The sequence below is a fragment of the Melanerpes formicivorus genome, unplaced genomic scaffold (assembly GCF_026170545.1).
Source record: "Melanerpes formicivorus ecotype bairdi unplaced genomic scaffold, bMelFor1.0.p_v2 SCAF_98, whole genome shotgun sequence".
Taxonomy (NCBI): Eukaryota; Metazoa; Chordata; class Aves; order Piciformes; family Picidae; genus Melanerpes; species Melanerpes formicivorus.
The window spans coordinates 1,403,717-1,692,074 of record NW_027142450.1 but is presented as its reverse complement, the minus strand read 5'-3'; the positions used below and the strand labels follow the sequence as shown (position 1 = coordinate 1,692,074).

The 288,358-nt window shown below is 41.3% G+C and overlaps 11 protein-coding genes across 17 annotated transcripts in view; 4 read left to right on the top strand and 7 right to left on the bottom strand.

Annotated features, from left to right (window-relative positions):
- Window positions 1-939, bottom strand: part of ZFAND4 (zinc finger AN1-type containing 4) — an 18,389-nt gene extending 17,450 nt beyond the window's left edge. For 2 of the 3 annotated variants that reach the window (XM_068166142.1, XM_068166144.1), the window contains exon 1: window positions 602-774. The gene's annotated coding sequence lies outside the window, so the exon portion shown is untranslated. The other variant, XM_068166143.1, reaches the window with a different exon arrangement.
- A 2,358-nt stretch (window positions 940-3,297) lies between these two features.
- On the bottom strand, window positions 3,298-36,406 carry LOC137455386 (WASH complex subunit 2-like). 5 transcript variants are annotated; one of them, XM_068166136.1, is made up of 31 exons: window positions 36,351-36,406; window positions 36,169-36,282; window positions 35,523-35,687; window positions 33,656-33,721; window positions 32,823-32,996; window positions 32,077-32,170; window positions 31,615-31,673; window positions 30,836-30,883; window positions 29,462-29,566; window positions 27,678-27,765; window positions 26,382-26,450; window positions 25,907-26,019; window positions 25,011-25,080; window positions 24,146-24,202; window positions 22,000-22,167; window positions 21,306-21,439; window positions 20,276-20,371; window positions 19,679-19,783; window positions 18,248-18,364; window positions 16,668-16,831; window positions 16,153-16,264; window positions 15,157-15,342; window positions 14,174-14,356; window positions 12,899-13,027; window positions 12,613-12,708; window positions 11,496-11,612; window positions 9,908-9,985; window positions 9,058-9,270; window positions 7,671-8,279; window positions 6,938-7,112; window positions 3,298-3,780 (listed from the first exon to the last, which is right to left on the bottom strand). In XM_068166136.1, exons 1-31 carry the CDS (start codon window positions 36,393-36,395, stop codon window positions 3,635-3,637), a joined length of 4,095 nt encoding a protein of 1,364 aa, XP_068022237.1. In that variant the 5' UTR covers window positions 36,396-36,406; the 3' UTR covers window positions 3,298-3,634. The 5 variants fall into 5 exon arrangements, with proteins under 5 accessions (XP_068022237.1, XP_068022238.1, XP_068022240.1 ...); XM_068166137.1 differs by having other exon boundaries at window positions 9,908-9,970; XM_068166139.1 differs by lacking the exon at window positions 9,908-9,985.
- A 12,228-nt stretch (window positions 36,407-48,634) lies between these two features.
- On the top strand, window positions 48,635-50,643 carry LOC137455427 (beta-microseminoprotein-like). Its single transcript, XM_068166212.1, has 3 exons — window positions 48,635-48,773; window positions 49,269-49,371; window positions 50,037-50,643. Exons 1-3 carry the CDS (start codon window positions 48,650-48,652, stop codon window positions 50,164-50,166), a joined length of 357 nt encoding a protein of 118 aa, XP_068022313.1. The 5' UTR covers window positions 48,635-48,649; the 3' UTR covers window positions 50,167-50,643.
- A 95-nt stretch (window positions 50,644-50,738) lies between these two features.
- LOC137455428 (beta-microseminoprotein J1-like) lies at window positions 50,739-61,503 on the top strand. Its single transcript, XM_068166213.1, has 7 exons — window positions 50,739-51,209; window positions 51,924-53,078; window positions 53,682-53,785; window positions 57,047-57,663; window positions 58,982-59,078; window positions 60,204-60,309; window positions 61,024-61,503. The coding sequence occupies exons 4-7, from the start codon at window positions 57,661-57,663 to the stop codon at window positions 61,151-61,153; spliced, it is 336 nt and encodes a 111-aa protein (XP_068022314.1). The 5' UTR covers window positions 50,739-51,209; window positions 51,924-53,078; window positions 53,682-53,785; window positions 57,047-57,660; the 3' UTR covers window positions 61,154-61,503.
- A 16,023-nt stretch (window positions 61,504-77,526) lies between these two features.
- LOC137455399 (neuropeptide Y receptor type 4-2-like) lies at window positions 77,527-89,481 on the top strand. The gene is made up of 2 exons (XM_068166161.1): window positions 77,527-77,650; window positions 84,772-89,481. Exon 2 carries the CDS (start codon window positions 84,893-84,895, stop codon window positions 86,024-86,026), a length of 1,134 nt encoding a protein of 377 aa, XP_068022262.1. The 5' UTR covers window positions 77,527-77,650; window positions 84,772-84,892; the 3' UTR covers window positions 86,027-89,481.
- Window positions 89,482-109,142: 19,661 nt separating this feature from the next.
- On the bottom strand, window positions 109,143-123,774 carry ANXA8L1 (annexin A8 like 1). Its single transcript, XM_068166147.1, has 13 exons — window positions 123,678-123,774; window positions 123,523-123,570; window positions 119,208-119,298; window positions 118,261-118,355; window positions 116,886-116,999; window positions 115,939-116,029; window positions 115,221-115,300; window positions 114,638-114,697; window positions 114,000-114,093; window positions 112,129-112,224; window positions 111,784-111,842; window positions 110,805-110,927; window positions 109,143-109,500 (listed from the first exon to the last, which is right to left on the bottom strand). The coding sequence occupies exons 2-13, from the start codon at window positions 123,541-123,543 to the stop codon at window positions 109,444-109,446; spliced, it is 981 nt and encodes a 326-aa protein (XP_068022248.1). The 5' UTR covers window positions 123,544-123,570; window positions 123,678-123,774; the 3' UTR covers window positions 109,143-109,443.
- Window positions 123,775-134,606: 10,832 nt separating this feature from the next.
- On the bottom strand, window positions 134,607-193,372 carry ANTXRL (ANTXR like). The gene is made up of 18 exons (XM_068166175.1): window positions 192,846-193,372; window positions 181,365-181,436; window positions 181,166-181,237; window positions 178,970-179,051; window positions 178,833-178,866; window positions 176,778-176,857; window positions 176,593-176,661; window positions 176,318-176,398; window positions 176,155-176,215; window positions 170,207-170,305; window positions 167,922-167,991; window positions 166,742-166,820; window positions 163,037-163,132; window positions 162,308-162,346; window positions 159,772-159,870; window positions 158,552-158,719; window positions 157,317-157,397; window positions 134,607-139,726 (listed from the first exon to the last, which is right to left on the bottom strand). The coding sequence occupies exons 1-18, from the start codon at window positions 193,004-193,006 to the stop codon at window positions 139,496-139,498; spliced, it is 1,674 nt and encodes a 557-aa protein (XP_068022276.1). The 5' UTR covers window positions 193,007-193,372; the 3' UTR covers window positions 134,607-139,495.
- Window positions 193,373-197,717: 4,345 nt separating this feature from the next.
- On the top strand, window positions 197,718-223,463 carry ZNF488 (zinc finger protein 488). The gene is made up of 4 exons (XM_068166211.1): window positions 197,718-198,026; window positions 209,934-210,156; window positions 214,428-214,656; window positions 216,591-223,463. Exons 2-4 carry the CDS (start codon window positions 209,938-209,940, stop codon window positions 217,751-217,753), a joined length of 1,611 nt encoding a protein of 536 aa, XP_068022312.1. The 5' UTR covers window positions 197,718-198,026; window positions 209,934-209,937; the 3' UTR covers window positions 217,754-223,463.
- A 24-nt stretch (window positions 223,464-223,487) lies between these two features.
- Window positions 223,488-240,756, bottom strand: RBP3 (retinol binding protein 3). Its single transcript, XM_068166210.1, has 4 exons — window positions 237,608-240,756; window positions 230,294-230,484; window positions 227,046-227,188; window positions 223,488-225,207 (listed from the first exon to the last, which is right to left on the bottom strand). Exons 1-4 carry the CDS (start codon window positions 240,653-240,655, stop codon window positions 224,879-224,881), a joined length of 3,711 nt encoding a protein of 1,236 aa, XP_068022311.1. The 5' UTR covers window positions 240,656-240,756; the 3' UTR covers window positions 223,488-224,878.
- Window positions 240,757-249,748: 8,992 nt separating this feature from the next.
- On the bottom strand, window positions 249,749-253,195 carry GDF2 (growth differentiation factor 2). Its single transcript, XM_068166152.1, has 2 exons — window positions 252,723-253,195; window positions 249,749-251,018 (listed from the first exon to the last, which is right to left on the bottom strand). The coding sequence occupies exons 1-2, from the start codon at window positions 253,066-253,068 to the stop codon at window positions 250,078-250,080; spliced, it is 1,287 nt and encodes a 428-aa protein (XP_068022253.1). The 5' UTR covers window positions 253,069-253,195; the 3' UTR covers window positions 249,749-250,077.
- Window positions 253,196-257,617: 4,422 nt separating this feature from the next.
- GDF10 (growth differentiation factor 10) lies at window positions 257,618-269,119 on the bottom strand. The gene is made up of 3 exons (XM_068166154.1): window positions 268,738-269,119; window positions 262,401-263,308; window positions 257,618-258,990 (listed from the first exon to the last, which is right to left on the bottom strand). The coding sequence occupies exons 1-3, from the start codon at window positions 269,033-269,035 to the stop codon at window positions 258,799-258,801; spliced, it is 1,398 nt and encodes a 465-aa protein (XP_068022255.1). The 5' UTR covers window positions 269,036-269,119; the 3' UTR covers window positions 257,618-258,798.
- Window positions 269,120-288,358: the final 19,239 nt, after the last annotated feature.

Sequence of the window (288,358 nt, the reverse complement as noted above, 5' to 3'; positions counted from 1 at the left end):
AGCAAGGCCAAACGACAGGTAATCACATTAGCAGCATCACAGTTTTCGGAGTGTGGTTTCAATCAGCACCCCAGGTCCTACCTAATACCTTTGTTTTTATTTTCACGAACAACACGACAATCCGACCTCCGATATTAACGCCCAAAGATTCCTGACAAGGGCTTGCCCTCATCAGGGTCAGGGATAAACACGAGAAAGACATGAAAACAGAGACTCGTCGGGGAAGGCGGTGGAGATGACGGCAGCTTTAGTCCCTCGGCAGCGTCGTGCTCCCGCCAGCCCGGTCCAGCCCCTGCACTGGGGCGGCAGGCCGGACCCAGGCCAGCAGAGTAGAGCGCCCGCAAACAAAGGAGTGAGAGCAGCTGCCCACCATCCCCAGCGCGCCTCGGGGCGGCCTCACAGCCCGGGTAGGATGCGGGGCTCTACCGGTCGTGCCAGCCGTCCTCCTAGACCACCCCCGGGGACGGGCCACCCTTCCCTCCAGGGGCGCACTTCACGCCAACAGAATCGGGGCAGCAAAGGGCTTCTGAAGGTGCAGCACTCCTAAGGGCCCGAAGATCGCGGAGCCGATCCGCGACAGGAGGGTGGGGCCTCATCTCACCTGTCCGCCGGGCCCGCTCGGGGGGGAGACACAGCTCCAATCCCCCCGTGCAGCCCCGCCCGCTGCGCCTCACAGGAGCTCGGCAGCCTTGGCGGGCCTCATGCAGCGAGAGAGGGGTAAGGACGCGCTGGCCACCCGCACCGGCACCAACACCACTCCTCCCCGGCAGCCTCCGCGCCTACCTAGCCTTTATGACATCCCCGCCAGGGGTTCTCCTACGGGCCAATGTGACGCCCGTTCTCACGCAGCTCGCCCAATCAGCTCCCTCGGGGGGCGGTGCTCCTGGCGCCGTCAGGGGCCGGTGTCCGCCGGGCCGCCGCGCTCTGCTCGCGCTTGTTATGGTCGTTAAGACGCGAGACGCCGCGCGTGCGCGGAGGAGGACCCGGATGCAACGGCCCCGCCGCGGTCCGCCGGCACGTGAGTCTTCCGCAGGCCACGGCGCTCCTGGGATGCGTAGTCCAATGGGGGCGAAACCGAGAGGGCGGCGGCAGCGGCTCCAGCGGCTCGGTACTGCTGGCCTTTACGTACGGTAAACGTGCAAAACCAGGATTTGTACCCGAAACTTAACGCGCCACCCTAGCCTGTGCACGCCTCTCCCCCTCCATCTTCAGTCATGACACAGGCCTAGGTCCCAGCTGCTTTCATATTCAAGGGCAGCTGTTGACTGTTCCTGCTTCAGTACTGTCTCCCGTCTACTAGGGAAAACGATCTTAACTATTAGGAGGTGCTAACTGCATTACCCACTTTACTTTCTATTTAGATTTTAAATTATGCAAGTCATATCCCTGACTCTTAGGTTTCAGACCTAGTTTAAACCCTCAGAAAACAACTGGGGTGTTTTTTCATGTGCATATAGCAACCATGGCAGCCCTCTGACAAAGAGCACAGAGCAAGTTCCAGGCACTGTAACACAGGGCCTCCATCTCTGACTTTCCCAGAGAAAGCAGCTGAGGTTTATTGAATTTGCAAGACAACATACCAAGCCAAAACTCAAGTTAAACGCCACCACCCAAACCAAGCCTTCCCAAGAGCAAAGTGCAAGTTGAGGATTTACACTCTATTAGATGGAGCTACTTGAGGATCATGCATTTTAATATAGGACTAAGAGACTCTTCCTGTGCTAATTTAGAAAGACTAGGCAGGAAGGAAAGGTTTTCATCCTTAGTTACGGTACAAGTTATTACCAAGAGCTTTTCTCTACTGAGCTTCCACATTAACATTTAAGGAACACTAAGGCAGGAGCTTTTCTTCCTCTTATTTCTTTACCCCGCCCCCAAACAGCTTTTGGGCCCCAGGATTCTTGGGTCATGAACACACATTGCATGCTAGAAGAAGTTAATAATGTGAAGGGGCAAGAAGAAAGGAGGATGCAAAAGAAACAGGAGAAACAACAATATTCACCCTCTCTTTCCTCAGTATGTTTTTGGACCCCTTCTAAGCACAGAAGAAAGGAGTAAAGAAGCAGTCCACATCACGTATGAGGCAATATACAGCAGATGTAATGCCTATAAATAAAGTGCAAGTGCTCTCACTGTAGACACCCATTTGTAAATAGCTCCCACATACTTTTCCAAGCCACTACTCCCAACTTACCCCTCCACTTATCATTGCGAGACTCACCTATAGTGCAAATCAATACACTTCTCCTCTACCCTCATTACTGCTAGATGCCTTGGCTCTGGTATTTGCTGTGTCTGATAAAGCAAATCCAACTTCAGAAACAAGAGACTGAAGCAGATGTCTTAGAACAAGAGCTTCGGTGAAGGTGGGAATTGCTCTCTAAGAAGTCCCCTGAGTGCATGCTTTAAATTCACAGAGAGCAAAACAATTTAAGAGTTGAAGTAGTACTTTACTGCCATAGAAGAAGGCATCTGGTTTTAAAGTCAGAATTGCAGGCAGTCACTAGTAAAATAAAGAGAAACATTTGATCCTTCTATGTTTATGAATTTGCTCTGCTTGTATGCATGCAAGAGCAAGTTTCTACCACTGGGCATCACATATGATTAATGACATCAGTTCTAGAACCTTGAAATCTTGAAAAATCTTGGGCAGTCTTAAAAATATAGGAAGCAAGAAGGTTAAGCCAAATCTATCAAACAGTTAAATATATTCCACAAAACAGCGACCTCCTATAACCAGCCTACAGTGTGTTATGGATGAGACAGGAAAGCAGTCAGCAAACCTTTGGGCACAAGCTTGTCGCTGCACTAAGTATATATGCTTTCTAATCTGGAAATGGCCAAACAAGGTAAGTACAGACTTCTTGGAAAGTGTTACTGTCAAACTTTGTCAAATTCAGGCAGGTGAGAAATCTCATTTAGGAGCTTACAACTTGAAGAGAAGACAATGTTAGATTTCTGTTATTTTCAGGGAGCGCTAGGTGCTCAGTGGTAGCGTACCCTTTCTGGCAAAGAAGTTTTAAGCAGTTTTATTTTTACAGACCTCAGCAGCAGCAGCAAGTTTGAAATACCTTATTTCTGATGTCACATCCTGCACTAAGATTTGTTTACTGTTTGATTATAAAAGAGAAGCTGTACCTGGTAACAGGTACCATTAGCTCAGTAGATTGGCAGCTGAACCAGACAAAGCATGGCAGTTGTTTCCAAGTCATGATGCTGATGTCCTTAGCAGGTGGTGTCATGATGCTGACATCCTTAGCAAGTGGTAAAGAGGAAAGTAAGACATACAGACAGATCTGGTTTAACAGACTCCATTTACTATTTATCAATTATTATCTTTGTAGATCTGTTCAATAAAACTATATTTTGTATAATAGATTATGTCATTGCAAGTATTGCACAGGCTATATTCATCTGGACGAACAAGATAGAGGAAGGTTACTGTCATTTTTAAAAAATATATCATTTAGCACAATTAGACCCAGCACAAGAGAATACTAACTATTTTAAATGGGTAATCTCATTTAAATATGCACAGCCATCCCATTTCAGCTCTACTGGATTAGAGAATCCAGAGCATTAGAACTGGACAGGGCACAAAAGAGGCCTCCTCTCTGCAACACACTCTCCTTGGCTACTGGCTTCCAAAGGCATTCAGTGGGTCATCAAATGTGCTTAGTGTCTTGCTTTCCTTGCTTTCCAGTTTTGCTTCTGAAGCTGCTTGGGAAGATTGGCTTTTGGGAGTGGGTATCTTGACTTTGCTGCTAGAGAAGATATCATCTAAAAGAGAAAAAAAAATAAAAAAAGATTTTAATGTGAAGCAACTGCCAAACAGAAGTAACATTGCACATACATCTCCAGCACACAGCAGTGACTGCCAAGGACATTCTGTGATAAATAAATGCTTTCCTGCTGCTTATGATTCTAGATACATTTGTAATGACATATGTGAGAGCTGTTAGCTGTAAAACAAATTAGGAGTATTTTTTCTTCTCAGTAGAGCAGCATAACACTTGCATTTTATAACATGTTCAAGATCTCACAAGCATTTGAGAAGTACTAATTTAAACCTCTACAATAAATTCCATTGTTCAAGTGCCAGATAACATCCCTTTTATCTAGAGCATTAGTTTCTGAGGAACCTGAGAGATCCAAGAGCTGTGAGGTTGTTGCCAAACAAAATAAGAAGAGAAAGAGATGGTACTTGCTAGCAACTACTGTTGCAACGTCCACTAATCATAGGAGTCTTTAATCTACAGCACAATAACACAGCATAAGTCACTTGAGAACACAACACAGCTCAGATGCAAGGAGGCAGGCAGCTACAACTGCCATCCTGCTGGATGTTCGAAAAGTCTGTCTACAGTTCAGATTTCCCATTGCCTTCCTTGACACAAGCATTTAAGTTATAACTAGGACTACAAAGTGGAAAAATATATAGTTGCTATAAAGACAGAGTTCTCTTCTGAAAGATACAACAGGTAGAAATTAAACCCTCCAACCCAGACACCCTCTGCCAGCAGCAGAGCTTGCTGTGGCTAGTGCTGCTTGTCTACAGTTGTACTCCTGCAAAGAGATGGAGCTGCTACCATATGCATGCTGAAGTATTGCCCTGAAGTTTCCTGGGCACACTCAACAGCCTATCTATTTTTATACACAAAGGTTTTAATTTAAGATACTCAGATCATGCAGTTTGATTAGGAGGGGATATTAAAAAAAATTTACAAGACTGAGATATGTGAACCAATAGTGATTCACAAGGCCAGTGTAAGTAGCACATAACTGATCTTGAGTTCCTATTAAGAAAATGCAGGTCTTATACAGAAGCTGATATAATTTACTAGTCCAGAGTATGAAAATTAGTATTTCAGCCTTCAGCATGCATCCCAACCTTAAGCAGAGGTCAAGCACAAAGTGGCATATCACAGTGTGCTTGCCTTTCTCTTCTCGCTATTTCTTCCACTCCAGCACGTGTTTGCAACTGTGATGATCACAGGGATTACACAGGAATAATCCAGGACAGCATTTCAGCATAAGAGCAGTTTAGAAAGGCAGTAAAACAGAGTAATCCTCTACTGGCATAACTCCAAAACAAGAAGCTATCACATGGATTAACTTTACTGCAGAGGGGAGGTACAGTGGGTGCTATAAGTAGCAGAGGTATCGCTCCCATTTTATAACAAGGCTTAAGGAAAAGGAAAGTTTTGGCCATGGAAAACTGTATTTGTCAATGCACAAGAAAGTTCTGTCACCATTTTGCAGGCTGGCAGAGATGACCTCAAGATGCTTGTGTCATCGGCTATAGTATCACTGAGGAGGTTAGGAGGCTAAAGACCAGCAAAAAAGAGTTTTTCTAATACTGCCACCACAAGCCTAACATAAATGTGGCAAATAGTGGTAAAAGCTGTGGTAGGATAAAGGAAAGCAGCCTGCAGCCTCCACTTCCCAACCCCTACCCTTCAAGCTGCACCCACTTAATGTTTTATTTGCAGCAGAAAGGATCTCCCAAGACAACAATGTACAGCCCCGATAAAGGGCTACTATGACAACTGAAGCCAATGCATAGGCAAGTATCAGTTGTACTACTCTACTGGCAGCAGGGAATCCTCACCATCAAGCACCTTCTCTGTGCTCCTGCTGGGTGTTCTGGGTTCTAGCTTTGGGCACTAAGAAGCCACATACCTATGACTGCACCACAGAACAGTCATCACTCTAGAGGAAGATGAAGTACAGTCTATCAGATACAGGGTACTGTGGATGCCATAGGGATCAAGATCAGATGTAACATCAAACAACAATCTGTACTGCCAAAGTAGATGTCAAACACAGAAAGGCGAACAACAGGTACAGTTGTGGCAAATTTTCCAAGATACTTTCAAGAGGCACTCTACAACTTTCCCCCCCCCAAACAGGTCTGGGGTTTTGTGCTGAAATATTTGGAAGGGGTAGCTATTTGCAAAATACTTTCATTTCCTATAGGCTACATGAAAACACATCAATTATTAAAATAAGATATTCTGAGTATCCAAAATATATTTCAACTATCTTGCCTGCAAAAGTTTAAGTCTTATTTTTTATATCAACTGAGACAGTTTTGGAAATCCCAAGATATTAATTCTTTGGTAACTTTTCTAACAAATTTACAATTTTCTACCAGGTTATTTGATCAGGCTGGAATGCCAGTGATGAATCAGGATTCAATTTGAATAGATTAGAAAGAAGGAAGATTGACAAAAATCAAAGCTAGAGAAGGCTTTTTTTTTTTGTCTTAGAGGAAAAGAAATACTTGCAATCCCAAAGAAAAGCTGTAAAGATGAAGAACTTGAAAACAGACACAACAGCTGATCAAATGACATTTGGTATCTCCACAGGTGAACAAGAAAGTATGTTTTGCATCATTTCACATCACTATATGTGATCAAATTATTTGAACAAATTACATGGGGTAAACTTTTGCTCTCAGGTGTAGTATTTGTAAATTTTTCTGAGTATACACAGATATAAACAAACTCTTAAGGGCTCCAAAGCAGTCAACACAACAGTGAAGGTGGTGTAGGAAGATAAGCTAATTTCTTCACATCAGTAATTCAGTTGAAAAAATTGAAGTGCAAATCAAAATGGATAGTGTATCTCAAAGATGTAACAACTAGTCTCTTACTCCTAACAAGAGTTTTCTAATTCCCACAGCTGAGGAAATCCCCACAGAAATGAAACTATTCCTTCTCCCAGAAGAATTATATATGCCCTCCTAAACCACTTAAATGGCATGCTAGCTCTCAACATTTGAAAAGTTCTCACCCAAAGTTAAAATCCAACAATTACCAGAGATTTCAGAGCAGTTGAAAACCTGAAAGCAAGCAAAGGATTCTAGAACATTTCCAATGAATACAACTCAGGAAAACATTATGGGATTAGCAGTAAAACATTAAGCACCTACCCATATCATCATCAAATATGGATTTTTGTTCCACCTTTTTCTTGGTTTTCTTTTCTTTTGGTTTTACAGTGAGATCAGCAAAAATATCAATGTTATCATCAAACAAATTAGTCTCTGGCGTTCTCTCTTTTGCTTTGTTCACTGGTTTAATTGCCTCGGTAGCAAATATATCATCCTTGGAGCAAAACACAGAGATCATTAACACACAACACACTGAAAGGAATAGTTAAATTATCTGTACACAGCATCTGAGATGTTTAGATGACTGACAGACTTGGGCATCTGAAAACTACGTCCTTTGTCCTCCCAGAGGACCTGGTAGAAGTGCACTGGCACAGGATTGTGTGCAGATCAAATACAGCACACAGAGGCTTTTATCAGCTTCTCAGTCTTGTTTGAACTGCTATGCCTTGAACAGGCATCTGACAGTTAAGAGTCAAATACTTCACTACTCTGAAAAGAGTAGTAATCATAGCTATGTTGTCACAGCACATTTAGTGACATACCTGCTTTGCGTTAAGGCTGCAACTTTTAATACACTATTGCTAATCAGGAGGCGAACAAACAAAGGGTTTCTATCGCCTGGTAGCGGAGAGTGATTGACAATTTACTTCACTATCTATCCTGCATGCTCCATCCTATTGAGCAGCCTCCATTAAGCCTGTGTGTAAGCAGAGGGGTCTGCACAAGGCCCTGGACATCAAAAGGCCAAGGTGGCAGGCTTAGCTATTACCTCAAAGATATCTTGGGCAGTAGGGTCGACAGCTTGCCGGACAGCAGATTTCAACTCCTTTTTTCCAGTTTTCTGATAGGTGAAGAGAGAGTCTTCCTCTTCCTCCAAAAAAGGTATAGGGCTGCTTTTTGTTGAAGATTTTTGCTGTACAGGCTGGAAGAGATCATTATTGTCCTGATCACCTAGAACAGACAAATCAGGCTTTTTCTCCCTGCTCTTGATGGGTTTGTTAGCCACACTGTCTGCCATTCCATCCTTTAATTTTGATTGTGCAGCTGATCTGAATGCTGAGCTGCTTGCAAAAAGGTCTTCTGATTCAAACAGATCATCCCCTTGGTCTGTGAATTCTGGAGGAAGAAGTTTGTTTGTCTCAGCAGACACAACACTGTCATGAGCTGGTAGTGACAAGCCAGAGAGGAAGTTTTCTTTGGACTCTGTTTCAGTAGCTAGAGGCTCCTTTAAGTTTACTGCTGCTGACATCTGTTTTGGTAGAGAGAAATGCAATTCCTTAGCACTGTCCACTTCCTTGCTCTCTTCAGACTCTTGGGCAGCTAGACGACGGGCTGTTCTGCTTGGAGGTCTTCGTTTTCCTGTAACTTTGATCCTGGTCTGCAAGAAAAAAACAGAGCAGGGTCATACAGAAAGAAAAAATCACACACACTTCACAGAAGACAGGTTAGGATTCTTGCAATATTTCTTTGTAACAGTTCCTCCATCACAACACTCAATTAACATGCATAACCTATTTCTTACTATCACACTGAAACTGAATTAACTATCAGTTCTGCTGACAGCTCTGGTTAAGTTACAGCCCTGTGACTTAAACAGCTACATGTACATTAAACAAATGCTCAGTTGTGAATCTTGAGCAAGGAATGCTGAACAGTCATTGATTTAGGGTATAGGGTGAAGTACCAGGAACCATCCACCATCAGCTCAGTATTCTCCCCATTTTCCAGAATGTGCAAGTGGGACATTTGAGCTTGGGGCAGTTTGCAGTAAAGTTCAAAAAGTAACCCATGATTTTTGATTTGCTGCCCTATAGTCATTTCACAGCAGCTGGAATTGGGGTGAAAAAGCAACAGCACTTACAAGATAAGATGTTATGCTAAAATATCTTAATCTGTAGGAAAAAAACACTGTATTTGGGGAATATACACACATATCTTTAAAAGGCACAGAATTAGGCATATGCATAGAGCTAAGAATGTAGTAGGCTTAATTTTCTCTTCAGTGGTCCACAGAAGTGAGATAGGATTAGATTTTTACACCTCCATTCAGATAGACCACACTGTTTGCAGGATTTACACACAGAAGCACAGATTCCTACACGAGGACAGGCTGTGTTTTTAATGACCCTTTCCATCATCCTAAATACTGAGGTTACCTTATTGGCACTGTGCAAGGTATCCGCTTGCATAGGCTGATCAAAGCTTACACCTTGCTCTTCATTGTTTCCTGCAGCAGAGAAGGCTTCATTGTTCTGTACATCCTTGGGCTCATGCAATGGAGTGTCCAGAACTGGTAAAGGAGACTTTACATTGGAGACTTTAGGCATTGCACCAGGTAGTAAGGCTGCAGGGTTAATAGCTAAGTTAGCCTACGAAACAGAGAAAACAAAAACATAGAAACAAAAGGAGATTACATTAATATCGCTCAAGAGCAAGCATGGCTCCAGAGAAACAGCAAGAACTACCATATGTAGACATTTAATTTCTACTGCTACATTTGCCTGGCCTTTCTCACACCTACACACTTATTTTGTCTATGAGCTTCAGGAACAGCATGGCCACGTTATATCAGACCAAACACCTATGCAGCTCAGTACCCTGTTTAAGGACAATGGTGGTTCTGACATTAAGAGCGATACTGGGATATAGACAGTAATTAGTCATTTCATGTCAAAAGGGGACATAACCAGAACCCCAAAGCCCTAAGAGTCTCTAGAAGTACTTAAAATAGAGCTGAGAAGTATAAAGGTCAAAGAGGAACCCTCCCTCTCCCCCCTATATAGAGTAAAAGTGCTGTGCAGAATAAGATCTGAAACAGGAGGGGGAAATAATATTAAACATGCAATGCAGAAAAAATAACAGAAAATACACCATCTGAAAAAAAATAAAGAAAATATTGCAAGAGTAAAGTAAGAAAGTAAAAAGATTCTGTTTCAGGCAGAGCCATCAGTAAGGCAAGGAAGATTTTTCTTTTTTGACAGTTGAAATGCCAATAAAGTTAATTACTTGTAGCTTTCCAATCCGAGACGAGGGCTCTTTGGTTTTAATGGAAACAGGACCTGGAGGTTTCTGCACAAAATTACACTGGATTAAACAAGTGGACAAGTTGTTATCAACCAGACCATAGTCTGCATTTTAATACATCTATAGAAAGCAGCTCACTGCTTACCAATTTCTTCCAAAGATATATTGTTATCACCACAGTCTACTGACAGAGCTATGGTCACTCAATTTTCAGCTTCAGTTCCTCATAGGCTATAGACCCATCTTCATTACCACACTCATTCCAGCCTCCTTCTACCCAATATGATATTTTCCCATAGTAACTCAACTTCCATCTTCTCCAGGTCACACACACCTGTGAAATCAAACTGTCAGCTACCCTCCCTCCTTGCTTATTATCTTCCATAAGATCATCTGAAGTCACATTGACAGATCATGATATAACTAATTTTTCTCTTGCTGACTGGCCACAGACTTCAGTGAAGACCACGAGGAAGCCAAAAAGGCTGAAAAATATAAATTGTACAACTCAGCCTCCAAAGAGAACAGCCTCAGAGAAGTGAGTGCTCCTCTACAGAAAGCAGGCCAACAATGCCAGAAATAAGTCACGACTGAAAGAGGAAGAGTATCTGTTTGATCTGAAGACTTTGGTCAATTCCAGGACTTGGGGATGAGCCAAATCAGCTAAAGTGCTCTTCCCAGGGCTTTGTGAGCTAGGCTGTACATTGTTGTTTCCATGACTGGGCAGTTGGAGCTCCTTCAGCCATGTTTAAGTAACTGGGGATTTGCAAGGGTTATGACACTGATTTGGGGGTCATGATAGCATGACAGAGGAATTCTAGTGTCTGAGGGGATTGTTCTCCACTTAAACACCTGTGCTGTTCAGCTGAAACTCAGACAGGCTGAGAAGGCAAGTGTGACGTGCGGTTCAACACTTCAAGGAATACTTCACCATAAGGGAAGACAAGCTAATTAACTAGCCTTACAGACATGCTCTGTGTTCCTCAGCCCAGGGAAGAAAAAAAACAACACCCACTTCTCACAATGAAAAGATGATCTTCTACAGATGGAAATTCAACACACAGCTCTGGTAAAGCACAAGCCAGAATTAAGATCCAGACTGCCTCTCCCAGAGACTACTGGCTCTGCAGGATTAAGGACAAGAGTAGGAGTCTTGTTGGCTCACAAGGATAACATTCTTAATAGGCACAGATTTGTGCTGCATGCCTGATGTCCTGAGAAAGCCTACCTATATTTTAAAGATCACACTCACTTCAACAGACACTCACACTCAAGAGACAAATGAACAACCCATTTTCAATTCAACTGGACCTGGGGTAAAATTCACTGTCTTGAACTTTGCCCTTACAAGTGTGTGGGCAAAGAATAAAACACTCTATCAATACATTTAAACTCCTGGCTAGTTACTGCACCTGCTGATAAGCAAAGACAAGTTTGGGCACGCATTATTGCTTCGCAGGCAGTGAATCCAGGCATTAGTTTTGATCTTTTTGAGAGACTTAGTGAAAACATAACATTACATCTCCTTTTTCTTTGCTTGCTGTTCAAGGCACAATATTTGAGTACTTGCCTCTGTAGTTACTGCTTTCAGAACTTCATTTTGTTTGGCACTTAAAGCATCTTCTACGTTACTGCTCTCCAAAGGTGGACTTGTACTGGCCTTAGATGTTTTCTTCTCAGCTATTTTCTGAAAGCATTAAGAGCACAAGTCAACATGAACTGGATAAAAAGCATGGTCTGCAGATTAAAAAACTAAACAAGCAAAGCTTTTTAAAATCTCTCTTCCCCCTGAAGCTAGGCCTATCTTTCAACTCTGCACTGCATAGCAGGCATTACTTTTATATCTGCAATGACAAGGGCCTTTTGCTCCTCCACTTCTCATGCACAGGACAGCAGGGAACATAAAAGCACAAAGCTAGCTAAGGAACACTGCTATTTTTATGTTTTCAAGCAAACAAGTTCCATATATAGCTGCCAAGCACTAATTACTTAAGACCACAGTTCTTTGAGAACTGTTTCCAGAAACTGTTGCCAGTTTTCTATCCTAACTTCCAGCTATAGACATGAAAATAGAAAAAAGTAAAGTTGGCTTCTGTTTAATTAAGCTAAATACATTTAGAGTAGTAGTTTAGCATGCATGTTTGACTTTGACCCCAGGCCACCTATAATACCATGTAGTTCATTACTGCAGCTGCTCACCCTCTAGAAACAATCTAGTGATCATAAGGATTTTAATACTGCATTCATTATCTTAAATCAAACCAATGTGCAGAAACTTTAATTACCTAAGTCACAGGGCAAGAGTCATCATGAACTACAGGGAAGTAATATTAGCAAGCTAAGCAATAAAATCATGTAACAATGCAAACTCTACTACTCTGATTTCTGCTCAGGTGTGTTCTCTTACATCTAAGCCAGTTCCAGGGCTGGAAGAAAAAAATAAATTAAAACCAAACAAATAAAAATATTTAAAAATAATAATAAATCAATCCTCTCATCCTAGCTTTGGTAGGTCTATTGCATCTGTTTGTTCCCTATGTCTTCAAGATCACAATAGCCACTTCTATTCTCTCAGACAGATATAAGAAGTCACTTCATTTCTTGTGGGAACCCATATGGAAAAAAACCCTTCCATGCATTTATTTCCAATGTTTTATAAAAGCCATTTATGCTAGAGGAACAGATACCGGAAGGTTTGGTTTTGAGGTACTGAAGAGATCATCCTCATCATCATCCCCAAAAAGCCCTCCTCCAGATGATGGCTTCAGGATACAGTTTGCAGACTATAGAGACAAAGGATAAAGGAAAGATGTGTCACAGACCAAAAGCACAACTCCTTCAGCCCATGATACCTGAAGTGATAATAGCACTTGGCCCTCCCTGGAATTTAGTGACTTCTAAGATGTGTTCAAACAAGGAAACCCGATAGGCTGCACGCCTATCAGCAGATTCAGAGGAGAACTTTGAACTCACCATTGATTTCTTAGGACTGGCAAAAAGGTCAACATCTGGATCATTGTCCTTCTGAAGTTTGTGACTGAAGAGGAGCTCTTCATCTTGAAAGACTCCAGTGCTTTTGGGCCAAGTATTTTTCTCAGAAGCCTGCAAGGAGAGGTAAAAAGTCCATATGGTGAGAAACTTCCTCTTGAAGAAGGTTATTTGCTTAGTGATAGAGCATGTTACAATTCACCTAAGGCTACACTTATGACCCTGGTAACAAAAAAACCCAACTTCCACTGCCACTTTGACCAAATTTGCAAAACTTAAACTGTAAATATTTGTATTCACAGTTCAATTTGATGAGAAGACATTAACCCAAATATATCTGTTGACCTGAGATCCAGCTGCTACTATTTACCTGTAAAGTTTTCTTAGAAGGAAGAGGGGTAAAAAAAGAGAAGGGAAAAAACCAAAGGCTTTCAGTATGTTACCATGGGTATACAGTAAGGTTTATATTTCACCACGATTTTTATGCCTTGAGTTTTTCAGCTGAGGGTGTAGGACAATGAAATGAGAGGAAGAGAACCTGGTTAATTATCTTCTGAAGCTAACTTTTTAAAGAATAAAATAAGATCAATTTAAGGAAAAAAAAAAAGAAGTTGAAGGTCTGCAAAGCTATTACTGTTGCTAGATTTCCTATTCTCCTCCTGTTAAAGCAAGCACATCCCTCCATGATGAACAAAACATACTGTCAGCCTTTGGCAAGAACTTCTGGTGGGGGGCAGAGTTGACAGTCAAACCTATCACATTATCAGTTCTCTGCTATCTGGTAAACCCATACCAGCTGCTTGAACATGAAAAGTTATGTCTTTCTATGTCACTGTATGCACCCATGTCTGACTTTCAAAAGGCAATGGACCCACTGAATGTTCAAGTAAAGGCCAGTATTAGTGTTTCACTACCCAGCTGTCTCCTCAGGACCTATGCAAAGGAGAGATCATCTCTTAAGAGCATGACTGAATGTCCAGCAGCATAACATCAGACTCAAAATCCAAGCAGCAGCAGGAGTTATACAAGATTTCTTTTCCTACTAGCACATAGCAAAAAGCCTTCAATTTAGTGCAATGAGAAAACGTACAATGGAATTCATGACCATGGGGAAAAGCAGGAATAATTTCTTGCCCAAGAATCTGAAAGTTTAGAAATAGAGAAAGATTAGCCTCTATGACATAAAGAAGAAAAATTTTGCCTAGAATAGTAAAGGTGTAAATAGTATTTTCTAGTGTTTAAGAACTTCCCTAGACTCACCACACCAATTTCTTTCTGTGCATTTTTAATGCCATCATCATTTTCCAGTATCTCCTCTTCCTCTTCCTCAAACAAGCTTAACACTTTCTTAGGCTGGGTCTTGACATCTTTCTCCAGAGCTGGTGGTGATGTTGCAAACAGATCTGAACCACTGGCTGGCTCAGAGGATGTTGCTGCAGAAGGCTGCAAATCAACAAATTAAAACACTAACACATAAACCTGTTGTTCAGTTCCTTTGCCCAAAACCCCACTAGCCTTTCATGGTTAAATGCCAGCAGTGGTCAGTTCTGCAATCCATTACCAAGACGACAACTACATTAAACTCATTTTTCCTTTGTAGCCAGAATGGCAACATGCAGACTAGCAAGAAACAGTCAGAGAATACACTTTATGGCTCTGAAGGAAACACAAGTTTCCTCCTGTACCCTACACTGTAGTGCTGTTGATAAGCAGCTTCCCGCATAAGGTTTCCTCTTCATCCATGTATCAGGATGCACACGCACCATGAGGCTGCACTGAGCAGCTTTACCATTATCTCAAAGGTATGAAGCTTGTGCAGCTTGGGTTTCTTCTCTGGAGCAGGCAGCACTATCAGAACTTTGAATGTGCTCAGGAAAGTGCAAAGCATAACTACTCTGGAAATTCATCATCTTGTAATTCCCCAATCACTCAGTAAGACCATGCCCAAGATTAAGCTCTGCTGAAGCACAGGGTTATCTTATAAAGGAAAGCTCTTGTTCATGTGAATAAAGATTACCCAAACTACTCTGGAGGAAAAACAAAACAGACTTTGCCCCCACCCCAAACCAATTCTCTTGGACAAGCAATTTTGCTATATGGAGCCAGAGTTAGTCTCTCCTTGGCAGTAGACTAGGCAATCCAGAAAACAAAATCTGCCCCAGAGCAACACTGTTAGATTTTTAATTTTTTTTTTGAAGCTGAAGCTCAAGTAAACTGCAGATTAACATAAGAAAATCCCTCACTTTTTCCTCTGTTTCCTCCTCTGCAACATCTGTTCCTCTAGGCACAGGAACTGCTCCAGGCTCTTCTGGACACCACAATGTATCTTCTACCTGGTTAGACTTTGCTGCTTTATCTGTCAGATCATCCTTTTCCTCCTTTTCTTCTTCATTAAATAAAGGTGGTGCTTGTGGTGGCTTTACTTCCTCCTGTAAAATTATGAGAATGTTGGTGACACAAAATTGGTGAGAAGCATATACTGCTGTGGGATAGCAGAGCCTATTTGCTTTCTGCAGGGGTCCAGGACATTTGCAACATGCTTGACTTCTACTTTCCTTCCACATAACATTCCAGTTTGTGACTTTTGATTTCTAGTTCTGTGCTCTTAAGTGTGGCAGTTACAAGCCTATAGTGGACACCCTGGGAACGCTGTCTATTACTTCTATGACTACCTCTATGGGTCACAACAACTGTTTTCCTGGTACACAGAAAGGCACAGGGGAGAGGGGGACAGCACACACACATATACAGAATTTGCATCACTGATACACTTGCATTAAGCTTTTGCAACTCCTACTCTCGATTCCCAAGCACACAGACAATTCCTTCACTCTAGCAGAGTAAGATAGAACATAAGCACCCTCAGAAGGTCTGTAAGAAGCCTATAGACACAACTGAATCAGCTTGGGTCAAGGTGACATAAAGGCCCAACTTCACCGTCAGCAGTAAGCTATTTGTTCTTTTTTAACGGTATTTTATGGTTGAGAGCTCTCAAAACATCCCCAGGAAGGGGTTTTGTATCAACCAAACAAATTTAGCAACTAGTCAAGAAAAAAACTGAAATCTCTGTTTGGCTGATGCTATTAAGAAGCTTCATATGTAAGGGTCCAGTCTGTTCTGTTTCCATTCCTAATTTGCTAGAACTACCACTAGCTAAACCAATTTAGATTTACATTTAGTACCTATCAAGGAAAATGGTCTAGAAAAGTTTTAAAAGTTTTAAAAGAAAGGGGAGGTACCACTGCAGTCTTAGCAGCTGGAGGAAGTAGTGTTGATTGGGAGCTGAAAAGCAATTCTTCATTAATAGCATCATCTTCAAATAACAGTGACATCTTCTGTGGCTTTCTTTGGCTGCAACAAGAGTAAGGAGAAAGGGGAAGATTCAGTACAAAAGTTTCAGAGGCCACCCACTATATCTGCTTAAAAGCATCACTTAGGACAATAATTTGCAGCACATAGTCCCAGATACAGGACTCTGCTTCCTCACAACAGTTCTACCACCCTCCCTTCCCATCTGCACAGCATTCTGGAAATGGATAGCCCAGTTCTGTGGTGGCAAGGACAACGATCCAGCACAGATGCAAAAGAGATAAAAGAACCCTGCCCTGCCCATTACTGCTCACACACCTCTACTTCTCAGCAGCAGTAGCAAGAAACAACACTTTCAATATGCCTGTGTCTGTCCAGTTTTGAGGGCACTGCCAGACTGTCTGAAAAAATGACCCCCCTTTCTCTCCCCTCCCAGGACTGTCACCTCTCTTTAGTGATTGCAAACAAATCCTCCTCATCCTCTTCCTCAAAGAGGCTCGTTTTCTTCATGGCTTTAGCCTGACTGACACTGCTAGGAGGTTTTGTGGGGCCCTCTTTTCGGTCATCTTCAGAAGGAAGTTTAGCTGGCTTGGAGACATTCCAGTGTTCCTTAAAAATAAAGAACCCTTAAGGTTTTTATGTTGGTCAAAGCCACTTTCCCATCTTCTCTGCAAGAAGAAACACTTTACCATCTTGGCAGTCGTATCTCTCCACTAGTTTATATTCCTGCCTTTCTGTTAGCTCCTGCAATCTGACATTGCTCAGGCTCTGCAGAGGACCTGGCCGCCTTTTAGTGTTTACCCAGTAAAACAGGGTACACAAACCTTACTGTTGCTACTGACAACTAAAGACAGTGTCAATTTGCTGTCTCAGGAGTAAGGTCACCTAGTAGAACATGATTTGAACCACAGAATTGGCAAGTTTGATGTATGGGGTATAACACCAACCAACCAAACCAAGCACTGACCAAACAAAAAAACAAGCAAAAAAAAACCCCCCCCAAAAAAAAACCACCACCAACATAAAATAGCCCAAACCCAAACAAAACAAGGAAAACCATAACACCCATGTTCAAGACACTTCATTATTAGAGTGCATGATGCTGCACTTCCCACACTCCACCCCCAAGATCTAGCACTTTATCAAGTCTATGCACTGAGTAAGTTGAAAATCTACATTGAACTGAAACATTTCTGGGGTTAGGAGAGTTTTGTGGCTTGGTTTTTTTTTTATTCCCATAACTTCAAATGGTTTGCCCCATTCTTCACCTCTGTTCATCCCCTTTCTGAAAGGGACTACAGGCAGGTTAAAAGTTTGAACTTGGTTTATTCTACATTAAGACAAAAATACATCTAGCAATATTACTGATAAGCAACAAGCAATGACAGGGCAGGATGGGGGATGAGAAGGATAGGACCTATTCATGCGAGTTGATTCAGAGACTATTCAGACAAGTTTAATTTATTTAGTGTCTCTGGCTTTCCTTTAAGATGCAGGACAACAGCTAACCCATCCCCAGAAAAGGGCTGCTCTCTGGGAACCTTAGTTAATTGTTTCATTTTCCCCATCCCCAGATTAAAAAGAACAACAAAGCACACAAACACAATACCCCAAAAAAATCCAAACACAAAACCCCATCCAAAAATCCAAACCAAAACGCACCCCACACTTATCTAGAACTTCTAAAGCTTCCCTATATAAACTGAAGAAGAGTAATCTTATTTTTCCCTCTCAGTATTTTCAAGTCAGACATTTTGGCAGCAGCCTGTATCTGCTATTAATCTTTCTAAAAGATACATTGAAAATACAGATTTTTCTCTTCCATATGACTTCTGTTACCTAGATCCTGAAAAATTTCACACCAAGTATCAGCCAGCTCCCTCAGCTGCAAACAAGTTACAGGGTAGCACTGAGCACGGCATGTGGACACTGCAGAGACTGACTGTGGTTCTCATGTCAAGAGTTTTATGCTTTGCTCAGTATAAAGCCAGTAATCCCTTTCAACCATATCTTACTCCTCAGTACCTCCTCATCACTGCTGAACAATAAGCTGGAGGCTTTCTTGAGCGGCTTTGACTGTTTTGCTTTCTCTTCTGGGGTTTTTTCCTGTTGCTTATTGGCAGGTACCACACCAAAGATATCCTTAAAATAATAATAATAAAAAAATTATTTTCAAATAAAAAACCAAAGTCATAAGAAGCAGCTTGCTAACAAGTATCAGCATGCCAGACACTGCCCACTCACTTCCCAGATAATTAGGTAAAAGAAAGTGTTTTGTGAAGCCTTTTTGAACACAATTTCAAGTGTGATACAGTATTCTGGTACAGGAAATTCACAGCATTTGATAGATCAGGAATTTGTAAGCACACAGCCTGGTTTTGGCCTACAAATTCTCCACCATAAGCTTGATTAGCAACCAAAAAACACCAACCAGCAATTTTGTTCCACAGCTGTTGACACAATGGGGCACTGTTTCTACATTCACATAATGAAATAGCAAACAAACCCTCTTCTGACAGGATAGGCAACAGGCAAATGGAACCACTATCAATGGCAAAGAACCAGGAATTCTCACCTGAAAACACTTATGCAGATTATTATATAGGCTTCAGAATATGCAAAAGTATATGTTCACTTCATCACCTAACACTTATGTTCTTCTCCACTCAGTTTAAACTTCAGTTCAATAGCACAACTTTCTCTATCCTGAAAGCCATTTCTGAACAGCCCTTATTCAGAATGGTGAGCTGGAAGCAGCTCTGTCTTGACCAAGAAACCTTTATCTTGAGTTTCCAGGAGTTCTCTATCTTATGAGTCTGAGCAGACCTCCTATCTGCCTCAGGTTAAGACCATAGGATAAGTTAACTCACCATACAGGTTGCAGGACCAGAGTTTAAAGTTCTTTGGAAGGTGTGTGGGAAGGAGAAAAGGGTAAAATAGCTAAGAAAAGAACATGCTAATTCAATTCTGTTAATTTTTCTTGCACAAACTGTACTCCAATCTCAGTTTCTACACTAGCAGCCACAATTCTTACACACTGAAAAGCAAGAAAAAAAGGAATTTACCAGCCATGACACAAGACAAGTGAAGTCATCCATGTGGCTAGGTATCACAAGCCAGAATAAAACAGCTTCCTGGAGCTCTTACCCATTCTATTGCTTAGTGTTTTCTAGTCCTATCAACAAAGGATAACATCCTTCATATTTAAGTCCAGAGATGATACGGACTGACTGCAAAATACTAAAAAAAGACACCAAGAACTCACAGGAGTCCCTGCTATGGCTCTCCTCCACAAACCTGTCCACATACTCAGAACGCAAGGTTGATTTAGTGCCCTAATACAGTGCTCCATTTACAAGCTTGGTGTTGTAAACTTCCAAGTATTTCCTGCTGCATTTGCAATAGGCTGTGCAGAAGCATTCCCATACACAGGCAGTATCAGGAAGTGGTACTTACCTCTCCATCATCATCAAACAAGGAGAGTGGAGCTTTTGTCGTGGACTTGCTAGTGAGGAGAGATGTAGCTTTGGACTTCATAGTTTTACTTGATGAAAACAAGTCCTATGCAAACCAAAGAAATGTCACTTTGCAAAGCAATGCTATACATTTAAGAACTTTTAGAAGGAAAAACACAACTGTCCCACTTAAAGAAGTGTGTCTATGAAGTATGGAAAGACTGCCTTTTCCAGATGTGCCAGTCATCTGCAACTCTACAGGGATTTCCCTCAGCTTTGCAGATTTAATTGCTAGCTGGGAGTTGAGGATGCAAGATTAAATATATGCACTCTTTTCTGATGCTTTATTCGCTGCTCTTTTCCTTCTTCAGGCCTTCAGTTTATGCCTGTAACCACACAAGTTTAACTTTCTGAAGATAGGGAAAACATTGCCAGAGATTCCACTCTTGGAGAAGGAACTTTCACAATGGCTGGAAGTAGATTCACGGATGTCAGATTTCCCTGTCCTACAGGTAAATAATGAGTTCCCAGATATAAGTGGACTGAAGTCAGGGGGACTCATGAGATTTCTGTAGGGAATTATTGAAGAGATACTCACTTCAGAATCCTCCTCATCAGAGAAGAGGCCCCTCTGTGTGCTTGGAGGTGTTACAGAAAAAGACTTGAAGTCCTCACTTCCAGATGCGTGTTGACTCTTTAGGACAAATAAAGACACTACATCAGCATCCATGGGCAGGCACATCATATGACCCTCTCTAGGAGGCATGCTGTTGGCAGTGCCCCAGCAGTTGAAGGCACAGAACACAATCCATGGGCTGAAGTCCAAAACCCGGGTGCTGTGTAAGTGCCTCACACATAGCTATAGCTACTCAAGTGACTTGCAGGTCTTACCATAGACCTCCCCTCCTACCACCATCCTTCTCTGCAGGAAACCATGTTTGGCAGCTCATGTCAGGCCCCCTTGTGAGTTAAATGAAAATGTTTAACAAGTGCTCTTCAATCCAGAGAGAAGAGTCACTGTAGCTCATTATGTTCAAATGCTCCTTGGACAGCAAATATGCATAAAATGAATATACATCATGTCTGCAATGGAGTTAAAAGCAGCAGTACTACATTCCTCAAGACACTTCTCTGAAAATGAAAGTGGAGTGGGCATGAGGAGGCTCTCATCTTTGTAAATGTGTTCTCAGAACAGCATTTAGAGCTTTCTACAATTTCAGGGTTTTTTGCTGAAAAACAGCTTTTTAAGCACACCAAGTATTGTGCATGCTTAGGTAGAACTATGACATCCACCAAAGGTTGTCAGGCTCATTTAATTTCAGCCCATAAACTTCATAAACATTTTCTAACATCAGAGGCTTCTTATTTTGCTCTCATTTCAATCCTACCTTAATAAGATTCTTCCAAATACCACCTGCACAAGAAAAGCCTCCAATAAATCAGAAGTTTAAGAGGCAAAAGACATTTAAAGACCCCTGAAGTACTTGAGTCATGGAAGACCCTGTGTACCTAGTTCTGTTTCACAAATATGGCACTTCCATAGTGTTGTACATGTAAAGATGACTTCAGCTGCAATAGCAATTGTTTTCCTAAAGCCTTAGCCAAACAATCTACTTACATGCCATTACCTTTTTTTCCATGATTGTTTCTTTGTGGCTTTCTGTTTCTTTAGTTGTGCCAGCAACCACGTGAGGAATGGCAGGTTTTTCCTTAAATAGGTCACCTCCTTCATCATCATCAAAAAGGTCAGTTGTGGGCTTGACTGCATTAGGAGGACAAACAAACAAGGAATTACAAAACCAGAGCAGCCACTACTGAACAAGAGAAGATACTAGAGTTTCAAAAGATAATATGTTTCCTTTTTGAAGATGACCAAAATTAGGAGTCTTTAAGAGAAATAGCTAGACAAGCTCCCAAAATGAAACACACCTACCTGAGAGCACTGCTGACAGTCAACAAGCATTGGGGTAAAGCCAGGGGGTTTTATTGGCTTGGCACCTCTAAAAAACTAGAGTCTGGCAATAGGGTGTGCTGGGCATGGGCCTCAAGGTTGTATGAATAAATTCTGTATCATTTCCTGACGATTCTAGCAACAGAAGGAACATCCTAGCAATAGGAGCATACTAAGAGAGGAAAGCTGGTTGAGAGCATGCTGCTTTGAGGAACAGAAATGCCAACAACAAAAAAAAGCTCAAACAAAATCAAAAAGGCCAAGAAGTAGTAGTGCTGTAGATTTGAGTTTTGTAGCTCATTGGTTTCTATCAATTTGAATTTTGATGACCTTTAACATTTAATCTTCCACTGCACATGTAATAGATGTACCTGAATCTGGAGGCTTTTTAATTGCTCCCACAAAGAAGTCATCATCATCATCATCGTCATCAAACAGAACAATTTTTCCAGGCTGTTTAGAAGTTTTCTTTGTGCTCTGTCCTGCAGATTTCTTGTCTTTTTCCACAGTTATGGTGGAACTAAACACATCACTTCCTCCTGCAGGTCAGGTGGGGGGAAAAAAAAACAAAACAAACAACCAAAAATGAACCACACAGAGAACATTGCCAGATTTCCAAAAAATCTGAACTCATACCATACTAAATGGAACCAGGCAGGCTTGTCATCACAACTTTTAATGTGCTCCCGCAAGAGTGCTGCATTAAAACCATTAACTAGAAACTCCCCGATAAAGCCAAGTCACAGACAGATGGCCCCCTCACTCTCACTGCAATCACTTATTCCTCCAGCCTGGTCATGTTCCCTAGGAACAGCAGCCAGATTCCATATTAAAGCTAGAAGACCCAGGTGTTCCACAGTGTTGCCCCTATGGATTTTCCAAGCCAGCATGCTACTTTAGCAAGCCACATCACTGTGGACAAATCAAAGTGTTAAGATGCTTGAGGAGAGCGAAGTATTGGAGATCAAGGTCTTCTGAGGAACTCCACTTTCATGCAAGACCACTGGCATTACTGCAGGATGAGGCTGAGTTTCCTCCCTAGATCGCTGTGCACTTCAGATACGACAGTGATCAACTAGAGTACGCTAGTAACAACTGTTTCCTCTACAATTGGTGTAGAAATGTTCAGCTTCAGTGACATATGCATGCCAATAGACTGCAGTGTTTTTGGTCAAAACTAGCAGCCTGATTATTTTGGCTTATTACATATAAATGCTTGGAAACTAGGGCAGGGGGGTTGGTGCAGGGAGAAAGGTATTTTAAATTTAAAGATTGGCAGAAAGTAGAACAACTGCTATTTGGTTAAAAGTTAGTAGACCACACAAATTTTGACCAGCACAGCAGCAGTTTTTTATTTAAAAAAGGGTATCCTCCAATTAGGAACTGCCAGAGGACTCACAGGAATACAGTCACAAAGTTCAATTAATTAAACATTCTCAAGTTCCTAAACAAACTGTTGACTGGGAATGCGTTCATCAAGTGATTTCAAATAGCAAAGGAGCCTCAATCTTGTTTTTTTCTCTGGCGACTTTATCCTGTCTACATGGAGGGAGCAACTGAATACTTTGTGTAAATGCTACGTAACTTAATTCCTGATGAACTAGAACAGGACACTTGTAGAATGATGGGAAATTCACTGCTTATGCAACAGTATCTCCAAAAGAGAGCAAAGAATGAAGAAAACCTCCATCTGCTACCAAGTCTTACCATTATGTAGAATGGCCATTGTTGATGTATATCTTTGATCCTGAGTAAGAAGTCTGTACTTGCATACAGCCTACTTTAAAAACATGCTGATTGAGGGCTCAGTTAACTGAAGCCAGTGTTAAAATAGGCCTGTCTTAATAAAGGGAAAAATTTAAAATTATGGTAACTCAGTCAGGTGAAGACCCTACACAAAGACAGGAAAATCAGTTGATTCAGAGAGACTGGCAACGTGTTTCTTTCCAATGATCAGCTTGAAGCCTGATATGGAACAGGGATCTTAGCACAATTCTTTTGTTTAGCTCTAAGTTATAGATGTGGTCCTGCCCCATGTATACAGATCCTCCTAATCAAACCCACAGAAATATGATTGGTCTTTACTACCTGTGCCACATAAGTATAGAAACTTGATGTTTAAACTGTTCTTTTGCTAGACCAAAGGAATATGATCAAATCTGAAAGACCAAAACTAACTTCTTCCTCAGTGTAGAAGGTGTGTCTGCATTCACTGCTGCATAATAGCAGAGTAATACACATCCTTAGAAGTTCACAGCACAGAACTGGAAGCTGACAGCTACTAGTAACTGCCATCAATGACACTGACCTTCAGAGCTCCTACAGAATCTTGATTACCCATAAAGCATGCTGCAGTTTAGGCAAACACAGGTAGAAGCACACGTATTTGTCCCTAAGCATAAATTAAGCAATGCAGTGCTGCTGCATTTGGATAGTTTTCTTCTTTAAAACCTCCCCAGCTGGTTTTAAAGAAAAGCATTTTGTGCATCAAGCGGTTTGCTATTGAATGAATCATACCTGGGAACAGAGATACTGCACCTGCAGGAACTTTCTTTAAGGACTTTGCAGAGGATGCTGAAATCACAGGAAGTACAATACAAATGGATGCATTTGTTTCATCTGTCAAGCTTTCAGAACTCTACCATAGAAATAGGAATCTAAGAAGTCTTTCGAGCTACTTCAGGGTTTGGTTTTTAACCCCCCCCCAACAACTGAGAACTCTTTAGACATTCTCCTGGGAGTTCTGGGGTGTGTATGTATGTATGTATATATATATATATATATATATATATATAAAACAGTCCAGCTATTTTTCCTCTATTAAAACTTCACAAAACAACTTTACTAAACTGAAGATTATACACATGATACACATTTACGTGTAGCATTATTTACAAGAGTTCAGATTCACACATTCAAAACCACTTCAATGCAATACACCCGAAAGTGTTTAGTCTCCCAACACAGATCAAAAAATTCATCAAAGTAAAAGCTTCTGCAGTACAGAATGTATGCTCAGACTCTTAGAGGGTCTAGATATGCAGCTAATGGGAAACAGAAGTGCATTAATATGCAAGAAGGAATCTTTACTCCACTGAAACCCACAACTGGATCCTGCAAAGCACTCTTCAGCAGCAGGAACCCAGTGCATGCAGAGAACTCTGCCAACATCAGTAAGAGCACTCTTTCAGCTCCAGGAGAGTAGGTGTAAGAGATCATAGTGAATAAACACATCTAAAATTCAAGGAAAACACAGCTGTTCTCCATTAAGACTGAGGAGAAGAGACTTGCCAACAATTGCTACTCCAGACTTTGTAGTTTGGAAACAAAACAGTGATAAATCACAGCACAGACAGGACTACAGGATACAACTGGTTCTTACCTTCACTTACTGGGACTTGCTCCTCTCTCTCTTTGGATTCTTCTTTTGGTGCTTCAGCAAAAAGATCACTCTGTAGAAGAAAATGAAAAGAGGAGGAAGTGGTGAATTTGTTGTTGGTGTTTTTTTCAGGAAAAGACAGCTGCTGATTTTTCCGCACAGGATATCCACTTCTAATCCAAGATAGAGGAGGTAAGCACCACTCCCTTCTCAAAGAGGCATCTGCACATACAGACTTAAACCTAGGTGCTCAAGTGTTAACTTGAGTGCATACAATGAGAGGAGGAGCTTTCTATCTATCTTACATTGTCAGTTTGTTTACTGCTGTTTACTCACCTTGACTGTTACAAACATCAACTGCATGATAAAATGAGAGGCAATCACTTGTTTTACACTATCAGAGTATTCCTGACATGGGGGTTCTATCCCCTTTCACATGCACAGACTATGCTAAAATAAGGCCAGAAACCAGACAGCATCATTGTCCAGATGCAGTATGGGAAACTTTTCTGACACTCAGGGAGAAAGAGTGAATGACAAAATTTATTACAATGCCTGCGAGAATACCGAGTTGTTTTCAACTAAAGAAACTGTATGGCATTTGATTTACCTCTACAGACAATTCTACAGTAAACTCTACTGGACTTAGAACCACACTTGCATTTTTCATCAGCACCACTGCAGAAGAGAGGGCTTTGTGCCAAGGGCAACAAGTACTTCACTTGTGTAGTCCGGTTTCCCCACTGGAAAGCTACACTGTTCCACTACACTTAAATATTACCGTGCAACAAAATGCTGTTTGCCCTCCCTTTCTTTCAGAGGTGGGAATTTGTGGGGATCTTATCTTTTGTTTTTTAAAAGAAGACGTGCACAACTTCTATCCTTTCCAGCATTCTCACCTCTTCATCATCAAAGAGGCCTGTTCCACCACTGAAGAGGCCACCCCTAGAACCAAACGGTGTGAAGTCTTCATCAGTCAGCTTAGGAGGCTTGAAGATATCATCACCTTCATCTGGAAAGCACAAGAGCCACGAGCTGTGGTGAGACTGACCAAGTTTCAGGAAAGGGAACTGAAGAGATAATCAAAATAAAAACCAGTTTGATTCTATCCCCTCTCTGGTTTATAAACACGACACACAGAGAACCTCCAGTAAACAGACTGGGATACATGTGGTTGCTCCACCACATCACATTTAAGGAGGAACTCTAACTAAGCCTGTTTCTAACCTTGTTTCACATACACTTCACAACCTAGATTTGTTTACATGCTCACCAATATCTCACTCAGTTTCTAGAGTACATGCCACAATTTCCTACACAGTGTCTTACAATCCAGCCCACAATTAAAAAATAAAAAGGAGAAGGATGTCCTACCATCTGATGGAACTCTAACTTCCTTCTTCTCTTTCAGGGTTTTCCTTGGTTTGGTCTCTGATGACAAGGCTTTAAGAAGAAAATTTCAAAGCAAAAATAAAATGGTCCACCTTTACTTGTAGCCTGTGATCAGTCTATGGTAAAACAAACCTAAAAAATAAATCTAACCAAGCTGACCTACATTATTTTATACAAATCAGCCCACTGAAGCAATTATACAAAGTGCAGGTTCTAAAACCAGCACTTACAATTTTAATAGCATTATTCTGTCAGGGACTGTGGGTTTAACACAGTTGCCCACACACAGACTAGTGTCACCTGAGATAAGAGAGCCATGCAGCATTCCATTCTGTGTGGTACAGATCCCACACAGAGCATGCAGAACTTTTGAGCACCTCCAATAGCCCCAGACATATTCCACCTTGATTCAGCTACCAAAACCAAAGTCAGAGTATTATTTCCCCTGGCCCTACCAACACAAGATTACGTCAATGAACGGGAGATTTCCCTGTAACTGAACAAAGGAAGCTGGTAGGTTTTATATTCTGATATTCACAGACCTAGCCTGATTGCTTGAACCATTAAAGAACAAAAAGACACACTGAAGAAGTCTGTTCATGCTCACAGAATTACAGGTCAAAAGCAGCTTCACGTGCACTTGCCAACTTCATTTCAGTCAGCTATTTTCAACTGCTGCTTTGCTGCAAGGATAACCATTTGAGAAAGGTCTCTCCCTTTGAAAGTGACACAAAAAAAATGTACTATTTGGTTTAAAATATCACAGAAAACAGTATCAAGGACAAACTCCTCAAAGCTTAGTATATTTGTGCCACAGAACAACCCATACCACATGAAATCAAAAACCTACTGCTTGGAGTGTTTTCCAATGTACTGCTCACAGAACTAAAATAACCGACCAGTGGCTTCTGCATACTTGTAACAGAGGGAAGTACACGTGGTCAAACACGCACAGTTTTACAAGCAAAGGGAGAATTAGATTGGAGAGGAAAACCTTTCCAATAATACATATTTTTGGGCAGTGACCTGTTTCACTTGAAAGCCATGTGTTTTCCACTATAACACTTAGTGAACTCAAACTCAGTCCTAGAGGCTATGTCCAAAAAGATTCCCAGAACACAAAATAAGTGTCTTTAATTACTCTTGTTGGGCTTTCACATAGTACATATTAAAATAACAGACCTGTGTAACTGACCTATTACACAAAATCTTCTGCCCAGCTCTCTCTCAGGTTCCCCACTATCTCATAAGCACTTATCAAAACTAGAGTTAACTTACACGAACGCTCTTCATCCAGTTTGACAGGCACTTCTCCTTTGATTCGAGCTGCCAGCTCATCTGCAAATGATGTTGGCCTCTTGTTTTTCTGAGAAGTAGGGATAAATAACAGCATATTCTTTACATGCAATCCAGTTACCAACCTGATGCAATTGCAGCTATATTCGGTATTCTACAGCCTCACTTGTACAATATCCTATCCAGTCTTTGACTGAAGCCCTTGGAAGAGGCAATACAGCTTTCTATGAAAAGATTATGAGCTTGTCAAGGTTAAAAAAAAAAAGGTCCTCACGATCACATAATTTTTAATTCACGTCATTCATAGATTTATAGAATGGTTTAGGTTGGAAGGGAGCTTGAATATCATCTAGTTTCATGGGCAGGGACACCTTCCTCTAGACCAGGTTGCTCAAGGCCTCATCCAGCCCATTCTCGAACTCCTCCAGAGAGAGGGCCATCCATGATTTGTCCTTGGTGAAGCCATGTTGATTAACACCAATCACCTCTTTTTCCATTTTCTGTATGCCTTAACAAGGAGGATCTGCTCCATGACCTTGCCATACTCTGAGGTGAGACTGACTGGCCTATAGTTTCCAGAGCATTCCTTTTTTTTTAATGTTTTTTGAAGATGGGGGTTATATTTTCCCTTTTCCAGTCAGCAGGGATTTCACCAGATTGCCGTGATGTTTTGAATATGATGGACAGTGGTTTGGCAACTTCATCTGCCAGTTCCCTCAGGACCCCTGGGTAGATCTTGTCAGACCCCATGGACCTGTGCACTTTCAGGCTCTTTAGTTTCAAAACTATTATTTGCTTACAGTGGGCAGATCTTCCTTTTCCCACTTCCCACCAGTGTTTTCTGGAGTTTGGGTGGTAAAACTAGAGCCTTTGCTGGTGAACACTGAGGCAAAATAGTCATTGATTGTTTCAGCCTTCTCTGTATCCATCATGACCAGGTCTCCATTCTCCATTTGGAGAGGCCTCACCTTTTCCTTTGCCACCTTTCTGTCCCCAGTGTACCTTAAGAAGTTCTTCTTCCCGTTTTATGTCCCCAGCCAAGTTTAATTCTATTTGTACTTTTGTTTTTCTAACCCGATCCCTGGCTGCTTGGACAACTTCTTTGTGGTCCCCCCACATGGCCCATTCTGGCTTCCATTGCTTATAGACTCTCCTTTTTTGCTCAGCTAAGTTCAGAAGCACCTTTTTCATCCATACCAGACTCCTGACATTCTCGCTTGCCTCCTTTCTTCTTGGAATGCACTGCTCCTGGGCCTGGAGATGATCCTTGAATACTGACCAGCTTTTTTGGGCCCCTCTTCCCTCCAAGGCTTTGTCTCATGACACTCTGCCAAGCAGATGCCTGAAGAGGATGAAGGCTGCTCTCCTGAAATCCACAGTAAGCTTGCCTCATGCTCTCTTTGACAACTTGAGGAAACTCTATCATTTCATGGTCACTAAAGCCAAGGCTGCCCTTAAGTTCAACATCACTCATCAGCCCCTCATTGTTAGGGCAAGACAGACAAGAAGCATTTACTGCACACAAAGTCAACAAGTAATTTCTTAACGATCTTTAAAGACAGCTTTGACACGAGCTTAGGGTGCAAGAGTCCCCTAGTTTAAAAGGGTAAAGCCTGAACAGCCACATTGAAAAGAGCATTCAGGTTTTTTACAGGCTTTCTCTACAGGAACCCATTCCAGGTAACTGAGAGCTACACTTCTAATCCTCCTAAGGACAGATTTCTCATGAACTAAGTCAAATGTATAGGGAGGCAACAAATACTTACAGGCTTTGTGCTTTCATCTAAATCTCTATCCTCATCTTCCTCTTTTTCAGAGTCAAAGAGATCACAGCCATCATAATCATCTTCGTCACTCATCTGTATTGTCCTCTGAAAAAACACAGTTATAACCTGGTAAGTTCTCTGAAGTTGGCATACAAAACAAGCAGGAAACATTCATCTGCTTAGATAAAATATTCAAAGCAAACTTTTGGAAAGGAGGAAAACATTTGGTAGTCCATCTGAGGGGCTTTCCTGCTTCTGAGAGGTAAGGAAGGAGTATTTCTAGCTCCAAGCAAGTCACTGCACGCTCTAGTACACCCTTGTGCTGTGCCACCAAACATTTCCAAACCAGAGATATGAGTATCCTAAGGACCTCCTCACAAGAAGACACAAGCCTGAACTGTTTTGGCTGGACTGTTTCCCTTAGTTTACAAACTCCTCTCCACTGATGACCTAGCATTTTGCCTTAACTCAGGAACACTGTGCTCAGCTAGCAAAACACCCAAACCATATTTCTTAAAGTGGATAGCAGAATGGCAGGCAACACATGCCCATAACTTGGCTTAAGTCATGTTAATAAGATTATGAAAAAGATGAAGTGCATTATGAGCAGCTGGGGGCTGTCATGGACAAGAGCCCAGAAGTGAACTAAATTATCAACAGCCCAAAGATACTTGTTTGTTTCAAAATACATCAGGAGTACAAAGTTACCTTATGACGGCCAATACAGCTTAAAGCAGCATCTGAGTAATTTTGTAACATTGTTTTATTAATGCACAGATTATTAAAGGGTAGCTTTTTGAAACACTGTTTAAGACTGAGGATTCCCACATAAAAGTCTCTTTTGCAGTGGCATATCTAAACATGGGTAAGATTTTTTTCTACTACCAATAATTCAAGACAGGCTTGAATTTTTCAAACACGTCTTTTCCCTTCTCATTTCTTATCCAAACAGACTTTTCAAACGTTTAATACTGTTCCTGTCTTTTGATTTCATGTCACACCAACACTGCAGTGTTCCTGCATAACAAGTTAAAAAAAATTAATTTAATTCTAGAGAGACCAATCCCACAGGAATCTAGTTCTCCTGGGATGGATTCTTTGAACTCTCATGACTGTAAAGCACATCAGACAATGCCATCCCACATCACCTGACATCTAATGATGGCTTAAAAGCATGTGTTTAAGTTCAACCCAAGTTCAATTTCACAACAGTGCTATATAGCCAGGACAACTTTCCCATGCAAAGGCTTTAACTGAAGTTTTTAGTAACTAATGGTGTTGAGCTCTTATCTTTTTTTTTTTTTTTTTTTTTGCATCCTCACTGTCTTACAAGTGGAAAAACTTTCAGGTATGCACCAGAGTGTATAAACATACCATTTTTTGGTCATCTTCACTAGGGTTTCCAAATTCATCATCTGATTCCTGGAACAAAAGTGACCCAAATTCAAGTTACAGTTACATGTTACTTCATCCAATAGTTACAGCAGAGGGCTCAGAAACTCTGGACTTGCTTCAGTTTGGACATTCAGATCTCACAGTGACTTGACCAAGGAGATGTTTCCTCATTGCTGACCATCATTATGAATGGAGGTCACCAGAAAGTCATTAATTCAGCAAAGACAACAAGCTCCATCTGACAGTGCATTTGAGTAACTTGAAAGGGATTTAACTTTAATTGAGCAATGATACCAAAAGCAAGCTCCTCGGCAGAAAAGGAATGCTTCTGTAGCAGTTATAAAGCAGAGACATTTCAGTCAAGGCAGACAAAGCCTACTACAAATTGACAGTTCAATGCAACAGATTTATGAGGCAAAGCCCTGAAGATGCATTACTGACACCTACTTAACCTTTTAAACTTGCTCTTGTTCATCTCCGTCCCTTTTGTTGTAACTGTAATTTATAACAGATTTGTTCTCCACAAATGCAATTTTTTTAAAGAATGTGATTTGCCTGCACAAAGTGAAATTAAATCTTGAGATCTCACATGAATAAAAAACAGGTAGCTAACCTACTTCATCTAGGTGAGCCTCCTTTTAGCAGGAGGGTTTAACCAGATGATCTCCAAAGGTCCCTTCCAACCCCTACCATTGCCAAACACACAACAAGGAACTCATGAATGCTTGGGCAAAGTAGCTTGTTACCCTGTCACTTACCTCTTCATCCTTCTCTTCACTGTCAATCACACTTCCACGATCGCTATCTACTGATCCTTCTATTAGGAATGAAAACAGAAAAGTTAAAGATCAGACCTAATATCTCTATGCAGAGCAATGCAGTCACCAGACATGCCAACACCAACTTTAAAGACTTTGTGAAGAGAACTAAAAATACAGTGGAAAACAAAGTGGTGTGGAAGGCTGCTGAAATTTTAGCACTTCACATTTCCAATACACAGAGCACAAGTAATCAAGAAGTTACTGCTTTGCATGCTGGAAAAGTGTTTTTTTTTTTTACAGCACGAAGCGCATTGTTTTCCCCCGCAGCTAACTACAATGCATTTCTAAATGTCCAAGAACACTAAGCAGTATAAACCAGGCAGTGAATTAAAACAGACCAAAGTCTCAGATTATAAACTAATTCTTTGCCTTCAAATAAAAGGTCATGCCAGCACATACCTTCACTAGAGAGATCTCCAAGGCCAACATCATCTTGTTCCATAAATTGCAGAGAGCCAATCAAGTATGGCAAAGGCCTGTCAATATAGAGATCCTGAAAAGAGACAACATTGGGTCTTTCTGACATCTACAAACAGCTCTACATTGTTGACAACAGCAGAAGTCTTACACACTTTTTTCTGAACTCATAGAAGACGGAAGCAAGTTTAGAGTCCCACCAGAGACATGCTTGATGTAAGAATTCAACTGGGTGGGCCACTTGAGGTTTAGTCCTTTTTAACAGTGTCAGAGAAGGGGGCTACTTCTATTTGTGCTGTCTCAACTTGTTTTCTAGGTGTTACCTAACACAAGAATATCTTTCCAAAGACAAGCAAGTCTTAGTCTTATCTCAAATTCTACTCCTAGGATTCTTAATTACCGGGAGAGTGAAAACCACCTAAGATACAGTTTGTACCTAAAAAACATATTTAAAAGTCTCTGGCCAAAACTGAAGTTTTCCTTTCCAAATTAATTGCCATTAAAACAACTCCCTTTGGGTATCATACCTTAACAATAACCCAACTTCTAGACAAGCAGGATACACAAGGAGGAGTTAATTTCTCCTTCAGGTATAGTCATCAAATTCTCTTTTTAGATAACAAGTATGAATCCTATTCCAACACAGTGATACTGCTGACAGAAGGAAAGACCAAGTTCAAAAAAGCTAAACACAAATGCATACTCCCAGCAAGAACTAATCCCTGTACCTTTGGCTCAAGAATCAGTTCCACCCTCTCATTACTTTCCTCCTCTTCGGAGTCAGAGTTGCCTGCTTTGATGTCCAGCTGTTCAAATGCACTGTCCAGAACTTGTAATCCATAATTCACTGCTTCTTGTATTTTGGGAATCAGGTCAGCTTCTTTCTGTTCCCTTGTCTTTTCCTGTATTAACAGGAACAACACACTCTCATTGCATTTTACTCAAGACTCAATCTCATTGCAACACACATGCAAATTTTAAAAATTGGAACAATGAAAGCTTTTTCACTATGTGTAAGAGAAAGACCTTCAGAACCTTTTTTAGCTTGACTGAACTAATCTTTATTACTCCTAGAAACAGAGATGTTCTAAACATCCACACCAGCACAGTACTATCTTTTTGTGCTCACAGCTCATCAAGGGAACATTTATGGTATAATACACATGGAACGTAAGATACATAAAAAGCTCTTTGAGTCTTTATCCCTAGGAATTGCAGTCAGATTCTGCTTCCCCAGTTCACTCCCTCTATGTCCTACTGAGGTACAAGGCCTCTCTCGTGCTGAAAAACACGCACAGCCATTTGAAAATCAACACATAAGTCTTGTCTACTGGACACAGCATTGAGCTTGGGGAGGCCCTAAAAGATTATCTTACACTGTAGTAGATTCCAATGCTACTGTCAACTTTGTATTTAAACAACACACACAGAGTGACTGCAAGAAGAAAGGAATCAGTTTTGTTTGTAAGCTGTAAACATCTGCAAAGTAAGTTTGAAAATGAGAAGATAGACAACATCTGCAAACCTTTCACCAGTGTTGAACACAGATTAAGTTAACTACCTGCTCTGTTTTGTCTCCAGTGTCAGCTTTGCGAATAGGCTCTTCCACTTCTTCATCATAGACTCTCTAAAAAGTCAAGTAAAGTGAATACAAGTAAGAACAACATACTGCTGCAGATGGTAAACCACAAGCACCATCAACAAAACAAACCAGAATGTTAATGAGTAATTAATTACACATTATTTCTTAAGAAAGAAGCCATAGATGATGGCAAGCACCTTCAGGCACTGAGGTCATCATCCTTTACCATTGGGCAGCCTCTCAAACAAAGGCAATTCAAGACTGCAAATGTCACTGCAGTAGCAGAAGAGAAGTTGACCATTTAACCTTGTTCACAGATTGACCTGAACTGCTTTAATGTCCTAACAAAGTTATCCCAGCAGTTTTAAAAGTCAAACATAAGTTTATTTATGGGCTATTTTTGTTTCTGTCATTTGATAGTTTTCCTTCCTTAGGTTTTACCCTTCTCCTCTTCTTATAGAGAAAGTTCACATCCTCCCTTAGCCCTTATTTTGATCTGATGATCTCCCCTACCCAGTTCTTCTAGCACTCTTTTGTAAAATTAGTTCCAAGGAGACACAGGTGAACAAAGTCCCCCTTGAACCAGCAAACCTGAAACCAAATTTCTCAAACACAGCTTCAGTTAGCCCCTGGGAAAAGAGATCTCTCACATTAACTATATTGAGATCCAGAAATTAGAACCTATTTCTGTGCACTTATATTTGGGAACAAACAGCTTAGAGCACCCAAGACTTAATGACATTTGGGACAAACTGTTCTCAGCAGAATCGTTACACTTAAATGCAACAGAAGGCCAGAAAAGATACTGCAGCTCTGAAAAAAAGCCTCCACCAAAAACCAACCAACAACAACAACAAAAAACCAACCACAAAACACACAACAGAAATGCAGATTTCCTTCATCCTGTCTTCTGCAAGCATCTTTCCAATAATAGCATCACTGCTTCAGATGAGATACACATGGCCTGAGAACAGTGCTGATGAAAACAAAAGACCTGATAAAACTCACAGTGCTAAAAGTCCCTCCATAACTCTGAAAGAATACTAAAGCTCTACATAGTATCATAGTATAGTATCAGTATCAGTCAGGGTTGGAAGGGACCACAAGGATCTAGTTCCAAGCCCCCTGCCATGGGCAGGGACACCCCACACTAGATCAGGCTGGCCAGAGCCTTGTCCAGCCTGGTCTTAAACACCTCCAGGGACGGGGCCTCAACCACCTCCCTGGACAACCCATTCCAGTGCTTCACCACTCTCATGGTGAAGAACTTCCTTCTCAATCATGCACATGCTTCTAGTAACACAGTGTTGTAACAGGCTTTCAGGTCCAACTTTTCCCTTTCTAAAACAGCAATATTGATAGGAACATGAATCAAAAAATATGGGCATTGTGACCCAAATAACAGACAACTCCTTGCAATCTAACATCTTTAAGACTATGTGCTTTTGGCATAAAATGACACCACTGGGCAAATTTACAGCATCATGTAACATTTGTCATCTTCTGACAGACACATGCATTCAAATGCTACATTCACACTACCTGTGAAGATATATCAAGACATGCCAGAGACCCCAACTCAATCATTGTCCTTAAAACAAAACTCAGATCACATATAAATAAAGGAAGGAAGGTAACTCAGAAAAGGCAAAAGGGAATCTGCCAAGACTGAATAGTGTATCACTCACAAAGGAATTACAACATCCTTTAACAGAAAGCAATTAAAAGCCACTTCATCTCTAAATTATCAATGGATATGCCAAAATGTCAAAACATTTCACATCAAGGTAAGGGGAAACACCAATGTCTGAAGTACAAGCGTGATGCTGTGTAAGAACATACTCACATTCTCTATGAACTGCGTATTGGACAACATCAGAAAGTCATTGAAGACATTATGAAGGCGACAGTCCGTGGCTTTTGTTTCGCTAATCAATCCATCTACTTGCTTTTTGATTTCGTGAGTCCTGGAAATGGTTTGCTGTGAGAATTCTTGTAGAAAACGCAGCAGCTGTTTACAACAGAGGAAACCCATAGTCAGCATCCAACTTTTTTTCCTAGGGTACTGTTTATGACCTTGGCAGAGTGGATCACACATTTCAAAGGAGCATCAAAATAAACACAGTTTATACTAAAGGTGCCCCATGTACACCCGGGATTAAATCCCCATTTCCACTCCGTTCTGCATTGCCTCATTTTAGGGCCAAATCCTCACTTGAGTTTTCTCGCGTAGTTAAAGCAATAGGAGAGTCTGAAGAGTGCCGAGCCCTGACGGCGCTGCTCGTTCCGCGCGGCGGAGCCCCGGGTGCTGCCTTTCCCCGGGCAGTAGCGCTAACCCCAGGCCGCTGCTCCTGCCAGCGGGTGGCAGCAGCCCCTCGCACACGGCCCCCGCACAACACACAAGCCCCGGGATGAGGCCACGGCCAGGGTAACCGCTGCTCGCGCACCCCTCTGGCCCCAGGCTCGGTCCCAGTCCTGCTCGCAGCGCTTACCCCGGCGTCCGAGGCCAAGGACCAGCTCTGGCTGCCCTTACGGATCTCCTCCAGCGACCAGGGCCGCTCCCACACCGGCGCCGACTCCGCTGCGTCCTGCGGGGCCCCATTCATCTGCACGAGAAGGATAATAAGCCGCAAAGTCGGTACCGCAGCCGCGCAAGTGCCGCTCCAGCACTCACCGTGACCACAGGCCGCGGCGCTCCCCCCTCACCCGCCGGCGCCATCCGCCGCCCGCCCGTCCGTCAGCTGAGTGCCACCACGTGATCCCACCCGACCCGCCCAGCGCGGCATGTGCGCCGGCCGGCCGCCTGGGGGTGCAGTAGCGCTGCTCGGGGAGGCCGCGCTGGTCTGCGCCGCGGCCGAGCCACAGAGCAGCCGTTGCACCTGTCCGTGCTCCTACCCTTTCCCCTTCCCCTGCCCGTTCCCAGGAGAGCGGGTGGTGGCACACAGCCGTCGTCCTCTCCGGCCCCGGCCGGGAACAGCCCTTCGCGGCAGCACAGGAATAGCAGAGGGGTTTACCGAGGCAGCCACTGGGTCCTAAATCAGCCACCAGAGCATGAGGCCCCGGGAGAATGGATGAGCTGAGCTGGCTGCGCCTCCTTCCAGCTGGGAAAGGGGCGCTCGAACCCTCTCTTGCTGCAGGTTGTGAGAACCACATCACCTACGGTAGAGGAGCGACAACCAGATGGGAGGATGCCTTCGACCACTGTAGCTGCTTCCAAGGTCTGCCCTCTTGACTGAGAGACTGCTTGTTACTTGCACGCGTGCACAGCGGCCCTACTCTAACACCAGGAGTAAGGTCAAGCGTGGCAGGTGCAGCAGGTTATGGAAACACCTCTGCAGCATTCCCCACTAGAGCACTGCGGTGGGGTGTGCCAGTGCCCAGTCTTACAAGTATAGTGATACTTTCCTCCTAGTTTCCATAGAGAAGTAAGTGCAAGACTTACCTTACAATTTTGGTAAAATCCCCTTTGGTTTAAACTGGATTGGTCTTAATAAACCCACCCCCGAATTCCAGGATTTGCTAAAAGAAAATGCTGTGTACACTTGTATAAATTAATGTATTGTGCAAATTGCCAAAGTGGGGTTTGAAGCCAGTTACCCTTTAGCCTTTACAGGTCAAACACCCACTCCAACGTTCCTGCTTTCGCACTAAGTAATTTTTATCCCAATGGGTTAAAAAGCCTTGTCATACCACTGTATTTCATATATTCTTTATTGCAAGTGAATTAATCAGAAATGAAATTACATCTTCTGTATGGTAACTAAATAACAAATGAGAAATGGTGAATTTAAACCAGCTCTTGATTGCATGTGGAGTTTGTTTATTGCATTTGACTACACCGATGCCACAAAACACTTAAGAACCAAAAAACTGGATGATATACTTCTTACCTGGCATTTTAATTTAAATAAGAAAAAATGCCCCAAGTTCTTCAAGTCCTCATAAACTGACTTTAATGGCTACATCCAGACACTTAAAGGATATTGCTAGATTAGGGACATAGGAGCTTCTCAAAGGAAAGTAGCATCATATCTCTTTTGATTCTACTTTTTCGATGCCTCTATAACAAAGTACCTTTACTGAACTAGTTCAGATCTTCAACTGTAGTAGAGCTTAAAGAATACACTGATTATAAACCAGAAATCAATAATGTATGAGTAGAAAAATGTTAGACTTGGGCTAGTTTCACAACAATGTGTTGAGCAAGATTGTTAAAAAACACACAGATGGAATTAATCTACAGTTATTCTCAAAGGTTTTTAGTGTTTTCCACAGTTCTTTCCTCCTCAAAATTCCCCAAACCAGAAAAAATGTGCCTTTCATTACTTTCTGTATTCACCAAAATGTGGCATAAAATCCAACAAGTCCTTTGTTAGTAATGCAAAGTCTTGCTGGCACTTTGTACATTACAAAACATGGGGTCTATACACTCTTAAGTGTACTGATGCTGAAAAATGTAGGATCTTGCCATCAGGCAGCATCAGGTCTGGGGGTCTTGCAGATAAGTTTCCATTAACAAAAAACTGAACTAAACCAAAACAACAAGAAAATCAACCAACCACCCCCCACGCCCCCCACCCCAAAAACCAACCAACCTAACAAAACTCCAACCAAAAAACAACACACAAAAGAACCCCAACATGAACCAAAAAACCAAACCACAACAAAACCCAAAACAACAAAAATTAACCAAACCACCAAAATCAACCAACCACAAAAAACCAAACCCAAAAAAACACCCAACCAACCAAAAAACCGCTGAACAAACAACAAAAACAAACCTGAAAGTTCCCTTAGGAGAAATTGTTTCTTTCAGATTTTTCTCTTTTACTTCGTTTATTTAAACTGTTTTTGTGAAGTGGCTAATAAATTCACATTAGCTTTTGGTGAAGAAATTACTGCTTAAAGTGGACAAAGACTGAGAGTCTTGAGGTGGCATTTAATATAAATTCAAACATAATTCTCTCTTCTTGATAATCTGGGGTAATGATATACCTATACATGGTTACCTTGCATTCCTGTGGGTATAGACTTTGGCAGAAGTTTTCTGTTGCTTTACACTGGAAATGATAACAGAAGCTTAAACAGACCACTTGGTTAAACTCACAAATATTTACAAAGTGAAAAATGAAAGAGAATACCACGGCTGCCAGGTTTCTCAATAGCTATCAGAAAGTAAATATATTTTTATACCTTTAGAACAGGATGCAAACAAAAGAAAAAAATGAAGTATCACACAGGAAAGGGCACTAACACAGTTTCTGCATTATTTGTTGTTTTCCCTGCCACTCCTCATTCTCATGCACAGGTTGCATTGTATGACTTGGTACACATATGGACTGATGTGTTTGTTCAAGCGCTGCAATTACCAGAAATCCCTAGTCCCAGCACCTGCATTATCTGCAGGTTGCACAAAGACTAGTGAAGTTAGGGCTTGAAAATGCATTTGTCTCTGGTGCACAGTGTCTGTAGCTAGAAATAAGTATATGTGGTGTCACTGGGCCAGCGCAGGAGCCTGAAGCTGGCAGAGGTACTACTTCTCCTGCTGGGGATTTGTTGCTGGTTTGTGCAGTGACAGAACATAACACTTGCCTGCCAGTGTATTTATTTGTTTCAGGGAATTCAAAATCAGCTTTCCTTTAAAGTCACCAGTTATAATCTATGTGTCAGAGACAAGCAGACTATGATTACCCACACCACCTAAAAGACTTTCCTGCCAGGTGCTCACTGCAATAAACTGATATGCAAGTGGGAAACAAATAACCAGACTGATGAACTCAGTTCAGGTAAATAGAAATCCTAAAAGGAGGGGAAAAAATCCAGAGCAAAACTGCTAATCCCCTAAAGGAATGTGTATTTGGACACAGGTGACTTTGTTAGCTTATGATTTCCCCCACATGAATTTGATCCTTCTTTGGTCCCAAAAAGTTCATGGTAAAATCATGGTCTTGGAGAATGGCCATTACCCTGGAGTTCCTTAGTGCTGGGTAGGAATGCCTATTGTGTGAGGAACAGGGAAGGTTGGGTTTTGGGTTCTGTTTCTGCTGTCTGCAAATCTTTACAGTCAGGTAATAAGCTCTAAAACTTGAAATTTCTGACACACTTAAGGAGGCCACCCGAAATAATGCATCAAGTCAGTGCCAGAATGAAAAAATGAAAGAAGCCCCAGAGTCAGTGTCCCATGGTTTTCTACTTCAGTCTTTATCAAAACTTTGAAATGTGAAACTCACAGAACTAGTGAAACAATACTACCTGCCCACTTCTGGAAAGAGGTCAAGAAATTAAACTTTTCATATCAATTGATATATCATAGTTGATAAACCAGCATGGAGCCAAGATGACTGTGAATTTATGTTCCTGGTTAGATCCAGCAGAGCTTTTCACCGAGCATGTGCTTGACAATAAGGAGTGGTTTGACTGGAGACAATGGAATTAGTCACACGGCTAAAGCTGGAAATATAATTAAGTGCTTTGCCTGATCCATGCCCTAAGTTCTAGTCTTGAAGGGTGCAGAGGTTAATGGGAGTTTTCCAAATGTCTTCATTAGGCTTCCAACTTATTTACTCTAAAAACAATATTTACATCTTATATGAGCTTTGGTTATCTGTGTGACTTGTATGCCATTATTCATCTACAGAATGTAAGCCTATTCCATGGAATCAGCAGTGAACTTTACAAAGTACTTTTCTGTCAAAGAGTATTCATCCACCAGGGCATCTGCCCTCTTGGTGTGCACAATCTGAAAGGGAAACCTTTTTTGATGGAATGCAAGAACATAGAATCATTCACAGCTTGCATCAGATTGGAAGGGACTCTCAAAAGGTCATCTTGTCCAACCTGTCTGCAATAAGCAGGGACACCTCCAACTAGATCAGACTGCCCAGGCCCCCATCAAGTCTGACATGGAATGTCTCCAAGGATGGGGCTTCAACCAGGGCAACCCATTCCAATACTTTACCACTCTAATTGTAAAGAATTTCCTCCTAAATCTGCCCTGCCTGACCTAACCTAAATCTACCCTGCTCCAGTTTCAAACCATTGCCCCTCGTCCTATCTGAAATCCTTCTAAACAGTCTTTCTCTGGCCTTCCTGTAGGTCCCCGTCAGATATTGAAATACAGTTATAAGATCTCCCCAGTCTTCTCCTTTCCAGGCTGAACAACCCCAGTTCTTTCAGCCTATCTTAATAGGAGATGTTCTCCAGCCCACTGATCATCTTTGTGGCCCTTCTCTGGACCTGCTTTTCAACAGGTCCATGTCTCACTTATATTTGGGCCCCCAAAGCTGGAAACAGTGGAATAGTCTGAGTTGGAAGGGACTTTAAAGATCATCTAGTTCCAATTCCCCTGCCATGGGCAGGAACACCTTTCATTAAGTTAGTGCTCAAAGCCCCATCCAACCTGGTCTTCAACACTTTCAGGGCATCTCCAAATTCTTTGTCTAACCTGGTCCAGTGTCTTGCCACCCTCAGTAAAGAGTTTCTTCCTTATGTCTAACCTAAATCTACCTTCAGTTTAAAAATTCCTCATCCTGTCACTACACTCCAGTTTAAAAATTCCTCATCCTGTCACTACACTCCCTAATAATGTGTCCCTCCCCACCTTTCCTGTAGGCTCCCTTTAAGCACTGGAAGGCTGCTATAAAGTCTCCACAGAACTTTCCCCTTTGTAGGCTAAACAGCCCCAAGTCTCTGAGCCTGTCCTCATAAGGAAGGTCTTCCAACTCTGCTTATCTTTCTGTCCCTTTTCTGAAGCCACTCAGGCAGGTTCATGTCTTTCCTATGCTGTGAGGCAGTCAGACATGTTTAGCAACATTCAGCTAGGAAATTAATAAAGATCTAGGTGTGAAATCCTTAGCAGCATTCCTACCAATAAAACCTTCAAAATGTTTCATGCTTTCTAGAAGTCCTGAGTTCAGAAAACACAGACCTTCAATACTGTTGCACTTTCACAGCCCAGCTATAAACTTCATAGGAATAATGAAAATGATCAAAAATGAGCTGGTCACAAGGAAGACACTTTTCACAGGGAGAATTGTCAGGCAATTTTGTCTCTCCCCATGATGTATGACAGCTGGTGAAAGCAAATCTAGTGCAGTACTATGGAAATACCCAATTTTGAAAAAAAAACCAAAAAAGTTTGTTAAAAAGGCAACTCACTGCAACTGTAGCCAGATCCAAGTTTAGGAAGAGGCTAAGTTTTCAAGTCTGCATATCCTGTAGCAGGATATTCAAAGGCACTTAAAAGACTGTCAGCCTACTACCAGACAAACAGCAGCACAAATATCAGGGCTCCATCATCTTTATCAAGACTCATTGGCAGCAGAGTAAGGTGTTTCAGCTATCAAATGCTTTGAAAGCATAAACAGTCTTTCTTTGAGCTTTCTATCAAAACCCACAAAAGGACTGGCATAAAATTTCCTGTCAAGCCAAGGGTGACCTGGGGATAGCAAAGCCTGTGGACCCAGTAGATTAAGAGAATCGCATTCTGTAAAACTGGGCCAACCCATAGGTTGCTGCACACCATCTGTAGTTCCTCTACACTTGTATGAAATCCCTGTATCAAGTAATCTGTCAGAAAATATAAAATCATTGCTGGTAGAGTTTGCAAATAATGCTTAATATGACAAATAATGACTAAGTCTGGTGGCCATGATGATGAAATAAAATGTGCTAACTTAATAGTTTTGAGAGTTTTTGATTTTGTGGGAACGGAAATACTTTTAAACTCTGTAAAACATAAAATTTATATGAATAATAGCACCCCTGAGAAAAATTTAGGGATGGAAAGGGAATGCTTTGTGTCTAGAACAATATGGTGCTTAAAACAGCAGATGTGGTTTCTGAATGTATATACAGTGTGCTGGTTTGGCTGGCATAGAGTTAATTATCTTCACAGTTGCTGGTATGGGGCTATGTATTGGGTTTGTGCTGAAAATAGTGTTGATAATACAGGTATTTATTACAGAGCAGCGCTTACACACAGCCAAGGCCTTTTCTTCTTCTCACCTCACTCTGCCAGCAATTAGGCTCAGGGTGCACAAAAAGTTGGAGAGGTCAACAGCAGTCCCCAGCTGACCAAAGAGAGAATTCAAATCATATAACATCATATTCAGCACATATAGCTGGGGGAAGAAGGAGTTGGGGAGACATCTCCTTTCCTGGAGATGGCTGGACACTTGCCTGCTGATGGGAAGTAGTGAATGAATTCCTTGTTTTGATTTGTTTGCATGTGCAGCTTTTGCTTTACCTCTTAAGCTGTCTTTATCTCAGTCCAAGGGTTTTCTCACTTTTATCCTTCCTATTCCCTCCCTCAATGAACCAGAGAGGAAGGAGCAAGCATTTGTGACATGCTTGGTTGTTTGCCATGGTTAAACCATGACAACAGGAAAGGCATTATGTATCTGGCACTGTCACAACACTTACAAGCTTTCATACCCTACTCTGTACTCAGATTTGAAATGAGATACTGCCAGCTTGGAGAATGCTCAGAAATGTGTTACAAGAATGAAAGGAAATCTGTGCTACAATACTGAAGACCAAAATCACTGAGAGAAGTTAACTTATAACTTAGTGCTCTGTAAGCACAGATGAGAGGAAAATTTTGATGACAAAGTACTATTATCTACTATGCTGGAAGCAAAGGATGAGAAGGAAATGTATAGGATTTTCTCAATGACATAAACATGATTTTCATGAAATGAAGATTTTAAAACATGTAGTGATTGTGTCAGAACAATAAAAAACTCAGATGCATGATCTGTAAAACTGAATGCATAGTAACTTTTCAGGAATTATGTTTTTGTTACTAAAGGATCATCAAACTTATACAGACTTCAACTTAAGCATTTCTTCTAAGGAGGTAGTTTTTTTTTCCCTCCTGCTGAATTATTTGGATATATTCAAAACCTGAACTGACTATTGGTAATAATCAGAAATGCATAGTGCATAGAAGGAAATTAATTACTTTTCTTTCATTCTACCATCCCAAACTATTTACAAGTCTGTATTTAATTTACTCTTAAAAAAAACAACCCAAAACTAACAAACAAAGCAAAAAGCCAAAATTATTTAGCTTGCATTACAGCCAACTTTTGTTGGCTTTAATTGGCCAAAGTTTCTAAATGCAATATTGGAGTCAGATGGTAAATCTCCCACAGGAACAAATTTCAAGTTGCTCACCAGAATCTGTACAAAGTATTACTTTTTAAAGCATAGATAGGGCTACAGTTTGTTATTTCACTCTAAAAAGAGGCTGCAGGAGCAAGAGTGTTTGATTAGCACTCTGAAATTTATTACTGCTAGCAAAAGTATTTTGCATATGTAAAAGTGATCATGCACTCTGAAGCCATAGCAGGCTTTGATTTGAGAGGAAATCCTTATTTCAGTTGTGGAGAAAAATAAATGTTGTCATGTGTAATGGGTTGGGGCAGACCCCCTCCCCACCACACACAGAAATATCGACTCAAACAAACAGATTGCAAAAGTGCTGGAAAGTTTAAATAGAGAACAGTGAGTGCGTGCAGAAGGCTAGAAACACAGTGACAAGAGACCCCAAAACAGTCCCAGAAAGATCCTATCCCCACCTGAGGGTGCACCCAAAACCCCCAGGGTTCCTCCTTCCCCCCCCACTGCTAGGCTAGTCTCAGCTGGCCAGATCTGAGACTGCCTGTCCCCCCGTGGCCTTGGGCCTAACCAGGCCCATGGCCGGGAGATCTCTCCTCCAGTTACCGGGTGTCGGAGAGGAAAGGAAAGAGGAAGTACCAGACCCCACTGTAAAATTTATAGTGGTGCAAGGGATTATGGTGGAAATACATAATTTCCCGTGTCCACCCACTGGGCTGGACTTCTGGGCGCCAATTAAAAAATGTAGTGGGTTGAGAGAGAAGGCATAGCTTTCTCTGCCCCACAAAGAGGAAAAAAAATCACAGCTAACTCAGCCGGAGAAGCGGAAGGAATGCTACATTTTACAAGCAATGTGGAAGGGCAGGTTAGATATACAATATATACAGTATTTACAATGTATCTACAGAAATATACAGCAAGGAAAAAAAAGAATACAGGAACGAAATTCCCTCCTCTGGACAGAGGAGGGTTCCCTCCCTGCACCCCACTCTCTCCCCCTACCTCCCTTTTTCCCAAAAAGGGTTAGAAAGAGAGAAAGAGGCAGCTATTAAGGAAGTTAGTAGGCCTCATGCAGGATTAGTGCTTATCTTTATCCAAGGTCAGAACTCCGGCTGCTCAGAAGCAGACAGGCTGGAAAAGCAGGACAGAGAGAAACTGAGAAAAATTCCAACTGAACTCAAAACTTAAAGTTGCATTCTACCAATCTACCAATGAAATTCGTTTAGAATATCTGATTGTTTTTGTTATTATTCCAGAACATTCAGCCAGAGTGTCCCAGCACTGTCCCTTTCTTAAAGGCACAGCCTCAAACAGTCACATCATATCATCCAACTTTGACTAAGATCTGAATGTTAAGAGGCTTTAATACTGGTAATGGTCAAGTATACAGTGTATGCCACAGCATTAAACATCAGTACACAAAATCTGGCAAAGGCTTCCCAAGATATTAATACCTAGTTCCCTACTATAAGCATATTCTAGCTCACTGATAGCAGAAATGGAGAAATCACTTAATGGTACAATTATCGTATTTAAATCAGAAAGGCATTTCTTCTAATCACACAAAGTTGACTTCAACATTTACCCAGGTCAGTGCTTTACAGAACCAAACATTCACTCACTGCCACCTGGCAAAATGTCAGTGATTTCTTTGGAAATTTCAACATCATTGCATTTGACTTTAGTAAGCAGTTTCCCCACCTTCCCCGACTTGAATTGCTCAATGTAAGACCACTATAAAACATCTGCTCCCAGATTCCATGTAAAGCACTTGCAGAGTTCTTCTGGAAATCACTGAAAGCCGAGCATTCTACAATGGTAAGTCAAAGGTTTAGATTTTTTTTTTTTAAATGAGGATACAAATAGATACTTGCTTTAAAGCTGCAGAAGGATATTTAAGAGAATCCCTTAGTTACACATTTTTAAATGTGGATATCACAGAATCATAGACTCAACAAGGTTGGAAAAGACCTCAAAGATCATCAAGTCCAACCTGAAACCCAAGACCTCATAACTACTAAACCAAGGCACCAAGTGCCACGTCCAATCTCCTTTTGAACACCTCCAGGGATGGTGATTCCACTATCTCCCTGGGCAGCACATTTCAATGGTGAACAACTCATCAGTGAAGAACTTTCTCCTCACCTCAAGCCTAAATTTCCCCTGGTGCAGCTTGAGACTGTGTCCTCTTGTTCTGGTGCTGGTTGCTTGAGAGAAGAGACCAACTCCCTCCTGGCTACAACCACCCTTCAGGTAGTTGTAGACAGCAATAAGGTCTCCCCTGAGCCTCCTTTTCTCCAGGCTAAACAATCCCAGCTCCCTCAGCCTCTCCTCATAGGGCTTGTACTCAAGGCCTCTCACCAGCCTTGTTGCCCTTCTCTGGACACATTCAAGTGTCTCGATGTCCTTCCTAAACTGAGGGTCCCAGAACTGGGCACAGTAGTCAAAGCGTGGCCTAACCAAAGCAGAGTACAGGGGCACAATGACTTCCCTGCTCCTGCTGGCCACACTATTCTTGATGCAAGACTATAGATATATTCTAGTAAACAACTGTAAGATGCAATGAAAGTAGGATATCTTTGTCAAAGTTACTGTCAGTTTTGTTCTTTGTTTTGTAATCCTTTGTATGAAAACTGTTCACATACATCTCTCAATCTTTCACTTGCACTATCCGTTTTCCAGAAACGTCTGTTAACATATCCAGAATTTTGTAAACATTTAGGACCATATTTTAGAACCTATAAATGTGAAATACAGTTTAAAAACATAGTCACTTTACAATGGAAAAATAATACACATTGCAATTTTTTTCTGCATTTCTCTTCTGATCTGTTGAGTTGTGTCCTGTTTCATCTCTTCAAGCCTACAAATGTGTTTGCAGAATTTGAATCAACAGTTAGGTAATGTTAAATAGATAAAGACCTAGGGGCCTAGTTCTCTGATTTTTGCTCACGTAAGCCCTGAGGGTACAGACATCATCAATTACTGCCTTTCCTGGGAATCTCAGGACTGGTGTGAGTTTTACAAAAGAGGCAGTAGTTTATACCTACACTCAGACAAATCTTAGTTTAATTATCTGGTATCTTGTTCCACATTAATTCCCTTAATTTCAAAAGCCATGAAATCCAGTTTGGAATATTCTGTTCTACAAGATGACTGGTGACATCCCTCTTTTTCTAAAGAGGGGGGCACAAAAAGTGCCTTGCTCACAGGCTGCCCAGAACAACAGAATTCTGAATGTTTAACTAAGAGCCCTTGGCATCAGTGTAAGGGTAATCATCTTGGCCATTTCTGAGAAAGGATGCTGCTTCTAACAGTGCTTCCTTACCTGCTCGATACCCTCTGTGCTCAGCCTGCTTATATGTAGGCTCTTTAATGATAACTATCTATTGCTTAGGTGGCATAAGCCTTTATTTGTTTCAGCATAAAGGCAGTTCAGGCAGGAGTTAACCAGCACAGACCTCCCATTCTGTTTAGATTCAGTGGAAGGTCCAGAACTTTGATCTTTGGAGAGAGCGGCATGCCCAAGTTCATCCAAGTGACATTTCTAGGAATAGCAAGATAAGGACACACGTTGGAGCAAACAAAGGATAAAACATTCTGAGAAGACAGTCCAGCACAGGAAAAGAAGCATTTTAGACTTTTCTGTGAAAATATGGTTGACAGTAAGTAAGGCCTCTGATAGAACTGGCCTGTGCTCTTGCAAACACCTGAACCAGTTTGGGGGAAACCCATGACCAAACTCAAGCAAGCAGTATCCCAAGCATGTTGAGATCCTCTGTGGAAAGCCCTGAGCTCGCAAAGCCCACAAGATGCACAGCACAGACAGCCCCACAAATCTCTGTCAAATGCATGTGGAACCCCAGCAGAGGTGAGCTACAATGTTACGTCCTACAACTTCAGGGAACAAGAATTGCTTAGAAAAATTTTCTTTGGCCACGCACCACAGAACAGTTCAAGGGTTTCAGTCTTTTTAACTTTCATTCTGGTATAGTACTCAGCCAACTGGCTCTGTTCTAACCCAAAGCCTCAGGAACTCCAAATCACAGAACCACAATGGCAATCAAGCATTATATTCTTCTCGGACCACTCCATAGACTCTCCTCCACCTTTTCACTACACCACCATAAATATCCCTCAGCCCTGTAAGAAAGCAGTACATAGAGGATTAAAATTGCAATTTTTTTTTTCTACAGCAGACAGAGGAGATTCCCCTCAGCTCACCATCAGGACCTTTCAGCATCTTTTGGCATTCATGTTTCAAATAAACCAAAGTGGACAGCAAGACTGTCTAAAAACATCCTCTCGCTATTTTAAACCCCAGTTTCAAGTAGGAACAGCTTAATTCAGAATACTAGCCTAGAAAGGCCTACTTATTTTGCAATCCTTTCATGTTAATTTGTATTGCTCTTCTCTACCCAGCCATCTATCTTAAAAAAGATTACTGAAATGTGATTAGATCTGAGATCTCCACACTGCTGCCAAATTTGGAGAAGTTGCTGTACCCAAAAGTGAAGCAATAGGATGCTATAGAGACAATGATTGGCTGGAGAACTAGTTAAATATAACTCCAAAGGCAAAAAAACCAAAACACTGATAAGAGTCCGACAGGGGTTTCATGTGTATAATACTATTGAAGCTTTCTGTGATTTCTAGGGAATAATGCTGCTGACACATTTATGCCAAATAATTTTGTCTTTTTCCACCCAAAGGAAAAAAAAATCATCAATGCAGTGAAATATTTGGAGTGTTCTTTCCCAACATTTTCATGTACAGATAAGGTTATTTTTCTAATTTTTGCTTCAGGTTCAGTGAATTAGCTTCTGAAAACAATGGGATTATATTAATTCAATGGGCTGTGTGTCTCTTTCACAGAAGGGTTTTCTGGCTTTTCTTGTTGTAATGGGCATTGTGGTGAAGCTGGGTGATGCATACTGCTTTTCCCGACTCTACAAGCCAGGACAGGCCACCAACGGTAAGGCAGGAAATGTCTTTTCACTTGTTTGTTCTATGGTAGCTTGGCTCTATGTGGACCTGCCAGGAAGGGATCAAAATAGAAGGGAGGGAGGTGATGTCAGAATAGCAAAAATAGAAGATTCCAGCATCAAGTTGCCGAAAATAGGGAGAAACAAAGTCTTCCACTGAACTGGTTATGGTTGGAACAGTATTATTGCTGTTGCTGGTTGTTGAGAACATTTCTGAGAAGAGTCTGGTGCCAGGCAGAGGACCTTGCTGTTTGGTTGCTCTCTTTCATCCCAGGTCTGTCACACTGAAACTGTCTCTAACAAGTGAAGAAGAAGAGACTAGTTCAAACTCTCAAAATACTCTGGGTAATAACCTGATGAAGAAAATTACATCTACTTTCCTACATCCAAGAAAAGCATTTTTGGAAAGTTTGAAATAACTTAAAATTTTCAGCCTTTAGGTGAAGGTTTAAAGAACATGTTTCGTTTTGTGCTATCTTATGCAGGCTGTTTGCTGGGTGGAAAACTATACCCTTTTGGACGGATTGAGAGGACAGAAGATTGCTTCAGTTGCAGCTGCAACCAAAATGGAGCAGATTGCTGCTCACTGTGAGTTTGAACTTCTTGGTAACATCACTGCCCATAGGAAGACCCCAGCTTTCCATTTGCTGGGGATAAATGAGTTCCTAAAGGCACAAGATAACCATTCCTCATCCATGTCACAGAGCTAGGGCAAGCCACATACAGCTTATGATCATTTGGCTCCTTGGCTGCTTTTGCCCTAGCTCACTTTCTGCTCATTGGGACAGACTGGACACAGGCCCTTCCAGACACATACAGTCGGTGCTTGCCTTTAATTCTGCTATGTACCCCTCTTATGATGCAGTTAAGTCTTAGCAGGGAAAGTGGGGGTAGGTAGGAAGGACTTCCTTCTACAAGGAACTTAAGTGAACCTCCCCTAAAGGGCTTATGATGCGATGTGAGTGCCTTTCTGGAGGTGTTTTTTCCAGTGAATATGCTGATACAAGAGCAATAGGGCTCTTAAGTACCTATCTCAAACATCCTTCTTTCCTCTTATCCTACCTTCTCAAAGGCATCATTTGTGGCTCTGGAAGCTGTACCTGTGTGGCACTCAAGCTAGCAAGGCTGGTCTTAGCCACAGTTTCAGAGGTATCTTACTCACAGGTAGTTCAAGCTGTTATGACTGAACCACTGAAGTATTGAATCTTTTATTGCTTCCAATCTAACATTTTCTTTCTCATTGTCAATGACAGCTTTCATACTCCTGTTGGTTACGACAAAGAGAACTGTAAAGTTGTTTTCAACAAGAAAACTTGTAACTATGACGTGGTGCAGAAGAGTGACCCCTCGAAAGAGTGTTTTGTCTATTCTCGTGTGGGCTAACTATTTACCGGCTCCATATTTCACAGTATCACCTCACCAAGGTTAGAAGAGACCTCAAAGATCATTGAGTCCAACCTGTCACCACCGACCTCATGACTAGACCATGGCACCAAGTGCCACGTCCAATCCCCTCTTGAACACCTCCAGGGATGGTGACTCCACCACCTCCCTGGGCAGCACATTCCAATGGCTAACAACTCTCTCTGTGAAGAACTTTCTCCTCACCTCAAGCCTAAAGTTTCCCTGGCGCATAATTTCTCTGCATTATGAATTTCCCTTCCTACACATACTTTGCTATCATAAAGAAGCTGGGAGATCTTTTAAAAGACATCACTTCAGCAGCTTACTTCTAGTCTCCTAATTGTTCTAATTCAGTCTGCAAGATGCATAATCATGTATGCCTCATTTCTCTCATTACTTGCATTGGTATCGCTGAGCTTTTTTGAATACAATAAATCCAGATGAAACATCCAGAAATGCCTCAGAATGATGGATCTGATAGTGCTGTAACACAGGAATACATTCACCTCACTGCTCCAACATGCCATGCACAAGTACCCTAGCACAAACTGCTCTTGCATTTCACAGATTCTTTTTCTAACCAGGGGTTAGAGCAGACATTTCAGCTCACCACATGTCAAAATCCAGTATAATTTGGAAGGGATGCACTGTTTGGGACATGCTGTGCAATGGTTTCTACTGTGAACACAGAGGACACACTTGAATTGACAGTTTGGCAAGATCTGTGCTGCTAATACCTATGACTTCTGATAAAACAGTGAGGATGGAAGATCATTATCTTTTGTTGTGGTGGTGGTGGGTTTTTCAGTGGATTTTTTTGTTCTTCTTTTCAGCAGTGCCATCACTCCATAGCGGTTACTGTTCCTCTCCATTGCCCTCTCTGATCTGCTGCCAGATGTGCTCCTCCAAGTCCCACTCCAGAAAGTCTATGCACATTGTGCTACCTTAGTGGTTCTTGCCCAGGCTGAAAAGATCTAGATCAGCTCCTGGAGACATGCTTCTTCGTGGCAGCAGACCTAGAGGTATCTTCTCTCTTTTCAATATAAAAATTCCTCACATTCCTTAGGGAGAGAACTCCAGCCAGTGAGAGCCTTCAAAGCAAATCTCTCAGCTGGAAACTATCCTAAATCTAGCCACTTACAGGAGACCAGGCAGCCATACCCTATAAATTGCTGCTTCTGTGTGGCCTCTTTGCTGCTGAATTGAGGATTAAAAAAAAACCAACCATAAACCTGTAGTTAACTGTTATATGGATTGGAAAGAAACACCTTCGAGGACAAATGGATTGTTTAACAATGCTCCACAATCATGACAAGTCTCACTTGCAGCATTCTCAGGACAGGAATCCTCACTTAGCCCCAAATAAATTTTCAGCCTATATTTATTTATTCAGCATGGGCAGTTGCTTCTCAAGATGAACCCTCTCAAACTCTGAAAGCCAACAGGGAAATCAGTAGGGTTTAATGTGGTATGTTTTACCTGGCTTTGGTTTTGGTATTTTGGCTATGAATGTTGTTTTAAACTTTCTTATGGTTTTACTTAGGATACCTCCTTTTGGGAAAAAAAAAATCCAAGCATATTGCAAGCACTGGTATTACATACCTTACCTTTTAAAGTTCTCTGCACTGTAGCCTAGGTATTAGTCAAAAATTCTGTTTCTGCACAGTTGGTTCCTGAAAAGATGGAAAAAAAGAAGTGTGAGGGGCCAGAATTAGAATTAATTCTGTTTTTTCCAGGATAAACATCTGCACATGCCTTTAAAAAAATACGACTTCCATTCATTGGTTTAATCATGTCATTCCTCTAAGCAGCATCTGGAAATGAATGCTCTCATGCTGCTTAAGGCCCCAAGGTAAGTTTTCTCCAGAGTTTTTGTATTCTGAAGGAGAGGAACAGTTCTGAAACTTGTCCTGAACAGCTTTCCTCTTTAATGCCAGCTCATGTCACAGTTACACAGAACACAGCCTCAACTGGTACCTGAAGGGCTGTTCCCACTTACAGAGCAAAGAGCTTCTTAAGGGAAATAATATTTTAAGCATGGAGATCCAAAGTCTTCATAACTAAAAAGCTTGCAGAACTGTTTCTTGAGAAACATTGGAGTTTATATCTCTTTTAAATCCTAGCTTTAAAAAGAAATACTTTCATGGATCATGAAATAGACTTGGAGGTTCCTCATGGATTATTTTTTGTCCAAGCCACTGAGAAGTACACACATCAAGCTTAGCATTTCTCTTGCTATAAACTGAAACACCTGTCTATTGAGAGGGAAAATTAACAGCATTGCCACAGGTAATTCTTTGGGGATTTTTAATTTTGCATCCATGAGATCATCCAGCTCCAGAAAAGTAGGAATGTATATCACACATCCTCAATTTGGAATCCTTCTTGTTATTTGTGCAACCCCAAAGATGAGGGAAATGCATAGAGCAGAAACAAAGGTACCAGTTCAGTTTTTCATCCTTCACAGCTAGTGGATTACTAGCGGAACTTCAGTAACTTTCTCAGAAATATCAACCTCCAAACTTGAAATATGTTTGTGTTTGATTTGCTTGGTAAGCTATTGAATATTAACTTACATTCACCTATGCAGGAAACACCAGACAGGCCAGAGAAGGGCTCCTTAGAAACAACACAAATTTCAGATTCTTAACATTTCATAACACTTGGAGTCAATCAGTTGACATGTATGTGATCAGAGAAACATGGCAATACCACATGTGCATTTGAACTGCAATCTCTGTAACATTTGAAGGAATAAAAATATATAATGGTAGCTGTCGTTTTGTGGGAGGAAAAAAAAAAAACAAACGAGGGTGTTAAATGTTCTGTGCTTTCAGGTGCTGTGATTCCTGTTTGCTTTCACAAGGGAGAAAGTAATTCTCCTAGCACAGGTATGCTCTCAGTAACTACCACAATACTTTCAAGAAGTAGTCAGGATATCATGGGGTTTTCACAGCAGTTTCTTAGGCTTCCTTCTTGACACCACTATGCAATGCATGCTGTTGTTATGAACTAAACAGCACAGGTGCAATTCTGATCAAACCGGCCAGAGATTAGAGCCACAAGAGCTGTCTTGGTGTTTGTTCTAGCTGCTGCCCATCAGGAGCAGGCAGGAAGCATGCAGGACAAGAAATGTGAGGAAGGGGGATTTTATACAATATAGTCAAAAGCAGCAGAGAAGAAGAAGAGAGAAAAGATCCCAAGAGCCAACAGTGGGTTTATTTGAAACATTCCGTGGCTGCCCTCTCCACCACAGTCTGTTCCGACTCTATGCAGCACTAATATCCATTTTATCGTCATGGAATCAATGGCTAACAAGTTTAGAATATGTAAACAATGCTTGTGCTTGTTTAATAGAGCTGAAATACAATGAAGGTGGGACACACAGAGAATTAACTGAGCTTTCCCCCCCAAAATAGCCCAGAGAATGCTGAACTAAGTAACTGACAATATAGTACTGAAGTTAAGCCCCCTTTTGTTGTGTGCATATGCAGGTCATGTAAAAGATGGAAAACTGCATAAATTTGGCATGATCTGGAGGACAAAAGGTGTGCTTCCAAAGCCAGTGTGAAAACAGTGGAATCCACTATTGCACCACGTAAGTTCCACAAATCCATAGGTACCAGCAATACTCCTACCAGCCACCCTTCCCATAGCTAAATCCTTAACTCACACCTTTAACAAAAAGTCTTTAGTTTTCCGTAGAATGGCAATCTTCATTTGCTTAATCAGCAGCAGTGTCAGGATAACAAGTTATGTTTGAAATCTCTGTGCTTTGTTCATTCCTGGAATAAACCTTCCTGTCATCTTCTCATTCGTTGAAGAGTTCTAAAATCTTTGTGGTACCATGTGGCTGTCTTAGTTTTAGAGAGTGGGCAGAAGCTCTTTTATCCATCCCCAAAGGAAAATGCTCTGCACAGAATTGGAAAGAATTGAAAATTTAGATGCAAGTACTGTTCACAACTATATACAACAGTACAAAACCATCCAAAGTACACAAAATACACTTGGACCAGTTATCCATCCTGGGCTTGCCAAAACCTCACTATCATAGTATCAGCCAGGTTGGAAGAGACCTCCAAGATCGTCAAACCCAACCAATCACCCAACCCTATCTGATCAACTAGCCCACGGCACCAAGTGCCTCGTCCAGTCTTGTCTTAAACGCCTCCAGGGACGTTGACCCCACCACCTCCCTGGGCAGCCCATTCCAGTGGCAAAATCACTCTTTCTGTGAAGAACTTTCTAAGACCAAGCCTAAACTTTCCCCTATGCAGCTTGAGACTGTGTCTTCTTGTTCTGTCACGGGTTGCCTGGGAGAGGCCAACATCTTCTAAGACCTCCCTCCCCATGCAGGCCAAAACCCCAGGTGTCTAATGCCGTGCCCGCACACCAACCAGGCCCAAAATGGTGTAGCTAAAAATTAGCCTCACCAAGGCCACAGAAGGCTGCAAACCTCACCCTGCATTGCAAGAGAGAAGCACCTTGGCACACTGAGAGGGAGAAGAGAGAGGAAAGGGACACAACAGCCTGTGATGTCCAGTTATAAGGGGGTTGCAGGCTTATGGAATAAAATAACAAAAGATTATGTTTTCCAGTGTCCATCTCCCTGCACCTCACTAGGACTTGGAGAACTTTCAACTCCGTGGTTAAGACATCCCAATTCTTAAACCCATAACAGTGGCCTAAATTGAAAGAAGTGCAGGAAATATTGCATTTCCCTCAAACTGGAGATCTCTTTTTTTGCTAGCTCTGTCATTCTTTATCTATTTTGTTTTTCCAGCTCTGGACTTCTGTCCTTGCTGCTGTAGTATCTGTGCACCATCTTCCTCAGTACTACTAAAGCTACAGAGGTGGAGGCTTTGAGGTTTGTGAGCATATCAACCTCAGAGTTAATAAAAATGTTCCAACCCAGATAAAACTTCCTTCTACCACATCTTCAACGTTTTTGTGTCAATAGTGCATCATGTGTTTTAGTGCTGTTTGATTGTTCTTTCTCACATGCAAAGGTGGTAGGCTATGTTTAACAGTTGTAAAACAAGCATACATTATACATAACATTGTTGGTTTAAGGTCAAGACAAATTTCTTTGTAAAACTGTGCTTACATATGATCTATGAGCTCATATGCCTCAGGCTTATTCTTGCTTCCCTCTCTCAATAGCAGTGGTAGTCAACCTACTGATTTTAATGACTGGACATGTGAGCTTATCTTCTACAAGGACTCCTGCACTTTTTCTTGTAGAAAACTGACCCCTGTCAAGAATGTGAGAATAGTACTGAAATGCTGGGCTAAGAAAAATGTTTCCTGGACTGCTTTCATTCTAATGAATTTCTTCCAGATTTAATTTGCTGATAGAATAATAGATAGATACTACATAGTTTACTTTTGTTTGGTTTGTTTTTTAATAACATTACTGCTCTGAAATCAATCTGGTTTTCTCTCTCTTGATTGTCTAACACCAAAAGGATACAGAAAAACCAAGGCTGATAATCTTACATTACTCTCAGTATCCCTGCAGTCAATGGTGAGATGTGACCAGAAATTCCTCCTGAAGAATAAATAAAATAGCGAAGTAAATCTTCATGAGAGTCTTCAAGTTTTCTCCCCACCTTAGTAATAAACAGGGTAGTCTGTTCGTCAGCATAAAGTGAAAGAAGGCACTAAATTGCACAGAACATTGATACACTTAGAAAGTGTTTACTAAGAAATAAATCAGTTGGAAAGACAACATGAGATTTCAACGGAGTGCTGTCTGTTGAAGAAACTGTTTCCCACACAAGCAAGGCACCTATCAGCCCTGTATAGGAACAACCTGAAGAAGAAACTCAACATACAATGGACCAGAAATTTCCTATAATAATCAATATGGAATGGACTACCTACATAGAATTTGCTGCTCTGGGTAGTTTCATCATCATGGTGTGTTGTTAGGGTATCCTGAGTTCACAGATCACACAAAGAGCTTCTTCACCATCCCTAGACACTATCCAGGCTTAGACACATTGCTCACTGCTGCATTGCAAAGACAGCTACTTGCAAGAACTTCTCTCCACATGGCACAGATTGCACCTAGAAAGCAGGGAGAAATCTGCAATGGGAACAGCTGGGTGGTCACTGCTTGTCTGAAAGATTGAGAGAAAAAAACACACATTGCTTGGATGTTTTTGATTGTGTTTTGTTGTTGTCGTTTTGTTTGGTTTGGTTTTGTGGGTTTATTTTTCTTTTTCTGGAGCTGAGTAACAAATACATTCTCTGTCATTCAGAACCAAACCAGCAAGTTGGCTGGGTTTTGGCTGTAATGAATTCCATGAATTTCACTCCAGTATATCAGCATCACAAATTGCTATGTGTCTGTGACTTCTGTTCACACACAAGAACTGCAGCAGAGTGCCTGTCAAGAAAAATACAGTGTCCTAGAAGCAAAAGAGAAAGCTCGATAGCTCAGTAATGTTAACAGTATTAAGACAATGCAATTTGATGGTCCTTTTCTTCCAAACTATCATGGTTTGCTCCAGATTACCTTTGGGGACTTCCTGCAGTATTGTCAGCTGAGGTGAAATAGGTACTTCTCAGCACACAGAGGTTACAAAGAGAAGCCATGGGCCCATCTTTAACCATCTGACAGAAGCAAATCAATTAGGCCAGAAGCATAAGATAGGGGCATCAGAAAGGAGAATGTGAACTCTCCCCTTCTTCACTGCAACCAAGAGAAAAGGCAGCTTTGGCCAAGCATCAGAGTGTATCACTTTGTTATTCTACTGTGGCTTTTTTTCTCTCTTTAATAGAAAAGTTCCAGGTTCATTGTAAAAAAAAATAAATTATAGGTATTGTATATTTTCTTCCTTAATGATCATAGGCATGGAGAAATGGTCCCTTTCCTGCAGAGTCTGCGCATGTCAGGACGACAAACCTGAGACTATGGTTCTTCTACGTGATGGAAAACAGATCAGGGAAGAAAATGTTTATCTTGGACTCTTTTCTGAGGGCCTAGAGATGCCAGCTACTCTCCACGGCTTCCAAACACCATTCCTACACAAGAGCCTTCTTTCATCAGTTAATGGACAAGAATGCCAAATGTCTGTTTACTACCTGGATAATTCCAACAAAGTGTGCAAATTTTGTTGCAAGAATCACAAACCCTTAAATATATTTCTCAGGATGAGTGCTAAATATTCCTTTCAGGCTTGAAATTCCGTTCAGAGTACCTCCCATAACTGCCTTCCAAATCCAGTATTACACAAAAGCCACACCTATTTCTTCAGTGTTCTTTAGAACCAAACCTTTGTATAACTAGCCTACTTTAATGATATCCACCCCATGAGATCATTTTGCACAAACCTCATTGGACTTATTCATGCATGTTAAGTTTGCTCAAGGACTGATATCATAAATTCCCTCTCTTTATAAGTGGTCCAAGAAGATGAATTTCCTACAGGCTGTCTCTTTACTGGAAGCCTCAATTCTGTAAAAATGGTGAGTTTTTGCATCCTGTACTTTACAAGATGTGCCATGGTATGTTGCTATACTTTTTAAACAATGTTTTGTTGGATTTATCTCAGTACTTAGAGATCTAAACAACTTGGAGAAAGTATAAATTCTGTGCTTTAAGAACAAAAGTCAGTCAGGTAGACACAGGCAGCTAGAAACTTTGGGTAAAATAAATCAGTGTGCATATGGCAGGAGACATCTAATAGGACTCCAGCTAAGGCTGTGCTTTATAACCTGTTTTGACTTACATGTAATGTTTGGAAATAATCTCTTTCCTGGCGGAAAAAAACCATCTCTGTTTTGTCTCAACCTAGAACTGGTCTTCATTTTTGTGGAAAGTCTGAATAATACCTGAACATTTAATTAAACTAAAAGAAAAAAGTTATCTTGAGTTTTACTTGCAGCTCTGTGACAGTTCCATGGGGTTTAATCTCTCTTCTGCAAAATAATTTTCCTCTTCTCAGTTGTGACTTCATTTTATAAGTCACCTGTTCTACTCTGTCCAAAACAAACACATATATACCAACATGACTGTCTGTATACATCTCATTGGTTATGCCTGGTCTACCTTTCCTCTCTTACCAAGATATTAAATTCACTACAGCTAATTCCATCCTAGGGTTTTAGCACTTACTTCCTTCATATCCCCAATGAAAGTCCTTCAAACATTTCAAACTAATATCAAAGGATAAGATACTGAGTAATTTAAGCTGATCTTTCAGAAAAAAACTGCTGACAAAGGTTGTAGGATATAGGATTATCTAGGTTGGAACAGACATCTGCAAGTCATTTGTTCAACCTCCTCCTCAAATTTTGAATGTTCAACTTCAACTTAATTCTTCAGCTTGTTCCAAATCCTGCATTATTAGGATGAAATGTGCAGCGTGTGCTTCAGATTCCAGTGAAGAAGTTTTTACAACTACATTGAGGTTAGTTGCAGAGACAGTCAGTGACCAACTCTTTAGAGAAATAAGGACAAGAAAAATGAACAAGGAAGGGAAATAAGTAGGACACACCCCTTTCACAGTGTCTGTGTCTACCAGTCCTGGACCAGACAATGCCTGATTTTAACAACTTGGAAACATGGATTCCCTCTCCCCCCACTTCCATATGATACTCTGCTTCTGCTTCATCTAAATTGTTCAGTATTCCTGATTCTGTGTTCAAGTGCCTAAACTGCAAAAGACAACTAGATTTTGATTTGAAACCACAATGTACTTTCCTGTTTATTATAGTAGCATTTACTATCAAGACATCTTAATGGTTAGTTAAGGATTCATATGAACTCTGTTTTTTTGTTCAGAAAACCATCTTGGCCTGTCTTCTTGTCCTTGCTGTTAGCTTGCCAGTGTCCAATGCTTCTTGCTTCATCCAACCAATGAAGCCAGGGACATCTGATGGTGAGAAACCATTAAGAAACTGGGGAGGGAGGGGAAGGAGGGGTGTGTGTATGTGGTGTGGGAATGGGATATAGAGAGCAGGGAATTTGTAAAAAAGAAGAGTTTATATGACAAGCATCACACAGGCCAAATGACAAATTAATGTTGCTCAGGGAAGTAGCATAGGCTTACTACTACATGAAGTAATAATTCATGTTTTCACTGTGGCAGCTTATTTATAAGTACAGAGAGGGGAGGAGAATGGCCTTTCTGTATGTGTATACTTAGTATAAAGCAGGAAACAGATTTGTAAGTGTTCAGCACACTGATCCACTTACTCATTAATTGCTTCCCTATCCCAAGGCAAGTTCTTAAGAACAGAATGGCTGTTCCCTTTGAGTTTGAGACTGGTCTTCTAGAACACAGGTGGTCTATCAGTCTAGAGATGAATGGAGCTGCAGGGAAATAAATCCTCAAAACAGAGACATGCAATTATCTGGACACAAGAAGAGCTGATGTGTGCCAGTATGCAAAAAAAAAGAATGTCCTGAAACAGAGCTTTTTCTAGGAAAGGCAGTGCTACTACTAGAAAAATAAAATGGCATTGCCAAAGAAACAGAAAATATTTATAGGCACACAACCTAGAACCCCAAAATCCTCTGCTTTGTCTTGTCCAGTCCTCATAATCCTGCTTTCCAGACAACTTATTTAGGAAGTCTATTCATTGACTTGTTGGACAGGAACTTTTTGTCCAGCACATGCTTTCTTCCTGCAGCTATGGATTGGGAAAGTTTCCTGTGCAGATTTAGTCTTGCTCTAAATGAGGAGTCAACACAAGTTGGTGTTCATGAAGGGGGAAGTCAAATCCTTTTCTTAATTCTAATGGTGTCTGTGTCTAGTTTTCTCTTTGGAGGATGCTTCTACTCCTGTGGTTAAGGATGAGCTACTCTAGGAAACCCAATGCTGATGTGAACCACAGTAAAGAGAGTGATCCAGGGTGCCTTTCTCCATGCAATAGAATAGTAGCAGGTGTGCTCTAGTGGGGAACCTCCATGCCAACATAGATTTCACCCATTTTGTATATGCAGTAGCATTGTTGGAGTAATAGGTCTGACACTGAAGGTTGCTAGCACATTACGTTTTTAGGCTGCCTTGACTCAAAAGGAAACCTGCATCAATTTGAATCCAAATGGAGGACAGATGACTGCATGGATTGCTACTGTTCCAGGGATGCAATTCAGTGCTGCACTAGGTGAGTTCTGTGCAGCAGCAGCAGGGTATTTGCTCCACTGCTATGACACAGTGCAAACCACTTCCCTTCACACAGAGTTTCCCAATAAACAACTGACCCTTCTTCTCACTTGCTTTGTATCACAAAGTTATGGCCAACCCAACACCACCACCTCTGACAAATATATCTCATGTTTGACAAATTATTTTTAATTTTGAAAAAAAAAATTAATTCTTCTTGGGGGTAAAATTTCAGTAAAGATACCAATTCAAGACAGAACATGTAGTTAAATTTCTAGTGATTCTACTTCAGATCTCCCCAAAGGCACTAGTAGCCTCCCTTTTCTCTGAGGGGCACCTCAAGATACATTGGCTGGGGCAGCTCAAGATACATTGGCCTGCCTGCAATTTTTCTTGTAATGACACCCAACCAGTCATGCAATTCCTGTTCCACAGTGTGGTTGAAGAGAAAGGGCAATGATGTAAGAGTAGCAAATAAACACAACAGACGTTCATTTGGTGTAAGACAGATCAGTAAACTACAAGTCTCCTCTCATCCTGCTTAAGAAGCAGGCTAAGTAACATTTGAGCTGGGAGCTTTGTGTGCGCTCTCTTTTCTGCTCCTGAGTACCTTCTTGGTATAGCCCTTTCATATTGAATGTGTAGATAACATCTGAAATGGAAGCTGTGTACTTCTTGGTCTGATCCCCTTGTGTCTGTTTTTTCCCAATGATAGCTATGCAACACCAGTTGGCTATGATGAAGAGAAGTGTGTAAGAATTTTCGATGAAGTGACCTGCACGTATAAAGTACTGGAGAAAAATGATCACTCAAAAGAGTGCCCAGTCTATGAGTGGGTGGGCTAACGTAGAAGGCCTCTGAATTTGGAGGAGATTTCATTTTTTGTTGTTGCTTGTTCTTGTTTTAAGGGTTCACAAACTCAAAATCACTGAAAAACAGAGCTGTTGAGTGAAGCTCACTCATAAAATCTAATACACAATATCTACTCACAAAAGACTTCCTTGGTTTCTTTGCCTTCTGCTTCCCCAGGAAGAAAGAACAGACTTATGCTTGCCCTGAGATAAGAAATTAAAGCTGACATTTTCAAGCATCCTCAGTAGCTCTAATTTTAATTATTCTCTAGTCACATTTCACTGAACAGAATGTTACCTGTGTACAGCTGTATCTTAAAATAAAATCAGATGAAGCATCAGAAGTTCATTTGGTGTTTTTCTTTAAGAATGGAAACCTACAGAGCTGACATTAAAAAAACAAACAAAGAAACAAAAAAAAACATACACACAAAAAAAAAACCCCAAACAACTCCAAAACACAACAAACAACACCAAACACAAAACCCAAAACCACTAACAAAAAAATCCCAAATAACCAAACAGGAGAAAGAAGTTATCTTATTTTCTTATTTAGTGCCACAGGATCACAGGATTTTAGAGGGTAGAAGGGACCTCTGGATATCATCAAGTCCAACCCCTCTGCCAGAGCACGACCATAGAATCTAGCACAGGTCACACAGGAACACATCCAAACAGGCCTTGAAAGTCTCCAGAGATGGAGACACCACAACCTTTCTGGGGAGCCTATTCCAATGCTCCATGACCCTTACAGTAAAAAAGTTCTTCCTCATATTGAGGTGGAGCTTCCTGTACTGTAGTTTACATCCATTGTAACCTATCACAGGGGACAAGTGTCCTTTCCTTCTTGACACCCAGGCCTTATGTATTTATAAACATTTATTAAATTCTCTCAGTCTTTTCTCAGACTAAAAGTCCCCAGGTTAGAATAGAATAGAATAGAATAGAATAGAATAGAATAGAATAGACCAGACCAGACCAGACCAGACCAGGTTGGAAGAGACCTTCAAGATCATCGTGTCCAACCCATCATCCAACACCACCTAATCAACTAAACCATGCAACCAAGGACCCTATCAAGTCTCCTTCTAGAACACCTCCAACCTAAATATATTTCTGAACACTCTTTCTAGAATAGTGTGTTACATGATGATATTTTCTCCTGTATGCTTTTCTGGAGCCTGTCCAACCTGCAATTTGCAAAAGCCACCCAGTCTAACCCAGCACTGTACTTCTGTTGCACCAAAAGCACAGCAGATGCAGTCGTCAATCTGGGGTAGAAGAAAAGATCCTTTATAAGATTAACTCTTAAGAAATTCAAGTTATGCAATTGTCCAATGGGCAGTATTGTGGATAGATGGAAAGACTGATCTGGGCTGGCCTTGATTTGATTTGTGTTGAATTAACAAGGTGGGAATTACAAAAATATAGTTATCTTTAATTTTCCAGAAAACCCCACCCCAGAATTAAGTATAAAACTTATTAGATTATTTACGGAGGCTGAAGGAGCTGGCATTGTTTAGCCTGGAGAATAGGAGGTTCAGGGGAGACCTTATTGCTGTTTACAACTACCTGAAGGGTGGTTGTAACCAGGAGCGGGTTGGTCTCTTCTCCCAGGCAACCAGCACCAGAACAAGAGGACACAGTCTCAAGCTGCAGCAGGGGAAGTTTAGGCTCGAGGTGAGGAGAAAACTCTTCACAGAGAGTTATTAGCCATTGGAATGGGCTGCCCAGGGAGGTGGGTAGAGTCACCATCCCTGGAGATGTTCAAGAGGGGACTGGACATGGCACTTGGTGACATGGTTTAGTAGTCATGAGGTCTGTGGTGACAGGTTGGACTTGATGAACTTTGAGGTCTTTTCCAACCTTGTTGATTCTATGATTCTATGATTCTATTCAGCCCTGAATTGTGCCAGAATGCTTAAGGGCAACTTTAGTACAATTTAGAGAATTCAGAAAATGGAAAAGGCTAATCCATAAAATAGCTTCATCCCACTTATAAAATCACAGGCAAGCCAGGACTTTGGGAAAGCTGATGAGAACACCAGGCTGTACTCAGGTGGACAGAGCAGGAATTTGGCGACGGTCCCTAGGTCTCTCTTCAGTGACAGGCTCCAGTACTGCAGCTTTCTCCATCTGCCAAGTTGTTATTATGTGTGAATCTTCTCTGTCTGCTATGCAGAAGTAGGTAAGATTAATTTAATGTCTAATCCAAAAAGCCTTCAGGGAACAGTCTGCTCATTTTGCCTGCTCCAAGTTTCAACATGGAAACAGGTGATGTTACCTACTGCACTGAGTTTTGGAACACCAGAAGCTCAGCAGAGAGTTGGCTCACTTCTGTAGCAAGAAGTCTAGCTGTGGGCGGATAACAAAATCCTCAAAATTAAGAGAGCAGAGACAGAGCACACAGAGATCTGCTTTGGTCATGCCACTTTTTCTAAGTGATGTTTTGCCTTGTATTTCACTCCTTCAACACACACGATTCCAGCTCTGTAGAATGAATACATCCCTCCACCCTCAAAGCTTTAGATAGTAACACCACTAGCTCCACGTAGTGGAATCAAACAAGAGTTTCCTCAATTATCCCAACACAGTAAAACCTCAAGAGACTGCAGAACCTTGGGAGACAACACAGCCCAAACAAAGCAGAAGCAGTTGTGTTCTTTCTTCTCCACTAGATTCCCTCTGTCCATCTGGTCTCACACAGGTCTCCTTCTGGAAAGGGGAGCAGTTTCAGATACCCAGCCCTCTTTTCAAGGCAAGTCTTTTGAGTACTGGAACTATGTTCTTACCATAAAACCAAAATCTAGAGCTTGGCTTACTAAAAAACTACGAAGTCTTTTCAAACCAAAGATCAGAACACATGAAAATTTGATGGAAGTTTTCCTATTAAACAGCGGTTATCACTTAAAACTTTTCCAACAGAAATGATTCTATACTTCTTTGAAATTCATTCAAACCATAGGCCATTATACTCTAATGTTAATATCAAATTGTACAAACAGGATAGATAAGAGATCAAATCTGTAACTTTATTGTGAATCCTGGCAGGGGCATTTGCAAGCATAACACCCAAAAGATCAGCATTTGGTTTGGCTACATGACTGGACTCAAGACTGTATCTTTAGGATACAATTACTTTTGGGGATCCAATATTCCTCATTAACATCTTATTTCACTTACTTCCAAGTATCTCCTTTAGAGAGGGGAAGTCTTTGATCTCTCTTCAGTAAGACAAGGTCTAAAAGTTAGAATGACCAAAATTGTATTGGAAATGTAGAGTGACATGTAGTATTCCATGCATGGTGCACACTACCAGCCAAGAATTTTAGGAAACAAACCTAAGGTTTTCAGACAGCCTAGTGGGAAGTATCAGAAGTCTGATTGAGCAGATTGATGTAACTATATCCCAGCTACATCAGTATAACCTTTTCATGAACAGATATGACAGCTCCTGAACTTTCTGTTGCTGAGGTTTTTTATTTGGTTTGCTCTTTCCCCCCCCCCCCCCCCTATAAATTCTCTCGTCACTAGATGGCATCCTAGTTCTGTTACAGCGCTCCTGTGAGGGAAGGTGCGGATGGGCAAGCCAGAGCTACACGGAACGCAAAACCCCAGATCCTGCTTGAGATGAGACTTGAGCTTAATGTCTGTTGGCTCTTGTGAAGTTTAAGAACGTGACACTTTAGAAATGTCTATATGTTTAGTCCATATCCACGGACATATCATGGATGGGACTGAGTAGTTTAAAAGTTGGGGTTTGCACTTGGACACAGACTGGATTGCCAGAATTACCTGAGATCCCAGGAGGAGTCAGGCATGTAGCTCTGGCTGCCCTCAGGACAGGAGACTGAAGCACACAAAATAGTTGCTCTTTGTTGATTTCTAGTCAAGCAAAAGCCAAGAGCTTCAATGGATCCTTCACATGTTTAGAAAAGACAGGGAAGTTGATAAATGCAGAAGTGTTGAGAATTGTCAAACTAATGCACAGTATTAAGACATTTCAGCCTTCTACTACATTTACAGAAAGTTGTCAAATAGCTCATTGCTTAATGCCAGTGCTGATAGTAGAGACTCATGGTAGGAGTAAACATTCACCTTCAGACTTTAGCTAGAATGGAAGCGACTCACACAGAAACAGAGTAGGATGGCAAACTAGGACTGGTAGCATTAGCTTAAAAGGGGAGGTCTTCAAAGCCCAGTCATTTAAAGAGTATTTTATGGTAGTATCTGTGTAGTCACTTGTCACATATGGAGCAATTTACATCCAATAGGCTAAAGGCTTTGAAACGCTCAAGGTATGCTTGGTGAAGAGTATCTTCCCAGAGCTGCCAGTACCACAGACATTCACAGATGTTCAGGGCCAGCATGAGGCTGGCTCCATCTGTATCCACAGACACCAAACTCTTCTCCCAGCCCCCTAGAACATTGGCAGTTTGGGATGGGCCTTTTGGGGAGGATGAGACCTGTCCAGAGGTTCATAAACAGTTATTGCTCCCCCTGCATCCTAATTTGAACCCTCTCAGAAGTGGAGCAAGCGGAGCAAGACATTCCTCTGGACTAAGGCAAACACTGCTAGTGGTCTGTTACCTACAAGCCTGCCCTACCAAAATAAGGCAGAACTCTTGCTCACCATGTCAAAGAGACTGGGAGGAAAAAAAAATAGAGAGTGTTTAACCTTGGTATTCTGTGTTGTCTGCACTTTGATATCGCTGGCACGTGAAAGCTTTCTAGGACAAACCTAGGCTACAGTTAATCCCTTCTATGGCCATTCAAGTTACATTACACTAAAGATAGTAACAGATGTAATAACTCTGTTCTTCCATTATGTTTTTTTTTTTCCTAACAGGAAGACAGACACTGCTATTCCAGCCTGGCATAGCCCATTTTGTCCAGCTCTGAGAAGTGACACAGGGTCACTGTCATCTAAGTATGGCCATTAACTGTTCTCTTCACATCATGCCAGCTCAGACATGCACATATAGCTTGTTCCAGCTGAGGTTCCCTGTGCTTTGCATATTGTTCTCCAGGGAGAGAGAATAAAGGAGAAGAGATATATCAAGAGTGCAGCACAGACAGCAAAACAAGAGGGCACAGTTCTGGAGTCAGACTCAGGTTTAATGCAAGGGCTAATTCCTGCTGAAGGCGAGTGGGACCTTGAGATCTGAATAGGTTTATGGAGTGAGACCAAAACCACCCCCTTGGTAATCCTAGTACTGAAAGAATGCTGTTTTCTTCCTTTCAAGGTAGTGGAGGTGTTACACTGCCTTTGTGTTTATGTCATTTTGAAGTTTAAAGAAAACAAACAAACAAGTCAGGCTTTCTGCATGAGCAGCAATTAGAGAATTCAATTTTTGCTTCATAGGGAGAGTGTTCAGAGACACAGCCAGGCTGGAGGAAGGGCAGCAGGCTAAACAACTTGAAATAGTTCAAGTTTAACATAAACAAAACTCCTCTACATAAAAAAGATTCCTCTGCCATCTGCCCCAGGCTAGTACAGGCGTGAACTGAGCAGGAAAGAAAGGGAGAATAAGTAGAGAAATGCCTTTTAAAAACTTCTATTAGGGAGAAGACTTAGGCAGGGTACCTTTACATAACCTGAAAGTATCAGAAAGTCAATCTTGAATCCTTCCTGCAGAGGGAAGGCAGTACCATCTACCCAAGTGGTAGCCACACTGGCACTACCCCACTTCAGATAAGTAACAAACTATATTCTTGTTGGCAAAGGCCAGGTCATACAGGTGGTGTTTTGGGGGGAAATATCAATTTTCATGAAGTCCATTTGATTTCTTACCTAATGGGTCAGTCCCATGAGTTAGCTAAAAAATGTAGGCAATCAATTGTCAGAGCCAGAAGGAGCATAGGTTTCCCTTCTTTAAAACAGATTGTTATGATCCTTTTAGAAGTCAAGTCAGGGTTATTCACGTTCTTTACTAAAAATTTGAAGCCTACCACAGGGTTTAGTAGTTAAACAGTACATTACTGTAGTCTTGAATCGGGAAACACAAGGCAAAACAATAGACTTACAACAGATCATGTCTAAAGCCAGTAAAGGCTGCTGAAGAAGTGTCTCAGCATAAGTAAGTTTTAATCAAATTATGAAATTTATGTCCTAGCCATAGCCTTGGTCATCACAGCCCAGACCCTTCAACCCCAGGCTTCTCCTCCTCTTGACACAAGATTTGTGTCAAGTTACATCATGGACAGTGTAGATGTGGGTCCAATTCCTAGTTACACTAGACCTTAATCAAATGGTTTAAACAATGATGAAACAAAGTTCACATATTTAAAGGCTTAGTAGTGGAAGAGCAGTAGTGTGTTTTCTTCTTGTTTCCTGTAATTGCTAACAAATTAATTTTGAGCAACTCATTCCCTTCAAATAGGAATTCATCCATCTAAGAATTAGCAGAGGAGGACATTTTTCTCAAGGCACTTCATTAGGTATTTCAACTGTTTTCTACAGCAGAATCATACACAGAGAGCATAATCTACCAAAATCATAAGGTTAACACCAAAGTGGACAGCAGAATCTCTAAAGCCTCTTGATGAGCACAACAAATAAACAAAACTTACATAAATAATATCTTTCACTGCAAAAAGACCACACCAAACAAACAAAAAAACCCCAAACCCAAACAGCGATGACAAAAGACAGCAGCAGAAAACCAACAGCCACCTTCTCCACAACCTCCCCATCACTCCAGATCTCTCAAGAGACCACACTCATTCCCCTACTGCCCCTTTTAATCTCCAAAATTCTTACAGTGCAGTTTTGTTTCATCTGGCTATTTGTCAATCAGTGGAAGCTAATGAACTCAGCCACACTAATCAAGGTGTCTAATGAAACCCAGGTGTGCTCAGAGAGCTAAGCTAATGGAATGAATGGACCACATTGTACTGAAAATCCTCTGGTAACTTGTAAAACTTGTAAAGTCTATCCTCCAAGTCAGTCAACCATTGAATCCCTGCAGCCCCTCATGCATCCACAGGAATCCACACTAAATTTCCTGGCAGGTTGTGAGATGCTGCCTCACATACTTTGTGTTGCAACAGTCTAACGGCCCAGTGACCTGGACACCTATGGCAAGAGGTGTATTCAAAGAAATATCCTCATTTTAGTGTTGCAGAAACAACACTGATTCCACCTGTGTTAGAGGCAGCTGAAAGGGTTTATGAGGCATTGGAACAACAGTCTAGGGCAGCGGTGGAGTCCCATCATTGATAGTGCTTAGGGATATGGTTTAATCAAGAACTTGTCAGCACTAGGATAATGATCTTAAAGGTCTTTCCCAATCTAGGCAATTATCTGAGAATCGGAACTTTTTGTCTCTTTGCCTCCCTTTGTTTCTATCAGGAAGAGGGCCACAAGTGACAATTATCCTTAGTGTTAACTTCATTTCTGGACTGAGACAATACACGGCTCATCTCACTTTTGCTGCCAGAAGGTGCTATTGGGTTGTGGATATCAACTTTATTCCCCAGGCCTGGCTTTGCTTCAGCAATCAAGACACAGAAAACTACAGCTAGTCCCTGCAGGTTGCTGAATATGGACAAAATAATGTGTCATATAAAATAATTGAAAATATAATAAATCAGTTTGAGAACAGTGGACTCTCCACACCACTGCACTGTATGAATGGCCTGTTCTATACCTGGGGGCAATATCCTAGTAGCAGGTCAAGCCAAACAATAGTGCCCTTCAACCTTGCGTAGCATGTGCCCTTTCCCTGCTGTTTCTTGATGGCCTGCCAGTTCTGGAGGCACAGCTTTCTGGGGGTCAGGCTCTTCCACCAACACCAATGCTGCTGTGGAGCAACTAGTCTGTCTGCTGGAGTTTCTTCAGATTTACACCAGGACAATGGAAATCAAGATGCCAAGGTATGCCAGTGCACAAAACAAGGCTTTGCAAAAATGCGGAGGTGCCACCTTCTGATCAATGATTGGAACAGGTTAGAATGTCCATTGGCACCCTGGGTGCTCACATTTCTATCACCTCCCTTTGCAGTAACCATTGTTTCCTCACCATATATAAATACATAGTACTCCAATTATGAAATTTAAGCAGCTCAGGCAAAAATGGTAAGTTAGCAGATTATGGAGGGGGGTGTGGTTATATACACTGGAAGTGTTTTTAAATCTCAGTTTATTTGGAACAGTAGAACTCATCCTTAATTATGTGCAAGTTATTTTTCTAGACCTTTGGAAAAAAAAAAACAAAACACACTCTTAAAGAAAAGGTCTTGTTTCTTTTCTAGAAATGTTTGCTGTTCTTTTGCTTGATACTTCTCCTTTCAAGGTCTTTGTGTGATGCTCGCTGTTATTTCCGACCAGCCACCAAATATGGTAAGAATGGCAAATATACTAGACATTAATTCAGAGATATAAAGCCTTTTTTTACCCTTAGAAATATTGAAATAATGTAATATGTTCTTTGCTGAGGAATGATCCAAACAGCTGCATACTCAGAAATCAGCTGGAGGCTTTTCTGGACATACAGAGAAACTCTATCCTGTTCAATTGTTACCCTCTAGGCTGATGTATAATTGAAGTCCTTGCCCATGCACAAAAAAAATCCCAAATTAAATACTTTAAGCAGCATTGACTAACGTGAGGGGGCTACCTGGTACTAAAATCAAAACAAAGACAACACAGTTTGTATTTAAATTCAATCTAGCAGCACAAGTGGAAGTCTAACAAGAATTGGGGAGAAGGAAGAAATTAAAGTCTGTACCTGTATGTTGCATATGAGAAAGGGCAGAACAATTCTCCCGTCACCATAAGACAAGGTATTTCTCAGATCCCTTGCAATAGCAGCATAGTATTTCTCTGGTATGTGATTGTTAACACTGTATCATGCCATGTCATACATCCATACACACCTCAGGAGTAAAGACACAGTATCTTTTCTGCTGAGCACTGGGTTAGATTCTTATTTGGCGTGACTCAGTGGAAATCAGTCCTTTGATTACTAGTCCACAAATGCAAGACAATGGTCTGTGTCTAAAGACACATGTTCATGCTGGTCTGCTGACTGTTCTTTTCTGGTGTGTTCATAACACAGGTTGCAATTCAGACAGAAACCTCTATGTTTTTGGTGCAGTGTGGAAAACTGAAGATTGTTACCAATGCAAGTGTAAGACGAATGCAATGATTTGCTGCAGCTTGTAAGTTTGCTCAAATTATTTCTGCTTATTCAGGAACTGCTTGGAATGCTCAGACTTCAAAAACTGTGCACTGGAATTTCACACTCAAATGTGCAAAATTCCTCTTCCTGTTTCCTGATTAGCTGTAACTGTGACCATGCAAGATACTCTAGCAATCACATAGACTTCTTTAGGAAGAAACAAAATGAAACATAGTTGGGATATTTCCAGCACACAGCTCTCACTCGTCACCTAATCCTTCTCATTCTGACACTAACTGGGTGTATGCCTCCTTTGATTCTCTGCTTTCATCCTTCTATTCAATATCTTCTCTCCAGATACATAAACATCCCGTGCCATGAATACTTTTGCAGTTCTGTACCAGACCAGTGTCCTGTCTGCAAGCATCTAATCATGCCAGAGCTGCTCCTCATCCTTCCTATGCTGCCAAGATCCTACTCTTCCTGCTTATCAAAACATGACACAAAGCCCTGCTCTGTTAATTTGCTTTCTAAATATTATGTGTTTCTGCCTCATTGGATGGCAGATGACACAACAAGGAGAGCTGTGTCTTTCTGAATATAGTGGTGTCAACTAATTATCTCCCTAGAAAGCTGGAAAATTCTTCTTGAGATTGGGGACAAAGCAGCATAAAGGGGATCTAAGGAAGGATACAATCCAATGAACCCTTGGTGGGAAATATTCCCGGCTATCCTCAGCCATAGGAGGGAGGGAGTGAGTCTGCCTGTTAAGTGAAAAGGCTTCAGTTGGGAGATAGTCATGATGGGGTGATTTAGGAACTTCAAGTAGTTTGTTACTACCAAGCAAGTTTGAATTGGTAAGACAGAATTCATCCCTATTTTGTCTCTGTATGGAAATTATCACAGAATTGTCTGAGGTGGAAGGGAGCTCCAAAAGTCATCTAGTCCAACCTCCTCTGCAGTAAGCAGGGGCATCCTCAATTAGACCAGGCTGCCCAGAGTCCTGTCAAGCCTTACCTTGAATATCTCCAGGGATGGGACCCCAACCACCTCCCCGGTCAACCTGTTCCAGTGTCCCAATCTCTAACAGAATGACTAGTGAGAACTGCATTTAAATCTGAAAAAATATTGGGAAATTACTTCTGTTAACAGCCACTATGAGAGCTCTGTATTCTTCCTATGATAATTCATAGGACTTGTACTGATGGGATCCATGAACCAAATTGATTGATGATGTAGCTTACTGCAGGACGGCTGAGGCTTAGTAGGTATTCTTTTCAGTCTCATCTTGGCTTCTGATTTTCTCTTTTCCTTTCTCAATGACAGGGTTCCAATCCCCAAGAACTATGACAAGGTAAACTGTGTTGGTCTATTTCACAAGAAAAGCTGTTCCATTCGAGTAGTGAAGAAGACTAATCCTGACATAAGCTGCAAAATCTACAATGGAGTTGGTTAGGTGCATTTCCCCTCTTCTGCACCTACCCCAGAGGTTGAAGATGCTTTGGATCTCTCCTTTAGAGGAAATCAACAAAGCCACATGGTTTCAGAAGGAATGGGTTTGCCTCATGCCTATTATAGCTCTACTTGTGACACGTGTATCTAAGTTCTGATACCTAGTGGTTTGCCTTGTCACATACATATTTGTAAACAAGCTTTACCAGACAACTGTGTGACTTTTTTTTTCCCCCTGTGGGACTCTAGAGTTAAATATATTTTCACATACATCACATCACTGCTTTTCCTTCTAAGTAGTCACTGATTGGTCTTATGGAGAACAGAAGAATTCTTGGTGTCAGTAAATGTTTATAAATGTAATTATTGATTTAGAAGTAATTTAGCTTTTAGAGTACCAGGTATTATATAAATTGTTGCCAGACAAACAGATTTATTATGCTTAAACACTCACTGGCATTCCTCCAAGGACATGTATGCCAGAAGAAACGGGATGAAACAAAGCAGAAAACAGCCCTTCAGAAACCTCCACCTACCTTGGTGCCTTGTGCAGGTCAATCCATTAGTGTAGATACACAAGGGAAAGTATTCTCCAGGAGATGACTGGTATATTACAAAAACGTCAAGCACATGTCTGAGAGTCCAACCTACTGCAAAGAAATGCCATATAAATAGCTCTGTAGCCTTGCATGCTGGGGTAGAATTTCCTGCAATAACCTTGTTTGGATCAAAGTCTGCTGAAAAACAACTCCATGAAAGCTGTTTGTACAGAAAATCTAGACTATAAAATATATTTAGCTACCAGACTTCAGGCACTACGCTGTTCCTGGTACAAAGTCTGCCAGAGTCCTTTGTATGAGACATACCCTATAAAACATATTTAGACAATATTAAGAACAATTATGACAAGAACACTGTGCAGCTTAAAAGGCACAAATAAATCATTAGAGTGTGTTCATTTCACTCAACACTGACATCATAAGTGTTTATTTCACCTGCCTTTCCTCTACATTACAATGAAATATATATAGTGATGGAAACAACAACTTCTTTTTAATATCTGTTATGGAAAACCTCAATCACATAGTCTATTTTCAAGTGTGGTGCTGAGAGTATATAAAGAGAAAACCTGCACATACTAAAGAAAACAGCTTAAAGGTTAGAACAAAACCCTTCCATGGCTCCAGGTACTACCAGAATATCATTGAGGTAATTCCAGGAAGCAGGTAGAACAAGAAATACAATTGTATCTCCTTAAATCTTTGGCCCTCAAGATTACTTAGAACTGGCTAGTAGCAGCTCCTTTTGACAAATATCATCCTGTGCTTTCTTGGTAGTATTGGAGTGAACAGCACTGGAGCCGGCTGTGTCCCTTCCAACTTGTGAGTTGGAGACACTTTTCTACTTGCTGCAGGTAGATCAGAGGATGTCACTCAGCTATATACATAGGGAAATAGATATAAGGGATGATGCTGTCAGCTTCCTGAATACTACATGCTTTTATAAAGGCCTTCCTAGGGAGTCTCTGAGTAACAGCACTACTTTTCTGAATGCTTGAACATCAATTAAGGGCTTCAGAAAAATCCCTTGGAAGATATATCAGTTTCATAGCTCCCCACACAGAAGGAGGATTATGAACAAATTAGAGAAGGCTAAAAATTATTAAAATAACAATTCTACTTGAGAGGGAGGTAGAGATTCTGACAAAATAAGGCCAAATTCAGCTTGTGCAAAATGCCTGTAAGGATGCCACATAGAGCTGCTAAGCTTAGCATACGCATGGACTTTGTACAGTTCTATGGCATATTTTCTCCATGAGCTTTTGTCATTGAGTACTTAGCACTATTCTTTGTGGACACTGTTGGCTCACTGTTTAACAGTGCCAGCTAAAGCAGGACTCCAGATGCTGGGTTGCAATTAGATTTGCTAAACATACTGTAGGAGAAGTGGCCTCTGTCATTCCATGCTCAGAGGAAAGAAAAAGACAGAGCATCAGGGCTCAGTCACTGAAGGCTGATGTGACTGAAGATCTGACATGAGAGCACTGGAAGACACGCTCAAAGCATTCAGAAGACAACTATAACCCCTCTGCTGTGACAATTCTGTTACTTCCAGGCCTTGCTCTCACCATAACCACTTGCAAAAAGGAGTTATTTGGTGGGAGCAGACGACTATTTCCCAGTGCACATGTACACCCTTAAAATACATTGTCTCCATGGAGTCCAGTTGTCTTACTGCACTAGCTTGAGTTAGAACAGAACAAGTTCTGTTCGGTGATTTTACTTTTCAGCTCAGTCTCTTCTACCTAACTGCACTTTCTGAAATTAGTGACATGTTTCTCAGACAGTGTCTGTGCCTAGTAGTGATAATGCTCTATGTTTCTAGTTAAGACCAAGGACTGCTATGCAGGCCAAGGCCACTGCTAAAACTTGTGTACTGCATTGGGGTGCAGAGCAGAAGGTTGCACTTGCAGGTGGAGTGGAATGTTGAGATGACCAATGAGGTATTCCATTCCATATATGTCATAGCCAGTAGAAAGCTGAGGAAAAAGAAGGTCAGGTTCTTCTCTCTTTCAATGGCTGGCATCTGAGGAGAACTCTGTTCTGCCTTCAATTCTGATTCATGAGTTCCTCAATTCCAGAATGCATCTCCTGAATCTAGTTCGTGTCTGCTGCTGAGTCTAATCTGGGATTTCTGCCACAGGTCAGTGTGGACAGTGACTAATTGCCATTGGGCAATTGGGTTTGATATTGGTTTTGTATACATTTGCATATATTTAATCTAATTATTATTTCCATTACATTTTAATTTTCTTTTCCAATTCATAAGACTCTCACCCTTATTGCCTTTCTTTTCCCTTTGGGAAGGGAGAGAGGATAATAGAAAGCCTGTGTCACTTGTCTAGTGGCCAGCCTAGTCCTAATGCTTGCAGTGAGAACAGGACTGTTCCCCCATGCCTTCCAATAACAGGAGCATATGCTGTGGGCAGAAAACGGGAACAAGCCTTCTTATCACTCTTTGCGTAGTAGCATAGCCTCCTGTCATGCCAACTAGAGTTTCTTAACTCCATTCCCTATCAAAAGCAAACATGAGCTAGTCTGTTGGTTGCTAGAATCAATGCAAATCTACTGATATGGAGAGAAACAGCCAGTCTGACCGGCACATGATCTGCAATAGCTGGGACTACAGTAGTTCCATGTTACTTGAATATGGCCACATTTAATTTCACTATACAGTGGTGACTACTGAACCAGCCAGCTTGGGTACCAGCATCCCTTTCAGCAAGGTGCTGAAGCAAGCCTGCAAGACCCACCTGGATGAGGAAACATCAATGAACATATTTCTTTGTTGTGCTGCTGCTATTCTCACACCAGTTCTCCGGTATTGCCCCTTCTATGCCGTAGTCCAAACGGCTACCGCATAGCAGCTTTGACCCCACCATATCTCGGCTTACACTCAGTGCCTGTAGTGTGCATGGAAGTGCCACCCATGCAAGTTAATCCAGGGTTGGAATGGCCCAAATGCTGCTCCTACATTACCTTGCTAATGGTGAGCATTTTCATCCTGCACTTTGTACACAATGTAGGAAGAATATGTGTATTAATAGGACTCTATTGTAGCCCTTTTCACCTTATAAAGTTTCCAGAATCTTACTATAGCAGTTCATCTTTAAAATAATGTCAAAATGAAAGTCCCAGATGCCACAGTAAAATATTGGTGGTTAGGTCATTTCCTGATCCCTGGGCAGCAGAGCCCCAAGCAGTCTTACAGGAACAGTACTGCAGCTGTTCTCTATTGACTTTTAAGAAGTGAGCAGATGCTAATTTGCTAGTTTGCAGGCTCTGCCCAAATGCTTGAATTGAGAGAATAAAAACAGATACAGCCTATCTTTAAATGTTTGAAAGGTGTGGAGATAAGGCTGCTTCAGGTATGCTGGAAGCCAAGATGAATGAGAATAGTTCCTCAGTAAAAAGTCTGTTTACTAGTGGTTTTCATCTCCTTTCTTTAATGCTATAAACAGCAGAACAAATAAGTATGATAAATAAAGAAAGAAAAAGAAATGGAAGCGATCAGGACGGCTAGATAAAACATGTCAGCTTTTCTGGCTCCAGTAAGATAGGAAGCTTCTAATTCCTAGGGAGCTGGAAAGAGGCTCAAAATCTGCAGGCTGATGCCTTCTCAGCTGGAGCACAGATTTCATGTCCTCTTCCCTAACCAGATCAGAAAGGTCATCTCCTTCTGAGTTGCCTGGTTAAAATGGAAATGCTGAGGTATGGGGTGCTGGTTCAAATTAGATGGCAAATAAAGTTCTCAAAAAGGAGGCTGGGGAAAAGAAGAAAAATAATTCAAAACAAGGAGCAGCTCAAGCATGTCCTGGGAAAAAAAATAAAAATCTGTTCCTAAGGACAAGTCTTCAGCTTACACCATTCATTATATAGGTCCCAGTTTGATGCTTCTCATCATCGTAAGACAGGAGAAATGTCACAATATCCTAGAAAGATCTTAAATATTCTGCTTTTCCTTTAATTATTTCTCTAATAACAGAAAAAGTCAGTTAAGCTTTTGCAGCAGATGACTACATCTGTAAAATCTGATAGCAGAAAAAAACACCAAGAATACATTACAGGGCTGGAAGGGACCTCAAAAGATCATCCAGTCCAACTCCCCTGCCAGAGCAGGATCACCTACACCAGATCACCCAGGAATGCATCCAGGTGGGTCTTTAATATCTCCAGAGAAGAAGACTCCACAACCCTGCTGGGCAGCCTGTTCCACTGCTCCATCATCCTCACAGTGAAAAATATTCTTCTCATGTTTACATGGAACTTCTATGCCACAGCTTCCAGCTATTGCCCCTTGTCCTGTCATTTGGCATCCCTGAGACAAGCCTGACTCTACCCTCTTGGCACTCATCCTTCACATATTTATAAGCATTAATGAGGTCACCCCTTGGTCACCTCTTCTCCAAACTAAAGAGCCCCAGCTTCCTCAGTCTCTCCTCGTAAGGAAGATGTTCCACTCCCTTAATAATTTTTGTAGCTCTGCACTGGACTCTTTCAAGCAGTTCCCTGTCCTTCTTGAACTGAGGGCCCCAGCCCTGGGTCACAATATTCCAGATGTGGCCTCACCAGGGCAGTTTGTGTATTTTTCCAATGGAAGAGAAAAATGTTCAAGTCTGGTTTCTGTCTTGTTTTTTTCATGAGAGAGACCTGGGACAAATCAAACTGGTACTTCTGCAAATCCTTCTTTTTCTCTGTTTCCAGCTTTCTCTGTGACCTTACATTTCTGAGTTCTTTGCCTGAGTTACAGGGTAACTCTTCCCCTTTCACAATTCAAGGACTTGTAGCATGGATCCTTGTAAAATAAAAATTCAGTATCATCCTGTGATGGGGTATAAAAATTGGAAAAAAACCCTTGATATTGGCAACCTTTTGATATGTAAGAGGCAAAATTCTTTTTGAATCCTACAGAAATCTTGCCTCCTTAAGGAGAACAGGATTAGACTGTGCTCTTTTATTTTATCCCTTTGCTTTAGTGTGTTTCCATGTGAATATTCAATTCTTGCAGCATGGGTACATGCCATGCTTCAGATAAGTTTATAGTTCTTTGCTGAATTTGCTCTTCCTCACAAGTATATGTAGAATTTCTCTATCTGCATAACAGCAGAGGGAGCCAGAACTTCAAAGTCAGATCATAATCATAAAGCAAAATTCATTGGTTAAGCTGAAGGGAGGGAAGGCAGGAGGAGGGGAGATAGAGGCAGAGATGCCACCCAAATTACCTACAGAAACAGAGAGGAGAGCTTCTCTTCTGGATTTCTAGGACACAGAAGACTTTACTTTGCTGCTACAACATTCCTTCTTTCTTCCAAGATAGAAATGTGTAACACCAGCAATTTTCTTAATCAGTAACAGGTAAGAATTTTCTGAACTATCAATTTCAGACTGATAAGACCTCAGATCTCTTTACTGGAGTTATCACTTCTGGTTGTAAAAATCCATTTCACTTTCACTTGAGTGAATGACAGATGATGCCATCATTGGTACTTCCCTTGCTGCTCAGATTTTTCTTTGCTTTGGATAATGACTCATTTCTGATCGGAAAATGTTAAGTAAGTATTCACTTGAAAACCTAAGATCGGAGGCAAGAGTTATACATCATAAACTTTTAAGGGAGAGTTACTAAGTAGCTGCTACATCAGCTACTAATGAATCTAAAGAAACAAGTGTTAGAAGAACATAATCATACTGATTACACACTGTTTGATTATGATTATTCATTTAGCTGTCAGGGTAAACAGTAAATAATGAAAATAATTCAGTTAGCATTGATACTGACAGGGACATAAAATCTAAATACAAGAGAAGCCATAGACTGGAAGGTTTTCTGCATATTCAGTTCCTAAAAGCAAAGAATTCTTGTGCCATCCTTCAGTTCCATGAAAATGTTGCAGATTTGTTTATGGTTTAAGAACAATACAGAAACAAGGGCAGAAATGTTAAGTGAACTTGATCCAAAGTCCACTATAACCAGCATGCTCTGAATCTTATCACAAGGCAAGGAAAACAGTAATAAATATTTTGCTCTCTGCATGCTTTTTGAGTTCATCTGTCTCTGTCAAGAGACTTATCTGCTCCCCTAGACCTATATAGCTCCAAGAACAAAAGGATCTATATTTTAATGCCACCAGAATATACATTAATGTAGCTATTAATGGTAATAATTTAGCAAAAAGGGTTAGAAAAACAAGGGAGGCCTTTGCTGTTTACCACTCAGCTTTGACTAAGGCTGTGCAAACAATTGTGTTTATCAGTCAGTGCCTGAACTAAAACATTAAATGTATAGCTTTGAAAGACTGGATTTTTGAGAGGAAAAGCAGGCATTTTCATATGCACTTTAAAAAAATAAAAAGGTGAAAGACTGATTTTGGTATGAATGTAATATTTTGTTTAATTGGAAATAAAACAATCATAATCATAACTCCTCAGAGGCTTTTTATTAGCAAGCCAAAGAGCTTGGACCACTGTACAGGAGATGATGATACCAAACTTGGTATTTAACCCAATGGAGCCAAATGGTCTGGGTTCTCACTCCTCCACCTGATTCAGAAAAAGCATTTGAGGGACATTAAATGGTCCAAGTATGGTATGCTGAACCAACACTTTCCAACAAAGCAGGTGGCTGTCTAAGAAATGGATCCATTATGATTTGTCATGAAAGTCCCAACCCTTTAATCTACTGAGGGGAGCCTTGCAAACTTTCAGGGTGCATGAGGGAGATGGCAGCTTGTTGGGGGAGCTTTGGTGTCCAGGTGTGCTCCCTGCCACCATGCACTGTTACAGAAAGCTTTCTTGCTTACCACTGGTCACCAGAAAACACTTTTTATGTTGTAGTCGTTGAGATATCTTGATCATTAGCCAACCCATACAGTTTCTGGCAGTACACATGGAGTATCACTCTCAAGAAGATACTCCAACTGGCAATCTGCTAAGGTATCCATTACAATGATTGATGGATTCCCCACCTCCTTTCATAAAGAAAACCTTTGTAAAAACTTCCCCCTCCCCGCATTGAGTGCAGGACAAGTCACAATGATCTTTACTCTTAAAGAATCAGTAATTAACTACCATTGTAAAGTCTGCTGACCTTTTACATTTTACCTTCATGAGTTGGCTTAATGGTTTTGGTAATGTTGTTATGAATTTATCCAGAAAATACAAAGGTAGAGGATGTGCTTTTGTAAAACTTTCCTGGTTTCTGCAGAATCAGACAAGGTTAACTTGTAATGCAAGTTCAAAACCCCTATAAACTTTCCTTCTGAAAACGTGCAGATGTGAGAGGGGGTAAAAGTATTCATTTTCCTGGATATTGATACTATCTCCCCATGACTCGTATCATATTAATACATACAATTTGTGCTACACCCTAATTATGTGAGTTTTTTGACATTTTTAATGTACACAGATTTTTTAGTGCCCTAAGATTATTATTCCAAATATTTTTGCCACACAGATTTATTTTTGCCACAGAGATTTAAAGAGTCCACCATTAAATTTCATTGTACCAAATCACTTACAGATTTAATATTGCTGGGGGTTGTCAATGTGTACTCGATGGCAGGTTTCCTCTTCTAGTTAAGTGTTGCTTTCCTGGCAGCTTGTAAAGGTAGCTAAATTATTTTTAACCTTTCTCTATGATGCAAAGCTAAATCTATTTTACTGAGATAATGTCACTGCCAGCAAAAAGGGGATATGACTGTAGTCACCACCAGCTCGGTTAATATCTGCCATATGAATTTCAGAGTTCTGTTAAACCTTTGCTTCCAGTTTATAAAATGCAGATAATAGCTGTGTTACTCCAAATAATTACCATAACTGCCTAGCTGTGAAGTATTTGTATTACCCATCTTTAGGAATCACTTCTCTCTCTTATGGACTGAAAGCAGAAAACATGGGTTGAGCATCTAAATTAAGTTCTGAGCTAGATAAGCATTTGCTTCTAAGTACCAGAAAGTGAAGCCAAACACTGCAAACATTTTTTTCTTTCAAATTATGTCTGATGTGGAAATTGACCCATGCTGTACATCACATGTATGGGGACTGCTTTTTTATTGTGGAGGGGGTATGATCACGATTAGTTTTGCAAGAATAACCCACCCTTTCCCAATAAGTACATGGAACACAGCATCAGTAGTAGTCCCCCTTTTTAACCCTTCTTTCAGGAAAATAGGTTTTGTAGAAGGTTTCACAGAATATCTTCAAGTCCAGAAGTCTCTCAAAAGGGCAGTCATGCATTAACTGCTTTAGATCATTTACTGCCTAGCAGTCTCCCTGAAACCCACTGAAGGTTGCATTTTCTCCCCTGACACATCTCAGCAGAATTCCCTTTCCTTTGAGGATTTTTTTCTGGGAAACACAGAGTGTCCCTATGAGGCAAGACTTTCAAGCTGACTAGTGATAGTTGGCTTCCTTTTGAGACAACCCAAGTGACATTTAATTGCTAATGTAGAAGGCTATATTCTTCAACAGGATAAACTGTTCAAACCCTGCCTGCTCTTCTTCCTTGCTCCTAACACAGAGTTGAGTGATGAATGTCTAAAAAACGATAAGTGGGGAATTTAACTTACACTAAGGTTAAGTCTGAAAGCTCCTCTTTTTCCTTCTATATTATGTTAATTTGCTGCAGACTTTTACGACACTCACTTTTTAGAGAAACTATCTTACGTTGCATCAAATAGAGAAGAAAACTCTTGCTTTTTGTGTATGTTAGTGTTTGTTACTCACTTCTTTCCTGAAATTCATTAAGGGTTCTGAAGAAGGTTACTCTGATTTAAAAAAAGCTACTAGACAAACAAGCAAACATAAACCAATCCAACTTCTTTTCCCACTCCATCAGCAAATTTATTTAGGAGGCACTCTTCTTAATCCCACAAGGTAAGTATTGCTTCAATTTCTGGAGGCAAAAGCTGGGGTTCAAGCCCATGAACATTTTGCTGTATTTTACTGGCTAAAGACAGATCTTCAATACAGCAAGGGGACTACCTCCCTCATTTCCACTGCATTGGTGATCCCATTTATTAGATAATATTTGATTAAATGTCTAAAGAGAATTTGTACCCATTGCTTATTACTGACTTAATTCAGACCAAACTGAATGCAAGTATATCATGATAGAATACATGAGTATAAGGTCACCACAACATTTATTTTTCTATTGTTCTAGAACATCTTATGTTATGGTTGACAAAATGAGAGATACAAAGAACTATGTACCTAGGCAATCTAGGCTCAGACTTTTCCCAAGACATCAGGTTGTCAGGCAGTTTTAAGTACTGCATAGTGTACCACAGGTTTCCTTGAGACACCAGAAAACTAAAAAGTCTCATCTCCCTCTCTCAATCTCCTTTTGTGTGATAATACAGTGATAATTTGTTATTTACCTCTGGGCAGTGTCATGAGAATGAATGCTGAGGAAGTGCTTTGCACTTACCTTGTGCAAGACATCATGGAATGCAAGCTCTTAAAAGAGAAGGAGCTCATAACCCAACAAAATACATTGCAAAGCCTTCACAGATGCTCTTTATCCCAACTGTGTTTACTATCTGCCACAAATACTCAAACATGCTCTGCCTTTGGCAATCCTCTTGGGAAAAGCTGAGGGATCTGGCTTCTGCTTTTCAGGTGGCTCCACTACTTTTGTGTTTTATATTTTTACTTTAGTGTTATTAGTTTTCCTCACTGGCGCCTCAGCACCTCCAAAAGTATCTGGGACCCTTGAGAGGGCTTAGTCTATGGGGTACAGATGTTTGTAATAACTCAGCAGACATTTTTCAAGCAACAAAGGAGAATCATCTGTTTGTTGTTGAGGATACTGTAGCTAAGTACATTAGGCTGGGACTATAGTAAAAAGCTCTTATGTTTATTTACAGTGAAGTCTGTTTTTCCTGTCCAAATGCCAAGACTGGGCTCTTTTGACTGGTATAAAATAATACTGCAAGCTGCTGATCTCTTTGCTCTGTTCTGTTTGAAGCATGTCCACACAATAGCAGTCATTCAAAGCTAAGGGTCTGGGTGATGGTTCTTTGTTCTATATCCATTGTCACACTGAATTAGACCACCATACCCTACCCATGTATGAACATGCAATCCATATATTGCCATTGCTTCTTCTTATAGTTCAAGAAAATAAATCGATCTATTCACTCAGGTTGAGTTACAGCACAGAAGTGAGCAGACAGAAAGAGTCACACATATGTGTGTCCATGATTTTGAAGGGTTTTTTTGGCCATCTTCCTTAAACTATTGAGGATATGAAAGGACAATAGGAAAAAGATACTACATTTTGTTTGTGTGACTGTCTTGACTGTCTCAGACAGATAGATACGCACCTTGAGTACTGTGTCCAGTTCTGGGCCCCTCAGTTTAAGGAGGACATTGAAACACTTGAACATGTCCAGAGAAGGGCAACAAGGCTAGGGAGAGGCCTTGAGCACAAGCCCTATGAGGAGAGGCTGAGGGAGATGGGATTGTTTAGCCTGGAGAAGAGGAGGCTCAGGGGTGACCTCATTGCTCTCTACAACTACCTGAAAGGTGGTTGTAGCCAGGAAGGGGTTGGCCTCTTCTCCCAGGCAACCAGCACCAGTACAAGGGGACAGGGTATCAAGCTGCGCCAGGGGAAGTTTAGGCTCGAGGCGAGGAGAAAGTTCTTCACTGAGAGAGTCATTAGTCATTGGAATGGGCTGCCCAGGGAGGTGGTGGATTCACCATCCCTGGAGGTGCTCAAGAGGAGATTGGATGTGGCACTTGGTGCCATGGTCTAGTCATGAGGTCTGCGGTGACAGGTTGGACTCGATGATCCTCAAGGTCTCTTCTAACCTTAGTGATACTGTGATACAGTTAGATGACAAATAAATATAGATAGATATAGACAATCAGCATGCCTACCAAAGCAACAAAAGAATTGGCTGTACTATTTTTGTTAATCAAGAAGAATGATCCCAAAACATCTTTTTATTTACTGTATACTACTGCTTTCATTAGTTCCTGAGAGACAACATCGCTAGAAGCATACAATACAACCCATGAAGAGAAAGACAAGACAAACAAAAAATTGTGGGATGTAGAGTGCTTTTCTTTTTGCACAGTAGTGGTTACCCCTTTCATGCAGTTGCTCAGCAGTAACTGCCACTCAAATAAAGCAATGAGCTCACTATACCATTTTATTTATATATTCATAATTTGACCACTTCTATTTTCTAATGCTCAGAAGTTTTTCATGACCCCATAATCATTTTTGAGTGGCATTTTATGGCTGAGGAAAGGGTCATGCAATGGGTAAATACTATCATTCCCTGAGTATTTATTTACTTTCCACATTGCAAGCATTTGTACAGCATGAAACCGCCTCTGGCCTGAGCACAACTCCCAGCAGAGTCAGATTTTATTTTTCCCCCCTTTGCTTCCTGGACATAGAGGATTTGGACTTCAGGGTCAGGATTATAAAGCTCTTCTATGGAAGATCACAACAGTCTCCTAGTTGCCATCTGGTAGAGTACAGGCAGTCCTGTGGCTGAGATTTCTAAAACTCTGCAGCTCCATTAACTCCATGACTTCAGCTGAGACATCTTTGAAAATCCCAGTTCAGGGCTTGCAGCAGTAGTTGAGGAGCAGAGCTATCTGCCTGTGCATCCAGAGGATACCACATACTATTTCAATGCTTAACTTATCTTGGTTAAATAAAGCAAAATTATGCCCAGTGGGAATCAATATCAACAAGAAGCTCCTCACAAGGAATTAAGAGAGATTGTCAAAATCTCCCACTGTAAAAGTCAAAATCAGGAGACCAGACTATATTTCTGATAAATCCTGTGATGGCTGCATTAGTCACCCAGAGGGAAACATCCATGCTTTATTGGGACTGGAGTTCATCCAGAATAGGGAAGAAGGAAATTTGGACAGAAGTTCCCATGACCTATCACATCCATACAGACATTGCAAAATGTTTAAATGATTTTGAATTATTTGAGACTTTTTCAGAATTACCTCATGTTATCCCTTCCTGAGGATATGAGCCTGAATTTTTGCATGGTGATTGCCTCAAGCAAATATAGGTTCTGGCTGCAGTCACAAATGCATTTCACATTTTAACTCACGTAAGATACTTTAGTATTAGCTTTATGCACCTAATATGCCTTACTTTTCACACTGATGTTTAGCTCAGTTGAAGGTAAATGCAGCCCTGCAGCATGTCTTCTCCTCAGTTCTGCATCAGAACCCTGCAAAACCAGAATTACACACAATCTTTACCCCTAAATATGTTTTTATCCAGCTTTCTGGAAAGACCACTCTACCACATTAGTGATGTTCAAGATACTGCACTGAGTTAAGATGTTCTTAAATTCGTGGGACAACCTTACAATGAGTAAACACCACCATAATTCAATAGAGTTGCATTGACTTCCATACCACAGTTTAGCAAAGGGTTTTGACTGATTTCTCAGCATAACTAAACAATCTTTTTTCCCCTTCCTTTGCAGATGGACCCAGATCTTCCACAGCCAGACACAGCAGATAAAACCTTTTTTTTTTAAGGCTGGCTCCTGAAGACCCAACTCTGTTTGACTACCCTTTTTTTGGATAAATATTTTGGAGTTCAGGATGAATAAGTCAAGGGCTGTTAATGATGGTTTTAATTTCCTCACCAGTAAGAACTGGAGTTCAAACCGAAGCTTCCCTCTGCACATTTCTAATCAGTGCAGGAACATCACTGACCTTACTGTCTTTCTAACCACCTCTTACAGCTTGGAGACTGTCCTAGGCATTGTTGGAAACATCTGTCTTATTGCTGTCATAGCCAGGCAGAAGGAAAAGGCTAATGTAACCAACATCTTAATTTCAAACTTAATAATTTCAGACTTGTTTATGTGTCTTGTCTGTCTGCCTTTTACTGTCATTTACACCATGATGGACTACTGGATATTTGGGGAAGTTATGTGCAAAATGACCTCTTTCACTCAGTGCACATCTGTGACAGTGTCAATTCTTTCCCTTGTCCTTATTGCTCTCGAAAGACACCAGCTCATCATAAATCCAACTGGCTGGAGGCCAAGTATCTCCCAAGCCTATCTGGGAATTGGAGTAATTTGGATTTTAGCATGTCTCATGTCCCTGCCCTTTTTGACCACCTCCATTTTGTCTAATGATTTGTATGAGCAGCTCTCCCACATTATGAATTTTTCTGCTGACAAGGCCATATGCATTGACTCATGGCCTTCAGAGCAACACAGACTGATCTACACTACCACTTTGCTGCTCTTGCAATATTGCATCCCACTGTTCTTCATTATACTTTGCTACCTGCGTATCTACTTACGCCTGCAGAAGAGAAAGGACATGTTTGAGAAGGGTGAATACAGCAGCAGAGCAGTTCAGCTGAGAAGGATAAATATTTTGTTAGCATCCATGGTTGCTGCTTTTGCTGTTTGCTGGCTACCACTGCATGTTTTCAATACCATTGTGGACTGGAATTACAAAATCATTTCGCCTTGCCACCATAATCTGATTTTCTCATTGTGTCACCTTGTAGCTATGGCTTCTACCTGTGTCAACCCTGTTATCTATGGTTTTCTAAACAGCAACTTCAAAAAAGAAGTTAAGTCACTGATTCTGAGCTGCCAGCATAATTCAGTATCTGCATCAATGGAAGAATATGATCATTTGCCTTTATCCACCATGCAAACTGAGATTTCCAAGGGCTCACTGACATTGAACTGCAGACACAATTCTATCTAGCTAGAAGAAAACATCTCAGAGGGATGTTCTGACACCACACACCATTACCCGTAGGTATAAAAAGCAAGTGGTGATGCCTGAAGGTGAACAGGAATCCATTACTGCCTGAATTTTGGAAGAACAGGTAAAAGGAAGTCATGAACATATGAAGCAGCTCCTACGGTACACAAGTTGTTCAGGTCATTGAGACGGTACAGACACTGAGGCGACTGGGCTGATGCATATATGGCTGCTGTAGCAGAACAGTAACTAATCTGTGGCTGCAGGTAGACTGACACAAGGTTCATCAGCTAAGATCACATCTCTACCATGGCTGTGGTAAGAAACCCAGAGTTCCAATTTCAGCACTACAGGCTGCCAAAATTTGCAAAAGAGAGGACTCTCTCTGTTTTTCAGTATTATTAAGATTTTTATGTATGGCTGACACAGCAGTGCAGCAGAGACCTGTAAATATATGAAATGTGCTTCACCAACTCTCACAGCCCATTAGGTAACAATAAACTTTCAGTAGATAGAATTCACATCAAACAACTGGATGTTTGTGTGAAACCTCTCTCTGTCATACAGGCTTGGGAATAGCCACTTCATCTGCAAATGGGCACACAGAACAACGATCCTGGTATGTGAAGATGACGGTTACTTATTGGGGAATGGTGGCAAATGCAAATGTTACTCAATGGATTAAACTCTTGAAACACATTATGATGACCCAGACTGCTGTTTTTAAGCAAATGAAAAACTGTTGTAGATCTACATGAAAATTAGTCTGGTTGGCTTTGCAATTCCTGCTGCTATCAGTCACAAAGCTCTGCAATGCTAAAGAAGCATACCACAATGATACAAGGCAGCTGGGTTATTGGAGTTGCTACCGAGACCTGGAACAAGATGTCGCTTCTGCTGCAGGAGCTCCTTGGTACTTTATTCATGAAGCATCTCATTGAAAAGATCAGAATGGGCATGAAAACATGCTGGTGACTTTTCCTTCCTACCCTACTCCCCTCCCCCCCTCCCCCCCCCCCCGCCCCCGGCCAAAGAAATAAGCATATACATGGAGAAATTCAGTGTCCTGTTAAAATAAAAACAAATGTCAGATACCAGTCCCACTTCCTGGCATCAGCAACACTGATGGAGCTACAATGCCAGATAATCAGTACAAGGTCAATGAAAATGCACATGTGGCTGAAGCCAACGTACATGTAAATAGTATTATTGTCCATTGCTCTACTAAAGCATTGTACTTTCACATCTGTGGTATTTTGAGTGTATTTCCACAAAACCTACAAACCATAAACTCATTTTAATGCTGGAGCCAGAGATACTGCTCAGTGACTATTGAAAAACCAAGAAGTAGGTATGCCCAAGAAACCTACACTGAAGAATAGATTAAAAAAAAGGCCAGAAGTGTAAAAAAAAAATCAAGCAGATCAATGCTAAAGGAAATACAGAAGCATATTCTGTCCTGAATTGTTTAATCTTAGCACAAGACTGGACTAGGTGACCACCTAAGGTAATCTTCAACCTGAAATATGCTATGATAATCAGTGGTTATTCATTGTAGTCAATGAGCTTGCACTGAGTTGAAGCTATCCAATGCATAGTTATGAAGAAAACTAGGAAACCCTTAACTAGAAGATCTATGATTAAACAAATTGATAAACAACCAAGTGGGGGAAAAATTATTCCTGTGATGTGTGTATCTGAAGACAATACCAAAACCTTATGCTAGAAGGAAATGTGAGCTATCAACAACTACGAGATCATATCCTCAGCTGGCAGAAATGGAAGTTAATTCCTTGCCATGAGCTGCATGTGCAGAAATCAGTGACAAAGCTTTGAGTATGGACTTGAGTTACTGTATACAGAGTCTTCAGGCAGAAGCTGTTTATACACAGCGACCTTTCTAACTCTGGGCAGAACCTGTGTATCTCAGTAAGAGAGCTCATGTGTAATTATCTTTTGTATCTTCCTCAATTATCTGGCATTTTTACTTCTTTTATATGGGCTACTGTTTGCATTTTATCTTTGTTACTTGCCACAGTACAATGAGAAGATGTTTTTCTTTCTTTATTTGTAAGCAATGTAATTTCTCAGCTGGACATTGGATCTATTAAAAACACAGAACAAGAGAACTCTCCTTTTAACTTACATGCAGCTTGAAATTTGCTACTGTAGCTGATACAGCCATGTGATGCTAGGTAGTACAAAATACAATCACTCCTCATTGGCTTGATTTACACCAAAACTCTGTTGCATTATTAGAGGGATCAAACAGTGCTCAAGCTTTGTAGTGTTTTTGTATTTAGGATCAAATGCATCCAATTAATCTTGAGTAATTCTTCCTGTTTCCTGCACTTGTTATAATTCTAACATTTAGTTAACTAAGATGTGTGTCAAACTATTGTAAGAACACTCTGCTACACATGAACATAGGTTATCTGATTTATAATCTTAATTACTTAACTTTTCAAGCACCTTGGAATGGTACTTAATGGAAACACAATTACCTTTACAATTTGTGTTTCCGTGAAATTGCCTTTGTCAGTAGTTTCAAGGGAAAGCTTCTTGGTAGAGTACTTGCAGTATGTCAGAGGCCTGCCACTGGAGCTATGCGTTGGCATTGTGCATCAGGTTCCAGTTTTTCCAGCAAAGGGTGGAAATATCACTGCAGACATACTCTTTGTTTAACTATAATTCATGTGGCCATTTGTATCCATGATCACAAGTAAACATCCAGTAATCCAGAGAGATACAAATGTATTCTCCTCTAGTGATTAAGGGAAGTCTCAAGTTTGGGGTCAAGTACTGTTTATTGCTAACAAATCTTGGACTAGATAAACTAAAGGATTTCGGCACTGAAGGCCACCAAACTGCACCCATATATCTAACTGCAAAATTGCAGATCCTCAAAACTCCCATCTGCTTACATACCATCCTGAGGTATATGTTTTTCAACCTCTAAAATCTCCTAAGTAGTTAAGTACATATATATATACACACATACATACATGCACTACACACACAGACACAGAGCTTTACTCTAAACTTTATCTAAGTTCCAAAGGACTAAATATCCATGCCACATGTGAGTCCTGTCTTTAGTTACACACTAGTCATCCTGCTGGCACAAATAACCGTCCAGGAAAGGTGCCTTCATCACCATTTCCTCATTCTGTGAGGACATCAAGGCTTATACAGCTGTGCACAAATGCAGTAAAAGATTATATGCTGCCAGTTTTTACGACCTGCTCTAGCAACTGTTCCCTGCAACCTTTGAAGGCAAAGACAAAAGACTGGATTGCAAGTAATCCTGCAGGGTTGAAAGAGCCATTGTATTTGTAATTTTGAGGGTTTAATGCAACCAAGGGGGCCTATGTCTTTTTGGTTCCAGCAGAGAGTAACAAAATAGCTTACATACATCTTACATGATTGTAAATAACAAATAAAGTTTGTATATAAGAAGGATCAGGCATTTTTGTGTTCATTGTATACAGTGATGCTTTTAAGTATGTTTTTGACAAAGTTCTGCTGGTGAGTTACAAAAGCAGTGGGGAAATATGCAGAAGTTGTGTGAAGTCATGATTTGCACAATTCCAAGACTTTACCCTGCTTTTTTTTAATTAAGAAAAAAAAAAAGCTTTTTATAATCCTGCCTCGTGTGACATGCCATAAGAAGATCATAAGGTTTTCAGAGCAAGAAAATAACTTCTTGTTGTGATGTAACTGGCGTACTATGAGGAGTCTAATAATAACAGATACAGTAACATTGTCTGCATTCGCCTCTCTGGGCCTGCTTCTGTAAAATGGCATAGTAGGAGGTATGGAAGATTTAGTTCTCATCTAGTGTGTATCAAGAGAAAACAAGTATATACTCTATGCTGACAGGCATTGATATAAAAAGGATTAACAGCTTGATGCATTATTCCTAAGGATAGACAATGAGGCAGCAGACAGCTGGAGGAGAGCACAGTATCAGAAATTCAACACAGGACATCTTCAAAGACATCCCAGTTTGCACAGGAAACTGGGTCCTACACGGCATGCTGATGAGAACTCCAACCAGAAAGTAAGCAAGACTGCTGAGACATAAATCACTCTGTGGCATTCACCAAAATTTCATTGAACTTCAGAAATGCTCTGACTGGGTTAAAAGAATTAGTAAATTTCACTGACTTGAGTTAGCTGCCCTGACAGAAGGCAAACCAAGGCGGTGATTATAGGCCATGCTGTAACCAAGTTATGTTTGTTACATTTGCACACACAAGGGTAAAGTGAAGCAGCAGTATCTGTTACCTGCCTGGTATATTGTTGTATGTCATTAATATGATGTAATCACCATCAGAGGTCAGTAATGATGTTGTGGCAGCAGCCAGTTAGGGTCTGCACCATACATGTGCTGTTTGAAAAATGCAGTGAACACACTGTATGAAGCATGACAGTGAAAGAGATCTTATTATAAATTAAGACTCATATCCTAAGGACAACTTAAAACATTTACTTTGGCCTGTGTGTCTTCTCAGAAGACTACCTGGCATTTCTTCTACTGGTCATTCCCTTCAAATTTCTAATTCATTAAATACTGGCCTGCTCTTAAGGCCAGTATTGATTTCAATGGAGTTATTGCTTAGCATCATAGGTAATCTGAGTTTACATTTTATGAGCATTGATGCCTGCAGAGCTTTTATGACCTTCCCTCACTTTCTCAGTTTGAGTTACAAAGTCACTTCTTTGAACTCAGGAAGTAGAATAAACCTGAGATTTATACTTTGGTATAATGCTTTTTCCTGACAGATAATTCTCATTAGGCCTTAGTCAGAGTTGTTTTGTTGTTCTTCCACTGAATGTTGGGTAAACATGAAGCCCAGTAGCAGCACAGAAATTATATGATGGAAAGCTGGGATGAAATTGAATTCCAGAGATATATTATTTTAGAACTTAGATTAATGAAACCTCACCACCCATTTATAAAAAAATGCTTGGTTAAATAGTGCTTTATTATTCATTCCACATGATAGAAAATAACAGCAACTATAACACAGATTACTAGTCATAATACTAAAAAAAACAAATTTAGCCATGGTGCACAAAAACTATGATGACCTACAGAATATGAAACTTGCACTTTAACTCTTAAAAATAAGGCTATGTTTTGTCTTTAAAGTCCCAGATTAAAATGTCCATCCTTTGAATGTAACAATTTTAGTTCATAAATTACTAAGTCTCTTATTCAATCTATAGGAATACAAAGTCTCCCTGTTCAAAGCTAGGGGGAAATACTATTTGATGACTAATATTTGTCCTGATTACATTTTATTAAAAGGTGAATGCACGTCAAATGCACTCGTCCTGTGCTATGCTCATACTAAGGTAATAAGCATTTATTGGTTCACCCAGTTGATTGGCTGACTTAACAACTGAAATTAAATGCATGTACCATGTGTTTCTGTAATTTCAAGATTGTAGAAAAGTGCCTGATGTCCTGAAGACCAAAGTGACCAATGTAACCACTTTCTGATACATTCACAGCAGACAGAGAGTTTAAAGATACTGGAAAGTTCTGGTCTCCTTGGCATGCATGTTAAACTCATGGGAATTAATACTGACAAGCAGAGAGTCTTTTTTTAAACTAATAGCAAACACTCAGACTGCTTCAGGAACATCATGTCCACGAATCATGTGCATGTACTATAATGCTACACAAGGCTCACAGGATTTAAAGATACCAGAAGCTGCCTGGCACTGTGGTTAAGTGGTTAAATCATCTAGCACCACCAGTTCCACTCAAAATTCAACACTCAAATCCATCAGGAATTCAGCTATACTGCTGCAAATTGTGAAATGTCCATTCATAACAACACACATTTCCATAAGGCATCACATGGCACATGAAATAATGCACACAGGCAGACACAACATCACACCAAGCTATCTAATCTTCACTAGAATACCAAAAGGTCTGCTATTACACCTACAAACTGGTAATATAGTTCCTTTCCTTCAGCAACAGTGTATGAAACATGGGTATTAATAGGATTAATATATACTCCATCCATTCCAATGGAAAGCTTTATGGCAGAGTAGTTGCATTGTCTCTGAGTTGCTTACTCAGAGACAGTGTAGCAGAGACACTCTAAATAAGGTGTATTTTACTATTTGCAGGAAGGAAGCAGGGAATTATTTAGCTGAAACAAAAGGAAATATTCTACCTGTACCCAGAGCAACAGGAAATATTTGCAAACACACCTCTGATCCAGCACATGATCAATTTTTTGCACAGCAAGATTAATGTGCTACACTGTAGATCTGCAGAGTTTAAGCTTTAAGTGGGGACAATATGAGGCTTTTTGCTTGAAATTTTTTTCAGTGCTCAGTTTTTCACAAACCACAATGGGTTAGATCAACAATACACAACACATTCCAGGGTTAATATATATATGTTGAATCATAAGCCTATAAAATTTTTCTCAGGATCTGAGACATGGGACAAGTATACCCTTAGGAAAAGACCTTCAAGATCATCAAGTCCAACCTATCACCCAACACCATCTAATCAACCTGTTCCTGCACCTTCAAGATTTCTTTCTTAAGTAGGTCCAGCTCTCCTGGGCCCCTTTGTTTTTAAGAGCTGTTTCCCAAGGAACCTTCTGAGTTAGTTCCTTAAGTAACCTGAAGTCTGCCCTCCAGAAGTCCAGCGTGGAGGTTTTGTTGCTGCCTCTCTTAGCCTGAGTGCATATTGAACACTCAATTATCTCATGGTCACTGGACCCCAGACAGCCTCCAACCACATCTCCCACCAGCCCTTCATTAGTGTACATGCACTTCAGCTGGGCTGCTGGTTTCACCCCTGACTCCTGCTTACCACCCCCAGACTCCTGTCTGGGGGGGGGGGGGGGGAATGGTTTCAACCCCTTCCCCCTTCAAATGTAGTTTAAAGCCCTGTCAATGAGTCCTGCCAACTCCCTTCCTAAAACCCTTTTCCCTCCATGGGATAGGGTATTCTCATGTGCTAGGATCTTTCTTCCCCTCTGAGACAGATGTACTCCATCAGTTGCTAGTGGACCCAGAGCCATAGAAAGTTTCCCAAAATCAAAAAACCCAAAATTCTTTTGGTAGCACCAGCCTCTGAGCCACTTGTTAATTACACCTGCTTTCCTGTTCCTTTCAATATTCCTTCCTGCAAATAAGAGTATTGATGTAAAAATTACCTGTGCCCCTGATCCCTCAACCAGTCTTCTCAGATAAATAATTCCTTAAGAAAATCCACGTCTGTATTTCAACAGTTTCCAAGAAACAAGTTACCATGATAAAAAAAAAAAAAAAGAGTCCCTTGTTCTGCAAAGAGGTAGAATGCAGTAAAAAAATCTGTTTGCTTGAAATTGTCAAGAGCAGAAGTAGCTTTGATCTCAGGCTTCCCACTATGCAATACTTAGCATAGCGTAACACATTGGCTTCCCTAGAAGGAACATAAAGAAACAGTATAGCAACGATATGCATTGTAATACACACAGCCATGCACTATTGTGTCTGGACTGTAAGTAAATGGTATGATTTAGTATCTTATAGAACAGCTAAAGTATAAGAAGAAAGAATATGTCTTTATTTCAACCACCTTAACTCAGTATCACTTTTGGCAACTAGAGTTCACATGAAAGAGGTGATAACAGCCACCTGTGCATACGAGAGAGTATTTTGGCATAAGGAACGGATTTAAGACATTAACTTTCACCTAGTTGCATTAACTTCTTATCTCTATAGTCTCTTATTATGCTTAGGGAATTAATTAAAATAATCACTGTGATGCTTACTTTAAGTGTGCTTATCAATGGCAATCTTCCATTTTATACTAAGATCAAATGATGTTTACTATTTCCCTTTATAACTAAATACGTATCAACAAGAGGTATGAAACCAAGAAGTAGTACCAGCTCCCAGGTACATCCATTCCTTATCCAACTTTACTTGAAAACCAAACAAAAACCACCAACCAACAAACAGAAAACCATTCATAACGCCTATTCAGGAAAACACTGGAAAGTGTTTTAATAGATGTTTACAAATCACTGCCCTCTTAGGAAAAAATATCTGTGCTGCATCCTCTGTTAACATGCAGTATTTTTGAATGACTACCATCAGTGTCTCCTACAATGAGTTTCAGGCTGTCTAGTGCCTTCAGGTACATAGAAATTAAGCATAGGCAGCTACAGAGAATGCAATTTCCAGCTACAGGAGCACACTGACTTGGACACCACTGGGTGTTTTCTTCCACACCACAAGCATGTGCACACCCATTTAAGGCTGCAGATAGACAACCGCAGAATACCTTTTGTTTGCACATGAGACAGCAACAATGTGCAGATAGTGAACTCCTGGGAACAGAATGCACTAAGAAATTAAATAGGTTTACAGCTTACCCTTCTCTTTTCAGAGTCCTGAAGACACAAGTAGATAATTTTGATTACCTACCTTACTACAAATACAGATCTCTGTTACTGCAGAAGCTGTGAAGGGAAGTGAAGGATCTCACATCTCACATGCACTTCCTATACATCAGCTACTAAATAGTCATATGAGTGTAGGGGAAGGGTATTACCTTAACCAAGCTGCTGATGCACATCTAATGGAGAAAGCCTTTGGGGAAGCACAGGACGGGCAGCACCTGTTCTGCAGACAGCAGGAAGGGCTGAGAAGTTGAGCAGCTCATCAGTGCTGATGAGAGCAAGGGGGTACTGGGTGTGACCATGGCAGGATTTCAAGTGAACCAAGGAAGTAGCACAAAGTAGAGGTCTAAGGTTAGGAAGAGCTTAGAGGATCCCATTTGGCACTACGGGTGCCTAACTTCCATCTAAATCTAATAGTAAAGTCAGCTCCAATGTGACACGCTGAAGTCATGCATGGAGTTTGTACATGAGCTGGTGTTGAAACCAGTCTAACACCAGCACACTAATCAATAATCAGTTTCTACCTTAATCATATTTGAATCTCTGAAAACTGCAACCCCAGCATCTCCAATCCAGAATAGGCTCAAGAAATAAGAGCACTAAAAAGGAGATGGGGCTGTACAAAGTGACCTGAATAAGGATGGGCAGTCAAACAATTAGAACAATTCCCCTTCTTTGGGAATCACTTGATTTTTATCATTAACTTAGCTTGGATGAATTAATTTATTGCAGGCTCTGTAGTTCTAGTGAGCCAACCAGCCCCTGAGGAATATGTACCTGTGCAGAACTTGCTGGATATGCTCTCAGGCAATTTTAATTCTTATTTGGTTAACCACTAGACCTCCTCAACTGCATCAAAAGGAAGCATGTGTGGTTTTATACATTCTGTCTATCCTCATAAGAACAGTACCCAAGAGGTATAGTTAGCTGAAGACAGAGGCTTCGTTTTTCAAATTAGCATCAGGTAACAAATATTCCTGCTTACAGCAAGGGCCAGTGTAAGACAGTTGGATGCAGGAATCATGCTGGTCTCTTTCCAGCTTTCTCCCTATCCACTAGTTCATCATCCAATGTGCTGTAACAGTACATTCCAGCAGAGCTGGGAACTGGGTACATAAACTGGTGTGCATTTAAAAATAACACTCAAAACTATTCTAAATAAAAGAAAATTTGTTATTTTTAACCTTGTCATTGATCCACTTAATGCCATGGTCCTGTAAATAGTTATATTACCACAAGAAACAGCAACCTGGTAGTATGAAAAAAATAAAAGGAGGAAGAATGTTGGAGCCTGGAGTTTCTTTAATAAGCTTCACAGTCAATATTGCTCCTACCTAAACCCTCAGACTCTGGGTTTCTTCTTTATCCATTCTGGGGAGTGTTGTCAGGCCCTTCATAGAATCATGGAGCAACTGAAGTTGGAGAGGACCTCTTGAGGTCATCTTATCCACCCTCTGAGCTCAAGCAGAGTCACCATGAGCTAGTTAGCCAGGACCATGTCCAGATGGGTTTTTGAATACCTCCATGGCTGTAAATTCTATCACGTCTGGGCAGCCTTTTCCCAGTGCTGCTACTTTCAACAAACAAATGCATCACTTTCTCACCTCACTATCTTAAGCTACAATCGTTATCAACTGAAGACTAGGTATATCTCCACCAGTTGTGATGGAATGTCACTGATTTACATCAATTGGAATTCTGTCTCCTTTTTTTTTTTTTGTTTTCACTAGTATTTGAAGTTGCAAACTCAGCCCTAGTTCAGCTGCAAATTCATACTGCTCATCTGGGGTCATAATAGCTCACAGGCCAAGACAGAGTTTGTTTTGATCACAGAAACAAGTGCCATTGAATTTCCTATTGAAATTTAGGCCTAAATTGCATGATTCTGGTTCCTTACAACAGAAGCTTCTCTTTGGTGGTATCTCACTGAATAATGCTGAAGTGTATAACCACAGTGACATTACCTGCAAAACCTAAGACAGAATAGATATTTATTGGAAAAAAAAAAAAAAAAGAACAAAAGCTCAAACAGTTTCATTGGGAATTTGTTTGAAACTCTCCTTTTAAGAGCTGGTTTTGCTTTCTTTAATAACCTTGCAGATAATTTCATGGTTAGAAGTTGTGATAGTTTCTATTTCACCATTAAACTCTGTCGGAGACTTTTTTGCTGTTGGGTACAACCTGAAGTTCATAGGTCTAATTTGTCAGAGTATTCTGGTGTGAGGACATGGCAGCCAACAACAGGAGTGAAGCTCGTGTCCTTCATGACAGAGGAATCACGCTTGTCTTCTGTTACTTTAAGGAGATGATCCCTGCAAGCTGCTTGAGCAGTGCTGCAATCCAAGCCTTCAGGGAATGGATTGGATGCATCTGATCAGCAAAACATCAGATTAACTTTTTCTCTGCTTGGGTCATATATTTTAAAAGTAAAATTTTTTCCTAAACCGCCCTGATTAGATAGTACTAATAACGTTACGCTAAATTGGTTCCTTGGGAGATGTCCCAATTAAATGGCTATCCTAATTAAGCACATCCTGATTAAGCATAAGATCCTATAATTATAATAATAGCATGTAATAAAAACTGGCCCATAGTTCCGTTCAGACAGAAAGCATTTTGCAAGCCTTGTTTACAGGAATCACTTTATCCTGAGTTGAAACACAACCAGCTCTTGGGTAAACTACTACATCTGTTTAACAACAGTCAGTAGAACTAAACAAACTTTCAGAGGAGGAAATGAAAAATACTGCACCATACCAACAATGCAGACAAGATTGTGATAACACAGAAGGGACTTAGTATGTAATTTGGATTAAATAATTGACGGTCCTTGGCAGAATTGCTGCAGTATTTACAGTTGCTGCAAACAACCAAAAGTGCATTTTACAGAAGCTTTTAATACAAAGCTTTAAGTTACATGACAAAGGCATGAAAAGTACTCTTTGCTGAGCTTTGGCCTTGTAAATTCTGTACTGACACCATGGACTTTTTTCATCTACAATACTGAGGAAAATGCAGCACTAGAAGCCAGGTACATTCTGGTAGAAGTACTAATGAGAGTGAACTAGCATGTCCATTTTTTCTAATGAACTATAAAGCTGAGGTCCTGACCCTCTCTAGTTGTTGCAACGTATGGCATGTTTCTTGAGTGCTACTATGCCAGAGGGAATTCCTACTGTGTGTTTTGGATACTGTTCATCATATTCCAGCTTGCATAATTGTATTTGGCTGGCTCAGTTCCTCTCTGGATCACAGTGGAGTATGACAGCTTCCTTTTTCAGTTTGTCCTACACAACACTGCAGAGAAGATGTTAAGTACCCCTCAGTAAGTAATGAGAGCTGGATAAACAAATCTGTACAAACAAATTGAATTTTTTAAATTACTCTTTGTCTTTTTTATTTCTTTCTCTTAGTGACCAAAGAGTAGAAGGAAGGAGTCAACATTCAGCTCAAATACTCAGAAGTGTCAGCTGATAAAAACTGATTGAACACATATGTAGGCCACCATGAGCTAGTGAGTTGTCATTGAACAGAAAAAGGGTAAAGTCCACCACAAATCATTATTCCAGGGAATAAACAACTCTCTACATCTCTCCTAGTTGTCCTGACATTGTCATGTCTGAGTACTTGAGTGCTATAGAGATATTGTGATTTCTGCTTATTTATCATTGTGTGGATATAGAGTCTTTAAGCTCTGCACTGTAGCCCTGAGGAGTGGAGTCTGATTCCTGCACACTCATGCAATCTCATGCAGACAGGTTCATGGAGACTGAGTGACTGGGTGCTGCTTTAGTTCAACTGTCTTCAACCTGTGTCATCTCCATAGATCATCTTTCCAGGAGTGAGATGGTTTAAGACCCAATCACAGCATGTGCATTACCAGTATCACCAATCTTATTAGAGACAGTCTAAGACATCTTTAATTATTATATTGGTTTAAAAAAAAAAATCATCTCACTGACAACACCAAAATCTCCAGATCACATAGCCTGGGCTGTGCCAGGGGGCAGAAGTAGAAGCAGACTTCATTCTGCATAACTGTCTGGCCTCTGTCCGAAATAACTGCACAGGAGAACCGGAGAACCACAAACAATAGAAGCAGAACTCTCAGAGCACAGTCAAGACTGTGGAGTGGGAAACCACTCTTCCATCTGTGTTCCAGTATTTCCATGCAAATCATTTAGCCTTTTAGAAATTAAAAATAAATGTGTTGCATATGCTTATAGAGGAGGCATATAACATAATCTATAGGAAAAGCAGGACCCAAGTAGTGGTCTGCCAGAGTTTGCACTGGCAAGTCACTCTGGAGGGTCCCTTCACATTGCTATGATTCAGCATCTACTTCTGTCCATTTACTATGACAAGCACTTTATGCACATACATTTATTTATAATTAGAGGTGCTTAGCCTCCACATCTCATGTTAAAGTCAATGGGAAAAGAAAGTTTTGTGCAGATCTCTCCTCTGACCATAGGTCATGATCTTGAGACAACATTAACTGGGCCCCAGCAATCAAAGAGAATGTCAGAAAATCCATGGTGCCCAATCCTAGCACTGAATTTTTCCAGACAAAACAACTCTCAGTATTGAAGATGGGACAAGATGGGATGCTAATAAATCCTTTTGAAGTGTGCTATTTCTGGGGCAAGGTTTCAATTTCCTTTGCACACAACATTGACAGCCACATGCTAAAATTATTAAGAAACGTGTGTGTCCTTAGCTGGCTTACTGTAGAGGAAAATGGGAAGTATTTAAAATCTATGTTTCAAGTTCAGTCTGAATGTCTTGACCTCTAGGGTTATTTAGCCTTAAGCCTGGAGGTAATAACTTCACCTAGCCCTCAAGACAGAAATGTTGTGCTTGCTAGGTAGTTTGTCTCACCACAAACTTTTGAGACTTCATATTATATCACCACTGATTATCAGATGAGGGAAACCTCATAAGAAGTGTTAAGAAACACTTGTTAATAGGACAACCCATCTCATTAAACCAACTCAGCAACAAATATATGTAAATTTTTTTTTACTTCTCTTTGAAAGCCTACTAGATCTTGCAAAGTAGGACCTGTGGTGTCATCAAACTCACTGTTCCTTGGCTGGCAACTCACAAAACCTGCAAGCTGTGTGCAGACATACAGCTATGTAACTGGTGTGTGGGAAGGATGTCTTGCAGGTTATGGCCACCTGTCATGGATTGAATTAAATCTGCTGTTGATATTCAATATCCTGCTGCCACCACGCCAGCTTTGAAATTAAAGTGCTGGGTGGAGCAAAGTATCATGGGGCTTGAAGTTCAGGTTGGACCATGAGAGGCTTCCTGTTTTGGTTGCCGCTTTCTTTTCTGGGTTTGGGGTGTTGGTCTTTTCTGGAGGAGTGGTGCTGCAGGTCATGGGTGGGGTGAGGTCACTGGCTTCTGCTGCTGCTTCTGCTTTTCGCTGTGCTTCTGTGCCAATAGACTAAGGTAAGTGTGCCTTGTATTATTTCATTAAACTCTCTTTAGCTCAACCCAGATGTTTGTTGTGGTGGTTTGTTGTTTGGGGTTTTTTTAGTGGGTTTTTTTTTTTCTGGATGGTTGGTTGGGTTGTTTTGTTTTGGGTTTTGGTGCATCCCAAGACCTTTCCTTCCTATCATCACAAGGAGGAGCTTGTGAGGGCTGGCTGTGCTAAACCACCACACCACCTCATCAGGTAACTTCACCTATTAGGTCCTTACAGGTAATTTTTGCACAGGAGGAAAAATGTAAGCATAACTAACTTCATTTATGCATTATACACATCCTTGAAAGGGGCTGGTTACAAACACAGCTGCTTTGAGAGTTATGTGAGACAGTCTGAACATCAAAACTCAGTTCCCAAGAATCAACAAACCTCAAGAGCCAGTTCCAAGTAAACAGAAAGACAAGTGGTACCACAGTTATATCCATAAGGGTGACAGGTTCCTAAAGGAACCTGTTCAAATTTTGTTGACTGATTCAGGGAGTATCAAAAGCCAGAAAAACTGTACCACATGTTGAATGCTGCCTTGTATATTTTATGAAAATTACTTCCTTTCCAGCAGACTTAGTATCTGTCAAAATCTCCAGTTTTGGGAAGTGAGAATTTCAACTCGCCCAGAGCACAGAGACAGTGACAATACAGATTTCCACTTTCCTGATATTGATTCTGATGAAAGTTGTTCAGATACTGCAAATATTTGCAGATCCACAGTAAAAGAGGAAGATGTAGCTGGCAGAATACCAGCCTTGGAACTGGGAGAATACAGTTTTCTTCCTTGCAGCATCTCAAGTTTCCTGTGTGACAGCAGACAGAGTCAAGACCTGCTGTAGGGAGTAGCAGCAGTCTCCACATTCACAGAGTTCCATATTCTAAACCAGAGGTGAAATGTAACAGGAGTTTACACACACAAGGAAGAATTCAGATACCACAATGAAGGTGTTACATAAATAGCTCTAAGTGACAGAAAGAGACGTTTGCTCTGTATGATTATCATCACAGCATCCAAAACTCACTGCACCAGATTTATTTATCAGCAAGACACAGTCATAAATACATGATGCCTTTCAAGCACTGTGACATTCCCTTCCTGCAGATGGCTGGAAATGTTCTTAGATACAATATTTGCAATTAGCTTTCTGATGAAATTAGTGCTCTGAAATGGTTAGTTTTATAGATGCCTACGTTGCTCCCTCTGTGGATATTACTGCTTTAACCTCCTTGAGACCTTGGCTGAGAGCACTTTCTCAGGATTGCAATATGGAGAGCACAGGTCAGAAAAACGTAGTGCAACACAAGCAGAGAGACAAGAGAGTCCCCAGGTAGGTGATTTGCCTGGGCTTCTGATAAACTGTCTCTTAATCTCTGCTGCACTGCTAACCCTGAACCAGTCACTCACCTCTGTTTCTGCCTCAGTGTCATGAGGACAGTGCCTCTTACTGCCTTCCAGCCCTGGCTGGAGGTCATGCCATGGTAGAGCTCACAGTCTTCAGCATTCCCAGGAGCCAGTTCTGGCGCCTCGTTTTTTACTGAGTAATCACCATTTCTGACATGCTGCCCTGCATTTCTCACTCAGCAGGAGTATTTGGGACATGTGTTCAAATAATTCAGGAAAAATCCTGCCAACTACTGTCACTGAATTCCGCCAGGAGAACCATCCTGATGTTCACACTGCTGAGGACATTACCTACAAACTGGAAGCACGTCAGTGATGAAAAGGATTAATCAGGAATGCAGGGACTTCATAGGTCACATCAGGAATCTTGTCCCATACATCCAGGGCACTGTTGTTTCAACCCACTTTGCACTGTAGCCTGCTTTGTGCCATTGGAATGTCTAAGAGCAGAAACAACCAGGAAACTTAGAATTTGATGGAGCTTGTATTCCTACTCTCTGTGCACTTAAGCCTATCAAAGTCTTGGGATAGTTTTCACCTTTCACTGACAATAAAGTAATTTCTTATAAATAAACAGCTTCTCATCTGAAAGAGGACTGGCATGAATCAGAGTGGAGACATGAATCAAAGAGGACTGGCATGAGCTCATGCTCATTTTTGAACACAGCATTATGCCCTGATAAATTGGCAGTGGCTTATGACTCTATCAACGGGACATGCTTCCTGGAAGAATGACACATTTCTGAGAAATTCTCCACAGATTCAAGCATGTATTATTGATTAGTTGGAAGAAAATCATCTGAGCGTTGTTACAAACACAAGGCTTAAATCAGTTTTGCTGGAAGGTCTGCCAGTTCTTCTGATTAATGGCTTCCTCCTGAAACAAAGTAAATTTCCTCTGAGGCAAATGGTTTAGTTATGGCACTAATTTGCAGCTCAGGAGACCTGTCCTCTTTCCATGGCTCCACTTCAGACACCATGGGTGATCTTGGGCAAGACAACTTGAAAAGTTTTCCTATGCCTGCTGAGCTGGAGTTCCATTGTTTAAGAGCACATATATGGGTACAGTGTTGAAACCTAAGAAAGACAATCCAGTAGGCTGACTGGGAGGACAGTGGAGAGGCTAGGGTCATTCAGCTGTCTGTCTGATGATGTGAGCAAGACAGAGGTCTGAGACAGCAGAAAAGGAAGGACCTGAAGTAAAAGCTCTCTTCCCAGCGAAGGGGATTTCTCCTTTGCCTTGGCTATGAATCAGTCTAAGCTGCTGCAATTCCCCTCCTATGCAAAGAAGTGCTATGCTAATTTTTTGTTCTTCAGGCTGGCAGGTGGGCAGACAGGGCAAGAGTACAGCATAGGGGTCGGGGATGAGGAGCACAACAGCTTGCATTAATCATCAGTGAGCTATTCAGTTAGTTCAGGCAACTTGAAATAAGTTTGCAGCCTCAGGCCACAAATACTGAGATGAATTCTCTGCTCATTTGTCCCCAGAATCATCTCACCATTGAGTCAGGTAAATGGTAAAGGAAGTACATCAAGCCTGCTATAGCAACAGAGAGCTAGCAGAGCAGCTAACCTGTGTCATTAAACCACATTCTAAATCACCTGTTTTCCCCTTGGCTCTGTCTGTTACCTGTCCCACACATTGTGTGATTTTTCTATTGAAACTCAGGCTTGGAACAGGAGTTTCCATTTAACATGCATATGTGCCAAGCCTAGTACCAGGGGAATCCAATCTTAACTGAATGTTTAGAGATCATGTCTACTCTTTAAGTAGTCCAATTAAATAATTAAAAGCATTCACCTGCTGCAAACAATCCTGGCTCTCCAGTAGCACCCCCTCTTCACTGCAGAATCTGCAGACCTACTTTGAAGAACTTTTCCATCGTCTCCTGTTTCCTGCAAGGGTATTATCTGTGCTTGCGAGGATTCAATTAATGCCATTGATGTGGAATGTTGTTCCATTCATCACTGGCCACTGCATCTAATGAATAGGATAATCTAATTCTCCCCAAATAAATATGACACCAAATTAAAAGAGTTCATAAACAGCCTCCAAAACAGAGTGAGTTTGCTTCAATTTATTACCTTTTAAATTGCACTGGATCTCTCAAGTACCAACCTAGCTCTGAACAACTCAGGGAATGAGTTCAAAAGTTTATTATCACTAATGTTTGCCTTTATTTATACTAGAATTATTAGTATTAGCTGGAAGGAACAGCAGAAGGAAGGTTGTCCAAATGCCACAGTATTTAACCACAATTTTCCTACACTAGCGAAAGAGCTTTAAGGCACAATGTATTCTAGACAATTATTTCTGCTGTGTTTACTGTCACTGAAACATTTAACAAAATGTTTATGACCTGTCATAAGAGCCATGCAAAAAGGTCACCAGCAAAGCACAAAAAAGAAGTGATGTCTACTGGTTACTTGACTAGTTTAGGAAGAGACTTCTCTCTCTCTCCGCCACCAAAAATCTGAAGCAACAGTTCTTTCCGATTTTTGCCTGGTACCATTTTATTTGAGAATCAGCTGTTAGGCAAAATATTATGTACGTGAAGACCTATAATCTTGCCAAGCTCTTTGAATTTAGCCTTGTTTTCATTATATTAAGCTGTCTTACCAGCCCTTCCAGAACACTTGGCAGGAAAAGAGGCAATTAGTGTGGATATGGATTTCTTACAGGCGCTTCAGAAGAAAACGATCTTGTTCTTTACTGCTTGAAAATCCTATCTATTTAACAGTTTCTACCATGGAATCTAAACACTTCCCTGAAAGAAATCTATTTAGCCTCATTGTACCATCCCAGGAAATAAAGACCTACCTCTACCTAGATTTTACAGTTAGCACATTACTGAGGGTAGCACTAGCTTAGAAATCCAGAGCTGCAGAGCAGAAAACTGTCTTGCGCAGGAATTTTCTTTCCATTCCAGAAACACGACAAGCAATGAAGAATAAATGGAGTTATCATAGAATCATATAATGGTTTAGGATTGAAGGAACCTTTAAAGGTCAAATCCCCCTGCAATGAGCCCGGACATCTTTAATTAGGTCAGGTTGCTCAGAGCCCCATCCAACCAGACATGGAATATTTCCAGGAATGGGGCATTTACCACCTCCCTGGGCAGAGTATTCCAGTGTTTCACCACCTTCATTCTAAAAAAACCTTCTTCCTTGTACCTAGACTAAATTTATTCTCTTTTAGTTTAAAACCATTGCTCCTTATGTTATCGCAACAGATCCTACTGAAATGTTTGTCCCCCCCTTTTTCTTAAAAGACCCTTTCAAGTACTGAAAGACTGCAATACAGACTCCTCAAAGCCTTCTCATCCATAGTAGGATTTTCAAAGACTGAAGGGCATTTTTAATTTCAGCCCTAGACTCAACCTTCATTACTCCATGTGTATGGCATGAACTCTGAAAACTTTTTCTGCCTTCCCTGCAAAGAGAGAGCTAAGGCTGAGATGGCGACTGCACTGGGATAATCGTGAGATCCTATTATATTTAAGCAGCAATTTCTTTAATTAATATGCATAATTGATACAATCTTAGGGAAAGCAGGAGCTATGTTTATTTAGTAAAGCATCTTTTAAAAAAATCTAGGGTACCTGAGCGTTGAATGAATATATTCTAGTATTTGAGGTGAGGGAAAAAGTATTCTACATAGCTAAAAAACTTTTGACAACAATCTGTGTTTGAACACGTTCAGCACAGAGGGTGAATAACTTTCTGCACCTTCCTTTTGCTACTTTTCTGCTGCACTCTAGGAAATTGACTATGACTTGGCATTTCTTACAAAAATATTTAGTAGTCATGTGTGGTAGTTGCTTCCTAGCAAAGCAATGAATTAAGGTTAAGGTAAACCCTTGGAAAGTGTAGAAAGGAAAGGTTAAATAACTAATACAGAAGGGCAGCAAAGCTGTCAGGCGATTCTCATATGCTTAAAAAGCTTTGAACAGGAGGTTCTGGCAAAGCTAGACGTTGACATCAGCTGTATTGTTCCTTTTTCTTCTTATCTAGACCTCCTGGAATCTGTTTAAACTCAGAATTTACCACCCACAACACTTTCCTTTTGGAGAAGACTGCAAGTGACATTTAAAGGAGAAAGCCTTCCCTCCTTTAAAAGAGCATCAGCTTTTATTGTAGCTAAAATAGCAAGGGATCTTTCAGCTCAGTGGCTAAAGGGGAAGCTGTTGTTCTTTGCCTTAAATTAAAACAGAAATTTAGGAAATGTTTTGGAAAGTAAAAAAAAATAAATAAATATGTGGAGGCAAACAGAAATATTCAACTTTCTCTCCTCCAAATGTCATGTTTCATCTTCAGACTCATGAGACCTTTTAATAATTGTTTTTCAGCTTGTTTTTACACAGTTTATAAAATGAAGTTGCCATTTAAAAATCAATAAATGGAAATGTTGACTTTTTTCCTCGTATTTTTCTGCCTGACTTTCTTTTATACGTTCAGTTATGTTTCATTTATGTCCACCAAATACTATTTTTCAGTAAGTAAACCGCTGTCAATAACATTTTGCCCAGTGCTGACTGTGATTCTATGCTTCCCTAGAACATTGCTACACATGACTCAGTTCCTGCTTGGACTGTAACTCAATTTCAGAGCACTGAACTCCAAAGAGCAACATCTATAACTCCAAATAACAATTTCAGCTGAAATCCTAAATTGAATTACAGATTTGTATTGCATTGCTCACTATTTGTTTATAATATTGTGCCTACAACATATCCTGTTATTCATTACCACAGAGAACACAGTACTGGTTCCTCTGTGTGATCCAGAGCTGTTTATTTCTCCAAATATTAGATCTCTGCAAGTACAGAATCTGCATTTCCTTTGTAATAAGTACTTCTGTCTAGCTAGTAATGCAGAAAAGGTTTCTCAGAGCCTTTTTATAGAGGTTTTATAAAACTACCTGGATGGATCCATCTGATTTATATGTCATAGAAAAATATCACTATATGCATTCTCCTAGTTTCAAAGAAATATTAAGTATTATGGGATAAAGTCCCTGTGAGTTTTGAACTTCCATACTAATGGCACTCTTTAATGTCAGGCATATAAGTTTTGGGTTGCTGTGAGAATTAAGCAATATTATGTGAAGTCAGCTTTCTCTGACACAGGAGTCTTCAGGGGTTAAGCATGATGTATGTTCATTGACATGATCTCTGGAACAGATTTTTGTTAGTTTTCTCAGGTATTGGGAGCAGACATAGTAGCTGAAGTCAACCATTCCTATGTACACCCTGGGTGTGAGCTGAGCAAACAGCTGAAGTACCTACATCCCACCATATTGCAGTATTGTGGACGTGGAGCAGCCACCCAGAGAGAGACAGGAAGGTAGTGTTAGTGTAGTCCCTGGTGACTTACCACGCATTGGTCTTTCTGCAACACAGGAAGCAGAAAAAGGTTGTTACATAGACAGCAGAAGGCCTGCACCACGCCAGTTCTGGCCATTTTCCATGTTGCCTCTGTTACATTTTCCTTACTGAGCTTTTATCTTTATTTTTGTGCAATAAAATCACATTAACTAAACTGTGAATAAATAAAATAGCCTTAAGTCAATATTTGCATTTGGAAAAGACTGGCTTAGGAATTGATTCCACTTTATTAAAGCACCTTTTCAGCCAGGGAACATTTTAGCAGCAATCAATATGTAATTAAATATTTATTGATGTTTTACAATTGTTTTGTTTCCCAGCAATTATAGTCATAGAATCAACTTCCCTCAGTTGTTCCTCCCTCCTAGCTTTATTCTAGTTTACTCTTCAGTGAACCTATTGGCAACTCACTTTGTATCTTCCAAGCTGTTGTTAATAAATTGGGACCACAATCATGCTGGAACAGCTCTAATCCCAACCCACACTGCAACACACAGGCCAATGAAAAAAGCCAGCCTCTGACCTGAATAACCTGATAATAATGACAACAGGAGCTCCAAGATTACCTCAGCATAAAGGTTTCAGAGAAATTGACAGATAACTCCAAACTAAAATATCTTTGAAGACCTGAGTTTTCATTAAGCTTTTCTAGTCAGAGTTCAAGTCCCTCAAAGCTAGGATTACTTTGCACTTACTGCCTGTCCAACTTCAGGAAAAAAAATGTTGCGGGTGCAGCCATGTAAATCACTCATTGCCTCCCTGTTTAGGCAATTACAAATTCCCACTTGGCCTTTCCAAAACAATAACCCAAACATGGTGGGAATGGCTCACATTTTCTCTAAAACCTCATCACAGGGAGATCAGAGGAGAGCATTTCTGCAGAGGCTCTCAGCCATACCAGAGCTAAGGGGCTGCAGGGGGAGAGTCCCTAAAGTGGAGGCACAAAGGGCACAGCAGTTAGCAAACGCACCGCTTCTTTACAGTTTTAAAAAGAGATGGAAGGGAAGGCGCGTGTGGTTTGAAGGGGAGCAAACCTCACTACCCTATGTTTACTCTGCATCTCTCCCTCTGGGGCCCTGCCCTGTGACCAAGGAGTTTGGGCACTGATCGGGGACGAAGGGGATGCTCGCGACGCTCACTCACCTGCCCTCTTCGGCAGCCAGGCCCTGGGGTCCTGTGCGGGTCCATGTGCGAGTGGCTGTCGCAGCCCCTTCGGCCGGGCTGCACACCGGCTATCACCCACAAGGTGGGGGTGTAAGCACGGAGTTGCTCTGCAGCAGCCGTCCCACCGCCGGGGCTCGCACGGCCCTCGCTAGAAATCAGTGACTGAGCTTTCCCTTAAGAGAAATCGGGGAAAGCTGCTCATCAGTCAGTAAGAACAGCAGCTTTCCTCTGGCCAGCAGAAGGGACACGCGATTCCTGTGCTTTGATGGCTGGAGCTGGCACACATTCCCCCAAAAGTGAGTGAAGAACCTCTCCTTGATGCTCAGTCTAGAGATGTGCTTCCAATTCATTTTAGTTCAGGGGAGAAATTGAGATATCACCGAAAACACAAGTATTAACAGAATCGGAACTCTTCATGTTCACCTGAGGAATGCCGATATCCTGGCTCCAGGTCTGGGTTTTGGGTTCCTTAAGACTTTTTGAACTCACCATTCTCACTCACTGGTACCTGTTCTTTTCAGCCGTGCAAGGGCAGAATCACTGCTCTGCCAGAAAATTGTCCCACTTGATCATAAAAACGCCTTCTCAAAATGCAATGGCTTTTGGTAGTTACCCATTTAAATCAGTTGCTTTAGGTGTGGAGAATCATTAGTCAAAGCAGACCCAAGAGCCTCAAAACATTTCATCCTGGTCTCTCTGTATCACTGCCCAAATCTCAGCAAGTGGTGAGTCCAGTCATGGAGATGGGAGAAACTTCCAATGGAGTCCACTGACTTCCGTGAAGTTATTGTGAAACTAGGAGCAGAAACAGGTCTGCTTCCAAGAACAGGTCACCAAAAAGAAATCATCTGCCCCAGTTTTGATTTCCCCACAGTCTGACATTGATAACACACCCTGAAATTCCCAGTCTCCCCCACAGACACTCACACAAGAAAGAAGGAAATCAGGCATACAACTTTCAAACATTCACATTTTTACAGCCAGTTTGGGTCTTCCGTTCCCTGCTCCTTGGAGATACCCCACTGAAGTGGTGCAGGAAATGCTGCTAAACAAGCTGTCCTGGGACTGAATTCTCCTCTCTGACCGTGTCTTAAAGCTTCATTAATATCTGGGACTCCTTCCAGACCCACCCTATTAGTATCAAATGGTCCATGCCATATGAGCTTGTCCTAAATAAGTTAGTAAGGCTTCAGGACAGCCCAAGATTTGTAGGGTTGTTCAGACTTATGAAACACTGACAGCGGGTTTAAAGAGCCTTTAATTTCACATCGAAGTGTTAAAGAGAAGGGGAATTGCACAGAACAAAATGGAAACAAAAAAGAAATGCTCCTATTTGTGTTTGAAAAACTGTTGGAGACGGAATAGCTTTTCATGTGCAGCCACATCCTTCAGAGAGCTTTGGAAATCTTCACTATTAATTTGATTTTCTTTTCCTCCCCTCTTGGATCAACAGAAAGATCTTCTACATATACATTTTCAGCCCCTTGTTCGCTATTGATTTTCTTACTACATCCACAGCAGCAGCTTCCTCCTAGATTTTGTCAGTCACTGCCACAGAGATTCAGCAAGGCTGTCTTGTAATCACCACTGGTGTCATCCTGACAGGAGGAAAATACAAGAAAAGTTGAATGTGGAAGTTCCTCTGCACGCTGTGAATACTGACTTTGTCAGTCCATGGAATATGCCTGCACAGGAAAAGGACTTTGGAGAGAGCAAGCCAGACTTCAGCAGTTACTGCCAGTTGAAACACCATCAAAAGTGAACTGAGAAATGAGGCTTTTAGCTGCCACCTGAAATAACATTTATCAGTCCCGTACTTTTCTTTGGAATCTAGGTGAGCAGTTGATCAGGGCTCCGTTCCACAGAAGAGCACAAAGTCAGCACAAATGGAAGCACCAATGCTTGTTGTGTTCAGAAGTAATGTTCCTAGGAATGTGTGTAGTGTCTCTGCCCTACAGGAGGGGAAACAGCCCTGACACATGACTTTTTTTTTAAAAAAGCTACAAATATGATCATTTTGGTCTAGAGAAGCACTACAGAAAATATCACTAGATAAAAAAATGTTCTCCCTTTGAATTCTTGTGATGTCAGGTGTAAAGGCAGTTCCACTTCTTAGAAGGAATGAATATTCCATACTGATCCTGGAAGACTGATCATTAATCAACATGACAGACACTGACAGTGTCAATTAGAAGAAAGGGCCTTCATTACAAAAACAGACTTCCCATGAGGATTGCTAAGGACAGGGCTTCTGTGCCATTTACACTAAGGGAGAGGAATGTTCCAGAGTCCTTAGGACAAATAGTGAAATCCAGCATTTCAGCCCTCACAGGGGAGAGTCATTCATGCAAATATGAAATTCAAACCTCGAAAGCTACAATACAATACAATAGGAACTGAACTTTATCCAAGCCTATTCCACCTCAGTATAGACTAGGTCTTCATCTGGGACAAATCAGCTGAAAAAAAAAAACCCAAACCAACCAAGAAACCCAAAACAAAACAAAAATAACTCCAAAAAATCCAGTACAATTTTGATTGCCTTGAGGTAGTTAAGGACAGCAGAGAGAAAAGAGAAAATGCAACAGCAGAGTGGGAAAGGTGTAGCAGGGAGGATTAAATGAATCTAGATTAATCTAGGAGATCATGAAGTGCATGAATAGGGAATCTAGTCTATGAAAGTTCTGAAGCAGTCTCTCCTCAGGTTTGGCTTTGCCCAAGTTACCTTTTGGACATGTATGTCTCTCAAGGAGATGACTATTAATAGGCCTAATGTAGGAGAACTAAGACTTTAGTGGAAATTACATTTTTAATGAGATCAAGCATGGAAGCTTCCCACAGTGCTGGACAGGTTAGAAATACATGTGATGGCTAGGAACCATTATATAAAGATGCTGCTTACCATAATCATACTGGAGAGAGTCTTTCCTGCAATACGCTTGAATTCAGGTTTTATAAGATTTAAGTCAACTTCACTTCGAGAAACAATCACCCTTATAAGTGTCCCATCACTGGTGCCAGCCCCCTGAAAAAACAGATCTATCAGTTTGTGGTGTTGGTGAGTGTTCAAGGGATAAGTTGTTGCAAACTGGTCCAGGACCAGAGGAGTTAGCTTTCAAACATTGTTTAGTGCACATTCTGCAGCCCATTTGCTTCTCTTTATGGAGGCTAAACCTCTACTCCCATTCCAGTGACCACTACCACAAGCCCACTATGGAAGTGTGCTAGAAGTCTATGCACATGTCAAACAGCAAATGTGATGCAGAGTTGGAAGTAGATACTGAATATATATTGCCCTTCTACATCATAACCCATGCAACACTTGATTTCAACCAATACTGTTTAATTATTCATGGGAAAATTAAGATCATACTGTTAGTAAAAAAATCATCAGTTATTCTCATCTTTCCACAAAACTGAAGGAGCTGACAACTTTTACTTATTGGTTAAGAATTACCGAGGCATAACCTGCAGATGCCTTACGTGTTTCCTCTTGGAACTCTTTCATTTTATATTGCCATAGAGAGAATTGCTTCCTAAAAAGAAAGTACCAATTATCCAGTCCATTACCTTAGCATCATGGGCAAAACTCCACCATGATCCACCTCCTACAAAAGCGTCTTCCAGAAGTATCGTCCATGTTGCTGAAGGTGGAACTAGATTCCTTGCAGACTCCCAAGTCAGAAAAGCTAGACTTCTTTAACTCAAGCTTAAAGGTGCTTTTCTACCCTTTTCTACTGTTTGAAAGGATTCTGCTATTGCTTGCAACAATAGAACTAAACTTGCTGGATTTTCTCAGCTTTTCTAATTTGAGCTGGTTGAAGCCAGGTTGCAAATGAAGTCCAGTATGGAAACAAGTAAGATAAAATGAAGATTCTTACCTTTAAAGCATGGTACAGTCTCTCTGCAAAGTAGCAACGGATGTTCCTGGTGCATTTCACTAGGCATACAAAAAAGTTCAGTAAGGATTAATGGTATTTCCAGTCCTGGGCAGCCAGTAACAGAGATTCAACATGTGGTTCATTAATTCGATGTGCCCTTGGGATCTGAGTTTATCTTAGCTGAGAAATACCCTTTAGTTACTACCAGATAGCTTTATAAAGCAGATCCATCTCATAATGGTCAACTGCTGAAGGTGAAAACGCAGCAGACTCAAAAACAAAAAAAAGGGGGGGGGGGGGGGGGGGGGGGTGTCAGGGAAGAAAAGAAAACACAGCCACTCTTACCAATAGCCAGCATGGCATCTTCAAGTGAACCATTAGTTTCACTCTTGATAGAGTCTTCTATACTCTTACCAGCCAGTTTCTGGTACTCTTCAAACACTGTTTGAAACACATAAGACTTCAATTTTTGACCAAGCATTTTGTGCCCAGTATTAATAAGTATTGTTTGGTGACAACTCAGAAACTGACATCCCACTAAAGCAATAGCCAAATTTACAACAACTTTAGAAGGCTTGGTTCAAGCCCAGAATTCATCTGCAAAACCAGGCTGCAATGTTCAGAAAAAACCCAGCCCATCCACAGGTCTTAGTTCTCTGCCTTCATTTGGAAAAGCAAGTTCAACCATCTCATATTAATTTGAAATCTGACCCTTCATTGCTGCCTTTAACCACAGAAATGATGGAGACATCATTTGGTCTCATGCTTTTTGATTACCCTAGTTTCAGAAGCCAAAATAAACTTAAATTAAATGCAGGATTATGCTACTTGTGGCCCTTGGACATTTAAATGATCAGTTCAGGAAAACTTATTATTTCAACTACAATTAAAAACAAAACAAATCAGAAAAGATGAACAAAACACAGGTGTAGATTCCAAAAATATCTGAACTATCACATTAACAGAAGCTCAGCAACAGGGCTGTTGTTAACGTTATACACTCTGAATATCCTGAGGTTCAGAATTACAGATCTCAGATTTGGTTCCTTGCTTTCAGATTTATAAAGAAGGAAAACTGCTATGTAATACAATGGACATCATAAAGAAGTTTACTCAGCCTTCAAGATCACATCCCTAAACATTAACACCCATATACTTCAGAGAATAACAATACCACAGGATAAACAGGTGCATACAATAGTCATAATTCAGGTCTAAGGCCTGTTCTCCATATTATTCAAAACAAAACAAACAAACAAACCCCCCAGACCCAACAAACCCAAACAAATGAAAATACACACACACAGAAAAAAAAAACACAGCCAAAACCCCCAACAGCAACAATGATACCCAGGTTTTAAAGACAAGTAGTCACAGGCTGCTATAGCACAGAGTTGATGATATCAAAGATTGGTTGCATCCTGACAACAGCTAGTTGAAATTCAGTTCTTAAAGAGAGACACAGCCAAAGACTAAAGAAAACTGTTTTGTTTGTTTGCTTCAGTGATGCTGGGAGATTAATTTGAGCCACAAGGGGAAGCTGTCCTCAAGGGCCTGAAAAGACCTCATCTTGAAAACCTTAGGCTTACCTAATTTATCACCAGTTATCTGTTTGGGTCCAGCTGATTTACAAACTACTTGATATGCTTAGATTCAGCTGGCATAAAATCTGCTAGTCAGAGACTTGAATTGCCTCAAATGTCTTGAGATTACAAAACTAGCTCTCGACTGCACAGGGTAGCAGGGAGCTGAGGGTTCCCTATGCTGGATCTGGGTCAGTGTCTTCCCTCCCAGCAGTCGCTGATGCCCTCAGAAGAATCTGGGACAGAAATGCAGGGCACACTCCATGATTCTCTGGTGCTAAATATTCACCTACTTTATGGGTGATTGTTTTCCCCAATGGAACCCACATCCAAGGGGTCACAGGTCTATCCACTACGTGCTTGTAACTGGTTAGAAAGGCACTCTCTCTTTGGGTTCATGAAAACACCTATCCCATCCAGCCATCACTACTGTAGAGAGACTTCTAGGTAAGCCACTCAATTTTCAGCAGCACTAAGACATCATAAATTTTCATGAACTCTGCTGGCAGCTTTTTGCCATTGCATGACCAAGAATTAAAACACTTATTTCTGACCACCCACTTCTCTCACCTATAGCCCTGCCTCTTGTTTTAGGCTCATTTTAGAGGTTTGGGAGCATGGGCCTCTCCATACCTTTCAGCAAGTGTGTGGCACTCCTTTTGCACAAGATGGTGATGAACTGTACCTCATCAGTGCCCTTTATCTTCTCCCCAGCAGCATAGAGAGCCTGTAAATTAACACAGAATTGTAAGAGAGATGTTCTGTGCGTGCAGCTAATAAAGGAATAGAGCTTGGCCTAAGACACTGCTAGGGTAAAAGGGTTTGAAGTAATATAAAATTTAACTAGTAACTGTGTTCCCCACTAGTGACCAGAACTAGACTCTCCTAGAATGGTTCATTATGAAAACCCTTCACAGTGTCTTCTAGGCAAATTGGAGCAGCCACTGTCTCCATCCTTTCTATCCCTCCTGCAGCAGCTGGAGCATCCAGCAACACTCTTGAGGTTTCTTCCCTATTCTTTGCTGTCCCACTCCACCATACCCATATACTTTCATGTATCAAAACCAAGTCCAGCTTTCGTCTTCGGGACAGCAAGGGTCAGCAGTATAGGCAAAGTTAAAGAAATTTCTTCTGCCTGAAGATCATCCCTCCACCAAATTACTATGCCTCCAGCCTTCTGCTGACCAAGTTTTTGCTGCCAACTCTAGAACTCTGAAGTTGAAGACCAGTGGGATGCAGGCGTATCTGTATTCATAGGCATTTGAGAGTACCTCTGCATCCTGGCGAGCCAGCGCTGTATCTACATAGAGAGTGGCATTGTCCCTTTCACCCTATGAGAAGAAACAGAAACAAGGATCACAGTGGCAAAGATCTTCAGGTTAAAGATCAACTTTCCTTCTCAGCTGTTTCTGCAGAGTACTCAAGCACAAATACCTTCACTGAGAGGCACTGAAATCAGTCATATGAAGTGGAGTAAAAAAATTGCTAAATTATTCTGTTACTAGGCAGGAAAAATGAGAAAAGGTAATAAGATAAATGTGCTCAGAATTGAGGACAGCCCCTGGAGGAGTGGTGAATCATAGTTGAGAGGCTTTGTGTTCTAAGAGCCTTGTAGATTGCAACGGCTTTAATCCTAGGTAAGTGATACATGCCCCTGCAGCAGAGCTGACTGTAAATTCCCAGCTCTCTTATTTCATCACGTTAAAGCTGAAACACAGATGCAGTCCAAGTGATGTTTGTCTTTGCATTTTATCTGGGGATCATGACTGTATTGCCCCTTCCATTGCATGTCTTCTCCAAAAAGGAAGAGAAAACCATGACAGTCTTCATATCCACACTGCTCTCTAGCATTACCTGAAGAAGACAAACCAGAATCTGTTCCAAGTAGCCACTTGTTTCTGATTTGATGTCTCTTTCCAGATCAGAACCATATTCTATTCAACAGAAAGACAAAGACAAGGGAAGGACTTGTTATATGAGTGATAGGGTCAGGATATTATCAGTCAGCCAAGTACACAACTGCCTGACACTAGTCCAGAAGGTCACTGGGGGTGGTGGGGAAATAGAGCTGAGATCAGTTCGCTCCCTCAGTGATACCCAGGTTGGTATTTACATCTGAGTCACTAGCTCCATTGACATCCACGGCATAAACACAGAGCTAATATTAGAGATGAAGTTAAAAGGTCCAAAGATATATTGGATATTTACAAATAGATATTGGATAAATTAACATCTAGGGTGTATTTAATGGAGGAAAAAAGCCAAGTACGTAACTATGGTTTTGCTTGTGTTCTGACAATGGCCTATGTGGCCAAGTTGAACCAAATTTGTGATTTGCTGACCTATTCCTGTAGTGGTATGGAGACGCAGAAAGTGATTTTCAGACTCTCTCAGCATAGCCATGTTATGTTTGCCAGGCTGAAAACAGAGTTAGGTTGCAACTTCTTGCTTTTTAAAAAAAGAACCAGACATTTTCATGCTGGCAGTGTTAGCTGGCAATACCATTCCTACTGTGCAATCAAGCAGCCACATGTTACTCTATCCCCACAAAGCAGAGTCACAGGCACCTTACCTTCTTTGTATGCCTTGATTATCTCTTTGATCTGCGCTTTTGTCCGGGATGCCAGTATCTCTATAATAACATCTTCACTCGTTCCCACACCCTGTAGTAGAAAACATAGTGGAGAAATAAAGGTGGATAAAGGCTTATAGCAATAGAGTACAATTTATTGCTGGAGAAGCGTGCTTAACTGAGGAGTCAGATGGCAGCTGCACGTTAGGCTGTTGTGCTGAGCTGTGAGAAACTGTCATGATGAAAGCTGGAGACACAAAGCATGTTTGGGCTGAACAAGGTTTGTTTTACTGAGGTGCCCAATTCATAAAGGATCATTTCATGTAACCCTGCACTGCTGCAATGCATTTCTGGATTTGAATCTTTGATGACAGCCAATGCAAAGGGATACAGGGAAACCAGTGCCTTCTGGTCAGTGCATCTTTGTATCATTTTAATAGACCTCTCTGCATCTGAACTTGAAAAAAAAAATACTGCATCAACAGGTAGGACTCTAGCCAACTCCAGCTAACACACGACTCTGTGATTTCTTAAAGGTTTCACATCTCGGGTGGAATGTCAGGGCAGTAGCTTTGTGTCATTGCAAACCATTCAGTAGAGAGCAGAAAGCAGCAAAAAGATGCTTTACAAAACCCCATAATCTGTGGATATTCATTCCTCACCAAAACAGAATTTAATTCTGCTGTGCCTTCCCCAGGCTGCGTGAGAACCAAATGGGAAGAAACTCTTGTAGAGCTCTAAATGTTTAAGTAGGTTTTTCATCCAGAATATGCATTAATAGTGTCATTAACTATTTCTCAAATGTTGTTGCAAATAACAAACTTAATCATCTAATAACCCAGTTATTACCACTTACATTAACAAGCAAGTGTCATTGAGCAATGAATTACAGAAAATCAGCACTGTATCTGTGCTACCACTTGACTAGCAGCACACAATTCAGTTACCTTCATGGCATCATAGAGCTCCTTGGCATCGTACTTGAATGGGGAGTACATGAGAGCTACAATGAGCCTCTCAAAGTTACCACTCAGTTCTGACTTCAGGCTTTCGATCAGATCCTGTTAAACATGCATGACACAGTTAGATAAAAAGCCTTACATGATGTTTTTACTGCCTGGTACTGTTTCCATCCCCATGACCTACAGCAATGAAGCTGAATGACAGCATCGTATTGATAGCTTATTAGAAAAGATCCAGGGACTGTAAAAGGCACCCAACTTCAAAATGGGATTTGTCTAGGTCATTCCATGTTCCCTGTCATCCCAATACTCAAGCTTCTCCTGGGTACTAATTAATTCTGCACCAGAGTCAGGAAGATTGGAATCTTCTGTCACTCTGCTTTACTCAGTGAGCAGAGTCAATGATACAGCTTCAGACAGAGATGATTCCCAAAGCCTGCACAAAAAGACGCACTCAGGACATTTGCAGAACCAGTCATGTAATCTGTTTGATTATTGAATTCAAACTTTCCTTGTACTATTGTGCGGGATCTTGAAGGTATGACTCCCTCTGCTTTAGTGGGATGCAAACACTCTATTTATTATCCAATATTTGGCCACCCCTGCATTTGCTTCCCTTTTTAAGGCACTTGCATGGCAGTCTCCTTTCCAGCAAGGGTCATTGTAGACTCCAGAGTAGGGCTGCTGCCAGTTTTGTGGTGGAAACCATTCCAAATAAAAGTAAGATTTTATCAAAACAGAAAGCCACAGGAAAACATGGTTGTCAAAATTTTCATTGTAGGAATTAAAAACAAAACAAAACAAAACCAAAAAACCAAACACCAAAACCTCATAAAAAAAAATCCACCCCCCACCTCAAAAACAAACAACAAACCAAAACTAACAAAAACGACCCCAACCAACTATTTGAATTTTTCTTGGCATTTTAAATGGTCCCAGAGCAATATTTTACTCAAAATACCACTTAGGTGGCAATTTTTGTTACTGCTTCAAAACCACTAAGAAGATGCACTTTAACTTAAAATAGATTTAAAGAAAAAAAATCTGGTCAAAATGCATTTTAGAAAATAAATTATAATAATTGGAGGAGAAACAGTTTTCCCAGGTAAAAAAACAATTCCACATGTTTACATCAGACCTCACAAGTTATAATCTACTTATTTGCAGAAGACATGCTTATCATTTGCATCATGCATGCAGGAAGAACTATACAACCATTCCAGTGGAAGGTGTCTCTGCCCATGACAAGGGGGCTGTCCCTAGATGATCTTTAAGGTTCCTTCCAACCAATGATTCCATGATTTACTACATCCTGCATGCAGAGAAACAGTGACTGAAAATGGCTTTGTATAGGAAGAACCTTTCCAAACTGTGCTTTGAAGGATTTGGCAATCTGTTGACGCTGCATATTGGTCCTCTTGGTTAGGACGTCAATTATAGCTTGTTCGTCAGTCCCTGTGGAAAGCAACAATAAGCCATAAACACAATGCACAGAATCAGTTGAGACCTGTGCAGCACCCCAATTCAAATATTCAGATCACCTTCTCTAGCTCATTGCCTTCAAGCCAAAGTTTAAACATGTACAGAGGACACTTTCATTTTTAATGTTTCACATGGGGAAAAGAGAGAGGTGAGGGGAGAGGAGAAGAGAAAAAAAAAGAAAAAACAAAGATGAGAGAAGAGTAGAGAAGAAGGGTAGAGAAGAAGGGTAGAGAAGAAGGGTAGAGAAGAAGGGTAGAGAAGAAGGGTAGAGAAGAAGGGTAGAGAAGAAGGGTAGAGAAGAAGGGTAGAGAAGAAGGGTAGAGAAGAAGGGTAGAGAAGAAGGGTAGAGAAGAAGGGTAGAGAAGAAGGGTAGAGAAGAAGGGTAGAGAAGAAGGGTAGAGAAGAAGGGTAGAGAAGAAGGGTAGAGAAGAAGGGTAGAGAAGAAGGGTAGAGAAGAAGGGTAGAGAAGAAGGGTAGAGAAGAAGGGTAGAGAAGAAGGGTAGAGAAGAAGGGTAGAGAAGAAGGGTAGAGAAGAAGGGTAGAGAAGAAGGGTAGAGAAGAAGGGTAGAGAAGAAGGGTAGAGAAGAAGGGTAGAGAAGAAGGGTAGAGAAGAAGGGTAGAGAAGAAGGGTAGAGAAGAAGGGTAGAGAAGAAGGGTAGAGAAGAAGGGTAGAGAAGAAGGGTAGAGAAGAAGGGTAGAGAAGAAGGGTAGAGAAGAAGAGACAAAGAAGGTCATATATCTGGCTGCAATTTTCTTAAGAAATAATTTCAAAGTTGGAAACCATAAGCAGAACTGAATTTACTCATGTGCTTGGAGTCAACTCACCAAGCCCTTTCATGGCCTTGTACAGAGTCTGAGCATCAGGTGTGGGGTCAAAATTTGAAGCACCTATCACAGATACACCCTCTGCTTCACTCTGAAAGAAGAAGAAAAGTACAGGACTTTTCACCATTGCTTTCATCAACTGAAGAAAAAGTATTTTGAAAGAACATTAATACTTCCCACTGCCTACACATGGGGAAGGGAGAGAAAAGTGAAGGGATTGGTTCAAAATCTCCCAGCAGAGCAGAACTCCAAAGATAACATAAATTTCCTGCTTCTACCTCTGTGGACCAATCTTTGGCTCCTGGAATAAGTATGAAGGATAAAGCACAACTGACAATGCTGTAATAGTCATTAGTGCAGGCAGTCTGGCAGAAAAAGCAGAGTGGGCTAGGCTTTCCTATTCATTCCTTAAACATGATGCTTCACAGCATGTATGCTGTCACACTGCATTTCCCAGTTATTTGGTGCAGGGTAGTTTTTCAAAGTAGTTTTTCAATTTCATGGAATACTCATGCTCTTACAGATCACCTGTCTAAGTAGCAGCCTTATTCTGCTGCTGCTGCTGTACTTCTGCACAGCTAGTTTCAAAAATGAAGCATCTCCACTGAAAGGATTTGGGCCCAGGAAATATTTTGAAGGAAAAGACCTGTCTGGAATACAGTTTTGATCTCCACTGAACCAAGGGCCAGCTACACAGGAATGCTTCAGACCCATAAGGCATTGCTAGTGCCAGAGTCCAAGGGCAGAAAGACACGCTGAGACTCATTCCAGTCACTACAAGTTAGCAAGGCCATCAACCGGAACCCAGGCTTAAGAGCTTCAATTTAACAAAAGCTTTTAGTCGAGGCACTGGCTTGACTCACCTCTAACAATAAGGTTCTATCAACAGGGGAGTATACAAGCAGTTAGCAGCAGAGAGATTTAAGTTGCCCTGGGGAATGACAATGATAAATTTACTTGCGGGAATGGAGCTGTCAATATTAATATGTTCTGACGGACTTTCCAGTGGGGGTGGCTTCACAGTCAGATAAAAAGTACCTTCAAATTACAGCTTACAGACCAGAAGGAATCACTATGCTTGTCCTATCTGTCTTAGAGAACATGGATCACCAAGTGTTTCCCAGCAGCCTCCTGCTAGGATGCAAATCCCTTCTGCTCTTATTTCCTGTGTGAAAGAGGGTTCCACTCCTCTTCTAGAGTCCTTCTAGGTCACCAAAGTCCTCCACAGTGAAAAAAGCTTCCTAAGAGGAGTAAGACTTCAAATGATCCTTGCCAGGTAGAAAGAAAAAAGAAAGTAAAATCTTGTAGAAGTTCCTTCTAGAACCTGCATTCCTGGCTTTTGACAAGAGGCCAAGCGCTTAAGAGCATCTGTCAGCAATGTCAGTTCTAGCCTACCACTAGAGCTGAAGCATGCCCACATTGTGCGCACAGATGCTCAGGCTGGCTGTGGGAAAATCCAATCAGGTGTCCCTTTCAAGTGCTTTACCAGTAGGTATAGCTGGCACATGTTTGCATACTGGCCCCTTTGCCAGCCAAGCTCTGGGACCAGTAGAAAGCAACAGAAATGCAATGAGAAGTCCTTTGAGAGGCAGTATGTTCAACCAGCAAGATCTGGAGAATTCTGCTTTACAGCCAGCACAGAGACAGACTCCTGTGCTACCACACCTTGCTCCCTGCAGAAAAAGCATCTATGAAGCAGATGGTATCAACAGGAAACTTCATAACAGATGCAGGTTTCAATCCTAATGATTACTGAGCAGCAAGTTTAAGGCTGTGGTTAAGCTGTCACTGCAGAAAGAGCAGCCTTAGCATTGCCACCCTTAATGGTTTGTCATCAGCCTGGAAAAGTTTGGCTGATCTGGTAGGACTGTTGCAGGTGCTCCTTTTCTGGTGCTCTGAAGTCAGCCAGCACCATCACAAATGCCCTGGAAAGGGGGTTACAATCATCCACCTGACTTTGCTCTGAAGAAGATGAGCAAACCTCTCCAGCTGCACGCTGTGTGAAAGAAACACCCTGGACTCATGCCTGGTGACTCAGTGAAAGAGGGAGTGCAAAGCTGGGCTTTCATTTGGGGGCAATGGAAACAAAGTAAACAGTGGTCTTTTTTGGTATTAATTCCAATAAATATTTACAATGGGTGGCCCAAGTAGCACACTCATGACTCACTCCTACACCTCTTTCTCTGTGTACACGTTTGTTCAAGCACAAGTGCAATCACATCAGGTCTCCAGGGAAGCGCTGCCAGTTTGGTCTTGTTTCCCAGATGAACTGGGAATTACCTAACTGAAACTGCTCAAGTCTAAGTGTCATGTGAATATTAATAATTTGTATGAAAGCAGTGGAATTAATGTGCCTTACAGCTGATGTCTGAAAATTTCACTTACAAATGAAGGGAAAGGGGAATAAAAGTTTCCCTACCAGAAACCTGATTAAAAAACAGGAATTTGGGAACAGAGGGACTTCCTGGCTTTAGTTGGGTTTATTTCCTTCTTTTTTTGCAGTGTAAAGTTTCTTAAAGAGGTTTTATGTGTTTATTTTCATTCTCTTTGCTCTTGAACTACATTTTTTTATGAAGGGTTTTCCAAAGTAAACCAATCTTTTACTATCCTTTCTTCACCCTTTCATCTTCTTCTCATGCCTCCACCCACTACAACACCAACAGGTAAGAGATGCCTGGAGCCTGTCAAGGGCTTTCCCCCTTGTTTTCTCACTCTGAGCTTTCAAAAAAATTTCCATCTTTGAGGGTGATGGGGAAAAGATTAGCAGAAGGCTTTGGAAAACAAAAATCCATTTCAGTATACTAAACTTCCAAAACTGAAACAGGAAGGCAGAGGGAAAGGAAGGAAGATTACCATTTTAAAATTTCTGAGGGGAAAGAAGTAAATCTGAAAATCATGTTGTGAGATCAGGAAGCATACTGAAGGAAGCAGTTATTCTCTTGCTATCTTGGTATTCCCCTTCCCACAAGGTGTTTGGGGTTTATTTGGTTTGGTTTGGTTGGGGTTGGAGTCTTTTTTTGTTGTTGTTTTGTAGCTTCTTTTACTTTTTCTTTGTTTGATTGGATTTTGGGGGGGTTTGTTGTTGTTTTGTTTTTTTTCTTCTCCAGTTCTCACCCCTCAGTTTCAAAATTGTAACCAAGAACCTGAAAATCAATCATGTCCATGTAAAGAGTTTACTTACTCCTTGGTATATTGCAGCTGAGGTGGTGTAATGCGCTGCAACATAACTTTCCTATCTTGCTTGTGTACCTACACTGGCACATTGCAACAGAGGCCCCTTGACCCTACTGAACCATGAGCACCAGGACTATGAATGTCTCAGCTTCAGGAACAGCAGCACTGAAGCCTTGGTGCAGGCTCCCCCCTTGCAGAGGCTGCTGAAACATGAAACCCTCTTCACAAGAAGAACTGAGGGAGATTCCTGGACAAATCTTTCCACAAACAAGGCAAAAGCAGTCCAAAGAAAGCCTGTGTACTACTGAAAGTGGTGCTTGTTTGGGCACATGTCTGGGAAAGATTTCTCTACTGGTAGTCCTCCACTGCATGCCACCAGCATGTCTCTTCAAGGTTTGGCTTATTGTTACCTGGAGGTAAAACTGGAGGGTACACCTCACCTTCAACAGATGCTAGCATGGCAGAGCTGCCATGGATGTCACCAGATCTGTGTATATCACCAGGGCTGCCTGCTGCCTGGCTGAAACCATACCCTGGAGGGTGCCTTAGCACACCCCATGAGCATCACCCCATCCTGCCATATTATTCCCAAACCCACAAGTGTTTAAAAAGAGAACATTCATAGAATTTCTGGCTCCTTGCAGACATTCAAGTCCACACTGTCACTGCAATATTAAAAATCTACTAAAGAAAATTATACTGTGGCTTGCCCACATCTCCCTCTGTGACCACAGTCTGCCAGCACAACTAGGGACCAAAATGGCCAGAGGCCAGTGCCCTGAACTCACTACCACAAAAGAAGAGTGGATAAGGAGCCCACAGCTTGCAGACCTTAGCTGTGTAACTTTGCTGCTAACCAGCACCAATTCCTCATGTACACAGGCACATAAATACCCCACTGCACCACTCTCAGACCAGGGAGTCTGCTTTCCTCCTTAAAGCTGGTAATCATGTTAACACCTTCCTTAATTGACATTTTTGAAGTACTGAATGCCATTTTGTAGTCAGAGAACCAGTAGATAGGTCTTACTAACTTCTAAATGGAAACATTTAATTCTCAGTGCCTGATGCAACTTCTTGGTTACCTTATTATGGTGCCAAAAAAAGCAGGGTGTTTTACTTCAGTATTTCCCCTACTTACCCAAGCCTTCCACCACGCCATTGCAGTCTCAGTAGGGACACTTGGGGTCTGTTGATGAAGAAAACCACACTTATCACACTTCATGGTTACAAAATCTGAGATTTAAAGGGAGTGGAGGGAGAAGAAGGAACAAAAATTCTTTTCAGTAAACTTACCACAAGTAAACTGGAATAACTGTACTCCTCAGGAAGCTTATTCCCTCTGTAAGCCGCAGAACGTAACTAGCCTCTCTGTGCTGAGAACACACAGTTATAAACCATCCTTATCTATAAATTCCATGGGGCAGCGCCCTCAGACGTGGCTCAACCTGTTTTTCGGATATGATCTCACAGTGAGAGATTAAGTTGCTTAATAAATGAGGTTTCCCCTGTGAGGAACCCTGCATTCAACCCTGCTGACTAAAGCTTGTAATTTTTCCACTGCTTCTCCCCACACACACCCTTGCCTGCTAACATTCTGGCCTCTTGCACGGACACCACATGCAAATTGCAGCCAAGTAATTTCTCAGCATAAAACTCCATAGAGGCTTGATGATTTCTGGTACAACAGAAAAAGCTACTTGCTCGTTACTAATCACTCTTTCTATCCCTACCAATCTGGAACACAGTGAAATAGGACACTAGAAACTTAGCAAACCCTCCTCCACCTCCCTTCATTCAAAAAAAGTCTATTAAAAAGAAAAACAAACCCAAACGAAAAACCAGCACAGCCACACTCCACACCATACATGTCCTACACCCTACAGTAAAGCTGAATAAAGCAGCAGACTGTACAGAGTCTTGGGAGGTCTGACCCTTCCCATACCTAGACTTGGAAGGCATGAGTCAAGAAGCATCCCTAGGCTAACACAGGACCAGCACATTTAAGGCTAACAACATTCAGTAGTGGAAATTTCAAAGTTGTCACAGGGCTTGCCCTAGCTGCATGCGACATGTTAAGACTTAGGAGTGGAGTGTGATATTTATTTTTTCCCCTTTTTGTTTGCTTTAGGAAGAGCTGAACAGCTCTTAATGTCTTAATTTGGAGAAATGTTTCTGTAAAATCAGCTGAAATATCTTATGGTAGCAATGTTTTCTGGTCTAGACTTTTGTCAGAATCTACCCATGCCACCATTCATTTTATTTAAATGGAAAGCTGCCCTGATGGAAACATTCCCACCAGCTATACCTTAATCTTTGCTATATAGAAGCTTTGTTCCTTCTCACTTTTACAGACCAACATGGGATGCTGGATAAAACCCAAACTATGGGCCTCCATTATGTCCTTCCCACCCACTGATATTTCATTTAATCCAGCAAGGTCCCTGAAGGCCTGGGAAGCTGACCTGGCTATTCTCAAGAGAATGAGCTGTGCCAGCTGCTCTTGCCTCAAACTCATCCATCAAATGGCAAGGGCAAGTTGTGAAGGAGGAGGCACTGCCCTTGGCATAATAAGCATGCTGCTAGGGCCTGCACTGGCTTGGTTTGTAGCCTTATTTGAGAGGCAGGTTCATCAACAGCATACAAAAAGGAGAGCTCATGAGTGGTCCTTTAGTCCTCCTTCTGGGCGTTGACAAGAATTTGACTCAAACAGTAATCCTATTTCCTTGTGCTGTAGGGTTCTGTGGTACCCTGCAAAATATGGTCATGTCTGACCTATCTCCAGGAGGAATATCTGGGGAGTAGGTCAGTTGTATTGTAGGTAGGGGCACCCATAGAGTGTCTGCACAGCTAATCTTTCTCAAGGCTCATTCCCTAGGCTGTCAGAATCCACTGCTCCTGATGATATGTCCAGCACAGTCATTAGCCAGCAAGAGTGGGCAGAAACCTCCAGCAGCAGCAGAACATGCACCATAAATCAAATTTGGTTTGTGTATTTCTAACCATTTGGTCCAAACAAATTTTCAGCTGGACAAAAAGAAGAAGCTACCAGTGTATTCAGTTTTTCTTAACTCCATCCTTGGGACTTTCCAAGATTGAGTCAATGACATTGGAGCTGCCTCTGAGACACTCAATCAACCTAAAGAAAGTTATAATAGAAATCACAAGCAGGATTTTGCTCAACCTCTTTCATGCTGTATCAAAAAGATTCTGATTACTGTACATTATTTATGTTACTTCAAGAAGACTTTACCATCCTTTAAGCTCTGGCTGTTCTGCTTTAGGCTGAATGAGAGTAGTCTAGAGGCTATTTTAATTTAGACTTGGAATGACTTAAGGCTTCTAGGGTGCATAAGCAGCCCCTTTACTCCGTTTTCTTCTGTAACTTTGTAAAGTCTGGCCCTACGCCTGGAAAGTTTCAACCCAGAAGCTGACTGCTTTGGAACATGAAGGTTTATGGAAACCAAGTTCCCAACTGCTCAACAATTTCACTTACTCCATGGCTTTTACTTCTGATAATTTTTTTACCAGCCTGACAAGAACAGCACAGAGTTTATATTTGGGGGGTGGGGTGTGTGTTGTTTGTTTGGAGTTAGTTTGTTTTCTGGGGGTTTTGTTTATTTGTTTGGTTTTGCTTTTATTTGTTTTCCCTTTTTTCAGCCAGAAACTTGGAAATCAAGTGGAATCATTGGGGAATCAACAGACCAAACACAGATACTTCTGTTCAAAGCAATAATCTGATCATCATATAACATTAGCTACTTAAATTTCAGGAAATTTGAGCATACTGCTCAGATTGAATGGCAGAGAGGTGTTGTGCTGTCAGGCTGGAAAATGGAAAAGAGGTGTTGTGCTACAAGGCTAAAAAAAAATCACTAACTTTCTTCAATCCAGTCTGTAAGCAACACCATGTAGAACTGTAGCTCTGTTGAGGAAGCAGTTCAGCAAACTGAAATCACCACACTCGTAAGTATTATGCTTTCCAGGTCTGGATATTACCCCCTTGACTTACAAGCCTTTTATTCCTACACCCATTGCTAACAAGTTTCACCTTACCTTCCAGAGACATAAGCCAGTGTGTTACCCCAGCAGCTGCTGTATTTGCAGACAGCCTTGTGCTCTCTCACCATGCAAACCACCAGCTTCATCTTGCATATGATAAAGCACTACATAAACAATCCAGAAACCAGCACTACATAAACAATCCAGAAACCAGCACTACCTTGCTGTTTCTACTGCTGTTCCTCTTTCCCCCTCCCCACCCACCTTTTACTTCCTCTTTATCTCTATGTAAATAGATAAGCAGCTGAATGTCCTCAGAATTCTTAAGAGCAAATGCCCTTACATCTACTAATCAGCTCACCATCATAAGAAATCAGATCATTATCTAGGAGAGCTGTGTAAATTTGCCAGCAAGCCAATTCAAATAAAATGTTGTCTATTTTTGAAAGAGGTGTGAGCTAGGGAAAATGAGCAGCTGGGAAAAGCAGCACTTTTGTGCAAGTAGGCCATCTTTAATGCAAAAATAAAGTCACTAAAGCCTAACAACAACAAACAAAAACCCCCCACCTCATCTACATGGCAGTTCCTTGCTCACTCTGCCCTTTCCTCTTGTACTTTGGATCAATTTTCACAGTAAAAATAATTTGAAAATAGTTATTATTTTAACTTGAAAATAACTAGTGCAACTTAATTTCCCAGGTTTCCTTTATTACCTCAAGCAGCTTTGTGCCAAGTATCATAAGAAAAAAAATCACAGCTATATTTTTTAGGGGATGTTCAACCACAGAAGTGGCAACAGAGTAAAAATTCAGGGCTGGGCTCCCCTCAGCACCTTTGTATCCCAGGAGGATGGTGTTAGTGGGGACAGCCAGTGCTGCAGGGTTTGCAGAGGTTAGTGAAGGATGTGTCACCTTTGCCTTTCCAAAGCACCTTTGTAGCACAGGACCTCTGTGCTGCCTATGGGAGTGCTAGGGTGGGGCACTAACACCAATAGAGCACAGCACGTCCCCTTGGCTCGTTTTGCCTCTGCCTGAGCATTTTTCTGCTCATTCCTTTCTTATCCTAGTGCTGGTGCCAAGGAATTCCTCCCAGTCACCCTAACAACCATACTCTACACAAAGCAGGCAACTGCTGCTCCTATTTAACCCCAAAGGCCAACAAAAGAAGAACCCTCTGAATCAAACTGGGGAAGGGCAACTCACTTGGGTTTGATGGGGACATGAGAGATGCCAGGAGTTCACACGCCAGCAGTGGGTGGTAAGCAGCATTCAGGAAGCTGTGTGTGAAATGGTTTGTGCATGTCCTCACCTACTTCTGTGGGGACTGGGTTTTGTGTAGTCCTTGATGGAGTAAGTACAGGTGTTTGTACACAATTAAAGACAGTCCTGTTGCTTGAAATGATGCTGAGATGGAGGCAGATGTATACAGAGCAACCTAAGGGAGAAGAGACGTCCCTGGATATGCCTGAAGTCCATCTGTAGGAAGGCAGCAACATACCCTTTATTGCTTGCATTGACTGGCATGTTGGACAGTCTTTCTTGGTAAAATATGCTTTTCTACAGATTTGCACAACTTCTGCTAGTGATGGAGACATGAATTACTTCTACTAAGGGTAGAAATTATCAGGTCAGTTACACTGCTAGCATTATTTACAATGTAGCTGTCTGGCCTTCTTGATCAGTCAGGGTATCTACCAATATCATATATGGCCAAGAAACACAGATCACACACTACCTAGCTCATGGAGGAGAGAGAAAACTTTAGTTAGGGACAGTAGACAATAACTGTTCAGAAATAGTGCTGTCCTGATGAGTTCTGGGATAAGCCAGACATGACTGGGACCAGGGACCACCCTGACAAAGGTAAACTAAAGCAAAGAAACATGAAGTACTCCATTCCTCTCTCAAGGACACGGTATTCAGTCTCTGCTCAAGTACCTATGATCTTCATCACTTAGGGAGACCACTGGGGACACTTTACATGAGCACTCCTGCTCACAGGCAGGAGCAAGGCATTGATAAATGTGTCTACCTGTAACAATCTGTCATTTAAGGTATAGACAGTTCATTGAGCCAGATCTCACAACAGTGTGGGCACTTATATGTCTTCCTCCTCATCCAAATACCTCTTCTAAGACACACTGAAGTATTCACAGCTACTAGGAATTTGTGGGGAGGAACCGTTTGGGTTTGGGTTTTATTTATGGTTACACAATAAAATGTGTGCTGTTGTGTGCTGTTGCTTTATAAGAGAAAACAACATGTTGTGCAAATTGTTTTTTGTAGCAACAAGAGCAGAAAACAGGGCAAATAATCTTATAACAGAGAAGACTTTGAATTCAAAGCACTGAAAATAGCAATAGTGTGGCTAGAACAGCCAGCTTTCCTTAAGCTAAGGGCTTTAGTCTAGCTGTATTGAAAATCTTCCAAGTGCTCTATTTTTTTCTTGGAGCCTTCTGCCAGATATAGGTAGGTCTAATGCCAGCTTCTCTGTGATACTGAAGTGATTAGAGTCCACTTGGTTAAACTGAAGATTTGCTGAGGATCATGGAGAGAGCAAGAAATTGAAACAAGCTCTCACAAGAGCCAGACACATAGTCCAGCAGTCTCAGTTGCAGAATCACACAAAGTATCCATTCATGCCCCAACAGACCACCTTGTGTCTCTAGCTGTGTGTTACTTTCAGTGTGCCAATTTTTATCAAAAAGGTGATAAATGAGGGCTGAATGTTTCAGACATGGAATCATTGTCATTGGCTCATAGATCGGGTCAGTTAGGTATCTGCAAGAACAGAAGAGAACTGAATAGTCAGTTCCTGTTTGCCTGAAGGATTTTTTTACTCGGCATGTTTCAGGACTGATCTGTGTTTCTTTGATAGTGATACAGCACCACCAATGAGTATGCCTGTGAGATGTGCAGTGTAGAAGACGCGGCACATCAGCTCACGCACACTGTGGCATTACCAGCTTTGCTATGCATGGAGGCTGCAAGAGGCAGGGGCATGGTCAAGGGAAGAGTGGCTTTGAGGAAGGTAAAGCAAGGAGCCTGGAGAGAGATACTGAACATGGAAGGAGATGATGAGGAGAAGGGACTAGTTGTTATAAAGGTTTGTGAGTGCTAGAAGGAGGAAAGGTCATAGCCCCAAGGCCTGTCCCCATCTTCCTTCATGGGTCAGCCTACAGTGGAAGAAGAGCACTGAGCAGTGGGATTAGCAGGCTACAGCTGTCTGCCTGTTGTTCTGCTATAGGATGGCTTAGAAATGCTGAACCCTTCCCAATCTAAGAACTGAACCTTAGTGGGAGCCTTCAGCCATCAGACCATTTTAAATTTAAACTACTTTGTTACAAGATGCATAACAGCAGATGCTGTTGGTTTAGGAGATAGTCATCTTCCATAATGCTGGACACAGGGCATCACATTGCTGCAGAAGCTGTGTGATGTCTGAAGCATTGCTTTTTGTTAGGTTAGCACATCTGCTTCCGGTCCAGTGAGCTTTTGCGAATCTCAGCAGAGATTCGGGCAATTCTTATATGAGCAACACAAGTAACTGGGAAAGAAATTGAAACTCTTATCTCAGGGTATATTCACACTTCCCATTTCCAGTGGGTATCTATGTGAAGCAATTCAATCACACAGATAGGAGTTTGCTTAAACGCTCTTCTAAGTTGATAGACATGCAGCACCCAATCTGGCAGGGAGAGCAGATATTTCTAGCAGCTAGCTTCTCCCTGTTTAGTTGCACAAGCCCCAGCCTATCATGGGCACCTCATGTTTGCAGTGGTTGACATGGATGCTGGTCAGTTGTGAAGGTGTGGACACCCAGAGAGAATGGCAGTGACTTGTCCTATAGGTTTTACGGGCAGGGAGTTGCTCCTTGGCAGGAGCAGATGAACAGAAAACACCTGAAGAACATGCAGACTGTGGGCGGTAGAGAAGGCTGTTACTGGAGCTGAAACGGCTAGTTTAAGCAGAGTTTCCCCAGCAAAGCAGCTTGAAACACACTAACTTTCTTAAAGCAATGCACTTGCACATGCACTGCCTTGGAGAAGTCCGAGGCAGCTGTTCTGCTGCGGAAAATAGCCTGTCAAGTCCTGCCCTCCAGCGGCAGGCCAGCCAGGCCTAAGCTTAACCCCAGAGAGACCTGCACTGTCCTTGCCAGAGCACTGAGCACTGCCAGGGGACTGCAGCCCAAAGAGCCACACCAGGGTGGTGCCAAGTACCATAATGTCCCAGTGCCTGCGTGTGAAGTCCTCCCTTCCATGGGTGACAGCCTTGCCAAGGAATATTTCCTGGCTGGCACTGATTTGGATCTTACAGCATCTGTGCTGGGAAAGCCTCTGTCAGCTCTCACTGGACAAACCCTACAGTAACAAGGCAACAGGCTCAGGGGACTGACATTTTCCTTCAGCCTGCTGTCTGAGCAGTGCTTCTCCACAGATCATCTTCTGTGTGCAGCTCTCCCAATGCTGGTTAGGAAAGGGGCTGCTGGGGCCAGATCCCAGCAGAGAGATACCATGCAGTTTGCTTGTATGCAAATACACTGATAGGCTACTTTTACACTTATTTCCTGCTGCTGAGTTTGGGATGTTCCTGATCTACCAAAATTACTGGAATGCTGGATGTGGGTCATATGCATGGTCATCACCAGAAGCCTCTCACCTCTTACCTCTGCTCCAGGGGGAGCTGAAAAGATAACCAGAGAAAGAAGCTGGAGACTGCTGACTCCAAGAGGAACCACCTCCCTCTACAGATACGAAATCTGCCTGGCAGGAGTGCTTAGCTGTAGAATTCCAATAGTCAAAGCTGGTCTCTGTCCTTACAGCAAGAGAAATGAAGGGCAGAGAAACAGACAGTAACATCACAGGAAGGAAGAAAGCCTTAACACTGACTATACCATCCTACCCACAAAAATTACTCTGCAGAGTTGGTAAACCCAGAGTTTTCCCGTCAACTCCTTGGAGCCCCTCTTGACACTAGCAGGTTGCAGCTCAGGCTTCTGCTTGTTCCTGGCTCAGGTAAAGGAGAAAAGGATTCATGATAGATGCAGAAAGCTCATGCTCTACATGTGCCACCCAGGATACCTCAGGAGTTTCCGCCTGAGGCCACCTAGAAGTGTCCTGCTTGCTCTTCCCTGGGTGGTGCTGCGTCTGGCTACATTACAGGCAGATCTGCTCCTTCATTTCTGAACATGGCCAGGAGTGAAATAAGCTATTTCCTATTTTGACCCAAAAGTCAGTTCAAGTGATGCAAACTCTAAGTATTGGCAGGGCTAGGAAGCTCTAGATCCTGCAGAGAGATACGATTTCTCCCTGTCCAGTTTTTCTCTTAGAGAAGGACAAGTGCTGCAAAGCATCAGTAGTACCTGGCCATACCTGCTAGCTTGGGAACAAACAGACACAACCCTGGTCTCCGACTGTCCTGGTGGATTGACTGTCACTTGGGGTGTTTGAGACCTGGGCTGTGTGCATTCCTGGAACCTGAAGTTGCCTGTCTGCTCAGGACATTGCAGTATTTCCCAGTTAGAACTAGGCCAAATAGCCTTACTGCTGCATTAGCATCCCTGGTCACCAAAGATTCCAGCAGACCTTACACAGTTGTTTCAGAAATCTAGAAAAGAAAAACCCTAAAATTGACCAGAACTAACCCCTACCTTGAAGCATGTTCACTTTCAACTAAGCTATTCCTGTTGCACAAGGAAAGAGAGGCACAAAGCAGCCACAGTTGTGTTTTTGTAGAGGATGAGCTGCCACACACACTTGCCATATTCTCCTGTTGGTTTTGGTTGGACATTTCATTATGAAGAGGAATCTTGAGACTCCTATTTTCAGTGCAAAAAAAATTCCTATGTACTGAAAAATTGAGACATTTGGGAGCACTCAGTTTTATCTTGAGTCATGATCAATAAGGATAGAGTTGTTTTATTTAGCAACCTGTGTCAAACACGTTTATTATGTGTGAATATATCTGAACTGCTATATTCCCCTGTGCTCTCTGAGAAGACTCATGCTCTAAAATCTACATCCCTCTGCCATCAGAGGAAAAAACATACACCTCCAATTTGAGGTGTTTTGGATCACAGGATCTAGGACATTTCTGTGGGGCCCTCTACTTCTGTCATGAAGAAATAGTCTGTACCTGAAAATCATGGCCCAGAGACTCAGCAGGATGCTGAAAGACACCAGCATAGATGACGGGCTACTACACAGCAGTGATAAGTTAGCATGGGGAGAGCTCATTTCAGTGAATGTTATGGCAGAGATACAGATGGGGTATCTAAGGACATTCCGTAAAGTATCTATCCCTGCACAACAATCCTGCATCTCTGAAAGATTAAAGGGAAACATTTATCAATCTACACCACACAGAAAACCTTTCAGCAGGATGTTCCCCTTCTTTCAGGTAACTCTTTCATCTCATCCCATTTTCTTACCATTTTTTCTGAGCTGCAGTAGTGAGAGTAATACCTGACTAGGACACTTGTCTACACTTTTAGTGTCTACACTCCTGTGTAGTGAAAAAGGGGTCCTCAATGTGCAGGGAGGGGGGAACTTTGCTGCAGAAACTAATAACGCTTGAGAAGTGTCCTAACTCCAAGGGCAAAGCATATTCACAGAGTAGATATTAGACAACTTCCAGCACAGGCAATATGCCATGCCTGTGGTTTCTTAAGAAATGGGAGGATAGGGGGAAAGTTCATTTTTTTCAGTTCCTGGCTCAGATTGCTGAAGCCAGGAAAGTTCTTGCTGCAGACTTCCATGTAGCCAAATGGGATATGCTGGTGTATGTTCATATGTAAATGCCACTCCTGAGACTGTGAAGTATGTTTGAGGAAAGATGCTAAATCAGCACTAGGGGCTATTTATAGTCAAGACCGTAACCAAAGCCCTGGATCTGCACATTCCCCATCCCTGGGGAAGTTCAGGTCAGATCTGAATTTGGTTGTCTCAGGCATGCATAAACCTAACCAGCCACAGCTGCAGCCAGCATTGGGTTTTTGTTAATGGAGAACAAAAATGCCCAGCCCTGGCTCCAGGCTGCTTTTGTTTATCAGATCTCTTTCGAGAGCCCAAGCCTACTTTTTTCATAAGAAGCAGATGGAGGAACAAAAAAGAGTGGAGACCACAAAACCATTCTGGGTGAATATTGTCTTGCAAGCTTGGGGAGCGAGTAAGAGCAAGCCAGGCTCTTTGTCAGAGCCTGTGACTCCTTGAAGGAGGAGCACAGCTCCAGGCAAATGATTTTGGCCCCCATTAGCCTCACAACCAGTTGGAGCTGCCAAGTGGGAGGATGATGCCCACCTGTTTTACTGTGACGTCAAGTGGTTATCAGACCCCTCAAATACCAGTGCTGTTTTTGCAGATGAGGCTCACATGGGCTCAGGGTGCTGCATGTGTGCAAGGACCAGCTTCCTTTCCTATTGCACACAGGACTGTGGCTGCCATGCTGGGCAGACTGAGTGTGCAGCAAAGCTCAGCAGCTTTGCATCAGCTTTGATTACCCATAATTACAGCCTGCTGGGGTTGGAGATTTTTGTGGCCTACCACTACTGACCTTCTTGGCCATCTTGTTTCCATCAGTCCTTCTCCCCCCCAGTTCTCAATGGAGCTTGAAGAGATACAGAGGAAGCATTAGAAGCAGAGAGGGAAGCTTCAGATACAACGAAGATGGGGTCTGAAGATGCAGTCCTGTGTTCTCCAGGCAAGAAGTCCTAAAAATCAGTAGTTGTGTTTGAAGTCTGCTGACTCCAGTGTTCTCATAGGTGTATGGAAGATTTGCTGTAGAATTTCTCTTAGCTAAACTCTTCAGCTTTAGCAGTTTATTTTACATGGCTTTTACTTTGTTTCTTTGCATTAAATTACTTTTCTTAACATAGCAGCAGTATGTTCAGATCCTGCCCCATATGTTAGTGTTTGAGAACTGGCTCCACTGGAATTTACTTAGCATTTCTATCCTGCTACGCGACATCTAAAATCGTTTACAACAAACAATGGCTTACCTTGGAATTACACAAAGACTGAAACACTCAGGATAGACAACAAGAAAGTGAGGCACAGAACATAGCTTTGTCTCTAGTCAAATAATCAGTAGAAACTTGAGGATGGGAATTCTGACAGTCTAACCCCATCTTCTCCTCCTGACCCTTAGATGCTGAGCTGTCTAGAAATCAGGTACAGACAAACTTATCCCCTCTTAAAATGACCCTTCAATGAAATTCTCTGTAGTGTTTAACCAGTAAGCACTTTTATTGTTCATTTTGAATCCATTAAGACTACATTATGTTGGGTTATAAGACTTTGGCTACATCTCCCACATTTGCATGCAGGTGTTACATTTGCAAGGTTTTCCTCAGAAAAAAAATGGAGCAGGCACATAAAATGCATAAAGGTTATATGATTATAACATGGAAGCAGCATGTCAGTTACAGAAACTTGTACCACATGTACCAGTAACAAACCCACACCTCCATGTAAAACTTCTCTGTCCCTCAAAAGTCTGACCGTTTGCCTCTCATCTCCATGCCTTGGCTGCCTATCAGCCCACATCTCCACTGTTTCTGAGAACACATCTTTTCTGGAAAAAAGTTCAGTACAGTACATCTCTTCTCTTAAAAACTACAACTTTTCTCCCTCACTACCGTCTCCCCTGCAAATGAAAAAATCTATTATAATCTAAGCACTGATATATGTTAGGAATCTCCCTTGCATTATTCAAAAGTATCAGATCAGTAACAAACTTCTAGACAAATTAGGATGACCCCAGAATTACCCTTCCCCCCTAAACTACAGAGAACTGAAAACGCTATACTGCATTATCACACTTGCATGCACGTATCCTGAGCCACCTCTATTAATTCACCTTAAGCCCTTTTTAATAAATAACTGTCCAGCAGTAACATCCAGAAGTGTGCTGTCTCCTCCAAATTAAACTCTATATTTACAGAAGTAGGGCTGCTTTCGGAGTGACACGTGTGTTTTAAAAAAACAAACAAACCAACAACAATAAAAATACCCCCCCCCCCCCCAAAAAAAAAGGAAAGAGAGAAAGCATATTATTGATCATGTTGTCTAAAGACCAACAGGAGTAAAAAAGCATTAGGAGCACCAGGTGCAGAAGCATTTGAACTGGTACAGTTCATGAAACAACGTCATTCATTGTTCTGCTTGCTCATTCAGATGAAGAGCTGATTCTTTTCCTTTCTTTGTTTTGTTTTACTTTTACATGTGGGACCGTCTGCTCTGCAGGCTACTCCCACAGATGGCAATACATGCACTGAGGCTGAAAGATAGCCATAAATATGCTTTGATCAATGTGGTTCTGTATCAGCTTCAGACACATGAGGTTTCCTTCCCTGCTGCTTTGCACCTTGTGTCATTTCACATCTGTGCAAAGCACCAGCCAAAGGTCTTCTGAATCCACACTTTTCTCTTGGATTTGGGGAGGAACCAGATTCTTTTTTCAAGTTTCAAATGATATTACATGCTAGAAAATACAGGGAATCATCCCACACGAGAACATTTCTGAGCAGTGTAACTACTCTAAATCGTAACTGACATACAAACATACCAAAACAAACATTGAAATATCAAGGCAGTTCGAGGGATTTTGTCCCTTCATTTATTTTGAGCCATCTCTCAGCTGATAAACACAACCATTACTGCCTTGATTTCAGAAGACTTTTGTGGATTTACACCGGGTAAGGATCAGGCTCAACAGACAGTAAAACAGCAACCAGTTTCTCCTATTGTAATGTTAATAGTGCCTGAGATCACTGCAAACGGATACATTTCTACAAAACCAAAAGCCCTTTCTGTAGCCAGTGCAGCATATTCACTGCTTCTACCTTTGCAAAGGAAATTCAGTTCAGGTTCACTTTCTTTTCTTCCTGTTTTATTGGGAAATGGAATCTGAAGTGCTCTCATCACAGAGGCTGCAGTCAACATTAGAGACACACACCAAATGCTTAGTTTTATATAGTGAAAATGCTGAAAACTCCATTTATACTGAATCTGATTTTCAAATTCATGGTGCTTCTTGCTTTACCATATACAGATCTGATCACCTGGAAGCCCAAACCACTCCTACCCTCACTGCACTTGAAAGTTAAGCAGAAATGGCTAGTATCTGTTCTCTCTTCAAGACTGACTATTCCAGCACACTCCAAACAGCAGGCATGTTGAATGTATGAGCATGAGAAGTCTTTCCAAAGCCAATTCCTTCATTCTCACTGGAAGCAAGTTAAATTCTACCAGCATCAATAGCCATGCAAATATGCAACAAGTCTACTGACCCTTCTCAAGATCTGTACAGGTACAAGACAACAAAATGTGGCTCCTGATCCATCAATTCAACTTTGCTAGCAGATGCTAATTTTGTGAACAAGTTTTCCCTTTTATTGTTGCATCATTTGTAACATCTTTTATTGTTACATCATTGTTTCAATCTCACCACCACTGCTGATAAGAGATTACAGAGCATCTACAGAGCAATGGTCTGCTCCACTCCCATGAGCAGCAGAACCTCAAACACCATGTTTTGTCCTGGCAGACAAATCAGTTTTATTATCCTCTGCCATTTCAGTTCCTGATCGGCATTTGCCTACTAATTATTCTTAAAACAGCCAAACACCAGGCTGTTAGGTTCAACTGTACGTACACATTACAACTGGTTTTAGATCCAGCAAGTTTATTTCACACAGGTTTCCATACAATTAAAAAAATGCCAGCCTGTGATCTCTGCTTGTAAAGCACCTTCCCCCACACCTAGATCCCTTCCCCCACACCTAGGTCCCTGCCCCTCTGCTGCAGTCATCCAGATCATTTCACCGTTGTCTAAAGTGGAGCTTTGCCATAATTGCAGTGGAAAATTGGATGTGTTTTAGTTTCAGCTTTCAGCTGACAGAAATGGAGACGGTGAGTGATGATTAGGTGTCACAGTGGCTGCAAAAAGGCCTTTCCATTCATAGGACTTGTACTCTCAAAGCAACTTTTCTTAAGGGAGAGAAACCAAACAAAAACCTACACAGTTCCCACACAGACACACACACACACTTCTCTCTCCTCCAAAGAGAAATCCATTCTTATAGACCAAATTATGCAGACCCTATTCAAGTGACTAAAAAGGACAAAGCTAGGATTGAGTGCTTTCCAATTCTCCTTTCTGATCACAATGAAGTCACAGGTCAGCAAAGTATTTGGACATAAGGATGCTCTTCTTGACTTGCAAGACATTTTCATGCATGCAGAAGTGTTTTGCTGGCTTAAGCCTGAATCAGGAACAGCTCCAAGGCCAGCTGGCACCCATAACTCTGATTCTACTACCTGCATCAATACACACGAGGTAAGAGCATAACTCAAGAGAGCAGAGCAGTGCAATAGGAGAAAGAGGCTCTGTGGTTCTGAGTTTATCTTTGACAGCCTCAGCTGCATACACACAGCCTATCACAGTGATCAGCACAGACTGATGAGGGCTTGGTATGGTGTTCTGCAAGGGGGACCTCCACTGGAAATAGTAAGTCTGATTTCTATTTGTACCAGTGCAACTTTATGTGCCAGTAACAACTGCATGAAGAGGCCTTAAATGTGGAGTAACTGCATGGCACAGTTAGTGTGTTATCACATTCTTATGTGCCAATAACCACTGTGATGTACTACACACCCACACCTACACACAGGTGGTGAGATAGGGATATGCGGAGTCATAATGCAACATACACATTACTTCTATAACTATCCTAGTAACACAGTGCCAAAGCAAACCAGTACAGGGATTTGCAGCCACCCTCTCCAATACACTATTATAGGTAGCAGAGGAGGAAAAGCAAGCTCGGGTATTATTTGGCTTCACTAGGGAATGAACAGAGCACAACCCACTCAGTATTGCTTAGTGAACACTATTCACGGGCTGTCCCACAGTCCCACGTCATAAATTCTCACCTCTGTGTGGGTGCTCACACCACTTTCTGATGACACACAGAACCGAGGAGTGCAGTGACAATGTTTGGGAAATCCTCTTGCCAAACATTGTATAAAATGGATAAAAGTTCATACTGACCATGGCCTGCCTCTCAACCACAGGTAAACTGCAAGGTTACATATTAGTGGGATCTGGGTTGGCTAGGGAATGAGCCACTTGTAGTGATTCAAACATGAATTCCTCAAGAGGATCTTGTCCTGCTTGGCAGTAACATCAAAAGGAAGTGTATTGAATTGAATAGGAATGGAATCAGTCCCTCAATGCTGCTTGATATAAGTAATACATGCTGTTTGCATATTACAGCATTCATTCTCAAGCTGCAAAAATATTTGTTCTGTTTTGAATCAAGTTTTCTGTAAAAGAAAACAAAACACCTAGCCAAATTTTTCTCAAAATTCCCCTGAACTTTGGACAAATTTGAACCCAGGTCTTGTTAAAGGTTTGCACATCTCTGGCTTTCAATGGCTATCCTATGTAACCAAGTCCAAGCATGCAGAGATGGCAGGCTGAAAACTGACTTCCTCAGGAGTAAAAGATATCCCTCTTCCATGCTAGATGACTATTACTAGATTATTGACACATAGTTTCCATTTAACCTCATTACTGTTACAGCCCTCTTAAAGACTTCTATGGAAATCCCACCTGCAGAACCAAAGTCAGAAAGGTATCTTTGCAATTATTGTTCCCTATTAACATCTGGATGCAGTACTGTTGGGGAAAGGAAAGCAAATTCCTCAATGAACTATGTTTAACCAGCTTGCAGGTGGCAGCTATTAAAACAACCGATGCATGTGTATGAGCTAAAGTTACTAATGAATGATCTGACATACCAAGTCAGACAAATGTCATATGTAAATAGATCCTCAAATGTATACATACAAAAGCTGATACTGTATCTAGATGACCATTTTGGTTTGTTTCTATACCCCATAGCTCTGAATCTATCCACTGAATGCTTACTCAGCACGTGTGGCATAAATATATTCACACACTAAAACTGACACTTTTTTCTTTTTCCTTTTTTTTTTTTTTTTGCTGACCAGCAACAAATTCTGATATCTTTATCTGTAAACCAATACTCAATAAATATGCCGTGTTCAGCAAAGAGACGTGTTCTGTCAATCCGGGTTTTGCTGCACTCTAAACCATGGGCTGTGGTGGTGGGCGTGAAGGAGGAGGCCCAGGAGGGGCTCGGGAAGGGGGTGGTCCAGGAGGGGGCTGCCGGGAAGGAGGCTGCAGAGACACAGGTGGAGAAGGATTCCTTGAAGCATTGTTGAGAGGAACATCGTTGCGCCATGGTAGCTTTGGTGGTGGGCTGTAAGGAGCAGAGGTTCCATCTGATTTCACTCGAGTGAAGTTTATGCATCTTCCCTAGAGGAAAAAGAAAGCAGATGTTTGACTCAGCAGCAGCTAGGTAAAGGGACTGTAAGCAGAGAGGCCAGGCTATGCTTTGAAACCTTCATCCAGTATCATTCACTGGGTCCTAGACGTGACATTCAGACCATGCTGTACAAAAGGTTGGCACTAGAAACCAATGCTTTCCCCAGGTTTCAGAGCTCCTGCCTACAGAGTATAGCCTAGGACTCATTTAAATCAAGAGACTGTGGTGTGACTTTGCTTACATGTGCCCTCTCTTCTGCCACAAGAGCTATGTAGAACTTGCCCAAAGCCACAGCTTCACCCAAGTCGTATTTGCCTTAGTGAGATCTCTGGCTTGACAAAGCAGTGCTTGGAAAAAACCCTCAGAGCAGAGACAAGATTGTATTAGAGGAACAACCTCAGCAAAGCCACTGCCTGTAGCTTTCTTTTTTAAACAGTGGTGTTAGCCTAGCTGGTGCCCATGATTTGATCACTACATTGGGAGAGTACATGTGCCTTCCATACTCCAGTGTAGATGTGGCTTCCCTCACAAACAGCAACAAGCTGTGAGACTTGAACAAAGAGCTCTCCAATGAGTGTGTGTTCAGAATGAATACAGGACGCAGGCAGGACCTGATGGCATGAGATGGAGATGGTAAACAGAGTAGCTTGGGTTTGAAAAAACAGCATGCACTGGGGATGTCTTAATCAACTAGGAGCTAAATGCAAATGTAACAGGGTTTCCTTTAGCCAAAACAAAACTTTTCATAGGTTCCCGCTAACCAAGCTCCAAACTGGAAGAGAGATGGATAGTTTCCTAAAGACCACCCAGCCTCTTCTGTCGGGAGCAGCCAGAGGCCCTCAGGCACTTCAAAATCAACATGACAGCTTGGTCAGACACCAAGATCTCTGCTGCCCGCTGTACTTATTTCTCCCCAAGACCCCTAAGTTCTGTAACAAACTTTCCAACTACTTCCACAAAGGCTTCATGAAATCCTGCAGGCACAACTTTGTGTGAGGAGATGCAACAGTTAGCATCAGACTAACTCCTCACCTAGAAAGGTTGGAGGAGATGCTTATGCAAGAATCCAGCTGACACAAGCTTGCCAGAAGCTTGTGCCTGGAAGTAAAAAAGACTTCTCATTGCCATGACCAAAGCTGGAGATGACATTTGACTGAAAACACAGGAGTGACACCGCCAATAGCTGGGATGTGGTTACCAAATAGGTAATTGTGGGTGTGAAAGTACCCATCCCATCAGAGATTACATCCATTTGCTAGCACCTTTTCCTTTGCACAACAGGCCTGTTTTATTCTACGTAACAATCACTCCAATGAAAATGGCCTCTACTTTAGCAGAATTTAATGTTATCCATTTCTCTCTTTCCAAGGTAAGCATTGCTGGGGGAAAAGGAAAAAAAACCCTGCTTGGTTTGTACAGAAAATATCTGTCCCAGAAGGCATCTTCCCTCCATTGCTCTAAAAGACCCATACAGCCATGGTGCTGATGACAGAGGTTTAGGTTGCACACTGGAATCAACACTAAATTCAGCTCAAGGTTAAGCCAACATCCCCCATGCAAAACTCAAGAGAAGGACATCCAATTTTAAGAAGTTTATCTCAGAGTTAAGCAGCTGTATATCCTGATTCCCACAGCTATGAATTGCTGTGAGGGGGGGTACACAAGAACTCACAGCAGTGACAGATCGCTGCTAGCTTGGTGCTGCCTGGCATGAGGAGACTCTGGAGGTGTTATGGAATACGCCAGGTTTCTTTGGCAAACCCACAAATCAGACAAAAGCAATTACAGCTGAACCACAATTACCTGTTCTGACTTTCAATTCTTGCACTTTTTTTGATGAAAATGAATTATTTTAAAAAGAAGGTAATTACTTAAGCCTATGGCTTATCTGAAGAAAGGCAAGCAGCCTATCAAGAGAAACTTGTGTAAACTACAGAAAGCCCAGAAACTGATTCAACAAATGTGCTAATGCCCTAAGGATGGCTCAGGACTTCTAGAGCTTAGCTGCAGTCAAGAGTTGTTTGAATGGCTGTGGTTTTGCCTGCCCATGAGATGCTCCATAATTCTCAGTCCCAGTTTTCACCACAACAATTCACCAAGAAACTTTAACAATACGTAGGATGAAATCTCCTTTCTAAAAATCTAGGCTTGTTTCAGCAGTTTTTGGCTATGAATGAAGCCTTTGCATGGAGGCAAAGGGCAAAAGCCAAAGTCTTGATTAGTCCTGCAACAAAGAAACTATTGAATCAAAAAGCCCAAGTCGATGCTTTGCTTTACTTCATCACAGAACTCGATGTCCTCACGAGCACTACAGAAGCAGCCATCCTTATCAGCTATTTATCTTCTGCTGCACTCCACTGTATTCAGAACACACTTGGACATTCGGTAATTTTTACTGCTCTGCAATGAACATTTCAGACAGGTTTAACAGCCACACTACAAATACATGTAAAAACCCTAAGCCTTGATATTTATAAAGTTATTAATTTAGAACAGATAAATCATCATCCAATATAAAGAAAAGAAAAAGGGAAACGGAAAAAAGTCAGAGGTATTCAGATGAGAGATACCATATGGGGAAGGAGAAAAATAAAGGACAGAACAACCTCCCTTATAGTAAATTCAAAGCTGTGAACCAAAGACTAGAGCTTTTGCCTACAAGCCTTTCCTGCATCTCTGTTGTGTCTCTCTCCCAAACATCAATTCCAAATATATTCATAGCCTATAATCAAAGGGGATCCCATAAATCTGTTTGCATTACTTTCACTTCAGTTAAAGTGATAGGCGACGTCAAACTGCTGCCAGTTTCTGCCACACTCACTGATTTGTCAGACAGATGGGTAATTTAAAGGCCAAGCGCCGCATTGTGTCATGAAAAATACGGTTGGGTTGGGGGAGTCTGACAGATAAAGGCTTGGATGATCGATGTATGTATTGTGACACTTCCTTACAAAAGAATATCAGTGTTAGCCTACAATCGCATGTATCAGACTTCTGGTGAACAGTGGAGCAAATCCTCCTGAGCACTTCAAGCAGCCATTGATAAAATGACTCTGAACTATTAGCCAGTGTTAGGATTAACAGCTGAAAGGGAAAGGAAAGAACAAATGATAATAAATCATAAGTCATAGTTAGACTTATCAAGCATATTTCACCAAAGGATCTCTAGGCTGAGGAAACGAGACCTTCGCTTACCACACATTTGTAATAAGAGAGTGCCACAGCTACTCTGACTCACATGCACATCCCTGAGGCTAGTTTACTAAAAAATCTGTAACATTTCTCAAACAAACACGCTAACCACAGGATTATGAATATTCTGTGGCTGAAAAAGATTATGTAATTTCCTCTCCAAAGGCATATAAAGGCTTTTAAACCAAAGAGAAAACAGACAGAAATCAGGTATCCTGCACTCTCACCTATGTTCTCACTTCACAGGAGATAAAGAGGCATTAAGAGGCACCACCACTTTGCTAGTGGTAACAGTATTTTCTTTCAGAATCATAGTATACACAAAGTGGTCTAGGGAAGGTGTCAAGAGTTGCAAGGTGCAGTAATACCAAGATGATCTCAGGCACAACAGCTGTCAATAGCTGCTTTATTGTTTCCTGGGAAGCAGATGATCTGTGTAAATCCAGTTCTGTCTGGTTTCAGCCCCGCTCCCAGTGCAGCATCCCTCAGACGGTGCGACCCGCACCGCGTACTGTCATTCAGGCACCAACCGAAGGTCAGCAATGCGCCATATGGAGTTACGCCCTGTTTTCAGTTCACATCTGCACAGTCTTTCTAATGCACAATTATTTTGCTTCTCCATATGTCCATCCACTTGTTAGGCTCTTGTTATGTTGCTTGCCAAATTGGCTTTTCAAAAAGTACAAATACTGAAGCAGCGGGATCTGCCCTGCTCCTGACTCCAGCTTTTATCCCAGTATAACAATCACATGTGCAATTCAGGCACTTTGTACTTCTAGGCAATGCCTCCTTGACCACCTAGGATGCATTTTTGTGTGTGGTTTAAAGTGGGGGAAGGAAGGGAGGAATCTCTTGAAACTCACTGCATCTTGTTTCAAGGCTACTTTCCTCATAGAGCTCAGTTACATGATTCACCAGTGCTTGTTCCCCCAAAATCTTTAGCTACTACTCCGCAAGTCTTCACTGGAAAGGAACAGCTGTTTCATGATCCAGGCGATTCAGAGTGCCATGTGCAAGGCTCTTTGCCCATGATACTCAGGGCACTTCAGTACAAAGATTTTTAAAGTGTTCTCCATCTGCCAGTGGCCATCCCCTTTCTCCATTTGTTTTAATACACACATTGACATTTATTTAAGGAAAATGAAAGCTATTTCCACCTCTGTGCATGCCAGAGCACTTGTGTGCACAAAAATGTTCTTTATTTTTATCTGCATTAGTTGACCTAATAACAGATATCCTTCCTGTTACACATTTTGCTTAAGCTTTCATTCACTCCTGGTTTTGCTTTTTTTGGAGCCTCAGTGCTGTAATTCTGCCTAGAAGAGGGAGTATCTGACTGAGGAAGAGTTGGCTACACTTAAATGTACACTGAAATGTCTTTATCTTTTACTTTGTAAGAATATGGTACTTACTTTTACGTTTTAGAATGGATTAAAGTAAAATTTAAAGGCCGAGGATAGCAATTCAAAACAACGAACCACCAAATCTAAAAAAGAAAGTAGCTCCCAGTCAAAATAATTACATTTAGAATGCTGAAATCTGAAATGAACATAATTTCCTTGGGCTCAAATGAGTAGTCATCTTTCTCCCCAATTTTGTTTATGGATGTCACTGGGATGACTCTGCCAGCTTGCTATGGGCATGGTTCATCAGCACGTAGCTTCAATTCCTAAATATCTGTCAACAGTTTAGTATAAAAGTGGCGCTCTAAATCTTAAAAGATTAGAGAAAGGTTGTTGTGCCACCTACAAACCCACAAGTGTGAGCATCTACAAAAAGAATCACTTTGGCTAAGTGAAAGCTTTGATGCACACATCTGGAAACCAAAAGCATCTATAACTTTAAGATCAGGGACTTTTGCAAAAATGTTCCAGCGGAAATACCTACACAAAGCATCTTACAACAGCAACGGTATGGGAAACTTGTTTATCAAATGTGCTTATGAATGAGGCAAATTAGGGATACAGTAATTTTACAGAGAAAAAGCTGAGATGGCACAGAGTTTCCACTATGAGTTCCATGGGCAAGTGTCAGGATAAGCAGCTGGCTCCTCAGAAGCTAGGATGTCTGTGCACCAGCCCTTGCCAAAAGCTCTCTCACACTGCACTGCTTCGTGCTGACTGTGCGCTGAACATGTCATGGCTCATTAAAACCTTCATGGATTCCCTGGGAATTGCACTGATTACCCTGCAGCATACAGGCTAGAAATTGGTGAACTGCTGGAAGAGTTTGTCACATAAAACCTAAACCTGAATGCTTTTCAGGCATATTCAAGTAACTTTTACTAACTCCTAATCCTGTTTTTGTGTAGAAAAATAAAGTATTGGAAATGCCAGAGATTCCCATATCAACAGTTTGGTTGCTGACATGCTTTCAGGTCAATAAATTTATAATTATTTTCTAATGATATTACTTAACCATTGATTCTTAATCATCACCATTAATTATACTATTGTTATTGCATTAATCATTAACAATTACCTTATTAACTTGCAATTAATTTTTATATGTAGCCATTTGAAGCTATTAGCTCTCAAATCAACACATTAAACATCATCAACATAAAATACTTGTTTGCACGAGCATCTGAGTCTTTAAAACGCTTCCAGTTTAATAAGTCCTCTCTTGTCACTAACAATTTTCCGGAGATCTATTTGGCAGCTCAGCATGGACACCCAAAATGATGGTAATCCAAAACTATGGAGAGGTGACTGAAGAGGATTTCAAAATTACAGTCCAGTAAAGTGGCAGTGCCCAACAATGAGGATATAATTATTATTTTCTTTAGTGCTGCTTTTGAAAAGGGGAATGAGTTCAGACCATTCTTTATCCACTGTATTATCTGGCCTCTTTATAAGTAAACTCATATAATTTTTGCTCCCCCCTTTCTAGAAAGAAGTTACTGGAGGGGAAGGAAGTCACTGCATTGTAAATTGTGAACCATTGATACTGTTACAGTGAGTACCCTATAATGGCCTTAGGTACATCAGAGAAATTAAAATTGAAAACTACAAATTGATGAATGCAAATACACAAGGATGAACCAAGCAGTAGCAGAAAACTGTTAACAGCACAGCATAAGTGAAGGGGTGCTGCCAGGAAATGCAACCCACTGTGCTCACTTGGTGTGCTCCACATCACAGAAGCAATTGGAATGAGCTTGAAGACATACGAGGTAACACAATTTTAAAGAGCACGCACATCCTGATGCAGGAAGGGGCAGTGAGATTTAAAATCACTGAGGCACATGCAGATCTTCCACACAGTCCACAAAGGCATTAATAAGCACATTTTATGCCTTTTCTCTTACTTTTTAGCAACTAAACTGAACCACCTGCAAACCTGTCACTGGCTCACTGGTGTGTAGCACCAGGGAGACACAGTACAGGAAGTTAATCCCTGCTTCAAAAAACTCTGACATAAAAGTCACAAATTAGAAAACAGCCAAATACAGGCTGGGAGGAGAGCATGTGGTGACAGTGAAACAGAGCTAAGCAATGCCTTGGATTACCAACACGCTCAGAGTAACAGCTGTTGGCTTAGTTGAGGTATGGCCCATATTGTTGCCCATAAGGCCCAGATGAAGGCAAAGATGCACGAGCTCATCTTACAAGGCAAAGGGGGACCAGTCTTGTTTTGTAAAGGGGCTGGGAGAAGAAATCCTTCAGAAGCCCAGTGTGTCTTCAGACATCCTGGCTATGAAAGCCAAACAGACATGAAAGTAAGATTTATGATGTGAGGAAGGGAGGAGAGCACAGGAGCTCTTTTTGACATCAAATGTGTGGTAACACTGTCCAGGGGATCCCCCAGGGGCCAAGGGAGGTAGGTTGCCATGGCAAATTCACAAACAGGCCCACGGCATTCACCACACATAACAGTGGGAATGAAAAGTAATCTTTCGGTTCACTTGTTGGCCAAGGGAAAAAAATCAACAACCAAGTGTCTTTATTTTTCAAGTAAAAGAAGTATGTCACAATAAGTTTCATTTGGGCTTGAAAAATATCTGTTATTCAATCCAAAACACCTTTACCTTGAGTTTTGGACAGAAAAGGCATTTCAAAACTAAACCTGAAAATATTGAGACTTTTTCAAGGGTATTTTTCCTATTTCAGCTAATTCCACCAACATGCAAAATACTTACAGACTGTCTAAAGCAGCAGTTTTTAACCAAAACAGAGAGTCATGTAGAAAATGGTGTCCAAATCTGCTGGGGAATTAAGATAGGAACTTTTTTGCAGTAAGATCATCAATAGCTGCAGTGTCCCAGGCTACTGCAGCTTCTTTAACCAGAATACTGGAAGTTGGACACAGTCAGGTACTGATAGGTTCCCAAGACATGCCATGTCTGCAGACACTACTCCCCTGTTCACAGTCCCCACTGTGCATGGAAACCAGGAATGGGTCCACTGGGAGAAGCCTATTCAGTTAGTTTGAGGACCAGTGCAAGAATACCCTGAAGAGAAGTGGGTTACTTCCAATTTACCCCCAGAGCAACTAGCCAATAATGAGGAGTCTGAGGGAGGAATAGCTCAGCCAGGGAAACTGGCCTTTTAAGCTAGGGCCTGGATTCCTCAGCAATATAAATTTTGTGCTGAACACATCCTCACCATCCAGCTCTGACATGCCTGATGGCATTTTTCCAGCTTAGGCACATAAGGAAAGTGACAGTGTAGAGGATATGGACAACCCATCCCAGTACTGAAGACAAGGCTATGCAGGCAATTTGAATCACACTCCATTCAGCAGGGAGCTGCGTGTTGTTTCCAGCCCTGCCTTAGCAAGAAGATGCAGCAATCGGCTATAGACACCTCCTGAAAGAATGGCCAGAGTCACAAGATATCTTGCAGGAATGCACAAAACATCACATGGCTTGGACCTTGATGAGATTGTGGTTCAAGTAAGGCACAGTGCAGACACTTAAAGCCTGTTGATTCTGAGCCCTAAAAGCTAAAATGGTAAAGAGAACAGAAAAGGGCATAATCAAAGTTAAGGTCTATCAGGCATACTTTATATTCAGTACCAGTCTCTAACTACAGCCATGCCAGAGCAAATCCCACCCAAACTTGAGAGAAATATCTTAACCTAAATGTGCACTCACAACCCATGAGTTACTGTCTTCCTCTTTTCTGACAGATTTTATGGATGAGGGTCTCAGAGTGGAGGAAGTGGGGAGAATCACTGCCAGGTCATGTCATCCACCCAAGGTTAAGCACCAGCTTCAGGAAGAAAAAAAAAAAAAAGAGGTTTACAAGTTCAGAACTTGTGACTCACATCCCTTGTTTTAACCACAGCACCACACATTTCCACACTTGAATGCTGACCAGACTAGTATGTGGTTCAAGAAAAAAACAACAGTGGTTGGTTTGTGAAAGGTTTTTCTCTTTCCTTTGGAATTTTCAGGGAAAATGAAACTGCAGTTGTCCAACACCTAGAATAGGAGGGTTTTGGAGCATAGCAACAAGAGCAATAAACATTTGCTGGGTGCCACATGCTCATCCTTGAGGTATTGGTGGCTTGCTGGGAGGAGCAAATTAGGCCACAAAGGATCATAACTAGTCTTGGTCAGGCTGTAATTAAGTGTCATTGTGCTTTTCAGGGTGAATAATTTGACTGCTTCTTCAGGAGCAAGCTGGGGTTATGACATGCACAGAGGAAGAACACAAAGCCCTTTACCCATTTAGGGTATAGGATGATGCTGGAGACTCAAGAGAGATTTCTGGTGAAAACAGTTATTATTTTTTCCCTTGCCTCTAATATCCTGGCCCACCACACAGACAAGCTGCCACTTTGTTTAGTCTGGAAACAGATGCAAGTATTCCCAACTCACCTCTGGGTAACTGGCCCTTAAATGGCTCTGCTGCTACCCAGAGCAAGTAGATGGTAAACCCACTGCTCCCAGGTTACTGTGCATATCTTACAAAGATTCTTCTGTGATGAGACTAATATAGTTCCATCATCAGTGCAGGCATACTTAAGAAGCATAGAAAACCTCTTCTCCCCGAAATGCTTCTATGTTAAGTTGGATAGAAGAACTGCATGGAACATAACTACCTTACTATTTCTAGGAATGAACACACCGTGGAAGCAACTCAAATCCCAAAGTCCTGACATGGAACTCTCCTTCCCATTTCAGAGACCCTAACATTCTATGCAAACATATATCTGCCACATTTCCACCACGCAGCTTGACCAGCCTACCAAATACCAGCTCTTTTCCATGAGCACCCTACTGCCAGCTCTCTCATACAAATTCTGTCATACATGCTGGTGTCAGCTTAGCAAGGACAGCAGCAACAGAAAAAAGCCAGGTACAGCTCTTGATTTTCAAAGTTCTGCTTCACTCAATGCTTGGCCTTTAGCACTGCAAGAAAGGACACAGCTCTGGATAGGCCTCACTGCAAAGTTTCCATATAGCCCACTCCTTATAGTTACTGGCCTGTGAAGACTGAGGTATTTAATTGGGTAATTATATTCTCTGGATGAAAACCCAAAAAGGAGGGGAAAAGAAAAGATATATTCATATGCCTCACCCCCACCAAAAAACAGCATTTTCAGTCTTGCTGTTCCTATCTGAGACTAGAACTGGCATATATAAAACTAGAATATTTTTTTTATTAAGCTGATGTTTATGCTCAAAGCAAGATTAAGTTAAGATTTAATAGACATAGCTCATAAATTCTTCAGGTTGCATAGTATCTTTGTGTTACTCATGCAATGGCAGCCACAGTGATTGTGATTTTCTTCTGGTACCACAACATGAACCACAGGACTTTACAGAAGAGCAAGAGGCATCCAGAACCACAACTCAGCTGCAGAAAGTAGTGATATAATACCTTTTCATTTTAAGTTATCACTCTGTACAATAACTTTAGTATGAATAATAAATTATCTTACACAGTGTATTTTTATTTGCAGTGCTCAAACAGCTTCAGAGGAAGGTTGTGTCATTACTCGTTCTGCATATAGGGAAATAGATTCCAACATTGTTACTAGAAGTCTGTAAGCAGAGAGCTGGGGAAAGCTGGACAGTATTCAGTATTCCTAAGGATGGAAGGGACCTCAAAGATCATCGAGTCCAACCTGTCACCACAGACCTCATGACTAGAGTAGGGAGAACACTACTGCCCACTGCAGGCTTGAACTCACAACCTTCCCATCAAGGGTCTTACGCGCTACCAACTGAGCCACCTGAGCTTTGCAGTTAATTTTTGGACTATTACCCAACCCAGGAGACAATGAGAGACGCACAGCTCCCAGCAATCCAACTGAAACTAACATGGGGTTCAGCACTGATCCGGGGGTTCCACCAAGAAACAAACATAGTGGCTGCAGCATACCTGTTCATTTGGATGTGCAAGTCATGGATTGTACATGCACTCCTAGTAAGCAGCTCCATGTGCATTTCTGCACTTGTCTTCTGGAAAAAGATGTACCTCCACTGTGGGCTTCTTTCTATGCCCCAGGGGAGTCACCTGACTCCAAGACAGGCCTGCATAGCTTAGAGACACTACATGTTAAGTACAATCATGAAGCATTAATGAAGTGCTGCCTGGAAAACTGATAACACACAAGAGACTGTTCCCCCAAGGTAGCAAATGTCAGAGTTGAACCAAACAAGGGACTAAGTCACCAGTTCTTACCCCAAAGTCACATTCCCTATGAAAAACTGAGAATCAGCTCTGATGAACCTGTTCTTTTACCATAAATACCAAATAAATATCAAAGTAGTACACATGCTTTAAGAGCAGAAGTAAAGTCCCTGTCTGCTTAACAGAGCTCATCTATGAAGTGCTCAAAGTGCTCTTAGGAACATGGTCTCAATCTCCTAAGATTTACTGTTCAGCTCTTTTATCACTGTGGAACTACAACACAACAGAAGCGAAATAACTTACATCAGCTACAGACAGAGCCTCAAAAATCACACCTCGGTGTTTCAATCACAAGGCCAATCCTTTTTCACTCTGTTGTGTGCTCAGTGGCACCAGCCCTGGGATTCTTCTCTGCTAGGGTGAGCAGACAGCACCTATCCCCAAAGCATATCTGTGAATTCTTTTTCCACATCAGAAATAACATGAACCTGGCACAAGTGAGAGGTATGCCAGTATGTGGGCTCCTTACAAGACAGGAAATTCACTCCTCAGTGACAACACGTTTCCAATCATGGCGCTCAGCACAGCCTCAGAACTGTGCTTTAGGTCACTGGTACCAGACCAGGGAGCCTTTTTCCCCAAATGTAAGAAGGGGAGCTACATGTGTCACATTTTCATATTTCCTTTGAAATTGATAAAGTGAGGTCATCTACTGTGGCACACAATGTTCTCACCTCTTCAACTTTTCTTAGTAGCTTATGAAGGTAGCCGGCTTCAGAAAGGTTAAGCAGGAGAAAAGCCTTAGAACAAGGCAGTCATCACTGATTAATACAGTCTGAAGGAGCTCAGTGCTACTTTTCCAGCACCCCCTATAGTTGTGACAATTACTAAGTGGGGGATTACAACACATCTCTAAGGATGAGGCAGGGAAGCCTATTAAAGGCCATTACTCAGTCTTGAAAAGAAGTAATTAGAATGAGCTTTAAATAGCATTGGTAGGCGGACAGCTAGGGTGGAGTGACAGGTGGGTGCTGCCATCTCCATGGCCTGCATTCAAACTGCTGACCACCTGTAGGTAGCAACCAGAAACTAATTACAAGTCATTAATAATCCATAGGCTTGGTGTCCCACCACTCTTCTGAGGAGTGGCGCCTGTCAGGACTTAGCTATAATTTCACAGCTGTAATGAAGGCAAACACTGAGTTCTTATGATTATTTTACAGTTGGGAAACTAAGGAACATAGATGTTATGGTAAGCATTACAAGGAATCACTCAAAATTTGAGGGTAAACATATCTTCTGATAAAACCTTTCATAGAATCACAGAATCAACTAGGTTGGAAGATACCTCCAAGATTATCAAGTCCAACTGATAACCCAACCTTATCTAATCAACTAGACCACGGCACTAAGTGCCTCATCCAGTCTTTTCTTAAACACCTCTAGGGATGTTGACCCCACAACCTCTAGGGATGTTGACCCCATCACTGGGCAGCTCATTCCAATGGGCAATCACTCTTTCTGTGAGAAACTTCTTCCTAACATCCAGCCTAAACCTCCCCTGGTGCAGCTTGAGACTGTGTCCTTTTGTTCTGTTGCTGGTTGCCTGGGTGAAGAGACCAACCCCCACCTGGCTGCAACCTCCCTTCAGGTAGTTGTAGACAGCAGTAATGTCTCCCCGAGCCCCCTCTTCTCAGCTTAAGAGTGATTATTTTGAAAGGGACACAGAGAAGAAGGAAACAAAATACTCCTAATTTCAGAGGCTGGCGTTTAAAATTCTAATTGCTGTGTCTTATTCAAACTCAACTCAACAGTGAGAGCTTGAAGGACCCAGAAGTCATGGCTTCCAAAATAACCATCAGCTCATACACTGTAGAAGCTGTGGCCTTTTCACCTTCAGTTTAAAGAAACATAGATGAAAAAAAGGCTTTCATATTTTCGTATCACAGCTGCTAGTCCTCTTCCTCAGTAAAGGGTTTTGCACATGCAAAACACTGGGTAGTACTGCTGAAGCACTGCTTTTTTTCCTAAGTAAAGTCCCATGAGCATATGGTGACAGCAAAATCCAGTCTACGCTCTCATTCTCTGTTGCAGGTAATTTTCAGTGACAAAAATGAAATCACTTTCTAAGGCATTAAAGCGAACAAGAGCAATTCTGCCTGGGGGAAAAATGCCTTTTTTTTCCAGTTGAGGTTTTTGGTAAACCAAGCCTCTGAGAATTTCCTGTAACAGTATGTGCTGAAAGGCAAAATGGAGTAGATTTGCTGAAAGCAGCAACTAAGCAGGCCATTTGAAAGAAGTATTCCTCCTTCCTCCTTGTACATATTTGGGATTTTAATGTTTACTTGCTGGCACTGGCAACAGCCTCACTGTTGATCCATAAAGCCAAGAGGAAAAGCTTGAAAGTTGCCTTTTGCAGAGACTACTGACAACCTGCCCTATCAGCTAATGTGGTTACTAAGAGATACTTCAAGCCAGTCAGATATTGGTATTTCTGAAACACCAATCATCACAGCAGTCCCCTGCAAGCTCAGAACACCACCCCCACAGAGATGGGTAAGCCCTCAAGGCAGCCTGAGTATCTTGAGCAACACATAGATCACCAGGCCATGTGGCCACACTGTCATGCTCCCTGTTGCCTGATGAACATTGTCCCTATCTCAGGGCTGTCAATTCCTATCTCTGGTCAAAAGAGGGACTGCTGGTCCTCAAACCTCTAACCCCAGCTTGCTGGGAGAGGAAGGGAAGTATTACTAAAGTATCACAAAAGCCTATACAGTCCTCATCTTTGTACATTACTGTAAGGAAGAAAGCCCAGAAAATTGCAGCAAAGAGCTTTTAGCCCTCTTTAATCTCTTTGCTCCTCTGCTGATGCTGTCTGAGAGCTCAGCAAAAAGCCATCCCGCAAATAGCAGCCTATCTGCTAATGATGGGGTAGAGCTAAGTGCATTTATCCCTTGTGGTTCCATCCTGGTGCAATAGAAGCTTCTGTTAGGGGTGACTTAGAGAACTTCAATAAGCAGTATTCTGTGACCCTTTACTGAGGTACTTGGCAAACTAATAATCAGTTTCAGTGGTGGTGATGTGACACGATCTTGAATGGAAGACAAGAGAAGAAGCTGTCTGCAGAGCCAAGCCAAACACTGTGGGCACATCTCTCAGGAGTAGGGGCATCAGAGCTTGTGCTTGGCTAGTCTTCTTTAAATAGGCAGTTCTGCAAAGTGCCTGTGATTTTTACAGCCAGTCCTATTAATAAAATCCTGCCTAATACTGATGGGTTATCCATCCTGAGATCCTTCTCTTGATAAGTACGTGGAAGACACAAACCAGGGCAGGGGAGTTCTCAGGGGCCTCAGCCAGATCTGCAGTGGGGCCAAAATTCAGGGCATACTGCTACCAGCAGCTCAGTTCCAGTAGTGAGAGAACAAGGGAAAGAGATTGGTCACCAGCCCAGAGGGCAGGACAACAGGGCACCAGTCTGTCTTATCAAGGAGAGGTGCAAGGAAACAAGAACTGATAGCGACAGCAAGGAGAGAAAGAGACCACAAAAGGAATTGAAAGGGAATGCCTAGAGCAGGAGTCCAAAGGGGGCACAGGCAAGGAAGAGAGCAGGTGGTTTGGGAAAGGCAACAGGATGACAATGAAGGAAAAAATGAGAATGGATGGACAGCATCACTGGCTGCCTGGAGCAAAGGACAACAGAAAGTCCCTTGCAGCAACGAGCTCTGTGTTCCTGTATCACAGTATCATCAAGGTTGGGAGAGACCTTGAGGATCATCGAGTCCAACCTGTAACCACAGACCTCATGACTAGACCATGGCACCAGGTACCACAACCAATCTCCTCTTGACCACCTTGAGGGATGGTGTACACATGCTTCACCCTGAATTTCCACTGCAGAGCTCACACACTCTGGAATAGGCTTCACACACATGAAGACTAAAATCCAAATACAAACAGTGCAATTAACTTTGTTTCATGCTGGCAGTGGGGGAGAAGTCATGGTTTGAAAACCTGGGGTAGCAATACTGTTTACTGTATGGTTTGCAAGACCAAAAAGAAGACTGTGTTGTGTGGAAAGATCCTGAACAGCTTAAGACGTTTGCACCTCTGTGACAAAACCAGATACATTGGTCAATGTATCCAAAACATGTTGTTGTCTGCCCAAACTATCATAGAAAGTGTTTTTCTACAAGTATTTTTTAGCTTTTGTTGATAAAAGCTCCCAAACCACAGTACTCATTTTCAAATGATGAAAGAAATTCCATTTTTCCAAAGTTTTACAAGAATTTTAATGCAAAAAAGTCTCATTTGTCATCTTCCCTCTGTCCCAAAAACCTTGTGAAAAATGTTTTGCCCCATGTACTGTGGATGTTCTCTTCTCTATAATTAATAATTTCATTATGCAGGAAAAAAGGTGTTTTGCTATAATGTCTCCCAGTAGTGACAAAAAGTGAACAAAAGACGCAATAACAAGGGAAAATGAAAACTTCCCCCCCGCACCCTCCCCTTCTCCCAACAGAGGTAAACATAAATTTGGAGAATGTAATTTTAATAAGTTATCTTATTCCACTGGGGGGAGAACAAAAAACATGTGTCCCTGGCCATACCTGTAAAAATTATATTTTGACTGATTCTGGGAAATTTAGAGACTGGAATTTTTGGACTTACGAATCCAAAAGACACTCCCAAAACAGAGTTAGACCTTGTTTCTTTTTCCTTCCTGAACAACCAAAACGAGGCAAACTAAAACCCCCAAAGAATACTTCCCTCTTTTCCTCCCAAATCCCTCAGAACACTTCCTCCCAACAAAAGCCTAACTCACAAGGAGCTCATTCTCTACTAAGGGATTGCTACTAGAAAAGTCAACCAAACAATAAATAATGTTGCTCCTTTCTGTGCTAGCTTTCTCCATGAAATACAGGTCTGTGATGTCTTTTACATCTTTATTTATTTATTAACAGCAGAAGGATGTCTAGTCATTTTCTTGTTTCACTTTCAACATTCTTCAGCTTTAGTTAATTTCACAGGCCAGGGAACAGAGATGATCCTATTCTTCCTCTGAATCTGGCTGAATAGGATTCTTTCCACCCTATTTCCCAGATGTTCATTTGATTTTTCTAATTTCTCCCTGATACAATAATCCTTCAGCTCACTCAGTTTTACATTGCCTCTTTTGAGCCTTTTGTCCTCCCCACAGCAGAGCTGGAAGGCAAGGAACTGAGGATCCCTGTTTGAAGCCAGCCTCCTGCATGTTTCTTGACTGCACAGGCTAACAGAGACTCTGTTGTGCCCTGCACTGATAGAAATGTACCAACCAAGGGAGTGAAAGGCAGAGGATAGATTCATGTTATACAGTGTTAGTCCTATCAAAATACAGCTGAGTCTAAAGAGCCTATTCAGAAGCTCTAGATCATGCTTAAAAAGTAAATAAGGTGTTTCAAACACAGCTGCCTTGAAAACACAGCTTAGTTAAACAGTTAAGACCATTTTGCAAAATAGCATAGGAAGCTGAGTTGTTCTCTTTAGTTTCCTTATGTACCAAAAAGAAAAAATGGAAGAGATGAAACTTCAAATAATGAAGGTGCATATTTGGTTAATAACCAAAAAATGCCAGAACAGTGGTTTGCCAGAAGCCAGAAGGATGCAACTTCTTTGTCCTAGATGATGCAAATTACGGCTACTTTTAAAGTCTGTTATTAGGTATGAAGGTCACCCAGGCAAATGAGTCCAGTACAAGAGGCTCTGCACCTTTCCTAGCTCACAAAAGAACTTTATGGCCCTTACTGCTGGAACTCTGTAATTCCTTTCCTTGAAAGCAAAGGGGATAAAATGTATGTACTCTAGCCAGAAAAGCATCAGAAGGAGGAGAAAGATGCTGCCATCTTTGTTCAGTCCTCATGTTTCAAAGCAACACCATAAAAAGTCAGACCTGAAGGTGCAACCATCTAAAGCAGCAGCTCTCACTTTGTGTGGAGTTGTCCCCAACCAAATAACAAGACAGAGACAACCGTAAGAAAGCCAGCTACCTGAACTAAGCTATCACAAGTGACCCAGGGGCAGCGCACAAATACCTTGTGGCTCTGAAAGGCATGAACTTCCTACTTCCTCCCAGGAGGAATCTACTCCTGATCTATCTTTGACAAATACACTTTATCAAGGCAGGTGATGCTCTCTGCCTACATGCAGGAAATGACTGAGAAATGTGTCTCAGCACAGAATTCCACAGAAAACTTTCTCTCCATTAACTTTGCTATACTTGGTTTCTTCATCACCTGTGCAGTTCATAGCTTCTGTTACTAATCAATTACTAAATCTGAGAAGCATTTTTACTAATTAGGATAGGAAGGATAATTACTGTTGTAGAATGACTACTGCATATGAAATTCAAAACCAGCTGTCCCCTAGAATCCACAAAGAACTGATCCAGTGACATCAACACACACAGAGGAGAGGAAAAAAGGCTAAGACCATATACGCCTGCAAAAGGTGTCATACACTACTGTGTCTGGCCAGTTTCCTCCTCAGTCCACTCAAATCATTGCAGCAGAGACGTTGCTGTTGACCTTTTGGGGCAATACTTCTAAATAGATGCCACCACAAACATTTTAGCTCATTTTGAAATCGCTAGTGCTTGTGACAAATTTTTAGCCTCAGGGTAGTGTGAAGAGAACCAAGCTCACAAGAGGAAAAAAAAAAAAAAGATAAAAATGAGATAAAAATGATGAGGTAGTTGGAGCAAAGAGCATTGATGCTTCTAAGGGAGAAGTAACGTGACAGTGTGTTTGTGACACCTTACCTTATCCCCTGGCTGTGGTCTCATAAGAGAGACTTGATCATAGCCTCGTCGAACCAAAGCCCACAGTGCATCAAGTTTGCCCTGGAATAAAAATAAATAAATGAACAAATAAACAAAAGACATGACCAAGAAACTTGGGGATGACTTACAGGTGAATTGATCCAGTCTTTCTGTATGAAACTATCTGCATAAACATTGCTTCTGTGTCCTTGCCCTCCCTATACTGCCTATGCAGACATTCAGAAAACAGACCTCAGTGGAATAACATCTACCTGATATGCAGTGGGCCAAATTTAGCCTGCATGAAATTCACTGAGGATGACTATAGTTTAATGTGAATGACTCCTCTTAGATGCACATTTAAACAGTTGTTAAATTAACAAAAGGCAGAAGAAGAAAAGTACTCTACTGATGGAAGACAAGCTGGAGAACAGATAAATGCCCACAAGGCTACCTGCCTAGACAGGCTTTAAAATTTGCAAGCAAAAATTTCCAGGCAATAAATTCAAGCACTGCTAAACTGATCTCTGAGCATGAGGGATGGAGGACCTGATCCCACAAAGCACTGGACTGGGACATGGCCACAGGTTTCTGGGATGAGCATGATATGCTGTTTCCTCTGCCTGCACTAGCCCTCTAGCTTCCTTCTCCATAAGCAGCAAGGTAACAGCTCTGCACTGCCTCAAGGGTTGTGTGAGGATACATATATTACAGGGAGACACCAGATACTATAATGACACATGAGAAATGGGAATGAAAGTGTGGAGAGACTGAGTGACTTGCCCACAATCAGATGCTACCTCTTGTGGCTGAACTAGAGAAACAGAGCTGAAGTCCAATCCAAGGCCCTAGCCACAGTGCAATCAAAGCAAGGATGGTGCACTGTATCTGATCTTCTTTGTATGCTGCTGGCACAAACCAGCATCTGCTCTTTCTAACAGTTATCTGTTGTTGCAATTCAGACTATGTAAAAGAACCTGAAAAGAAGGTGAGAGCTAAAGGAGGGAAGATCTTTGCTCATAACCCCCCAACATCCTCCACACTTCCTCAAAAAATGATGGCACCACAGTGCCAGGTGAAATGCATGTTCCAAGAAACAGGGAAAGTTGAGGCTTGCTGGCCATTTGTTGAGACAGGCTCTTCCACCTCTGCCGTAGGAAATGGTGTGCTAAGGAAGCAGGATGCAGCAACATGTATGACACAGACTCGGTAAAACTGAGCAGCAGAGGTGTTACCTTGATGGGAGTGTACCATTTCCGCTGGGAAGGAGGTTTTCTCACATGGGGCTTTTTTGGCTTGGGTTCCCATGGCTCATACTCCTGTTCTGGCAACTTAATAATAGCATTTTTGGGCTTCTCCAATTTTGCTCCTTCCTCTGTTGACCCCTTGTCTCCCCACCGCACCTGAAGTCAGGAGAGTACACTGTTAAGCAGAGAACACTTCAGCAGTTCCCACCAGCACTTTCCTTTTCCCAAGGAAAATGGTTAAGGATATTAAGATGCAATACTTCCAGTGCAGACTTGCAAGGACTTGCTGAGAAGCCATTGCTTTCACTGTTAGCCCTAGCTTGGCCCATATCCTTGTCTGGCTTACATTAGCCTACCTTCCTCAGCTACCAATGAAATCTAGTGGAAATTCCTGGCGTAACATGCCTAGAAGTCATCATTAGGCTCTCAGCTGGTACAGGAGAATGAGGATTCTCTGCCTTATATTACCCATGACTAGAAATACTGAATTGATTTCACTAACATGGTTATTTACAGGAGTTAGTAGCTGATCACAGCAATAGCCACTTATTTTCTGAAACATACATAGGAAAGCACATGCCAAATCAGATTTTTCACAGTCACACCTTACTTTAGACACCCAGACTATCTTGTGCATGAATCCCAGGGCAGGTTGTAGTTCATTGGCCAATGTCAACGCAGATGTGGCTTTGTGTATTAGGAATTAATGCTTAACTAGAAACAAATAAGGAAAACAACCAAACCAAAAAACCACCCCCAAACCAACCTCCGCCCTCCCCCAAACTAAATCCAAAATCCCACAAACCCCCAGTGAACCCAGAAGGATAAAACAAGAAAAAGAAAAAACAACCAGAAACATCACTGGTTGAAATTCCTGAAACCAACTGCTTTCAGCCAGCCAGGCATAGGGTAGCTGGTACCCTCAAATATTTGACACCAGTGTAACTGGACTCAACTGCTCTAAAGGGCTTCATTCAGTAAATTACAACGTTCTTTTGGTGCTTATCCCATTTCATAATCTTCACATTTTCTCTGGGTTGTGATGCGACAGTCATTTAATTATTCACATAAATGATGGCAGCTTGATGCCTGTTTCTTGGACAGGAGGTGAAATCAGGTGGACAAGCCCTAATTAAATCCCATTCTCCAGTCCATCAGGGTAGCTTTTGAAAAATCCCATAACAACAATAAAAAACCAAGCCAAATACCTCCATTCTCTTAATCCCACCCACACCTCGACCTCCATAATAAGATGCATCCACAGTTGGCCACTTTTTCTTTGGCAATCCATCTTCATCATCTGATTCCTATGGGAAAGACAAGAAGATATTACTGCTGTTCTCACATGAACAGCACAAAGCATGGAAAACAACTGAACATCCTGTGGTCCAATCCCTGGATATCTGTCACTGTGTGTTATTTGCTGACAAAAACCAAGAGAGTCTTGTCTCCGCAGCTGCAATTTTAACTGGTGAAGCCAAAGAGGGTTGCCTATTCCTCTCTCTGGGCAGCTTTTATTTAGTCAAATATGCATTGAGCTTCAAAATTACAACTGATTTGTCAGGGAAAATGAAGTGGAGATGAATCGTACATTATACTGGCTTGCCACTATTTATGCAGAAAATGCAGCAATCAGCCCAAAGAAATCATTTAGTAACTGTGCTCTTAGAACTTAGTGTCACCTAATGGAAAAAAGCTACCACTGTGAGTTTTCTAACATGTATCAGACCCTTCTCTCATGGCAGCTTTAATCAGTTATTCTATGCTGCTTTGTAGAGTCTGGCTCAAGCTGTACAGTTTGGAACCAGGACTGAAACTGGAGCATCTCCAAGCTGTCAGGAAACTCAGATCCAGAGTTTTTTACCTACAATTATAAAGACTGCAGATTATTTTTCTGGAATGTGGGAGAGTCTAAATCAGGGGTTTACACCAGGTTCACTGTTCTGTTCTTGCTTAACTAAAAGCTGGCAAGTGTTTTTGGTTCAAGAACCCTGAGAACAATTCCCCTGCTCTATCATCTTGAGCTGATAGAAGTCACTGGGATTTCCCAGACTCCTTATCATTATGCTGAGCTGAGGCAAATGAAAATCACACAGCAGTCTCCAAGTATGTAACTGAGGAAAGGACCCAACAAGCCTCCTACAATACCGTTTTACATAAGCAACTGCACTTTATGCTGATACACAGGTGCATATTGCTTTTGGACTAGCCACGCAAAGTGCTCTCTGCTCATTTTCATCAGTAAAAGTATGTTCCTAGAAACACTGCCTGGACTAATTTTTCACTTATAACCCCCAAATAATAAAAATATCTTCATATCTAACAACCCTTATTGCTGGCAAGCCTGACAGTAGCAGGATACAGGTGATAGTGATGGATGGTAATTTTCCAGCTGATAAAGTATTTACACCAAAAAAAAAAATTATATCCCCTACACTAAACACAGAGCAAAGAAACATTCATGGCTAGCACATAAAGTTAAAAAAATAATGGCAATATAATGCTTGCAATTTAAAACAAATTTTAGATAACTATATTCAATTTAAGAGCAGCAACACCAGACTACATCAGCTAAAAGGCAGGTCACCATACCTAGGGAGGCTAGTGGTAAGCCTAACAAAACAACAGTCCTTACTGGATAAAGACAAGGCCAGGTAAAAGGATGGATAACATCTGTATCCTGTATCATTCCAGGAGGCTTACATGAGCTCACAGTCTCTCTGATTGCAGTTAAAATCTCTGCTGATCAGCATAATCACAGAGCAGTTGGGAACTCTGCTGCACAAGTGTGATGCTTGCTGTAACCTTCTTTAAACACAGAATGGCTGCAACTGCATGCTTCATAGCAACCCTAAGCAAAAATCATGCTGGTTTTCAGATGGTGTGTATTCTAAAGTTGAATTGTCACAGGGCTGCTGCCTGGGACAAGCAACAGGATCAAATACACAGCCATGGTGGCCTCCAGCAACTTCAGAACAGCAGCTGTGGTTGCCTGCTGTTATTCATTCCAAATTACAGCAAGTTAGCAGCAAACTGTAAGCTTGTCTTGAGGGTTAGTAAATATTTGTTCCATCATTTAACTGCTTATGCTTAGGAAAAAAAATAAATGCAGGCATGAGCTTTCTCAGAAGGTACTTCAATTTATTATTATTATTTTCATAAAATTCGTACAGTGACTCTACACTGAGTCAGGGTCAGTGTGTGACTGTCCCCAAAAGAGTTAAATACAACCTTTCTTGAAACAGGTCACAGACTAAATGGAGGAAGGCCAAAAGATCTTCCAAAGGTCATTCTGCAGCAGAGCCACAGAGAGAGCAGGCTCTTCTCTCCATCTCCTGTAGGAAAGCCACAAAAATGTGGCCTTTGCTGTCCTTTCTTCCAGTAGCCAGACTTTGCTCCTTACTGTCAATCTGGGCTAAACTCCTGCTGAGAGCAATGGCAGCTTTACTGGTGGAGAAACAGCTTTCAGCACAGCTTGAGAAGCAAAGATTTGCTTACAAGCCTGTTAGAGGCACAGCAGAAGGAACAAAATACCATAGGAACTGTTGGTCTGTGGACTTTAAAGTTATGCAACTTGATTGAAATGAAATATATATATAAAGAGGCCAGAAGACAGAAATAACTGTCTTGATCCAAGAGACTTCCTCCCTCAGCCTTCAAGGTGTCATTAAGACACCTACAGGGCCAAGGTTCCAGGGCAGCACAATACACTACAGTAGCTGCAGACATCCCAAAAATACTTACAGGCTCTGGAGGTGGCGGTGGTGGCGGCTCCTTGATCACCTAGAATGTAAAAACCATGGGAGAAATCAGAAAAAATGGTAGGGCTTTTCCACCTTAATGCTATATTCTCTCTGCTTTCTTGCTCATATCACAGATGGGTTGCCCTGCTTCATTCGCCCACATTCAATCCTCTCATTAGCCCCATTGTTTTTCAGTGGGCATAAAATAAATGCAGATGAGAAGCTAAATCCATCACATTGGACTACCTGATTAGTCAAGAAGTGCCCTGTTAAGTAAATTAGAATACAGCTCCATATTATGCTAGCTCTACCTTAAAAATGTCATACAATTACAAAGTAGTGCAAAATACTCACTCAGAACCTGCAGCTCCTCAGAATAAAAATGCCTAACTTTTGTCTTTTAAAAAGGACTGTAACAGTTTATGCACATATTTGTAAATCAGTTCCATTATGCTTTTTTGCAGCAGGTTTCAAATCTTGTTCTAAGGACAAGCCATGTCCACTAGCTAACTTCTCATTCAGTGTGAAAAACAGGTAGATCTTGCAGCATTCAAAAACCCAGACCAGAGCAAATTTAACAAGCCCTTTAAGCAATTTGTTGAATCAGGGCTTTACAAATCAGGATGTTATTTCTCTTAAACAAATTAACCACCCACTCCAACACTCTTAACTCTGTGCTTTTGCAGAAAAGAGATGAAACCAAGTCAAAAGAATAAAATTCTGTACTTACCACTGTGCAACAAAGGGGCCAGAACCACCACAGAAGAGCCAGAGCCAGCAGCAGAAAGAGAATCAGGAGAGCAATGAAAAGGATGGTCCCAGTCAGCTGCAAACAAGATGATTACTTCTGAGTTATCTGCATGTGTCACAAACAAGGTAGGTTTCCCCTCACTATGAGGTCTCAAGAAGGATGTCCAACCAATCACTATTACCATTAGAGTCAAAACAGTATTTGGTGTGACAAATCTGTGTTTGAAGTCATGACTGTGGGAAGCAGCTCCTGTTTGTGGTATGTAAACATGTGTATTTATGGTATATAATTTATGTGCAAATTTATGGCATATTTGCAAATGCCAGTCTCATGAAGTTCAATCAAAACAAGTGCACCTGGGTTGGGGCAATCTCAAGCACAAATATAGGCTGGGTGGAGAAAGGATAGAGAACACTTATGAGGAGGACTTGGGAATAGTGGTTGAGAAGCTTAAAAGGAGTGAGCCAGCAATGTGTGCGTGCAGCCCAGAAAGCCAACTGTATCTTGGGCTGCATCAAAAGAAGCATGGCCAGCAAGTCAAGGGAGGTGATTCTCCTGCTCTTCTCTGCTCTCCTGAAATTCCACCCAGAGTACTCTGCTCAGCTCTGGAGCCCCCAACAAAAGAAGGACATGTAACTATTAGATCAGGCCCAGAGGAAGGCCATGAAGATGATCAGAATGCTGAAGCAACTCTCCTGTGAAGACAGGCTGGGAGAGCTCGGGTTGTTCATCCTAGAGAAGAGAAGGCTCTGGGGAGACCTTATAGTACCTTTCTAGTATTTGAAGGGGGCCTACCAAACAGCTGGAGAGGGACTTTTTACAAAGGCGTGTAGTGACAGGACGAGGGGTAACGGCTTCAAACTGGAAGAAGTTACATCTAGATTAGACATTAGGAAAAAATTCTTCCTCCCAAAGGTGGTGAGACACTGGAACAGGTTGCCCAGAGAAGTTGTGAGGCTCCAGCCCTGGGTATGTTCAAAGCCAGGTGGATCTTGAGCAACTTAGTCTAGTAAGATGTGTCCCTACCATTGGCAGGAGGGTTGGAATTAGATGATCTTTAAGGAAAAAAGGTACCAGCTGGTAAGAGTTTTGCAAAGCCTGAGTGAGATCCCAAATGGCTGACTTAAGTGGTACCTATTTCTTTTTCATATCAAATCCTAGAGGTGTCAGGACCAACATGTCCAAGATGTGACTAACACAACCACAGTTCCTCCTTCTTGCTTTTAGAGATATGGGATACTGAGCTACCTGCCTGTCATAACATGACCATTCCTCCACTTATCATAGATGCAACAAACTGACATGTTTTGAGATGCAGTATTTAGCTCATCTCCTACTTTTGTTCAGGGAGCAGCTGAAAGGCAAGGTGGAGCACTGTGACATGTGCCACATACCCTGCTCAAAGGAATCCTGTTAGAAGACACACTACCCAGCTGCAGTTCAGTGCTACAGCCCTTCTCTCTAGCCCTCCTATGGCCATATGTGGCACTAATACATCTGGAAAGCAAACACCTGAGAGGTGTGAATTCCCAGTGAGTCTGGTTTGCTGAGAACAGGATGAGCAAGAGTCAAAAAGTAAGAGGTATTGCTGAAAACCAAATCCAAGCACAGCACCAGTGCAGCGTATGAGCCACAGATGCACACACCACTGCCACTGTTACGCCAAACACACATTACCTCCTTGTTTTGTAGCCTTTGTTCCTAGGCTTGCTTTTCCCAGGCTAAGTACTCATACAAATTTCTAAGACATTTGCCAGCAACTGCTCAGGAGCTGCTGACAACAAGAAGCTAAAGAGTTCTCTTTTAATGATTAAATACACAAAGCATCATAGTGAAGCTGGACTTCTAAAAGGAAAGATCAGACAATGCAACTGAACAGAAATAAGCATAGGAATCACACAGAAGCTTTAGGAGTAAAGTGAAGAGAACATACTTACTGTACAGAAAGGACAGAAAGACCAGCTGGGGAGGAGAGCTGAGCAGGCCAGCTGACTGCCGCCCACAAAAAAGGAAACGGGAGAGGAAAGGAAATGGAAGGAGTCTCTAAAATGAGAAGAGTGAAATGCATGAAATTAAGCCAAAGTTGGAAACTGAACTGACAACCTCCCTGCTTACAAGACACAATTGTAGAGAGACTTTTTTTTTTTTACCAGCTGAGAGACAGGCTCCCTGCCTCCTTCACATTCAATCTGCATGAGTCTGGTCAAAAATTGGTAGATTGACAGGACTGGAGATTGGATTCCTTTCTTTATCCTAAGGCTACTTAGAGGAAATCTTCCTCCATCCATGTTCTTGCCTGCAGGAAGCCCCAGCTAGGGCTAAGATTTCAGTCTTCATCAGAAATAAACTACATATGAGTAACTAAATGCACCAGTTAACACTTGTGTTTCAGTGAAGATTCAAAAGGTTCTATTGTATCTGATGTATAAGAAGAATAACATGTGAAAATGTCAATCTTCACTGTAGACAATTTGGAAGAAAGTTTTGGAAAAACAAAAATAATTATGTGAAGCAGCAAACACGTCTGGTATATCCTGAGTTCTGAAGCTTCTCAGCTTCATTGCTGAAAATATAAGAAAATCAGGTTTGCAAGTTCCAGCCACTGCCTCTCTTTTCATTACTGTCCTATTCTGCAGCTGTCAAAAAGGCTAACAATGATTCCAAACCAACGTGACAGCATTTGGTGTGGGCTATAAAAGTCCTTTTGACACCAGCATCAATAAAACACAACTTTCATACAAGGAGTTTGCTATCAGATACTTCAGCAAAGTTTGTTTAGTCCACAGGCATAAGGCTAAACTTAGCTACGGTACTTAATTGCACCAGCTATTGACATTGATTATTTTTACTTCAAGGCAAAGAAGAAAACTGCTTATCTAATTGTCACCTCCTTCATTTTAATTGTTTGATTCTAAAATCAGATTTTGATAAAGTATCACTTCTAGCTGTTGGTCCCTGACATTTCACCTGAGGATCACAGAATCAGCCAGGCTGGAAGATGGGTGGTCTCATACCACAGCTATCGCTGTTTCACAGCAGCACATTTTCCCTTGGCTGGGCTAAGCAGCAGCCTTTCATCAAGAAGCTCATCCCAAGATCTAAGGCTGCTATCTCCTTCTGGTCATCCCCTGTGATGCCAAGAGAAAAGCAACCAGCTCCTGTCATTAAAACTGTAAAAACATCCTGACAAATCCTGAACTAGTAAAGGCTATTTGTGGAGGACAAGGAACCAGTGCTGCAAGCTCCAACCAAAAAACAACCACGCAAATTCAGAAGACCTTCCGTGCTGTGGCCCTTCCAGATTCAAGTCTTGGCAGTTGCAACCTTCACCTCACATCCTATTAGAAATTCCAAAGCTCAACAGAGTGTTGCTTCCTGATGATTCTTCCTCCTAGACAGATCCAAGCTTTGAGGATCTATCTTTCCTGGGATAAAAATGGGCAGGGTGCCTTTTGTGGTAATATTTTACTCAGTAAATCCATAATTATCTATGTGATATCATCAATAACAATTTAATCTTAACTAAATCTGGTTATTTCTCAAAAAAACCTGATGAGATCCAGTCAATAAGCTTAATACAGAAGCTGTAGAGAGCTTATGATCACTCAAGGCTTTGCCCTGGAGAGAGCTGTTTCTCTCCAGGATCTCATGGTTTCTCTGTCAAGCCCCATTGCAATTACTTACACATTGTGTGCTGGTGATGCTGACAGAGCTGGAGATGAATGTTAGCCCGTTGTTCATGCTGACTTGGAGAAAAACCACCCTAAAGCACAAAACAGATACACTTATTTTTAGTGTCATCTTTATACCCATTATTCCTTCTATTCTGGCTGCATTTTAGCCATTGGCTCATGAGCACGCATGGATAGAATGACCTGCTGAGTCAAGGCATTCTCATGGCTTCAGGTGCTTACCTGCATTTGTCTCTGTTTCTTTTGGCTTGAGTTGGGGCATATGCTCTTTATTAAATAACTCCATCCCACCTGGGGCAAAGGGCACTGGGACAGTGAGTATATTTGTAATACTACCCTAGATAGCATGAGAAATTTCAAGGACTTCTTTATTATTTTTCCCCCCTCTCTAAACCTGCAGCTTGAAGAGTCAGAATGTGTTTTCTTTTATAACCCAGTAAATCCAGAACACCTGCGCTGAGGTAAAAGAATAAAAACACTGAAATGACAGTGAAATTAAAGGAGAATCTATCCATAGACATTCTCCAATATCAGAGAAAGAGTTTGAAAAAAAGCCAAACAAACAAAACCAACTTAACCAACCAACCAACACTCCACAATAATCCACCAAACAGCTTTCCTTCACTCACAAACAGGAAAAGGCAAGGAGGCATTCCCCCTCAGCCCCAGTGCAGTATTTATACACCCACAAGATCACCCAGGAGGAAGGTGGACCCTTGTGTCACGTCTCACAGGAGTCTGCATGAAAATCAGCTGAAAAATACTGACACCAGCCTGAGCAGGGCAAAACATGGAGAGCAACAGCTACAACAGCAGCAAAAGAATTAAAATCAAGTAATGCTTTTCAATCAAAATGAAAAGCTTGCCTGGAATTCAATTAACTTTTTGTCTGGAAAAAACAGGATATAGGAACAAAGGAGAAATCACCATGACTCTGTGATATGGAACCATGGTCCAAGAATGCCTTTGGTTAAGCTCTGCTAAAGATCCAACACTGAATAAAACTACACTGGCTCATGCTAGGAGAGGATGTGGCAAAAAGAAGATGGAAGTAATCCCTCCAGATGCACACACAAATGTATTAACTTGGCACTTTAGGCCCTTAGCACAGTAATGACATCCTCATCCAGTAGTCCCCTCTCTCTTGCCATGAGCTGGAAAGCAATACTTACTTTCCAGCGTCTTCGATCACTGGGGCAGGACAAAGTAAGTAAGTGTCATGAACAAAGGTTGGCTTTTCACCTGAAATGAAATGAATACAACTGTTAGGGCTGAAAAAAAAAGAAACTATCCCAAGCAGGCCACCCCCTGGAGAAGTGCTGACACCAGTGACAGCCACAGAGAAATTGAGTATCAAGTACCAGTATTCCCCAAAGGTACTGATTACAAAGCCAAGTATTTGGGTTACTGTTCAGTATAATGTTATCAGGCTAGACATACCACAGCTAAGAACTGAAAGTACATCTCTGCTCCTAACAGCAGCGACCAGCCATTTGGAAGCCAGCTTTGTGCAATACTTGTCTTTATAACAAATGCATGCAAACTCTACCCATACTGAATATTCCCATCCCACAAATCACTCAAGGGGTAAAAAGTACAGGGGTTGATTTTCTCCTACCTAACTTCCCAATACACACAGAAGAGAAGTCAAAGATTCACTTTTTGAGCCCAGAGAAAAGGACTAACAGAGATGGGGTTCAGATGAAGTGGACAGATACCAAATGAAACAAGAACAAAATGAAACACAGCAAACCATGGCTGGTCATATAAGGAGACAGAGAGAGAAGGGTCCTCCCTGATGTTACTGGGAGGACCTGTCCTGCACTAACTGCTACCTTTCCTGTCCCAAACCTCCCCTCTATGGCAGCACTGCATAGAAACAGCCCATGTTTATAGAAGTCTGATGCTGGCAGAGTCAAAAGCAAGGCCATGGGTATTTTCCTGCCTCCTTGCACTCTGCTGCTCCAAGAATCACCAGTGCTAATTTTTTTGCTTTCAAAAGCCACATCCAGAAAACCAAGTCCCAAGAATACAGAGAGAAGGCCCAGCAGTAATCCTGCAATGACACACCAATAAAAGTACATAAGCTGAAGCACAAAAGCAGACAAGTCACTGCTGCAACTGCACCTTAGCTCCAAATGGCCCAAAGTGGCTAAGGTGCTAGTCCAGAGAAAGAGTAGTTTACAAAAGTCAAACCCAAGTGAATTAGGGTGTGGTAAAAATTGCAAGTTTATTTAAACCTCAGAGACTTAATTACTCTTTCTACTTAGGGGAAAAAAAAACAACAAGCAAAACCTCAAGCAACAAGATATGAGAGCTGCTCTTTTATGCTTTATCCAGCCCAAGCACACCTGAAGATGAAACTTATTTCTATGTTTTGGCAGAGTTGAGCCCATGGAAATGATAGTGATATATTTTAGGGCCAGCTTGAGGCTAAAAAAGCCAGCCAGCAGAAATCAAAGTCTCATCACAACATATGTTGCAGACCTAACCCAAAGAGAACACAGAATGAAGGATACATGGAATCAGACAAATTTTCGTTCTGTGTACTTGCAGGTCCTAATCAGAAGTAACTGCGTGAAATCCAGTCAGTGCCAGAGCACTAGGGACAAGGAATTGAAAAACAAAACAGAAATCTGTCTACCTGGTAAACTGCAGGAAATAAAACCTTGGCAAAGGACATCTGTAAGTGGAATGAAAGCAAGACCACCAGAATTTATTTAATGCAGCCTCCATGTAGGCAACCAGGATGGGAAATGAAGGAGTAATTCATGCACTCACTCTTCTAAATGAATTCACTGCTAGGGAAGGCACCAGTCTGACCATGATAGGATATGAAAGCCTCTACTGTGCTCAGCCAACAAGGGTAGCATATACAGAAAAGGGGCAAAGCTCCCCTCCCCACGCAGTGTTTCACCCTGCCAGACATGTGCCTGGGAATAAGAGAGGACTGCTGAGAAACTGGACACTCAGTCTTTTTTGGTCATTCAGTCCTTTGCCCGGCTGCTGGGGCAGCAAACAAAAGATCCCGTTTAACACAGAGATAGCAGGGAGTTTCCTTGTTAAATGCTTGCTACACTGAGACCAGCATCTGGCATCAGAGAGGGATAGAGCAGGCACAGAAAGGCCCTGCTTTACGGTATGTATCCCCTGCGTTGGTGACTAATGTGTCTGAAGGCATCATCAGGGAAACAAGATGGCATTTTTTCTTTTTACTACTGAAATTCATCATGTGGCAGCACAACCCAGGTAAAGCCTCATCACAGGGCACCCACAGATCACGGCATTGATTAAAGATGCATTTCAAGCTTCTGTGAGGTGTAGAACCCTACTCAGCTCCCCCCACATTCACTACAAGGACTCCCCCAACCTAGACGAGAGATAGGCTATGTCACCTGTCACTCATGAGGTGACACAGCCACAGGGGACACTGGAATCCATCAGCCCGCAAACTTACTGATTGTCAGACTGTCATTGAGCTTGAAGCTGCAGAGCACCTGGTCTATGTTTCTTGCATGATAGAAGCCATTGCCTCTTACCACAACTTGAAAGGATTCTGTAAGTGAAAATACAGAACAGTAATGAAAAATAGCTCAAACACAGCATTTCCTTCCAGAGTGATCTGACATGACAATAACTGTTCTCTGCCCTCTGCCTGAAACAAAATATTCACACTGACACTCTGTATTCAGTAGCAAGTCTAGAGCACTATACTGGCACAGGTGCTTCACAGAGCAACACTCATCTCAAGGTTGCAGGCATAGGCATCCTCTTGACTCCCAATGCCTCAATTAAAGGTGCCACAGTAATACTCTATGCCTGACAGGGTTGACGTCATCTCATGGTTCCTCCATGGTTTTTGGGTCAGACAACTTTACTAATCATAAGCACCAGTCCTTCCTTCTATCTCCACAGCAGATGGCCCTTGGCTTTCAGCAGCAGCTCTGTTCAGGCAAACAGAACTTCCCTCATAACCCCACAGTGAATCAGAGAGGAAGCTTTGTATCTGGTGCAAGTCCTGGAAAATGCAAACTCTCAGTTGAAGAACTGACCCTGTGCAGAACCCCATTAACATTTGCTGTGCATGGGAATAACTAAAGATCTAGGTGCTGCAACTTTCTTTGTGCTCTTCTCTGACACCACTGTCCCAGCAGCAGAAATCACCAGTGGCACAAGAAGTGAGCTGCCACATCAGTCACACTGCTGGACATATTCCTCCAACTGTCCTTCATCTGCTATCCGCTTCTGTTGCTTCAGTCCTAATGGGGAGATGGCACATGATTTTTGTTATTACTTACAAGTAACTTTGATTTGTTCATTCAAGCAAGAAAAGTATTTCAATTTTTATCATCCAACCTATCATTTGTCTTTTGACTGATAGAAAAGTTTCACACCTGAGTAAAACCAAGCTAAGAAGGCTTCTGTCAGAAGTGGGATCCTAACTGCCTATGTCCTACATTGTTGGCACCACTGATCATGTTGCAGTGCACTGAGCTTGATCACACACCTGCAAAATAACTGTTGCCAGAAAAATCAGTAAGGTGATCTACCTGGCTGAGCATCTGCTGGGAACAGAAAGGTACAAATGAAGAGAAGACCCAGCGACAAGTCATGGTAACATCAGGTTATTTTATGTCTGCTGTGAAACCCCTTTGAATCAGTGTACCCAGGACAGTTAGAAACAGGAAATGTAACTTGAGGAAGGAGTTAAGAAGATTGGTTTGGTTTCTCAGCATCTCCACAGCAAGCTTTCAAAAGTATTTCTTCATAACCTTCACAGGTGTTTTCAGAGTTTTGATAACAGCAAATCACAACTGCTCACTGCTTTTCTTTCCCTGTTTACCTTACACAAGTGAAGCCAAATAGAACCACAGCATCTGTCCTCTTGGGCCAGCCCAGGAAGCTTAGCCAAGCTGGGCACAGCATGCACCAGGAGGGAAAGCAGCAAGAGAAACTCCCCTTTAGGTCACAAAATGTATATTGTAGCTACTACCTTGATACTGTGTTTAATACCAGCAACTGGGGAGACATGAAAAATCTGTTCTGTGACAAATGCATGCAGTAAGAGAAAGCACAGACATGGCACTTTCACTTTCTCCTGCATCACCTGAATCCTCCACACAGCTCACTTATGCCAGGTACTAAGCAACATTTGAGACCAGTCCAATGCTAAGGGAATACCAGCACAACATAGGACAAATGAATCTTCAAGGTACCCATAGAAAAATGAGAATAAACTGCTTAGAAGTGAATGCTGCATTGCAGCAAGTAAAACCATTAACAAGTCCACACTCTACAACTATATTTTGACCAACATACTAAAAATGAGAGGAAAACAGTGTTGATAGGATGGAAGGGAGCACTACCTAATTTTCAGAGATATGAGATCTGGCTTTTGATAATATTTCACAAGGCACTGCTGTGTTATTTGTGTGCTGTGGAGGAAGGACTTGTTATTGGGTAACACTACATGAGGCCCAAAGGTGCTGATACACACATTGAGATTAGTCTGCCTGCTCTTCACTATCACATTACTACAAGGCAACCCAGCATGAGGATGTGGAGTGCTTTAACTTTTCCATACAAACAGCTTGCTCTTGCCAAAAACATACCCACACTATATTGAAATCTAGTGCAACTCCAGGCAAACTGGGCAAAGGCATGCACAAGTTATGATCAGGCACTGGAAACCCACACTCTTTTTTTCCTCATGGTAACTTTCCCTTAAAGCAATGCTCTGAACTGACACAGGCTGCAAGGAACATGGGCATCTGAGAAGATATTTGGGAGAGGAAAAAGAAAATATCTACTGGAGTGCATATTAAAATGAAACACAGGCTTTGGCACTTAGCTGAAGAAAGATTATTCATTCTGAAACATCATTGAGCACATCAAGAGCCAAATGCACAAAGCTAGCACTGGAATTTGACCTCTATTTTAAGAGAAGGGTCATACCTCCTGATTCACACTGGGAGTCAGGGGCACTTTAAACAAATGAAAATAGACTGTAGGGCAAATTCAACTGCTTGGTACTTCAGTAAGAATCTGGAGTTACTCTAAGTCTGATTCATGCCTTGAGCAATTCAACATTTAACCCATTTCACACACTGAGAATTATTCTTGATGAGCATCCCTTTTTTTGCCAGCAGAATTGAGAGTCATGGCCAAACCTGAGGGCAACTGGGCCTCTGCCCACCTACCAGAACTACCTGCCTGAGACCACACAGCCACACCACTCGACTGTGATGTAAAAACCCAGCTAAGATAATAATTCTTTTTCTCAATTATACATTACTGAAGTGGCTTACTGAAATAAAATCGTACTAAGATTCCCCTGCCTTTTAAAAGGCAGCAGTCACAAAGACTTCACTATTACCTATTTCAGTGGCTTTACAAAGATGCAGCAAGAGACTTTCAACACAAAACATCAAAGGCAAAATCTACATCTACAAGTTTAGTCTTGTCAAGACAGTTTACTGCTTCTGCCCTTCTTTTCCCTGTCACTGCCACTGCACAGTCAGTCATGAACAACTGACTGGGTAGTAACCTGTCCACCAACACAAGCTGACAATACAGTTTCAATATCAGGCTGGCATGGAAATGTAAAGAGCTGGTCCTGGATTTGGTTGCGGATGTTAAGAAGCCTGCCCTTGCAGATGCTTGGGAACATTAGTGTGTTCTGGATGATGGTCTGTTGAAATGGCTAATTCCATTTAATTTTGCGCCCTGGCTCTGGCTGCGTCCTTTTCTTCCTTAGTTACTGTCAGATGGCAGATTGTAGCTTTTGACAAGACAGCGAAGGGAAAAAGGTCAGCACTGAAATAACCGGGCGGTGCTGGCAGCGAGATGGTAGGTTGAAGCTGGTGTGTGGTGGCTGTGCTGTCGGCTTCGCTTCTGTGACTCTGATGAGAAGCTGACGGCTTGCATCCACACCTGGTAGTTGATGTGGCCAGTAGGATGCCACATCCAACAAAACCTTTCAATCACATCTGTGTACCGTAAGCGTAATCAAAGCAATGATGCTGTCAAACAGGATATGAGGCACCTCCGATTCTGCACTGATAGCCTGTTTACAGGCTGCATGTCTTGGTCACTCTAAATCAGAGGGAACAGGAAGGACCCAACCACGTTGCTCCACATTGGGAACAATGAATTTGTAGGGTCAGAAAGCATTAAGCATCAGATAGCTGTCACAACATGACGAGATCAATTTGTAAATGGACTTGCCAGATAGCTTCGTCACAGAGAGCCAGAGCACCAACTGCAGTTGTCACCACATGGAAATAATTTCATCAGTATTTTACTAAACCTCTGGCAAGTCACAAATGAAGCCAAGATCACCAGGAATCACCAAAACAGTTGCAAGAATAGGAGTGGCCCAGACTATTCTAACTCCTGATCATGACCAGCTTCCACTGAGCAAGACAAAGCCCTCATGATCTCATGCCAGATTCTAAAAATTAGTAATAATGTTAAGTAAATCTGAATTGATTATCACCTCCTCACTCAGATAAGTTTCATATAAAAAGCATGGGTAGACCCATCTTTTGAGGCTGTAAACAAGCAATCTTCTTTGCTGAAGAATGTGTTAATATACTGCACTTTCAAGGTGCAGGTGGACAATTTTTTGATCAAAAATTTGAAATGCACACTTCAATTATGTTTTTTTTTTTTTTAATAAATACAACTCAAAATTTCTACCTTGGAAAAAAGGAGGGAGGAATGTTACACTTCCTGAAAATGTTATGTACTAATTATCATCCAGTTCTAAATGCAGCTGCATAGATATTTTTATATAGGATTCAGTGGCTATGTCTTACCTACACATTATCAGTAAGACTGTGTTATTAACTACCCACATTTAAAATGCATTGAGATTCTAAGATGAGTTCATTAGCTTCATTACTTTTTGTGTTAATGTCCAGATAAAGTACATTTTAAAAAAACAAATCACATTACATATAGAGTAGAACTATATATGACTGTCCAGTGAACTGGATTCAGGATCTGCATTCACAGTAACATGAAGAAAGTTCCTTTCAGGAGACAGTAGAGCACACAGCTATAAAAAAGAACCCCTGGTGATGCTGAAGTGGGATAATAAAGCCAAGCACAAATGTACATATTTGTAGCCTGATGGTAAAAAACTTCTTGCAGGAGTTCATTTCAGCTATAACTTGCAGGCCTAGACTCATTATAAAAGCTGTGACAGGCCTCATTCTTGGTGCTAAAACCCATTTAATCCACACTGACAGTACGTACCATTCACAGCCACAGTTTTGGCTTCCTCCTATTTTCAAGCTCCCTGCTGCTACAACCAAAGGTTCAAGTGCATGAGATCCAAGTCTTCATGCCCTGGTGATTCAGTACCACACTTTGTCATGTTCCAGACTTTGCTGGATGGCTTCGTTAACAGGACAGAGCAAACTTCAGAATTTAAGCAAAACAAGGGCTGGTATTTTGCTCACTTGGCAGCGATACATAGAAACTGTGATCAACATGTGGAAATGAAGAGTGAACAATTTCTCTTCTCTGTGATATTTATTAGATTTTTCTTGAGTTTCCTATTTTTATCTGTTTTCAAGGTCAGTTTTCATGCATCATTGCCATTTTATTTTTATGTGTTCATTTTACAATGAACAAGGAAATAAACATAAGACAGTAAACATCAGATCTAAACAATCATGCTGTAAACTCTACCTTCCAGCAAACTTATGGTGTCACTCTTACTCTGCTGCAATAGCCTCTTAAGCAGACAAAAAACTCAGCAAGTGAACTGCTAACATAAGCTAGAACAAATCCAAGTTAAATGTACTAGACATGAAAGGTATGAAATTATCATCAACAGCTACTCTGGAGAGTCATCACATGTACCATATATGCTAATAGTTCTTTCATTATGAATAAGTAAAACATCAGTCTTTCAGAAAATACATCAAGTATCTTGGCCTTATGTAGTTAATTATATCTGATTCAAGAAACCTGAAATTTCTGTGAGTGTTTTGCAAAATCTTCTTCTAACTGCTCCTGGTCCTGGCAGATCTCAGGAATGCAGTTTTACCGGAAATTTCTGAGGTATCACCTCTAGACTCTGAAGTACCTCTGGCAGTCTGGCTTTACAGTGCTTCTGTCTCCTTCTCTCAGGTATTTTAAAAAGCAGTATCTCCAGTTCCCTAAGTGCTATCTCTGTGAACTCTCCAAGCTGGCACTCAGCTGCAGCAGCTACATATTTATCAGCACAATTTTTTTCCTCAAGTAAGAAGGGACACACAGAGCTTTAGCTATGGCCCGAGGGCTTGCTCTAACACATCCACAAGCTTCAGCTCCAATACCACATTAGGCAGTTACTGACATTTCATCATTGTCGTTCATTTGCCTTATCACACTGTTCTTGTGGAAACTTACCTCCTGCACAGACACTCGATGGTTCAGCTGCTAGGATCTCAATGCAAGATTTCTTGAGAATCTAAAAGATTCAGATAATGGGTATTTTGGCAATCATTTTCACCTATGCTTTATTAATATGGGAAAGGGTGCCCTTTTCTGAGTTTCAGAATACCAAACTTACAGAATCAATGGTTCCTCTCAGGGCATAAAAGCCTCCCGTAACTGGAAAAACATGGTCGATGCTGTCAGCAATTGTTGACAGCTGCAAAGACAGACAATCATAAATCATAACGAAAACAAAATTACGGTGCGCAAAACTGGCCCCTTCCACACTTGCTAAAAGACATCATACTGACACTAAATTATTTGTGCCTCAAGAAATCAAATAAATGCCTTCATCCGATACTTGTGCACTATTATAACAGAAAAATGACACAAGAAAACCAGCAAAGTTACCTGAGTTTCATTGAAATCTTTAACTCCAACACAATAAACAATAGCTCCCAAGCTTCTGGCTCTGTTGGCCTGAAAAAAAACCAAAGCATAGCCCTCAAGTTCAAAGCCATATAATCTGTGGGGCCAGCAGTAAATATCTATAGGATTGACACAAGCTAGTTAGGGTAAACACAGAGGTGACTTACTTCTTGCTCTGCGTAATAAAACTGAACATCTTGCAACTCTCCATCCGTCAGAGCAATAATCACGCTAGCTGTCCGAACTCCTACATGGAGAACAGGTAACAGATTGCGTAAGTATGACACAAGATTCAAGCAATGAAGAAAACCTTTGAAGATGTGAGGCATTCTTTTTTGCTGACACAAAACTGTAAAATCAGATTCTCAACCTAATCTGTATAGACTTTACTAGAGATACACCAGGTCAAAGTCAGGTGCATAACAGCACGCACTAAGCCAAAACCTGTGGACCTTCACACCACAAGCATCACTGTAGAGGAAGTACTGCTCTAGTCGCACCCACACACAAGCTTCTCTGTTCCAAGAAAATATAGCACCTACTGAGATTACATCTAGACCCTTCCGGTGGAGAAGTGGCAAAAGGGATCTGCAAACAGGGGAGAAGCATCTTCTCTTTTTTTGACCAACCTGTCTCTCTCAAACCTTGCCCAGAGATTGTGGTAGGAGATACCTATGCAAAGAGAGCTTTCATGCTATCCTCCCTTATCCTCCATCAGACTTGCGAGGAACCACCCCACTGAACGCAACACGAAATGAGCTTCCATAAGTGAGTTCAGTCCTACACTTCTTGAGCAACACGAACTGTCAGTGGAGTTCATAGGAATTTTGTGCATGTGAAAACCTTAAGATCAGGTCAGCTGGAGAAAATTAATGTATTGTGGTAAGACATTTCAGATCCCACCTAAGCTTAAGGGAAAAGGTTGCATTGACTTTGGATAGCTACGTATATAACGTAGTATAGAATACAATACTACCTAGAGAAATTAAACATGCTAACAAAATGAAATCAAATTAATATTCTACCTATGGTTCAATCAACCATTCCGCTTCAACAGCTTTTAAGTAAATTAGCTAATACATAAACTTTTTACTTTCAGGAAAGAATTTGTTATTTTTTTCAAAATAATCTGTTACAATTTCAAGTGTTTCTCTCCATACTGTCTGAAATTAAAGGCTGACAAATTTCTTATGCCATGTAGTCCTTCCCATGTCATGTCAGACACAGACATGAATTTTAAAAGAAGGACCTGCAACCTGGGCAGGGGGAAATAGCTTGGATTCTTATATTCCTCTGTTGTGGTTTTATTTGTTTGTTTTGGGTTTTGTTTTCTGCCTGACATGCTTGAAAAAGGCTGAAAAAGTGGAGATCTTTTTTTTTTTTTTTTTCTTTTGAACACTTGTTCCTTCCCTAACAGCTTATAAATCCAGATCTTAACCATTCCTCCTTCCAACCTAATCAGTTATAACTAAGAACTAATCAACTATTTTATATGTTATCAAGAGGTAAAACAGTTGTCAGTTGGACTCCTCAGAATGCTTGATTTCACTGGCAGAAGGGCCTGAGAAGCCAGAGTTGTTGCTGAAGAATCTATATTCATAGCCTAATTCATTAAAAAGTCATTAACATATTTCTCTACCTTTCAGAGACCATCAGCCTACAAATAGGAACAACCTCACACAAGGGTGCAAACCAGGCAAGAAGTTTTCAATTTAATTAATTAAACCTTCTTTTGGCTCAGATAAACACAAATACATTTCTCTTTCAAAATTTAGTGAAAAATTACACTTTAGTAACACTGAATCTGCTCCCAAATCATTCACACTGATGCCAAAATCTCAGCTGATTGCATTCATACCTACAGTACTGAGAACAAGGACTTTGGGCATACAAGGCAGACAGGGATGAGTGTGTCAGGACAGAAGGATGTAGGAAGATCCAGGTATGTCTGTCCCCTAGGTACAGGACAGGCAGTTCTATCTGTAATGCTTTGGTCTGTATTTTGCACTGGGTCAGATCTGTGCTGGTACAGGTCTCCTCTGGTCTCAATAAACCATGAATCAAACATTTAAAAATAGAGCTGCAGTCAAAATGGAATGTAGCAATTGTGTAAGAGCAGTTCCTTCCCTAACACTTCTGTCAATGGGTTTACTGCAGATCATATAAAGAACTATCACTCCTATCAATGCAGATATAGAACATGAGTGATATATAACACATACCTCCATAGGTTTCATGGTAAATCTGCTCATTTGCCTGCAATGGAGTGTAGAACATTATTAGCTCTTAAGTACACTGGCAGCAAGCAAAGCAAACTTTATAAGCACTTATCAAAGAAAGGAGGTACTGTGAGGTGTACCCTTTTAAATCCTTCATGCATGAACGTGTCTCCTCCAGGCACTTCATTCTGAAGAATGTTGAGCCCTCGTCTTATGGCTTCCCTTTGGATAAAAAAACCAAAGAGATAAATGTGCTTTTTTCTGTTGTTGAGATATTTCTGTACCACAGCTAGACTATGCACCCTGTCAATACACTGCACAGACTGCATACACATCAGCTAAAATACTGGCAAAACCGAGACTTTTTTCAAAACCTCCAATTTTTCAAACACCCACAGAAGCACAAAACCAGACATAAGATACAATGTTAGGGTTAACACATTTTAAGGGTGTAATTCTGTTACTGCTCCCTCCCTGACAAACTGCAGATGGAAAGAGAAGTTAGAAGCTTATGGCTGTCATGAAAATTAAACAAATAAAAACACTGTAGTCAATCAAACAGGATGGTTGGGATGAGGACTTTTCTATCCTAAAGACACAGAATAATGGGGATTTCCTATCCTAGACAAGGTACTGATGAAGGAACCTTCCTATGGCACAGATTGCTCCCCAGTAATAAAGGGAATTTGATACTCCCTGTTGCATAGCTTCTTACTCCACAAATCCTGTTAACCAAGAGGATTTCTCAGAGAAATTAGTAATTTAATTGATCACTGATCACTAAAAGCCCCTGATCCTTGTAAAAAATTTCATTAGATTATTAATGGAACACAAATAAGGTACAAATATTCAACAGGCAAGATGGAGGCAGTCCAAACATCAGCTCCAGATGCTATGGAGCATTTTTTCTTTAAAAAGGCAGCAAGAGCCTGTCTAAACTCTGTTCTGCAACAGGGCCTTTTAGATGGCACAACCTCAGTTACAGAGGAAACAGGAATCTGTGTCAGATGAAGGTAAAATCAGGATCTATAACTGGGAAAATTCTTAGGGGAAAATGCATACTTTAACCTTTCAAAGTATAAAATGTGCTCAAAACCCACATATGGTGATATGTATAAAGAACAAGAGTTTAGGAGAGGGAACATTCTAATACAATGCTGCCACAGGGCTCCTGTCTGCTTTCCACTTGGCACCTTACTTCTCCCTACACCTGGGAGAAGCAAGTTTGAGCTCCTTCACCAAAATATAAGTTGGAGACTGGAGTCACATCTCCTGTGGGGTTTCTGGCTTTGGATGAGGCCCTGGAATATGAAATAAAGGGAGTGGTTCTTTCAAGACTACTCCAGAGCTCACTTTACATTGCATTATTGAGACCGTCTCAGGACAGAAGCAGTAACAAAACCAAGGGCTTTAAGACAAAAGAAAATACTTAGAAACACCTACATGACAGGGATTTCAATGGATAAGACATTAAATCCAGAATTATTTGAATTATTTGGAATTTTTACTTGGTGCTTTGTGGGGTTTGGTCATTTAGGGGGCAGAGGAAGGGGGTTGTGGGTATTTTTTGGTGCATTTGGGTTTTTTCATTGTTGGCTTTGGGGTTCTTGTTTTGGGTTGTGTTTGTTTTGTGGTTTGGTTGTGGGTTTTTGCCTTTGTAGGGTTGTTTTGGGTTTGGTTTTTGCTTTGTGTTTTTTGGGTGGTTTTTTGTTTGCTTGTTGGTTTTTCGGAAGGGGGTTGTTTTGTTTTATGGTTTGTTTCTGGAAAAAAGATAATTTGGTTGTGAAGATGACAACAAGAACTTTGCTCCAGCCTCAGACTCTCTCAGGAAGCCTGTCACTTGGGTTTGCAAGCTACCTTTGGCATGGGTGTTCTCTTAAGGCTTCTCAGGAGAGGGATGCAATTGCCTGGGGACACAGTGCTCCAGTACTGGGTATGGCCAGCTGCTGGCATAAAGCTCGAGGCTTTGGGTCACTCTGAAGGCACCGTGGGCCTTTCATACAGTTTTTTGTTCATCAGCTCAAGCTCTGACATTTCTTACACAAAAACCACCCTTATCTGGATAGTTGAGAATAGTGAGAATGTACATGAATCCTTGACTGGAAAGGCAGTTTCTCCCTGAAATACTGTCTATGATAAAGACCAGACAGCCCAGTTCTGCATTTCTCTTACATGGCTGAGAACAGTGGTAATGGGAGACTCAAAGGCCTTGTAAACCCTCTTTCCACTGCTGCCAACTGGGAGGATTTAATTTGGCACTTGAGTTGGTGCCACTCATTGTTTGAGAGGAGGGATGGGGGGGGTATTTCTGCATGAAAGCTATGGGGAGTACTTACCTGTTTTCTGTTAGTTTCATGACTGTAGTTCCTCGTGAAGAAAAAACAATGAAAGACATCCGCAACATTGGACTGAAACCAAAGAACAAGTCAGATCCACATCACACACAGATCACATTCATCAGATTTTAACTTGCTAAGAGGCAGTAAATGAAAATGGAAATTACATATATAACAAATTAGAATATTAAGACTTTACCTTATGAACTTCTCAGCTAGGCTTTCCACAAAAGAGTAAATCTCAGTCCAATGATTCCTGACACTTCCAGACCTGTGTACAAACATAATTGATCACATTTCTCTTATTTCACAGGGAAATTCCTTGTTCCACTCAGAATTTTAAGCCTGGGCTATTTTAAAGATGTTTAGTGACAAAAATTACACAGAAGTGTAGGGAGAGAAGGCAGCTAACTGCTGAGGCTTCTACAGCAGTTGTTTTAAAGATGGAACAGGAAGCATAACAAAACCCACTGCCAGGTCTGAAATGGTTTACCATACAACTTTGAAACAACTTCAGTAACTTTTCTATCTCTAGTTTCTTTTATAACATAAAATACACATATAATGTTCTAGTTTAATTAATTTTATTTTACTCCAATAAATTAACTGCTAGCAGATTATTTACTTTCCCAGAACACAGCTCTGCCCTTGTAGCCACACTGAAAGTCTTGACTGATCTTCTATTCTCTGAGAAAGTGTGGGAGAATATTTGCATGAATCACTGTTTATTCCAAAAGAGAAAGCTTTTGAAGTAATTCAGAAGGGAAAGGCAGTACTAATAGCTAATTCCCTGGACTAGCATTCTGGACAGTCAATTTCTGGCCCCCTTACAGAGTTCTTGTGAAAACTTGGGCAACATAGTTAAATGCACAAACTTACACATTCATGCTGCTGTTACCAATACATAAAATTGCAATCCTGGCACTCCCCAGCTTTCTTCTGCTTAGTCTTACATTCTCAGGAATCCCCACAGTCTGGTGGGACTCAGACCTCACACAGAGCCCTACATGCAGCAATTCTACAGTGTATGCTAAGTGATTTCTACCATGTGGACCTATGCCACACACTTTCAAGCCATTAAAAAAGCTACAAAAATGAGAAATCAATGGCTTTAAAAGCCCTCCCCAGGGCTGTGGTGTTTATGTAAGAATAGCTTGTTTGCTTTCCTAGCTAAGCAGAATCATGTATCAGGTGTCTTAGGCAGAAAGAAGAATAAAAGAACAGAAGGATCACAGGGGCTTAGACACATAACTAAAACTTCTGAAATTTAACTACCATAAAGCAGAAGGTTTCTTCTAACTGCTGTTAGACATTTTTTTCTGTGAAAATGTATTAAAAATATGAAATAAATATCCTGTATTACAATTCACAGTCCTACCACGGGATTTCCAAGCAATCTTATGCCAGTCGTTCCTATCTCTATGTCAGGTACAGATTAGCATACAGAAGGCCACATGTACAATATAATATGGCACTGCCTGACCTGTAACATTACTGGTGGAGTTGAGGAGAAGAGTAAAAATAATAAAGAACAAAGACTGAAAGGAGACCCCTGAAATATGGAAGATAGAATAAGCTTTCTTGTGTAACCCTCTGCTTTCATGCTGCTCTTCATCAGGTCTGATGATTCATTCACAGAACAAACTGGTTATCAAAGAATGAAAAAATTGGCAGGCACTGAGGGAAGGCAGCAAAGCACCAGGACTGCTCAGAACAAAGATCCTTGCAGTCTCCAATTTACACACACCATGCAACAACATGTTTATACACTTGTGAACAGTAGCAACAAAAGGTGTTGGCAGTATTAGCAAATGAGCCCTTTTCTTGTAGTTAAAAAAGTAATCCATGCTGACATGATGCACGTGCTTTAAAGTTCCAAAAGTGATCTGAAGTGGTTCAACATGTATAATTCTTCAGGATTTTCTGAAAGTTTCAAGCTAAACTTCTCATGATCTCAAAGAGATGTTTCTTGAGTCTATGGATGATGCATTTACAGCTCATGATTTTTTTTATTTATTAATTTTTAATTCTTTCCTCCCTGGATTTGACATTTTCAGTTTCATTCTGAACTTGCAATCCCAGCAAAACCAAATTTTCTATGGAGTCGCTTCCCTACACAGAAGAGCCACAGCTTCTTACTTAGAAAAGATTGACCTATTTTGGATGATGCATTAAATTTCTGCTGTCAGCTGCAAGGGCACTCTCGCAATTAAACAAAAACAACAAACAAAACCCAAAGAAAAGTAACAATGAATTTTTGTTGTAACAGCAACAAATCATCATTTCCAGTTACTTCTCAGGACTACATCTTCCCCCTTCACTGGGTTTTGGGGTTTGGGTTTTTTTTTCAGTCTATATTTTAGGCACAGCTCAGTAAAACAACCTAGACATTGAAATTTAAGAGAATCATAAACCACTAATGGTGGAAAAACATTAAGATTTTAAAAGTGAACTTGCACAGATAAACTTAGTACTGTGCAATTCCATGTACTCTTGACTACAACAAAAGACTCATTCTTGGAAGAGGTACAACCAGTGAATGCCCACATCTGAAAAGCTAGGGAGGTCTTAGTCTTGGACTAGTCCTCATAGGAAGTGTACTGCACTGTCAGTGTGCCTGGTTCTACTGAGCTACAATATGGCAGTGGGTCTCCTTCTCACTTAGGAGAAATTCTGCACCTACATGTTGCTTATCAGCTGTTAAGTGTCAAAAGTGAACTAATTACCATAACTGAGACTGACACTGTCAGTCACATCAAACCCCTTATGAACACCTGTGAGGATGGCCTGGCTTCCAAAAGAACCTGATTTTCTTCTGTCCCACCCAAATTTGCTTCTAAATATCCCTGTTTGCAAAATATTTTATTTGCTATTTCACATATATATACACACACACATACATATATATATATATACGTTTTGCTATCTCATATATATGTTTTGGAGGCTTCTGGAGTTTGTCCTGATAGTTCAATCTGTTGCCACAGAAGCCTGTGCTAATAGGAGCCTCAGACAGAGTTCACATGTTGTCCCAAAGTGCTATCAGTAAATAACCACAAACAAATTCTGTGCCTGGATTGTATGTCCACCAAATTATATATTCCTCTAAGACTTCAGAGGAACCATGAAGACTTCTGAACAATGATGAAAAAAATAAATTAAGTATGTAAAACAGCAGAAAAGGTATTGGGCATGTGACACACTCATCCACCTTCACAAGGAACTAGGAGGACCTTGGGGAAGTGATACAGCCATGGAATTCTATGTATCTTGCTGTCAAGGTTTGTGGATCCAAGCACTATGATTGTCTGCAAAGAAGGACTGTGTTACAGCCAGATCTTACCTTGTTTGATCATGCCTTATAGATTTCCTGCTTTCATCAGCCACCTAGTTCAACTCCTCACATCAACCAAAATGGCTGCCCATCACCAGCCAAGCCTTGGGGTTTCTCCCTGCATCATCCCACTGAAGAAGCCCAATGACTCTGACTTTCTCTGCAAAGTACCAAGCCCTACAAGCCAAAGACTTTTCAGAGCCAAAGCAGGCTGGTGGGGGCTCAGCCCTTGGAGGTTACATAAGCAAAATGCAGTGCAATAAACAGCTGCTGTGGACAGCCAGAGTGCCACCAAAAAAAAAAAAAAAAAAAAAAAAAAAAAAAAAAAAAAAAAAAAAAAAAGACAAAAGAAAAAAAAAGAAAGAAAAAAAAAAAGAAAGAAAAAAAAAAAAAGAAAGAAAAAAAAAAAAGAAAAAAAAAAGAAAGAAAAAAAAAGGTATTTCAAGGCCTGTTTCTGCTCCTGATTCCACTGGGGTGAGCCTGGAACCAATCCAGAGAACTGGCATAATTTCCCCAGGCTCATACCATGCAATTGGGATCAGAATTAGGCCCAGGCAAAGTGAAAAAACCCACAGGAGTCATTTACTGTGAGCGTGTTTCTTGCTCCACGAGCTCTGTTCCCATTACACACTAGACAAAGAGAAGAGTCAGCAAACCACAACATAGGAAAGAATGTGCTCCCGGCCTCATTGGGACTCGGCTTGGAAGAGCAGCTGCTGCTACAGCTCCTGCTGCTGCTGTTTTCCTGAATTTCACATTGCTACCACTTGATGGGAGGGGGGGAAAGAGGAGGTCACTGAGTATTTCTGGGGGTGGAAGGAAGTGATGTTATTGCAAGGCTTGACTCTGCTCCTGCTTGCTTTGGAGTGCCTCCTTCTAGCTTAGCAGAGCTTTATGTCAGTATAAAAGCAGTGAGCATGTTAGAGTCATGCCTACCCCAACCTGAGATATTTCACTGCTGTTTGTGACAATGACACTTGAAAAGTTGTGCTGGAAGCCTCCTCTTCTTTCCCAACAGGCTCACAGAGGCAGTGGAAGCTGGAGTGTGGAGAAGTCAAGCAGCACAACCCAGGTACCCAGTTATTTCAGCAGGCAAAAATCTGGAGGGTTAGTTGTAAGGTGTTTGTCTTAGGGCACATGTGATTCGGTTATAGCTAAACTCATTGTCAGGAGCCTACTACAGATCAACCTAGTGCAATAAACATCAGACATGAAGCTTATCAGTGAAAGTTTAAACCCCAGCACTACCCTAACAGTACATACTTACATTATTACACTCTCTGAGAGAAAACTGTGAGACAGTGAAAGCTTTGGAAGATACAGATCTGCCCTTTGTTTTATTCCCTGCGACTATGCACATTTGGCTGTTACAGGCAGCAGCTCTAGAGATCCTGGAGCAAGAAACAGACCCTGTATTATTGATGATGTGTTTGGCTTGACTATGGTGTCGGGGCTGTAAGACACCCATTGAGTTTGCAGGTCCCTGTAAGTCTCCATCCCCTTGAGCTAATGGAGTCCCTTTATAGGCCTATTGCTCAGAAATATGACATTTTGATATTGCTATATGGAGAGCTCTTTGTGGCCACAACCACATGGTAGACAACAGAATTCTTGCATATGGCTACTAACAGCTCTGCAAAAAAACTAAACCCTGGGGCATCTAGTTTGTTGTGGTTTCAGACACAAGCATATTCATCCAACCCTCCGCTCCCTTCTAAGCCAGCACAGCATTTGAAGTGACATGAATCCTCCCCTCCCAAACAATGCTTCTTACAAAGTATGGAAGGGGCCTTGACTGGGTGATTCATCCAGGCAAGGAAGGCCTAGTTTATATTATGTGCTCCAGAGGCAATTAGAAACACTGCAGAGACAGCCATTCTGAGACAAGTCCTAGCCAGACTACTAACATTAATGAACAAGACAAGGGCTCGTATGGAGAGGTGAAGCAGAGAAGTGACTAGAAAATTAATTTTAGTCCTAGGCCAGTACCCTGAGCATATTTGAATCCAAAAAGTTTCATGACCAAAACCATTACAGATAGTTTTTATCCTATAAAACTCCTGACAGAGTCTGCAGCAACTTTACAGCCTTCTGGAAGTCACAACTCAAGACATTATTCTTTACTCCATCTAACCCACAAGTCTTGTCTGCCTGGTACTACAGCTCTTGCTATATCCCCAGCCAACAAAAGAGCACAAAGTAAAATTCAGAAGCCATGCTCAAACTGCACCCAACCACTTCAGATCCCCCTTTAAAGCTCCAGAGCTGCTCTGAGCAGCATCAGGGCTGGAAGATACACACTCAGCATCCCAGTTGTCTTCAACACAACATAAGGAGCAAAGCAGGGTGCTCAATCCCAGTCACACTGCACCACTCTTAAGAAGGTACAAATCCTAGCAAGGAACAGGAAGATATACCTCTGAGCTATGAGTAACTCTCAGGAGTTAATTCATCTTCTCTGCATTTGAGATTAAAAGGTTCAGTCCTACTACACCTCAGAAACTCACAATTCACACCAGCATTTGGCTGGCAAGCTCAGACAAAAGTAATGGAATTCTCAATCACTGAGTGCACACAAACAAAAATCCTAGGTCAATGGCAATCTTACGGTTTACTTCCTTGGCTCAAGCCCCAAATAAATCACATTTAGTTACATGCATAAACAGACTGCAAATGACAAGCTGCCATGGCTTTTTCTTCCTGTTAACTGTACACATTTTATGTCAAATAAACATTCCCCATTAGCTTTGCCTTGTGTTTTATAAATAATTTTTGTTCTTCAGACAAAAGGGAAGAGAATTGGTTTTCCTGAGTATTCTTTTCCCTGCCAAAAGGCAAATCTGGAAGAATAATATCAGGCAAAATACAAACAAATAAAACTTGGTTCCAATAACATAGGTATGCCCGAAGCCAAATTAAAATTTGCTTTGGAACATTCCAAGCAATTATACCTGGTTGTAAGAAAATCACAGCACTGGCTGAAATATAACCACAACAAAGAAAGATGCAAAGGCAAAATACCAACAGATTATGTTTTGAAAACAATAAAGGTTGCTTAAAGGCAGCTGGAGAGTAGGAGAAGTGTCACTGAGATGATGTGGTTACACTATAAAGGGGGGGGTAGAGGGAAGACCACAAAACAGGAAGACAGAGAGACAATAATTTTTAAATACACTCAAATAGTAATCAACACCACGTAAGGAACAAAACTGACACTTTTCAGACAGCAACTCCTCTCAATCAATACAGATGACCTGCATCAGGTCCTAAGTCTTACAATGAACTGGTCTAGCTGCAGCAAGTAGGTATTCTTGCTTACAGAATAGGGTGTCCAGTGGTGGTTTAAAGTAGCCAATACAAGATTTTCAAATGCAATTGACTTAAGTGGCAGAACACATGTTCAGGCACCTATCCTTGCCAGCATTCTGATTTCCAACCACAACAGTGCTGTTAGCTACACTCTTACCGTCCTCATACATGCACAAAACCTCTACATAGAATGGCACTGGACCAAGAGAGTGCAGAGAGAGAAGCTACAGAAGCTCCCACAGGTCCAGCTCTGTCCTGGGACTATGTGTGCACAGGGAGATAGAGGGCCACAGTGAGAGGCACAAAATAGTCCCTAGTATTTGTAACTCACGAATGTTAAATTCATTCAGATCATTGGCAAGGAAATCATTGGGGTGGGGGGTATATAAAAAGCACAAAATACATTTGCCAAACTCTCATACATTGCTTTAAATAAGGCATATTGTGAAAAGACAAGGTATGTGGAGATCAGTAATTCACTACAGATGCCTTAAAATGAGAAAAGGTGGCCCACAACACGAGCTCCTGAGATGTTTCTGTTCTGAGGGCTTGCTTGCTTGAAGTGAATTAAGATGTATGAACTTGTTTTCCTCGAGATGCCTCACTCTTCCACAATATTGGCTTTTCAAGATGAAGTTGTGGAGGGGGACAAAGATCCAAAACCCAAAGTCAGGAAAGAGATGGGACTGAGTAGCTAATCTCCCATCTAATCAGAGGTTGTGCTCTTCCCCATCAACTACCTACCAGTGACATTCACCTCTGGAGTGAAGCTTACCAAGTTTAGAGAAAGGCAGCTGGAAAATAGATTACAAGTAAGAGGATGGCCACATTGTACAGATGTCTTTACCAAAGTTGCTGCTGACAGAGATGCTCTTAGGAACAGAGCAGACAAACCAAAACTGATATTGTTGCGGACCCAAGAGATGGGAGCACCATGAAGTTTGGGGGAAGATGAGGAATGGAGAAAAGGTAGTTAGTCCAGCTTCCTCAAAAAAATACAATACAATAAAAAAAATCACTGTTCTAGAAGAAAATCAGCCAGAGCCTCACTCAAGACACTTGGGCTTCCATGATCTCTGCATTAGAGATAACATTTTCCCAAGGCTACGTGGCCTTTTCCTCAAAATTCAAACTTTCTTAACTAACATCCCAGCAAGAAAAATGAAAAAAAAAATTTTTTACTATCTCACATTCTTCCTTCCCCCCTTTCTGATCCTGTCCTACAGTCTTAAAAGAAATGTCTTTGTATTTGGTAAACAAACTACAGAGAGCTCTGCAGTTCAGCTCTGTCATGTCAAGCATCGCCAGCAGCAGATATTTATGGCAGATGTAAGTCCTTACTTTGAAAGGGTTTCTATTTGTTGCACTAGTAAACAATCATAACGATGCTACCAGGCACTGTTATAATTAGAAAACACTAGAGGTCAGTCACCCTTTCTGCTTTGCAAGTGCATTTCAATATGATTACAAACAGCAGCTGGATATTAACAGTAAGACAGGGATGAAAGTTAGTTACACACTCAAGCACAAGGATGTCACTGCAAGACATGGATTCGTGATTGGACTTAATGTTCTTAAGGTCTTTTCCAACCAAAATAATTCTATGATTTTAAGATTTGATAGTCAAGCAATCAAATCCCTGAGAGGACTTGTCCTCAATATTGGGATGTAACTGAAAAAAGGTTTTCATGCACCTCAACAACCAAAGCAAATGAAGCAACTGAAGTGAGAACTGCTCAGCTTCTCAGCTTCCATTATGTTGGGCTGAAGAGCTATGCTCATTTGAAAGTAAACATGAGATCTTTGATATCACATGTGACTTGATCTTACCACCTGCCATAAGAAAGATATGCCAACTGTGCTGTATACTGCCATACCTCATGCAGACAGAAAGACTTAGCTACAAACAAAAAATTCTGTTGCTTCAGTATGATGTTTTAAAGTATTCCACTACATCTCCCAACAAACTCAAGCTTGCATAATTCATAATGGATGACAGAAGCAGCATGATTGCAGACTCTAGGCGGTTGCCTCTGCAGCCAGCAAATGTCCAGTTTTCCTAGCTTCAAGAGATTTGCTCATTTAAGCAGCCCCATAGACAAGGCAGTCCTAATGCGGCTCTGGCAGGGTCAGACAATCCTAAGGAAGACTGTGGCAATTTTCTCTCCAAATGCTGCTTTTCCCTTTCACCACACCAACTTCTTGGGTGTCTAAGGCTTAGTTCCACTGCTCTGATCTTGCCTATCCCATGGAGTTAACAGAGGGCTGCAATCAACTCCAGGCAGAGAAAAATTACGAAATCAGAGAGGCTTGATTTTTTTGTTCTAATTGGCAGCATATACATTATACCAATAACTTCACCAGCAGATGATCTTTTCCATCTGATGGTTATTGCCTGCAGGACTAAATTCCCACAGACTTTGGCTGGCAGAATGAAAAGGAAAAATCATGCCCCAATAAAGTCATTGCAGTAACACATAGTGCTTACATGCATGAGGAGAAAGGTTTGTTATCTTTCAATTTGCCTCCTACTGATATGAGGATACATCTTTCTATGGGGGAACAAAGAAAAGCAAATTTAAAGTCATTTTGGTTCACTCAGGCTGACTTCAGATACAAGGTCTGTCATTCAGCTAAAGAGTGCACTATAGGGTCACAGGATTAAAGCTCAGAGTTTTCACACAGCCAATGCTTCAGTCCTATTGTTAGACAGCTAATTAAGACTGAATGCATCTAACTCCAGTCTGGCAAGGCACTAATGAAGGGAGGCAATCCCCAGGCCATGTGGGAATACTCTGTGGTGTGTAAGGCTGGGTTTTTCTGGGGATTCTCCCACTAGAAATTAGAACCAAAGTCCTTCCCAGATATGTATCAGCATGGGACCTGTTCAAAAAAAGTGATTACTGCATTTTCAGATTTGGCCAGTTACTGGCGAGTTACTTCTGACTGGCTTCCTGCCTTCTCCTTACCAGGAATACCCTGACCTTCTCAACATTAATGGACTATCTAGCTTCTTCCTGCAAAACTGCCCCAAGATCTATCTGCCCCAGTCTATCCACAGTCAATTCTCCCTGCCTCCATAAAGCTACTTGTGCTGCACCAGATGTTATAGAATACAACTGGCACTAAATACACCCTCAGGCAGGATGGGACCCATGGCTCCAAAGGTCTTGCACTCTAATATTACCCATATGGACTGTAATACAGTCTCATTGAGGCCAAAAGCAGCTTTGCCACCATACCACCACAGACATGGTAGGAGAAGGGATGGCTTCTAAAACTACATAAGGGTAAGGGTCCAAGTAACTTTTACTACTGCTTTTTACCAAAGAGGAACTTACTAATATACCTCTCAAAGGTTACAAACGATCAGTTTGCAACTGAAGCTAAAGAGAATTTTCCCACTGGAACTGACATGCATGACTTTTACTTCAACAATAATCAGGTCCAATCTCCAGAGGACCACTGTACCAAGTGGGTAATGCCTGAGCCAAGATACAAGACCAGTAGCCTCATAAAAGAAAACGTATGATTTCATGTCTACAATACTGAAGAGGATCGTGCTTACACAAACAACTCGCTATTGGTTGACATACCAAGTAACTGACCAAATCACTCTCTTCTCTTCCATGATTTTTCCTAATACGACATGAATGGTAACACAAATCACCACAGTAAAGTGCTTTCTGATCTAAAGATGAAAAGTAGCACAGGAGTGCAGCGTGGTGATTGCTAGGAGTACACAATGCCATTGTAAACAAGGAAACTGCACTGTAACAGATATGTCACAGAGACAACCCATACTGCAATCATCATTTATTGTTAAAAGGAATTTGGTACGGCAAGTGACCGTAACAACAGTATTAGTCCCTCGAAAGCGAGGATTCATCTGAGAACACTAACCCCCTGTAGAGCTCCCTCTAGACACAAAGGTTACTTCAGGAACAAGTTTGTAGTACAAGAAAACAAAACAATGACCACATGGTGTGTTAGCACCTTGTGGAAAGGCAGAACGCCTTTGGTCTTCAGATCACTTTGCTCTAAAATTAGAATCACTACTTAATGATACTTTTTTTATTTCTTCTTGATTATGGGAATATACTGGCTCCTGAGCGGTGGTGGCTTTTTGCCTCGTGCAGAAGGCCTGATACACAGAACAGTTCTCCCAGTCAGGAAACAGCCCAACACAGACTTCATACCTGGCTGGTGGGTAAGAATCACCAAGCAGAGGCTTCAGTCTTTCATAACACCATGCGACTATGGATGTATTAGATAACACAGTCGTCATATTAAGTATACGTGGGAGACTAACAATCCTTGAATTTAACTTTTGGCATCAAGATGGAGCAGTGCACGAGGAGAAACAGCTATTTGTGCCTTCTAAAAAACACCTGTGGGCGTACCAGTTTAGCACTCACTTTGCCAGTGCTTGCTCTAACATGCCTACAAAGGTGAGCTTAACTATACCCTCCGGCCATACTTTAACAAATGTGAGCCTACTTTAGGTATTTGCCAACCTATTTTTATAGATGTACTCAAACACAGGTTTAGACAATTCCAAAAAACTTGAGCAGAAACAAGTTTTACAAAACCTTACAGCATGTCTGTAAAAAAGCAACCACTTAGATACAAACAGTCTAGTCTCAACTTTAACTAGGTTTGGACAGTCCACAGGTGACATCACTGTGCTCAGCCTAAGTCTTGACACCCTGCGTTCTGGGGGCATTGACCATATCCTTTCAAACTCAACACTCACACCCCACAAACCCCATGCTACAACCTGAAGGCGACCTGGTTTTCCGGATTTGTATATGCAACTAACCATATGCACTAACCAGCACAGTGCTCCTCGAAGTGCTCCACTTGGGAAACGTTCAAGTTTTGAGAAGCAAAACTAAGGATCTTGCCCCACAAATCGTATTCAGCACCAAGGGAGGTGGGGGAAGGCACCCGGGAAGGCGGGGGAGACAACGTCCCTGCTGCTACGAGGAGGCACTGAAGGGTGAATAAACGTTTTTAAATGCGACTGTCACTTACTTATCCAGGACGAAGTAGAGATCAAAGGCACCGTGACAAGAGCGCTGCTCTTCTTGCTCTTCCTCCTCCTCCGGCCGGGCACAGAAGTTTAGGCTCCCCATTGCCAGCAAGAAGCAGCACAAAAATGCTGCTTTCTCCACGCTGCTCCTGCAACTCGCCATCTTTTCCTTTCCTTAATTCTTCCTCCTCCCCCAGTTTCTTTCTCTTACTACAGAGCTTCCGGGCTCTCTGGAAGCACCGAGGGCAGATGAGAAAAATAAATAAAATAATAATAATAAAATATTTTTTTAAAAAAACCCACACAAGCCAACTTCAGGATCTCGGCTCAACTCTGCGGGCTCAAGGCAGCCCTGCCCGCCGGGCACCGGACTGCTGACTCAGGGCAGGGGGCTGACCCCAGATGGATGGTCCCCAGAATCCAGTTTCCATGCCCCGCCGCCTCGGCGGCTGCCCCAAGCGCCTAAGCCCCGTCCCGCACGGAGAGAAGCGGCTCCTCTCGTAAGGGCCAGAGGCAGGAAGGGACAGAGGGAGGGGAGCAGGGGGAGGGAGACAGGATCTTATGGGGGAAAGCTGAACTGGGACTTTCCTGTTCCGGGATACCGAGGTGGGAAAGACTGCTGCGAGCAGGGGACCAAGTATAGGGGCCGCTGCGCCCCGGACCTGCCGCCTCTTCGCCGCCCACCGCGGGCACAGGGCGGGTGTCCCTGGCTCTCCTTCCATTCTTCCATCCCTCCCGGACTGCCTGCGGGGCGCCTGGCTGCTCTCCGGGGTATCGCGGCGCGTCCTGTGCTGCCTCTCGCCCGCAGACTCGAGGAGCAGGGCGGGGGATTCCGGTGTGACTGAGGCTGAGGGGCGTAAGCCGCCGAGGCATGAAGAAGTTGATGTAGAAGATGGGCGTAATTGCAAAGTCCTTTGACAAAAGGGGCACGGGAGGACGACGCGAGAGGGCACTTAATGAAAAATTTTGTTGCAGGAGATGAGTGCAATTAAAAAGGTTATTGCCTGGGGGCTGCGGTAAGGGCACGTTTTAACGACCCCCTCTTGCCATAGCAAATTATTTATCTTCCGTAGTAAAAAGCTGAGTTTACTTATGCTGGAGCCTGCACACATTCTGCAGGCAATGAGTAAGGATGAAACGAAATCTTTTAATGGAGAATTTGCACCGTGCCATAATCACTCCCCGCCTGATACACAGGTTACAAAGCAGTGCCCTAAAGAGCTGACCCAGCTCGTCTGGATGCTGTCTCCAAAGTTTGAATAATTAGTGGCTTCCAGCCTCTTTCCCCTCCCCCACACAATTTGCAGCCCCTAATTAATGAAAAGAGCCACAGGGAGGGATGCGAAGGAGAGTCACTTTGCATGACAGAGTTGGGACTAGATGTTTCTCTTTCTTGGGGGAAGGCTTCTGAACGCTAGTCAAGGTCGAGAGAATCCATCCCCTGTGGGGTGCTGGCACGCTGCCCCATCGGGCCTTAATCCCCCAAACATCGCTTCGCTGGGCGCCTCTTCACCCGGGAATCCAAGTGATAACGCCCTGGCCAGGAGCCCCTTCTACGTAACAACAACAAAAAGTGTCAGCTCCTCCTCCCGACAGAGTTGGGATCCGAGGGGCGCAGGGCCCGCCCGGGCAGGGCGTTGCCCTGAGGCAAGGCTCGGGAAAGACCGCGGTGTATGAGCTGTTCGCCGCGGCACATGGCAGCTCTGGCTTGGGCCCTGCCCGCTCCGGGGGAGGTATGCGGAGTGTCCCCACGGAGCCGGCGGGCTCTTTCATTCTTCGCTCGACGAAGACATGCGTGGAGGCGGTGCGTCTGCACTCCCGCGCAGAATTCCTTCCCCGTCGGACCCGGTGCTCTTCTAGCAGCCCTTCGCGTGTTTTGTCACTTGCAAATCTGAAATAAATTTTGCATTGCGGGGTAAACACCTAGGGTTTAGTTTTCCCTGTCGCTATGCTGAACCTCATTCAGACACATTCAACCACAGCGGCGGTCGGGGACTTAATCAAGGAAAGATTAGAGGGGCCACCAACTTTTAGTTGCTCTCACAGTTTTAACCATGCACGGGTCGAAGTTTAATGCCCTACTTGAGCTAACCACTTTAAAGGGTTTTGTGCACTGGCCAGTTGAGTCCCAGCGATTACTTAGATCATGGAGAAATACAAGAAAACCACATCCTCCCTAGTGACATTCACAAAAAATGAGCAAGCAGCGGCTGGGCAGCATCCTCCTCCGCTGCCGGGATTCGGCCTCGACGGTGCCCGCTAGCGTCGGCAGCCTGCATGGTCCCCGGAAGCCGCGACTCTCCATCACAATCCCGGCCGCTCTCGCTCCCCGCGGCTCGAAGGGGAGGCGCGCCCTCGCCGCCTTTCAAAACAAACAACCAAACAAAAAGCACCTAAAGTGCTAATAGAGTCAGATTTCTTTGTGAATATAAGATTGTTTCGTAAAACAACGGGACAGACTTCAAGGGACACTCCAAAGCAGTATTCTGCTACAACGAAAAAGTGGCTTATAAACTGTTTTCTAATCACGTGCATTGCCCTTCTCTGATCATTAATAAATCATATTATTTTGCAAAGAGAGCAGGCTTTCTGACCTGCCTTCTCCAAAGGACACACAGTCCCGGCGTGTAGGGCATGTTTCAAGGCTTTCTGAAGGTACGGAAAAGCCATGACACCCCCGCCATTAGCGCTGGCTAGCGACTGCCACTGTTAGTGTGGAACAGAAGAAAAATATTGGGGAGTGTGGGGCCAGCTCTCTGCTAGCCCCTCCGGATTCGCCCAGCCCCTTCGAGGAGAGTCGAGGCCGGCAAGGGGTTTGCGAGCTGTCTACCTCCGGCACCACAGCCGCTCCTATTCAACAAAACAGGATTTCCGATCCTCGGGAGACCCAGCAGCAGCTGTCACATACACCGGGCAAGCCTGACGGGTCCGAAGTGTTATGTGTGTGGTTAGTGTTCAGGGCAAGCGAGCGAGGAGGCAGGGGGATCTGGACCGGCGAAACCGCCAGAATCCGGGCCGCGATCGGAGCCCGTGGTGTGCCGATGATCTGGATGCCCGGTCTCCTTTGCTTTGGTATTGCTCGAAGGAGAATCAAACCAAGCACCAGCTGATCTGATCGCAAGATGCGGATCTTACCCTGGGACACGGGTTACCTCAGCGCACTGTCTCTCAGTGATTCAAGCTCCGAAAGGCAGGTGACACTGTCTAGATACCCCTTCCTATGCCTTCTGCAGTTATTTGCATAAAAGCTGCCCAAATATAAACCCTTGCGATATGAAGTGCAGTGGGAACTGTTCATCTCCGTTTCCTGACAGCAGCACCTCAAATCAGAAAGTGTTCCCAGAAGAATATTGAGAGATGGCATCGGCACGCAAACCCATCCCTGAGAAGATGGTGGGATAGAGATCTTCCCACAGCGGCGCTTCGGCCACCCACCCCCCGTTATGCTTTGTAGTGTTGTTTGTTCTGCCTGAGCTGAGTTTTAAAAGATACAAACTCTTGACTTCATCCTATTTAATCCCTGTAGCACAGAACACGTAGAGCGTGATTCACGCTATTGGTATAAGATTACTCTTTAATTGCAGCGAAAATCCGTGCTTTCAAAAGCATTAAAGAGTTGACGTTTCTTTTCCCAATACAAGGCAATATTCAGATTACATAGACACTAATCAAATAACCCGGGTTATTTCGTTTGTCAACATGTTCATAAGAATTTTCTACCAGGCGTTAAAGGCATTTATATGGAACGACATCTTTCAAAAGCAATGTCGCTAGTTCAGACTTAGGGAATATTTGATTATGACAAGACGTTTGATGGTTTTGTTTTACATACCAGCTGTGCCACAAATCGTTTCATACTTCAAACAAATTTATAATTTTGTATCCTCCAAGTCCTTTCTTTGAAGCAGTGATTTTCATTTTGAACCATTCTTGTCAATACCTTCAGCTCCTAGAATAGCCTTTTACTTTCTAAAGTGTTTTCAGACAGTTTAAAGGGCAACTAGCAGGAAAACTTTTGAGGTGGTTTTGGTTTGGGGTTTTGCACAACTTTGGAAGAAACTCCCTTTTTGAAAATACCGTTACAAGGGGGAATTCCCTCCACCTTCTGAGCCCCCCATCGCCGCCCTTCGCAGGCACTCCCAGGATGGCTTCTGCCTTGGGAAGGACTTCACAGCTGCCGCGGGCGGGGGTGGTAGCGGGTCCCCAGGGAGGGAAACAAGCCGGTGCCAGGAGGGGGGCCGGCGGGCAGGCCCCGCGGTAGGCGTTTCCCGAGGTCTGCTCTGGGCGGGGAGCCGTGGCTGGGGAGGAGGGTGCTGCCGTGCTGGGGCGGTGCGGCGGCGAGGGGCTGCCGGCGCAGCTCCTGGGGTGCCGGGTGGCCCCGTCGGTGGGGCGAGGGCTCCTTGGGGACGTGGCCTTAGCGGGATCCCAGGAAGGGGGCACGGCGGTGACCTTCGGTGCTGGAGAGCCCCTGTCCGCGGCGAGCCTGCAGCCAGGTGAGTGGGGCCGGGGCCGAGGTGGCTGCGGTGCCCCGCGGGGCGGTCTCGGCGGGGTGGTGCGGGGTGGCCGCTCTGCCGCCGGCAGAAAGCGGGCAGAGCGCGGCGGGGTGGGTAACGCGGTGCTGTCTCTCCCGCCCAGGCTGCGCGGCCGCGGAGCGCGGCGCTGCCCTTCCGCAGCTGGTAAGGATGACGGCGAGGGGCCGCGGTGTTTTCGGCCATGCCGGTGGCCGATGCGCGTCAAGGGGGCGGCGAGGGCGGAGAGGAGGCCGGAAGGGTTCTGAGACCAGTCTGGGCGCTACCGCAGCGGGACCTGCCACGCCAGGGCCGAATTGCCCCCGGGGTTTTGCCGGGGAGCAGGCGAGGGCATCGGGTGCTCCTCTGTGACTTGTGCTTGACTCGGACCTTTGTCACCGCCTGCTTCAATGCTTCTATAACAGCGAGAGGGCCCGAGGAAAGTGCCCTGCAAAGAGGATACTATGCCTGGGATGCCGGGGGGCTATGCAGAGGCGGTGCGGCGGAGAAGGCGGCCTCCCCTCGGTAGTCCCGAAGGCAGTAATGCTTTTCGTCCCTCCCGGCTCCTCTTTCCGACTCCCAGACCTTTCGAGCATCACTCGCCCTTTTGATTTGTTACAGGTCTCCTCATCCTTCCAACTTCGACAGGTGATCAGAGCATCGTGGCGGCTTTAGGTACTTATTTAGGCTCTACTTGCTTTTAAGAAATTGACAAACTTTCTTTGGAATAGCTCACACTGTTCTCTCTTTTTATTTAAGAATATCCACGTTCCTTAGTAGAAAATGTCTACTGCCAAAGTTAAAGGCTGCTATTGTAATTTTAAAATGTCACATCCATCTCCACATTTGCAAACCCTTCAATGGAAAGGTTTCTGTAGGAATTCAGTCTGCTGTAGGAATGTTTGAAGCATTTTAATATTTTTTTTTCTGTGATCTGACAGGTACTGATTTGGAAGAAACATCATTAAAAACTTGATGCAAGACACAATTTAAAAGTGGTTTTATGTTTTTAATATAGGTACTCTCAAATAAAAAGTTGTTATACTCATGCATAAATTTCTGAATTTAATCATAAATTACTGCTCAGGAGCTATCCCTTGCTTTTAGCTTTAAAATGACAAAATTTAGTACTTGGTGGCTCTTGTTATGTTTTATTAAATATAACTGGTACTAGGGAGAGGGATTTCTGTAGGCAACAGACTGGGAGATTAAGGTTTATTTCTTTTAACACGCAAAACTACACCAAAGCATAAGCTGATCTTTGAGAAAACAAAATTGTTTGGTATTTAAATGTTTTCCAGTATGTCAAAACAAAGTAGAGCTGACTTACAGAACTCTACAGAGATACCATCTTACAGGGGAAAAAAAACAAAACAGCTTTATAGCTATAGAAATATTAATGTAAATTCAAAATACTGCTTTAGCTTCTGTTCTCTGAATGCAACATAACCAGATGAAGAAGTACAAATGTAATTTTTGTGTAGAGAATTATTGATTGAATGGAAGATTTTGCAGAAGAAAGTACTTGGCTAAATGCTGGTATGTTGTACGTGGACATTTCCACGTCTGTAATGCTGTGAATCAGGTAATATAATTTTCCTACAGCACAGGCATATATTACTTGCAAATGCTATTAATAAACACCAGGTCAAAGAACAGATTATTTGTTGGGAAACAGATTATTTTAGGTCAGACCTATTTCAATTTAGAAAATTGACTTTCCATTAAAATATTTCTTCATTGCAGTGTAAAATAAGTCATTTATGTTATTCCCCACAATTTCACATTACATAGTGCTCTTCAGCTGAGTTACTTGCTGGTATTGCAATTGGCATAGTGTGGTAAATTTAACATTAATGTAACTTAATGTTGCTTAGTACTGATGAAGAGATTTCAGTATTAACCACATAAAAGTGAGTGAATGCACTCAGTTTAAAATATTTATTTTCAAATATAGATGGTGAACATGCATTATCACAAAAGATTATCTAGCTGTATGTATAGTTGTCCATGCATGTATTTATATATATATGTATACACTTACCTCCCAATACATTAGTTTCCTGTCAAAAAGAAACATTTGAACAGGTATAAGTTTTGTTTTTGTTTTAGTGGAAAGCTATGAAAAATAAGTAGCAAGACTGTTAAAGAAGAATGCACCTTACATATCTTGAACATCACTTAAATAATGTAATTTCTTTTAATGTGGTAAAGAAGACATCAATGTGAACTGTATGAAGACAGAGGAAAAACTATTTGTGACTGTTTTCATAAGTCACGTGTTTTGGTTCAGTCTGTATTTGGTTCAGTCTGGTTGTGTTTGGATTGTGTTGGTTGGTTGACTGGCTGGCTCTCCATTTTCTGTGGCTACACATAAGGAATGGTGGTTTTGTGTGCATGGATGCCTGCTTGAAAGAGCCAAGGTACAAGACTGTGTTAGAACAAATATGTTAGCACAAACTGCCATGGTCAGGGCTCCGCTTTTTGTGTGAATCAAACAAGGATTTTGCTGAAAGTGGATACATGCATCTGAGTGACAAGTAACTTTCTTACACTACATTGACAGATGAATAGTTGCCTTCTCTGTTCCTCCAACTTTGATGGTTTAAAATGTGTTTTTGCTGTATTATCTTTTGTGTGTGAGAATAGTAGAGGCATTTTAATGTCTGCTTTGTCTTCCTTCCTTGTTGTCCCCTGTAAAATTCCTGTGACATTTCCAAGCGTCGCGTCTGTTGCTGAATGGTGAACAATGACAAAGCAGTAGAAGCAGACATAAGACCAAGTCTCTGAGGTGGCCACTAGCACAATTCAGATCTGGATTACGAAATACTGTGGAATATGGACTGAAATATATCCATATAGTGTAGTGCATATACTATGCAGCTAAAATTATAAATATTTACAGAATTCTGTATTTACAGAATATTTAGTCTGATAGTCTACAATCCTGGCTGAAGAGTTAAATCATGCTCCCTTTGTTCTGTAAGAGCCATGGTTTTTGGGCCTTATGCCTTAAAACAACAAGAGCATGGTGCTGGATTAAGGTAATACTTCAATGAGACATAACAGCTGTAGTCCAGTGAAGAGTCATCCCTTCAGTGCTTTGCCCCTGACACAAAAATGTCTTTGAAAGCCAGAAGGCTACAGAGTTGTAGTCAACTCCTCTTTATCCACAGGTGGATTGTCTGACTTATGAATGACTTATACAAGCCAGTACCATCCTCCAGGGTCTAATAGATCATATGCAGACAGAAGCACTAATTCTGCCTCTGGGGCCAACTCAGCTGGAAAGGGGTACTAACTGGGGTACTAACTTTTTATGTGCCATGGAGCCAAACTCCTAGGCCTAGTCTGTCTGAACCACTGGGACAGCAGAAAATAAGCATACTAATTCTTTCTGAGGAGGGCATCATGGCATTACTGTTGCTCATTGTCCAGCTTTAAACATCAATAGCCCTCCCAATGCCTGTGCTGTCCTCCCAATGCCTTGTATTCCAGCACTGGGAGGTGTGGAACAGAGACGTCAGTGATTCTGTTGCTCATGTTGTAGTAGATTGAAAACCTCCAGTTTACTACAAGGTCTCCCAAATCAGAGAAGGCTTCCTGTGGAGCTGTGCAGATACTCTTGCATCACACATCCCAGCAAATCAGTATTAACTATGTTTTTCTGCTATGTGGGATAGTTTATTCCTCTCCTGCCTACTCCATTTCCTGCCATGGAATATGGTGGCAGTAGAAACAAGGACTCACTGTGAAAGGAAATTTGGTGCTGAGCTGTCATTTGAAAGTTAGTGGGGCTAGGGCACATGGTACTTGTTTGAATCTCATTTATTCTCTCATCAGGTTCAATCAATATCAGACATTTTGTTCCTGATCTTTAGGTACAGAGTTGAAATTGCATCCTTATAGTGGTCTTGGAGAAGTGACTCAATCCACATCTACTTGGAGAGGCAGCTGTGAATGACTGTAGGGCAGATACCACGTATGAGGAGAGATCCCACTTCAACTTTCCCTATCCTCAGATAAAATAAGAAGAAGCTTGGAAGTTTTTCTTTTAATCTGCACTTCCAAATGACTCCTGTTTTTCACAAGACTTGCTTAAAGCAAATGTGGAGCTTGAGGTATTTACTCATTTCCAAGCAAGGGTTTTAGCTCTGTCTGCATTATTCCCACTGAAGTTTGAGAGATTGCTCATAATAAAAAGATTTGGCAGCTTCATGATTCACTAGGCTGGGTATCCAGCCAAGATATAATGATGGTTCATCAAGAGCTGTCAGCTTACATTGCATGTACTGGGGATTTCAGGTGATGGAAGACAGTCCATAGACAGATCATAGAACTTTAAAATAGTAAGAATTGGAGAACTGTTCTCTGAAAATAATATGATACAACAACAGAGTATTCAGCACCCCATAAGCTTGGAAGTGTCTGACTGGCAATAAAACTCCCAGACTGAACTCATACTTCTGAAGGGGCCACTTCCTGGGGGATCAAAGTGAACACCAGGGTCTTCACTCTGAGCTGCCTCATGATCTTTTCAGGGGATGCTAGGAAGTGAGTTCTCCTGTTTCTATCCACTATTTTTAGGGACTTGTCAGAGTTGTGCAGCTATTGGATGGTATGAGGAAAGAAAGCCATGGATGCCTGGAATGCCAAGGGAAAACTATTCTTGTGCTTCAGGCCTGTTCAGTCACAATTTTATTCCTCTCTCTCTGTAGATTCAGTTAATCTCTGCAGTCAGAAAATTCCTACTTGGTGCATAGTTGTACTTCCTTCTGCTTCTTCCCAGATGGCTGGGACAGGCATGCTTCAGGAACAGAGTCATCCCTGGAATACAGGGGATATGTTCAGAGGAACACTACCTCAAGGGTTATGAGGACCTGAGAAGAGAGGTACTAACACTATGCTCCAGTTGTAGTTCTGAAAAGCAAAAAAAATTCTGGTCTCCACAGGTTTAATTATTGTTTTGGTAACTTTATCAGTGCTAATGGAGTTGTTCTTAACACATAGATGGGAAGTGGCTCACTGTCAGGAAAGAGCCCTCTTTAGATCAGCTGCCTCCTTGTTTCCATGCAGAATCATTGCTGCAATCCAACTTTCTCTCCAGTGAAAATGGGAGGCTGAAAGAGCATACTCAGAGCTCAGAATTTCAAGGAATATTGTCTGTGGGCTGTTTCTCAAAAATGGATGGGTTGCTCAGAAATTAGTGATGCATGACTAGTTTTCTTAAAGTCAACAGCAACTATTTGTTTTCTAAGGTAATCCAAGACTCCTGTGTAGTTTGCTTGGGATAATGGCAGTCTGAGGGGTAGCAAACCCACAGCTGGTGTTGTTCATCCTGAACAGGCTGGGAATGGCAGCATATAACTATACCTGCCTGTCCTCTCTGTGTACACTTGTACAATTTTCTTTATGTATGCCTGATTTCAGCAGTAAAAATATGAAGGAGCCACTTCAAGCCCCAAAGGAAAGAGCTTCAAGACTCAAGTTGAAGCACAGAAGCTCTGTCTTTAAGTGGCAGTGAGCTAAAAGAAACAACTTCTTTAGACTTTTCATGCTTTAAAAGGACCTGTAGTAGATTTAGGAAACAAGTTGTAGTTGCTTTCAGAATTCATTTTCTGGGTTCTGGAATTGTTTCTTTTATCCTTTAAAAGAAGAATTCTCGATTTCTTTCTTTGATTTCCTGCCAGTTTCCTTCCTTTTTGTTTTGATTCCTCTCCCTTGCAGTTCAAAACTTGAATAAAAAAGGAAAACTGCACAGAAGGAGAGCAAATGTATAAAATGCAAGAACTGGATTTTCTCACTTTCCCATCTCTGATTCACTTGGAATTCCCTTCATGTGTTAAGAATCCTCAGTTCCTTATGACAACAGAGAATAATACGTGCTGCAGATAGAAGCGCTCTGTCTGCATCAGCTCAATTCCTTTAGTATCTGTAGTTTATTGTGTGTGACAGTGCATGTCTGATCATGGATTGCTCAGACCAACAGACCTCCTGTTGAAGTAAAAGGCAGTTTTGGCAGTGGCCATGGGAGTGCATTGGCATGAAGTCACAGGTTATGCGCCTCAGGGAAAATACCATCACACTTTTGAGTAAAGAGGAGTACCTTAAAAGGTGAAGGGAATGCTGGTTCCAGTAGTTTAGTTTGTTGTGTTTTTTGTTTTTTTTTTCTTATTTATTTCCAGTTTTGTAGACATAGCAAATGCAGAACTATACTATTTATGCTAAACCCTGTTCTGGAGGTAGACTGGAGTAGACATAAAAATGTCTGGGGAGGCTATGGGATGATTCTTTCTGTGGTCAAATTCTTTCATTAGTGTTCATGAATAACTGCTGTGGTGTTTTGCTTTTCCAACTATGGTAATTGCTTTGAAGTGATATCACTACATGCAAATTAATCCACAGAAATAGATGTAAATAGAATGTAAAGTTGAAACAGAAGAAACTATTGAAATATTTAAAAATCAAATAATTTCAGAGAAGCAATTTTTATTATCTCCTATTTATGATTGTGAGGAGATGACCTAGATAATTAAGTTCTGGCTGAAAAGATTCCCCTCTTGTAAGGTGATTATTTTGTTTCCTTCACACTTGGAAAGTTGGTGATAATATTAACAAAGGCTACTAGTGCTTTTATAACCACCAAGAAACACCAAGGGAGGCCACAGTTGAATGTTGTCACTGTGTCAAGAAGAATCAGGCCAAGTCCTATGAAAATGGGAAACCACGAGAGGCCTTGGTCAAAATAGTCTTTTAGCCTTTTGACATTTCCAGACATTTCTTAGGAGAGCTTGTAGTGACATCTGAAGGCCATACAGTAGAAAATCAGGAATCTGAAAATTAGCTGAGAACTGTTTCAGTGCCTTTCTCTCACTTCCCCTCTCTCGAAATGTATTTTTCTTATGAGGTGAGAGAGTTACATAAATATTTTTTTCAGGAAGGCAGAAATTGTAACCTTAGTTAGTTAATGGGATGATATATCAGTGCTAGAAATGGGGAGAGAGAGGGAGAAAGCTATCTGCAGGGTTCCAGCTTGGAAGGCCATTCAGGGAGCCAAAAGATGACTAGTGACCGTGTGATACTTCTGGATGCAGGAGGTTGGGAGCAGTTGCTCTGAGCACCATTGTGTGCTTTTTAATGAACATCCACAGCTGCCTAATCCATAGGGAGTTGCCTGCCCATAGGTACTTGTTTGACAGATCTGTCACACTTCTCAGGAATCAATATGCAAAATCCATCACTCAGGGACATGGTATATGTGTATCAGATACTCTCTGGGGGATGAAGAGTCCGTTAAACAGCAAGTCCCTAAACTCATCCATATAAAGAATTTGCATCTGTGACAGATAGAATATGGATTGTACCCATCATCTAACAGGTGATCTGACTCTAATGTGCTATTACAGCTCTATAAATATACATTTTATTTCACCCTTTCAGAGACAAGTGTATGGGTGAGCCCAGAGGTATAGAAACTACTTATGCAGAACGTGAGTGAGAACAGGAAAAGTATGTTGCATGAGGGCAATCATACCTCTGGGAGGCAATGGCACTCTCAATATTAGCAGTTTGAGGCAAGCATATCATTGCCTGCATGATACAGAGCTCAAGAAATGACCTTCACAAAGGTTTATGACAGAGTTCTGTAAACTTTACTGTATGGCAGAAGAGGAGAGAATTAGTGAGATGTATGACATCTGTAAGAAATCTGTAAGAAATGAGAGCTGAGTAGAATTACTGCTTCTTAAAGTAGGTAGCTAAAATGTGGAAATTAATAATACAAGTGAAGAATTCTCTGTTATGAATGTTTTCTCTGTGCTTTCACTATGAAGAATGTGAGCAATTCCTTCAGCCCACTGAAGAAAAATGCTAGGCTTTCTGTTATACCTTCACCATTTCTCATTATGACTCCATTTGTAGTTTCTTAATAAGGATAACTTAGACTATGAAGACTGTTGGTAAAGAAGTGAGATTTTCATTAAGACTGTATTTAGGATTAAACAAGTACTCAAGTACTGGGTTCACAGATTTGTGTAGAATTCCATTCAGGTCCAAGTCTGAAATTCCTGAAAATTAAAGAAAGTTTTGGGAAAGCCAAAACCAAACAAAGTTTGGCTTTGGGAAAGCCAAAACCATGCAGAGATTAATATAGATCCAAATCCAACTTCCATCTAAATTGAGAGGTATCTTAGATTTCTATTCCAGCCTACTTATATCTGGGTTTACTTTGTTTTACCTGATTTCTGTTATTTGTTTCAGCACTACTGGCCATGCTCCCATATTTCAGCACTAGTAATCTGCTCTCAAGATGTGAGGCTGCACTGACTGTTATGCAGCAAGCCGTATGCACCACATGCTGCCATTGTGTAGTCGCACACCTGGTGATCTCTTTGGAGAGCAAAGCAGATGTCCTTCTGGCAGCTGTCGGACCTGACCCTGCACACTGTCAGTCGTTTGCTATCTCTGGGTTTGCAATGAGTGGTGGCAGGCCTGATAAGAGCACAGCTGATTAGGACCCTGGGCAATCTCATGCCCATTTCCTGTTGAGATTTACTCCTGTAAAGTGTCAATGAGTATTTTGCTGGATTTACTTGTCAAGGAGCACTGGACAGATTTAGGCTTGGGGTACTGCTAAACTTTGCTGAGCTGAAAAAGCACTTCAGTGTGCATTTTCCAGACACTACCATCATCAAACTTCTAAGACAAAGGTAAAATCTGTTATTAAGTGTTCTTAAAAAGAGCCATACAATCTGATCTGTTTCTTTAACAGCAATAACTATTAAAAAAGGTGATTTTTGAGAGTCTGCAATGTAAATACACTGCCTGGGCTGTCTGAGAGTGTGTGTGCTGCAGCTGCTGAGTTGTACAATCTAGCCATAATATTGCAGGGCTGCAGCATTTGTACATGCTTAGCTTCCCTTCAAGTCTTGATCTTGCTGTCCATGGTTCTTTTACATGGTTCTTCAGCTCATCTATTGTGTTTCCTTTACTCTACCAGAGTGTTCAGAAAGTAAATCAACCTCTCTGTCTCCTCTCCAACCATGTTTCAAGACTCAGTCTTTACTTTGAGAAGGTTAGTTTTTCAGTTCTCTGATGTAAGGGCTGTGGCTACCAAAGAACCCCTTACCACCCTTCAACTGTGCAGAAGAGAGGGCTTGTTCCAGTACTGTTCTGTGGATGAATCTGCACTTTGCAGTGGAGATCTCTGAGTGAGTGCTGGCCTGGGGATGTATCTCATCCCTTTGCAGAGGTAGAAGCTCATTTTTGAAAGCAGTACAGTCAGCTTGCTCACTGTTATCACTGGGCTGATGAACTTGCATGTTACACAAGCTGAACACTTGTACATGCAGAGGGAAGAGCTTTCTTGTGCTCTTTGTAGAAAAAAGAGTCACTTTTTTTTCTAAAGATGTTGGAGAGCATCACCACTCTTCTAAATGACAACACTGTAAAGTTAAATTACTTTCCCTATCTGACTTAACCCTCACCAAACCTTATAAAGCCTAGTACCTTTGCAGGCAACTAACCTCCTGTTTGGGCAGAGGGTGGCAGAGAGAATGACCTACTCGTGAGAGAAACAATTCCGATTCATGTCTGACAGGGTGCTCAGAAGCTGTGGTCATGCAGCAGGCTAACACCACCAGGGACTTGAGGATGTCCTGTTGTCACTTTGTCTTAGGACACTGTTATACTGAGATGTTACACTAGATGGTGCATTTGACAAATTATTTGCAGAGATTGATCTTACCATGCCCAAAGCTTTTGGTGCAATGCTGACCATATCAAACCTGTTTGCTGTGTACAAACAGTACATCGTTTTCATAACTCTTTGCAAAGTTGACCCTTCTGTGCAAGAGTTGAATGTGATCACAGCTGCAAAGGCAGCACTTTGAGACTTTTGCCTGTAGGTCTGGGGGACTTTTTTACCTATCACAGATCTTTAAGTAATTCACAAGTCACATAGAAACAAGCAAACCATAATGGTATATTGAGTTTGAGGGATGCCTGCGTTTGGACATGGGAAAGATCTGTTAGACAATACCTGATATTATTTATTAACTTATTATTTCACATATGCCATAAATCTAGGCAAATACCCTAGGAACTGAGCATGTAAGGTGTGCACATATTGATTTATTTGCCAGAGAATAAATACTGATTTATTTGCCAAGTGTAGCCAGATACCTTTGTCATAGGGCAGTGCTTCTAATGAGGAGCATTTGTTTGCCTTTTCCTGCCCAGAAGAGAGAATTGTCCTGCAGGCAGCACTGTGGGATAGTGAACATAGGCAGAGACTCCTATGTCCAGGGGATTAGGTCCTGCCCTTCCCTTTGGGCATGTGAAAGCCCTTCAGTAATCAGGACTTAGAGCTGGGCAGTAGGCAGTGTAGCAAGCAGCATGTGTTGCTGGGAAGTGTTGACACCTTCACCAAGCTCAGAGGAGCTGTCCAGGTTGGAGGTATGGGATGTGGGTGTGCTCTGGGAGCCGTCAGCTGCAGGCCCTTCTTGCAGGTAATTGTGCTAAAGTGTGCCCTGCACCTTTGTGAACCTTTTCTTTGGGACGTCTGTCGCGGCAGAAATCACTAGGTGGTGCTGTTACACGAAAAGCTGACATGTTTTCATGGGATCCACACCCTTTCAGTCTTTGAAGAAACATTTCTCATTAGGGTTGGGTCTACCATACCTCTTCAAAAAGCCACTGAAATAGGCAAAAGTGGCAAGCAGCAGAAGGTAGATGAAAATGAGTGTAACTGCTTCAGACTATTTTATCTGCACTTAGACTGAGATTTCTAGACAAAGAGACTGACTGCACACAGCTACCACCCACCCTCTTCTGATGAGTAGTGTGTGTTCCTTCCCCATTGAAAACTCAGCTTTGAGAGACCTAGATTCCTGTTTCCTCTGGAGTGACAGCACTGTGCCAAGGCAAAGCAACCCTTTTACTTTGCATGGAGAAATTCAGATGAATTTGAGAGAAAGGGAAATCTTAGTAAGGGGATTTGCCTTATAGTGTCATAAGTGGATATGTAAAATACTGTCAGAAGAGATTAGCAATTTCCTGAATATGAATTCTTTAGGAAAAACAAATAACCAAACAAGCAACTGCCTCAGGTTATAATTTATTTCTAAACTTCATTGAGATATTTTCCAACCTTGTTGATTCTATAATTCTATGATTCTATTCTTATTTAGAGAGACTTCTAAGCATTTTTAGATCTCAATGTGTTGTTTGCTTTGGAACTTTTATTTTTGGTACCATTAAAATAAATACAGTTTGACTATTTTCATATATTAAAAACTGGTATACTTTAAATGGCAACAGACACATACATATCAATATGTTGTATTTATTTAGGAAGATTTTATATATTATACATATGTACACATAGATCTCATCATTCTATTCTTACAGTAGTAGGAACCTTTGTAATTATTGAAAAACCAGACAGTGAAACTTGTCATTAACAGAAAGCAGAAATTCAGTCTATTCTTCTTTTAGCAACTAATCTCTGGCAAGACATCTGACATTTCTTACTTTTTACATACCACTCTTTGCCATGATTGTCTGGTTTAGGCTTTCATCCTTCAGACTTTTGCTACTTTTTTTTTGCATATGTAACCTCGTATTTCAATATTTTCAGGGTAGGGCATTAGACCTTGCATACCAGGAGGGAATTATAGCAAATTAACTATACTGATTTCAAAATTGATTTAGTTGAATCAGTGCAACTCTCCTGAGCACTTTATATCACTTCAGTTTAAGTCATGAGTCAGTAAGTAACAAATCAATTCTGTTGGTAGAGAGTGAGAAAGATTAGACTGGATCTTCGGTCCTCCTATCTCACTATTTATTAGGCTAAGTCCTCTTCAGGGCTTGCCTCTGTTCTCTTTAATTTTTCTATGCCTAATGGACCTGATCTAGCTCTTGATGGCATAAATGAGGGTTTTTCCATGACCTCCATCTGGGAACTGGAGATGGCAATATCTTTATTAAAAACCTAGAGAAGCTTAGAATGACAAATAACTCAAGTCTGGCTCCTCAACACACAGAGAGTTCTCAGATTGTGGCTTGTATTGCAGAAATTGCCTTTGCTTAAGAAATGTGATATCCTATATTCAGTGCAGGAAATTCAGCCTCTAAAGAGAGCAATCTCTACTAACATTATGCTAAGATTATCACCATGCAAAGGGTCATAATCTGATTTGATTTTCCCAACAACAGCAGATAGGTAAGATCTCACATATCTTTTCACAATTTTACACATTCTATTAAGAAATAAGAAGGGTATCTGAGAACATGCTGAACAAGAATATGGTAAGTTCCACTCCCTGAAAATTTTGCTTGTTGTTTCCAATGCATCTTCGCAGAGAGGAGTAGTGTAGCAGGAGTTGAACTATAGGAGTGTCTGTGTATTTCAGAAAAGAGTAATTCACTTGTTTACGAATCTAAGGTTTTCTGTAATCAGCAATTTCCTGGCATGCTCTTAAAATTCACCTACAGCTCCTGGAAGTCTTTACATTTTAAGCAGTGATGCCCCCTTCCATTTCCATCTCTATTGTAAATGCCATTTCTTTTATTTTACAGATATATGATGGAGCTTACCTCTTTGCCTAAATTCCTTTGGACAAGTGACAACAAAGTTCTCCATCACCATTTTCCGGACATATTTGCTACTGTTCATACCACACAAGACATTCCCAAAGAAGTGGTTTTTGGACCATGCATGCTCCAGAACACTCTGCTGGACACTGTTGCTTTTATTGCTCTCAAGTGTTCTGATAGACGTAACATCCACTATGTATTTAAGGTAGGGGAAAGCAGCATTTAATGTTAGTCATAATAAGAAGGGTTACATCATCCCTCCAAAGGTAACTTTGCCAATGAGCAGGGTTTTTTTTGTTTTGTTCAGCACAACTAACAGCTCCTTCAAATAGGAGAAATATCCAGCACATTTCTGATTGTAGACTGGAGGGATCTCAGTGAAAACTGTTTTCATTGCAAGAAAAACTTCTATGTTGATAATTGATGACCTGCTTCAGGAATAGGAGGAAAGAGGGACAAATATGTTTAAAAACTTCACACTGTTTTCATCCTTGCAAAGGAGGCTTGTCAGGAGGTGTGAGAGCCCTGTGAGAGCAGAGGGAAAGATGTAGCACTGCACTGATTCAACTGCATCATTCATTGACAGGTCTGAGCAAGCATTATCCCAGTGCTCAGTTATCCATAAAAGTAAAATCACAATGATGGTGATCTCAGCACAAAAGATAGAAGCTATCAGTCAGTCTGCACAATCTTCGGGCAGCCACAACTGATTGCTATTAGTGTGTGGGTCTCCTAAAGTTAACCTAGGAGTAGTATCTGTCTGTGTTACAGCTGCACTTTTCAATCACTGTGTGAAAAAAAAGGAACTGCCTTGTAGGGAAAGTCAGAAACTCCCAAACTGTGATGGAGTGTCAACTCTCCATCTCTTAATTCCCAGGTTTTTTTGTTCCCTAACCACTGTTTATTACAACATTTTTATTTGGACAATGCATACTTTTCATGCTGGCCTCTTACCTTGGCTTTCTGGGTCTCGGAGTGTATTTCAGTTACCACTGGGCTAGACGAAGACAGGGAGTAGTGTTTTATAATGTGCAGCAAGCAAATTTCCCACGGTATGGCATGGATGAATCTGGGAGATATCCAGGTTCTCCTGAGGTTTCTATACTCTGGAGAAGCCTACAGGAAAGATGAAGAGGGATTGTCTGCCAGAGAATGTAGTGCTAGGATGAGGGATACCATTTCAAAAGGAAAGAACATAGATTTAGATTAGATGTAAGGAAGAAATTAATTACTGTGAGGGTGATGAGACCTGGAACAAATTTGCCATATAAATTGTGGACATCCTCTCCCTTGAAGTGATCAAGGTAATCTGATGTTGTGGAAGGTGTCTCTTGCCACAGCAGGAGGGTTGGAGGTTTCTTCCAAGCCATTCTATGATTCTGTAATTCTAATGTGGAAGATACAGCCATTGGGAGGTACCTGCTTGACACTTTTGATTAAAACAAATTAAGAAAGAATAGAAGAGGCTTCGGGGTATTTTTGACTATTAGAGTGTCTGGCACAGGCTTGCTTGCTTGGATGGTGGTATTAGTACTTCAGGAGAGCTACTAGATGTTTGGAGAAATATCTCTCCTGGAACAAGGCTTTATTTATGGAATATTTCTGTATTTCTCCTGGGAGTTTTGGAATGACTTTATACTCAAGAAAGAGCCTTAAAGGGTTTTTACATTGGAAGAGGCCTCCAGAGGGATGGCTTTGGTGTTTTGCTACATTTGAGCTAAGTAATTTTTATGCAGCCATGAAATTGGATGCTTGAGTTGGCTCAGGTCTCTGTCTTTTGGCAGCAAATAAATCAAATGCTGTGCAAGTAGCTATTTCAGATGCAATCGGTGGTCCCATATCCTGTTAGCTCCTCATAATTAAAAATAAACCTTCCAGAACTCAGGAACTATTGTTAAGCTCCTAACTCTGTAGGCAGTTAATTAACCATTCAGTCATGACACCATTTTGGGTTTTTTTGTCATGGCACTGAGGTGTAAAACAAGAAATACATTTTGATATGCTGACTATGGTATGAGCAGAATTCAGTCAGGAATAATTTGTCAGGCTGGATTCTTTTCAGTTGAGGTTCATGTTTATCACAGCTCAGCAGCACTCCTGCTGAATTTTGGGGAATTTTATTTCTAATAAAGGTTTCTCCATCTTTGGCTTTTATGTTTAGTCCAAAAGGTAAATCTATGGGGTTTTTTTGTCTCTTGGAGACCCTAATTTGTACTTCTTGGCCCAATTTTTATGCTTGAGTAAAGAAAATGCCTCAGCAATCTTTGGCACAGGTGATTTTTTCCAGCCAATCATTTACCCTAGGACACCAACTGTCCTCTTAAAAATCTATCCTCTTAAAAATCTGTCTGTCTGACTGAGTTCCTCTGAGCCTTACAGATTCCTGTAGGTTCTAAATAAGAGTCTTACTCCCTTACTTCTCCTCCCGTCTCTGTCAAGGAAGCCACATTATGTCCATTGCTCAGCTGTGATCCAGCCTGTTGGGCTGTGAAGCCTTTACCATGTATATGGGTGCAAAAGATTAATTTGAGTGATTGTCACCTCCAGAAAATGGTGGACTTGAGGTGTTTGTGGTGTCTCTAAACACATGGAGAAAATAAAGCTCCCCACCTTCTTGAAGGTCTCTCAACTCTCCCTGAAGTTCTGGTTCCTGGAGAAGCTGTCTTCCCTTTGACTTTGCTTAGAGCACTCAGGAGATGCTCAGGCTATCTGAAGCACAGAAACTAATAAATGACAGCCTCTGTCACAGCTATTAGTTACAACCACTGTGTGTGGGTAGGTGTGCTTGTGTCGTTCTCAGGCTTTCATATTTCTCAATCTTTGCTAATTGTTATGTCATATAGAGACAAAGAGTTGCAGGGCATGCTGATTTATTTTCTCCCTTACACTAATTAACTCTTATCCAGTGGTACCTTAATGTGTTGTTCTTGTATCCAAGCTGCCAATCTAGTCTTACTTTTTATGCTAGGCAACAGCTAGAGAGAGTTAAAAACCAAGATGGCCAAATGACTGTTTCTGATACCAAACACCAATGAATGGCTGCCCTGTAATTAGTGGAAAACAAAGAGCTATATGTTGCTTGGGGTGAAATGTGGATCATACTTGTCATTAGATATTTTTCATTTCCAAACTTCTCCCTTTCTAAACAATGACTTAGTGCTTCAAGAATTAGCTGGGGCTTCTTATGCATGTAAATATTGCTCTTGATCACGCTATGTTTCAGCCTCCAAGCTATGGAAATCTTTCCTCATCTTTCAAATACTACAGAAAACACAGATTTGCTGTGGTAAATACCAAGGAAAAACCTATAAAGAAACAAATCATTCTCTATTCAGAGCAAATGCAATAAAGTAAGATGGGAACCACACACTGAATGAGAAAAACAAAGCAAAATGTTTTATAGATGTATTATTTCCAGAGCACGGTCAACCTGTGACTAAATGACTTGTGCGTCCTGTGGAGAAAGGAGGGCTGAGGACTATGTTGTAACATACACACAGAAGGGAAATTTAATTTGAGCAGTAGACTTGATACTATTTATTTTTTTTTTTCACTTCTGAGTGTCTGACCTTGCAACCTAAGCAACAATTTTTGACTTAAAGTGTTTGGTATTTCTGAGTACACATATACTGAAAGTAAATCAACCCCTCACAACTCTCCAAAATAATTTAATGAAGAAGAATAATCTGATGATTTTTTTTTTTTTTCTGTTTAGAAATGTTGAAATGAGTTTAATAAATTTATGAAAGGCAGGAGCAAGAATGTATGTTTCTATTGCTGAAAAAGGAAAGAGATTATGGAAGTGCTTAGTTGCATTTCCTAAAATCTACTTTTAATGTAATTTAGTTAGGTAAGCAGATGTTGTCTTCTCGGGGTGTTGAATCAAATAACCAAGATTATTCTTATGTCTCCTGATCCATGTCCTCTTATGTCAGAGAAAAACTCCACATGCAACTGCCAGTGTGTATACATTTTTGAGCTCACAGCGGGTGTGCACACCTCACACTCCTCAGACTACAGTGCTTACTCCTCTCCTGACTTATATCCCATTTTCCCATGGGCGTGAGACCTCTGCTTACAAAAGAGCATATCTTCTGTATCTCTGTGATCCACATCTGATGTAGTCCCATAGGACAGCCTGCTCTGGACAGAGGACATCAACATTGTCATAAGTGGGCTAGAAATTGACCAATGTACCAACTTTGGTATTGCCATGAGAGGATACACACGAGCACTGGTGTCTCCTTCTCCCTCCCATGCAGCTGTATTACCAGAGCTCTCAGCACTGCACTCACACTGGGCAAACCTCCCTATGATGACTTTGGTTTTGGTGACACTGGCTTATGGACCATACTCAGACCTTTGGCATACTGGCTCTCTGTGAGGCAGAAAATGGGCACTGTTCTTGAAGTTGATGGAAATCTACTTTGGATCCCAAGAAACAAAACTTCCCTTTTTTCATGTCCTGTCTCACAGGTAGATGTCACATCTGTGCACAGTCCCACAGGACTACCTTGGATGAGACTTGTACAAGCAGCTGCCAATAGCAAGGAGCAGAACTTGGAAGCTTACTTAGAAAACAGTCAGTTATATTATCGCTCTACCAGGAAAATAAAAAAAAATGAGGAGCTGCTTGTCTGGTATGATGAGGAACTGTCCAGCCTCTTGGGTTTCAATGAGATAAAAGCTCAGAGTCCCCAGAATGGTAAGTACCAAACTGCTGACTGCGGTCAGGGGTCCCTGAGGACTGAAGTGAGCCTACAGCTTCTTTAGTATGTGATGATCTTTTAATACAATAAATAAAATCTTTCTAAATCCTTAGCCAGTCAGCTAAGAAAAAACACCTTCTGCTTTGGGAATTCTGTTGGAGGCATAATTCAAGAACAAATGCGTGTTGCTTATCATCATTTTCGCTGCTACTTTCCAGCAGAGAATGGTGCACTGGTGATTAATGCTGGCATTTTTGAGCTGTGTAATAGAGGTATATTCACCTGTCTACCTTGGAATCCTGGAAGGCTAAAATATAGTTGGAAATATGCCTTTCTTTTTTAGCTCATTGAGGAATTAAGCATAGGCTAGTGTTCAGCTTTAATGTTGTAAATGAGCAGGGCTATACAAGTACGTAGCAATCTAAACAGTGCTGTGTACAGCACAGTCTGCATGTTTAGAGTGGGACACCATGAAAATAAGTAAAAGGACATGATTTTCATTCTGAGATGTTGCTAGAAATCTCTTGCTCTGAAAAAAAAAAATGACTTGGCAATTTTTGAAAAAAGTAGCAATCTAGATTACAGAGAAACCCAAACAATCACTGTCAGGTCCATGCCAGGGTTGATTCCAGCTGTCATTTACTTCAAACTTCAGTCTAAGTAGACTGGGACAAAACCCTTTCTACATTGCCTTTGTTTGATTTAAATACAGGTTATATATAGGTTGGTTACAAAGGCATAGGCTGGTAAAGGTATAAGTTGGTAAATTTATATGGTGATGTACTTGTCTGTAAATTAATGTTAAATCAATATAGACACATTCATAGCAGGAACCCTCTAAATCATTTTAACTGATATCAATGTATTCTGTTAGATTGTATGTAGGCACGTACTGCCAGCCCTTTGAATTTACCAGGGCAAAGTGTTATCTACACAAGAAACACTGTATCTACACTCAAGACTTCCAAGTAGCAGATACAATGTTTCCACCCAAATAATTGGACTTACTTTCTTACAAAAAGTTAAGCTTCTTTAGTTTGGGAAGCAATTGAGATTCAGTGATTCACGAACCCCTACACGTTGTGGTTCTACCCAACCAGTGTATGATCTTTCCTATGCAACCCAGAGCTAAGGGGCTTTTTGGCACCATTTACATTTGAAAACTACTGTGTGTTGTGAAATAGCATAGCATGAATACTGTTTACAAAAGTTAAGATGCACCATACACATCCTGGACACTGAATTATGTACCATCTATTCAGGAGCAATCAATTGTCTCAATGAATCAGAGATGCAGTACATCCGAGGGCCAGGTGGAAACAGCATTCCCCACTCCTCCAGCCAATCACTGAGATTGTTTCATTTTGAACATTATTTTCTGAGCCATAGGCATTTGATCCTTAAGGCACATAGCAGTTTGCCAACGGAGCATGAATAAGGGCTTCAGGCACTATTGTCAGATGATTTGTGAAAAGTGTTAAAGTTTCAGAGTATTCTGTGCAGAAAATAGAGGCTTATGCCAAAATCTTTGAGTCCAAGTTTAAAACACATTATTACTTGGATATAGGGAATAAAACTTCTAGCCTGTATTAAAACTGCCTAGGAAGGTAGACCCAAATCTGGGTTCAGACTTCAGATTGTCAGAAAGCCCATTTTGATTTTATATAGACCATCTTGTACCAGCCATTTTGCATAATACAAACTGAACTTAAGAGTAAATTACAGCATTTCCACAAGTAGCACATGGAGGTAAATATGAGTGGAGGTGCAAGGGACCTGGTTCTACACTGCTGTTAACTTTACCATGTGTAATTTTGCATGATATGAGATGTTTCTGGGTTTTTTGTTTCTATTAGTGACAGGGCCAGGATCTGCACCCATCCATGATTCTACCTTTGCAAAACTCATCATCTGTTGTCTGTTTCTGCAGAGTTGAGATGCCAAGAATGCAACCGAGTTTTTAAATGTGAGCATTCCTATCTCTCCCATGTCCGCTTCCTATGTGTCTCAGAGAAGAGTGCCCTGCTATGGAGAAACTTCCAGAACCCTAAGACTGAAAAGATCAATTTGACTGAACAGGCCACGAATTTCCACAGCCTGGCAAGGGATCTAGAGGTCAAAATGGCAGCTTGCAAAGATGATGCCAATGGTCTCACGGGAGAAAGGAGAGCAAAATCTGAAGAAGCTGAGAACAAGAGCAGGAAAACTGTGTTGTTGGAAAAAACAAATAATCTGAGTGAGGAACATAATTGTGGGGGCAAGGAAAAAGTTGGAGGAGAGCATGCATTAGCTGGTTCTTTCTGGAAGCTTAGTTCAGGAAGGCAGACAGCTAGGATAGATGATTTAGAGCAAAAGCAGAGTGCTTTCACTGAGGTCAGAAGGATGAAGGAGAAGCTGAGGAATGAGAGACCGAAGGACCCAGAACAGGAGGATAGCATTGTCCCACTTGGCAAAGAGCAGGTATCAAAGGAAGTGTTGCTGAACTCTGCTGGTAGTGCATTCTCCTTTGTGTGGCCCACCAGAACCCGAGGAGAACAGAAAAGTGCTTTCAGCAAACCCAGTAAGTGTCTAACAGAAAGAGCTGCAATAAATTCTTCTCATCCCATGAGTGAGTCACCAAAGAGCCTGGGGGAGCTGTCTGGCTTCATTGCCACAACAGACATCATGTGCTGCAGCACTCTTCTCAATTCTAAGTTCTTTGTCAGTGATTTGTGTAATGCTCAGATGTTACAGACAAGCATTACTCGAAGCAATGTTTTCCCATATACCTCAGAACCATGGCTCAAGCAAGCAGGAGGACAATTACAAAACACAACCAGCACTTCTTCCTCCTCTTCCTCTTCTTTGACTCTTCTTCCTCCCACCTTCACATCCTTTGGAGTGGCTGCCCAGAACTGGTGTGCCAAATGCAACCTGTCTTTTCGCATGACATCTGATCTAGTCTTCCACATGCGGTCACATCACAAAAAGGAGCACTCCTCCAGTGAGTCCCAGTGCAAGCGGCGACGAGAGGAGAAGCTGACGTGTCCCATTTGCCACGAGTACTTCCGAGAACGCCATCATCTCTCCCGCCACATGACTTCTCACAATTAGAGCTGTGCAGACAGATCTCACCAAGGGACTGGGCAGGCTGGGTAAAGAAAGGGAACGTCGTTCACCTGTATCAATTCCTCTTTGAGTTTACATCAATTTCTTACAGGAAATCACTGTTCAAAATAATTTATAATAGAGACTTTGAAAAAAAAAAAAACCAACCTAATATAAAATGTTTACAAGAGTCTGAGTGGGTTGTAACTCAGCCTAGCCCTTGCCAATCTATTTTTGAGGAAATAAAACAGTGAAATGAATGCCCATGCAGTATTAATTTACAAAGAGTTGGAATTTTTTAATTATTTTTTTTTTTCAGACAGGGTTTTTTTTTCTTTGCCTGTATTCAGTTGACTGGTGTCTGTGTAAATACAGAAGTAACAACCACCTCAGTGAGTGAGGAATATTTAAGCATTAAAAGAAAAAAAGCGTAGCTCACATGCTAAAAGAAAAAAATTACTGTTCCTGGCACCACTGGTGGACTCTTACTGCTTTATGTCAGCTAAATCAACTCTTAGCAGGTTTGTGAGTCTGAGTAAAAAGCTTGTATCACTGTCTTTGGATTTGGAAGGGACTTGAAGTGAAGCCTCTGTTTGAAGTTTGTAATCATCACCAACTGGCCAACAGACTGCCAAAGAGAATGTGACTCGTAAATCAGCGTGTCTGAATTCTGTTCTCGGCTCTGTCACTTTTGAAGTATCTTTCACAAAGGTCAAATCAGCCTGGATCTGTACCAAACTATGACCTATTGTCAGTGTTGTGTAGACAGGGAGCACAAATTCTCCCCTACCGTGTGCTTGAAGAGCTGTAAGTGTACAGGTCTTTTGGGGGTAACGTTTGGCCCGTGGTTTTCAGGTTTTGAATACACTAAAGGAAGCAGCAAGGGTATTGGAGGTACTATTAGCTACTGACAAATAGAATCTGCACACTTTGGTAGGGGATGATAGGCTCTGTGCTGCTAACAGCTAGAAGAGGAATGTCCTTTCCAAACTGACAGAGGCATACATGAACTACATTGCATTAGACCAGCTTGTCTGTCTGGTTTCTGCAAGGGCCAGTTTCAGGGGTTTAAAAAGAAAGTGCCATATTCTCTCTATAGCCTGCCCGTTTGAGGCATTTTTGTCTTGCTTACTTTGGTTTGGGCTCTGCTTCGTCTCAGAAGTAGATGAGTTTATACTGTTCAGGGCAGGGTGAGGGAAAGCAACAATTCTGTCCATTGTTACTGAAGCTTATCTAATTAACCTCTTATTACTTTTAAAATCCATTTAGAGTCTTGCTTTTGATAGCTTATGACAACATGTTCTTCAGGTGAGCATTTATAGTACTTTTTCAAGCTGTCTGATGTTTTTGTGGCCTTTCTCTGAGCCTCATCTGCTATTATTCTCTTTAAGATAGAGAATGATCAGAAACCACTCATTTCCCAGACAAGACTAAAGGACATTACAATATGCTTCTTATATTTTCCACCATGCTGATGATATAGTCCAGTGTTTGTCTTCTGCAGGCCGGACAGAAGTTTTCTTTGAGTTCCCATGATGATGCCTAGGCTGATAATGCAGGTATTCGCAAGTAAACACATCTGAGTGATAAAAGAGAGCCTAAGAGTCTTAGGCTGTCAGTTGAGATAATTTTACATTCGTTGTCATCTCCTGGGAGACTCCTATAAGACAGGAGACTGTATTCTCAATATATTGCTGTTGAACACTAATACATGGCTCTTTTAATTTTAACATAAACATTTGTCCTATTGAATGCCAACTACTGTCTGTGGGCCTCAGCTTTATTTTCCCAACACAAAATGATTAAACTGTTATATTATATCTTTGGGTTCAGAAGATATAAATTGAGACTGGAGATCTGGTTGGATTGTAACACTGACCTTTCCAAGGTCAGTAGTGGAAGCTTTTTCACTGGAGTCATTAAAAACCAAAATGAACAAAAGCTTTGAAACATGGAGCACAGGGAACAACCTTGCATTGAGAAAAGGATGATGTGGTTTCCTTCTAATCTTTCCATCTCTATTTTGTGCCCAATAACATTTACTGTGTAAGGAATATATTTATGGCAAGATTTAATAGGCCAAATTTCACTTCATCTGGTTTTATCTGGGTGCCAGCCAGTTTAGTGTGAAATCAGTGTCCATAAAGTCTACTGAAGGACTCCATGGTGTAACTGCTTTCATATGTGGTTAGGATTATAGTTCCCCATTAGTAGTTTAGGCCAGATTGTGATCTCATTTATTCCAGTGCAAATCCACAATAATTCCATGTTGCTACTCCTGATTTACATCAATTACTTTAAGATTAGCGTGGCCCAGTATAAATAAAACTAAGATTTTTTTTGTACCATTGCTGCAAAATGTTCTCTTCTCTGCTTACTAAAATGTGCCATGTTGTCTTAATAGGTTTATGGGTAGAAACCTAGCTTCAGATTTCTTCCAGAAAAAGACAAGACCAGCTGTATAATTCCCCCCAGTATTATGTTGGTGCAAAGCTTCATTACCGTGCTCCAACAGTCTGTTTTTCCAGTGCACCACACCTGGAATGTCATTTAGATCAGACTGAAGCAGTCCCAAATATAACCAGTTACTATTGCACTTATTTTTTGTTGGTGTAACTTGAGAAAGTGTGGAAAATCAGCCACTAGTAGACAGCTGCTGAGTCTCAAAATCTCTTCCAGTGCTGTCTTAGATCTACAATCTTAGAGGTCTAATCTGTTATCAAGCATCTTCATTCTTCTTAGGGTATGAGGCTTAAGGAAGCAGCAACGCTACTGGGAGAAATAGCTTTCCCTTATGTCATGAAATTATTTTATTGGGGGAAAAAAAAGGTAAGAATTTTTAATCAGCAACTTAAATACTGTGATGGCAATCAATGCATAAGCACCAAAAGGCAAGAGAACAACTTATGCAAAGTGGAAGAGCTGATTTAAAATGCAAAAATGAAGAGGAGAGGATTTAACTGTCTTATTTCTGGTGCTGTCCTCACCTTCTCAAGATGCAGGGGCAGCACACCTTGGTCCTAGCATGTAAGAATTAGGGCAAATGCTGCCCTTGCTCCTTTACAGGAGGCCACTGACTTCAAAACTGTGTGAACAAATTCCTTCTTATACTTGGCTAAAGTGTTCTGTGGATTAAGACTTGTTTACACACACAACTGGCCAATACAATATCTTATTGCCCGCTACACCTGTGCTGACGTCAGAGCAAAACAGCCTAGATGCCAACAGAACCAGAGCTAGATTGTCTATGTGTAAAGCCCGTGTGCAGGCAGAGGGAATGCCTTCCTTGTGTCTGAAGTTTGAGTGAATGTCACATCTGAGTTGGGTTGCATAAAGCAGATAGCTTAGTCAACTTTTTTTTAAGATTTCATTTCTTTAAATGAAACTATTGGTATTAAAGCTGAGTGAACTGAATATTGCACAAGCAGAAGAAAGCCTAACAAGACAAAGAAAAAAAAGCTTCCTACAACTGAGTAATGCTGGAAGCATTTTTTTCCCTTATGTGTAGAAGTCTGAACATTGATACTGATGCAGATAAAACGAACTCCTGGTGGAGGAATGGCTATCCACTAGAGTAGGAGGTGCATGAAGAAATGAAGGAACTGAAATAATTCATGAAGAACTGCATTCTGTCCCAGTTTAATATTGGGATTTCACAGCAGGGATATGTATCTTTTCTACAAATAGAAATGCTTGGAACTTTAAAAAATAGGATTTTTTTGTTTTATTAGTAAACAGGAGAAGACAATTTGAAGTCAACTGACTGATGCTTTTCCCATCTGATGAAGCCACTCTTTCTCAAGACATCTGCTTCTGCATCAGTGAAAAAGGACATAGCACAAACTTATCAAGCTTAGCTGTTCAGGCCATTTTTCTGTAGTGGGTTGTGAGTTTAGTGATAGGGAATGCCAGATCAGTATATTTGTTGATTCAGTGATGCAACAAAGGTGCATTTCTCTATTGAAATGGCGCTCAGATATGTTTTTGAATAATATGTTTTTACTTGATTTTTTTGAGGGTAAATTTTTGCTAACTGATGCAGCCTCTGGGCTCCCACTGGTCTATAAAGTGCTTTGAAAAACTACTGGACTCAGGCAGCTTTTGATCAGGGAAGACTACATTAGAAACACTCTTCAGAGAGCAAGAATGCATCATTTTGCAGAAAAAAAAAAAAAAAGAGAATGAAAAAGAAGTGAATAAACTGGCTGCCAATTCTTAGAGTTCTGTGAATGGTAAAAGGAGGATGATCATAGCGCTAGGAGGCCTAATACACCAGTTCCTTTCTTCCTGGCTTTAAATGCAACATGATTAGGATTAAAATTCAGGAAGCTCTTCTAGGTGGGATGGTAAGGAAATAGTGCTACAAACTGCTGAATGTTCTTGTGAGCTCTGGAATGAAGAGAAGGGTGACAGTTTCAGCCTATGTCCTGTTTTGTGGAAGGACAGTTCTGAAATTGTTTCTGCTCCTCCCTAAGAAAACTACTGTTTGACTTTCTCATGTAAATCATAAACCATGGATTTTTCCTAACTAACTTCCATTCATGGTTTTGTGATGTTCAAACCCTTCAATGCAATGAGTGTCTATAGTTTTGTGAGGTCTGTTGATCACACTGTGCTGTCATCGTGGTTTGGTTTGAGCTCACAATTTTAATGGTCACTAGGGAAAAAAAAAATAAATCCAGGTGGAGCCAAACCTCAGGGACCTACATACAAAGTGGGACACAGAGCTCAGGATCCATGTCTTCTGTGACACTATAGAAGAAGGTGGAAGATCCATGCAGAAAGCAGCTGTGGGAAAGCAAGAAAGTTCTTGACCACATAGATGATACAGATCTGCTGTAGTTCTGAAAGTGCAAATTTAGGTTTCAGGGAAAGTTCTGTTATTTATCCTAATTCCAGGTGTTCCAGAGATATTTGATACCTCTGAACAGTACAATCTCAGTAGATTCAGTGCCACATGCCTGAGTGAGCCCTGCAGACTTTGTCTTTATGCATACATTTTTTTAGCCAGTTCTGAATTTATCTCCTTTCAGTTTCACTCCATTGAAGCGAGAAAGGGCATAGTTCATCTATCCTGTTCATTATGTCTCCACTCTGAAGTGACAAAGACAGTTTTTTCAGTGTCTTTGAAGATGTTTCCAGTGATCCTACCTTGAGTAAAAAGTACATTCTAACACAATTTATACTCACTACACTGTGTCCAGGTTCTAATCTCATTGAGATGGGAATAAAGGTGACAGTAGTTTGTGTAGGCAGGACAATTTTGGTTTTGAACATACTGGCCTTTGTTAAGCCTGATAGATTTAATTTCAATTAACCAGTAGATGATGTATGGAATACTAAATAATGTTTTGTCAATTCATAACATTTTTCAGAGTTGCACATTATTTTTGCAGTGAAATTGATCACTTCAGTGAACTAACAGCATTATTGCTTTCAAATGGACTCACCAGCAAATGTGTCTTCATTTTTTGTTTTCTCAAGTGGATTCCACTTTCTAGATGTATTTTTTTTTTTTTGTATGTACTTACCATATTAGTACTGGAAGAAATTATTTGCTCTTTGTACCCATGTGGTATAGCTTTTGGTCCGTGAATGGATGCCTAAAGTTTTTAAATGTTGGATTTAACTACTATTGTTTGTACAAGACAGCACAACTGATTGTGTTTAGGAGAACAAAACAGTATATCTGGATCATTGAGATATTAAAGAGGCTTTAAAGACATTAGAAGAAATACATTAGTGTTTACTCATTCATTGAATACTCCAGTCTTTTCCATATTTTCCAAGAATCTTTAATATTCTTCATACATCTATCACCTTACACACAATTCTGTGAAAGGTTGAATTCATTGAGATATTTTCCACAACACTGAGAAGTTTAACAACTAGCTACTGCATAAAAACCAGAACATGAAAATGACTCAAGAGTCCAGGCTGGTGATCGCACTGATTGTGGATGGTAAGACAAACAAGCAGTAAAAAAGATGGAAAGTCTAGTTGGTTGTTAAAATTATTTTCTTCTAAATACTGAAAGAGATTCTCTGCAGTCAGATGTTTAAACATGATTTATGAAAAAATGTCAGTAACTTAGAAATGAGTAAGCAAACAGCAATGTGTAACTAGTACAGCTCTTAACTGGCTACATTTCAGGGCACCATTTTCCTACCTTAAGTACCTTACAGATGGCATTTTGTAGAGATGAGAAGCGTTGAGATCCAGATTGCATGCATTCCTAAATAACTATGCAGACAGATGGTGAGATAAGAATTGTAAGAAAGACAAGGAACATTGTACACTGATTAAGCTCATCTCAATAACTCTGTTAGTTGCCCTGGAATAAACCATTACTTAATATGTTCTCATCAGGTTGAGCAGGGTATTTCTCTGCTTTCCTCTTGTATTCAGGGCAGGAATCTGTTTTCACCTTTAAGTAAAACCATGTGATTCTTTTCCCTGAATCAGTTGATCTGAGCCCTGGGTGAAAGAGTTAAATACTGGCTTTATCCTGCTCATTCTTCCTTCCTCTACCAGAAATGAGGGGAGAAGCAGGCATGCACTAAGAAACACCAGGACTCTGAGCAAGCCTGAGAGACTTGCCCAGGACTTTGGGTACATCTAAATCATTAAATTGAGAAGAGACTTAATTTGGGTCTTGCAGTTTGGAAAACAGAGTCCAGACTACTGTAAGTCATCTTTCACATGTACAAATAGGAACATACACAGTTCTCAAAGTGCCTTTTCTGTCTTTGCATAGATGCTTGGAGGTGGTTCACATGCTTTTACTACTGACAGATGAGATTTTCTAAGGGACTGAAGGAAATCTGTGATTTGGAGTTAAATCTTAAAAAACCACACAATACAACATGTAACTTTTACATCTGACCACTGGAGAGGAATCCAGAAATCCCAGCAAATTGTCCAAGTATCCAAACCATACCCAGAAAGAGATGGGTTCTAGAGAACTGGGTGAAAAAGAGGGCATGCTGAAAGGGGATTCACTTTGAGCTACATACGAGGAACCATCACTGACTATAGAGATTGAAATGAAGCTTCCACTCATTTCTAAGGTTTACATTTGGACAGGTAGCTTTCTTTCCCTAAGAACTAGGGCCACATTCCACCACTGGGCTATCTAGAGCTGTGCAGGTGAGCACTGAACATCTCCTTTGCCTTGATGAGTGCTGCTGCAGCTGGTGTTTCCATGTGAGGAGGCACCCCTTTCCCTTCCCAAGAAGTGCTTTCTGCAGAAGTGACTGATCTGGAGGTTGGGATGATGATGTAGAAGTTGGTATCATCTACTTGATATGTCTGTGGGGAATGACAGCCACCACTGGTCTGTTCCCCAATGATGAGAGCTCTGCCTAGTCTCTTCATTATGTACACAAACTCTTCAGCAGCCCCAGCTGTCACAGCACTGGTCAGGATTATTAGACCCTTCTGAGAGCCATACCTCTCCCCTGCCAGATAGGACAAAAAGCATCAGAAATGCATCAATTTTCAGACACTTACATGGGAGAGCAAGAGAGGCCAAGACACAGCACATTTTACATAGCATTAACAACAAAAGTTTTGAAATTTACTTTGTACTTTTGATGGTCCAGCTTTTATATTGTTAACTCTGTCACCCTATGTGGAGCTCTTGTGCCATGAATCTCTAGTCATGAACTCCAGCAGCTGGGAGACCAACTCATGGTTACTACTGCTGCCTTTTCTGTGCCTTTGTCTTTTATAGGAGCTCTGGATCCCAGCAGAGGTGTGGTGTAGGCAGGTGAGGATGGTAATTTTTTCCCTATTGCTCCAGCAGGAATACTCAAAGCTCTGCCAGCACCATCTTCAGTTTCACTTTCATTCCTGCCCCAGAAACATGGCTGTCATAGAGCTTGGTCTGCAAACTATGCAGGCAGCCTTTTGTGAAATTTTAATTATAGTGGTTTCCCCTCAGGCTTTTTGTAGTCTGTAAATGGAAGCTGTTGCATGGCCTTTGTCCCGAACCTTTTAACAATTACTCCTTTATTATTAGGATATGAACCAAGTTATCTCATTCTCTTTACATAAATAGCTGACAGGAGTAGGGAGGTTTTTTTGCACTTGATTTTCAATGTATCTGAACACACTAGCTTTTTGAGAGCTTAGTTCCCATGTAAAAGTGGCCAGTGTTTCATAACTGGGATTTGATAATTTGAAAACTACTCTAAACTGCTCTAAAAAATGTAATTCTTTAAGTAAGTTACAATATGACATACAATTTTCAAGCTTAACTGTAGGAGAGGGACCAATAACATGGTAATTAATTTTCACACCATCTTTGCTCTTCTCATTTCACTGTAGATGTAATATCCATTAGAAGATCCTTGTCACAGTATGCATATATATATATGTGTGTTTTTATAAAAATACAGGACCAGATCCAGCTCCTTTGAAGTTAATATGAGTCTGCCTGTTCTCTTTGATGGGAATTGGAATGTGTCCATAGTAATCATATCTCTTAGCACAGCCCACCTCTGACTTCCTGGAAAAATAGATGGACCCTGCTGCCTTTGACAAAGTTTAACTATTTCAGCATGTTCCCAGCCAATAATTGCAGACACCATTGTGACACTTTTCTTTGGTACTGTCTTAGCTTTAAAGGGCAAAATAATTGAACCCAGTGTTTAAGGCTTCTTAGCACTCTAATTGTACTTTATGTGCTGAAGAAGTCTATTTCTCCATGTTGCAGCATCCTTGCAACTTTCATGAACAGCAAGGCAGGGTGTGTGGGAGACAGAGTGTGTGTAATACCTTGCCAAATGCTTCAAACCCACTCAGATATGCAAAATTTAGTGTTTTTCTTCCTCTCTTGTGTTCTCTGGACAAACTGGGACATTGTGGGTGCTTTCATCTACTGAAATAGTGGATTCCACAGATAGAAGTGAGGAACAACATATAAAACAATGAGTGAGTATTAGAAGAGATATTACTATAGGTCTAGGCAGCACAGGACTTATTTTTAATTTTGGCAACTTTCAACAGCAACAAATCACAACCGCTGTGCAGAGCCAAACTTCTGGGAACCACTTTGCAAACTTCTGTGCCTAACATAACTCCAGTCCTAGGAGTGATAAACCGTAGTTTATAGATGGCATTGAGGGATGTGGCTGAAATGCAGATTTTATTTTTCACACTCTCTGAACAGTTTGAGCTAATTGTAGCCGGTACTTTCACTAAATGCACTATGGTTTCTGACAGCTTACTTTAAAATATGCAAGGAGGGATGTCTGAAATGAAAAGCTACTCTAAAAAGAAATCAGCATTTTACCTTTGAGCTCTGGCTGGGTCCATATTTCCTTTACTGAGTCACTGGGTCTGTCATAAACTTTGTCCAAGAGAATTTGGTGTCCTTCATCAAAGAAGTATGAACATAGGATTGCTACGGAAGTGGTGGAGCCTCCAATATTGTACCTTTTCAAAAATTAAATATATTAAGGAAACGATTGAAAATTTGTGGCAGACAGTAAATCTCCCTCCCAAGTATTGTCCTGTAACGTCTGTACTGCACAGGCTTATGGCAATATATTGATATATTTACATTAATTCTCCCCTATCAGCGTTTGCACATTTATTAGAGAAAGAATATCCTGTCTAAGGGCCTTGAACTGTTATTGCCCACAGGTGACTTCAAAACCAAACACAAAACTGAATGGTTGATTTTGTTTCTTGATTGCACCTGGAAAAAATTCAGAAAGAAAGCAAAAGCTGTTAATCTAAAAGAAACATTAGATTCTTGTTATTCTTCTAGCCTTAATAATCTGTGCTATTACTAAGACAGCATGAGTAAATACCTGAAGTCTAGCACTGAAATGTAGTTTACAATTTAATCAACATGTATTTGCAGAACTGTCATGTTCTTATTTCCTGTGGCACATAATGAAAATACTTGGTGTTTGGCACCACACAAGATCAGGCCATTTCTTTTTGTGCCTAAAGATTGTGTTAGCTGCTCCATTTAGGACAGTCATGTTTGAAAACTTTGGTTGTAGTTTCATTTCATACCAGCCTCTGAAGATTAAATTCATTGAGCAGCCTAAGAACCCCTGCTATGAATACACACAATGCAATGTGAAATTATTTTTGATCTGTCATCTTTAACTAATACTAGAGCATATGCAGCACTGCAAATGCTTGTGCTTTGCTGACTCATAGGAGATATATATGGTGCTTTCCTGTACATGACATTAGGAATGCTTGGCAGAGACATTCCAGAAAAGAACTGCTAGAAAGTGAAGTTTGATCATTCCAGTCCATAATGGTTTTGTTTGCTCGTTTTTAAATTTGTTTAGTTTGTTTTGTTTCATTGTTGTTCACCCCCCCACCTCCAGAAAAGGATTACACAACCCATGAGACCTCTGTTCCAAAGAGTGAAGCTGCCTCTTCGTTCTGAAGCATTTGGGAGCTGATTTCTGGATTCACACTGTGAATGGCTACAACTAAAATAAGCTCTTTTAGTGTGTCTCAGACGGTGATGTGCTGCCAGGAGGTCCTGCTGCTGCTGCACATACCAGGAGGCAGCTAGACTCAGCAGACTCCGGTTTCATGCAGCTGCCATCCCTGCTGAAGTGAGTGGCAAGCAGGCAGCTAGAGTAATACTGGAGAACTCTTCCTGGACTTTCTTGCAGAGAGTGAAACTGCAGCAACTTTGGTCAGTAATAATGACAGAGCAGATGCTAGAATTTTAGTTTAACCTCTGGAGACAAGTACTTAATTACAGAATTCTTGTGTGACATTAAGGAATCTGTTTCGTTTATCAGTGTCTCTTCTCAGTGCTGTGAAGGTAAAAAAATATGAAGTTGATGAGTGGCACAGCTGTTCCACAGAGGGGAACTATTAAGATGACAGACATTTTGCATTATGGATAATCCCATGCAAAAATGAAAATATAAAAAGATGACGTTCATGAGTGGCCCAGCTGTTCCAGGGAGTGAAACTTGTAAAATGAGAAACATTATCCATTATGCTTAATCCCATGCAAAATTGAAATTATCAGCCTTACCATAAAATACTAAGACTGATTTAGGGAAAATTTCAAAAGGTAAAATGTTTGGGGTTCTTTTTTATATGTCTTCAAAGACTGGGACTTATGTGTGCACTCAAAGGGCTAGAACTACATTAAATATATATAAAAAAATATAAAAATCCCAAAGCAACACAAGAGAACTATAACGAGGCCATTTGGTACTTGGGGCATGATTTCACCTTTGCTGTTTTATTGCTCCTGGATCTAATATGCTCCAGGGAGAAAACTGGGGCAAGAAAGAATCATAGAATCAATAAGGTTGGAAAAGACCTCAGAGATCATCAAGTCCAACCTATCACCCAACACCTCATGACTAACTAAACCATGGCTTCAAGTGCCACGCCCAATCCTTTTTTGAACACCACCAGGGATGGGGACTCCACCACCTCCCTGGGCAGCACATTCCAATGGCTAATAACTCTTTCTGGGAAGAACTTTTTCATGCTTTTGCTGAATTTGAATTCAGTCATGGGAATGTTTTCTTGGTGGCTGCCCTGGCTTCTCTGTGCTCACATTGTGAGATCTCTCTTTCTGCTTTCATTGCCATGCTCATCTGTTCCTGTACATGATGCCCCTGCTCATTGCCTGAGGGTTAGACTAGATGACCATTGGAGATCCCCTCTAAACCCAAACCATTCTATGATTCTGTGCTGCAAATCCCAGAGGAATACTGAGATTACCAGATATTGAGAACCCCATGATGGCAATGGACATAAACGCTTCCAGCACTAAGAAAAAGTTCTTACAAAGGCTTTCTTATCTTTAGCTGATATTTGTAACATTTTGGCCTCACAGACCAAAAACTGGACTAAGCCAAGGGAATGATTAACTGAATATTGCATGGGAAATATGTATTTTTGATATTCATCTGCTTTGATAGCTGGCAGCAAATGGATGTCATCTTCTGCCTCATAAGATTTGGAGCATTGTTGACACATTGGAATGTCCAACAGAATCCCAAGCTGAGTGTAGGCATATGATGCTGTAGCTGGCTGCAGCAGGATCTAGTACCTTTAAGCCACCTTTCTGTGCCTGTGTACAGGAGGGCTCATAATAACTATCTTACTAATTGGCACTGCAGATATGGCATATCAGGTGCTGTAGCACAGCTTGTTATAGCCTGTTTTTTTTGACTGTTAAATCACTTGATTTAATAGTAGAAGATTTAATTAAGCCATTTATATGATCAATAAATACATGGCAAATGCAGAGTTAGAATAGAAAGTAATCAGAGAAAGAAAACAGATGTGACATTGAGGATTGTGCTCTGCAAAATATGCCTATTTGGTTCTAAACATCTCAAGTGATGGTACAATTTATCTTGGGATATACTTCTAGACTGTTACTGTTTTCCTTGGCTGTTTTCCTTTACTCATTTAATCCCAGCAACTTTAGCCTGTAAACAAGACTGTAATCCATGTAAAGCTAATTCACTGTTACAAATAAAATGCTGTTTCAAAAGAGCTTTGGTTATTTGCCATTCAAAGGTTTACCTCATGTCTATGATTAATGCATCTGTGTGAACAATTTTCTTCCAAACATGCTCTAGCAGTAGGTCGGACACCTGGGTTAGAAGTTCACAGTCTCCAAACATATCAAATCTCAGATAGCCGACGTTGTTTTCAAATACATTTGTATGGAATGAAAATTTAATCAGATCTTCAAATACTTCTGGGGAAGGCATCTGAAAGAGTTTGGAAAAAACAAAATAAATAATTTGCTGGCATCGATAGCTTGGCACAGGATTTAAAAGGAATGATGTGGGTCAAGTTTCGTCCACACATGTGATGAATATAACCAAGATTGAAGATCAAAATGAAAGATATTAAAATTTTTGTAGATTAAACATAGGTTAGAAATGGCTGCTACATTGTTTGCCCAGTATAGGGTGCATTCACAGAATCTGGATGAGGCACCTATTTGTCAGGGTTCAGTTTATTTTTCAAAAAAACAGGAATTTCACTGGACAAAAGAAGCTAAGAAGACTACAAGGGCCATTCCTATGCCTGCAGTATAGGCCACTGTCCTATGCCTGCTACCCAAGCCCACCTGTTTCCTCTAGAAGTTCTTGCTAAATAAGTCACTTGAGATTTTATAATCTCTTGATTGGCCTCACCTGATAGACAGCCGCTGGCTTCAGGTGAGGAAGGCCCCAGCCCTTCTTACTGAGCCGGTTCCTGTGACAGTAAGAAACCTGATGTATTGGGCATGTGCTAGGATACTCATGAGGTAGACATGTTAAATCTCTTCTATAGTGGCATGTGCCTTGAGTCTCACGTGTTAGGCTGTGATTAATTTCATTTTGTTTGGCTGATGTTATTTTTTTTTGTAATAGCAATGTGTAGCAAACTAAAAAAAAATATGCTAGTAACCCTTGTATGCATTGAGCCACACCCTACTCCTGTTGCTAACTTCTGTTTTCCTTGCATGTGTTGGAAAATGGAATGTTCTCCTTCAGCTTAAAGAGATAAGGCTTTGGGATATATATGATTTCCATGACCTTCAGCAATTTGTCCTTTTCTCTTCAGGGTTGCTGTGAAAATGATTTTATACTTGCTTTTTAATGATTTATCCTTTGCTATAGCTCAGCCCCAGACATCTCTACTTTTGCAGCCAAAAGAATGAGTCGGCAGTCAGCTGTATTCTAAATGGTACTCTCCCAACCTGCAATGTGCCACAGAAACTGGGATCCATAGGGGCTTTCTGTGGCTGTACAGAAGCCAGGCAATCTTCTGCCCTACATGCAGTACTCTGGCCTGGGGTTGCATTTCTATCAAAAGTAGATTTGCCACAGCAGAAAGTGCCTTTCCAAGGTGTATGAGTGCAGCAATATTTGACAGAGCCCAAGCACTAAAGTACTTTTCCTCATCTACCTGGGGGAAGATTGCCCACCACATCACATTTCTGTCTATTCTGGGCTTCTTCATCATTTAGTGCCAAAATTTCAAACATTAATTTAAAAGCCCTGTCAGCCAGTAGTTGTTAATCTGATGGTAAGAGCAAGCTGTGCTGTGTGCTCTCCTGTACCCTTCCTTCTCACTGTACCTTGTGAAATAACCATTCTATCTGCAAAGTAAACCTATCAATCCAGCATTACTGAGTTTGTCATTTCCAATCCACTTCCCAGTGACAGCAATGCTACTTGTCTGCACACTGTACTTTGATTGTCAAACCACAGTTTTGAAGACTATACCCAGCATGCATTGCATTGTTCTGACAGAGATTGCGTCTAGTTCAGAGGTGCTGGTACCTCCAGGAGAAAAAAAGTCAGCACTTATTGGAAACATCTACAAATAAAATTGATGTGTTACTCACAGCCACTTGCTAATGATATTTTAAGGGAATACACAGATTTCTTAGCTCTCTCTCTAGCAGTAATTGTTACATGCACACCCACAATAATTAAGAATAACTTCTCTATGTCTGGAAACTCTTCTTTTTTCTACCTGTTTTACTGTGTATTTGTACCTTGAGGAGTTCAGTACTTGCTAGCAGTGTTGCTAATGACTGCAAATTCATTACAGATTTTAAGGTGGGCAAACTGTTCCTTAAGTCTTAGATGCCATAGGGTAAAATGAATATGTAGGAATCTCAAAGAAACTCTTCTTCATCTTCATGGCTGCAGGAAAAGGTATGAAAATATGTATATTCTAAAGGTGCTAATATCAGAAGTCAGATGAAAAGCACTCCAAATGTAATTTGCAGGGAGTGGGGAAAGCCTCCTAATTATTGAGCAAAAAGGGAAGGAGGTTGGGACTGACAGTAGGGAGGTGTTGTCCTGGAAGACTGCAGCTTCATGACACTGGCATATAGGCCATGTGCTGCTGTTACCTAAGGAGGTAAGTCTAGCTTCAGGGAACAACAGAGTGCTCTTGTTTGGAAGGCAGACCTCTGTTTGCAGGCCAAGGACAAGCTGGGACAGGATGCAGCTGAAGATTCTGCTGCTCAGCCAGGCAATGTTTACATACAAATGATTTGATGTTAAATATAAACCCTCAGGTGCCTTAGAAAGAACACTATAAGCAACATGGCTAGACTAAAGAATGTCCTAGTTAACAGCACTTAAGCCAAAGAAGAATATTTTTTTCATTAACTATATATGGTCTCCAGTCCTATTCTGTGGTCTCCTTCCACAAATGAGTGGCCTAATTGGAACAAGTGATGTGACATAAAATAGAACCCAGAATGCTGCCCTAGGACTCATGCATGGAGTTTCATCCCTGGTTTTGCTACTGACACAGTCCCAACACAGGCAAACTACTTTCCCAACTGTGCTTCTGTTCCCTCTTTTCTTTCCTTTCACCTGTCTCCTAAGTTGTTTTGTCTATTTAGATGGAAACTGTATTTTCACAGTTAATTTTGTGCTGAGCATTGCAATGCAACTCTGATTTCCACCAAGACTGCTAGTGCTGTCGTCTGCCAGCTGTTAAAATATTATCAGCCAGCACCCTTGTAACACTGCAAATCTAGAGATTGGTTTAAGAGGCATGAGATCTTGGGGGTTGGGTGGTAGGGTTGTGTCTTTCTTAGAATAACAGTTGGGTTCATGGGGTGGAATGGAATCATTTATCCTAGTAGGTCTTCCAGCTCAAGGACTGAGCAGGATCAGCTATATCCCTGACAGCTGATTCTCACTTAAAGTACCCATATTACTGAGTGATTTCCAGGCAATCCAGTCTAGTACGTCACTAGACTTACTACTACAAAGATGTTTTTAGAGTCTAGTGTAAACAGTCTGAGTTCACTACTTTCTGCAAATTAAGTGCATTGGACTATTTACCACAGACGAGGGAACAGATTATTCCCTTCCTATTTGAAACAGCCTCTTACGTATCTGAAGACTCTTTCCATGTCTCCTCAGTTTTCTGCTCTCTGGAATAAACAACTCAAATTTTTAAAACTTTTTCAAGATGACTCTTATTCAATCTACCTCTATTCCTCTCTTCTGCTGTCTCCCTACTTGATCCATGTCTTTCCAGAAACACATTGCTCAAGACTGCACATAGTATACTCTAGCTGATCTTTCTTTAGAGCTGAATGTATCACAAGACTTCACATTTCTTACTGATTGTATTCCTTCTTATCCATTCCAGTTTAATGACTATTATTTTTAGCTGCAACAGCTTGACTGTAGTGACTTGTGTTCATCTTATGAACTCCAAAGAGCGCATATATTTTTTCACAGGACTTGCCCAAAACAAGCTGTTTTACATCTAAAGTTGTGCAGTCACCCTAGAAACTGTAAGAACCCTGCATATGTTCTTATTTAACCTTATCTGGCTTTTTACTGATTATTTATACACATTTTTTTTCCCCAGAACTGTAGCTTTGAATCCTAATACTGTCCTTCAATGCACCAAGAGAGCCAGGATGGGGAGTTTACCAAAAGGAGCTGAAAACCTCCAGGATGGTACTCCAAACTGAATTAAAAGAGGTTATTTAAGGATCTCAGTCCCCATTGAGAATATACAGGACAGAGTGAGAAGCTGTATTTTCACCTTGCAAAGGGCACTACTGCACAGCAGTGAGTAAGCCTGCTCTGACACTACACAGCTTGTAACATACTCATTGCAAGCCAGGGACCAGTTATTTTCTAGTCAATGCCCTGGAAGATTACATGTGAAAGCAAAATTTGGAAACATAATTCATGGCTAAATTTTTATCTTCACCCAAACCCCATTGAAAAGCCTTAAAATCAGTGGCCAAATCTACTGTAGTATTAATGACAATGGGGAAAAATACCAGCATAAATGACTCTCTTCAATGGGGTTTTAACTGCAAATGTAGCTGCATTGAGTTTGAGTATCAGGATCAGAAGATTAAAGGTGCTAGAAAAAGAGAAAAAGTTATTAACCAAGTGTCTTATTCTCTTCTCCACCAAATACAAGAAGCAAGCATGAATTGCAAAAGGTCATGAGTCAATGGGAGTTAAACGTGAGCCTTTTTTTTTGCTTGCATATACCTGTATAATTCCATACTGACTTTACTGTGGTTATGCTGGTATAAGTCAGCATTGTACAAACCCACAACACTTTTTTTCCACCTCTAAGCAACAGGTGTAGCAATTTGATTATCTATCTTGTCACTTCGAGGATGAGAATTTTGATTTCACTCATTAATGAAAGGACATAATCAAGCACAATACTCTGCTACAGATACATATTATTTGTCTGAGAGAAGGAGCACTTCAAATGCAGGAAAAATTTATTTGATAAAGAACTCCTTTTTGTCTTTTACTCTGATAATAATTTTCAGCTGCTTATCTAAAATAAAGACCCTCTTATGTGTGCAGATTGCATTAAAAGTATTTTGATATTATCAAGGGGCCAAAAGAGTCACTCAGGGAGACTCTTATTACTCAAAACTGACATAACACCTTTGTTGAAATCAGGCACCAGTTCTTTCATAACTTGTCTACAACACTCAGATATTCATGGACTTTCAATATGGAAAGGAAGGTATGACTGGAAGGAGAGAGAGGCAAGTGGAAGAATAAGATATAGAGGTTATTGAACTGCACATCAGTAAGCTTACAGAGCTCTGACTTGTAAGCAAAATACTATTTTACAAATTACAAACAATATATACAACATTTGCCTCTGGGAAGTCTGACTTTGGAAAGTGGCATTTATGCAGCAGGCAGCTCCGGCTAGCATTGACCTTGCAGCTGTCACAGAGGAGACACATTCACTACCCAGTATTATGCTTCAGCAGCTCTTCTAGTGTAGCAGATGCAAAGGTCTACGTGCATTTCACTTTTCTGTCTCTTATGTCCCTTCCCATCCTTCCTGCAGTTATTCATCATCACTATCATTTAATTATGTTGGAGCTGCTTCACTGTCAAGGTCATTATCAAGAAAATTCCACTGTTGAGGGAGAGAGTGGCTTGGAAGGTAGGCAGCATATAGAGAAAACCTAGCTCCTTGGCTTTTGAGGAATAAATGTGATACAGATTAGAAGAGCCACTATGTCCATCTATAGCACTGTCAAAAAAAGAAAAAATTACAAATGTAATTAGTGCCATCATGTAAGCTTTACTGTAATCTTAAGGTATCTGCTTTCTGGGGTACTGGTATGAGGTATGCTTGACACGTTCCACACAAAGCATGCCTCTTGACCTTGCAAAAGCAAGGCAGGAAATGAAAGTACTCTTGCTCTGTGGAGTGGCTAAATTATCTCTTACTTCTGTTACAAGTAAAAGCCTTTACTTCAGTGTCTTTGTTCACTCAGCCTCTTTTCCCTTTAAATGCCTTGAGACAGCTGTCTTGTCCCTCTGCCTCTCAGTTTTCTTGAGTACTATGAGGCAATGCATATGCCTTTGGAGACAATTTTAGCCTCAAAAGAGACCTGTGCTTCTCTTTTGCTGTTTATATATTATTTCACCTTGATGAAATCTCACATTTGTTCTGATTTTCCTCTACACTGATGTGATGTCCTTCTTATGGATGCATCCCCAACCTTTTCCAACCATTTTGCTTGATAAATAACTGAACTAAATGGAAGCATTAATTAGTGTAATAGCTCTATCAGGATCAGAATTTCACATCATATGGCAGATAAGATATTTGTCCCATACATGCTGTTCTCAACATTCAGGCTCTGAATAAAGTAAATAAGGTTTGAATAAACGAAAACAGAACAGTGACTAATTTGCAAGATAGATCCTCTTTGTAGGATGAGGAGAAGTCATGACATATGCTGACATGTTGCTAACAATTTAGCAGGAAGATCTATCAAAAACATCTTTAGAGTGGAGTTTTTTACACCCAGCAAGTATAGGAGAGAAAGAGAGTGACAGAACAGCAAACCAATTTATTTCTATTTAAGCTTAAAGGCAAGAATGGGGCCAGCATCTCTTGGCTAACAAACTTGAAAAAATTGCCTTCCCCTAGCAGTGCTTAAACTTTGCTCTCGACCTTTGTGTTGGAGATAATACCACAAAGGTCATGCCCACTTTAAATCATGCATGCTAAAAACATCAGAGGGTAGAAGACCACAGATTTCCTCCCCCAGGAAACATTTAATAGTTACCTGACACTTGGTATACTCTGGTTCATTGCAAACCAACATGCACTCTCTTCAAAAAGTAATTTTATGAGTCCCCGGAGAAAAGTCTCTGACAGCCATGCTAAAGCAGTAGCCAGAAAAGAGCTAAATCCATTCGAGAGAGAGATCAGGTTATCCTAACCCTCCCTTTAATTTGAAGGTGGAATTTTAACAAGTGCTCCTGGGAGCTCCCTCCAATACAACAATGAACAAGAAAGATTGCCAAGGAAGACCAGTGTATAAATACACAGGCTCAGCACAAAGCACACACTGTTGTGCAAACCACATAGCAAGGGCAAAAGCAGATTATTAAAAATCAGTTTCTCCCTGGGGTCACTTAACTTCCACCCAGATACTTCTTCTAAAGTATTTCTAGGTCACTGGGTAACTGTCTGATGCTGTGCATGAGATACAATCAGGTGAACTTTCTGCTGTCACTACTAAAGGAGTCGCTTGTTATTCTGGTGTAACAGAAGTTGGGTACAACCATTTCATACAGAAGTATGTGGCTGCATGTTTTGTGGGTTCATGGTGTGTTTACTCTGTCCAACCAAATTTTTCTTAAATTACAGTCTTGGTTTGTAAACAGTGAGTGTCTGCATTACAGCTTGAAAAGCCACAGCACTGAAAGAGAGATAACAGAGACTGAGGTATCTTCCCTCTAACTGTGAAGCCCTGCATATTTGCCTTGTGGCAGATGACAACTGAAAGAGATTCATCGCCTGAGGGCTATTCCCAAAAGGCATGCAAGAGAACTGTACCTGTTTTGGCATGATCCCTGGGATGCTGTCCTTGGCATGTTCAGGAATGTAGAGTAATTTCAGGTGCTCATCATGAGAAAGAGCTTGCAAGTTGGCAGTCACCTTTCTGGCCAGCTCCTCTTCTGTAGTAATCCTTTTATAACTGTCTTTATTGATGTTCTTGGTGAGGTTGGATGCTACAGCAGTCCCAATGTCCACAAAGGCATAATTATCTGCCACAAGCTTGCCCACATTTTCCAGTATCTGTGGCACCTGGGCACGCAGGTTGGCAATGTGCTGAGCTACAGCCATGGCTTCACTGGCCTGGACAGTGATGTGTGGCTCCACTCCAGACACGCTCCATACTTTTCCAGTGACTGGGCTGAGCACCACTTGGCTGGGGATGGAGGCATACAGAGAACTGTTACCAACACGATAAATGCCCACTGAGAGGGAACCACCTACTGTGGGCTCACCAATAACTGTGGCCCGGTGGAGATCCTTCATAGATCGAGTGAAAGCTTCAGCTGCTGAGCCACTCATATGGCTTGTTAGGATGTAGATGTCCTTGAGGGAGCCATATCTCTTGCCAGTGACTTGGGGGAGAGTCCACACTTCCGTGCTGCGGGAGGTACTACGATCAAAGACAGTGTAGAGGTGTTGCCGAGGCTCAGGATCAAAGAAGTAGGAACAAAGTATGGGGATGGCAGTGGAGTAACCCCCTGTGTTGTACCTCATGTCAATAATCATGGCATCTGTGTCCACCAGTTTGTTCCATACCATCTGCAACAGCTGGGGCCCAATGGCTTTCACTGTTTCTGCCTCAGCCATCATATCAAAGCGAAGGTAACCTACATTGCCTGGCAATACTTCAATTTTGAAGAGTGCCTCAATGATGTAGGTTAGCTCCTCAGGACTGGGAATCATGCTGGGGACTTGTTCTTCTGGTGTTGGTTCAACATGGCTGTGGAAGACATGAAGCCGATGGTCCCCTGAGGCCTCCTGCAAGTCACTGGTAAGCTGGGAAGCCAATGTCTCAAAGTCTACTGCTGATCGATAACCTCCTTGAGCTCGTTTGGTGCTGAGCATAGCACTGACCTTACCAGCCACTTCTGGGATGGCATAGTGAGCCTCTAGGAGTTGCCCAGTACCCTCTAGAAGTGCTCCCATGTTCTTGTGGAAAGCTAGCACCTCTTCAGCCTTCTCCAGTGCATCCTCAGCCAGCACTATGGCATCAGGCACAACTCCTCCACCCATCCAGCTTTCCCCATGGTTGTCAATGAAGGTGATAACAGGAACTGTGATAGTTAGGCCACGGGTTATTCCCTTCTCAGGCTGCAGCAGAGGGAAGGTGCGGGTGTGTGAGAGGCTTCCTGCTGTGATCTCACCAATCAGTGTAGCACGACCCAGGGACTGCATGAGGTAAGCAAACTCCTCAGCAGCTGTGGCAGTGTGGTGACTGGTGAGCAGGTAGATGCCACGCTGAGACCCATAGGGCTGGCCCAGCAGTTCTGCCTGGCTCTTGTGTTCCTGTGTGTGGTTGGTACGCCTATCGTAGGTTGTGAAGAGATGCACAGGGCCAGCAGCAGGATCTTGGAAATAGGAAAGTAGCACAGGCACAGCAGAGGAGGAAGGGCCCCCAGGGTTGTATCGTAGGTCCACAATCAAGTTCTCTGTATTTTGGAGGGGCTCCCACACTTTGTGGACAATGTAAGGTCCCAGCTTAACAAGCACAGAGGCATCTGCAACCTCATCAAAGCGCATGTAGCCAACATTGCCTGGTAACACTGACACCTTAAAAACAGTATCCACCAAGGCATGCAGCAGTTGTTCATTGTTGGGTAAGTTGTCTGCCACTGCAATTGGCTTCTCAGCTGGGGGAGCAGCAGCTTCACCTGGCATCATGACTCGAACCAACAGGCGAGGGTCTTCAGATAAGCTCTGCATATCATTGTTGAGCTTGGCAGCCAGGTCCTCTGCTGACTGCACAGAAGAGAAGTCAGAGGTGGCAAGGTGCCGCAGCAGCACTGGCACCCGCTCTACTAAGCTGTAGTAGTCCTTTATTATGTTTGTGAGGTGGCTTAGGGTGCCAGGCACTGCTCTGCGCACTGCCAGGATATCCAAGGATTTTTGCAAGGCTTGTTCTGCCTCAGTAGCCACACACGGCACCACCCCACTCACCTCCCAGCTCTGTCCACCCCCACTCAAAGGGCTCACAGATCGTGACACAGGAACCATCATATAGAAATTGGAGAGGCCAATACGCAGCTTCTGGATATCCAGTGAGCCCCCAGCTGTCTTCTCCCCAACAGTGATAGCCCTGTTCATGTGTTTGAGGATGTAAGCCACATCTTCAGCCACTCCTGTGGTATGGTGGCTGATCAAAACAATTACATCCTTGTCTTTGCCATACCTCTCTCCCAGCACCTTTGGCAGTGTCCATATCTCTGTGGTGGTGTTGGAGGGCCGATTGTATACAGTCTCAATATGCAACATCTTGTCTGCTTCATGCAAGTATGAGATGATAAAGGGGAGACCAGAAATCTGACCCCCAGTGCTGTGACGAAGATCAATCACCAGGGCAGATGTCTTTATCAGTGTCTTCCACACCTTGTCCACTAGAAAAGCTCCAACTTTCTCCACAGCTTCTTGTCCTATGATATAATCAATCCTCAGATAGCCAACATTGCCCTCCAGCTTGTCATACATGACCACATGCTCAATAAGACTCAGCAGCTGCTCACGAGTTGGGGAAGCCTCAGCTTCTTGTCTGGGACCCTTATGCGATGATGGCTCATAGGAAATGACCAGCCTTGGGTCATTAAGAGCACCCTGCACTCCAGCTGTCAACACACTGGCCAGCAGCTTTGGATCTGAGATGTCCAGGATCTCCCCACTCTTGATTGCTTGTTCAATGGCTTCTTGCATTCCCACTAGGTTTTCAGGATAGCAGTAGTTATCCAGTAGGACTTTAGCCATGTCCAGCACTAGAGTTGGCTGAAAGATTTCCTCAGCAGGTATGGTGCACACGGTCAGTGCGGAAAATAGGAAGAAAAGTGTCCTGATCATTTTATCTTTGTACAGAATAGAAAAGAAGGAAAGAAGTAACGAGCTCTTATTGATCAGGATGAATGTAGCTTTCCAGTGACTCCCTTTGAGTCACACTGAAATCCTTGTGTGAATCCAGGTTCACAGAACAGATACAAATCTTTTATCTGCACTAAACCTTTAATCTCATTAAAATGGAGTGCATCATCCAAAGTGCACCAATAGAAGTTCAGCTCCTTACTACTTCACAGCCCTCTTATGAAACTGTAATAAACTTCAGTCATCAACAAAGATCTTTCTGGCAGTTACTTGTTTCAAAAAGATAATGCATTGCCTGTTATAACTGCTCCTGGTTTATCATGACAATGGATTTTTCAAGACAAAACTATGATTTTAACAGCAGTCATCTGATCTCTTACTGTTATTTATGAAAAGCTTATACCAGGAGATTCTGCAGTGACTTAGTTGTATCAGTTTTTAATATTTGTCAAAAGTTGTTGACAATGCATTGTCTTTGGTATTTTTCAGTCTGAATTACAAAGAACTGTTCTTACATATATGACTAAGGGCTCCAAACAAGCAACTCCAGACATTTAGAACAGCTCATAAAATCCAGTGTAATAACAGCCTGTTAATTTCTGTGCTGAGAATTGCCAGCACAGAAATACGTTTGCCTCAATATAATACAGCTAAATCTGAGGTGACTTTAATCTTCATAATTTGCACTCAATTAGGATTTACTTGTAATACTATTGAGTAACATATGGTCATGTCTGCTGACAGCTTCCAACCAATAGACTTCAGGCTCAGCATACAAAAATAGAACAGGGGGTGGTGATGTGTTCCTTCTGCTCACAATGTATTTGAGACCCTATTGTATTAAGAGTTTTAAAGAGGATCAGAATTTGTGGAATGCAGCTGTAGACTGTAACCACGTGAGTTGTCAGCATTCAGAGCTCCAGTATGACGTGCCAAAGACATACAAGAACAGATTCTTGTCTCTAAGTCTGCAATGAATTGTTACCTCAGCCATTCTGCTTGCCGGAGGTAGCTGCAAGAATAGACAAGAGAATCTGGGGAGAGTGGTTTTATATTGCATTCAGAATGCCACTTGTAGCCACATTAGAATACACATGTAGGGAAGAGTCTAAAGACTCTGTCTGGATGCACACTGTTGGTGTCATGTGTATGTTGAGCAAAGTCTGCCACTCACACGAGCAAATTTACTGCAGACCTCTTTCGGGCTCATTCAGTTCTAGTAATAAAGGGATTTTGTAAAATCTGCAGTGTCTTCACAATTTTGGAGGACTGTTCTATATTGTGACAATGTGTGACATCCTTCACAGACCTAACTCCAGGGCTTTGCTACCAGTTTGAGTTGTTCTTGCTTTCTTCCTGCAAAGAATAATCCTGTTCTCTTGGGCAAAGGTAATTGGAACAACAACTTTCTAGCATAATTACATTTTGTCCAGAAATTGACTTTTGAGCTACAGAATTAATTGCCAGAGGTGCATGAATTTCTCGTGTGGCCAATACAGTGGAAAGGATCTGTGAAAATGAATTTCTATTGCTTTTCTAACTCACAGCTTCTCTGCCTGTCTAATTTTGGAAAGTCTGTGGGGAAGGAGATCTCTGTACTATGTACAGCATATACCCTACCTTTACTTCCAACCCCTGATAAAGTCTCTAAATGCTGTTACCATAGAGAACTGGGACTGCTTAGTCTTGAGAAGAGAAGGCTATAAATATCTGATGGGTGCCAGTCTCTTTTTGGTGGTGCTTAGTGATAGGACAAGGAACAATGGATACAAGCTAGAACACAGGAGGTTCCACCTCAACACAAGGAGACACTTTGTGGTGAGGGTGACAGAGCACTGGAACAAGCTGCCCAGAGAGGTTGTGGAGTCTCTCTCGAGACTGTCAAAACCCACCTGGATGTGTTCCTGTGTGGCCTGCCCTAGGTGATCCTGCTTTGGTGTGGGGGTTGGATTCAATGATCTCTGGAGGTCCCTTCCGACCCCTAATATTCTGTGATTCTGTGAACAATTGCATACACTGTAGTGTACATTAAGATAATGAATTTAGCAGACAAGATAGGGTATTTCATAAATCTCCAACTTAATTCTAAAGCACCTTTCACTCTGTCCACTGACTGAAATGAAAACATTATGATCTGTAATTGTGCAATTCATTCATACAACCAAGAGGAGGATGATGAATAGAGAATCTTAATTCTGACACTTCCCTCTGTGGAGTGCTTAACATTTTAATGTTACTTGAAAACTCTGTGAGCTCCAACACCTTTCAATTAACTTGAAAGGGAAGATACACACTAACTGATTTTGTTATGACAGAAACAAAGCATGACAATAAAGAAAATATATTTGTGATCTAAAAAAAATGAAGTAAAACTGTGCAAACATGGAAGGTTAGATATTCTGCCTGCTGGGCTAGGGGGATTGTGTTGTTCAATGGGTCCCCTTTTTTGTCTCTTATTTATTTCTTCCTTTTACTCCTGCTGGGTGCTGTAGGAGGCCATGCCCAGAAGCCAAGGAGCGGGGTTACAAAAATGGATCCATTGTGACAGGAATTGGGAAAAAAAGTACAATAATCCATGTCCCTAAGAATGTGTCAGGATGGATCTCTATTTCTGTCTGTCTGTACAGTAGCTTTAAGCATGCAGCTTTCTATCCCAGAAAAAAAAAGAATGACATTGCATGTTTATGGAGTGTACATACTTTCTTTTTTAATCTTTTGTATATAATACATAATGGCACTTATATGAAATTATTTACCAAGTATAGGATAATGGTGGATATAAAATTAAATTATTTACCATAAAATTAGAGCAAAACCTATTTTTCTGGATTTCTTGAATGTCACCTTATTCTGCTGTTTAAATCATAGCAAATACTTTTAAAATGTAACTTTTCCACTGTAAAACTTTTCCACTCTCTGTCACTTTCTGCTTTTAGAATAGAATTTAATATAATGACAAAGCATTACTCACATAACTTCAATTTAAACTCACTGTGCAGAGGGTGTTATAGTGTATTACAGATAGCATATATGAGGTGATAACTGTCACCTCATCTTACTCTAAATTTAAATAGACAGAGATGAATGGTCATGAAGAACATACTCAGAAAACAGACAGTAATAGACAGTAACTGAGCATTTTTAATCAAGGTATGTGCCATAAAGCTACCTTTCATATATAAGTGAATTCTATATATCTACTGCTAGACTCATTACATGATAATTCTTTTTCCTGATATTTAACCATGGTTTTCCACAGATCCACAATATTCTTCTCCAGTGAGGCCTTCTAAGATTAGAAAAAAAAGCATTTTATTTTTTTTCTAACATTTATTGTGCATTGTATCATGTTAAAAAAAAAAATCCATCTCAGCAAGGATGCCAACTGTAGCTGAAGCTTCCTAGTTTCTAGGAAGCTAGAGTTTTGAGAAATGTATAGAGGACCGTAATTAGTTTTACCCATTAAAAGTAAAGATGTGGCAACACTCCATAGCTCAATGTATTACTCAAATTCAGATATGTGTTTTTCCTTATGCTTCCTACCACTACCACACAGAAACAAAACTAGCTTCACAACATAACTACAAAATTAATGTCTTTTGAAACCATACCACCAATGACTTTAAAGTATAGGAGTGTGGAAAAAAGCCATCTCTTTCTCTTCCTCTGAATTCATTATGACATGTGTCACCACCACAATCACTTACTGCTAACTTGGCAATTCTTTACAGATGGTGTTAAAAGGTAAGAATCTTTCCTTGTATGGTGTGAATTCTTCAAGTTTTGGAGAATTAATATTTACTTACTCATTTCTTGACACTTGTTTAATGCTAGTTTGTTCAGTGAACTCTGAGTAATTAAAAATGTAATTCTACCATCAGTTCTAATTTCTAATATAACCTAAACCAAATTCCTATTTTGATTTTAGTTTTGAGCTGAACTCAATATCTCAGGTCTAGCTCTAGCTTTTATAACTCATAAAACTTTATAATCCTTTAAAATCCATGAGCATTTAATTTTCTGACTTCTTGTGTCCATATTTCACTTTCTGACTTCCTGTGAGTATGAACTTCCCACACACTCTGAGAACAGGTATTTTCTTTTATATGTCCCAGACTAGTCTGCATCACTCAAATCACATGCTAAATATCTTACACCAGAGTGAGATTAAATGTTTTGCTATATATATTTTGCTCCAATAATTCACTGTTCTCATCTGCAGTTGATCTCATGATTCCCTCATCAGGCCTGTATAGACCCATTGGTCAGTGACAAACTGCAGTAGCAAAAGGCTCATCTGACAGTGGCAGCAAGAGCTGGTTTTCCACTATCAGAAATGCCAACAGGATAAAGGTGAAAGCTGAAAATAAACTACTTTTGATTTTAGTATAGCCTTCCAAAACAGCCATATTTTAAATTATATGTGTGAATTAGAATTAATGTAAAGGTGATACTGGGCTCCTAAATACTGGGCTCCTAAATACTGAGAGACAGGGTTTAATAGCTCAAGAACAGGGCTATGCTGTGAAATATTTAATATTTCCAGAACTCTGGTAATTATTTCCAGACAAATTTTCATTGGCTTTTATAGATGCAGAAGTCTGGGTCAACACTACTTCATGGCTGTCTGCAGTAGGCATGACTGGATTCCATAGGCATGGTCTAAGACTTCCTCTTCTATTCCTCTACTGGTCCCTGAACAGGCTTTTTAGGCCTCTTAGTAATACAAAAAACGAATAGTATCACCCTCAGATTCTGTTGTAATTCCCATGACAAAGGAAGTAATGTTACAATTTTTGTCCCTATTTTTTTCAGTTCTTATGCTTTACAAACCTGTAGTGATAAAAATTAAAGCTATTGGTAGTTTCCTTTTGTATTTTTTAAATCTTGAATGCTTCCCAGTTTATGGAAATTTAAATAGCACTTCAAAATGTTTTTTTAATGGTTACATTTGTAATAAGACAAACTCAAATCCAAAATGTGTTTGATTGGTACTTTTTTTCTCTTAAATTTCCTTTTCTTTTTCCCTCCCTTCCCCTCCCCTCTTTATACACTGAACAAGAAAGAGAAAAAGAAAAAAACAGAATGAGAAGACAACTTGTTTTTTTTAATTGAAAGATTGAGGGAGGGCAGAAAATGTATCTTTCCATTTTCAAACCTCTCAAATTTAAGTGAGGAGCAGGTGGATACTCATCACAGCTCACAGAACACAGCTGTGATAAACTGACATTGACCAACTCTGCTCAACTGCCATATTCTAGGTAAGCATAAGATTCAGGTGGGCTTCAGGAAAATGCATGGCCGATATCTAACCTGAACTAAATCAAGAACATAGTTTTGAATTTTGCAAGTAATTTTTCATCAAAAAGTGGAAACTGGCATGCAGTCCTTGGAGAACTGGTATATTATGTTGGCACTATGTAGTCTGTATCCTCCAGATCCTACATTTCTGACAGATTTACATTCAATACAGAAGACCAAACAGAGTTAGCTGATAACAGTGAATATTAAATACTGCACGAAGAGCCCTCCTCTCCTGGATGCCTCTTGATGCAGTATTTGAAACAGTGAGAACTCCAGTCATCCATGGTAGCCTTTGTTTAGTGGCCAGGCACTGCAAATGGCTGCCACCAGAACCGCCTGATTCCTACAGATTATACTGCTGAGGGCGTGATGCCTTTGATGACTGGTCAAACATGTCCTAATGCTGTTGTCTGCCATGCTGACATAGGATAGAAGTGCCCAGCACATACTGGCTAATGAGCTCTTGGCATCCTAACATACCTAGTTTATTGTAAAGAACTAGGTTTCACCCCACTGCATGGTAGGACGGTTTAGCTGCTGGGCCAGTAGGATGGCCCCAGGCTGCTAGGATGCTGCTCTCTCACCTCTTTTGGTGTGCTGGGCTGGGGTCATGGCTTTTGTGAGGGCCAAGAGCAAGTCTGCTGGGCTCCAGCCAAACCATATGCCTGAGTGACAGTGAGGCTGTCCCATTTTCCAGGGCTACAGAGAAGCCATTCTTCTGTGAGGATTTTAGTTGAATTATGACTGATGGTCTGGCAGAATCTTTATGGGAAGAAGACAAAAAAGAAACAGGAGCAGCTTGGAAGCAGCTCAGAGGGGTGATGTTTTCCTGAGGCAGCAGCCAGTGCAGACATGGCAGTAGGGCAACTCACAGACACGGAGAGTATAAAAAAGTGCAGCCCAGAGGGAGAAGGTAGGAAGCAGCTTTAAGGTGAAAGATTATATGGTACCATGTGAGGGAGAGTAAGAAAATGTGTGAAGAGGGCTGGAGAGAAGAGAGCTGGCGCAGAAGCAGCCCGCAGCCTGAAGATGGCGCTGAGGCAACACAGAGGCCCCTAGCAGCATAGCGATGGTGGGGCGGGGGCCTCATTGAAGTCCCTCACAGTCCGGCGATGATACTTAGCCAGCATGGAGACTAGGCTTTGAGAAAACACTGAAGGATGAAGTGAGGCCAAGATGGCTCTGAGGTGGCTTGTAGGTGTGTCAGAGCCAGTGTGACACGGAGGAGACTAAGTTACACCTGAAGTACGTGCAGTTAGTGCCTCCAGCCTTACATGAGCCCTGCGCTCTCTAGGGACTGTGGAGGGTCTTGCCTGGTTTTTTGCCTCTGCTAAACGCACAACCCATGGTACCTTGGGAATTTAACACAGGAAGAAGGGAGGGGGCTATCGTTGGATCCCACGTCCTGCTAGCTTGAGGGAATGTGAAGTTCTAACTGCCTAGGCCCACCTTGGCTGCCTGGCTGATTGTATCCTAAAGCTTTTGACAAATGGAACTTGAGCAATTGTTTAAGATCAAATGTTTGTATCTACCTAGATCAATCTGTTACATTTGCAATGTAAACCCAAGCATTGATTTAACAAACTTCACCCATACTGTAAGCAGCACCCAAACTCACTACTTGTTTCTCATTTTGTCTTGATCCAGATCATCACCCTATTGAAAAATTCATATTTTGTTTTGTTACTGCACCAACCAAAATGTTAAGCTTATGGGAATGTGATCATTAAAGCAGGCTGGAAGGGCAATTGTATTTATTTATTTATTTAGAAATACAAAAGCAACTTGTAGTCTAGTTTTGGAAAGGTAACGCTAGAGCTTCTCTGAAATTCTAATACCATAGCTAGGATCTGAGTTTTTAGCAAAAAATAGCTTTGGGTCTTCTCTGCCCCTCCCAAAGAAAGATCAACATTTGAATTCACAATGTGAAAAAAATTAAGAAAAAAGATTCTCTAGAATTTGTTTCTGTGAGCATATAGGAACTGGTCTTTCCCCCTCCCCACTTTTTCATTTAATTATGGACAAAGTGCTGTATTCAGTGAAGTCAAAATATAACCAGGACTTTCTGTTTATATGACTTAAGGGCGCACAGCTACAATTACCCTGACAGGAGGGGATAACTTTTAATGCGATCACACCAAGTGCTTGTTTGGTGGCTTCTTTTATTTGATTAAGAGAAGTTGTGCAAAATGTCATGAGCTTAGGAGACATGACCAAAACAAGGAGATCATACAGGGCATTCTGAAAGGCGGAACGCATAATGATGACTGTAAGATCACGGAAGCCAGGGGGGAGTGGTAAAATGAGAAGATGGCCACTGGAAGCTTAAGAGGTTAATGACCTGCAGCTATAGATGGAGTCTGCATGGACCCAGATCACAGATCTCATCCAATTGCAGCCCAGTTCTAACGGAAAAGCCTCTAGATCAGTCCAAGAATTCTTATGAATTGTGCTTTGTGCTCATGGTTTGTGATGCAACCAGCAGTTCATTGTGGAAGTACAACCACCCTGCTCGCTCTCACCTGCTATTTGCTCTATATTAAGTTAACAATGATAAATAAACTGTGTATCAGATTTCAAGCTGACCAGTTCATGCCAAATGAATTAGTTTTGCCCATAGGCTGCCTAATTTAAAACATATGTATGGATTTGAATCCTGTGGCTTCCATATATTAAGCTACTGTTTAGATTTTTTTTTCCCTCATCAATATTCTTTACCATTTCAAACAGCTCTGTGTTTTGCTGTGGGTTTGGATCAAAAGTGTTCTCTGATACACTGATAGATTTATTATTAATTATTATTATTATTATTATTGTTGTTGTTGTTGTTGTTGCTGTTGTTATTTGTATGTGTGTGCATGGAAGGTGGTGAAGAAGTGGGGTGGACTATGCTGGCATTGTACGGCATTTACATCTATCACCTGAAACCCACAGAAGACACTTTGGTCTTGCACAGACAAAGCCTTCATTAAAACCAAAGGGAGTTTACTTAAATTACAGGAGAGAGAGAGAGTCCTTTTTTAGTGAAAATACAACTGAAGTCAGGAGAACTGTTGTGTGATAGTATATTTGCCATACATCAGTATAAGCCTTATACAACACAGAAGTTTTCAGTTTTTCCCAGACTTTTAAGGTGTGAAAGAATTTTGTATGTAGAGTTTCACCTAAGAAGATTTTTTAAAAAGTTTGAAATCTAATATCAGACTCGAAAGAACATATTTAGCCTTTAAATGTAGCCTGGGCTTTTCACAAGTGCTGAGGTCTGCCGGTCCCCCACTGCTTTTAGAATACGTCTTCTAAGGCTGAATGTCATTTGACTGGATGTTCTTGCAAAGAAATACTAAGAATATGCAGCAGGTCAAAGTAGCTTCTTATCTTTGTGCAGAGATAAAGGCTGCTGTTCCTTGTAGGAAACAGTGTCTTAGAAGCGGAAGGCTGCAATTCTTATCATTCAAGTATGTGCCATAAAGGGGTAAAAATAGGGACACTGAGGATAAGAAAGCTGAAAGCAAGGCACCTGCTACCCACAGAAGGAAACTTGGGAATGAAATAAGACTGAGAATCTTGTCTGTTTTGAATACTTAAAATCCTCACAAACAGAAGTAAATAATCTGCCTCTAAAATGTTCTGAGATTACTGATATGAGGAAAAAACTTGTTGGATTTAGACTTCTGACTTGACTTTGCAGACTAAATTCTGTTTACTAAATTTTACAGAGGTTGAAAATATCAGAGTTAGGAATGTGAATTAGATTTCTATAGCTATTAGACATGTACAATGTAAATTCCCATTGAAAATCCTTTAGTTTGTGGCATAAACAGGATCGTTAAACAGAGATTTAAAATAAAGTATTCAAATTGTATCACTATTCACTCTCAATATTTTAATCCAGTATTCATTTTGCAATGATATCTAATGCAGGCTATTTACAATGATTTCCATTCTTTAAATGCCAGTTTCTCTATAAAACAAGCAGCAACAATAACCAGCCTCATACCCTGCTCCAAACCTTGTTTGCAAGTATATTCACTTGCATCACTAATATACAGATTTACACAGAACAGACTAGTGGGATATTCTTAGAGGTTTGGCCTCATATACTACCTGCAGCCACATTCTGCCACTTTCATTCCTTCATAGTTGTATATCAAAGTGGGCACACCAGCATCATCCTTATAAAGAATGGAGATTGAATCCAGTTTTGTTGGCACGCAGCAGGCCTTGGAAGCTTTCTTTGGGTTTTGGAGATGCACCAGAGTTTGGACGATAGCATGTTTTGTTGGGGTAACATTATCTGTCAGAGGGAAAAAACAACCTCCTTTACACTCAAAAGCCTCATAATCTTTTGGTGCAATGATCCAGGAATCCCAGCCAATCTCTTCAAAGTTCACATGGAGGGAAGTTCTCCGGCAGTGATTTGCTCCGATGCTTCTCTTGCTTCTGGAGGAATACTGGTGGGGCCCAATGACGGCCTTTTCCTCAACCTGTTTTTCCTCTTCAGATGAAGTGGTGTTCTTTCCTAATTTCTTTAGTGCACTTTCTTGCTCATGAACAATCATCTCCCGGAGCTCCGCCTTAGTCTCTTTTGTCCCATTGCTGCGGTCATTGGAGAACACTATTAACAGGGGCAGATTTTTAGTGTCAGTGCTAACACTGATATCCAGCTTTTCACAAGTGAAACCACCCAAAGCTTTACTCTCTATAACAACTTCTAGCTTGTTTTTAGTATTCAGTTTGTCTGCCCTGACCCATCTTTTCACAGCACTGGACACTTCAAATGTCTCCCAGCCACACTTCTGGATGTTATGGGAGACAAGGAAAGATTTGGTACTTTCCGAGTTTTCCCTGTGGTCACCATCTAGAATATCATAAATGACCATGTTGCCTTCTAGCCTAGAGAAAGACCCGACTTCTCTGTGACAGGAGATAAAAACTTTCAGTTCAGCTCTGGTGATTTCCTCATATCGTGGAACAGAGATGTTGAAGAGCAAGATGTGTTTCTGAATTGGATTTTCTTCTGCTGTAGCTAAAGAAACAACATCTGCAATAGGAAATTAAAACACTTGGTTACAGTGCTTCTGACTGCCCAAACACCTTGCATTTAAAAGACTCAGGATGTATTTTGCAGGTAAAATAATAGTGTGACTGCTCAGTGTTAAAAAAATAAATAATACTGGCTTCTGGGTGAGTTTCAAGGGCAGGAAGTGAGAAGAGGAAATGGAGGTCCCTGGTGTTGGCAGAATTTTCACCAATATGCATAGTCAGGGGTGTGTGTGTGTGGAGTGGAGTGTAAAGAGTTTGCCTAGAACAAGCTGTGGATGATGCTCATCGTGGTTAAGTATGTAAATAAGGCATCTGGGTAGCTTCAGATTTAGCAACTTCTTAAATAGATTTTTCCTTTTTTCACACAAAGAATTTCTAAAAAATCAATGCATTTCCTACTCTTATTATCATGCCATGGGATGAACAGCCCTCCAAAACCAGAGTAGTATGTCATACATTATAAGTGTCTCTTAGAACCAGCTGTGCTGAGCCTTGTGGTATTGTCTTCAGATAACTTTGAAAGCAGCTTGGATTACTAGGAGTTTGGGGGAAATCCTGAATTGAAGCTTCAGGGTCTGTTTAAACTGGGACTTGGTGATAAATAGTCTTTCATGCCCAAGTCCCAGTTCACTTCAGGCTGGACTCATTGAGTTTGTGTGAGTTTTGTTTGGTTGGTTCTGTTTTGGTTTTTTCTGCAAAGCTTTTCTATGCAGGACCAGCAATTCTACCTTGGAAGGGGGAGATATTTGCCTGGAAGATCAGATTTGTAGTGTTTAAAAGTCATCGATGACTGATGTGTATTTGATGGTGAGTGTAAGATAATGAATCATGACTGAGTTTTTGGGCAATTTTAATAGGCAAATGATGACATTTCTTCACAGTGTTTGCTCATTAAAGCAGTCATAGAAGAGAGTGAGATATGGAAATTATAATCTATTTTACACTGTTAATGTTTCTTTCCATTTCAGGACTAGGGGCACTTATTTGGGAATTTGGAGTTCTCCTTAGTGCCGTTACCTGTGTACATTTATTTTCTCATATAAATAGAAGCTTCAGTTCTCCTGGTCTCATTTTTTCACAGGTATTGCATTTACTTCTTTTGTTTTACTGCTTCTTTTGACAGAGCTTTAAAAGTCTGTGCAATGCTCTGCAGACAGGGATCTTGAACATTTTTAATTGAACCAGGCTTGACTACTCATTTCCACATAAATCTTTGCATCTAACCCAGAATTTTTGGGGAGCACTGCTGTTTCTTTCTGGAATCCAGAGATGCATTTCACAGTCATTTGCTGTGTTTTTTAAGTGTGCAGAGCCCACCTGAAAGAGGAACTTTCTAGCATGGATGTCTCAGCCATAGATGATCAAAAGTTTTCATTCTAATATTAAAACTTAGTTCCAAATCTCTAGCTTTAAAACATGATTCATGTAAACTCTGTTATTCAATGCACTGTCTCAGTTGATGTGTTTGAGAAAAGAATATCGTACAGTGAAAATATCAAAGAAAAACAATGAAGTGTTTTGGTTTTTTAAGATTGAAAGAAACCACAGAGCAAGACAACAATCTGTTTTTTAAATCTGTTTCTTTTCTAATGAATCTGTGGAAGTTAGGCAAAACTTCCCTCTGAATCTCAAAAGATTCAGAGTAACTACTGTAAATATACCTCTTCAAAATTCTAGTCTATGTATTTAGAACTTCTCCTACCTTCAGTACTGAAGCTCCTTACAATATTGGACGCAGGGATGGAGGACTTGTCTGCAGCATATCTGTTGTATAAGTCAATCATGAACTGAGGTGGTTCTTCTTTGGTCTTCATTTGTGAGGGGACTCTTGACAAATTCAAACTCCTTAGTAAATCTGTCTTCATGTTCTCCAGGAAAGATTTAAAGTCAAAATGGTTCTCCTCTTCCACTTCCCCAGAATCATGAAAGTGTGCCTCAGACTTTCCCACAGCTGGTAAGTTGTCCCAGTTTTCCAAAGGCTTGCCTCTTGTCAAACAGGCTATAATGTTGAAAACAGACAGTACAGACAATACTCCAAAATAATGCATTTCTTCTATATTTACTTTATGGTGGAGAGACAAGAGGGTGTTTTAGATGATTAAATTTCCTGCTTTATTACAGAGAAAAAGAGATGGAAGGCAAACAACTAGAATGCCCTTTGCAAATCACTTTCTTGTGTTCTTTTTGCAGACTGCTTGAAACCTCAGCCTCTTGTCAGTTGTCAAGCAGATTGGTTGTACACTTGCCCTTATCAGAGTCATTGATGCCATGCTTCAGCTTCTGTTATCTAGCAAAGCTCTTAGTTAATGAAGATTCTGTAAACATCTGACAAACACATGTGGCTGGTGGGAAGGACATTGTATATTGTAACGAATCCACATTTCACTTTAGGGTCATCATTGCTTAATTACACTTTTTTTTATCATTTCCTTGCCAGCACAGAGAGAAGCTTTCTTAGGGGCGTAGATTACACTGCTTTTATCAAGACTAGAAAACAGAGTTCTATAAGAAAATTACTCTATTAGCTAATAACATCTTTCAAATCTTTGTCACAGAATCTTCATGTGCCATCAGGAAACCTGTGATCATTTGATGCAGAACTGTACTTCTGCAAGACATGCTGTCATGACAATAGAAGCAACCTTAAAAGTTGTTTCCATTTATCAGCCAAGAGTTATTGTTTGTATACAGTGAAATATCTGTTTTGTGTCAAGTTTGTTTCATGTTATTTGCAGGCTTGTCCATTCTCAGTTTGATTCCTTTGGTGTAAGGGAATTTAGTCTTGTTTTTATAGTATCTATGTAATATATTTCTTAGATTCTTGACAGTCAGTCCACTCTGAGAACAATTAGTCATTATTTCAATCACCTCAGAATGAAGGCAGAACTGGGCCTTCTAAGGCCACATGGAAAGTAAAAGATGTCCATGAAGATAGAGAGGATTATCTATGAAGATACTATTATGCATAAGAAGCATGGGCCAAGGCAAAAATACAAGACTGATGATAGAATTTCTTATGATACAGGAGGAAAACCTCTCATTTATATATAGACACAAATATTACTTGTTGTTTATCTTAATATATGCATTGTGATTGAATCTAATGATGCAAAAGTGATTTACATGTACCATTAAGTCTGAATAGTATAGTTGAAAAGGTGTGGACAAGAATTTGTCCCTTCTGGTCATTCTCCTGTTTTCTAGCAGTGCATACACAACATTTACGACAATCCCAGACTTCTTAAGTACACCCTTATATATCTGTTCAAGTGACTAACTATAGACGACGGAGATTGGAGTCAATACAGCTGACCAATATGATCGAGTATTGTTCCTTTATTGTTCCAGTATTGTAGGACTATAGTGCGAGTGTAGCACAGTAAAGTGAAGCAAAGAAGAAGAAGGGAAAGGAAAGGTAGAAGTGCGCATCAGGGGAACTTCTACAACTTGTATAAACTCGAAGAGCCTCGTTGGCATAGCTTCATTGGTTCCCTATGAGTGACCACACATTGCACTATTATAGATTATTGGTCCAACTACTAATGACTCACAAGGTTTGTTGATGCAGGTGCATGTCCTGTTGTTCCAAGATAACTCTCTGTGTTTATAGCTACCAGTGTCCTGCTTTAGTTACATGCTGCAGGCACAGCACTGTTTTGCTACACTGCTAGCTGGCTCTGCACTTATGCTGAGCATGGCCTACCACCATGTCAGGCTCTAGGCCTGCACTGCCAGATTGCTCACACTGCTTGTCGCTGGCATTGTCACAACAAACAGATCCAAAATCCTGGTTAATTATGTTGCTATGATATAAAGTCAGACAGGATTATTTGGCACTGATCCTGATCTTCTGCATAGCAAGAGTGTTTGTTACATTTTACTTGGGGCCTTTGTGTTTCCTACCTGCCTGAAGAGCCCATTAGTTGTGTTTGGCTAAAGCATAACTTTTTAAGGGTATATAGGATTTATCTGAAGATGTAAAAGGACCAAAGATGTCTTTTTTTCTTTTTTTCATTTTTTTTGGTAGCACTTACTCTGAAAGAATATTGCTTAGACTTCAAAACCCATGGTGCTTCATTAGTTACTTCATCGTGCCTAGCAGTGTGCTTTCTGAAAAAATAAGCAGAGTATGCTTTTTAGTAATGTATGACATTTTTCTCTGACTTTTCATTTATTCTTTTCTTTCTCTCTTTTGGAATTTTAGTGTCTTTTTGAAAAGGCAAATGCTGGGGCTATATGTAGTTTTCTAGTAATAGTTCACCAGTGCCACATACAGAAGGAAAATCTGCTTTCCTTATGTGGTTCAATACTATGGTGTGTATCTTTTCACAGCTCATACTGTGCCACAAATCCATCACATCCATAAAACTATTTTGAGACTTATGGCTTTCAAGAGTCCGGTCTTTTACTTTGTAGGAGCAGCCTCCATTCCTTGTGCTCAGGTACTAAGTTCTGTATGTGTCTACCCTAAAATGAATTTTGATTACCTGAAGTGCAGTAGATCAAAGGATTTACATAAATAGCTCTCTCCTAAACACCATCTTCTGCAAATGCTGTAGCAGTTGTTATATACAGACTTCCAGTACACATATAAAGATATCAAATAGTGTCAGGCCAAGTGTCAGCTTTACAGAAACTTTACAATGAACAGTTTCATTCACTGGCAATTCCTTTTGAAAGCTGCTCTTTGAGGTTTGGCAGTGAGACAGTTGTTGATTCATGTGATGTACAAATACATTAATATTGTCCAGTGGTTTCCTTTACTTATTCAGCCTTGTGCAAGTGAGCTGAAATACACCACAAAAACCTGGGTACATTCTAGTTATTGCTATTACCTCTGGCAGTTAAAGTGTGGCATCAAAGAAATGGATTTGTTTTAGATAAAAATGTCCTTAACACTTTGCTCACTAGTATCAGCTGTTTTCCTGTTTTATCTGTCCTAAATCATCTCATGTTAATAAACCTTCAATTCTTTTAGGATTAGTCAGTTGAATTATCTTGACTTGCTCTTTTGAGTGTTTGTCGATAGTAACTTCTCTAGAAACTTAAATGTTACGTGGAATGGTCTGTAGGACGTTCATAGAAATCAAAAGATCAGCTGGAACCAAAAGTGTAAGTGTATCCATGTCTTCCAGCAGCAGCTGACTGCATTTGTGCCATTTGTGCCATTTGTGCCATGCAAAGTTTTCTTTTCTAAAGCAAGATTAGACATCCAAATACCAACCCCCTGGAAAGTAGTAGCTTAAGCTTCTAAAAAAAATAGTGGGTTAAGACCTTGTTCACATTAGAGAATTGACTGGTATAGCTTAACACAAAATTAAATAAACTTTAATACTAAGAGAATGCTATTTCTTGTGTAGTAAGGCTATGCCCTGAGAGCAATGTCATTTACAGGTATAATTTTGTTTTGCCCATCCTAAGTAACGGTTTTGCTAACAAACCTTTAAATACATGCAAAACTTGCAGAGATTTATAGATATCCTAATGAGCATAGGAGTAGCATTTCCCTTATTTCCTATAGACCTTATAACAGATCATAGGGTGGTATCTCTTTCCAAATTGCGTGCATCATCACATCTTGGAAAGAAAGTTTTTACCCAAGGACTAATTCTAGGTATAGAAAAGATTTCTTAAGAAAAACAAAATACAATAGATGAGAACATAAGTACACTAGGCTATTACATCATGCTGTTCAGAGCTGGTGCTAAATGGGAGCAAGGTGAGACCTACAGAAAATAGTAGATTTTTATAGAGAACAGAAATGATTGCAATTCATGATATCTGGAAAAATGTTATACTTACAACTATTGTGTAGGAATAAATGACTAACTTCTGAGAACTTTTTAATTTTTCTTTATGCATTAGCATTACTTTGGCAACTGTAGCTGAGTTTTTAATGATTTATAAAAAATGCAAACCCCCACATTTTTAGGGGAGATCTTTAACAGCAACAGTATACAAAGGTTTGTCCCAGTAGTTCCAGTGTAAATCACTGTAGTACTTTGAGAGAAGAAGAAATGCCTAGCTGTATCAATGACCTTTTGGAAGTCATAACTGGCAGGCACTGCAAGGCGCCTTAAGATGATCTACTTCTTCCTGAAAGCTGTTGAGGATGAACCAGCAAGAACCAGAGTGAGAGTAACATTGCAGTGACTCCCATATGCACTGAATCTTGCTTTTATGTAGGTTAGCAATAAGTGCCATGTTTAAACACCTCTGTCTGAGAATCTGCACCATATTAGCATAGAATACTGGTGGCAAAACACTGTACAGGAGTTGGAGGGATGCAGAGATTTCTGTAAAGACTTCCAGTGGAAGCACTGCCAAATATTGTGTCTCATTGTGAGGTTCATTGTTGCAAAAGAAAGTTGATGAGAGTTCTGGAAGGAGTTCAGAAAAGAGTTGTGAGAAATTGTTTTGAGTCTTAGAATAAGAAATCAAAGTATCTATTTAAATCTTAGCCAAAATGTAATTTGATCCTATTATAAATGCTAAAAATACACAGTGAAAGTATTTTGGATAATAGATAAAAGGGATCTAGTAAAATAGGTTACAGTAAGATCCAGCGAATGGAAGCTAAAGCTCAGCAAATTCAGACTAGGATTAAGCCACTGCATATGAACAAAGAGCACTAATTTTTGGAACAGCTACCTGTAGTCCAGTAGAGATATTCTATCACACGAAATCTTTAAAGCCAAATTTATGCATGTTTTTCAAAGATATTCCCAAGCTCAAGATAGGAGGTCCATAATGCATGGTGCAGAAACTACTGAGCAAGATTCTTTGATCTTTGCTATGCAGGAGGTCAGTCTAGATGATCACAGTATTCCCTTCTGTCTTGAATCTATTGAGGTGCCTTATGACAAGCTTAACATGTATTTACATCTTTCCATCTAATTAACAGAATGTAAGAGAGTGCATTTATAGAAAGACAATTCAGCTATTTTTTAGATACTACTGTACCTTTAATTTATTAGCTTTTGTTAAAAGCATGTAACAATCTAGAGCATATAAAGTATAATTTACAAAAATATAAATCTTGGTTATTTTATTTTTTAGTATTTCAACATATTACTAGATAGTATGTGTTACTCAGAGAATATGTTTAACAACCCAACATTATCCAGCAAAACAAAAGCTGTGGGATATTACATGTCTTTTGAAGAACAAGTTATGTATTAGGGACAGATAACCCAAAATGTCTATGTTAACATACTGTTTATATGAAAGCTTATGCAGTGCACTATACTTGCATCCTGAAGAAAATATGCATTTCAAGCCCTTTATTACAGCGGTTTTTTTTCCCAAGTATAAATATGCAGATTAAGAGTATGAGTGTTTCAGGCAAAAAGTTCTGATCTGTGTACAAAAGTGATATTCTAAAATAAGCCTGCCTTTGCAAGTTCACTTCCCATCTTCTTGATTAGCTGAAGAGATAAAGTAGTCAGGAAAAATAGGGTATAAAGACATATTTTAGTCCTTTGATTATGGAAAACTTTACACTTAAAATCCTCACTAAATGTCAGGTGTCTTGGCTAGGTGGGTTAGGAAGGTATTTGTAAAAGTACTGAATTCCTGGAAGATGAATATGAAAGACAAATGATGACAGTAGACATATCATTCCATTTGTATCATTTAGTCTCTCTGCATGCGTTCAGTAGAGGAGTTGTAGGCTTGCGTTCACTCATGAACACAAGTGGATTCATTTCCCATTTACAACTTTCCCAGTGTAGACAGGCAGGATGCGTGGGTCTTGTTAAAGATGTGTTTGTCTGAAATTATCGGCAGGCACAAGTTTCGACTGACATGTTGGGATATACCTTTAAAACAACATTTTTGTTCTCATCTAAGAACAAGACACTGAGAGAGCTCATTTTGTCAGGAACACAGCAGGGTTCTGGGATGCCAGGAATGATTCCTACTGCTTTTACGATGCTCTGGATTGTAGCATGATTTGATGGCCGAACAATCTGGAACAGAAGGAAATAGTTATTGCTTCATTTATGAGCAGTCACTTTTGCAGCTGGACTTGGAAAATGACAGCAATTATGGGTTTTTGTTTCTCAAAAAAGTGAATATTTGTGATTGAGTCACAGGGCCACGCAGCATAGTCAGTGCCTAACACTTCCAGATTTCCTTTGCAGGGTGTATCCGACAGAATTTTGTGTTCCTTGTGCTGCCTTCATAAATACCAGAGGAGGGCACTGGTGGCACAGCCAGCAGTCCTCAGCCTAAAGAAAGTGTCCCTTGCTATTTCTACTAGATGCTACAGACAGGCATGCAGGAGAAACAGAGAAAGGTGGCACACACTTCTCAGTTTTAAGATGTTATCTTTTGTTTTCTTAACCTTTTGTCTGATTTGGAAATTTGGCTACTATAAGTATTTCCAAAATAACTATCCTTATCTTCCAGCAGTATTTCTCCTCGTGTATGCTAACCTGGAATTAGTTACTTTTCCCTTGGAGCGATTACCCTGTTTTAAAAGAGGAGCGCTCCAGGCATAATGTCCACAGGGGGGAGTTAGTCTAGAGCAGTCTAATAACTCTGACAGAGCCATGACAACCAAGTACTTCATACCTGTAGTCTGTCTGCTTTCCCCTGCCTTCCTCCCCTGAGCTAGCCTGAAAGTGGGAGAAGAAAACAAAAGACTGAGAGGGTCAGGAAAGTTTGAAGTGAGATTTCACAGATGCTTTACATCCATTTACTATTCAGGTTACAGAGCCACAATTTTATTTCTGCTATTGATATCTGGATGTTGAGGAGGCAGCCATGAAGCTTAACGACAGTGAGAATGGGGAAAAAAAAAAGGAATAAGTTAAGGTATAGAAATACTATCCTGATTATTTGTTAAGTATAATATTTTTTCCATCCCTTATTCAGAAGCTAAACTTGACCTTTGTAGACTGAGCAACTGAATAGCATTAAACAGTATTCACCACTTCTCTTGCTTGAGTATATGCAGTCAAGCACAGGTTTACTGGTGATGGAGTGACAGCCTTTGTTGATATATTTTTTTTCTCTTTGTTTGTTATCATTGCCTCAGTATAGTACAGAATGCATGTTCTCCCATTACATGAGGCAATAGTATGACATGAAACCCACCACTGAGGCTCAAGCTTCAGTGACACCTGTTAGGTTGTCCCATCAAATAAGTACAGTAATAGCAGGAGAACTGTGTTAACCGTATCAGGCTTTTTGCTGTAGTCTCATGAGTTTTCTGCATAGATTTGATATGTGGCACATGAACTTTTCATCACATAGCTGTATATTGGGTAGAAAATTACATGTGTGGGACCACAAATAGGGTCTTTGCATACCTTCACATGGAAGCAGGTACTCCAAGTGAATGTCTCCTACATCTTCTTTAATTTTTAAATAATACTTGAGTAAATGCAAACCATAATTTTTCATTTAAATATGAAAAGTTATGTAGTTCACAGGTATAACAAAGTAGCTATTTTAAAAGATAATTCAGATCTGATAACTTTGCTTTAAGTATCAGCAAATCAGGTCCAAACTTTTAAAGCTTTCAGATGTGACTAAAGTGACCCTATTTGAGCCATTACAAGGAGGAAAAGTTAAATCTGTCCTTTAACCTTCAGGGATTCAAGACATCATCCCTATAGTCAAGTCCCATCAAATTGTTAATCCTGGAAAGTGCCTTTCTGTAATTAGCATATGTTGGCATAATTAGCAACAGCTTGCTCACTCATGCCACCCTTCATGTTTAGATTTCAAAGCTGTCCACAGTCAAGAAAAAGTGAATTAATTTCTCAGCTGTGATGTGAGACAGAAAAAGCTTCTGCCTGCACTGGCCATCACAGAAAATCTGGACAGCAAGAGAGACAGAAGCAGATTTCCTGTGTTTAAGCAACAACAAAGTTTACAAAATAAAAAAAAATAGACCCTCTAGAATCAAGTTCTTACTTTAACCTTTATGAAAAACCTCCTGAAATGTTCCTAGCATCTTTATTATTTCATGTTATTTGAAACAGTCACAGATCTTGACATGCTACAGAAACAGAATTTGCTGACCCCATGCAGTGGACAGCCATCATTGCCCTCAGTACCAGTTACTGACTTACAGGATTCCTGGGTATTAATCTGAAGAAGATTCTATTAGGATCTTCTCCAGCTATGCGAGGAATGAATAGATGTGAGCAAAGTCTAGCATGAGCAGCTGTCTACCAAGACAACAGCACTAAGCTTCTAATGCATGCAAGTGTATACAGGATGCACGTCAAAGCTTACAGAGGTAAATGTGTGTTATAGACCATTACTCTTTACAGAATCTGAATGCCTGAGCCTTACATCCACAGCTGACAGACTCCAAATTTTCCAACCCTTCTGTAAACCTGGCATGGATCTTCAGTGACCTTAGTACTGATGTGCTAACATGGAAAGCTTGAAATAGCTGAATGCCCAGAAGTGGTGGCACTGAGGAAGTGCTAATGTTTCAAATACTGGATGCTAAATTATATACACCAGGCCCATTCTCCTCTTACTTCACCTTTAGGACAATCCTAGCTCAGGAGCACTGTGGGTCTCAGAAAACAGAAGAAAGGTGATGTAGCCAAAAAGCAATTGAACAGCAGATTTTAAATACTTTAGGCCCTCCCTTTCTGCCTGGCTTATACCCCTTTTGAAGTCCTTTTACCATCATTTTGCTCCTTGAAAATCACCACTCTTCTCCCATTCTTAATAAGAAATACTTCTTAGCCTCAGGAAAGTTTTGTTTTCAGGTCTGAATCCAACTCTCAAAATGAAACTCATAAACTGATATATTTATAAAGATGAAATCAAGAGAATTCTAATTACTGTGGACCAAAACACATTTTTACCTAATTTTACCACACATAGGACTAGCATTTTTCTGGCAAATGCAGCGGTGCATCAAACCATTATTAACCATATAAACTAGCCTTCCCCCTCACAGTTCAGGGAATAGGAACTTTGGCAATAAGATAGGTGAACTTGCTATGATCATATTTGTACCAGTGCTGGTCTGTATCTAGATCAAGAATTGGCAGCTCTTGAAGTAGATTTTCTAACAGAGTGATGTGCTGATATTAAAAAAAAAATAATAATTATACAGTGTGATGATTCTCAGCGTGCGAGATATGTAATTCTATCTCCACAGTTCTAAAAGAGTAGCTTGGAAATGAGGTGTATGTTGTCCATTACAGGCTGCTTAGAATAATTTTGTACTCTGATGAATAAGCTGTTGTAAATGATAATGCTTAAATTGTTAAGGCTGAGTGAGGCAACAGAACACAGTGAGCAAGGTAAAATCCTAAAAGATAATCTAACAAAAGTATTTGGATAGGCAGAACAGAAGATCTGTTCTTTGCAAACTAACAATGAGAAAAAGGCATGCTACCTTGGGCATTGGAAATTCACATGTCCCTGCACAGTAGAAGGCATCAAATGATTTGGGAGATATGATCCATTCATTCCAGCCAATATCAGCAAAGTCAACTTTCATGTATCGTCTTGAACAAATCCTTGGCTCATTCCATTGTTTTCGTCTTGCTTTCTTCATTGTTTTCTCATCAAAATTTAGCACCTGAGACTTTGTAAGTGTTTCTGTATTTTCTTGCCCTTTTCTCCTTCGGTCTCTGCGAGAGGTTTTTGGTTTCAAGGACTTGTAGGCGTTCTCCCATATGTCATGTTTGTTGTATTTATTGTTGTTATAATCTACTTCTGGCAACTCATTGTTCTGAATAGAGCTAGAGAGATATGTATCCCTTCTCACTCGGGTATCAGTAGAAGCATTAGGGGATAGGTTTGGGTCTCCATCATTGGAAGGGAATGGATCATAACGCTGTAGGGTGACTGCCACACTGTTGGGTTCAGAGATTGCAAGATCATTGGCATAAACTAGTATATAAGGTAAATGACTGGCGACCTCTTCAGGGAAGCCCTGTTGTTTCTCCCCAGAATCAAATTTAGCACAGAGAATGAGTTCTCCAGCCTGTTTTGATTCTTTTATGATATCTGAAATGTCCTTTGTGTGCCAAGCCCCTCGCCTTTGAAGTAACACAGTGATGTTCCCTTTCACTAGTCCATAGGCAGAATTCTGGTGAATGCTTTGGAAAATGAGGTTGAGATGGAGGATCGGAGGCAGGTGAAGGAGGCGGCAGGATGAGTTCTTGGAACGCTTACAAAATGCTTCCCGATGCCGAGGGCGTTTGTCAGCATAGAAATGAAAAGTAGCAGCAAGGATCATCTCTGAATCCTGCATGGATGTCAGATTGAAGCAGTACAAGGGCTTCTGGGCCAAGAATTCTGCAAGAGAGCAGGGAAGACATGGATAAATACCTGAGACTAAAAATGGCAGTCAAATCTTTATTCCTTTATATAAGTGAATTAACAAATTATGCTTTTCACTTGCTTCAAATCAGCTACTATAGTGAGTTTGTCACTTTAGCTTAAAGCTAAGGTAAAGAAGAGGAGGAAGAAACACTAGTAGTATCGGATAGCAATATTACAGTAACACTGGGAGTACCCCACACATTGGGTACCTTTTGATTACAGGGGGGTTAGAACTCTTCCCAGAGATTTTCAGTTTCATACTGCCTTTCATTCTGGGCAGGCAAGAAAAACAATCCTTGTACCTGTCTAATTTGTTTCAATGTCAGGCTCAGAAGAAGCTATCAAATTTGCCCATGGCAAAGCTCACAATGCTACCTTACTTAGTATACTATCTGAAAAGCAGGTTTACTGTTAATACTCACAATGGTCTTATCTAAAGCTGACTGAAAAGATTCATGGAAGATCTCTGGGTGCCTAGTTTGTGGGGAACAGCATATGAAGTTCATAATTCATAAACAGCACACAGGAGACATTTAACAAGGGAGTCGGAAATAAGCAGTGCAACATATCTGGGAGGGGAGCCTCTTACTCCTTTCTAGTATACATCATGCAGGAGCTTCATTTAATGCACTGTGAAATGTAGTTGGCGTCTAAGACTTGTGTTTCAATCTGCTTTAAGTTAGTGACTACTGTTAAACAGGAGCTAACTCCTGGAATTCAAACTCCATTTGGTAGTTTCTGTGTAGCTAGTTGAACAATTTGTGCTGAGGTTACATTTCTACTGTCCTCTCAAGGAAAATGAGCAATTTTACACTAATAACTGTTAACACCATTCTTTTTTAAACAGTAGAAACCTCTCTTAGTGTGTTAAAATGTAATCCCAGAATTAAAACCACATGCCTTCACAGTCTATCATTGTGAGAAGTTGTTGTGTTTTAGGTGTGGTGGTTTTGTTTTTTTTCTTTCTTTTCTTTCTAGCTGAAGAGTATCTGAGAAAGGGGTGGCAGAAACAAGAAGTGATTCCTGTTGTTCCAAGATGAGACTGATACTGGGAATCCATCAAAGGACTACAGTGTATAAATTTGCAATTTTAGTTAACCCAAGGGTTAACATACCTAGAAGTTTGCTAGCAGAACAGAGAAAAAACATGTAAAACCAACCAAATAAAAAACCCCAACAAATCCACCGTCCAGTCTTCCCAGAAACACTGAGATTTCTCTTTCAATGCACTGTAGAGCCATGGAAATTTTGGCACCAACAGAAAGGCAGTACTGTTAACTGCCACCTGTCAGAATTTTAAGCACAGTTTCATTTGAACGATGGAAATTAACAGTACTACATCTCACTAAGCTGGTGCTGATGTCTTCCAGGTTGTGCCGCACAGAACCATCAGCTGGACTAAACCACAGCAGATTAGGGTGTTCATTAATGTCAGACCCTGAAGGACAGTCTGGAAGTACAAATGTTCAGGTATGTGATTTCCACCTATGCTATCTGTATTTTATTTGTTTTTTTTTTTCTTATACAGTGAAGTGTAACAATTTGCACTGATGCCAACATATTGGTTTAACAGGTGGCAAGAGGCTAACAGAAACAGTATTCTGTGATGAGAACCGATTTGTTTCTGTCAGTTCAGGACACGATTCCAATCTGTAAACTTTTACTCAATGTTACGTGCAGGTGCTTATACTATGAAAAAACCATAAAGAGTTTACATTCTATTCAAGTCTTTAAAGCATAGAAATTTCACAAGCCTGTTAGCCTATTTTTCAGATCAAGGAAGTGAATAATCATAGTACTTCCTTTAGAACACCAGGCTATTATTGCTTGTTCATTTCAGAAAGCATGTTTTTTGAAAGTCTGCCCACTGGCTCTCCCCACTTGAGCTGTGTACCATTGACATTTTTAACAGTCTTTCAGCATTAGTGCTATCAGTTCTGTAGAAATTACTATGAAGTGTATGCATCCCTAAGGCATTTCAGACACCAGAGTCCCAGGGTTCCAGACAGGAAGGTAACTTTAAATGATAGCTCAGAGAAAGGGAGTTTTAACTAATTGTAGTGTGAAATGAACCCTTCAAAAGTAAAAATTTTGTGTAAAACAGAGTGAGAAACTGTGACTCTGCAGCTACTGAACAGCCAGAGGAAACTTGATTTTTGGATAGAGCATAGTCATCAGATTACATCAGATTGGTCAAGCTTTTACCAACCTGTCAAGCAAGTGTTATTACATTTTCCAGATCTGCTCTGAGTTGAATTGTATTAGCTGTATACATTAAAGCTGTTAGTATTTTACTGATCATATCTACTTTCGATTACTGCTAAAAGCTTTGAGTTAGGAATACAGGCAAGATGTATAGAGGATACATGCAAGAGATTGGTAGAGGAGGAGAAAAAGGGCAAGTGACCAAGGAAAGAAAATACTAGCCCTTAGTTCATACCCCACATAAAAGGATGTCCCATTACAGTAAGTGAAGATTAGCAAAACAAACTTGCATGATATTTCTGATTACACATTTGTGAGAAAGAAATATGCAGAGAACCTCATGTAAAATATTTTAAGATATGTGACCATATGCATTATGATATAATCCTATTTAAATGGCTGCTATTTTTTGCTATTCACCAAGGGCTTTGCTTCATTCAACACGGGATGGATGGTTCAAGGAATAAGCCTGAGATGCAAGAGTCAATTTATGGGGAAGTTTCATGGCTTAGGCACCAGATTGCTTCCATTAGACTAATTCACTCCAATCTGAACAAACAAGGTTGAACAATAACTTAATATTTCACATTTGGTTACAAACCACTTGCAATTTGACTGTGTAACTAATTTAAATCCATGCTGCTTTCTAAAGCTACAGTTCCCTAAAAAATGGAAAGCACTCAGAGAAAACAAAGAACCTGACATTATTTTATGGCTATCTCTCAGCTCCTTAGAGAAATAATGAATTCTTGTGAACACACGTAGAGGTGAGCTGAGAGGAGGTGATCATCTGATGATCTAAACACTCTTCCTGAATTGGTTAAATACTGCTAGAGGAACATGAAAAAGTTGTATCTGGTCATGTGCAAATATGTAGATAGAGTAAATGCCTCAGGTTTAACATGGAAAATATTACATATGCAATAACCAGATCAGGCCAGCCTGATCTAGTGTGGGGTGTCCCTGCCCACGGGGGGTTGGAACTAGATGATCCTTGTGGTCCCTTCCAACCCTGAATGATACTATGATAACCCTGCCAACACCACCTTATCCCTGTAAGGGTTATCTATGATGGCAATACAACTGTGTAGTTGAGGAGGCCTCAATAATGCGTATGACAAAGAAGCAAACTAAGTCAGGAGTGACATTTTCCACTTCTGGAGCTTTCATCTTGACAAACTTAACTAATGCTGATGCTCAGGTGTAGCTTACCAATCAGCTTTAAGATGCAGCTTAGGAATAGGAGGTTACAGATTTTCTGGAAGGTACAAATTTAAGAAAAGATAAAACAAATATAGTGAGTCCATTGCTTGGGATAATGAAAAGACAATTATTGTAGGTGTGATCTGTTTATCACAATGAGATCAGAATTGTTATCCATATATTATAAAGAACAGATTCCATATGTCTTCTAGAAAATCAATTTCTTCTTTCAGAAGAAGACACTAGAATTTCATCAAGGAGATAAAGAAAAACGTATTGCCAGATAAGAATCTTCTCTCTCCCTCAGCTTGTGTCATTCTGTGGTCCATTTCAGACTGCTCATCAGTCAGTTGGTGAATTATGAAGTATAATTTATTGCCATAAAAATGGAACATTGCAGATGAGGTTCTGCTTTCATGCCATATTACTGGGCAGAAATGGAATCCAGTAGAGAAGGTGGACAGCTGGGACACAGGAGGCAGGAGTTTTGGACATAGATGTGCTTTATTTCCATTGCATGGAAATATTTCCAGGCATCTCTGCAAAATAATGTTGATTTCTAATCGGTCAGTACTGTCTATCTGTAATTAGAAAACTGCTGCTATTTTAATGTCTTAAACTAGAATTTAAATCACTTACATGCAAAAACTTGTTCAGCAGATTCATTGACAAATGAAGAAAAACATAGCTCAATTCTTGCATTCTTCCAAAAATCATTCTTGTGGTCCAAGGCCTTACTTGGGCAGCAGCCAGTATCAGCTGCTCAGTTCACAGGGGAAAAAAATATAAAAGGCAGATAGTGGGAGGTCATGGATGGACCATCCACAGTGGTGGTTTCTTCCTAACTCCTATTAGTCAGCAGTGGCTGCTAGCTAATGATCTAGAACATGACAGCTGATTTATCTCCCAAATGTGTGCAACTGCTTTACAGCCTAACTCCTAGATTTCTAGATATTTTCCTTAGCCAGTTACCCTTCAGCGGGATCCTCTTTCTCCACAAATGTGATAATTTTTTAATATTACATTTGATATAGAAGAGAAACTAGGCTGAGGTGTACTAGAGAATGAGTTATCATAACCATTTCCTAAACTGCTGTATGCTGAATTGCATTCTATACACAAGACTTAAATGTAGGAGAAGTAGACTGAGGTTCACAACACCAGATTTTAATTCACCTATCAGATGTGTCTATTAAAAAAAAAAAAAAATATTTCTGGCAGTGTAACAAAAATTATATTCTAGAAACTGACAAAGTTGTTCTTTTAAGACCTAAGATCTTAGTAATAGCCTGTAAGAGTTAACCAAAGAAGGAAGACATTTTCCAGAAAAAGGGTTCGGGTTTGCTTGGCAAATCAAAAGGAATTAACTAGACAGAACAGCTTTGTTTTGAAGCAAGACTGGGATAATGAAAGTGCAGTTTTCACACTATATATAAGCTCTTCAACACTCGGAATCAAGGCAAGCAAAACTGGGGAGAGGCCAGGCATCTGTCTTCAGAAGTTTAGGCAGTGCAACGAATTTAAGATCCCGAGCAGTGGTCGGCGGTCGGTCCCGTAGGCGGCACTCTTCCTCACATCAGCTTGTGAGCCTAAGGAAAGCCAGAGGAGAGGACCTGTGGCTGGAGCACTCGCTGCTCCAAGTATCTCTGAAAAGATCTTTCGACCCAGCCCGATGTGCACTGAGAACAGCGCCCCTTTTTTTTTTTTTTTTTTTTTTCCAGCGGTTTTCCTCTACAGCAGCAAAGGCTTTCTGAAGGGGGGAGATACCTGGTTCCAGATAGTCTCGGCGGAGGGAAGGGAACCGGGGGAGGTGGCAAGCCGTCCGCAGAGCGGAGGGGAGATACCGTGTCCGTGTAGTTAAGAAGGGTCCCCCACTATTCACCTAGTGTGACACACGCCGCAGTCAGTGACAACCTCGACGCAAACCCGCCACTTTAAAGCGAAAGAGGAGCGAGGGGGCTCCGGCGGTGCCCCCCGCGCTCGGCCTGTCTTACCCGGCCTGGCTTTGAAGCTGCGGACCGTGTTGCCATCGCCGGGCCGGCTCCCTTCCCGGTTGTACTTCTCGTAGAGCTTAAGCATGTGGACAGCTACCATGTCCTGAGCGATATTGCCCAGCGCAGGGGTCGGAGAAGAGCCCCCGCGGGGGTCTCGGCCAGGGGAGGACGAGTCCCGGGCGGCGGGCAACTGGACGGGGCAGGCGGGCTGGCTGCCGGCGCCCTCCCCCGCAGGCGAGCGGCAGTACCCGTGGCCCAGGGCCCACAGCAGGAGGCAGCAGGTCAGGCGGCCGGCCATCGCGGGATGCTGAGGGGCGGCCGGGCGCTCGGCGGCGGCGGCTCGGTGGCTGCCTGCTTCTGGGTCTCCCGGTTGGCCCTTACGCACCGGGGCGAGGGGGCGGCGGGGCCGGGGAGGGAAGAGGAGGGAGGGTGGGGGCGGCCCCCCCTCGCCACCGCAGCTGATGCCGCCTCCGCCGGGCCAATCCCCGGGCCCGGGGGTGAGAAGCTGCGGCCCGGGGGCGGCAGAGCGGGGCTGGGGGGGTCCGGGTACTCGCGGGTAGAGACACTACATTCGTCCAACGCAGGGATACCCCCACTCTTTAAAGCGGAGCGGGGAAAGGATCTAAATTAATTAGCGCCCGGCCACTGATTGGAGACACATGTCACCGCGCCGCTGTGGCAGCGAGCGCTGCGGTAGGACAGCACCTTGGCTGCTGGCCCCGGCGGGGGGAGGCTTGAAAATAATTTCTAAAAGATAGAAACAAGTAGATAACCAGCGGGTAGGCAGGCAGTGGGAAAGAGCGGGAGAGTGGATGAATGGCAGGGGCGTTATAAGAAGGAAAGCGTGTGCACATACGTGCAGAAAGAGGTGGAAAGCTTTTTTATCTCTTTCTATCGGCAGAGCTGACAGTTCTGTCTTGGAAAGGCACCGTTGGAAATGGTGTTTGTTTCAAGGATCCCGAGAAAAGAGAAGTCCCCGGTGGGTCCAAACTCTGGAAGACCCAGTGTGAACTAGCCAAGAGTGCAACAAGGGTCACTGATAATTCTAAGCAGATACTTAAATAGTAGAGGTTAAAGGGGCTGTGCATGGGTAAACTTTCGTCATTGGGCTATTTCTATGTGTGATCTGAAGGAGAATACTGGCGTGAATTTCTGAAGGATTTACATGGCTTATGTCAGAGGGGGTTGGTTTAAAAGTGAATGGTGCATGTTGCGCTTATTCATCATGTGACACAGGTAGTACTGAATCATAGTGTATACTCACCCTGTAAGCATAAATGCTGCTATAATGAATAGCTGTTTTAAAGACAGCCTGTAAGGAGAGTGGTATATTTTAGGGGAATTTGTTCCTTCTGCCTCCTTTTATAAGGTTTGTCCTCCAGTAGCCAAGATAGTTACTTTTCTTGGAGAGTATACAATGCAATAATTGAAAAATTGTTGGAAAAGCTACTGTTGCTGGATATAACACAACTATTTTGTGATTTTTAACCTGGGAGTGTCAAATCTGAGCAGATACCATTAAATGCCTCCGAACCACAAGTTTGTAATTTTTAGATGATGGAAAATGGGCTTGATTAATTTTTAAAAGTAGCACCAGGCCACATTGCTCTGTGTCCCTTGGATGTATGAAATGAGCAATTTGCAAACACAAATTTACCCAAATGCACATTGCTAAAGTATCAAACCTCCTATAAATTAATCTTTGCTTATAAATAAGCCAAACTATCCTTTGATGCTTTTTTTTTTTTCTCCCCCCCTTCTCTCTCCATGGCAGCATGCTCATGACCTCCACTGGGGGTGTGAGCAAACCTTTTGTTGTTTGTAGTTTTTGTCTGTAGTGTTTCTATACAATCAAGGTCCTGTGAAAAGGAGGAAGAGGCAGCAGGAGGTAGGAACAAGCTGGGCTATTTTGGACCAATGTCCCATTAAAATGTTCTCCCTCGCCTTAACTCACTCCAAACTCCCCTTTCAGGCATATACTTTGTATCAGTCTTTAACCTGCACTAAAACCTGTAGGACACTGATACTTTGACATTGTTGGGAAAGAATTAAACGATCAACCAGGGATGGGTAATATTTCTTGCCTTATTTTATTGCAGAACAGCAGGAATTCAAAGCCTTTAAAGCTCTGGTACTTCAACTCTTTTATGCAGCTGAGATGATGAAATAAAAATGTGTTTGGTAAAGGAATTCAAATTAGCACTGGGTCACATAATTCCCCTGTTCTGAATATGGCCAGTCAATGGCATCTCTAAGGCATCTAGAGGCAAGAGCTATGCAATTTCTGCTCATGCAGAATAATATTCCTAGCGTGGAAATTTCTGCTAATTAAAGCTCTTGCCAAGCTCTACTTTTTTTTTTTTTTTTTTTTTAATTTTATTTTTCTCCCTTCTTTTTTATTTTTATTTTTTTTTTCTTTCTTCCTAAATAGCTCAAGTCAAAGCTTTGCAAGTCAGGACATGGAGAAACTGTCCTTATAGTTAGAGTAATGCATTCAGTATTTTAAACTGCAGGTCTAGGCTTCTTGCTAAAATAATAATATTAAAAAAATCCCCAAGTAGTGTTTTCTTATGTAATTAGAGACATCCATACAAAAGAGCTACTGTGGCTTGTGCTTGTGTTTTGTTGTAGAATGTAGGATAAGAAATACATAAGAGGGGATATAGAGCACCGGGAATAATATCTATTCTTTTTGTACTACAGTATAAGAAGTTACTAACTCCCTTTGGGGTTAGAGCTATATGAAAATAATTTAATCTCTTTATTTTTAATAATAAAGTCAGTAGCCAGGATAATGAAGTTTAAAACTCCAGGGAAGTTAATCAGATATAAAATACTACTGTATTTGGGCTTCAGTCCAAACTTTTGGTAACTACTTATTGTATGACAGCTCATTCATTTTTCACTCACAAAAATACCTTGCTATGTATAAAACTACACAATTAACAAGGACTATACAAGGTGATTCCTTAAATATAAAACTTATTAATTAGTGATTAATGTCACAAAATGCAGTGGGATGCAGGTTCTCATCAAAACTGATGGCAGAACTCTAAAAACCCTTTTCACATACCAAAATCACATGGTATGACAAGAATGATATATGGCCTATAAAAAGGGGGTTTATATTTTATTCCATTTTCCTGGATAATAGTGACATTATCTCAATACCTAAAAAGCCCAAAGAACAGAGTCCTAGTGGTGTTTAGGTGTTAGAGCAAGCAAAATGGTCTGAGGTGATCCAGAGCCCTGGAGGACTCGTAGTGTTAAGAGAATAGGTTTAGCATATCAGGCCGTTCCTATTGTTGGTGGGGAAAGTTTTGCTTCTTGAGAAGCAGCACTTGCTATCCCAATCTATCCCATCAGCTCAAGAACAAGCTTTCACCTTGGATTTCCATAATGAATCCAGACTCTCATATTCTGTTCCGTGGCAAGAATAGCTTTCCCTCCTGCTGGGTTCCCTATCATTCATCTTTTGTGACAAATTTTGTCTGTCTTACTAAGGAGCAAGAATTGCCTCTATTCATGTACTACCAGCTATCAGTGGCCCATAATTACAGAAATTAAGCAACCAGGAACCAAGATGCATAGACTTAATTCAGTTGAGCATATTTGTTTCACCCTACTGCAGTTGTACCAAACTATTCATATGGTTAGTTGCTTTTTCATTGCCTGTAAAAGAGGTCTGTATCAGACAGTTGAGATGTACAGAAGAGGAGTTTCACTTAAGGGAATGGGTGGTTGTGTGAGGTAGAGACTGTCTTCCTCTTCCATTAGTTTTACAGGCATGCAGTAGCACATACAGTATTCAGCCTCAGGATTAGTGTTTTACAAAGCTGAATTTAACTTTAGTTTCTCTTTATGCAGTTGTCATGCAACAAGCATTGACATATCCCATGTCCCATTACTAATGAACATGTTGTGAATATTGCTTTTCCAGTTTTATCTCACTGAGAGTTCGGGATTTATTTTTCTGTATTTGAAGACTTCTACAACATGTTTGTGACAGATGTATATATCTAGAGCCAGAGACTTGTTTTCCAAGCCTGAGGTCTACCATTTATGTTTATAATGAAGATGGCATAGACAATGCCACACAAGCATTTTCCGTTCTGTTGCTACTCATAAGCTGCCATCCTCTGCTGGAGGAGTTTTCCCTATACTTAGGTTACTAAGTGCAAAGATACTGATTAGAATTGGCAGAAGTTGTAATTCTGTGGTGTTACTAGGCACTAGCATGCCATGAAGACCATGTTTCATTTCATGTTTTTTATGGCAAGTGCTTTCAACTTTTAGTGACTGATGTACCACCACACAGAGTCATTTAGGAAGAAAAAAGACTAGGTATTTTTTTCCCTGTAAGAAAGGAAAGCAAACTTTCCACTGGAAATTCCAGTGGTAAATCATAATTGTTGAAAACTTGATTCACCCAGGTTGGCAATGCTGCCTTGGAACGCACCTGAACTGCAGCAGCTCCTGTTACTAAAAGATGTCTCCTTACTATGAGAAGATGCATCACAAGTTCTAGGCCATTATACTTCCTGGGGTATGTGCAGGAAAGGGAAGCTACAAATTGTGCAGGAGCGTGAGAACACAAGACAATCAAACCATTGAGGTTGTGACTGAAGAAAAAGGAGCTATAGAAAAGATGGTTACTTTTTACTTACTTCAAAACCAATTTTTAGGAAATATTTCAAGCAACCCTAGGCACCAGTCTTTAAGTCTCAGCCAGCAACCTATAGGGCTTTGAATTCCCCGTCCTTTTACTGAGTTTGTTTCCTAGGCAGCAAAGACTCCTACTGAGGTGAGTGTTCCATGCAAGTTTAGAGCTCAGTCTGTCACACTTAACAGGCAGGATTGATAAGCTGCTGAGCAATGGTTGCCAGTGGAAACACTAGTGCTTTTGAAGAGAACAAGTGGGATAGGGAAGTGGGTTAGGTAGGCTTGGTGAGAGTGCATCGTACCATTATATGTCCTGCATCAGTGCTAAGATGGCCAGCTGCAATATGCATCTTCACCCTTCTGTTTACAAGTGGAATTCGAAGGCTGTGGAAAGAGGGTGGGGAAGAGGCAGCAGCAGCTGGGAGCCATCCATGACCACAGCTGGTTTTGCAAAGATCTTCTTTCAAGTTGGGTTGGGATCTCTCCAGGATTTTCTTGGTCTGAGTAATGCAGCAGATGAGAAGAGGATGTATTGTGCTGATAGTACAGATAGGTTTCTGCACATGGTGGAACTGGATCAAACAAAAATTTAGAAGCCTGATGAGCAGCTGCTGACCAGTAGGTGGCAGGCGTGCCCCTAAGGCAAGGCTGACCCATTGCTCTGTTCTGTATGGAACTCTGTCCTTAAGGTAACAGCTGGAATAATTCATGATCCTATAGCCTTTTTCTGGTGAGCACCTCTGTCAGGTAGCTTCGGTGTTTGTGACTGGCATATTCATAACCTTCTAAGCCTTACAATATCTTTGGCTGACTTCCTGCATAGTGCTTGTCGGAGAACCTGGCCCAGTGAGGTACATTTGGTGCTCACAGCTCTTCTCTGAGCTATAATAGCTGTATGAAGGATCCATGCTTTCTTAATTGCAAGTGATAGAGAACTCACCACAAATAGATACTTTTAGATGAATTCTTTCCCTTACCAGGTGTTCCAAATGTGAAGATGACTGCTTCAGGACAGATGAAATCAGAGATTCAGAGGTTTTAACAGGTTTCCAAGAATACTTCTGTAAAACAATCTAAAATTCTACAGGAAACCTGTAGTTCCAGGCAAAAGATTGCTTTTAGGAGCGCAGGATCCTTTTGTGATTTTGCTGTGAATCAGTGGTAATCATATAGTGGCCATGATGGTCAGAGCCAAGGCAAGATTTGCCAGCAGAGGTAGTTTGGTGGTGTGGGTTGGTGGTTTGTTTTTTTTTTAAGATTAAGTGACACAGGAGGACTGGAAGTTTTCCTGAAATTTCTGGCCATACTTGTTGGTCTCATGAGAGATAATGCCTCTGTCTGCCTTGCTTTTGAATGCATGAAGCTGCTTCTCTTGTTGCTTATTCTTTGTAAGGATTTACCTTCCTTTTCAGGCATTTCAACAATATAGCAGAATTTATTTTTCCAGATATCTCTCTTTTTACATATTTCCTTGATCCCTACATGTCATTTTCTTACATTCAGCATTTCTGAAGGGAGATACCAATGTCTCTCACCTCATTCTGAGGAAATCCTATTCTGTCTTCCAGCCTTCAGCAGTACTTTGCTTGAGTGGATGAGTGCAGAAAACTAATTTTCCAGAGGTTTTCAACATTCAGCTGCCTCATTTGAAATAGTCATTCATGTTGTCATCCCAGATTATATTCAGCGTGCTTAAAAAATACAGCAACCAACACAGAAGATGAGCAGATCTTGAAGCTGAGTTTTTATTCTGATTTGCATAGACAGAATCCCTGGTAGTAAACAGAATTCACACATTATGTATAAACTGACTCCACAGATCATTGCTCTGTCGTTTGGGTCCACATGGGTATTTTTCTTGTTGTAAAAGAATACTAAGGGGATGTTTTCTGTTTTTCTCTTAGTATACTAAGTTGCAGGCCAAAATGTAGTGTCACTACATTAACTTTGGAGTTGCACCCAAGATGAATTTGGACCAGTCACTTGTTAAACTATTGCTATGATTGATCTCAGCTTGCTCAGAAAGGGATCATGCCAGACTACTAACCACAGAAATCATCAGTTGAAACTCCACCAAAATTCTCATTCCCTGTAAATTGAAAAATGAAGCTTTGAAATAAAATGTTTTATTCGTCAATCTCACACAGACTTTTCATTAACGTTGTATAACTCCTAAGCTATTAGGAATATGACAATTAAAATGGAATGGATTGAAATATTCGAGTGGAGCAAAACAGAAACATCATTCTAAGTGATGTATCATACTAGTTTTTGGCATCTTGTGGCATCTTGTTTCTGATGTCTTCAGTTGCAATTTTCACTACACTCTACCCCCATTTCTCATAGATGTGCATAGGTGCAAGTAAACTAAGGCATATTACTGGTGTGTATATATATAATGTGCATAAAATATATATAATATTATATTATTAATATAGAAATTATAAAATATAAAAAGTATAATACTGTATAAATGATATAATATAATGATGTATATTATGTGTATAATTAAAACAATTATGTATGGTATATATATGGTATATATACTTTCAGAATCCGGAACCACCCATCATTTGTATGAATGACACATTATGGACACTTTCCCATCTCTTTCTCCCAAACTCTCTGCAGAAGAATTTTTTCCACAGAAGAAATACCAGAAATTCCATAAGGCTCACTTGGAATTGCTTTACACAAAATTACTGAAAAAAACAAACTTGTAGACAAATAGTGACGCAGAAGAATCTTGAAGGTAATACTAGGCTTTTTGCAGTACTTAAAGGTATAATTGGATGTGGCTTTAGTACATTTATGCTCTGAAAAGTTGTTCTTCTAATACAAGTTTTTAGATTATCAAAACATTAGTGGAAAAGAAGGAACAAACAGATACTAAAAATTTACCATCAGTAATTTATGAGTTAGTCAGTACTGGGCTAAAAGGATCACTGCTCTAGTGTCATGGCATGCTATGTTCATGGTTTTTTACATGCTAGTGATTTCGACATCAAATAACTGTCTTTATGCACCAGAACTGGTAAGTTTCTGCAAGCTGATATGAATTGCTTGACCAGATGTACTGCATCCCTGGTGGGCATGGGTAGGACAGGAAAGTTTAGAATACAGAATTAACCAGGTTGGAAAAGACCTTTTTGATTATCAAGTCCATCCCATCACCCAACACCATCTAATCAACTGAACCATGGCACTAAGTGCTTCATCCAGTTTTATTTTAAACACTTCCAGAGATGGTGACTCCACCACCTCCCTGGGCAGCCTATTCCAATGGCCAGTCACTCTTTCTGTGAAGACTTTTTTTCCTAACATCCAGCCTAAACCTCCCTTGGCACAACTTCACAGTATCACAGCATACTGTAAACTATCATATTGACTATCAGATAGGCATAAGTTCCACATTCTCAATGCATATAGGCATAAACCCAGTAAATGTTTATTTTTATCCCTAGTGCCAGAAAATAAGAAATGCAGGGAGCAAGTTAATTTACTTGAAATTGTTGCTTTCTAGAGGGGAAAGCTATGTCAAAACTACTTGTATGCATTAGTAGTGTTCAACTTGGTTCTTATGGGGGCTTTTGGCCCCATAATCCACGTTTTATTACATTTAAAGGAATACATGTGCAATTTCAAAAGTACAACATTTGCAGGAGCAGCGTGGAATAGCTGTGTCAAATCTGCTAGATTTCCTGTCATTGAGAAAGCCAGCAGAACATTTTCACTGGGAGATCCTGAAGCACTGGAAGAGATGTGTCCCTTTAGAGGCAGGAGCTTCTGACGGAAATGAAAGACAAATACCTGTGATGAATGGTTAGGCGGAATTGAACCTGCTGTGGGACAGGAGAAGGGAGTGGATGACCTGATACTCTTCCTAGCCTCATTTCCTGTGTATTATTTGCAGATGGGAAAAATAAGTTTTATCCAGCCTTGTATTTATGAAGTAAATTCCTATCTCAGCATTTATTAATGCAATAAGATGGCAGCAGTAGCAAGTGTAGGCACCAAATATGAGGTGAGGAGAAAGTTCTTCACTGAGAGAGTCATTCGCCATTGGAATGGGCTGCCCAGGGAGGTGGTGGAGTCACCATCTCTGTAGGCGTTCAAGAGGGGATTGGACGTGGCACTTGGTGCCATGATTTAGTCATGGGGTCTGTGGTGACAGGTTGGACTTGATGGTCTTTGAGGTCTCTTCTAACCTTGGTGACTCTGTGATTCTGTGTGACTGTGCCAAACAGAACCACATTAAATGCTTGGTAAATTATATCTACAGTAAGATCTGTATCTTCTGTTGCAGATCTATCAAAATCTTAATTTAAGATAGGTCCCAATAGCTGTGCAGATCAAATAAATTGTTAAATCTGGTTTCAGTTCTTCATCTGTTTTGCTCTGTCATCATGAGCTTCTTTAGAAGCCTTTCTTGACAGAGAGGATTACCAGACATTGGAATGGCCTACCCAGGGCAGTGTTGGAGTCACTGTCACTGGAGGTGTTTAAGCAGTGTGTGGACCTGGAACTTAGGGACATGGATTAGTGTTGACCCTTCAGTCCTTGGTCAAAGGTTGGACTGGATGAACTTTGAGGTCTCTTCCACCCAGATGTTTTAGAATAGAATAGAATAGAATAGAATAGACCAGGTTGGAAGAGACCTTTGAAATCATCGCATCCAACCTATCATCCAACACCACCTAATCAACTAAACCATGCAGCCAAGCACCCTATCAAGTCTCCTCCTGAACACCTCCAGTGATGGTGACTCCACCACCTCCCCGGGCAGCCCATTGCAATGGGCAATCACTCTCTCTGTGTAAAACTTCCTCCTAACCTCCAGCCTAAACCTCCCGTGGTGAAGCCTGAGACGGTGTCCTCTTGTTCTGGTACTGGTTGCCTGGGAGGAGAGATCAATCTCTGCCTGTTTACAACCTCTCTTCAGGTAGTTGTAGAGAGCAATAAAGTCACCCCTGCGTCTCCTCTTCTCCAGGCTAAGCAACCCCAGCTCCCTCAGCCTCTCCTCATAGGGCTTGTGTTCCAAGCCCCTCACCAACTTTGTTGCCCTTCTCTGGACTGGTTCCAGCAAGTCAACATCCTTCCTGAACTGAGGGGCCCAGAGCTGGACACAGTACGCAAGGTGCGGCCTAACCAGTGCAGTGTACAGGGGCAGAATGACCTCCCTGCTCCTGCTGGCCACACTGTTCCTGATGCAGGCTAGGATGCCATTGGCCCTCTTGGCCACCTGGGCACACTGCAGGCTCATGTTCAGCCTAGCATCAACCAGCACCCCCAGGTCCCTCTCTGCCTGGCTGCTCTCCAGCCACTCTGACCCCAGCCTGTAGCACTGCATGGGGTTGTTGTGGCCAATGTGCAGAACCCGGCACTTGGATGTGTTAAATCTCATGCCGTTGGATTCTGCCCATCTGTCCAGCCTGTCGAGGTCCCTCTGCAGAGCTTCTCTACCCTCCAGCAGATCAACTCCTGCCCCCAGCTTGGTGTCATCAGCAAATTTACTGATGATGGACTCAATGCCCTCATCCAGATCATCAATAAAGATGTTAAAGAGCACAGGGCCCAGCACTGATCCCTGGGGCACACCACTAGTGACTGGCTGCCAGCTGGATGTGGCACCATTCACCACCACTCTCTGGGCTCAGCCCTCCAGCCAGTTCCTAACCCATCGCAGTGTGCTCCTGTCCAAGTCATGAGCTGACAGCTTGGCCAGCAGTTTTGCTATGGGGGACGGTGTCAAAGGCCTTGCTGAAGTCCAGGTAGACTACATCCACAGGCCTCCCCACATCCACCAGACGGGTCACCTGATCATAGAAGGAGATCAGGTTGGTCAGGCAGGATCTGCCCTTCCTAAATCCATGCTGGCTGGGCCTGATCCCTTGGCCATCCTGTAAGTGCTGTGTGATTGCACTCAAGATGACCTGTTCCATAATCTTGGCTGGCACTGAGGTCAGGCTGGCAGGCCTATAATTCCTTGGCTCATCCAACTGGCCCTTCTTGTGGATGGGCACCATGTTGGCCAGCTTCCAGTCTTCTGGGACCTCTCCAGTGAGCCAGGACTGCTGAAAAATGATGGAGAGTGGCTTGGCCAGCTCATCTGCCAGCTTTCTCAGCACCCTAGGATGGATCCCATTGGTCCCTGATTCTGTGATTCAATGATATGGCTTACATGAAAAGAAGGAATCTCAAAGATGTTAAATTAATTAGAACTTCTGAAGTAAATTAAGTGCTTTGTTTTAAATATTAGATAAGTAATTGCTGATTGTTAGTGATACTCTTATGGACACTTGGCTCACAGCTTCCTATTAATGAATATCTGACTTGCTTGGTTAGTTTAAAATTAGTTCAATAAAGCATTCAGCTGCAGTTCTTTGGCAGTGCATCACCTGTACCAGCCCTCATGAACCAAGGGGGTCAGGAGGGTTGGACCTACTTCAAACAGGAGCTCTTGAAGGCACAGGAACTGGCAGTTCCCACATGCCAAAAGGCGAGCTGGCAGGGAAGGCAAGCGGCCTGGATGAGCAAGCAGCTCCTGGAGGATTTAAGGGGAAAAAAGAGGCTGTATCACCTTTGGAAGGAGGGGAAGGCTTCTTGAGGTATGTTCAAGGAAGTTGTTAGATTATGTAGGAATAAAATTAGGGAGGCAAAGGCCCAACTGGAACTGAAGCTGACCACCACTGTGAAAGACAATAAAAAGCATTTTTACAAATATATTAGCAATAAGAAGAAGGGCAGGAAGAACCTGCACTCCTTATTGGACCTGGAGGGGGACACGGTGATTGAAGACAAGGAAAAGGCTGAGGTCCTGAACACCTTCTTTGCCTCAATTTTTACCAGCAAGGCAGGAGTTCAGGACGAGTGGCCTCCTGAGCTGGGCGATGGGGTCGGAGAGCAGTGTAGTGCCCCGGTAATCCATGTGGAATTAGTTCGGGACCTGCTGAGCCACTTGGACACTCACAAGTCCACGGGACCGGATGGGATCCATCCTAGGGTGCTGAGAGAGCTGGCAGATGAGCTGGCCAAGCTGCTCTCCATCATTTTCCTCCAGTCCTGGCTCACCGGTGAGGTCCCAGATGACTGGAAACTGGCCAATGTGGTCCCCATCCATAAGAAAGATCAGATGGAGGAACCTGGAAACTACAGGCCAGTCAGCCTGACCTCGGTGCCAGGGAAAGTGATGGAGCAGATTATCCTGGTGGCAATAACTGTGCACCTGAAGGATGGCCAAGGGCTCAGGTCCAGCCAGCATGGATTTAGGAAGGGCAGATCCTGCCTCTCCAACCTGATCTCCTTTTATGATCAGGTGACCCGTCTGGTGGATGTGGGGAGGCCTGTGGATGTGGTCTACCTGGACTACAGCAAGGCCTTTGACACCGTCCCCCACAACAAACTGCTGGCTAAGCTGTCAGCTCGTGGATTGGACCATTACACTCTGTGCTGGGTTAGGAACTGGCTGGAGGGCCGGGCCCAGAGAGTGGTGGTGAATGGTGCCACATCCAGCTGGAGGCCAGTCACCAGTGGTGTCCCCCAGGGATCAGTGCTGGGCCCCATCCTCTTTAACATCTTCATTGATGATTTGGATGAGGGGGTCGAGTCAGTCATCAGCAAGTTTGCAGATGACACCAAGTTAGGAGCAGATGTTAGTCAGTTAGAGGGTAGAAAGGCTCTGCAGAGGGACCTCGACTGACTGGACAGATGGGCAGAGTCCAATGGGATGGCATTCAACAAGTCCAAGTGCCGAGTGCTGCACTTTGGCTACGGCAATCCCATGCAGAGATACAGGCTGGGGTCGGAATGGCTGGAGAGCTCCCAAACAGAGAGGGACCTGGGGGTGCTGATCGACAGCCACCTGAATATGAGCCAACAGTGTGCCCAGGTGGCCAAGAGGGCCAATGGCATCCTAGCCTGCATTAGGAATGGTGTGGCCAGCAGGAGCAGGGAAGTCATTGTGCCCCTGTACTCTGCTCTGGTTAGGCCGTACCTTGAGTACTGTGTCCAGTTCTGGGCCACTCAGTTTAAGAAGGACATCGAAACACTTGAACGTGTCCAGAGAAGGGCAACAAGGCTGGTGAGAGGCCTTGAACACAAGCCCTATGAGGAGAGGCTGAGGGAGCTGGGATTGTTTAGCCTGGAGAAGAGGAGGCTCAGGGGTGATCTCATTGCCCCCTACAACTACCTGAAAGGTGGTTGTAGCCAGGAAGTGGTTGGTCTCTTCTCCCAGGCAACCAGCACCAGAACAAGGGGACACAGTCTCAAGCTGCGCCAGGGGAGGTTTAGACTCGAGGTGAGGAGGAAGTTCTTCACTGAGCGAGTCATTCGTCATTGGAACGGGCTGCCCAGGGAGGTGGTTGAGTCACCGTCCCTGGAGGCGTTCAAGAGGGGATTGGATGTGGCACTTGGTGCCATGGTCTAGTCATGGGGTCTGTGTTGATAGGTTGGACTCGATGATCCTCGAGGTAATTTCCAACCTTAGTTATACTGTGATACCTTCTGGGGATTTCAGGAGTTGGAGGTTTCCTTGGGGGTATTTGAATCAGTAGAAAGAGCTCTCTGAATAACTAAGGGCTATTGAAACCCTCATGGATTTTGTTATAAATACAAGACACACTTTCAAGGTATAGTGCACTGTCTTTTATACAAATTAAAGAGTTGGGGTTTTTGTTTACAAACAAATAAGAAACTTTAGTATCCAGAGAAATAATTTCATCTTTCATGCTTCTTTTGAAGAAATATTGTAATAGCAAACAGAATTTATATCCAAACTCTGTTGCTCAGTATACCACAGATGGCTTTCTGATGCTAAGGCAATGTAGCACAACCTTCATAGGTTAGAACAGATATTCTATACCTTTGTTGCCAGCATCTTAGTATCTCCCAGAGCCCCACGAGAGAAATAAATATATATTAGTCCAAGTGAGATGCGCCAAAATTTCATAAAAGTCTTCTGGCTCCGTCAAGGTCTAACCTCTGTGCTTCTGTGCAGTAAGACAGCTGTGAAGCAATGGAGCAATATGTTCTGAAATTGGAAAGGGCTGCAGCAGGCAGTAAACATTTGTAGTCAAACAAAGCTCTAAGCCTGTACTTCATGTTTTTCGTGGGTCAGGCTCCTTCCATAAGAGCTAAAAGCAGCCATGGTGCCGCCATGTCCCAGGGCTGGGTGTCAGAGAGCTAGTAAAGTAGCTCAGCAGGGTTGTGCTAGAGCAGAGGCAACTTCCAGCAGCCCTATCTTTAGTGAGGAGTGTCAAGTTTTTATGAGTACCATTACATTTTTATAGCTTAATGGGTTTGGCTATTAAAGCATAACAAAGCATGTTAAAAACTTGCCATGGTTCATTTCCTCACTCAGTAGCAAGTCCTTGCTATGTGTAGCATGGGTCCCTAGGAAATACTAAATAGAAAAGGTCAGCTTAATGCAGTGCTTTTCACATCGTCCTTATCCACTTTATTAATCTTTGTCCCTTTCTGTTTTAAAACAGTCTTTATTTAAGGTGTGTTTTATTTAGCTTCAGAGCTCTCAGCACAGTGGCTGGTCTGGAATTCACATCTATGGATTAACTTCTCCAGGAAAAAGAGATGGTAGTTTGTGTAAAGACTGCAGATGAGAAGAAAGATCATTAGAAAATATATTTTAAAAGACACTGTCATAGAAATAAGTCACTGGACTAAAGAATGAAGTGAGAAGTTTTGGTGAAGAAACAGTAAAGAAAGCGACTATGACTAGTTGCTAACACTCAAAGTTTGACAGAACAGAGAATGGTGTATAAGTTTTAAACAGTGGTGCTGGCATCTTCAGTTACAAGAAAAAGGAGGTGGATTCAGGCTGTGGTCCAAGGGAAATTTAGTGTAATAGCAATTCAGAATTCAGCCTAGCCTGTGAGATTTGTAAATCACTAAAATAGTGCTAAATTGAGATAGACACTACTTCCAAGGATGGCAGTGTTATAGAGAACATGGTAAGGCACTGAGGTGTTCAAAGCTGGGAAAGACTCCAATACTGGAGCTCAGGAGAGAGGAACAAGCAGATCAAGGACAGTGGTTCATAATCTGAAAAGCTGTTCCTTAGGGCAGTCAAGGGGAAGTGCTGACTTTTTGATGCTTATCAGATGTGAGACTGCTCTGTGGTGACATTTCTTCGCATCAGGGAAGACCTGGTGAACTACAGGTCAGTCAGTCTCTCCTCTGTGCCTGGCAAGATTATGGAGCAGGTTCTCCTGGAAACTGCTTAGGCATCTGAAAAATGAAGAGGTAATTGGTGGCAGCCAATAGCTGCACCAAGGGCAAATTGTGCCTGACAAACTTGGTAGCCTTCTATGATGGGGTAACAGCACTGACAGGCAAGGGAAAACCAGCTGATGTCATCTACCTGGACTTGTGCAAAGCTTTTGACACTGCCCTCCACGACATCCTGATCTATAAAGTGTAGATATATGGTTTTGGTGGGTGAACCACATAGTGGATAAAGAATTGGCGTGATGATCCCAAAGAGTGGCAATCAAAATTAGTGACAAGTGTTCCTCAGGGGTCAGTACTGGGCCCAACATTATTAATCACCTTGTTATGGATGGTGGAATCAAGTGCACTCTCAGCAAGTTTGCCAGTGACACCAAGCTGTGTGGTGCAGCTGACGTGCTAGAGGGAAGGGATGCCATCCAGAGGAAACTTGACAGGCTTAGAGGTGTGCCAATGACAAGCTCACAAAGTTCAACAAAGCAAAATTCCAGGTCCTGCACTTGGGTTGAGGCAATCCCAAGCACAAATATAGACTGGTCAGAGAATGGATGGAACAGTCCTGAGGAAAAGGACTTGGGAGTGCTGGTTGATGAGAAGCTAAACATGTGCTTGCAGCCGAGAAAAATGATAATATCCTGGGCTGCATGAAAAGAATCATGGCCATCAGGTCAAGGGAGGTGATTCTTTCCCTCTCCTATGCTCTCATGAGACCCTGCCTGGAGTACTGTGTCCAGCTCTGGTGCCACAAACACAAGGAGGACATGAAACTGTTAGAGCAGGTCTATAGGAGGGTCATGAATATGATCAGGGGGCTGGAACACCTCTCCTATGAAAACAGGCTGAGAGAGACAGGGTTCTTCAGCCTGAATAAGAGCAGGTTCTGGAGATTCCTTACAGCAATGTTCCGGTATTTGAAGTGGGCTACAGGTTAGCTGGTGAGGGACTGTTCATGAAGGCGTGTAGTGGCAGAATGAGGGGCAATGTGTCCAAACTGGAAACAGCTACATTTAGTTTAGGTGTAAGGAAGAAAGTCTTTGCCATAAGGGTGATGAGACCTTGGAACAGATTACCCAGACAAGTTGTGGAAACTCCAACCCTGGAATTCTTAGAAGCCAGGTTGGACGGGCCCTTGAGCAACCTAATCTAGTAAGAGGTATCCTGACCCTCTTGGCAGAGGGGTTTGAACTAGATGATCTTCAAGGTCCCTTTCAAATCAAACCATTCTGTCATTTGCTTGACTCTAAGTTTCTATGACCTCTTTCTGCATTTATAGGAAAAAAAAGTAGAAAGTATGATAGTTCAGATAAAATCTTGTGGGTGGAATATTAAATGACTTATTTCTTACAGGCAGTATCAGGAAATAGATGAACAGAATAATTAAAACTTACATTTAATTTTGGTTTGCTATTTCAATAGGGTCTTTGCAAAATAGAGTTTTAAGTTTTCTACTAAACCAAAACCTATAAGGCAACTTATATTTAGTGGACCACCTATGTGCTTGTATTGTTTTTTAAAAGGGTGTTTTGTTGTCTTAAGATGCAGATGTATACACACCTAATGGCATTTTCAAAAGGAAGCTAGTATCTAAAGTTCTAACAGATAATGTTTCATGATGACAAATTTTAAAAGCTTTCAGCTTGGGAAGGAAGGACATGGATCAATTATGCAGAGTTTCTCAAAGTAAGGCCTCATGGGAAGGCGGAGAAAGTAGACTGTTCTTCTGTTTGACAGCAAATAAAGGACTGAGTCTAACATTTCACACCAGAATAACAATACTATGTCATCCATAATAGGAGTTATGATCTTAAGTATACATGTTGGTCAAGTAGCAAAACTGAATAGACATCACAAGAAGGTAAAGAAAAATCAGAAACGTTGTGATACTGTCTCTTCACCTGGTTTATTCAGTGCTGCTGGACAGTTTACTTTCTCTTTTCCCTCTTTCAGATAGTAAGTACTGTTAGGTGCTGTAAATATAAACTTTGGTTTTGCTAAGGAAGGCAGAAAGCAATTTCAACTTGACTATCTTTATGTGGGGAGTCTTCATGTGGCAGCGGATGAAATGTGAGCATGAAAAATGTGAAGCTGCCCTTCCTGATGTCACCAAAAGCTGATTTGTCAGTACAAGTATGTCCCAGGAACTACGATAAGGAGAGGTAGGGAGAAGCAAAAGAGGGACTGAAGGATGATACAATATGAGATTAATGCAATGCAGGAAGACAAGATGCTTAGAATGAATATGATCATTACATTGAATTAACAATAAGGAGGTGAGAAAATGTGTATACTATGATGTTACAAGTGATGAAAAAGAAATGTTATGAAATTAATGTTACAGCCCTGTTGAAAATGTAGTCATCTAAGTGAATACCTTGGAGGGGTCATCTGCTAAGGGTGGCATTTTTCCTGATCTCTCTGCTTCAGACACTTCCCCAAATGGTTGCAAAGTCCCATTAAAAATATCTGAATTGTCACCATTAAAAGAGATTTGAAGTTCCATTGAGGTCTATTTCCCCAAATTTTCTTTCTGACTTTTCCACCAGAATCTACAAGGAGAAGATTTTGTGGTTTCTGTTAGATTTGGGCAGTTTATTTGTTGAGCTGAATTGTTTAATGCTTCTGCATATTTCTAGCATGAAAGATTTTTATGTATTCCTTTCATTCTGACAACAAATACAGAATTTTCCATAGAATGCAATCTACCTTTATCCCAGTCAAATTGGTAGGATTTACTTCATATGCCTATCAACAAAGGCTAATGTGAGTAAAGGATTCAGTCCTCTTATTGTTACACTGCCCAGGCCAAGGAATTATTCTGTTAAGATTGATTTCTGCAGAATCTGGGTGTGATGGGTGTACACCCACAGATTAAAGCTACAGTTTTCTGGAGAGATAAGGCATCTGGCTTTTACACATCCAGCATTAAGTGAGATGGATTCTAATCCATAGATAGCTAAATTAGATGACTGAAAATGGATCCTATGAGCATCCCTAAGGATGAGGAACTGTAGCTGTCTTAATGAGTTGATGATCATTCCACTGCCATTTGCACTAGCTACATGGCAGCATTCAAAGTGAAATTCAAGCTAAGCATGATAGAACTCATATGCTAACAACGCAAGTGCTATCAGTGTATCAGGTATTGTAATCTTAGTGTGACAGGTAACACACAATTCGGTGTGCAATGCATCCATCAGCTGCCTACAGTCTACTATCACTTGCCAGGCAGCTGTCTTCATTAGCTGACTAACACAGCCTTACTGTACAACACAAAATTACCGGGTTGTCACTCATTTGTAAAAGGAGCCAGTGAATAATTTTCACTATTTCCACCCCTCAGACAGGAAGCACTATTTTTGCTATCTGCGTATATGCAAAGTGGCTTCCCCTCTTTCCTATGTCAAAAATTGTTTCAGTACAGAAAATAGCCTTGTAGACATATACAAACATACTTTCATACCTCTATCATACAGTTTACATAGCAATGTTTCTTAAAAAAGTCTCTGTATGTGTTTCTTTTCATATTCACTTTAAAATGAAATGGAAAAAAACTACCCCTGTAAGGAATTTTTATTGGCGAAGCATATAATTTACTTTGGCTTCATAAATCAAAGCACAGTCATACTGCAAAGTATGGGTAGCCCATTTAGAAATATTCCATCAGGAGGTAGAGAGGTACAGTATGTTATATCTGCTGTTTCAAATAAATAGCATTCTCAATTCCTGGTCATCTGTATGTATCTTTTATTATGATATGGTGCTTTCCATCATGTTACTAATTTTGTTCCTGCAATTCAAGATGTAATTGATTACTATAGTACTTGCCCTGGGGACAAAGTGTCTTTTTATCCAGTGTGTTATTTCAACTTTTCACCATTCTTTGAAAAATACTCTATATGAAATATCTTAGCCTGTTCAATAAGTTTTATAGTTCTTTGCTTTATTGATTTTTTTTCCCCTACACTCAGCATATATATGTAGTCTGTAATATGTACTGCATACATCCTTCTGTTCTCTACCTGCACTTTCTTTTGCAAAAAGATGCATTTCAACATCATTTTCATGAAGCTTGTGGATGATTTCTGTTGGCTTTAGCTCACAGTGCAAATTACTTCTAGTCATTTTTATAGTCACTTGGAGAATAATACAGAGCTGAGTTTTTAATTTCAGATATTATAATTAATTTTAATTGCAGCATTTTTGTGTTGGACTTTTACATTTTGTGTATGTTTTATATATTAAAGATATTTCTGGTTTGAAAGTAATTCAGAATGAGAAAATCATGAGGAGGCTGTGTCAAACTTTATAACTAAGGTGAGTCTGCAGCTCTAAGCTAAGAAATAGGTCATGAGGGAAAGAGATGTATATCTTTAGGTAAGCTGCTAAAAGGTGTATCAACTCACTGAAGCTAAACAAATCAGAATGGTTGAGGAGTGATGATGTATGTCAGACAAAGTTCATCATTGGAATGGGCTGCCCAGGGAGGTGGTGGAGTCACTGTCCCTGGAAGTATTCAAGAGGGGATTGGACATGGCACTTGGTGCCATGGTCTAGTCATGAGGTCTGTGGTGACATGTTGGACTTGATGATCTTTGAGGTCTCTTCCAACCTTGGTGATACTGTGACACTGTCATACTGTGATAATGGATCTGAAGTGTAGTTATCTTACACTTAATCTGTAAACTCTTTGGGACAGAGACTGTACATGTAAGTGAGT

Excerpts from the sequence above, each read along its gene's own strand:
- LOC137455386 (XM_068166136.1), bottom strand. The coding sequence starts at position 36,395 with ATGGCGCCGGCGGGTGAGGGGGGAGCGCCGCGGCCTGTGGTCACG. Across the intron at positions 14,357-15,156 it reads AGGAGGAAACAGAGGAAAAA|CCTTCTGCAGCAACATCCTC; the intron begins GTGAGGGATTTT and ends GTTGATTTGCAG. Across the intron at positions 8,280-9,057 it reads CCTTGCACAGTGCCAATAAG|ACCAGGATCAAAGTTACAGG; the intron begins GTAACCTCAGTA and ends TTTTTCTTGCAG.
- LOC137455427 (XM_068166212.1), top strand. The coding sequence starts at position 48,650 with ATGGGCTGTGTGTCTCTTTCACAGAAGGGTTTTCTGGCTTTTCTTGTT. Across the intron at positions 48,774-49,268 it reads GCCAGGACAGGCCACCAACG|GCTGTTTGCTGGGTGGAAAA; the intron begins GTAAGGCAGGAA and ends TATCTTATGCAG. Across the intron at positions 49,372-50,036 it reads GGAGCAGATTGCTGCTCACT|CTTTCATACTCCTGTTGGTT; the intron begins GTGAGTTTGAAC and ends TGTCAATGACAG.
- LOC137455428 (XM_068166213.1), top strand. Across the intron at positions 59,079-60,203 it reads GAAGCCAGGGACATCTGATG|GCTGCCTTGACTCAAAAGGA; the intron begins GTGAGAAACCAT and ends TTACGTTTTTAG. Across the intron at positions 60,310-61,023 it reads GCAATTCAGTGCTGCACTAG|CTATGCAACACCAGTTGGCT; the intron begins GTGAGTTCTGTG and ends TCCCAATGATAG.
- LOC137455399 (XM_068166161.1), top strand. The coding sequence starts at position 84,893 with ATGAATAAGTCAAGGGCTGTTAATGATGGTTTTAATTTCCTCACCAGT.
- ANXA8L1 (XM_068166147.1), bottom strand. The coding sequence starts at position 123,543 with ATGGCGTGGTGGAAGGCTTGG. Across the intron at positions 117,000-118,260 it reads TCAAAGCACAGTTTGGAAAG|GATCTGATCGAAAGCCTGAA; the intron begins GTTCTTCCTATA and ends CATGTTTAACAG. Across the intron at positions 114,094-114,637 it reads TGGCTCGCCAGGATGCAGAG|GCTCTCTATGCTGCTGGGGA; the intron begins GTACTCTCAAAT and ends GTTAATTTACAG.
- ANTXRL (XM_068166175.1), bottom strand. The coding sequence starts at position 193,006 with ATGGCGAGTTGCAGGAGCAGCGTGGAGAAAGCAGCATTTTTGTGCTGC. Across the intron at positions 179,052-181,165 it reads ATGAAACTAACAGAAAACAG|GGAAGCCATAAGACGAGGGC; the intron begins GTAAGTACTCCC and ends TTTTATCCAAAG. Across the intron at positions 163,133-166,741 it reads GCATCACCAGCACACAATGT|CTGACTGGGACCATCCTTTT; the intron begins GTAAGTAATTGC and ends TCTTGTTTGCAG.
- ZNF488 (XM_068166211.1), top strand. The coding sequence starts at position 209,938 with ATGATGGAGCTTACCTCTTTGCCTAAATTCCTTTGGACAAGTGACAAC. Across the intron at positions 210,157-214,427 it reads ACATCCACTATGTATTTAAG|GTAGATGTCACATCTGTGCA; the intron begins GTAGGGGAAAGC and ends CCTGTCTCACAG. Across the intron at positions 214,657-216,590 it reads AGCTCAGAGTCCCCAGAATG|AGTTGAGATGCCAAGAATGC; the intron begins GTAAGTACCAAA and ends CTGTTTCTGCAG.
- RBP3 (XM_068166210.1), bottom strand. The coding sequence starts at position 240,655 with ATGATCAGGACACTTTTCTTCCTATTTTCCGCACTGACCGTGTGCACC. Across the intron at positions 227,189-230,293 it reads GCATTAATCATAGACATGAG|GTACAATATTGGAGGCTCCA; the intron begins GTAAACCTTTGA and ends ATTTTTGAAAAG. Across the intron at positions 225,208-227,045 it reads GACCCAGCCAGAGCTCAAAG|GGGAGAGGTATGGCTCTCAG; the intron begins GTAAAATGCTGA and ends CCTATCTGGCAG.
- GDF2 (XM_068166152.1), bottom strand. The coding sequence starts at position 253,068 with ATGCATTATTTTGGAGTATTGTCTGTACTGTCTGTTTTCAACATTATA. Across the intron at positions 251,019-252,722 it reads AAGGAGCTTCAGTACTGAAG|ATGTTGTTTCTTTAGCTACA; the intron begins GTAGGAGAAGTT and ends TTCCTATTGCAG.
- GDF10 (XM_068166154.1), bottom strand. The coding sequence starts at position 269,035 with ATGGCCGGCCGCCTGACCTGCTGCCTCCTGCTGTGGGCCCTGGGCCAC. Across the intron at positions 263,309-268,737 it reads CAGCTTCAAAGCCAGGCCGG|AATTCTTGGCCCAGAAGCCC; the intron begins GTAAGACAGGCC and ends GCTCTCTTGCAG. Across the intron at positions 258,991-262,400 it reads GTGAATTTCCAATGCCCAAG|ATTGTTCGGCCATCAAATCA; the intron begins GTAGCATGCCTT and ends CTTCTGTTCCAG.